Source organism: Ixodes scapularis, unplaced genomic scaffold, assembly GCF_016920785.2.
Source record: "Ixodes scapularis isolate PalLabHiFi unplaced genomic scaffold, ASM1692078v2 PGA_scaffold3__209_contigs__length_174095766, whole genome shotgun sequence".
Classification (NCBI taxonomy): Eukaryota; Metazoa; Arthropoda; class Arachnida; order Ixodida; family Ixodidae; genus Ixodes; species Ixodes scapularis.
Genome location: NW_024609868.1, coordinates 108,046,137 through 108,297,510, shown reverse-complemented (window position 1 = coordinate 108,297,510; position 251,374 = coordinate 108,046,137). Strand labels below are relative to the sequence as shown.

The 251,374-nt window shown below is 44.0% G+C and overlaps 2 protein-coding genes across 2 annotated transcripts; both read left to right on the top strand.

Annotated features, from left to right (window-relative positions):
- The first annotated feature begins 142,017 nt into the window (after positions 1-142,017).
- LOC121046780 lies at positions 142,018-142,940 on the top strand. The gene has a single exon (XM_040501394.2). It carries the CDS (start codon positions 142,120-142,122, stop codon positions 142,816-142,818), a length of 699 nt encoding a protein of 232 aa, XP_040357328.1. The 5' UTR covers positions 142,018-142,119; the 3' UTR covers positions 142,819-142,940.
- A 39,832-nt stretch (positions 142,941-182,772) lies between these two features.
- LOC8038884 (nose resistant to fluoxetine protein 6) lies at positions 182,773-250,129 on the top strand. Its single transcript, XM_029984698.4, has 16 exons — positions 182,773-182,971; positions 190,118-190,344; positions 193,809-193,923; positions 199,750-199,837; positions 204,469-204,569; positions 209,694-209,864; positions 213,899-213,992; positions 217,987-218,079; positions 221,848-222,013; positions 224,986-225,065; positions 225,195-225,317; positions 226,003-226,123; positions 235,599-235,785; positions 237,465-237,607; positions 249,658-249,805; positions 250,059-250,129. Exons 1-16 carry the CDS (start codon positions 182,773-182,775, stop codon positions 250,127-250,129), a joined length of 2,127 nt encoding a protein of 708 aa, XP_029840558.4.
- Positions 250,130-251,374: the final 1,245 nt, after the last annotated feature.

Sequence of the window (251,374 nt, the reverse complement as noted above, 5' to 3'; positions counted from 1 at the left end):
GCCGACTTTGAGCTAAATGTCATCACCATTGCCCCCAGTTTTTACTTCGCCGGGCAAGCGTAATGTGTAACGTCAGCAACGTTTCTTCTTGGCGCTAAGCGGTGTCCGCATGATTGGCGAAATGCGCTTGCGCAACACGTTTCTTGGGAGCCGTCTGGTCGCCTCGCCGTTACCGCCATCTCCCGCGTCGCAACCGCCCTCGTCGTCTCCCTGTTTGTGATTATTGTCTCTCGGAATTTAGTCCACACTACAGCCACTACGTGCGCAGAATTATGCCGTAGTTGGGCAGACGTCGTTAAATGCTGTACACACCAAAACTTGGTGAAGAAAGTGGTGCAGACGACCCTTGCGCCTGGCACACGCCCGCCCCAATTCCAATCCTGCCCGTTGTCGTGTAGATGATCACGTGACATGTTGTACCATGTGATAGCCATGTTCTTGGCGGCCCGAGGCCAATGTTGCCAAACGGAGCCGAAGTTTCGGTTTCAATTTTTGCTCGTGTTTAAAATGGGACTTAAAAATATATATTCCATTTTTCGCAAAGCAAATGATGTAGTGTTCTTTACTAGGGCTTTTTAATGCGAAATCACTCATCATGTCAAAGTATTTGAAATCGAGCGGAGTTGGCCTTTTAAAAAAAACGATGAAGTCTAATGTTAATAAGCCGTCTGCGGTATTGCTGGTCACACATTGTACCACTTTCCCTATTCATTTTTAATATAAGCGATTCTTTGCTAACGTCATCCTAGATCCCAGACTAACTTTTTTTTTTCTGAGCTGCCTCAGTGGGCTTGACGGTGACTGCAGAAGCCATTTCAGTGAGCAAAACCAAAGTCTTGAGGCTTGTCTTAGGTTTGAGTGAAGACCGGTATGTATAAAAATTGAGCACCAGCGACTTGTGCGGCTGGCACAGTTAATTGTGACGCAAAGAACTAGCGTTCTGGAAAACAGTGCCTTTGCACATAAAAAGGCATAAAACAAAAGCAGACGAAAGTGAACATGGATTCAAACAGGATTTCAAGCCAGGAATATTCTTTCATCATGGTCTCGTGCAAGGACCCTAAGAAAATCTTAGTGACGCTAAAAAAAATGTATGTTGGTTATATTTCCCCATTTCAAATTTGTTAGATGCTTTCTCTCCTCTTGCCTGTAATGCAATTTTTTTAATTGTGTAAACATAACAAAACAAAACTTTTTTTTCTCTTTACTTTGGGAGGCAGGCACTTGTCAAGCAAGAAACTAATTATTCTTCTGCTTTCTCTCCAAGTGAATTAAATTGTGATTTCCTTCCTGTGACCTGGAATCCATTCTACAATTGCAGTGTGTCCATTTTTGATAGCCTCTTAGATTGAGCAGTCTGGATCGGTGAAGAATCACGAAATGTTTTGTTCAGTTTACACTTAAATTTAAGGGTAACTCTGGTTAATTACGAAGATTTTCAGTCAATGGTTGATTAGATGTCAAACCTTATCTCACAACTGCTCCTCATTGAAATATTTTCATGCAATCTTCGTTTGAAGTTTACCACAAACCTACCCTAAGCCGTGAACTCGGATGATGCAGAAGTAACAATGCTTGCCTGCGGCAGGCATTGTTACTTTTGGATCATCACAGGCATGGTTTACCAACTGCAACGTTATGTGGGTGGCAGGCCGCTGTGCAAGGGTGCGTGTTTTCTGCTCTATCTGCAGTCAGTTATATCCGACGATGCTTGATGGACTGTCTTGGCAACTGCGTTTTGATCAGGAGGCTTGGTCAGAGAACTGATATTTTTCTATGTTGGTGTGGTGTTACTTTTTTCCACGTGTGCAAATAAAATTTAAGAAAACGAATAACTGACTTCTTCAAACTGTTTTTATTTGAGGAATATCCCAGGTTTCCCAATTAGCAATGTACGTGTCATCTCTTAACACAGACCCCTTTATTATGAGAACACTTTGGGAGACAAACTGGGTAAATACATGCATTTTTGTCTCATTATTATGAATAACTCACACTATGGACATTTTGATTTGGGAATGGAGGTGTGCATTAACGAGACATCACTGTATATCGCACGACTTGAAGTAAACAAACGTCATAAGTCGTAGCACTAATTCATTATTTTGACGTCTCCAACCTGGGACTTCAAATCGAAAGTAGCCGGGGAAAATGTCACCTTGCTTGCAATAGACGTTGCAGTTCAACACACCTTTCTGGCCACAGATGTCCACTGCCGCTATTATGACATTTTAAGTTATGGGGAATGCAAAGAAACTCAAAATACAACTCGGGTATCAGGCAGCACGTGATATTTGCTTGGTTGTGGAAATCATTACAGAATTCTCTCGCGCTCTGTAATGTTTTGGATTTGATTCTCGTGTCACAAAATTTGCAGTCAATTGCATGACACTTGCTGTAGGAAGATGCATGTCTCTCGTACAACCACAATGCAGATTGCTATATGGTAATTTTTTAATCGGTGTGTTGGAACCTCGGTTGTTTGTTTGCACCAGTCAATGTCAAGGAGGCAATGTTTGCAATCGCAACACTTTATTGAACATCACTATCATTTCGTAAGCAACCCACATTCATTATGCATGTTATACACAAACCAAAAATAAAATCTAGGTTAAACAGCAAACTCAGATGCAAAGCGAGACTTTGCGACGATTTGAAGATTCGCTCGCACGGTGTGGAAGCCTAGAGGCACAAACATTGTTCAAAACTCTCAGCGCTTTGTACTTTACATTTGTTATGTAGTTTATATACGCACTTACTTTTGGTATGTGCAGCCAAGATGAAAGAATATCCAGCTTGTTTCTGTTGGGCATTCAAAACTTTAAGTGAGACACGTGCCGAAATGACATGCAAGAGTTGAAAACATTGCCACCAGACGTGTCATCTCTGAAAGGGTCAAATGTCGTGCCAGTCGAGCACACACACACTATACAAGAACTTTTCAGCGCCATGTAGGACCAAAACTTCTCGGGCATGCGACACAGCGACATGGGACCGTCAACACTGATACCTCAGTCGGAAACTAAACCAAACAAAAGGGCTACCACCCTACTATCCCTGTGACAGCTGCATTGACGGGGGATGTCAAAATAATTTTTTACATATGTTGGCGGTGGACGTCGAAATAGTCAATACCTTATAATATTTCATCTGCAATAAATACACTAAAACCATGACATAAACTAAACAACGAGCAAAATAGCACATCAATATATTTTATGCACAAGTAAAGAAGATAATAATGTATCACAGGTGGGCATACCAATATATTCCTATCATGACATGCAATAAAAAAAATTAAAAATGCATTTTTTGCTAATTGCACAGGTCAAAACAGAATGCATAACAAAATAATGCATCAATGCAACATTATAATCAAGAAATAAAATAAACAATGAGTAAAATAAAACATCTATGCATTTTAGGCTATACAACATTCAAGGTACACAATATCTCACTATTTTTTTTTTCAGAGTATGCTCAAAGGCAGGAAGTACTTGGTATTGATGTTGCTGACTTGTGAAGGCCCGTTCACACAATTGCAACCGACTACGACCGACTGAGACAAGATCGGTTTTTGAGCCTTTTGCGCGACGGCTTACAAGCGGATGCACTGCTGCGGAGCCTGTTGGAAGTCGTCGCAGCAAGAAGCTTAAAAACCGGTCTCGTATCAGTCGGTCGTAGTCAAACGCAAATGTGTGAACGGGCCTTTATCAGTTGTAGGTGCTTTCGTGGGAGGGGCTTGGGATGGCCTACTCAGCAGAGTGACACTTGCCGCTGAAAGTAGAAAGCAGCCGCCCCTTCTGCCGGCATGCTGCTTCCGTATTCCCCAGACACAGTTGCCTAGTTTGCTGAGCCCTTGTCCGTTCCGATAAGCCTTGCTGTTAGCTCGAACCTGACTTTATAACCAGTTTTTCCAGGAGCAAGGAGTTCGAAGCCTAGCTTGCCGGCCAAAGTAGACCATTTCAACAAGCTAGGCCTCCATTTTCAACACACTTCGCTCCACTGCCTTTTTTAAAAATATGTTATAATCTCAAACTCGAGCAAACGGCAAGCCTCGTCAGGACCAACACGGGTTCAGCAAACTAGGCGACCAAGTCAAAGGGGGGGGGGGGGGGGGGGGGGAAACAGCATGCCAGCAGCAGGGGTGAACGCTTCCTACTCTCAGCGTCAACTGCTGCTCTGTTGAGTGGGCCCTCCCAAGCCCACTCCCAGTAGTAGCTGCACCTGATAACAAGCCAGCAGCATCAACATCATGTTTTGTGATATCAAAGCTTATTACTGATTTTCTTTATCACTCAGGGCTTCCATCTTTAGCTCATATGCCATCTTGTGCATGTTAAGTTTAAACCGGCTTTGATAGCTAAGTGGCAAGCTCTGAACCTCGCTGATCATAAATGCCATAAATGCACTATTAGTTGTGCTTATATCGAGGTGAGGCCTTGTGCACACCCTGCCCATCTGACGCACAGATTCTTCAATGACTGTCGCCAGAGCCGCATCCTCTTGAGCACTGTCCTGCGGAGAGGTGCCCTTGTGCGTTCTCTTCCTGGAGCGCAGTGGGACTGGCTGCGCGGTTAGTGGCTGCCGCTCAACCAGGGCTGGCCTTGGCGGCGACAGCAGGGTGGGGTGCGCTCCTGAAGGTGCGCACTGCGGTGGCACCAGCTGAGATGAGCTGGGCACCTGATTGCTCTGCTCCAGCTGAAGGAGCAGCTGGCATGTGGGAGACAGCTGCAGGTCATCCTGCAATGAGTCCTAGGAAGAGTGCAGCCTTGTTACTCTACCACAATTGGCGGGAACAAAAATAGAGTTGCATTAAAACGTACATTGAAACATCCACTCCAATAATATATACTGAAATTTCGTTTTTTTATTAGTTGATCGTCCTCATATGCTTTCTGTAGAGGTGTGCGGAAACTTGATTGAAACAGCCACTCCAAGAATATATCTTGAAATTTCGGTTTTCATTAGTTGAGTGTCCTCATATGCTTTCTGTACACGTGTGAGGGTATCAAATTCTTGACTGCAAACAATGTTGGAAATTTAACTGCAAATCAAATTAAGATATATTACATTTCATACAAATTGGGCAGGAATAGCTTAATAAAACATGGCTGGAAACCTTTGATACAAAGCATACCTATCAAAATGACTAAAATATTATCTGTGAAACAAATCACTGCCTGCATTAAGAAAAGAAAGGCCCAGAAAAAACAAGTTAGGTGTAACATGGCAAGCGAGGCAATGACTAGCTCATTTATTTGAATATTGCTGAAGGTTTTTGTTTTCTTGTCACTGCCCTTTAAATTTGGGGGTTCAACTATAATCATAACCGGCAAAGGCTGACCTGCAAAAGCGAGCAAAAATGTTGAGACCATCAAGCCAACCAAGACTCTTCGACACATGAGTCATATATCTGAGTGCCAGTGAAACCCGGTTAAGCTTTTCTGTTTTGCTCTGATGTGAAGTGGAGAAGCTTGACTCCAGCTACCGATTCCGGCAGATGCATCTCTGTATATGAGTTAGTTTCAGGGGCTTACAAAAAGTTTTGTTGCTGCTTTAGTGTGTTTTTCAGTGTATTTCTGTCTCCTTTTCATGTATAACAGACCCGTGCTCTTTAAAAGAGGAGAGGGGGTTGTCTGCATCAGGTCTACAGTGACTGGAATGCATTCTCGGCTCGTGCCTATACACCAGCTCATGTTTACAAACAAACCGGAGCGCCCCTAGCGGATGCCACCGACGCCGTGCATGCACGGTGGTCGGTGGGCAAGAAGCTCGCCGTCGCCCATAAACAAACCATTGAACTGCGTTGTTGTCGGCGTCGCTGGGAGTCCCCGTGCTCTTTTTCGCGCTGGAATTGTTGATTCTACGTCCTCCTAACAATGTCTGACTACTTGAGCGGCTTCAGCAAAATTGACGAGGCAAACCTTTGCGTGAATACTGTGACGTGCGGCGATTCATTTCACGTGGACGCCGCAGAATGGGCGCTAAAACCTGACTCCCACGATGAGATTCTGCTCGCTATTTTCAATCGCGACGTCGCACGGGCTGCAAAAGCGTGGACCATACCTGAGATGGCGGACGTCGATACTGAAAACCGCGAATAGAATCGGACATTACAAGTCGGTGATGGCCACTGGTAACAATGTTCAACATCATCTTGTATCTACTATTTACACTTAGCCTACTTACCCCAACCAACCTTCAAAAGTGTTTTGAGGCCTGCACTTAGTTCTTATTGCAATTACCGGGTCAACGTTGGGTTTACGGGCCGCTGTCATTTGAACGAGCTGACGACAAAAAGCAGACAAGTTTGTAAAAGCAGACGACAGTTCGAACGCATGCGCGATGGAGTGCGCGAAAGAAGCATCGCGTCCCGCGTCAACAAACCATTGGAATGTCACGTTGTCGGCGTCTGCGTGAGTGTGCATACTCTTTTTCGCGTTAAAATTGTCGATTCTACGTCCTCATAGCAATGTCTTACCACTTTAATCGCCTGAGCGAAATTATGAAGGCTCATTACGCCGCTAAACTCTGCGTAAATAATTTGACGTGCGGCGATTCATTCGCATGAACGCCGCAGAATGGACGTCAAAACCATGATGAGATTCTTCTAGCTATTTTCGGTCGCGACGTCGCTCGTGCTGCAAAAGGTAGCGGCGATGATCGACGTCGATACTGAAAATCGGAGGCAGGAACAGACCATGCGTAACAAGTCGGCGATGCCCACTGGTACCAATGATCAACATCTTGCATCTACTGTTTACACCGAGCCTACTTAAGTCTTTTTAGGCCTGCAATTACTTTTTATTGCAATCACCGGGTCAAAGTTTGGTCTACGGGCCGCTTTTGTTTGAATGAGCAGACGACAAAAAGCAGACAAGTTTGAAAGAGCAGACGAAAGTTCGAACGATCAGGCGGCCGTGTGATTTTGAAAACGCACTGAGCCCGTGGGTGGTCCGGACAACTTGGTGGTTTCCTCTCAATCATGTTAGAACAAAACAAATACATCTGGCAACCACAAGGTGTTTCCCGCACAAGCAATCGTAGTTCGACAGCGTCTGGTTTGCCCTTTTCACGGCTACTATCCACGTTCTCGGACGAACGGAGGGGGCAGAAACACATAAAAACTAATCTTTAAACCTTTCCAGACTCTCTTGGTACAGCCCCCGTCGCAGCATTTTGACGAGAAGGCAGGTCTTCTGTCTGGTTTCTTCCAAAAAATAACAGGAATGCATGTCTGGCACGGCGACTTCTGCCCACCGCCCCAGACCGGAAGTGCACCCGACGCGCCACCACCGCGGCGTGACGTAGGAGAGTTGAGTTTGTGGATAGAGTCCTACACAACTCACGCATTGAAGGTCGTTCCAAGGTTGGAGGGAATAAATCGCATCATAAGAGCTCGTACGTCATGCTGTCAGACACTGCGATACTGACGGTCTGTTGTAGAAGTGTTCTGGCACAATAGACCAGGTTAATGTAAGCGCCACTGTCATCACAGCATCCCAACTTCTTGCTGTAGACGCCTCTTTGTACTGTGAAACTGAGAGTGAGCAACAGCATGACACTTCTATGACGTCATCAGGCTGAAATTGACGGACCACATTGGAAGACGCAGTAAACACGCTTCTCAGAAACACTCTCCAGGTACTATAGTCACGTCTATTAAGTGCCATGGCAGTGTCTGTGCCTGGATGAGTAGTAGCTCGGTCACTTCCATACGCGCAAGTATTGGTTGAAGGCTCAGCTTTGTCTGGTGTAGTCGAGACGTGCTCGTCATGGAAAGCATTTCGTGCTGGTTGCCTTTCCCTAAGATTACATACTCAGTCCTCTCAGCTGACAGATTGAGTCTGACAGCTTTCAGATGTCATTTTGTAGCTACTAAACAGGGAGTATACCTGTGGCCCGCATCCCATTCAGCCAGGCAAGGATCGTCTCTAGCCTCTTGTTGAATGTTGCATAGCATGTTTGCGTTGATGCCATCCAGGCAGGGTGCACTCAATTTTTATATGACCTGTCCATTCGTAGGAATCCGTTCATGACTGGGCGTGAGGAGTCGCAGACTGAAGGACTTCGGACATGCTTGACGGCCTAAGACCCTTTTATCTCAGTCCTGGAATATTTTATTCTCTTTATGTCACTTCCAAGCAAAGTAGCATATGGTCACGAATGACAGGCAGAGAGATGGTTAGTGCAGTAGCAAACTAGATGTTGAATAGAGGCGAACTTGTGCTCAAAACACGAAATACAAAAAGGTGGCGTTGAAGGTCGGCGGTGTAGCACGATCGAGCGCAAGAGCGAGACTGCCTCCGGTGCTCACGACCTTTGTGCTCCCTAATCCCTTTGCATTGCTTCACACGTCCTACATTACTAATGGTGCACTAGCGAATGAAGAATGCATCGCTGAAAGACTAAAAAATAAACTAATTATTAATGCAATGAATGCATAAAACATCAAATCCCACTCCTCCTGCATTTGATTCTTGCCCCAAATAAAATAGACCTTTTGGCAAGAGGTATTGCTATTTTTCTGTATTTAGCACGCACAATCTTGCCCAGAGCAACTAGCATGCACTCGCTGAACTGTCATTTTTCTCTAACAGCGAGGTTTTTTTTTAAACAGTGAATACCAGTGGCACTCATGTGCATACTGTATCCGCACTCCTGTGTAGGTGGCAGTCAGAATTGCTGAACTTTTGATCTGAAAATATTGGAACACCACACACTTGCCCTGTTGGCAAGTACAGAAATTAAAATAAAGATCTTGTGACTTACACTGGTGTCCGTGTCGGGGATCTCCTTGTCCGTTGCCTCAGGACACCCATCTGGGTCTGGAATAGAAGTGTAAGCTCTCATGAGGAGCTCTGCAAATTAAAAGGCTGTGCTTAAAAATTAAGCATTCAAAATATTTCATCAGTGTGATTGCCCAACATGCTCAAGATGAATCAACACACATATGTCTGTGACAAATGAGGTTTGAACTCAATATATGCTCACGCTACTGTCCAAAATGTTTTTAGTTATAATCTCTTTACAATTTTGACACGCAAACTCCTCGGCCTAGCAGTCATACAGCAACAACAATATTGTCCCACTACAACATTGAAGCATTGCCAATGTACACTCTAGGCTAACCTCCCATAGTACTGGATCTACAGGCTGCGGCTGTAAGTACTGACATGTGGGGCAGGCTGCCTTTTTTTATCCATTTATAATATTTTACCACCTCCAAGTTGAGCTCTAAAAAAAGGACATAAAGCATCTCGCAAAATTATGTTTGTGTGCCCAATTTTAAGCATGTATGTTTGTAATTTGAATTTTGCAAGGCATGCCAAATCTGTTAGTCTTTACTGGCGACCCTGTATGTACGACCACCCTATTTTTTTCCGTAACTTTTGTTTGACTAATGAGCACTAGAGGTTTTAGCGTAGGGCCTACAAAAAGCAGAATGTCGCCTGAAAGGAAACTTGCCTGTAGGTGTCACTGGCGACAATCCCCCGCTTGCCTCGGGTGCCACCACTAGATTTGCCTGTTCCAAGGCCATTTGTGACTTTTTTGAGCTGAAAGGAAGTATGAGCATGTTACGCTCGCAAAAGAAATTAAAGTTTATTTATAGTCTAATAATATAATATGCATAGTACGCTCTGGGGTGGATCTGGTGCTTGAGGAAGCTCAGCAAGTTCCAGAGCGTCAGCTTGGCTGCCGGATGTCGTCCCGGCCAGCCCCGCTTCGGCCCGTACAGTTTCTGGCCTCCCGACCATACCTGCCTCGTATGGCCTGCCATGCACGTTTGCATTCGTCTGCACTGCGCTCTGCAGTCAAAAAACCAAATATTTACAAATTAAGGCATTTACCTTTTGAAGAAACATTCTAGCCCATAACGAAAGGAAAGAAGACTTGTCTTAGTTCGAGTCACCATGGTACAAGTCATAAAAAACTTACTAATTTTCTTCCCATATGAATTCACTGGGTCCGTTATTCATTTTCCCTAAATTTCTGGGGGAGGTTTGGCTATTCCTTGATGATGTGGGGACCGCATAAATCTTTCAACATGCACTAAGTCTGGCTCAGAGGCAATAAATTATGTTTAGAATGTACTCACTGTTTAACATTTGTAAGCCGGCTCAAGTGCTTTAAATAGGGTGACCCAAGTCACCAGGCTCGATCTAAGATACATCGTAAAAATCGACGCCTGCACGTAGTAATTTAAATTTTTTGTCAAAAGTGTATTTCACAGGTCGGTCTTTTCTTGTGAAATTAGAAAGCGTAGCTATCTTGCTGTAAAAAAATAGGGCCACGAAACTTTCCAGGGTCAACGGCGGGCGGCGACGCAGACCAAGTCGAATAGCCGGGCGGGTTTGGCGCTTGTATTGATAGATGGCGCTACCTCCTTAATGAGACTGCTCGCGACTACCATGGTTTATTAAAATGAAGATAATCTTTTTTGTAATGTACCTCAGGTATGTCTTTTATAGCCTCTTCAAGGTACCGGGCATTCATGGGTGCTTCAGCTCAAACAATGCCCACACTTGTGTCCCGAGAAAACAAATGCCCATCAGTTTTTCATCTATGCAGGTATTCTCTACACACAACCTTTCGTTGCATGCTACAGCATGGCACAGATTTAACAACAAAAGTTAAGCAGCTTGCTGCAACGGGCAAGTTGCCTTGAAACAGATTCCCAATACTATTACGGCTAACCTAGAGTGCACTATAATTTTTTTCATCTTTTTGTGCGTGATGAAATTCTGATGAGCATGTGACGTACAGGAAAACTCGGAACAGATATTCTACAAGAATAGTGTTTTCTTTATACTAGCACGTGTTAAAACTTCTCGGTCAGTGTAGGTATCAATTCGACAGCGATTCGACAATGACGTGACAATTCACTTGACAGCGCACTCGATCGCTAGTTTGTTATTTGCTTCAGTTTTAAAGTATGCCCTTACATTGCGTGCGTACGATAGACTTCGGCGATCGACGATAGGATTCGGCTACCGAAATCTCTGGCTTCGAGCGCCTAGCTGATCTAGCTTTCAATAAGAGGTGTGCCGCTCGAGCAGCGGGAGCATTTGTGCCCAGCTTTCGATTCAGACCGTGAAAGTAAAGGATGGAGGATCGCAGCGAGCGTCACCGACCGCAGCCATCTGTGTCTCAACAGTACGTAGCTGCCCGTGCGCCTCAAATATACGCACATGCAGAGGTGCCGTAGCGCTAATACACTGTTTTCACGCGTTGAAGAAACGGTGCACATGAACTAGCTTGCTGATCTCTGGTCACCTATTCACAGTAAAAATCTGGAATACGCTCGGCGCGGCGATCCAGCTGCCGTGCTCGCTATACGTACCTCTCTCAAAACAAACGTTGAGGAATGGATACTTACTTAGGAGGTTGCCGATGGTCTTCCAGGAATTCTCCCGCTTTATCTTGTCACGATAATCGTGTCGGGATGTATCCCATATCCAAGGGAACTGCTCAACTTTTTCAATAAGTGCTACCTCAAAACAAGAACTAAACTCGTCGGCCATCTTCGAAGGAACGGGAGTCGGGACAGACGGGATGAAGAAAAAAGGTAGGAGGAGCCACATTCCTTTTTTTTTTTTTTGTCGACTCCTTATTGGTTCGTCGGAGGGCCGCTTGCAACTCCTTACGACAGGTACGACCGGCTAAGCGCAGAAGCGCAGACCTCGGCGTCCTTGGTTGCCATGGCAACGAAGTGGTTTAAGAGGTTTCAAGAAGTTTTAGCGCACTCGGTCGAAGTCGGTCGCAAGAGTGTGAACGGGCCTTTACACCCTTGCAGTAGATGATCCTTTTCTGGTACGAAGCTCAGATGAAGTCGCCCAAGGATTAAAGAGAGGGATACAGAATGCAGTCACGGCTTTTTCAGTTGATGTTGAAGACTTGTACTATTCTGTTCCGCACGAAGGATTAATGAACGCTGCGAGGAACAGGATCACTGAATCGGGGGAGGTAGTATTTCAAAATTCTGCAGGTATCAGTAGTGAACATTTTTTAGAGCTTTTAGAATTCTATCTGGGTTCTACTGCTGTTAACGTCAGTGGGCAGTTTTTTGTACAAACATCTGGTGTTTGTATTGGTTCGTCCGTTGCCCCTGTTTTATGTGACATTTTTTTAGCATCATTGGACAAGCGGATCTCTGAAGGTCTCGCGCAATTACATATAGTAAAGGCGTTTAGGTATGTTGACGATTTCCTCGTAATTTTAAATACTGACACTAATTTGGATGAAGTTGTTGTGAAAGTTGTTAGAGCCTTCACAGAGGCTTCAGGAGGTATGAAGTTCACTTGGGAGATGCCAGATGACAAGCGCATCCAATTCTTAGATCTTATGATAAATTTTTCTAGAGACCATTTTTGTTGGATGTATAAACCGTGGTCAAAAAAAAGCCTAGTGTCATTTCACAGTGCTCAGTCTAAGCTCATTAAGAGGGGAATCGCTATAACCTGCCTCCAGGCAGTTTTTGCAAAAAGTTGTAATCACCAAATGTCGACTAGCTTTGATATGCAGATTAAACGGCTATGGAATGCAGGGTTTAATTCATGGCTATTTTCTAGTGTGTGAAAACCTGCTTCAAAAAAAATCAAACAAAAGAACCAACAGAATGGCAGTATCACAAAAAAAGACAAAAAAGTGTGCATGTCGTTCCATACCATGCACAAAGTCTCACACAACATAAAAAAGATTGCCAGCAGATACAATGTTAACATTGTTTTTTCTGCGCCCTGCAAATTGGCTAAGATTTGTCCAATGATGACTAGAAAAAAGAAAGTTCTCTGCTCCAAGAAGCATGCAAGCCAATGTACTGACTGTGTTACTAACGTCATCTTTGAAATACCGCTTAGTTGCGGGAAAATTTATATAGGAGAAACAGGACGCTGTTTCAATGACAGGGCAAGAGAGCACAAACTATCTGTACGCAACAATTCGGGGGTTCATCTGTCGGAGCATTGCAAGCGTTGTGGTTGCGAGCCGATTTTGGAGTCAACAACGTTCTTGAAAAAAGCGAAAGAAAAAACAGAGCGGGAGATTATAGAGGCTTTCTTTATTAAAAAGAAGACTGACAAGTGCATCAGTGCGCCATCTGTTAGCCTACTAGATAAAGAAGTGACCTATCTCGATGGGTGTTTGTAAGGTGTTTTATTGGCTGCTGGAGTTGTTTGAAATGTAAACGGTGGATGAGTTGTCTATAAAAGAGATGAACGGTCTTGCAATAAAATCAGTTGAGAGTAGCGCCTAGTCCCTGTCGTTTGTGTTATTTTCTATTGTCCCTGTCTGTTTGCGCTTTTAAACCTTATACCTACATCGACCAACTAGCCCAAACAAAAGTTTTAATGATTCTTGAATGTATTGGCCCACCTACCTTTTTAGTGTGCGCGTGTGTGTTTTTTTTTTTCTTTTTTTATGTGGAGAGGGCGAGTTATGATTCAAAGGTATGAGCTGTGTTTGGAATGAGAGGGGAAGAGATTCTTTTGTTCAAGTTTGAAGGTCGATGGATGTTGCCTTATCGCGTCGACCTGTAAAGGTTGTCAACGTTCTTGCATTGTGTGGTGAAGACTGTGGCGCTTGAACTGTATAAATTTCGTCCTTTTGGTGTTTTGTGTCTGTGGAAATGACCTTGGAGATTGAGACTATATAAGAAAGTAGACTAAATAAACCAGTTATCTGAGTTTGAGACGCCGTCCTATCTATTTTCTGTCCCTTCTACGTTTTGATGTTTCTTTGCTACCGCAGTCTCAGGTTAATTCAACATGGTTAATATTCACCAGCTCGGCTGCACCCTCACGATTTTTTCGCTATTCGAGAGGTTCTGAATTCCTCTCTCGGCTAGGAACTTCCGGTCAAAGTTCCGGAAGAAACTGGCCTTTTGTTTATCAACTTCTGTCTTCTCTCGTAGATACAATTAGTGCGTCGCGCATGGTTAAGCTAATGTTGTTTGTTTGTAGTTCCACTTATTGAGCACCAAAAGCACCAAGTCTCCTGTAAGCATAGCGTTAGTCGGCCGTCTTTTGTTTTGAATAACCCTGTGAAAGTTCTCTTTATACTAATGTTTTTGGTTTTTCTGTTTTGAAGTGTAGTCTATGTGTGTGTGTGCGTGCGTGTGTGTGCGTGCGCGTGTGCGTGCGTGCGTGCGTGTGTTTGTGCGTGTGTGCGCGTGCATGTGTGTGTCTGTGCGTGCGTGTGTGTGTGTGTGTTGGGAAAGGGGGTTACGGCACTAAAATGGGAGAGGGGGAATTAGGGATTCTGTCTTGGTCGGTTCACATAGCGTGGTGAAACTCATTTGTTTAGGTCCTTGGAAGAGGTGCCGTTGCTATCCTTAACCATGGAGGGATTTGTCAGGCCAGGTTCGGTCAGGTGTTCCCGGTCACATGTCTTTGTCTACCTTTTTTTTTTCTTTTTGTGTGGACATGCATTTATTGTAGTCTTTCTTGTGAATAAGCTCAGCTGCGTTAGAGATCTCGTTTCGCATTGTCCGTTATTTATTTTTCCTGCTCTCAGGGTTTAGATTGCAATGTTTCCTAACCAACTGGACTACTTCCTTTTTCTTTTTACAACTACTCTCGCGTTATTTTCCTGTAATTGGCTTTTCTCGTATTTAGCTTTGGGTTTCAAGGTAACGTTAAGTGCTTGCGACTCGTAACTGCCGCCAACAGTGACGTTTCTTGTTCGTAATTAAAGGGGTCCTTCAAGGATTTTTTTGCTGGCTCTTAATTTGCACCGACCTTGAACACACTGAACGTAGTAACTTAATGAAACTTTTCTAGAATTTCGGTTTATTTTACAAAGTTATAGGCAAATTTAAATTACAAAACAAGCAAAAGTAACCTCCTTCATGACGTCCTTGGTCGCTTGAGTGGCCGTGAACTAGAGGACGGTAGTGAGCTCAGCGAGCGCTCACGGCTGCAGCACTCCGTGTCGACGGCTCGAGATTGCGCCACTAAAGCATGTTCTGGATAGGCTGCATGAAGCGGGCATAAAGGGCGGCTCGCATTGCATTTGCTGCGCGATTAAACACTAATTCGGCATGACGCTCATTGGCCCCAAACGACAGCAAACATGGGGTAAAGATCAGTTCAGAACGGGAGCCACTTCGCGCTGCCCTACCGCAACACGGCCAAACCGCAAGCCAAAGCTGCTTGCCGAAAGAATTAAGAACGCTCGGAACCGCTCGGATCCTCCACTCCATACGACCGCAGCGCCGCCGCGTACATCCTGGACAACGAGGTAGAGGGGCTTAGAGCGATAAACCGGGGTTCCGGTCTGCACTCGAAAGTGACCCCCATAAGGAGGCTGCCATTGTACGCAAATTTGACCACACGTCACATGACCAAACCAAATACGTGACGTCACAGGAAAGATGGCAGCGCCCATGAAGCGGCTGGCCCCAGCTGGGCCGGAGCTTGTCGGATGCTTTGTTGGTTGTCGTTCGTCTCGGCGAGTTGATTTCAGACGCGGAAGCCGTCATATGAGGCCGGTCGAAAGCGAGTTCAGAGTTCAGCGTGGTGTTTGACGTAGGTATAACGTGAAAATACGGAGAAACGGTGCGCATTTCGCTGGTGACCGACCGGGATATTGCCACGGAAGAGACAATCTGAACTACGTTGCTCGGACCTCGGATTGATTCGGATACCGCTAGGATAAAATTTAAGGCGACGTTTCTGTGCTCTCGTTGACCATCGGAATCTTCGAGGTTTGCAGTGAAGCGTGTGCAATATATTTGGATACACAGTTTAGCGACGGAAATTGCGTGAGTCGTGCTTGGCGGTGTGCAATCGCGGTGCAGCTTCGATCAAATGACCGAGGGCTCACTTCGGTTGTGCGGCGCACCGGAAGGCTGCCTTGAAGCTGGTAGTTCCCGTGCCCTGCTGAATGATGCTGTGCTGCTTACAAATTGTTCCGGCGTAGAAGTGCACTTTCACGGAGCACAGGTGTGCGGCGCACCGAAGAGCTGCCTTCAAGCTGGTAGTTCCTGTGCCATGCTTTAGGTGATGCTGTGCTGCTTCCGAAATTGTTCCGGCGTAGACGTGCACTTTCACGGAGCACAGGTGTTGCAGTTGGTATTGATCCCACTGGTCTATCGCACGTTTCGTCAACACAAACGTTTCATCCACACTCGTTACGCGAATTGCAAGCTGTCCGGACATTTCACCGGGCGTGTTACGTACCCAGCTCACGCCGCTTTGTGGCAACAGTCTGCAGTGGCTCATTACCAGAAAAGTGGTCCCACATCCATTTCAGTTCAGTTCGTCCACGGCAGTCGCCAAACCCCGAAGGAGAGGATTTATTCGGACAGAATGCCACTAAAGCAATGCAGCTTCTTCAGTGGTCAGGATTGATTCTCTTTTGCTAGTTTTGTTATACTTTCACGGATCCTTGTTCCAGTCCTATCTTCTATCAATATTCACTATTCTGGGACACTGCAGGTCATGCTCAGCTGTAATCGTATGTTCAGGTGGAGGTGCTGGGCACTTTACCCGTAGCCCTTCACTCTGTGTGAACCCGGCGGCTCTTCAGCCGAGTTACCCGATAATGGGACACGGCTGGCGGACTATCATGCGTCTTATACCCCTGTCGAGCCGTAGGCAAAGTCCTGACCCGAGCCTGGCAGAACATCCGCAAGACGACCGAGTACCACAAGGAGTAACCTCGGAAATACACCACGAAGCACCTGAAATCCGAGCCAGTTGCTGCTACCAGGAAAAACCACCGGAATTCGGTCTCCTGTCAGAAAATCCGAAGCTGACTAAGCCAACAATGACAAACCTGTAGCAGCAAACCATGTCCCCTCCCACCATTGTTTGCATGCCCGTCGCAAATCACACTCCGACGCTTTTTCACGCAAGCTGTATGAAGACGTCAAGGACTGGATTGAACAATATGACAGTGTCGCCCGCCACATTGGGTGGACAGACAACCAGCTCCTGCAGAACCTATACTTCTCGTGGAAGCAACTGCCGGCGCTGGTCTGAGAACCATGGATCCTCCTTAACGTCATGGGAAGTTTGCAAGATCAAGCTGAAGCGCGCATCCGTCAGCCAACATCAACGAAAGAGAGCCGCATTCTTAATTCTGTCCAGGACACTGCCCCAATGAGAGCGCCACCGCACTCGTGGAGGATGTTTTGCGCTTGATCGAGCGCCCACGCCCACGCCGACCTTGATGCTACAGAAGACAAGAACCTAAGAATCGCATGCGCCTCACGTGAGGGACAACGCCTTCGGCAGCCTTGTCCGCAACCCCCCAACAACAGTCGAAGTGTTCATATCACTGAGGCTTCCAACGTGGAATGTGCACTGCATGCCCCAGCCTGCCACTATGAACAACTTCCCGGCGTCTCGACACTCGAGTTGTCCAGCTACTACTTCGACGCCAGCCTCCCAGGCATCCACGACATCACCCACGACGTTGTCTGGGAGGAGATCAAGAAGCTACTTCCTGCCATCAGTTGCCTGGCTTTTATTTTGATTGCCGAGATTGTTTCGGAACAAGTTTGACAGGTATTTCAACCGAGACTTCTGCGAGTGAAGCGGCATCTGACAAACCAAGGGCAACTTACGCCACAATGGCACGACGACCGCCACCAGCTGCCCCTTAGTATTCAATGCCAATTCAATGAGACACTCTAACGCCGAAGCATTCCCGACATCGTGTGTAGGACTGTGTTTAACAAAGTACACCGAGGAAAACGTAGGTGATGCGAATGTGCGATTGAAAACCACTTTGCTACCACTGCATGAAGCCGACCATGTCTACCAAAGCAGCCCGTACCAATGAATTGGTCGGCGAGGGTTCGTGCCAAACGACCCTCGATTACGTCTCGAGGAGCGACCACAGGAGATTAAGGATTACCTTCGGCGACCTTTGTCCCTGATGCCGAAGGTGCTGAATCGAAGATTCTGTATCCCTGATTACCCCAAAGCTCCTCATGTCCATCACCTCAACAAGAGGTAAGCACGACAAAGCAGGTGAGCGGCGATGCAGTGACAGTGGATTTGGTGTCGGTTGTCGTCCAAGGACAATACCTAAAAATTTGCTGACACCAATTTTCTGTGTCCACTCCACGAAGCACACAATTTCCAACTTTGAGGGAGAATGCTTTGAGGGAGAATGCCCCTGAGTGACTTGAAGGAATAGAATGGTTGGTTGCTCTCAAAAGTGAACTGCCAGCATCACCAGACTTGGATAGCAAACAAAAATTGTTGCCAGCTTTCAAGTCAACGGTACAGCAAAAGGCACAGCCACGTAAGCAATACATGCCCGAGCTTGCTACATTGATGCCGAAAACTACCAGGAAAATTTTCGGATTAGAAGCCAGCCCTGCAGCTTCAGTGCACATGACGTATGATTACAAGACAGCATCAGTCGGTCAAAGTTGCCACTCGACCAAACTGAACACCGACGTGCCAGGAGCGTCATCCGACAACAAGGTCCACAGGTACTACGACTGAACGCCTGACACGAGACTGTCGCAGAAAGAACTCGTTATGGAACGATTTACTAAGAATCAATAATTATGTAATCAAGTGGAAATAAACATATTTGATACACTAACCAGATAAACATATTTCCGCTTGCCTTCATGCCTTGAGAGTCTACACACCGAGAATTGTGTCCATTGCACGCTCTGGACCTTACGAGGACACTCGCTTCGGCAGACTTCTTGCAAGCAACCTTTCCTGAACATGTGGTGCAAACGAAAACCAACTCCAGTGATGTGAAAATGTTATTTATTAATTTATTCCTTCCAGGGGCCTTCGTAGGCATTGCAGAGAGGATACTTAAAACTACACACATGATAATAGCATTAAAGCACACTGCTGTAACTTGTTAATTGGAAAAACAAACACACCTCTGAGCATATAGTTTAATAGTATGTGTTGATGCATTGTTATATAGCATGACACTTCCTATATGTATGACACAATAGACCCTTTGCAGAACCTTATCAAGCAACACAACTGTCACCATTTTTTTCGGCGTAAAGCACACGAATGGGCCCCAGTTCAGGTCGAACGCTAATGCAGCATTCGAGTCCATTAGGTGCTGAGCCGAATTCACAGGGATGGCGGACATAACATTCTTGTCGAACAAATGCCCAAAGTATGAAAGCCTGGGGTAATTACAGTAGTAGCTACTGTAATTTGTTTCATCAGAATTTGGCAGACGGCAAAGGCTACGGTCTCGGTGAGTCAATACACACATTGGAGAGAGGCACATGACAGCATATCACCAGAGTGCTCGTCTGCACAGATTTGTCACACACCTTCGCTCCGTCTCTCTGACTGGCTCGAGGGGGCTGTGGCGGTTGGCCTTTTCCAAGTTACGGTGATGCGAAGTATAGACAGCCCACACTTTTAAAAAGAGTCTATTGAAGAGACCGAAAGGAATGGTAGTCAACATTTTTCAACAAGACTGCTCTCCAGGCAAGGGATGAACACAAATATGAATCATCTTATCCAGGTAATTAGAACAATTAAATAATTGACCGACTAATACAATGCACTCTTGATGGAAAAGAGTATAGCTGAAATAAATCCTACAAAACAGAAAAAATGCGCAGTTAATCTATGCATGCACCAAAACAGTTCTTATAGCAAGTCGAATAGCTTTGAAGCAGGTGCCTGCAACGATTTATTCTTCCCCATACTCAATAAAACGCCAACCTCGTAGCTGAAAATAAGGGTGCACTTCGCACTCACACACACAGAAAAAAAAAGGAAGAAAAGCGATCGAATGCAGAATCGTGGATTAGCACAAAAGGTTAAAATCGCAGGAGCTTCCTCGCTAAAAGTTGCTATGGTTGTTCGGTGACGGAGGGCTGAAACAACTTCCCTTAGGCCCTAACGCGACGTATACATTTCGCGTAGATTCTCAGATATTTCAACGTTCAAACAAAGCTAAGAGAATGCGAAAATGTCATGTTAAAAGCACTCAAAGTTCTATCGATCCTCGGACACATCCCGGAATCCAAGCACCGGTACGGCGATGCAGAGCTGATGCTGTCTCACAGGCGTTAATATTCAGATGATCCAGAGCGATCTTGCGCAAAAACGGTATAAAGTCTCATTCCTTCATATTTTCACATTATACCTGCGCCAGCGAGCACGAAGAAGCCCGAAGTCGTCGGAAAGCAGCTGCACATCACGGCTACCGCGCACCGAACAAACTCGCATCCGCCAGCTCTGGGCGCTGCCATCTTACCTGTGACGTCACGGCTCTTGGGAGGTCACGTGACGAGTGGTCACATTTGCGTAAAATATGGCGGCAACCGGGGGGGTGCCACTTCCGAACTTCCGGTTTATCACTCTAAGCCCCTCTACCTCGTTGATCCTGGACCTTTCTACGCTCGCCGCTCGTTGTTTCCTGATCCCACTACACCTTTCTAGTATGCGGCACCTTTTCCACCGACTGGTGGCGGGTGTGTCGACGGGTCATTTCTTGTTTCCGTACTTCCTAAACTGCATTTGTTTCCTTTCTGAACAAAAACTACTTTTATAAATAATTGAAGCGGTTCGGCGCAACTTATATTTTGAATTTCGACTAAAAGGAAGCCTTTAGCGGCTCTGACCAGTAGTAAGCCCCGGACCAAAGACGTCACACATAGCGCGCTTTCGGCACCGCGGGTCGCCCCGTAGGTGGAAGAGGTTTTGCGTTGTCTGGATAAAATATGACGAACTGATATTTACTTACTCTCTCCGTGCCCGCTGGCTTGCCCGAGCCCCAAGAGATGAGGAAATTGCAAAAACGTTTGACGCCTAAATATTATTGCACGTCCCCCTTAAGGAGGTGGGAAAGAAAGCGGGAAGGGGGGGGGGGGGGGGGGGGGGGAGTGAGAGAGATATGATCACACAATGATAAAGCAACGCTTGGAACAGCAGAACTTCCGACTCTCTACGACAGATCCCGCTTTACGGCTTTTGACGCTTCCATGAAGGTGACGCTATGCGGCAAAGCCGATATAAAGAAGACGTCGACTCGCTCTGAGTGGAGGTTTGTCGTAGCTTTTCCCGTTTCGAGGTCAGATGTTACTCAATGTTTTGCCATCACAAGTGAGTTCAAGACAATCCAAAGTGCCAAGAGAAGTTAAAAAAAAAACAATAGTTTTCTTCTTTTTGGTTTTATGTTGACGCGCAGTTAAGCAACTTTTTCAGAAATCAGCTGCATTTCCGCCTTAATAAGAATAAGGAAGGCAGTTAAGAGTATGCAATTTTTTTCAAATATTCGTAAAGATAATTTAGAGAGCTGCATTTGGATATGTCTTGTTAAGTATTATAAAATATGGTTTATTTGCAAAAATATTGTGGAAATCTCTCTAAAACGCGTTTTATGATGTATTTCATTTATTAATTTTCTTCATAAAATATTTTATTAATATTCTTAATTTTCTGTGTATGTATCGCAAAGCTTTTTGTAAAATGCATTAAACAGCTACGGCGATATGAAAGCTTCGATGAGAAAATGGCGACGGCGCAAATTAGCGTGGAGAAATGTATAATTTTCTAGACCTCGAGCTTATTTATTTTGTGTCTCAGTGAAACAAATTGGTACGGCGTTCATATATAGCTAAATGTTCCTCCCAACAACATGGTTTTCATATCTATATTTAATAAAAATATCGAAGTTATGACCCGGACCATCATTGTAGGAATTGACGTGGAATCACCCTACAGCGGAAACATCAAGCGTTGCGAAACTTGGACTATCTTGCTTCGTGATTGTTTTCTCTTCATCTTCGGCAGGGCTCTCTGCCGCTCTTCCAAGCGCTCGGTTGATTCTCTCTTCCTGGGCGTTCTGTTGTTCGGCCGTTGAGCGGAGGAACCGCGTTGTCCTCCTCCCCCTGCTTCGTTTGAAGGGTCATCTGCTGCACGTTGATCTTGGCCATCTCTGGAGCCAGGGAGATTCCTTCAATTTACGGTAGTGTCAACTACGTCTTCGTGAGTATGTTTCTTCGCACGCCAGGGTCCCGTATTCCGCAGACGATGTGGTCACGCAACATCCGATGTACCGAGCTCCAGACGTTGCAAGGGTCTGCCAACTGCCGAACCGCCACGATGAGATCCTTTACTGTTTCGTCCAACTCCTAATTCCACGTAAAAAAAAAAAAAAAAAAAAACTTGTACGACTGGGTAATTTCGTTCGTCTTCGGTTAGTAGTGCTCCTGAAGCAATTGCGTCACTTCTGCGTATTCGACGTCGTTAAACTTCCCTGGGGCGCACCAAATGCTCAACACCTCAAACGTGCGGGTGTTCAATACTGCCACCAAGAAGGCTCGCTTCTTCTTTATGTCGCTCACGCCGTTCTTCTCAAAGAAGGCTTCCTGCCGCTACTTGTACGCGTCCCACTTGTCCACGGTCTCCCTGAACTGCGGTGGGCTTAGAAACACGGCCATGGCTGGCCATCCAAGCAGTCAGCATCAGCGGCGCAAACAATCCGCAAGTGTGGTCCGCTAGTTTAGGGTACGTAAACTCATGAAAGCCATTTATTTGACGCCACTGAAATGACTCGGACAACATCTCGGGCAGACGGGACGTTTATTCGTAGGCTCTGCCTCCTTTTAACAGCTTGACCTGTTAATGAACGAAAGAAAGAACGCAATAACGAAGAGAAGGGAAGAGTAGATTAGAAGCAGATAAAAGCCGTGTCATCGTCAGTCGCAGCACGGGTCGCACAGTGATTGTTCGACATCGCAGTCTTGAAAAAAAAACGCAGGGGTAAAAAAATAAAATATTCACCTGTTTCTGCTCATCTTGCGTGTTGACGCTTTTTACGCTTAATTTATTTCCAAGTGTAAAGTTTTTATCACGAATATATACCATACCGATGTCCTGATAATTTATTTTCAAACATTGGGTTCACAGAAGGAGCTGCGAATTCAAGAGACGTTTTTCGTTGAACATGGTTAAAATCGCGGACAAAGAGACGAGGATTTTAACCATGTTCAACGTTTACCAACTCGCCCAACTTACTACTCTTTGACGTTTTCCGTTATACTTTCAGCCGCGGAGACCTGAAAAATAAGCTTAATGATTTTTGTTTAATGCCGTCAATTAAACTCCCCGTGCAGCTTGCTTACTTGTTTCTTTAGGAAGACTCCCGTAGCCAAGATTTGTAATAAAACTAGATTCTCGTACAGTTCACAGGAAGGTTAATTTATGGGGATCAGGCAAAATACTTTCTTTTTTAAAAGGAGTGATTCATGTTGGTGAAAAACAAAACGCTTTTACGTGCGTATCGCAATATACACCCTATAAAAACGAAAACTCTACAGCGGGGGTTGTTTTAGTCCCAAACCTCGATGGTGCACATTGAGTTAACGTCGGGAAACCGAAATAAAACCACGTGCCACAGTTGAAGAGGGAGGCAAACGTCGCGACGAGTTTGGAGAGAAGACGGACAAAGTTCTAACTTGGGCACTCTCGCCGCGCAAAACCCTTAAAAAGAAACAAAAAGAAATCGTTGTTTTGTCAGCTGTTTGCGAGAAATTGTTTAGGAAAAGTACCCCTCAGGCGAAACCTCTTCACCCATATTGGGGATGCAAGCACTCGTACGTATAGATGGTTTACGCCAGCGAGGGGGCGCATCGTGTAAGCGCGTTTGTCTGCGTGTTCTAGGAAGAGGTGGTGGTATGATGGCGGCGCCGCCGGGAACGAAAAGGAACGCCGTGCCGCTAGTCCTCTGGAAGAGCATTCGCTGCACTCACCGAACCGTACAAAAACATGCACGCACACACACATGCTTCAGCATCTGTTAATCCCCCACTGTGGTTCCTCTTCCAACCCCCGAACAAGCTTCCGAAGAACATGCCGCTAAAAAGAAAGTAATGGTTGGCTTGGCCCGCTTTGCCCCACCTCCCACCAATTTATAGACTTTAATGCAAGGCCCGTACCCGGCCCGGGCCCTTCATGAATATAGCCGTAAAGCCCCGAGCCCGGCCCGCGGGCCCGGTCGGCCCGTGGCCCTCGGTCTGGCCCGTACAGTGCCGATCTTTACCTGCGACGCTGACGGCTCGCTCCTCTGTTATGACTGGGTAGACATCACCTCCTCGCGGCGAGCGACGGAGTTAGCGCAATTACACTCGAACTGCGGGGGAGCGACTCGAATTGAACGGCCGGAGAAGCCTTCGCGCGCGCGCTTCGGGATCTCGGGGGTTATGACCTCGCCCAGTTACTTTTGAATTCGTCCTCCAGATGGCGACAGCAGTTTGACATGCGCTTTCTCCAAGCCTGCTTCGGCTATTCCCCTTTCGATCGAATGTTTGACTGGAACTGGACTTTGCTCCCAGCTGTTCAATTATTACGATGTTTTGAAAGGGGAGAATCAGAGCTTATGCTCAGATTGGTAACTTACACCTGATGCGAGGAAGTATAGGTGTGCACGATCTGCTCGTCTTGCAATTCAGACGATAATTTCATGAATCGAGCGCAGTCTAAGATTTATAACCCCTATGGTGCCCACGTATATTGACATGTCCATGTTTCCAGCCGTGGGTTACTACAGTAAATAAATTCCATTCTTGTAACGTTTCTGTTTTTTATCAGTCTGCAGTTTCTTGATAGTTTTGACAAATACTTCAGAATCGTAGCAGCTGCCTAAGCAGTACACTAGCCAATATATCCGTTGTTTTGGAAAACAATCTTTATGTTTCAAAATTCTGGGATGCTTTGATTGGAAATAGGTGTTTTTTTTTTATTAAATGATAAGGTCAGCAATTTCTTTATACTTGGTTTTCCACATCGAAAAAATGACTAATAAAATAAAATAAAGCCATACAAAAAACGGAGAGCTCATCGCTCAGGTAGAGTAAAAGATAAATAGGTGCAAAATGTGAAGAAATGTTTAAGCAGAACTCTATTGTACATAGTCGCACTGACATATGTCTTAGAGCATGTTTTAAAGACGGGATTGTTTAAGAAATAAAAGTAGAGCTTTTGTGTTTTTACTTTTCCCACAAGAAAAGGTCAAGTCCCAGATAGGTCTTTTTGCGAATATTGATACTCAAAATTAGCTAGTCTAGAACGGCAATATCTTAAGTATTTGGTGTACTTCACTGGAGAACTTGGGCATTCCTGTTGCGCATACTCAGTTGCGTTAGAAACTCTCGCAATATACCATTAATTGCGTTATGTTTTATAACTTTATGTAGCGATTGGAGAACGGAACATTCCTGGGTGAATTTTTAACAAAGGAGTTTGACTCTAACTAAAAAAAGCAAAAAAACGAGAAAGCGAAGTCTCTCAATCAAGCTCCGACTTTGATATAAAGTTTCCTCCATGGTTTATCATCCGCTTGGGGCACTTTTTTTTTTTTTTTTCAGGAAATTTGTTGTTGCTGTTTTGTATGCAGGTTTAGCGATGAACTCCTTTTCAAATTTATCGGCCGAAACAATTCCACGAAGAAGCAAAGAAACTGCCAAAAATAGAATGCCTATCGGCCTAATATAAAGAGTACGCCTCCTACTTCTTTCCAAGAACCTTTGTTCGCATGGTTTATTCTATATTTTTCTTCATATAACTCCACGTCAAACAATCTGATACATATTGCGAAGAAATAATGCAGCTAGGATGTACCCAATTTTCGATTTTGTCCGAACTAGGTTTCTTGCAACTAGGCCTTGAATGTCTTGTTGGTATTGCCAAAGTTAGCGCTACAAGAATAATTATAGCTTCGGTACGTATCAGATGGGTTTGTTTCTGTCGAATGATTATATTTTCGACAACATACCAGCATATCATAAGAGGGCTTAACCAAGTCATCACAAGACCGTGTTGGTATGCTTATCTGGCCCTACCACGTGAACAAACAGCAAGCACTCCTAACAACATCTTACAAAGACCGTGTTATTCAACTTTGATACAATCGGATGTCACCATCGGCCCTTAGGCAACGGCAAAAGCGTGTTCGCCACAAAATAAAATCAACTTTTCTGATTTCAGTGACCTGTGCTCCATTTCTCGTTTCCCCGTGGAACTACAAGTTTTCAACTGACTAAATGGCACTGCTACTGCTTTCAATACCAGTTTCCTCTAATTTATTCCTGGTGCACACCGATTTAATCGAAGATATAACTAGTGTGTTAGTTTATGAACATGTTTTATAAAAGTGGTCAGCAAACTGAATCAAACGACATTCATTGACGTTTAAGAGTTACTTGATTTAATTTAATCTGCCTATATTCCGCGAATAAAAATTGCTGATTCACTCCTGTTATGACTTTTTGAGACGTCCAAGTACTTCGAATTTGCGAATGACGTTCAAGTGCATATCTACGTTCAACGACTGCTTTCTTTCTTCTAGGCATCGTGGAATTTGGCTACTTTTTTTGGAAACAGAAACATAAACTCAAGACAAAATTATTGCAATATCTTGCTGGTTTTAGAGTTATAAATTTCATAACGTAACTTTAAGCTCGTCTTCTTCCTCGTGGCAATGTCAAGTTAGCAGTTATAATTTCCATTTTATTACACAGTGATATCATCGGTCACTTTTCTTTCTCTGTGCGTTTTACTTAAATCTGATACGATTGCAGCATATATCAAGGATAAATTTATTTAAGAAGCTCATATAGCTTAAAGAACCCACAAAAAGAAAAAAATGTTTTTTAATAGTCTGGATGGGACACGCGCGGGGAAAAAATTTATTTTACGCAACAAAAAACATTTTTAGAGCAATATTGACGGCGTGAGACGCGATTTAGTTTGCACTCACCTCTTTTTTACTTGTTTTCTCTCTCAGCATTACCGGCGCGTGGAGGAGAGGTGGATCGGCTTCACCTTCACGACCGAGATGGTCATTCCGGAATGACCCGTGACGTCATGGACTTCGCGCGCAGAATTTCAAATAAATCTCTCACCGTCAATATTGCTCTAGAAACTTTTTTCGCGTAAAATTTATTTCTTGACACGCGTGTCCCAACCAGACTGTTTAGAAGAACTTTTTTTTTCAGGGGCCCTTTAATAACATTCCCGAGTAAAAAAGATGAAAAGAGACTGAACACTAAAAACTCATGCATATTTACTTTGCAAACATTTTTATTTATTTCATTTTTGACAAATACAATTTCATCAATATTTTTACTGCTCTGCAAGTGAAACTCACACCAAAACTGCCCCTGTTTCTAAAGTTTATTCAAATCAACCACAACAGACCTTCCAGTGTTTTGATCAGAAAAACGCCACACACGCAGTTGAGGAAGTTATTGTTCTGTTTCTCGTACAGGTAGTATCTAAGTCGAAGACATTCTCACGTTTTGAGATCCCAAGGCTCTGCAGTCGCTCCAAAATTCGACTAATCGGCGCTACTTTGACGTTAAAGCGAATAGGCGGTTTTCGCAATGCCACCTCTGTTATATCGACACATTGGCCACCCAGCCTGTGGAAAAGCCATTCAGCACTGAGATGTCCCTCCTATCCGTCATTAGCCAGTCATCATCCGAAAGCCAACACATAAAAATGAAATGTGAGCTCACAGGTAATAGCCTAACCAATCTTATTTTTTTCTGATAAAGTTTTCAAAATACGTAACATTGACTATCATGTATGGGGTAATTGGTTAAAAACGTTTATGATGTTGACTACTAGCTTACAGGATGGCCTATGCACTCGGTGCACCATAAAGTTACTCATCTTTAAACTTGGTTAGTTTGGTATACCTTTGCCACACTTTGTTTCTAGCGGAGTGCTTCTGTTGACATCCTATTTAAGATTTGCAGTCTGAAATCCAGGTACTTCTATGCAACCAACGGCATGAGGTAGAAGACATGGTTTTTCATCGGCACATTTTCGTGCATGTGTTCATTCGGTGCACTGAAAAAGTCATTGCCTATGAAGCCTTTGAGGATGTTTACAACCATCTTCTCAATAAACTTCTTCGATGCAATTGAAGAGTGCATTAGCGCAGTGCGGAGGTTTTTCTCGCATTCTTAGCAAACTTCCACGACATCCGTAGATGGAGATGGCAAGTCTTCTGCTGACCTTTTCTCCAAAAGTGAGTACATAGGGGTAGAACCCCTCTGAGATGCTGCCGTAAATGCAATGACACATTCTGTGCACTTGAGGTATTTCTGGAGGTAGCTGACAACAACACAAACTATATACACAACACTTCCTCCGATAGTTCTGAAAAGCATCCTGGATCCCAAAGATAGTCGAGATTTAAGATTCGATATTTATTGTCGTCGTTGCCACCTTCCAAATCTTCAACATTTTTAACAGATTTGTTTTTCTGGAAGTGGACCAATTCAAAATTTTGACAGAATTTTGTTGCATTGCAATAGTGACGTCCAGGATCTTAACTTCTTAAGGGACAAGAAGTTACCTGACATGTCATTAATTTTCTTTACATTCATTTATCATGTCTTAAGATCGATCATATTTTGCTATTTAGTAAGAGGTACTCGCCATGCACAGTATGAAAAGTAGTAAAATGCATATTTATCGCTTTGCATAAAAATTATGCCAGTGGAAATGTCACAGTTCACACATTCATAATCAGAAATAAACTTGCCTTTTAAATGCTACCAGTCCTTTCCATCTGATCTCCCTTGCTTTTAATGATTGGTATCTTCCCTAATCTCGTGGTTCTAATCGCAAGCCACATCGCAATCTATTTCTGATTAGCATGCGAGTTACGTGATTGCTGGCATGTTAACATTTAAGACTCTTTGAACCCCTCATTGGGTGCAAGGGTGCTGCTTTGTCGGACAACAACAGCAGCCAAATAAAGTAAATTGAAACAGAAACCGGTGTTTTTGCCCTGTGGATTCTTGTGTTAGTAAAATCACCTAGTCACAAATAGACTTTGCATCATACTGATCAGAAAAAAAATCAACATTTATTGACCGTTGCATGAATGGTGAGAAATCCTCAGGCTTCAATCAATCCACAAAAGGTTTTATTGATTACAGAACTCATTCACAATCACAGGTCAGTTAATTTAATATTTTTTAATGCGACAGCATTAACTGGAGACCATGGAGCGAACCAAGGTCATCTGCTGTGAAGCAGCGCCAAACGGCACCTTCCACTGTCCCAATATCGTCTGTTGCAGAAGCCTGATTGATAGGCTCCCTTGGCTGGCGCGCGTCATCACGGAACGAGGCTCCCATTGGCTCTCGTGCGTCGTTGTTCCAAGGTACACCACCAGGGAAGCCCTCTGTAGGGCGGAGCAGCGCAAGCAATGGCCCGGCGAGGTGCGTCGGTGCAGGCCTGGCCACTTGGCCGCACAGCACGTCTGGGGAAACTCCGGAGCGGGTGCACGGCCGAGTTCAGCCGACGCTCAGCGCGAAACGGCCACTTCACGAAAGCGTGACTTCGCCGGCGAAACCTCGCCGTTTACACCAGTACGCCACAGAGGAACCAAGGGAGCGGATGAACGACATTCATGGTTTCTTTTTTTTTTATTTTTGATATTTAGATATTGAGAGTGACTTGTAGAATAAAACATTCGACATGCCAAGAAATATTCCCATATATGTAGAACTTGCCATACATGCAGTTTATAATACTGTTCGATTTGAAAAGTGTGTCCACCTTAGCAAGCTTGCACTGTGAGAGATGAAGCAGCTCATTACCGAGCTTGTCGATGGCTTTGACAGGGCGACATCGGGTGCGCTGTACTATGAAGTAAGCTAGTCGAGAGTGAGTGCAAAATATGGAAAATTAAATGCATAATATTTACTGCACTATATACACTAGTTCGTTAGCTTCGCTTAACCTTGTTGTTAAAAAACCGGCCTCCGAAACAACCCGCATGAAGCTAGACCGCACAGCCTGTTGCTGCAAATATTTGGGGTTCAAGCTTAATAAATTTGCATTGAAAGCTTTATTACTGAGCTTGCCAACGGCATTGTCAGATCAACATATTATGCGCTGTAAGTTTAAAGGTAGCCTAAAGAGTGTCATCAGACCATCACCATCATCAGAGACATTCTCCATAAAACTAGAATGGTTCACTAGTTCCTGTATTGCAAACGAATTTCTCCAGTTTTGTAAACAAAATTCACTTCAACAGTGTAAATCAGATAAGTATACACGTAACCCTTCCATTTCAACTACAACTCCTACATACTCCTCCTAGACGGGTTCCATCGGGACAAGTTCTAGCAATGGGCATCATCTTTTTGGCAGATCAGACTGATATACTGTACTATAGTGGCAAATCGGGCGAGTAACTTCATGACTTATAACATTAAAGCCAATAATTGACAAAAGTAAAACAGGAAGGCGAACAAGACGAGCGCTAATGAGCACTTATGATACACTGTATGTGCACTTTCACATTGCTCTAGAAACAGGCCGCAAAAAAAGTAATGTATAAGGTCGCTCTGCCTAGCTTTTATTATCCAACATAATATTGCCGCGTGCGCATAACTGATTCAGCAACGTGCTCGACTCCCACGCCGCTGGCTGGGGTTTGAATCCCGCCAGCGCTTGTCCCTTTCACAGCGGAGCTGTTAAGGGCTAGTTTCCCCAGTTTCGTGTTTGTCACAAAATAAATGTCGACGCAAAACTCTGGGCAGCTACCGCCATCTATGGGCGACGGCGGCAAACAGACAACTGGCTTACCGGTTGTCTGGTTGCCGCCGTCGCTCATAGATGGCGGCTACCTTTCCAGCCTTTCCACTCTGGTTTTCACCAGAGGGGAAAGGATGGAATTGTGTTACGCAATTTCGAATGCTATCAAGGTAACATTCGTTATTTTCACAGTGGTCCACTGTTTAAAATAAAGCACAACATACTTTAGGCGAACCAGATTTCTTCAAACTTATGCAAACACTCTGCAAATAAAAACTTTATCAAAGGAATGAAAGCCCTACGCATCCCTATGAATTCAGAAATGCCAAAAGAAAAACGCCCAAAGTCAGGGCCAATCATAGAAAATAAAAATTAGATTATCAGATCCCTGCGCTGCTAAACACTTTGGGTGAACAAGCTCATTTTTCTCTATCATCACACATATACAAGAACGAAATAAAACACGTGCTTATAGAAAACGAAATATGCCTTGGGCAAAGAAGAAAGGGGGAAAAAGCAAACTTGTCATATTTACAATGAACAAATGAATAATGATTTGGTGCCAGTATTGAGATATTTTTCTAACATTTTATTATAATATTTTCATTATTTTTTTTTCTGTCAATGCCTTGTGCATTGAAAGCGGGCCAGCAATTAGAGAAATCTCTTCGTCCCTCTATTATGAGTTACTACAAGCATTGCGTTGTGACTATTTTTTCTGTTCCAACAACGAGCGCAATGTGTTTTTTTTTTTTAGCATTACTAATGACTTTCAAAATGTTTTGTCGTGCTTTTATTGTTATAACTAACTGTGGAATTTCATTACTTGTGTCCTGTGTTGCGTCTTTAAGGATGAAACACAGCTGCAATGACCTTTTGTCGTGTATGTCTTCCGATTTCGAGTTATTTTTCTCAGAGGTGTGTTCATGTAAAATGTTCATATAAGTGTCAGAGGTTGCCTTTGCTCATCTGTGCATGTTTTTTTTTTTTCTTTTTCTTTATTATGTATACATTGTATGTGCTGCTGTAAACTGCGGGGTGTAGAGACCTCTGTTAGGCAGAAATATCTTTTGTCTCAACCTCCCAACCACGTTTGGCCCGTAAAAATTCCAAAAACTTCAAAACTTCAAACCGGTAAGCCCACTGATGGTACGGCATTCTTCTTCAGGTGACGGGAGTCCTTTACTTCACTCGAAGTCGTCGGCTGGAAATGCCTGGAGCACACCTTGCTTCACTTCGAGGGAGTCTAAATACCTTCCTGGATAGAGGCAATAATTCATTGGGCATTACGGGTGAAAGTGAAATCTCTAGGGACGCTGCGAGCGCCTTACAGATTCATCAATTCGTCATGATTTTAGAGCAATCAGCAAAGTGTGCGCACCCACCGATAAAACGAAGCACCAGAGGATGGTTGCTTGGACCGCCTCTTGCTGTTTCCTACACTGCACAGCGCCATCATGGCGAGTGGATGGAGGACTTTACTCTTCACTTCTGCTACAGAATTAGAAGCGATCATAAACACACTTTGGAAATTGGCACTTCGACTGAACCACACTCAATATTCGATGCCGTAATTACGTCGCACATGCTCAAGCGGTGCTCTGTGTTATTGTCCGCACTATATCACTAGTTCGGCTGGCTGCGTATCTTGCCGCTTCTCTCCGTCGGCTCCGTCTGGAGAGCGTCGCACTGGCGCGGGCTCTTAGTCGCCAATCTCAAAAGCAGAAAAACTATTTTGCCCTTTTGGTTTCGTAGCTACATAAATCGTACCGACTGAAGAAGATCCTTAGAACTCACCAAGACTTTTCTGGAGTTTAAAAATATTCCTGGGGTAAAACAATAATTTTTTTATATTGTGCAATATTTTTTTTTATATTCAGCAGTGTTCTTTTTGTTGCTTTATCCTGTCTAAATTCATGCTCGTGATTCGTAATGAAGTTATGCTGATCACAAAACTCAACCAGACGTTTGTAAACGACATGTTCATTAGAGAAAGTAGAAAGCACGGATCCACGTTTATCGTTGTTTAAAGTATTGTGTAAACCACCTTTGTGAATTATACCGACTCACTATTTCAATTTTCTACGCAAAATATCCGGTACTAAAGCTTTTATTACAAATATGTGAGAGTGCAGAACATATTAAAGATTAAACAGCCTTAATTGGCTTGGAACATAAACCGTCCTCACCACATGTAGCGCTGTTAACTAAGGATTAAATTACCGTATTTATTTCTGTGTATCAACCACGAAACGTCGCGTCATTCAACGACACATCGATGATATGCTTAAGAAAAACGGTACTAATCGTCCAGCCCGTGGTCCTTCCCGGTCCAACTTGTGAAAACAAAAAAGATGGCTCTTGGCGCTTTTGTGTCGATTATCGGCGGCTCAACAAAGCGATACGAAAAGACATGTATACGCTACCCAGAATTGATGACACGCTCGACACTCTAGAAGGCTCTTCCTATTTCTCACTCATGGACCTACAATGCTGCTACGGGCATATCGCGCTTGCCGATGCCGACAAACCTAAGACTGCTTTTGTCACATCTCAGGGTTTTTATCAATTCACCCTAATGCCGTTCGACCTTTGTAATTCACGAGCAAAATTTGAGCGCATGATGAATTCATTGCTTCGTGGGCTAACGTGGATCACACACGTGTGTTATTTTAACGATGATGTCGTCTTTTTCACTCCATTTACCGACCACTTGCAGAGACTCCATCTAGTTCTTCACTGAATCCGTACTGAATGGTGCAACTAAATTCAAATTAGTGAACTTTTGGAGTCCGCGAAATTGTTTTTTTTTTTCGTCATGTCGTTATTTATGATGGAGTGAGCCGGGGCTCCCCAGAACCCCATTTGGTACCCAAATTTCCAGTGCCGAAAAAAAGGCAAGTATGTACAGGGATTACTTTGTCTCTCCACATTCTTCATCAAGTTTATACGCGTTTTCATGGATATTGTCGAACCACTTAACCGGCTGCCCTGTACTGGTGTTCACTCCGAGTGGAGTCTGGCCAGGCAAGACTTGTTAACCGCACTCAAGATAACTATACCATCCACTCCCATCATCGGTCATTTCATCGAAGGAGAGGACACTAAAATAAGGAGTGACGCCAGTACTTATGGCATCGGTGTTGTTTTCGCTCTGGTCATTAACGACACACAATCCGTCATCGCGCACGCTAGCCGCATCCTCACCAACGTTGAAAGAAACGTTTCCACCACAAACAATGAGTGCTTGGCCGCCATTTGGCGATTTCAAAGTTTCGCCCGTACCGCTATGGCTCGTCCTGAATAGGGAGCGATCACCAGGCATTTTTCTGGTTAACTACCCTCAAGGATCCCGGGGGACGACTTCGTCGCTGGTCCCTAAAACTCCAGGAGTTTAAGTTTACAGTCGTATACAAATCAGGCAAGAAAGGTCTTGATTCGGATAGCTCATTCCGATGTCCACTTTCTTCTGCCACATCTGGCCCAATCCACCCATCCACACTCGATAACACTGCCACGTTAAACAGCGTCAATGTGAATTTCTCTCAGCTAGAAGATGATTTGCTTACACCCTTCATTCACCATTTTCAAGGAGCACGCCCGCCAACACCCCCACGCATCCGGCATCGGGCCCGGCTCTTCCACCTAAAACGGCGTCCTCTACCGAAAATGTTTTGAGCCGAAAGGAAGAGTATGGCTACTCGTAGTACCACGCCGCCACCAAAAGGAAGTCATCAAAGTAAATCACGATGACCCAACCGCTGGGTATATTGGCTTCTCCAAGATGTACTTCCAAACATGCGCCAAATGCTTTTAGAATGGTATGCACAGCTCAATTAACGAATACGTCGAGGCATATGCCACCAATGCCAGATGAAAACAGAACCCACGACCAAATCTGCTGGGGTCATCAGACCCGTTTCCCCACCAAATCATCCATTTGAGTCCCTTAGTATCGATTTTTAGGCCTTTTGCCCGCTCTGTGCAAAACCACTGATGGATGATACTTTCCATAGATTATTTCATCCGATACGCTAAAAGTAAAGCAGTCTGAGTCTGAGCCGCAACAGCCTTTGAGGTCGGTAAATTTTCTTGCATTCCATTCTGCACCGCCATGGAGCACCCCCCCCAAGCCACCACTAGTGACCGCGGCACTCCTTTTGTAGCAAACGTCCTCAATGCGTTTTGCGGACTCCTTTTGTAGCAAACGTCCTCAATGCGTTTTGCGGACTTAGGAACACTGTCCATCATGTCCCTATTCGTTATCACCCTCCAAAAAATGGTCTCGTCAAGCATCTAAATCATACATTGGCCGACATGATATCTATGTATATAGCCGATAATCATGATAATTGGGAAACCATTCTGCCACGACACGTGCGCATTCAACGCCAGTCGCAAGCTACTAACAATTGCTATCTATATTATATTTTATACGCACGTTAACCGTTGTCAATGTTGAACATTATATTGCCTTACCTAGATGACGCCTGCCTTGACGGTTACACTGAGGACAAATTATGCATTGCAGAAGGTGCTCTGCAACTTTCACACATTCACACCTTGAGAGGCCAAAAAGAGCATGCTCTCCGCTACTCTGATCTCACACCCCGGCTGAGGTGGGTGAGGACGTTTTCTTATCGACACGTTGTCACGTGCCAGGCAAGTGTGATAAGTTGTTCAAAACGTTCCAGGCACCATACCGAATACTTCGACGAATCTCCGCTACGAATTACGATGTCACACCCGTCTCATTTCCTCCTGACCAACGATCAAAACAAAATGACGCCGTTCATGTTGTGCGCCTCAAACGTTATCACAAGCACCCCCCCCCCCCCCCCGACCCCCTTAACGCCTGTGACCGGCGCTTTCTCCACGGGAGAGTACCTGTTGTGATGGAGGAAGTAGAAGGAGCCAGATTCCCATGATTGCCATCTTCACGACCACTAGATCACCTCACTAAATCTCTCCATTTATAAGTCTCACAATATAAAGTGGTCAGGGGTTTATGGAAACGAGTAATGGTGCCTGAACTATAAATTGGCAATGTGTTACTGTGCTTAAAGTAAGAACAGGAAAAACCCTTGGATAGCGCGAGAAATTATTCACGTGAAACGTAAAATAAACAGGCTGCGCAAATCTGCAAAGAAAACTAAAACACCTCTTAATAAAGATAAGTTGGCAACGCTGATTGCTGAACAATTGGCCTCAAAGTTAGATCAGCTAAGCATTCATTTTTCAATGTGACACTTCAGTCGTTTATTAAATCGTCACCTCGTAAATTCTGGAGTCATGTTAACTCTAAAACTAAGTCACACCTAGAATCACTCTCAAACGATAAAACCAATCAAGCAAAGATGTTCAACGAGTATTTTCTTTTTGTATTTACTACGGATAAAGGTAATATACCTTCGTTGGTCTCTTGTTCAGCTCTGGCCACATTGGACGATGTAGTAGTTACCGAACAATGTGTCTTGCTGCTCTTACTTAACTTCGATAGTAAAGAGAGTGCTGGCCCTGACAATCTACCCAATGAATTTTTAAAAAGATACGCGGAATGGATAGCAAAGTATCTGGTACTCCTGTTTAGACACTCCCTCAACACAGGGGAAATTCCTGAGGACTGGAAATCGGCTAAAGTAATCCCCATATATAAATCTGGAAACAAAAACGAGTTTACTAATTACAGGCCTATATCTCTAACTTCAACTTGCTCCAAAATACTCGAGCACATTATACTAAAACACATTTCAATCTTCGTCGAGAAAAATAATATAATAACCGCATTCCAGCACGGCTTCAGGCGTCAGTAATCGACTGTTACACAGCTGACTGAAGGCATTCATGACTTTTCTACTGTAATTAACAACAAGGGTCAAATTGACGTTATATACCTAGATCTATCGAAACCATTCGACGGAGTATCCCACACAAAACTACTATTCAAGCTAGAAACTATTCTGGGAGCAGGCAAAATTCTTAATTGGGTAAGAAACTACTTTCATGATCGCGCTCAGTTTGTGACAATTGACGCTCATTCTTCGTCAAAGGGAAATGTTTCATCTGGTGTTCCACAGGGATCGGTACTGGCACCTTTCCTGTTTCTTATATTTACATAAATGACATAGTTAAAAACGTTAATGTAAAAATCCGTCTTTTTGCTGACGATTGTATACTCTACTCACAAATCAACAACGAACAGGATCAAATGAACCTTAACAATGCACTTCAACATATTGTGCAATGGTGTCATGACTGGCAGATGTTGTTAAATTTAGATAAAACTGTATCTATGGCCATAACTAACAAAAAGCAACCAAAACCGTTTTCCTACCACATAAACAATAAACCTCTGGAGAAAGTCACAGAGTACAAGTACCTCGGTCTACATATAAGCCATGACCTCCGTTAGGACTTACACATAGACTCTGTAACTTAAAAAGCGCTAAAAAAAATTTAATTTTCTAAAAAGAACCTTAAAAAGTGGATCAACTGAGACGAAATTATCAGCCTACAAAACGCTAGTCCGCCCTATGCTTTAGTACGCCAACGTCGTCTGGTTCCCATACACGGCCTCTGGTCTTAGTAAATTAGAAAGAATGCAAAGAATGGCTGCAAAGTTTATATCTAACAAATATAGTTGGCATGATTCTCGCTCCGAGTTATGTAAGCAATTGGAACTGTTATCACTAGAAAAAAGGGCGAAAATTGCAAGGCTCAAATTTCTATATGAATTAGCTAACAGCAACCTCAACATCCCCACAAAAAAATTATCTAACTCCTACTAGTAAACGGCTAACCAGATATAACCATGGTAAGCTTTACGAAGAACTTCCAACCCACAATAATTACTTAAAATATTCCTTCTTCCCCCGCGCTATCAACGAATGAAATCACTTGCCGCGAAACATTGTGCATTCCACCAGTGTAGAGCAGTTTCTTAGTAAATTGGAAGCACACCTGTCAACACAGGCTTGCATACCTTATCTTCAAATGTGTATTTAAAAAAAAATATTTCTGTATGATGTACCACCCTACAATAATCCCTAATGGGATTAGTAGTATTGGAAATAAATAAATAAAATAAATAAGATTAATCAGGTTTAAAATTTTGACAAAGCAGCGTGTGTATACCTTGGCATTGAAAGCCCACGGGAACACACGAAATAAGGGGAGGGGAACATGGGCTCGTTGTTCTTTGAAAGCAGAGGAGCAATTAGTAAATTGAAATTTAGACAGAAGTTTACTGAACTGAAGCGTACGCTGTAAACATCTAAAGTATAAAAGATATTATAATAAAATTGTAAAAGACGAAATCAAGGTATCGAATCCGAATGCCGACATTTTAGTTCCTACGCACTAGCGATGAAGTTGAGCAGATAGTTCACTGTAAAAGAGAGTAAAAAAAAGCAGAAGCCATTATGCAGGAAGAAGGAATACTAGAGAAATCAGTTTTGGCATTGTACAAGTAAAAAAAAAACTAGACATAAGAAAGGAACAGGTGTTTGATAATTCACACCAAAAAAAGATCTTTACTGTTTGAGGCAAGAACAGGAGCTAAGGCTGCGGTACCACGGCGGCCATCTTGAACAAAACATTAGTTGAACCACCAGGGCGGCGTTGGCTGTCCGTATGAGCAAGTGCTGCAAAACCTGCGCGCCAATTTCGAAACCCTTTTTCCCGTCGCTTGCGACCTTGAGTTTCCTTCTCCACTCTTACGCCCCTCCTTTCACGTGTTCACCCTCTGGCGCGTCGCGCCCACGTTCATTGTTGGGAGGACAATGTACCGGATAATCCCCAACTTGAGGCCCCCTGCCAAAATAGTCCGGCTGCCAAGTGATTTGAGCGAGATGGGGTTTTGAAGCGGTATGGAAAAGTGGGACCGTCAATTTTGAACTATGCCTTTTCGATACTGCATAAGTTGTGTACGGGGCTGGCCAAGGCACGGGCGCGAGGACGTAACTGTATACAATGCTTGGGTTGCAGGAGCACTCGCGCGCAGAAATGGTAGGACGCGCTTTCTGAAATCACACGCCTACATTCCGCAGCGTTGCAATCCTACGAGTAAAACAGAGTACATCTTCGGACAGTGCCTGAGTTGATGCCGGCCGTACGAAAGACACACCTCGCGCTTCCTGTCACTACTGCTTATGCTTGCACGCGCTGCCGGTTGGCGGTCCTTTCTTTATTTTGTTTCGTCGCTCTTTTGAAAATACTGAAACTAATATTTTCTCAGACCCTGCTCATCGTACCTCTGCACTACAGTTGTGTAAACACATTGTGATGTAATTTGAGATATGGGACGGAGTGTCTACATTCTTATTTTGTGTGTAATGCCGGCATAATATTCCTTTGCTGCCAGAGGGTCAAAATAATGGTAGGGTCGGCAGCAAAAACTATTTCAATGACCGAATTATGATCAAATACCAGTAAGAACATAAAAAAGAAATAACATGGGGACAATAAAAATATTGCTACAAGAGGATGGTGCGCGGGGCACAAACAATATTCGGAGTGACGTTGAGGGAACTCGACAAGCCAGATCTTTCCTGATGGCAGCCGTAAAAGTTGATCTGGTGCCTCGTTTTGATCGGCTTTGCACGGAAACTCGTCGACTACCGACTATCTTGTCAGTGGTGAACATAGTGAGCATGAACTGGATGATTGTTTTGTTGTTTTTGTTTCTGTAGTTAAATGAGAGTATGGAAATATGAGACGTCCGCTGACGCTTGCGTCGGCTAACGGAACCTCAATCGCCGATCGCGGCCGATGTCATGGGCGTATACAAATACATCAAGTCGTCTGGGCGGGAGCAGTTGAAGCACCGCACTTTTTTGGCCGGTCAGTGCGCAGGGAGCCGCTACTGAGCGCGACCAATCGGAAACCAAGGATGGCTGAAATTTCCTAATTGCCATGAGATTTGCAAATTCGTTCTTCCCGTCGTAGTAAATTCGTCCGAATCGCTATTCAATTTACTAATCGATTATTTGGATGAAAAGATATATTTCAAAATTCGTACGTGGCTCACCAAATGGCAATAAAATTGGTATAGGATTTCAAACCTATATAGTGTCACCCTAATTTACAAACTCGTTTCACTTGAAATTAGAGTTCACGCGCAAGCAAGCTGGTGGAAGCCTATTCGCGACTCCAGCGACCTATAGGGGGCGCCACCACCAAACTAACATGGCGGCTGAGTCCAGGTCGCGTCGGCTCGGCCGGGCCGCCTGAACATGTGGCGCGTTCAATTTAACAGATTTTCTTTTGTTTAATGCCCAATTTTATAGGTATTTGAACTGAGACGGAGTGTAGCCGGTGCACATAAACTTGCAGAGCATAGTTTCGTTTTCCAATTGTGGTTTTCTTTTTTTCTTTTTTTTTTTTTCATGTCATACTTTTGTTTCGGAGATTTCGTTCGAAACCGAAACTATGGGCTCTGGAGAGACGGTAATATACTAAGCAGTTTTGATCATCTAAGGAAAGCGGCAATTTAACAACAAATTTTTTGTTGTTAAATATTTTGTATTATATAAATTCTTGTGTATGACTTCCCCAATGCTGTGTACCTGTGGGGGGCTGAGGACCAGTCAAGCTGCTTGCACAGCTTTTTTTCTCAGCTCCCACCATACTTGTATGGTAAATAAAGTCATTATTAATGCAGAATTCTCCCACCGACAGTAATTTTCAGCCAACTCGCATGCCTCCACCATGCGACTTATCTGTCCGCGAAATCGAGCTTTTGTGCGTATCCGCGAGCTTCAGTCGTACGCTCGGTCAACAACGCAGGCTGCAGGAAAATTACGAAAATTAAGCAAGCGCTTCTTGAGCCAAGGAGCATGTTAACCCACCGGCACCCCACTAAGCATCTGATACTCGTATTTCAATTCAGGTTTTAGTAGCAATCAAGACGTCATTTTGACGAGCGGGTTATGTATTATATTACGTACTATGTCCTACTAAAGCGATGTTAGTATATTCTTCGGGCTGAAATATGAGCTTAGTTAACTAGCTATTATGTGAACTGCCGAATAAAAATATATTTGACAGAGAGAGAGATACTAAGTTGAACTTAACCAAATGGTTCTAGCCAGTAGCACGGAGGCGAATGCGGACAAACTGAAGAGAGTCTTCATTGGAGATTCACGCAGAACCTCTCTGCATTGAACTTGACTTCGAACCCTGAACGGAAAAAATTAGTATTTTTGTGGTCGGTCAACCTGAGCAATGTAGACGTATATTGCTGCTGGCTTAATTCGACGGAGGTATAATATAAATATTGGAGGCGCGATAGATCATAATGCCGTGACAGCTTCTAACGTTGCGAGACGCGTCCCCCCCCTTTTGAGAACAGATAATTTCCCTCATTCATCATTTGCAGCGAGCAGGTTTTTCTGAATCAAGTAATTGCGAAATCAGCTTAATTCCTTCAGAGTGGTCCAGAGAATTTTTTGGCGAAAAGCAGCCAAGCTGAATAGCCAACGCACCGACCGGCGTGGGTGGCTCAAACTTGAGGCTAATCGAACACAACCGAACTCAAGAAAAGCAGCTATCGAACCTTCCCATTCACTCGACTGCAGCATTGGTGTTCCCTCCAGTGAAATGCCTCGTCTGTCGTCCTCCCACTGTTCTACATCCTCATAAAGGAACCCCTTATCAGTTACCAAGCAGTCGTCATTTTGAATGTGATTCGAGACAGACAAGAAATCAAAACGTTTTTCCGCGATTCCTCCCCATCCAAGAAATCGAAAACACGTGATGGAAGAAAACAATCTCCTGAGGTTTCGCCACACTAATGAACACTCAGGCAAAGTTAAGAAATTTTCGGACCTTCGTGAAATTACACTGTTCGCCATCGCGCCGACAACACGTGTCTGCGAAAGCCACCAGAGATGCGGAGGGGCGCGGAGCGACCTGGACCGGCTGGTTCCCGGTTTTCCCGCTTGGTGGCGTCCGTTTTGCTGGAGTCGCGAATACTAAAAAGGCCAGAAACAAGAGAAACAAAAAATAAATAAATAAGAGCGGGATAAGCGCAACACAGTCTCAAATCACAGCTGAAAATGGTTACTTGGTAAGTGTAAATGTTCAGACATTGTATTAGTAAAATGTATATATATATATAAAGTCAAAAATGCGTACTGTCGGAGTTATTAATTCGAAGTTTATTCCGACGTTTCGAGCGGGGACCGTTCTTCATTAGGTGATGAAGAGTGGTCCCCGCTCGAAGCGTCGTAGTAAACTTCGAATTAGTAACTCTGACAGTACGCATGTTTGCCTTTGTATATATATATATATATATATATAGAGAGAGAGAGAGAGAGAGATAGGTAGATAGATATTTTTCACTATTTGCTGATGGCCGAAACGAACTATGCAACAGAATTTTCGCTAAAGGCTACCGTTATTTACAAAATATGACGAGCGTAGTTATTATATCTGCAATAATTTGATAGCAGAAACATAATTCGATCAAGCTACTTGATGAGTTGGCGTTCAATGAAGCGGTGTTCGATGAAATGTCCACTATTCGATGAAACACCAATCAATAAAACAGAGCTTCATAGGACGAAGATGCCTAGCTGTTGTGATCTGCAATATTTCGCGCAAAAACGAAAGACACCAGAATAAACAAGTAAAACCACAGAGCTGCCCCGCCTCATATCACCCTCAGTTGCAGCTCGACTGGCACATTGCGCCGATCAAGCATCACCAACAGCTCAACACCTAAACGCCACGGCGTTCACTATCTTTGTTTGGGTGATTCCACCCACTAATATAACAACTCATTCAATGCGCCGTGAAAAAGTGCTTTTTGTCTTTGTGTATGTGTTTTCGTGACATCTAACCTCTGTTTGCGCTCTGACTAAGAATGAAACCATGTATACTAAAACATCGATAGTGGTCTCTATTTTTAGCAACGCTCGCACACGTCTTGTCTTTGACGCAGTGGCATTCTCATCTCCCATACACGGACAATTGGACAAAATAGGTTGGTCGGCCTTCACTCATTAGCTGCGGAACGTTTTGACCGTGACGTATGTATAATTCAAAGAAGCACCGACAGGCGGGTGCCCCTTTGAAAACAAATCATGCTCGCGTAGAGATATTTAGCGGCTATAGTATAGTCCGTGGGTATTTATTTCTAGGCCAACTCGTCGGCGTCAGTCTAGGCGCTGGAGTCGTGATGAAAATGCTGGCAGATGTCGGCTTGACGAGCCCCACACTCTCCCCTTACAGCAGATGGCAAATCAACCAACAACAATATTTGTCGACGGGCAATTGATTGAAGAGGCCAATCGGTAGTAGGATGACTCGACAAAGGGTAATTCATAAAAAATTCCAACTCGTTCACAATTGTCTGTGAGGCCATTCAGTTTCCACATTGCACTCATCTTCTGTATTAGAACACATACACATGTTAGACATTTTAATATAAGCAAGTTTCGGGCACCGGATATTTTTTTGAAAAGCTGTTTCACCGAATTTCGCATCTCCCGGTTCGTCGAATTTTGATATGAAATCATAATATAATTATTATACTTGTCACTTCTTCAATTAGAAATGGTTACAGATAATTATAAAATAAAAGTAGGCTTTTGCAAAAATTATGTCGATTATAGGCTACGCCAACATAGCCGAACAGTAAAAAAAAAAATGTTATAAGGGTGTTTTTGTTGGGGTTCAGGAAAGACAAAGGCGATTCTTCAAATGAGCACTGGTCACACAGGCCGACTGGTAACATAATTAAAATAAAAGCACCGACTTCACAGAACAGGAAAAAACAATTTCACTAGACGTTTCGCCTCCATGAATAAACGCCTCCTTGAATAAACGCCTCCATGAATCATGAATAACCAACTCGCCCAAGCTGAAGTTCTGACCAGTTTCGCCTCCCTTGCCTCCCGCAAGGGAGGCGAAACTGGTCAGAACTTCAGCTTGGGCATCTTCAGTAGTTACACAACAATGCCTGTGTAAGCTTCGTGGAGAGGGCCGCGTTTTTTGTTACACACGGATGTGTGTGTCTCTGCGAACAAACCACGATTCTAGGAGTTTTCGGGACCCCCATCTGTCCTCCCTCGCCAAGGTCGTCGCGGCCGGGAAGTCAAAATAATGCCCTATTGTCCACACCTAGTACACCAGTTCAGACTTCAGTCGGGTCGCGTGGGATGCGAACGTGACGTCACGCTTGTGTTTACAAAGCAAATGAAAAGTTCAACCTCAAGTCAACGCTATTTATCAAATATGTCCGTACTTCGTGGAGAGGGCCGCGGTTTTTTCTTACACACGGATGTGTCTCTGAGAACAAACACGATTTTAGGAGATTTTCGGGACCCCCATCTTTGTCATAGGGTGACTCGTTTATCGGACTGTTCGTCGCAGCGAGAGTACAGGGAAGGATAAGAATTCATACCCTATATCTAGGGTTCCGCGTTTTCGGTTTCTATTTTTTCGAAATTCGGCATACTTTTTTCGGTGTTTATTTTAAAATTCAGTTTTCGGTTTTTTTCGGCGCATATTTATGCGCACAAAAGTTTATCGGCTTTTTTCGGTGAATATAAAATAAACACCAACGGACGCCGGATCAGATGATCCTTTTTTCTCTGGTATTTGTGATCACTCAAAGAATAATGGCACATATATATTGAAAAAGAAATGGACACTTTATTTGGCAAATGTGTGCAACTGTAAAAGAATAAAGAAAAAAACACAGAAGTACAAACAAGTCACATATGACGCTTATGCCCCCCAAAAGTACGGAACTTCACCTTCTGTATATCAGGATGACGTGATCTTATTATACTACACACATGTACTTTCCCAGGTTCTTCTCCTTGATCCGCACTTTTTCTTTCCTGTTAATATGACCCTGAGCTTCAAGAATGCCCTCTCAACGCTAACACTGGATACTGGCAGGCTGAGGAGATAAAGCGCTGCCTGAGCCAAAATTGGCCAATCAACCAATTGTGACTGGCACTGACCGCCAAAAGGGACATGGTGGGACGTTTTGAAGCACAACATAACATGCAGAGCTTGCATCAAGTCAGCCTTTTCTTACAACGAGTACATGGTGAAGTCATGGGAAATTTCAGGGAAGCTATGTTGCGCTTTTTGCACTCCCAGGAGACTAGGGAGAAGGAACTGACGCCAATAACGCAGCAAATGCAGGTTGGATGTTGATTTGTTTTCTTCTGTCAACATCCAATCTGCGTTTGCTCTAGTCGTTGACGTCACTTCCTTCTCCCAAGTCTCCTGGGAGTGCAAAAAGCGCAACATAGCACCCCAGACTTCACGTTCCGATCGATCATGCGCACATTAAACCAAAACGTCGTGATGGCATCCGTGTATCCCATACATTCGGACACGTTTCCATAGACACTGTCATTCCACTTTTTCGCCACGGCTCTGCGGTACGACTGGAAGGTTAAAGTGATCTTTTCCGGTTAAAACAGAATTTTAGAAAATGGATTCGACTTACTTTTATCGGTTTTTAATGGTTTAAATTGAAAATGCCGAACCTAAAAACTGACCTTTTTCGGTTAAAACCGAATTTCCGAAAATGAATTCGGCTTACTTTTATCGGTTTTTATCGGTTTAAACCGAAAACTCCGAACCCTACCTATATCGTACAGAAGAGAAGAATATTTAAAAAAAAGAAAACGAAGCGAAAATTTCGATTTCCCTTCTTGTGGACAGGGCATTGTAGGTGAACGTGGCTTCCTTGTTTGATTCGCCAAAGTAGCAACAAAGCGGCATTTTACGATCGAGCGAGCACCGCCGCAAACACTGCCCAAAATAAGTTCATAGGGAGTTTCACGGCTTTCTACTGCGACATAAGCACGTGGATAGAAAAACAAATATTGACAACAATAAATGTCGAATATTTTTGGCACGCTCACACCTGCTTTTTCTTCATAATTTGATGACTCATATGCTGATTTTGGTTGCGGAACCGTACTTCTGACCGGCAATTTTATTGCGTACGCGAAGCTAGCTTTTGCGTGCGATCCACTAAAGTTAATTATTTTGGGGTGTCCAAGTTGGTTGAAGCGGTGCGTGTTATTTTTCAATCTCTGTCCGAATGATACGAAGTTTCACGTTTTCACCCTGTGAGTGAAGTGAGTTGGTCAGTGCTAGCATCCAAGGCTAACTTCGAACTCTAATTTGGAAATAATGTCTCTGTTGCTGCATCGAGGACAAAGATATATATGCTCTTATCACTGTAGCAAAATAATGTGGCAGGATTTGTGCTCTTGTTATGATCGTGTACCATTGTAGTCGACGTCATCCCTGCACGGCGTATCGTTTTTGTATTCTGTTCAGCCCTGCAAACCAGACTTAGGAAAAAAATGAAAGTTTGCACCTTGTTTGTTCAATTTTTTGTTATACTGCAGAAACACATTGCGCCCCGTGTTTTTGAAGGCACGGTAGACGGTGGTGACGGTGAGGTGACCGACCCCCATGTCCGCCGGCGTCTCGCTCGACCTCCTCGGAGGACAGGTCGTTTTTACTGGTGACTGGTGCATACGTGGAGCAACTCTGCGCGCATTGCGTTCTTCATCTCAGAGAACGCAATACATGACTCAGCTCTATCTCGTCATCGCTCCAAAATGACAAGTGGAATTCGCAACTGTAGTCGGTGACAGGTCAAGAACGAAGTGGGAGGTCCTCCCACCCTGTTCCACTTCAGCGGAGCGAACGGGGGAGAGGAGGTCGCCCCCTCTCCAGCGTTCGCAAATGGCAAATTTTAGTTTATTAGGCCACTAACTGTCAATTTACGCTCGTTCCTTTATGTCCGCCGCGGCCGATAATGTTATCCCCGGGAATACCAAAAGTATAATTTCTTTCAGCAAAAAAACAAAGAAACAAAAATAAAACATAATAATAAAACGCCCGGTATATCACAGCTTTGACAACGCTTCACGTGTGTGAGGTTCGATGACCGACAGAGAACCACCACTGATCGTGCTCCCGAAGCGGGGAAGTGCAATTTATGGAGACCGATCATATTATCAGAAAGGTGCAGACTAAGGAGCCTTCATGTGCGCGAAGCGCACATGGAGGCACTCTACTGCAGACAATCCAGGAAAAGTATTCTTGCAACTATGAGGTTCCAGTTGTACTTACACATGCATTATCGTCAAATTTGACGGAGTTCCTTCGAACACTGAACAGTTGTCAAGAGTGAAGATTATAAAGGAGAATATCAGCAGGAAACTATTGTCTGTTTACTGAAAACAAAACAAGCATCAGAAAAACGCATTTGGGTGGCCGGGGCGGCCAGAAGCACGGACTGCGCGCACCCAGCGTGGAACCAGCGAATGAGAGGGCACTCCTAGCAATCTGTTTTCAGAGCCACGGTATGCCGGCTGCTGGCCAAATGTCCACTTTAATTCTATTACGGCTTTCGAAACGTAAATACACGCTCGAGAATTTTTAACAATATCACGCGAGCGCCGACCGGCCTGTAGATCAGCGCATCGTCACGGCGCGAAGTAGCGATATCAATGACAGTACGCGCGTGCGCAGAAGAAACGCGCCGAAGTCGGCGTCGGCTGCTAAGCAGTTTCCCCAATCACGACCCACCCCTGGCGCGACGCCCACCGCTTTCTCCGCCCCATAAGCAGGGGACCTAGTAATCAAAGCGACACACACGGTACGCAAACACGAACAGCAGCCAGTAGGAAGGACACCGACACGAGCTTAGTCAGCGAACGAAAAGACAGACACAAACTTCACGCTAGGCAAACAGAGCAGGGGTAGTTACAAGGATGAGAGGCGTGGGCAGACGGAGGCAAGCAGTGCGCAATAAATACGCGAAAACTCGCAGCAACCGAAGAACCACGCAGCAAACACGTACGTGCACACGCACCAGAAGCACGTGCGTCACGCTGCGTATCTACGCGGAACTGGCGATTCTGGCATTTCGGTAATTTGAAACTTCGATATCGATTGCGTGAACGATTTATTCAGCAAACTAAACCGGTGGAGCCTCGCAAAAAAAAAAAAAAAAATCGTTTGACAATATGAAAGCTACTGAAATTCTTCCTAAAAGCTATATTAGCAGAAAGTACCGTGTTATAAAGGACCTCACGAGTTTCGACCAAGTTTTCCAGCACGTTATTTTGCAAGAAACGGAAGAAGCCAAGTGTACAACCAGTTTCCAAAGCTGGCAACCACAGCTGGAATCAGCGCCATCCTCGGAAGTTTCCTGAACCTCGCGTAGTCACATTTCAGCTACCGCCACATAGAGGGCGCAACCAGACATCCAATTTGTATTTTCTGTATGTTTTATGATTTGTTTAATAAATAGGCTCGATTAGCAAAAATGTGGGCTAGTAATGAGGACCTGGGACAGTAAACTCTATTTTGTACTAAAATATCTGCCTAAATGTCTGCCAAAAGGGGTCAAAATACTCGTTTTTGACTATCAACAAATACATGATTTCACCTATATTCAAACTTTTTTTATGGAAAATCAAAAGTGAAATTTGGAAAAAGGGCCTCGCTTTGCAAAGCAGAATATGTTTTTCGTTGCGGGCCTACAATTTTATTCATGTGTGCCAATCCCTAAGCGCTGTACCACTGTACTACCAAATGAAGTTTGCCAAAATTAACTGTTTTTGTCACTTTTCACGTGAGCATTCCGAAAAAAGTTTAAGCCATATTACAATGAAATTTAGTGTACCTCTTTCGACCATAATTACAAACTGATATAAAAAGTTTCAAATAAAATGACCGAGTAGGCGCCCCAAACTTCGCGACTGAATTGCTTCCGCAAAGTCAATTTTTCTAAAGTAAATATCTGTCAAAATAAAATAAAAAACGAAAAAAGGGCCTCTGTTGAGAATGAACGCACTCTTCTTCTATAGCATTCTAAAATTTGAAAGAAATTGCTCCAATAGTGCACCCTCTACAACTGTACTACGAAACCATGTTTTGCCGAAAAGGTCAATGTTCGCGGGTGCCCTCTGAATTAGCTTTTTGCACTAAGAAAACAAATCCTACATCAGATAAAAGATAATGTTGTACACTACAAGATGATATATAACACATAATTTTACCAAGCTTGAACACGCCACGATCGCATTTCGAGAACGTGCGGATAGCGTCATATGTCATGGCCGCCGTGGGACCGCAGCCAAAAATATGTAAGGCTAAATTTCAAGAGATAAACATATGTGCTGTACGCTATAGTGAAAGCGAGACGCTTTAACGTGTGGTTTTGAAGTGCATGGGGATTTGTCCTGCCCTCTCTGAAGGAAAAACGGATTTGGCAGGAGTTTTTGTGGCGAAAATCAAAGAACGAGAAAACAAAAAATAAGATTCACAAATAGGATGTTTGAAGATTGGCGGAGGTGGTCTAGAGAAGCGACATAGTAAACAAAAGTGTTGGGGTAGATAATTTACCGATAAAGAAAAGAAAGCAAATATAAAGCGGGTGGGTGGCTGTAGATGTTTCTATGTTGGGTGGCGCAAGCCGCCATCCGATGCGAAGGGTGTAGCCAATACCATTCATCAATTCATTCATCCTATGATATAAAACATACTCTTTGGGTGATCTCGTCTCATTCACACGCCTTTGCGAAGGATAAAATGAGGGGACTAAAAGGACGTCGCTGAACAGTGTGGCGAACCACTGAGGTTCGGCGTGATTATCTCGGCAATGGGACGACGGAAAAGAGAAAATAGCGCTTGTCTAGGGACACAGAAACAAGGTGGACTCGCTTTGCTATCAGAACAAGAGATGAGTGAAGGAACGAGGTTCGTCTTAAGACTACCGGATTATGACGTATTCTGCAGTGATCGAAGCGCTTCACTTCACACTTCAAGAAGCCTGCGGCGAAACACTTCAAAGTAATTCAAACGCAGTCTCAATCTCTGACTATTAATGCTGCACCGCGTGTCGTAGCACGCACTTTCTGTACTTCAGTCGCCCTTGCGTGGCCGAGTGCGACGGCTGGCATCACTCGGCCCACGTGACACGACGTAGTTTCACGGTCACTAAAAAAAAAAGAAGTGTAGCGACGATGTGTCTCTCTTGTACCAATAGAAAAGACGCACGCACTGACGTCACAACGTCGCCAGTCCCCGAGCTCAACCGACCGCCCGGTATCGACTGGCGTCGTCTCAAAATAGGCCGAACGCACGCGGGTTTCGGCTGGGTTCTGGTCGATCGCTTCGACGGTTTTCTTTCTCCCGGGGAGCGACCGGGCCAAGTGGGAACAATGGCCAACGCTCTCCGAAGAAGATGCACGGAAAGGTGGACGGGGAGAGCGCCACGTAGAGAAGGAGGCGCCGCTGGCCCTCTATAGGTCGCACCGCAGAACTCGCCGACGGTCCTCAGCCTTGCTGATAACAGGAGAGACACTGATCCCCTTCACCAAACGTCGTTTCTTTTAGGTTTGATAAACCAAATTCAGCGCGTGAATATTAAGGCTCGAACAAAAAACGATATAAAACAGTAGTAGAGAGATAAGAAAGGTCAAATTGTTTGCCGGTTCCCATTTCTTTCTGTCTGTATTACTGTTTAACTCCTTTCCAGTGTAGTGTCAGGGTTTATCACCATGTTCCATATATACAAAAGCACGCCCTCACTTTAGGCAGTTAGCTCGGTTTCTGTAACGCACATTTCTAAATAGAGCTTGTTTTTCTTAGTTTCCTTGTCAGTCAATTTCTGATGTTATTACATGACTCTGAAAATCCAATTGGTGATAACTTCAGTTAAAAACTATCTTCTATTTGTACGTAGAACTAAAAGTACCCTTCTAACGCTACTAAAAAATTAAAATGACAAAGCGGCTCCCCCCCCCCCCCCCGGTTTGTTTTTCTTTTTTTGTCGTGTCGATTACGAAATTAGAGAGATGTGAAGTGTCTGAAAGTATCATAGTTTCTTTACTAGTTATCTTGATTACTGTGTCTCTGTTTTGTCTTTATTTGTTTATGTCCTTGTACGTGGATTTTTATTCCTATGACGATGTGCTACTTATGGCTTCGTGATCGTTTTGAGCGCATCAAAAAGCTGATTATTGGGTTGTATAAAAAATGAAAACAAGAAGCTTAATTTTTTTAACATACGTACTATGGTCAAAGGGTCTTCTGTAGGTGAGAGCCTATGTTCTAATTAAACTTCTAAGTATGTCAGAAGAACACTGTCCTAATCTTACTAAAAACGCAATGTAGAACCTAAATTTCTTCCAGTAATTATTACACCAGGTGTATCATGCAGCATTTTGTTCTATCGTCGCTAATTTAAAGAAATGTTGGCAGGAATATATTCTGCTAATTCTCTTAGTATTAGTCTTATTCAAGAAATAACACCATGACATTGTAACCTTGTAGCTAGAAGAGAAAAAGGGACGGACAGACATGAAACTCGGAGTTTCGTGTCTGTCCGTCCCCTTTTGTCCCTTAGCTCCACGGTTACTATGTCTATCCTTAACCAGCTCGCCTGCCTACTTTCTTTAAGACCATCGCATCGGAGTGCGGACTATTTATAGCAAAACAGTGTTTTCGAATTCAATTAAATTAACTTAAATTGTTATCTCAAATCAAGTCATACAACTAAAGAGCCATGTCTCAATCATCCGTCTTTGCTTCTGTCTTTAACTAGGTGGTCGAACAAAAGCTCACCGGAAAAAAGCTCACTGGGCTAAAACTCGCCGGAGCAATGCTCACCGGAAAAACAACTCAACAGTTTTTTTTTTTTTTTTTTTGCAGACCAGGACAAATATTTATTTCTATTTGTTTACTTAGTAAACAGATAGAGGTAAATATTAGACAAAAGCGCACTGGGAGAAACTTATTTCATGAACGAAATATTAAACATATCTGTTTTACGTTGTTCGGGTTTGAGTATTAGGTCTTTTGAACCGGTGAAAATCTGAGGACCACTTTAGAAAGCTGGGAAGAATGCTGGATGGCCTAGCGTTCCTCCCTCCTCAGCTTGCACACGAATGACTGAACAATATCAAGAAAATACTAGCAGCGAAATTGGAACCCTGCGAGACTACTTCGAGTCTGCATAGTTCTACGGCCCGTATCGCTTCTGCTGCGACACCTGCATTAAACGCTCCAGTAACCGTGACGATGCACACACGACGACCGGAGCTTCACTCAGAACTATGGAATGCGCACAAGGCCACACTGCAAGAGGAGGACCGGACGAACAATGCCCGCGAAGGCTCAGGCAACGGGTTCTAGAAGCTTGTTGGACACGCCCAGCCAAGCACTTGGAGATTGATGAAAGAACCCTCAGGAACGGTCACGTACTCGTTACCACAGCGTTGATCCAAGCACGGAGAGGTGAGCCACCAGATAAGCGGCTTCGACAAAAAACAATTCGCCTTCAGAACCACTCGAAGATTACTGGCGAGCACTTCCAGATGCACAGAACGAAACCGCAGAACCTTTATGGCATCCAACTCGTTCTGAGAGCTTACAAAAACGGTAATGTCTCATGCGCGAGAAGAACGCTGCCCATGTCACGAGCTGGATGTCAAAGCCGCTCGCGCTACTAGCTCAGCGCTTGGTTCTTGCGCTCAAACAATTAACAGTTATGTTTTTAGATTAACTTACTTTTTTTGTATAAAATATATTACATGTGAGTGTTTTGCACGTCACTCCCCTCTATTGCATTTATTGGTATATGCGTCGAATGTGCGTACCCATGTGTTTTAATTTTGGCTTCAAAGGTGCTTAATGGTACTTAAATTGTTGTTATTTCCACTCCTGCTTGGACCAGTAAATGGCCTGCAGTATGTTCCAAATAAAAAATAACAACAGTAGTAAGCAGACAGAGCCGCCGCGACGGCTCTATAAACGGACGAAAAACCTACTTTCGCATCACGCGTCGTGGCGCACTGATACCTATGACGGAGCAAGTATATCACGTGGTTTCTAAAAGGTTCGTAATTGGACCTGGCGGCCTGCAGTATTGGCTTTACTCTATTGTGGGGTGACAGTGAGTACAGTGCGGATTCTGTTGATAGAAGAACGTTTTTTTTATAACTTTGTAAACATTTTAGGTTGGAATTCGGATAACGCGGCTTTACTACGCCAACGTTTTTAGTGAAAATAAATCACAACAGAGACGTATTCGACCTGAACTTTCTTAATATCAGGACGTCGGTGCTGAATTTCTTTACGTTACCTACAAGAGGCTAACGCAGCCATGTCATCTAGGAAGTTTTGATTTGACTGCACTCTCAGAAGTGCCTCCGCCCGTACTTCCACTTGATAAACTCGGGGCACTAAGCTTCCATCTTACTGTAATCAGTTTAGCCGGCGAGAAAGGAGAGAGATTTCGCACCCCAATGGAACCTGTATCTCGAAGAGAATAGCAGCGGGTGCCTCATGGTTTACTGGACCTGAGTGACTATTGAAGCAGGACAGCGCTCGCCTTTCTCACACCATTGTAAACAGCGTGTCTGTCTATAGGACCGACACGGTGTTTACAAACAAGCCCGCGTTTGCCAACACAAGGTGTGGGCACTGCGCCTGCGCAGAAACCGAATTCGCGTAAAGTGAAGCGTCTGCGCATGCGCAGGACCGTCGACAGTGCCACCACAGTTGCGTGACGTCAGAGCCGCGTGATGGTCTATGGTCTCTATACGAATAGAAACTGAGGGAGAGAAGGAGACGAGAACGCGCGGGGTCGTCAGAATGCCGAGCTCTGACTGGAAGGATTAGTGGGTAGACCCAAAGCTGGTTGCCTTTTTCTCCACTCACTGTCCGAACGCGTTCGAAGAGTGGGTGGAGACAAAGGCAGATAGCTTTGCATCTACCCACTAATAATTTCAATCAGAGCTCGGTGTGCTGGCATATCCTCCTTTCCCTCAGTTTCTGCCACTATACTCCGTTTCACCTTGAGTCCTATCGAGTGCAGCAGACGCTACACGTTGATGGCGACAATCGAGCAGCGCCAAAGGCATACCGTCGCTGTTTTTATCGTCTTTCTGGGGGTGTGTTATTATTAGCCAACCCAATTAAGTTTAGTGAATGCGCCATGATATTTTATTTCCGATTCTGTGAGTCTGTTTTATGTTTTTCTAACCTTTGACTCCGGTCTGACGTACGGCGAAACGGAGTATAGTGACTTCGGTCCCCGCACCGTTCTCGTGTCTATCTGGATGATCAGCGTATAAGCGTGTAATCTTGTTACCAATTCTGCGTAAAGTGTGTTAAAGACTCGGGTTCGCAGGGGTACTCAGCTGGCCAAATTGATCATTGAACCAGTGTCGCCTTGTCTTAAATAAACACTGAAATAAATAAAAAGAAACGTCTTTTAGGTGTCTGGATGGGGCACGTAGGCCACAATATATACATATGTGGAGGTCTCTTCACCGCCAGTCACATCGACAAGCAAAAAGTGGGGTCCGCGCTGGTCTCGCCGTGCGGACCCCACTTTCTGCCTGTCGATGTGACAGTGTTCCGAGATTTTTTACGGACGCGAAGAAAAAACGTCTGCCTCCGTGTTTGTACAAAACGGTTCTGTTTATTGTCCTCTCAGGCTGCAGCGCGGAAGGGACCGAGCGGCGAGCCCCGTGCGGGCCCTGTTTTATGACCCTCCGCTGGGGTGGCCGCGTTCTCATTATTTTCACCCCGCGAGACAAGGCCTGGTCTTGCCGCGCGGACCCCACTTTTTGCTTGTCGTTGTGACTGGCGGTGAGGAGACCATCACAGAGGCCTCCTTCAGTTTCCTGGCGCGCGAGCTGTATAGCCGAGAGACGATGCGAAAAAAAAAAAAGGAAGAAACTCAAAGCTCCCGAAGGGCCCATGTCACTGTCCGGACTTTGCGCTGGAGTGATTGGCCGGGTCCGGTATGAGAGGGGGAGGAGATTTATTTATTTATTTTTTATTTATTTATTGCCTACCTTGCCCAGTGGGCATTACAGTAAAAAGGGGGGGGGGGGGAGACAGTACATGAGAAATAGCGCAGAACCACAAACTATACAGAAGATGCCACATAAAACAAAAAACAATATCCTCAGTACAGTGCGAACAAACAAAAAATTGATACAACAAAGGATGATGGGCACCTTACATCAACATGATAGTGTCAAAAAGGAGCAAACAGAAGAAAGTTCTACTAAGGCATCCGGGACCTAGGGTGCCTTCATGTGCGCTTTGCTTAGGGTGGAGACATCTGGCCATTTGGTTCCCACCTTTAATTTTTTTTTTTTCAGAAGCGCGTCAAAGAGCGTGTCCCTGCACGCGTCTGTGGCGCTGACTGTGCTATGGGGACATTTTGTTTTCGTCGATATCTTTGTATTTTTCCCGTGAGCGCGTGCTGTCGGCATCGGGTACTACAAAGGGTGGCATCACTCTAAACAAAAGGTCGTTGAGGCACCCTACCGGGACCATATTCCATATTTGGATCGCCTGGGGAAAAGACGAACACTTTAGGACAGGACATCAATCCTCGCACAGAATTCTCGAATATTTTTGGAATTATCTATCCTGCGGGAAATTTAGGAAGGCGTTATACAATAATTTGACTTATCTAGACGTGTGTTTCCATTATAAAGATTGTCCAAAAACTTTGAACGTAGCCATTTCCTTCTAAACTGCAAAGATTCCATCCCAGTGTGCACTTTATTTCTAAGGAGCTTTCCCTGAAGTTATATTTATCTGAAACAAATCTAGCCGCTTGGTTTTGAATCATTTCTACTTGATTAATACATATTTGCGTATGCAGGTCCCACACAATACACGCGTATTCTAAGATTGGTCGAACGTAAGAGAAATAAAGAGTCTCTTCCAGGTCTGCAGAAATTTTCCGAAAGTTGCGACGGAGGAAATGGAACATGCCGAGAGCTTTAGAACATAAACCCGTGACGTGATCATTTCATCTCAAATCATTGGACAACAAAACTCCAAGATATTTAGCCTCAGTAGCAAGATGCAAAGGCTGGTTACCTAGAAGATAAACTGAAGGAATTATTTTACGTTTTCTTGTAATTCTAACATGGATACATTTGGACGTATTAAGAAACATCTTCCATTTGTCGCACCACCTTGAAATGCTATCTAGGTCACCCTGAAGAGAACTTCAACATCTGCGTCTCCGCGCATTTCTTTATACAAAACACCATCGTCCGCATACAACCTGATGTGAGATGAGATTCCGTTTGTAATATCATTTATAAAAATTAGAAAAAGAAGGGGGCCTAAAACTGAACCTTGTGGTACACCCGATGTTAAGGCTACATATGATGAGTGAATTTCGTTAATGACGACACGTTGTTTCCTGTCACCGAGATAATTTGCAACCCATTGCAGGACTTTTGTATCGATGTTCAGACTACGCAGCTTGTGAAGCAGAAGCGAGTGGTCGGCTACATCGAATGCTTTCTTAAAAAAATCAAAAAACAGTTTGATAGCTTTTGTTAAGCGAATAAGCAAGGTCGTGATAAAATTCGAGTAATTGTGTATTACATGATAAACCTTGGCGGAAACCGTGCTAAACCGTAGAAAATAGGTTATGGTTATTTAGAAGACGCGCAAGAATTGAATAGATAATATGTTCCATTATTTTGCAGCATTCACTCGTTAGAGATATTGGCCTATAACTGGCTACATTATTTTTTGCGCCGTTCGTGTGTATTGGAACTACATTTCTGCTTTAACAGTCATCAGGGAGACAGCCGTTTTCTTACGATTTCGTGTATAGTATTATTACATATGACGCGATGATATTAGCACATGATTTCAAAACAATGTTAAGGATTCCGTCCGGTCCGGTGGCTTTCCGAGTCTGATATTGCTTAATAATTTACGTATGCCGTTATGATCAAATTAAGGTAATGCCGTCCATAGCATCAATAATTACGTCAACAGTTGGCGGTAGAGACGCAGGTGTTGAAGTTGAGAAGACAGACCTGAAATACCCATTGAATGCAGTTGCTTTTAGGCTGTCGTCTGTTACAAGGGCGTTGTCAATCACAAGTGGAGGGATACCCGCCAAGTCTTTTCGTTGAGATTTAACATATTTCCAGAGCTCTTTAGGGCAGTCTTTAATTTTTTGACCAAACGAGGAGAAATAATTAGACTTTTCATTTTTGGTTTTAGTCTTAAGCTGCCGTTGAAGCTCTTTAAGATGATCGCACGTAGGTGAATCGTTAGTGTTTTTATATTGTGCGAAAATACGCTTCTTTCTATATATTGAACGTCTAACTTCCGGATTCATCCAAGGCTTATCTTGCTTGCGCCTTGCACTGACTATCTTAGTTCGTACGTAAACGTCAAGCAGCTCTTTTATCTTATCCTTAAATAAATTCCACAATGTGTATATATCGATAGATACACTCTGTACCTCAAACCGAGGCAAAAAATCCATAAGATTAAAACTTAGGCCATAAAAGTTAGCTCTGTCTAACATGTAAACCTTTCTTGGTTGGCTTTTATATCGTGGTACATTTGAACATTTCATTGTCGCTACAACTGCTTCATGGTCACTTATGACTGGTATTACAGAAGCAGAGGTTACAGATTTTGAAAATGCAGCTGGGAGGAAATCGAGAAAGGCAAGTTTGAAGCGGTCGATTGTGATGAATTCCTGCTTGCCTTTAACATCTAAAGTCATTCTCTTTGCTGCGCGTGCCGATAACCTAAAAGGGCCATCGTACGCCGGTGTTAGCGTCCTCTTGACCAAATCGCGGCGCACGAAAGCATGCGTACATGTCTCAAGGTCCTGGGACATGAACACTTCGCGGGAGGCAGGATTTCTTGGGGGCGCTGGCTGCAGTTGGTGGAACGCTTCTCGCAAGCGGTTCATATAGGCACACGGCGATGGCAAGGCTTGTTCGTTCAGGGGGGTGAAAAACTCCCCTGGTAGCCGTGGTGCTGTGCCGTACACGAGCTCCGCCGACGTGCATTCCAAATCGGGTTTGAAGGCACATCTGATGCCGAGACGTACGAGTGGAAGGTGTTGGAGCCATTGCGTGCAGTCGTCCTGTGCTGTGAGTGCGGCTTTCAGCTGCCGGTGAAGACGTTCCACCATTCCGTTAGCCGAAAGGTGGTAAGCTCTCGTGCGAATGTGCCGTGCCCCGAGGAGCTGAGCTAATGCCGTAAACAGCGCACACTCCAACTGTCGCCCTCGATCTGTCGTGATGGTAAACGGGCATCCGTACCGGGAAATCTAGTGCATGACGAAGGTCTCCGCGACGGTCTCAGCTCTGATGTTGGAGATCGATGTCCTCAGGCCACCGTGTGTACTTTTTCACGCAGGTGAGGATATAGGTAAATCCCTAGCACGGTCCACGGCGTAAAACGAGCGGCTTTGTCGTGAACCGGGAGCACCCGCCGCTGCTAGTGCCCCGTAGTCGGGTTTCCCTGCCACGAACATGGCTGGGAGCATTTGCGCGCTACTGCCCTCAAGGTACGATGGTACCAGCAAGGTTCGTTGTCCAGCGACACAGCCGCTGGGGAAGCACGACGGGAGTTGGATCGCCGGCGGGAAGACGACGGACGGGAGGCCGGCAGTCGCAGGTCTTGGATGGCCTTTTCCAAGCGGCTGAGCCGAGCCGCTCTATCCTGGGAAGGTGCGGCTGCAGCGGCATCCGATGCTCGTGATTGAAAGCTGGTCGCGGCGACAACCGGAAGTGTGGAGTATTCCGCAACACGATCCGCCAGATCAGTCAAGCGCTCCAGTTGCATGTCCTCAACCGCTCCGAGTACGACGACCATGTTGTTGGGCAAGCGCTGCAGAAATAGCTCACAGAGGAGCGATGTGTCGGCATCCGAAGTGACGTCGCCCAGAAGTTGTCGCATCCGACGCAATAGCTGGGAGGGACTCTGGTCACCAAGCTCCTCCATGTTGAGGAGGTTCTGGAGGCGGCTCCGCTCCGACGCGGTCTTTCGGGCGAAGATAGCGGCCTTGAGGTTGTCATACTGGTTGGGTGTCGGCGCCGCCGCGAGGATGTCCTCTAGTTCGTCGGCGACTTCAGCTGGCAGCGAGGAGACGACGTGAAGATATTTAGTGGCTTGCGAGGTGATGTGATACCGCTGAAATTGCGCCTCAACCACCGCAAACCAGACCTTGGCGTTCTTTGTCCAAAATGGAGGCAGCTTGAGTCGAATTGCCGCCGAAGATACCGTCGGAATGGCATCCTCAGCCACAGACTGTTCGCTTTTGGACATGGTTGGAAAATTGCCGGGAACCGTGAAGGAGTCGCTCGTCCGGGGTCACCGATTTTTGGTGCAGTGTTCCGAGATTTTGAGGACGCGAAGGAAAAACGCCTGTCTTCGTGTCTGTACAAAACGGTTCTGCTTATTGTCCTCTCAGGCGGCAGCGCGGGGGCCCTGTTTTATGACCTTCCGCTGGATGCCGCGTTCTCATAATTTTCACCCCGCGAGAGAAGGGGCCGCGCTGGTCTTGCCGCGCGGATCCCACTTCTTGCTTGTCGATGTGACTGGCGGTGAGGAGACCGCCACACATGTATGTATATATATATATATATATATATATATTACTGCCATATTTACGCCGCGATATACAATATAGGTGGAGGTCACCACCCACTTTAAAGGGGAACTCCGCCGATTTCTTCATGGTCCCCGATTTGCTTGAAATTTTGCTAAACTCGCCAAACAACATCGCCAAAATAGTATCCCAAATATTAGGTCAAAATAATTTTTTTTCACGAAGTTATTGAATTTACAATTTTGGTCCTCACCGTGTTTTTCAAACTGAAAGTCTCTACTGGCAACAATAAAAAAGTGACGTCATTGGAAGTGCAGGGGTTCACTCTTTGGACTGTAGAATTTGTTGCCAACTGATTTGAAGCAGTTTCATGGTGTCAAATGAATGCTTTGGAAGCTCGCTCCAGTCCCCGCGCTCCATCACGGAACAAATGATTGACATATTCTATTTTTTAGACTGCTCGCCCGACTGGCAAGCTGACCTTCCAATGACGTCACGGCCCTGAAAAGGGCGGGTATATTTGAATGCTTGTTTTTGCATGATTTTCATTTGCCGATTTCGCAATAACTATTATGAATTTCACGATACTAAATAGCATACCAGAAAGGGTAAAGGCCGGGGAGTCAGAAAATATAGTTAGTTGAGGTAGCTCAAAAGTCGGCGGAGTACCCCTCCCTGCCCACAAAACAGTGGCCGCGCCAATTACTACTGGATTGGCTTAGCTGCTCGGGAGCACACGTACGCAAGCCTAATGTCTCCCCATTGTGACGTCTGGTACGTCTAGTCTGCCGTCTGACACCACCTGCTACCGGTGCGAGCAGACGCACCGTAGCGTAAAGCCTAATTCACATGGTGCAATTTTGCTTGCGTATTCGCATCTGGTGCGTTGAGCGCCTCAGCTTACCTCAGGCTCTTTGCCGCATAAACGACGTCGCAAATACGAAATCGAAAGTAAAATCGCACCATGTGAATCAGGCTAAAGGCATCTTCTTTTGATTATGAGGGACTTTTATTAGACATCACATTAGGGCTTCGCCTTGCTAGCGGAAGCTCGTGCTGTCATTTCGAAACATGGATTGAGCGCGCGGTTGCCGGGCGCACTTTCCGCAGTGTACGATCTACTAAAACTCTTTGTTATTCCCTGTTTGCAAGAGAAGCGACGGATGCATCCATATTTTATGGTGTTTTTACCGAAATTTTTCCTGACTTAACGGTTCAAAAATATGACGCCAGCCATTCGTTTTTGTCGTCGTCTTTGTGTTTATCATTCAAAAGGTTCCACCCGTCGGGCTGGATATGAAACCTCCCGTGGGTCAAGCGCTTGGATCGGTCTTCGCACAATCTGTCCGTTTTGGAGACGAATTTCCCAAGTCCTAATGTACTTGTCGCGGCCCTGGTGAATTGTTACAATTATTCTTATTTTCCGCAATGTCTTTGGAAGGTGGAAGTTAAGTAGAAAGACAACGTCTCTGAGCTTCATGCTCGTCTGTGTTCCGGGTGCAGTGTGGTGTGTTGAACGCAGCTGTAGCGAATATTAATTCTTCCACCTGCTCCAAAAATGACTGACTAGCTGTTGGTGATCCTTCCATCGTTAATAAAGTGATCTTGACGCTTGCTAGGGCATGTGTATTTCTAATAATGATGGCAATGTCATAAGTTTTTTTTTGTTTTGTTTTTTTAATAAAAAATAAGCTGGCATCAGAACTTTTTGTTCTTCTTCCGCAGCGTATAGGAATGTCAGAGGTCGTGAGTCGATAACCGTTTCAGTTTTGTGAAGTGCTGCCGAGAGTTCACCAAACCCTTTGAGGGGATACCACGTAAAAACACAGGAGATGTCTGTGGGTCTATAGAGTGACGTGTTTTATTAGCGTTTCGCGATCATATTTTGCCCGTCGGCCAAAACAAATAAATGAAAAGAACGGAAAAATGCCGGCGCTGTCATATCAGACAGATTCACCTGGAGAGGGCCCACGCTACCGTTCTAGGCAGATTCGTGGGACGGGGGAAACGCAAAAAGAAAGAGGCTCCGAGACAAGAGCCAACCCCCCCAGAAAAACTCCCCCTCTCCCTTCGCCCTTCCAAAAAATAAAAAATAAAAAAAAGAGCCACCGCCATTCTAACCCTACGGGGAATGGACGCGCCAGAGGTAGGTGGCGTGGCTTAGCCCGCCAAATGGGTCGCGTCCACAATCATTCGCAAGGGTGCGCCAAACATTCACCCAAAATGGCAAAAGAGAAACCACAATCTTCGAGTAATGCAGGCTCACCTCTTATCCGGGAAGCCGCCATCATAGCAGTCTCCACGGCCTGCGTGTTCTAGGCCTATAATCTGTTTCATACTTAGCGTGCAATGCTGCCAAAGCTACTGGCGAGAGCGCGTGGCTTCATCTATGATTTTATTTGCGCGAGAACGCGTGCAAATGATCAACGAGATTACGCCCCACGCTCGCACCAGTAACTTTGACAGCGTCGCACGCTTAGTATGAAACAGACTATAGATAGGCAGACGTGATTCCCACAAGCTAAGAGAGTTTCATCTCAAAATTTGTTTTAGATGGGATTTCACAGCCTTGACTATCCTCTCCCAGAACCCTTCGCACCACGCGGTATACTCCATGACAAATTTCCGCAATATGTGGCTATGTGAAGCGTAATTCTATACGTATTGGTGTTTCAGCACTGCCCAAATTTCATTAAGATTTCTTGATAATGCCTTGAATGTTAGGGCATTGTCCGAATAAATTACTCGTGACAGTCGTCGGCGGGAAACAAATCTTCGAAATGCCATGATCAGTTCTTAAGCGGACATGATAATGCCAAATGCATGAAAATGGCTTCACTTGAAGCAGAGTAAACAGTGTCATGTAAGCTTTTCGTGTGTTCTCGTCTTTCGTGTGCAATGGTCCTGCGAACTCGATCCCTGTTACCTCAAAGGGTGTGGATCGTCCTATGCGATTCTTCAGTAAAGTAGCTGAGGGCGCGGCAACTTTTATATTAAACATTTGGACGTTGCCCAGCTATGCAACACTTTATTTACCAGTTGTCGACCTCGTATAAACCATAACCGTTCTTTCAGCTGTTTCAACCTGTCCACGAACCCATCGAGAAGTAATCGTTGATGCTCAGTGGGCATTGCTGGCATTGTAAATGTGTGGTTGTTGGGAAAATTAGTCGGATACGTAATGTCCTCGATTGAATTTAGTTCTTGCAATCAACTCCCAACTCGCAACATTCCAACTTCATCCAGGAATGATCTCAGATCTGTGATCTCGGGTCTCTTGTTGACAACTTTTGTTGGTTTCGTCAGGACTTAACCCAGAAAAAAGCCTTGTGCGATTTTCATCCAATAACGTTCCCTTTGAAGAATGTATTCAGCTAATAACGAAGTGTTGTAAGTTCCGTGCAGTCCTTGTTAACTGTTATTTGCAAAATGGAAAATTCAAGCTGTAACTGGTGAGATTGCCCAGTGGTTATTGTAGTGTGTAAAGTGCAGAATCGACTATTTTATTGGTGCGATGGTCAGTATTATAAGTGCGCTAACTATTTGTTCGGGTTCAGCACTTCCGTTAGCATCAAATTCCGGTTCTTGATGTACCCATTTTGAAGGGCGTTTTTTGAGCCAGTCAGGACCTTCCCACTAGAGATGATTTCTCTGAAGATGTGCAACTGAAATGTGTCTCGTAAGTAGATCCGCTGGATTCTTCTTTCCGAGACAGAAGTTCCACCGTGACACGTCATCATCTCATTGTATTTCTACTAGTACTGTTTTAACGACAAACGCGTTCCATCTACTGGCTGATCCTTGAATCCACTTCAATGTAATAAAAAAACCTGCCCAAAAAGTTAGGTATACTTCTTTTCTTAGAATACTTTCATGACAAGCTGAAGTAGTCGGTTGCCGACAAGAGCTCCTATTAACTCTAAGCTAGGAAGAGTTAGTCGTCTTATTGGTGATACCTGGGCTTCTGCTATAGCAGAAGGTGCGTTTGTGTTCTTTCTGCAGTGTCTGGCGTGCGCAGATATAGGACTGCATCATAAGCTGGGGGGCTCGTATTAGTAAATACATGAGTCTGGTAGTTAGAGTTTATGTCGCTGACCAAGTGGAATATGAAGCATTTTACAGTTATCACACCAATTCCTCCCGCTTCATTGCATCACGTCTCATTCGCTTAAAATCTTCGTAGGTAGTGTCTCGTTCCAGCCTATTTGTTCTTCCTGTAATTCCTGGAAAATATCTTGACTCGGATCATAAAGGCCGCGAGAACGTTCGTACAGTCAAAAATCCGAATTGCTGCGTGAAGGAGATACCGTTTAGTGTTAATTTTAGATTAGAAAAAGTTCAAAATCGAGTCTAGAAAAAATTTAAGAAAGATGTTTTACTATGTCTCAGATGATTTCTAGAACCTTTGTGCAAGGTGTTTCTTTGTCTTTTCTGTCGCCATATTGATTGACAAAGGTTTGTAGTCTCTTCCAATTAGATGTTCATTTCTTTAATTTCATCCCGCTTTCTGCGCAATTGAAGATGCTTTAATATAGAATTGTGTTGCCGCTTCGATGATCGACGCTGTCGTAGGCAGGTCATCCACGTAAACTGACTTTGCTAAGATAGCCGCTTAGCCACTGCGTTTTTGTACACTTTGGAAGTCTTGAGATGATGCTGTAGAGTTGCTGCCAGTATGAAAAGGCTCAACGCGACTTCAATTGGGACCTTCGCCTATTTCCACAACTCGATGGGCGGAAGTGGGCCTGTAATATATGGTTTCGTGAAACCATAAAAATTGCAGTGCATAGCGGTCTTGGAATCTTACTGATACTTGTACGAAGGTTTTCTCCATGTACGCAATTCGTTCTACTTCGTTTATTCTGAATCTTTATAGGACTTGCAAGCATCTCGTCTTCTAGGTTCAAACCAGCGTCTAGGTGTGCGTTGAGACTCTCCATGTTTTCAATGTGAAAAAGCGTCGAAAACGATACGTACTTTGGTTGTGAGAGAGTGTTCTCGCATTACTGCGTGATGCGGCATGTGAGAAAGACGATGTGCTGTTTCTCCCTCTCATTTTATCTCTTATCTACTGTCGAATGACATTGTCGTATGTTTGAGGCAAATCTGAACCTCTAGGGAGTTTTTCATAGTCCATGAAGTCTAATGTCTGCTAAATCTCGGCTACTGTGAAGGCGTCATTTGGGCTCTTTCCAGGCGAGGCCTACTTCGTATCTTCCCCAGTGTACCCTTATGTTTTCTTGAATCTCTGATGCGTAGCAAGGCATGCAAGTATCTCGTCTGCCAGGTTTAAATATGGGTATAAATCTTCCATTTTTGAATGGTAGATTTCAATATGCTGCAAAACCCCACCAGCCTGGATTTCATTTATTTCCGCGCTCACGTCGGTACGCAGAGCACAAATCATGGTGTTGGTCTTTTTTATCAAGGAACAAGCTGCTCTCGTCAGTCCTTAAAATGTCCGTTCCAGACGAGTGTTGAGTGCAAGTAATGCTTATCACCTTGGACGACTTCACACTTGACAACTATCCACAGCCGATCAGCTCCGAGCAATAGGTTGATGCCTGGAGTTTCTATCTTGTTGGCAAACAAACAAGAGACCACATTTTGTTTCCCCTCCTCTCATGGTCATTTCACGAAGATAGGTTTAAAGGGGATTTTTGTCAAACCGTGGCAGATGCCAAGCACATCAACCGCTTCAAAGGTATATTCAACTTGATAAAACTGACTTTTAACCTACAACTCTACCACCATTAATTTTTTGTTTGGATGGTTTAAGAGCACGAAACCTGATAATATTGATGCCAATTTGCCCAAAAACTTTCAGTTTATAACGTCTCAACACATCTTTTCTGACAAATGAACGCAGGCTGCCGGAGTCTGTAACGCATCGCATCTAGAAGGAAGTGTTCTGTCCTGCAATGTAAGACCTGAAGGTGTGTAGTAAAATATGTGGCTCCTCTATTTAGGGCACGTTTCGTGATCTTACGTGCAAACCGTTCGCCTCGGACATTCGTTGTTTTCTCGTTGTCTTTTAGGGTCGCACCTTAGGGTAGCATGTCTTCTATTAGTGGAGGTTTAAGACACTCTTCGCCTACTGCCTCTTGCACGGTGACCTTTCGTGGTATTTGAAAACATCGTTGGTCAGTCACTAATCGGTGTTTTACTTGCGATAATGGTATATCCGTTCGGCATTATTCTGTTCTGTGTTTCTAGAGTTACAAAGAAAGCAGTAAGGCTCTGCACTGTTTTTTTTTATTGGTGCTGAGGCAGATGGCACAATCTCTTGCTGCAAGGTTCTCGTCAAATTGTTTGTGCCAGTCCATGCATCGGTAGTTCAGCCGATTTTCTCACGACTTTCAACTTAGACCGGGAGGAGACTCAGGATTTTGTGTTGGTTTGTCTTCTACCGTAATATGTCCAGTTATTTCAGCGGGACGTCTCCGGTGGTATTCCAACGTAAGGTCTTGAGGCAGTGTTTTTATCAATATTTCACACATCATTGAAGCATTCGACGCTGGAATAATATTGAGGCTTTTAATACTCGGATATTTGTATGCACATAATTGTGCAATATTCTGATTCGTCTTAAAATGTTCGATAATATGACTTTCTCCGCTCTCGGTAATTTGTTCATGTACTTAAATTCTATGTCATACGTGTCACCAAATGGACGCTTCATACTATCTATCGCTTTTTGGTAACAGTTGACGGGTGCTATAAGTCCCACTAGTGCAGATGCCGCCGATCCTTTCATCAATGACCGAAGGTAGTGAAATCTATCCAGTGTTGGGAAGTACATTAGGTACATTGTACTTAAAGTATTATTTCAAGTAGGTCTAGAAAACTTGTACTTTACTTGAAATACATTGTTTGAGTATGTACTTGTACTTTACTTAAAGTATCTTTTTATGGTGCTTACCGAGGAAAGTTCACTTTCCTACTTTAAAGTACATTCTCCAAATTTGGTTTGGTTAAATTTGTATCACGAAATGATACTTTCTCAACTCCAAAGAAATACTGGGAGGGATATTCTACTCTCACCAGAAACGTCAGCAAGACGACGCATCATTCCATTGGTTCTGGGGGCGGCTTTCCCGTAGCTTTTTCAACCCTCGCCACTTCTCGACCGGTCAGCGCGAACGAGGAGGTTTAAAATATTAGGAGAGCAAAATTAATCATAATATAGCACCTGAGACTGTGGTGTGGAACAATCAAACTTTTAACTTAAAGAAAAGGACAACAGAGAAGAACGTCACAATGTTTTGAGACATTCTCTTTTGTCACTTCCTTCGACTTGAAAATTCCTTACTTTTTTCGCACCCCAACCTTAGGTGTTACATTATCATTAATTATCACCCTATCGCTTGCACACTCACCGTTGTTGTTTTTTTTTTCTTTTGTTTTTATTAAGAAGAGGGCACTCTTTTATGAGAGAATTTCTCGCGGATGCTACGGGGCTGACGTCATTCTCTTTCCTAGTACATTGACCGAGAGCCTTTGATTTAACTCCCTTAGGAGCAGCAATCCAGTGCAAACGGCGCCAAATTCAGAAGAGAAACTTCTGAATTTGGCTCCATTTCTGAAAATAACTACGCTGTGGCCACTTGACTTTATAAAGTAATCGCCGCTGTTTTTGAAAATTGGTCATACACCTCTAATTACCCCTGCGCAATGCATACTAGTTAAAAAAATCACAGTATAGAGGAATGGAACGGCATCATAAAAGATTGTGTTGAAATACTTGTACTTTACTTTGAAAGTACATTGCATTTATAGTACTTTACTTCAAGTACATTGCACTTAGTGTACTTACTACTTTACTTGAAGTAGATCCCGTCTCATTTACTTTGTACTTTACTTGAAGTACCCTTTTAGCTGTACTTTACCCAACACTGAATCTCTCGATGTTAGCAAGGCTTTCGTTGTTAGGTGCTGCCGCCGCAAACTGATCCTAAAAGCCTTACCAAGTGGTCAGCGACCCGTCGAAAGTCGTCACCTGTGACTTCGGTAGCCTGGCTCCATTTTATCCAAGAATAGGCAACATGAGCCCTTCTCCAGCAGGCGAAGACACTGGTCGACTTACGCTGGTGACAGGCGTAATCGAAATTTGTCGTCAATCTATCGATTTAAAGCTTCAGGTCGACTTGCGTTTGAGCCACTTTCTTTTCATATTGCATGACCTAGTATTCGGTTTGAAACTCCTCATCTGTGATCCCGCTTTCAATTTTTTTATCCAACAGTTCTTTTTCGGCGTTGTTTATCTTGAGTCCCTAATAAAGCCGTTTAAAAGTTGACAGTTCCAGGTTACTATCCGAGATCATGGCACTAGCCTCATTGATAAACACTGTGCTCTGTGCATGCCGGGATCTTTTCTTGCATCTTGGTTGATCCATGATTTACGTTTTTCTTTAGTATGAAACTCTCGGGTTTCGGCACCAATGTTTCTGCATTTTGATTCCCTCGTCAGGTTTGCAGAGGGAAGCGACGGAGAACTACCGTATTTTATCGTGACTTTAACGGCGATTTTCGTTACTTAACGATAAAGAAAAGAATATGACGCGAGCCGCTCCTTTTCGTTGTGGTCTTCCTGTTTACCATTTTACATCATCTGCTATTATAACGCATTCTATCATCGTCTGCGAAGTCCGAAAGACGCGCACACGAATATGGCGCGTCTGTGACCGCCCTCGCTTGCGTTCGTCTGCTACTACGTCCCCGTCTACACACTTAAACATTTTACACCCTTATTCGTGTAAATGGCTTGTTCTATGGGGAGCACCCTTATTCGTGTAAGAAAACGTGGTGTTAATGATCGGGTCCGCGAGCACGCCGCTTCAACTAGAACTACACCGTCAGGGCATTTGGCTGTACATTGCAATAGATGCACTTGTGACCCATCATTTGACAGCACTAAAATATTGGCGAGGTACAGAAACAAAGTGTCACGCGAGCTTCACGAGGCATTTGAGATTAGGAGAAGGGGTAAAAAGTGCATTAGCGATACATCATTGGCTCTGTCTACGAATGAGTTTGAATATTTGAAACGTGGTCTGGGCGGAGACTAACGTGACGTGTGGTGTCTGATAGTGTGCTCCCATTGGTATATAAGTTTGTGTTTTTTCCTAATAAATTCAGTTGAGAGTGCGCCCTGTGTCGTTGTCAATCTACTCTTTGTCCGTGTTTTTTCGGCGCTTATTTTCCCAAGAAAACGCCCTAGAAAAGAGGTGTAATGTCTCACATTCTCAAATAAGGGTGTTTGGACAAGTACGCGAGTAGCGAAAGCGGCCGATTAAATGCGCGGTTGCGGGCGTCAGTGACAGCATACGACGCATTAGCGTGTGGGCTTCATGTTCCTATCATACAAAAACAGACTAATGAAAAAAAAAAAGCTTCCGTCAGGTGGCAGGGCGCTCAATTTTATACAACGGAATTTGAAATGTTCACAACCTGAATTAAAGAAAACCGCGTACTTAACATGTGTTAGGCTGATTTTAGAATATGCCTGCGCCGTCTGGGACCCTCCGCACATAACCTTGATTGATAAATTGAAAAGAATTCAAAATAGAGCTGCTAGGTTTGTACTGGGTCGTTATGGGCGGAGAGAGAGCTGCACTAAAATGAAAAGCGAATTGAATTGGGAATTGCTTTTTTCTCGACGAGAAAAGTTCAGACTGAAGTTTTTATTTCTCATATATAATAATAAAACTGGCATTAACAGAGAAGTATATTTAAAACACCCGCATTATGTTTCTAGGCGGACTGAGCATGGGGGGCTTTCAAGATCCGAAAGTACCACACCAGGACGAACATGTATGGAAATTCTTTTATTTGTTAAAACCAGTGCAAAGTGGAATAGGTTGTCTGAAGACCAGGTGTGCTCTACAAATGAAGATGTATTTTTTTCAAAACTGTAACCCCCCTGCAATAACGCCTCCGGGCAATGGGGGGTAATATTTGAATAAAGAATAAAGAAAAAGAGTTGAACTGACAACCCCTCGATAACGGCTCAAGCGTCCAACCCACTACACCACCCTCAAGATGCAGATTTTGTGTTGTACTCCTGCTACTTAAGTCTTCCTAGCATATTTAGACTTCGAGTGTTGTTTTTTTTATTTTCGTTAATTTCAAATTTTCACGAGCATCTCTAGGACTACGTATACGCCCCTTTTTAAGTATACGTGATCGCGGCTCGATCACGAATACTTTCCAACCTCTACATCCGGCTTTCGCGCGCGACGGCGCTTTTTTATTTGGCTGTATCGTCCTACACACGAGTTGACATTTCCACGTTTGGTCGCATCAACGTACCGAAATTGAATCGGTCGGACCACCCCGTGCAGTTCATTAGGACTTTCAATCTATACCTGATTGTGACGATCAGTCGAGATGCCTTGATCGCCATTGTTTGTCGTAACAAAGTTCGATTAACTGATGCCTTGGGTTAATCCGACATTTCACCGATACACTCCTCTCACACCCTGTAGATATGGTGTAAAGAGAAAGACGAACACCCTTTTAACACGATTTACGAACGATATGTCCTGTAGGGTGTGTGAACGGTGTAGGATGGGTGTGAATCGTCCGTACACCCTTGTTACACCCATCAATAATTGAAAATTGTGTAAAAATTGTGTAAGATGGGTGTGTTTTCTAACTCACACCATTCTTACACCCTGTTTGCACAATTATGGGTGTTAAAATTTTTACTGTGTACCAGCGTCTTCGGTACCATCAAGGCGCTACAATGAAAGCATCGTTCCACATGCCCAAGCTGCGGATTCATAAAATTGTCTGTCAGCGTCTGTCAAGGTGCGATTAAAGGCCACTGAAAGACTAATAAAATAAAAAAAATATATGCATTTATTTCAGCGCTTTTTTGTTGTTTTCCTATATAGCGTCCGCGAGTAAGGTGGATAAGCGTCATGAAGCACAATTAAAACGCGACATAAAAATATTTGTTCTGGAAAGCCAGGTATATCACTCAAAACTTGAGAGCTAAAAGCTTCCGAGGCGAGATGATGGAAACGTACCTGGACAACCCTGATGCGATGCCAACACCCGATTGCTTCCAGCCAAATGACTCGCAAATGGACCTTTTCCGAGAAGCGTTCTGCGCACGCGCGAGCGCCCGATGCCAAGCGGCGGAAGTCGGAACGAAAAATCGAGGAAATTCGGAATGAGCCTGTGGATAAGCGAGTAGAACCGGTAATTGCAGCATATATATAATTGGGTTACACAAAAAAAAGAAAGAGGACGGAAGGAAAAACACAACGATTGGGTGGACGCCAGGGATGCCCATCTTTAAGCTCGCGTTGGGCACGCGACGCAACTCGGAGAGCGAAGAAACTGGTAGCGTAGCTCCCGGTATCGATTGGTAGCGCAGGTAGGTCACTTCCTCGATTTTTAATTCGTGCAGCCACCGCCTGGTGCCGTCGGTATGTGGAAAAGGTCCATTCTTACCAGTGTAGGTGACGTGAGCTCTCAGTACTGAAACTATGGCTGCAATCACGACGGTTGTACGATTTTCAAGATAGTAGGGACACTCTTACAGGAGCCGACACCTTTATTTAACATCAGCACGCGGAAAGAAACAAATCAAGCCAGACCAAGCAAAATAGTTGACAAAGGACGCTAGATTCACGCTAGTCACGCTACGAAAACAAGCATCACAAAGCGTGTCCCAAGACGTGTACTTTTGGCAGTTTTAGAGCGCAGCTCTTAGGGGCCCGTTTCCGGCTTGAGCGGCGTCGCCGTCGGCGTCGGCGTCGCCGTCGCCGTCGGCGTCGGCGTAACCGCGCGGTGCATCATGGGAAATGTCCCATAATGCACCGCGCGAGCCCCCCACCAAGGTCACGTGACCTCGTGGGGGGTCACGTGACCCCCCGAAGTCACGTGACTCCCCTGAGGTCACGTGGCCCCCTCCTCAAGGTCACGTGACCCCCGCCGATGTCACGTGACCCCCCGATGACGTCCTCGTCACTGATGACGTCACCGGCATCCACATCGTCATCGTCATCATCACTGATGACGTCACCGGCATCCACATCGTCATCGTCATCATCACTGATGACGTCACCGGCATCCACATCGTCATCGTCATCACTGATGACGTCACCGGCATCCGCATCGTCATCGTCATCATCACTGATGACGTCACCGGCATCCACATCGTCATCGCCATCATCACTGATGACGTCACCGGCATCCACATCGTCATCGTCATCATCACTGATGACGTCACCGGCATCCGCATCGTCATCGTCATCATCACTGATGACGTCACCGGCATCCACATCGTCATCGTCATCATCACTGATGACGTCACCGGCATCCACATCGTCATCGTCATCATCACTGATGACGTCACCGGCATCCACATCGTCATCGTCATCATCACTGATGACGTCACCGGCATCCGCATTGTCATCGTCATCATCACTGATGACGTCATCAGTGACGTCACTGATGTCGTCACCGGCATCCGCATCGTCATCGTCATCATCACTGATGACGTCATCAGCGACGTCACTGATGACGTCACCGACATTCGCATCGTCATCGTCATCATCACTGGTGAAGTCATCAGTGACGTCACTAATGACGTCATCGGTACCCGCATCGTCATCGTCAGTGATGACATCATCGGCATTGGAGGTCACGTGACCCCCAAGGTAACGTGACCCCCCCTGGTTAGTTTAACCCCCCCCCCCCCCCAGTGCCCTTCCCTCCTCCTCCTCAAGAGCTGCGCTCTAATTCGGCGTTACAGGGAGTTGTAAGCGGCTTTCATTTTTTTTTTCTGCAAACTACATCGGTTGAAAAGGTTTCTTTTCGCATCATGTCGGTGAACGCGTCACAACTCGCACTCATAAAAACAGACGAGCTCAACCAGTTTTGCGGTGTATAAAACTGCTCGTCGGAAACGCCGGCGGCCATGTTTCTTATCGTAAAAATCCGAAGCGGAAAGGCAATATCATGATATTTTTGAAAACAGTAATGACTATCTATTTTGTTTGTTTCTCAAACATAAGAACATGTCGAATAAAAGACTTCCACGGCACGGAGAAGCAACTTTACAACAAACATTCCACACACAAATCATTTCTACAGCCCATGAGAGCCGAGAAGCTTTGATCAGCTATCAAGCACCTTTCGCTAACAGACAGCGCTACCTCCCCCTAAATTGCGTCTAGCGGCGTAAATACTGCGCCATTTCTTAATAGAAAGCAAATATTTGTGTGAAACGCGTGTCCTATCTAGGCCCTTTAAAAGCTTTTTTTCTCTTCATTTTATTGTCCTTTTGGGGAGACCGACCTCTTACTGTCTAGACATTTGCAACGTCCATTTTAATTTGGTTGGACAACAAAATATCTGTGATCGGTGTTCCAAAATGTACAGAAGGCACGCAGAAACATTCGCGAGTCTGAAAGGATCTTGAGCAAGTCATGTGGTTTATATCGCAGAAGCCTAACCAAACTATATTGTTTTAACCACTCACAACGTAGTCTCGTGAAATAAATTAATTTCAAATATATAAACACGTGGGCTACACAGAGTATGTTATATATGAAATTGGCATCGTATATTATAAATAATACTTGGCGACGGGGCATTCCTCGTTTGCGCCATTTCTTTTTCCAAGATAGTATGGTGTTCCTGATTACGTCACGATGCCGTTAGAAGACCGGAAGAGAACGAAGTAGTGAAAATTAAACGCAGTAAAAACCCGAAACCGAGGTAGCAGAAAATAGTGTGTAAGATATTATGAAGAGTAACGGACACTTTATTTCCATAAGCCCATCCTGCTCAAACATCATACAAAAACAGTCTGGAAACACGAGTCACCGAAATACCCGTGGTTCGAATGCCGCGTGCCAAGTTTCTCCTTGAACTCATTGCAATTTGACATTCGAAGCGCGGATCTCCCGGTGACTTGCGTTTCGCTTTGTGTGCAGACTGTCTTTGGTATGATGTATAAGCTGTGTGACCCCCGCCCTGCCCCCGCCTTAAAGGCACACACATAGACGTCTATCTGTTCCTGCTGTCGATTAAGCAATTTGAGTCTCGACCTGCACAATCGCAACCTTGCATATATTTTGTTAAATATATATATATATATATATATATATTTTTTTTTTTTTTTTTTTTTTTTCATTTCCTTTTTGTTTGAGATTGGTTACTGTCGGGACCGAGTGGTGGACCCTATTTTGCGGTGCGACGACTCATGACAGGTACAGGAGCGAGACTGGTGCATGATACTGGAAGCCGATCCCCGGTAACAAAATGTACAGTATTTACAGATTTAATCGCATTCTACGTAGAGGTTAAGTGGATGATCGTCAGCAGCTTTCCTCGAGGTCGCGTTTCAGAACAACAGCACGCTCTGTCGCGTGCACAGAAGATCGTTTTCTTTTTTGTCGTCTTTCCTCAACCAAGCAGCTAGCTGCTGCAGGTGCGTCCTTTGTTTGGAACGGTCAAAACTACGTGAAAGCACTGCACGAGCTCCAAACGAACGACCAGAGTGATGTCCTGGTACAGTCTGAAGAGATGGGGTGCTCAACTGCAGTTTTGTGGGTCTTTGGGCGACAGGCGACATCGCGACGCGAGAGAGACCGGCCGGTACCCTTGGGTGCGATTCATAACATTACTAATACCGTTAAGATTAACCAAAGTGTTATTATTACAGCGGCGACAATCTTTAACTATAAAATGCTACACCAAGTAAGACAGTCCCATGCCTCCGCTGCACTGTTGACGACGTTGAGGCTAACTGCTGCGAGTGAATTCAAGGAACGTCCGTCATGTCCACAATAGCAACATCATCGCTCACAATGCAGATGATCAGGCACACTTAAAACAAGTTGACAAAAAGATTAAAATTATCTAATAGACAACTTAAAATTAACAATTTTCCTCACCCAGTTTCCTCCACGCCGGCAAGATAAGACAAGAACATTTCGGTGTAAAACAGCGCAACGGGACACGAGTAAGGAAAAGACTAGCACAGCGCTAACCGAAAACATTGATGCCTTACTCAGAACACAATGAGTCTTATTTTAATGTGAGATTTGATCTTCATGCACCTTCAAGCGTCAGTGGGCTTCCTCAGAACAAACACTGAAAGTCTGTCTTCAAGAGCTTCCCGCGCCCTGAGTAAAGGACCGGAGTTTGCGGTCAGCGCTGTGTATTGTCTCGTCTTTACCTCGTTCGTGTTCAGTTGCACTCTTTTACCCCGAAGTGTTCATCAATCAACTAGCCCAAACAAAGCCTTTAGCAAGCTTCGTTTTTTGTTCAGCGAGCATTTCTTTGTGTTTACTTTAATATCAGTCTCGTATCATAACGCTTATCGCTTCTACGTCGTGCAGAGCACCCATGCTTCGCTTCTGCCTACGCCGAAAGGTTCTGTTACCCGAAGAGTTGGCATTATTCGGTTTCTACACTCTGTCGGGAGGTCATATGGCTCCACGATATGCAAGATCCAGCGATGAAAATGCAATCGGCAACTCCAGATGTAAAAGGACCACTTCTAGTTTCTGCTTCAACACTCCAAGAAGGTAGCGAATAGGTACAATGTACCTTTCGTATTCTCTGCGCCACGCAAGCCTGCGGGCCTTTGCCCGAGGATTTCCTCGGGAAGAGAAAAGACAAGTGGCTGCAACAAAAAGCACGCCCGACCGTTTGTGGATTGTGCCACAGCACAATCCACACGAGATTGTGCTGTGGCTCGTGCTCCCACACGAGATTCCGCTCTCGTGTGGGAAAGTATATATTGGTCAAACTGGTCGCTGCGTTAATGACCGCGCACAGGAACATGAATTGTCAATCAGGAATAAAGGCAATGCACACTTGCCTACTCACTGTGCCGACTGTGGGTGTGATGCGCGATTTCGGGAGATTAGGATCTTGGGTAGAAGCAAAGACAGCACAGCCAGAGAATTGATGGAAGCTTTTTATATAAAGAAGAACCATGACTGTGTCAGCGATACCTCGGTTTCTTTGTTTGAAAGTGAAGTGCAGTTTTTATCCGGGTTGCTGGTTCGATAATGACTATCGTGGAATGTGTCTTGGTGAATGACTTTACTATCTATTTTCGGTTTTTTTTCGTCTGTGTCGCGTGCTGCGCATGCTCTGTCTGGATGTTCGTGGTCGATTGCGCACGAATAAAGTAGTTGAAAGTTTGCGCTTGTCCGTGTCTACTCGCTTGTAATTGTCCCCTGTGTCGCGCAAAAAACCTCTATACTGCATCATGAACCAACTAGGCCAACAACAAGTTTTAATTTACACTGTTCCTTGTTTTTCTCGGGGACGGAAACTGTGCCATAGTACATGAATATAATAAGTATTCGTCATGATCGACATTAAATAAAATAAATTAGAGGCCGTGCAGCTCAATATTAATTTTGATAGTGCAATAACATTACTAGGTTTTTGTTTGTTTGCTTTAAAGCAGTTTACAACAAGTTTGATCTGATCAAACCTGCAGCTCCAACTTGCTTTTACTAAGTTTAAATGTTTAGGGCTGATAAATATTTGGGAATCGGAATTATTGCGGCACACAGGTTGCGAGCCGATCATAAAGCTCACTACTTTTGCTTTCTCAGCTTGCTGCTGGTCACTGAATCTTCCTCAAGATGTTCGTTTTAATGATTGGTATAGATTGTAGATAGTTACTAAATGCAAACAATGAGAAAAGCATGAAAAAAGAAAGACGAGTACACCACAACACTATGGTGTGTTTGTCTCCTCTTTCTTGTCACTATCTTTAACGCTGTTGTTTTTTTGTTTTTTATCCTTTATTAAATTGTTTCTGTTGGAGCCTTCCTTCACCCACGAACAAATAATATCCCACAATCGTTATCACTCATATATTTGTAATATTAGCACCGAGATCCATCATATACGCCGACTACCCCATTTCTCTTACCGTTGCACGGCACAAGATCCGTATTGTGGAACATTAAAAGCAATCGATAAATCATCTGTAAAAAACGAACTTTCACCCATTAGTGCCTCCCTGTTTAACCAAATTCGCAACTTTCAGAGAAAATTGATCAACCTAAAGTTTTTTTGAGTCATATATCTACTAAAGTCAGAGGATAGACAAAAAGACGTAATGTACACGCGAGAGGGCTTGTGGCAGGACTCTTTCAAACGTGAAACCACTAAAACGTAGTATTATTTTTTTTTTAAAAAACACGACTTCTTTATATTTTTCGAAACCTAGTTTCACAATCTCGGGTTTCCAGGATGTTACAAGCCCACCAACTTGCTTGCATATTTTTGTTATTTCCAGAACATTCTAAGAACCAGTTAGAAAATGTAGAATGATGTGTTAGTGTTCCTTTCTCTCGTTGCACTAAGTGTGATATTTTCTTCTTGCATCGGGTTCTTTTTGTTGAACTGGTTTCAGTCAATCAAAGCATTGATGTGGCGTCATTCACCCTGTTTGGCCCCTCCCCCACAATAATGCCCTCATGGACGCTGTGGGGAATCTGAAATAAATAAATAAAGAAATAGAAGACATTTACACAGAAAACATGGCTGACAGTTTGAAAATGTTGTTGACTTCTGCTCCGAAATAATTTTTTAACCAGTGTGCAAAATAAAAATCAAGATGATATGAATCGCGAATAAAATCATGATTTATGTCATAATTTACATTGTTCAGAAAATTCCGACTCACATAGCGATTTAAATCAGACCGCTTTAAGCTGGACGATTTAAATAAAACGTTTCCCGCAATAAATAATTTCGCAATTATATGTTCCGTTTGCCTCTCATTTGTTGCTAGTATTGGTTTGTGTTGCGCATGCAAAACCAAAGGATGCTCAAGTCAAATAGATTGATGTCAGGCTGAACAAGAGCAAAAATAAGTGTTTTGAGCAAATCGGAGCGTTGAACTTCCTTCCTACCTTCCTCCTCGTTTGTCAGTAGTGTATTAGTGGACCGTTCTGACACTCCCGCTGCGCTATCCGCTAGCCGCTACGACCTCCGCTATGAGTAGCGTAGCGGAACCACCATTTTAAGTTTTAGTAGAACGTTGGCAACCAGCTACGGATCACAGCGTTACGAGAGCTAACGCAAAGCCACTAGCGGCTCTTCTGGACACTAGGGCTCGCGTCAAACAGATTTGTGAAGCAATTCTTCGCAATTTGTTTAGTAACGTCATCATCTTAATATAATATTTTGTTCTTTGTTGCATAAGGTGCTAATCGTTGCTTCTTTTGTATGTAAGTGACTATTACGTTTGTAATTGAATACGACTGACGGCCAAGCTGTCCAAGCAAATCCTATATGAGTCAAGCGCAAAAGCCAGCGACAACAACCGTATATCTTTTGTTGTGTCGTTGTTCACCGAAAATGAAACGCCACAGAAATCCCTTATATCCGCCTGCTCGCTCGCTTCCTTGGTCGGTTTTGTCCTCACGACAAAGCGGCCGAGCAGGAGGCCCCACCCTTGGCTCACAGCACTACGGACTGCGAAGCTTTCTCTTTTCTTCTTTTTTTTCTTCTTTTTTTTTTTTTGTGGCCGTGTTTAGCATGTTCGCCATAAATCGCTACCTGTTGAAGTCGTGAAACGGCTTTGTCGCGGCTGCTTCTCGCAGCAGCAAGATGTAATCCGCCCTTCAGAACCACGATCGCGAAGCGCACAGACCAGACAGGCGCGGGGTGGCGGCCATCTTGAATTGCGTCCCTCGCTGGCTCTCCCTCATCTCGCCGAGACTCGTTCTCACGAGACCCACGCTATACTTCGTTTCAGCTTCGGTCCGAGCGCGGCCGATGTTATGAGCGGAAAGGCCAGTAAAACAGAGAAAGAGGCACAACGTCATGGCGTGCACTCTGCAGTTGATAGGACCAATCGGTATTAGCCGTCTCTCTGTGCGTGCTTCTCCGCCGGCTAGTCCTATCAAGCACAGAGAGCACGCCATGACGTTGCGCATTTTTCGCTGTTTGATATGTCCTTCTGCTCATAACATCGTTCGCGCTCGGACCTAAGGTGATACGAAGTATAGCACGCCGCTAGCCTCCGCAGCTCCGCAATGTTTCCGCTAGCAACGCGCATGCGCAGTAGCGTCGTCGCTCTAGCGTATAGCGTCGGGAGAACCAAAACGATCTACTAAAACTCTCTAGTTACGTAACAGCCGGCCGTAACCAAATCAGAATGCGAAAAAAATCAAGTTTTTTTTTTTTTTGCTAACTAGAAAGGTTAACCTGTTTTTGTTCTAGCATAGTGGGATTTACATCAATATTATTTTTTTAATTAAACTAAATTTTTAATATTTTTCCCGCATTGTGTGTTGGGATCGGACGGACTGAACAATCAATATACGATGTTTAAAAATACGTTAGGTGATGAAGACTCACTATATATAAACTTTATAGGTTTTAATCAAAATAATCCGATTAAAGTCAAATAAATATAATTTGAATTTGTAATTTGATTTCTTTTTTTTTTTCTTTTTTTAACAATCATGATTTTTTTTTCTTTCTGGTTGTCGCGACTTAGGTTTTGGCATTCTTGGGTGGTTGGAATTTCAATTTCTTTCTGTAGGCAGCGAAGTGACGTGGCACGTGGACCTCTGTAAAAGCAGCGTTTGTCTCCAGCGGATGTGAGAAAAGGATGCAATAAGACTCAGTGGATGTCTGCCAAACTAAAAATTGAGCTTCCTTTTTCACGTGAGAGCAGACTGGAAGCTGGGAGACTCGACGACAGTCTTTAGGGTTTGTATAAACTGTAGTACATCATTAATGTTGCAAGAGTCCGGCATGCCTCAGATTTCTTTGTTTCTACGTCCGTTCGTTTCAGGAAAAATATATTCTTTATCGCATCGAGTGCTGCAAACGAGTGGTTAAACGAAAAGAATCAGAATCGTCGAGAAAGATAGCTCCAATCTCGGCGTTGAGAAATCTGTACAAAACAATTTATGTTATTTTCTTATTGGTCGAGGAGGTCAATAATTTTACAATTAGTTTGCTACGGTAAAACGAAACTGCCAAATGTTATAGAGAAACAAAAAGGTGTATTACACATAAATGCAAAGAAAGAACGTAGGCTGCATGAGCATAATGCAATGGAAGAAAACAAATTAACAATGCTTGATTGTTTCAAACAAAATTGTGCTAAATAATGATTGAAGCAGTTTTACTGAAGGTAGTCTCAAGGGTACGGGTTTTTATGTATATAGCCTAAGTCAAATTCATAGCGTTATTATAAATCTAAAAGTAAGTGTTTAACACACTTCGGATTCAGACAACCTCATCATGCCTAGACGGTGATCTATTAACAAACAACTAGAGTTTCGACGCACAGGAATCGGGCCTTACAAGGTTCGACCCCCTTGTCTGTGCATTCCTTCTGCTCAAATCGTGAGCGCATTCAATATTTTTGAACGGCTTATTCAAACCATAAATTCAACTTCCTGCATGGCACTCGCTCAACTTTCCCGAGAGCAACTTGGATTAAACGACGTGTTCTGCGCTGGTCCGGAAAACCACTAGTTGCTTGCATGCGAACAAAGTTCCAGCTCGACGTGACGTCCAGGGCGGATTCACCTTCCCCGTTCCGTTTTCCCAACGCGATACCATAAAACGCCAGCACGCAGCAACAACAATTATCCAGTCTGTGAGGCGAGCAACAATCGTCCTCGCTAGAAGACTGCCAGACTTGGGCCTTCAAAGTGCGCCGAAGCTTTCGCCCCTGGAACCCCTGGGTTTCCGCGGCCACTTCCGTGGCCGGGCCGGGACGCCGGCGGCGACGGCGGGCTTTCCGGAAGGCAGTCCTCGGAGATCAATGCGGGGGCCGGGCCGTTACCTAGGCATCGGCGTGCAAGCGGCGGCCGAACCGTACGCCCGCTCGGCCCCACCGAGCCGTCACTCACGCACGCCAACGAGCCAGAGATCGCCGGTCGGAGGAGTGTCTGGCCATCCGACCTCTACTCGGCAACGGCTCGGACCGCTCAGTGCCACAAGACGGATCTGTCCATGAAGACTACGTCGGATAAAGGTAAACACAACAACAAAGTCGAGTGCACACCTCCCAAATGTTCCTGCGTTTCTTTTCTTTCTTTTTGACTTCTTTTTAGAAATGTTTACGCATAGTTAAATCGTCGTAGTCGTGTGTTCAAATGAGTGACATTTTTACCGGGTGGTTACGTCTTGTGAATGTATGTTCATTTGATGTTTTTCTTTTGGTTGCGGTCACCCTTTGCGTGTTAGCCCCACCAAGCGAGCAAAACTAACGATTTAATATGGCCAAAGTATGGAATGCGATGGGACAGTCTTTATTGTTGTTTTTTTTACTACATATAATACCCAACAGAATTTAAATATATTGTTTGGCGTATACATATTCTACCTCGAATTACCTACAGTGAGAACCTAACAAACACAAAATATTATTAGAGTTTGCTAGGTGAGAAATATTTCAAGCTGTAATTGAGAAAAAGCAAAGGACTAGTGTGGGTAAACAGGAAGTTACCCTCCTATAATATAGATACGAGAAAACCACATTACTTCCTAGATATGTCATTTTTGTTCCCGGTTTGCCCCTCGGGGTTATATTTTCCACCAACCCGAAGCCATTAGGCCTATTCAGTGCCACGTCTACTTTGTTATCTAACGAAAGAATGCGGATTAGGTTCTTCGACATTGAACAACTCAAGATTAGGCTCCGAATCAAGAACAGTCCACTCTCGTCATTTTCGTAGGATATTTATTGTTGGCGTCGGTTCAGCTATCTGATAGGGTGTGGTGACAAAAAGACGTTCACCCGAAAGTAAAAGCGAATGAATATTTGGCAAAAAGGAAACATTATTCGATCCCTCTGTCGCGAAATACATTAAAAGAAAAATTTCATGCATCGATTCTTCCCTTTGTTTGTCGGCCATCTTAATGATCGCCATTTTAATACGGCTGCGCCGCATGTTTTCAGACAAAAACAAATCAGTTTCTTTCGTGCAAATTAACTTAGAAACGGCTTTTTTTTAACAAAAACAATTTTACGACGCTTTATTTTAAACCTGGTATTATCGAATTCAAATGAAATGCGAACCGTGGCGGAACTTCGAGCCCTCTACCGGCGCAGCTTCCAAGCTTGGGTTTTGCTTGGCAAGGTTCAAACACATCGGAGTAAGAAGCACAACCTCGCACCGCCCTACTGCGATGTGTTTGAACCTCGCCAAGCACAACCCATGCTTCGAACCTGCGTCGGTAGTGGGATCGAAGTTCCGTCACTGTTCGCGTTTCATTCAAACCTGATGGTACGTGTCTAATATTAAGAAAGATAGACACGACAATCGCACCGATTGTAATACAGTAAGCATAATTGCGTGCTTACGTCTTTATCAACACTTTGAAGTGTTTAAGATGCTAACCAGCTCAAGGCATATGGACAACTCGTGACAAAAGACGTGAGAAACATTGGTGCATTTGGACAGGCTGCTCGTGTCCTTAACCGTAATACAATGAGCACAAACAGATATTACAAGAACGAAAACTGGGTGCCGCAGTACCACCGCCTTTTATAGCAATTATCTGCCCAACTAACAGGCCATATAATCCCGAATGTCCCTAAATATTCGAAAGTTTGTGTCCTGTAAAAGTCGACCGGTTTGCGAACAGTGGTTCGAATTTATTACCGCAGCATCCTCGTCCCAATTTTCAGCTCCGTAAAAGAGACCCGGCATGTCATGGGCTTCCTTCAGCTCCGTGAAGGACGCGGCGCTATTTCATTCGATCCACTATTTGCAAACCCCTTGAACAAAACTCCTACGTATGCGGGTCGAAACAGAGGGAGAGGAGCACCGAGCATCGAGCTACGACTGGAATGATTAGGAGGTAGACGCCAAGCAAGCCGCCATTGTCTCTACTCACTCTTCGAACGCGTTCGAAGGAAGAACGCCCTGAGTAGAGAAGAACGGTGTTCGCGCTCGAACGCCTTCGAAACGTGAGTAGAGACGAGGACAGCAAGCTTTGCGTCCTTCCATTAACCATTCCGGTCAGAGCTCGCCGATGTATAGCGTCCTCGTGCCCTCTCATGTCCTCCTCTCCCTCGGTTTCGACCCGCATACTCCGTCTCACCATAGGTCCGACCTCAGCCCACCATCTCAGTGAACGTGTCCAGCAGCGATGAAAGTGCATCGTCATGGCGCTCATCGCGGTGTGCGTTTGTCATTGCTTGCTAGACAGATCACGCTCAAAAAAAAAAAATAAATGAACGCAGGATCATGGGGCATTCACAACGCGCGATTGGTTAGGCCGGGAATAAGTCTAACGCAGAAAAACGACCGGCGCCGTTGCGATGCTCTTTTGGAAGCCACTTGATTGTGTCTTTTGAATCGTAGCGTGGGCTGCGGTTAGACCTGGAGCGAAATGGGGTATAAAAAGCAATGCAAGATCCAGTATGCAGACTCATAAAGACCAACCCTACTCTCTTGATGACCGCCACTGCGGTGGTTTACTGTCGGTATTGCGCATGCGCAGACGCTTTACTCCTCCCGAATTTGGTTTCTTCACACGCGCAGTGCCCACATTTGGTGTGGGCAAAGCAGGCTCGTTTGGAAACACTGGGCTGGTGTATACCCGTGTATTTTGCATGAATATAAGAGGGAATCCGCAATCAAATAGCAAATTTAGATAAAAGCTTATCACGTTTTTTTTTAATTCTTTTTGGCGGTATAGGATATATGTGTTTATCGCCAACACAGCTCAATGGAAATCTCTAAATTGCTCACTTTTCAAGCTCGTTAGATGAGCGAGGATTGACTTCTTGTTTTTGCTGGGACTTGACAACTGTGGTGCGGTTATTTTGTTTGAATTAGTTTCAAATCCTTAGAACTTTACGGATCGCGTACCTTGGCCGAGGATTCTGATCTGATTAGTGAACATTGTCTTCGAATTTCATGGATATATACTCCTAAACTGTTTTGAGTATTTTATTTACATACTTTTTTGGTCATTACGATGGCTTCGGCTGTTTCGGCTGGAACTTCATGTTTTCGTATGCAATTACGAACGTAAACACACGAGATGTGTGGTGTAAAGGATGTTAATTAGCACGCACAAGTGTATAAAACGTCTGTCCGTAAAGTTTCCCGCAATTTATTATTCTATAACATAGGTGCCGAACGACAATGGCACCTTAAGCTGCCTCCTCCTATTACTCCCCTTGGAAGCTCGCATACTTGTGCCAGCGTTCTTTCTGCTTTTTAAAACATCCGGCGAAGCTTTATTTCTAGATCGCCATCAAATGCCTCGTCGTTTTCTAGTTAATCTCGTCAACGGCCTCAAACATTCTGCCTTTCAACTGTGACTTCAGCTCTGGAAAAAACCACAAGTATGTTGGGGGCGTGACACCCCTGGGGGATGAAGTGTTTTGGCAAAAATACCGTGACGGGACGAATGGGCAGATGCATTGTCGTGATGAAGCTGCAAGTCACCAGCTCCCCACACCTCCGGTAGTTTTCTTCCTGTTGCATCCTCCAACCGTACCATACATTTTTTTCTTGAAAATTGCTCACTTAATCATCCCCGAAAGCCTTCTGAATCGTTTGAACATTGTATGCTGATAAATGATGAAGGTTGAAGTCAAACATGTTTAGTGTTCGCCGATCAACTCGCGCAGTTATAGTAAATCTGACGAGCATACAAAGCTTCATCCGCTTGAAGGGCGACTCACTGCCGAATAAACAGACAAAATACGAAGTGATTTTTCACACATGCGCAGTAGGGTCCTCCCTGACTGTCTGACAATTGTCCTTGAAGCTCTTTGTTGAGTTAGCGATATATTAAAAATGCCTCGATAATTTACGCAGTGACTTCGTATTCGCAAAAAACGTTGTTCGCAAAACCTGCGCATTTGCAGATACAGATTATAAAAAAGTACGTAAATTTACTTTCCTGCGTGACACAGAGACAAACAATCGCGGGGAAAGTATCCCAGCGTTTGATGAACCTCAGACAATGGTTTCACCAAAAAAAAAAAAAAAAAGTAGATTTGCGCAGGGACAAGAATGAGCGATCCACATTATTTGTTGTACCAGTCCACATACCAGTTTCTTGGTCTATAATCGTGTTGTGAGGCTTGTCATTCACTGGAACTTTTCTATCGTCCGCCGTGATTGGCTGCCTTCGTGTTCTTCTGGAACTTAACTCATAGACTTTTTTTTTACAGTTCCGCTCAGATATTAATTATTATGCTATGTGAGACTGACGCGGATACCGAATTCACTTTCCGCGCTGAAATCTACTCCTTCGCAGTGTCACTCACTGGTGGCGAACGGCCACAGGAAGAAGCACTGCCTTCCTCTGGCCGTTCAGCGGCAGTTTCCAAAGCGCGCTTCGGGAACTGCCGCCTGTCGCTCCTAAAGTGTCGTAGTGGGACAACAACGCCTAAGGTTTCTTCAACTGACAATTTAAGAAATGTAGAGCGCGGTTTATTTGGTTCAAGCTTCTTGCTTCTTCAATCGTTCTTCGGCGTTTTTTATGGGATGATCTCATATTAGCAGAGGAGTGATAATAACGTGCTCGGGACTTGGTGAGACTTGCAGAGCCAAATGTTTGACGCCGTCGCACTATTGCCGAACGCAGACCCAGCTGCTGCGTCCCCGTTCGGCTGGACCTGTAGTCTGTCTCGGGGCATGATCTGACGGACGCCCGCCGTCGGGCTCGGACACATTCGCCGAGTTGGCACCGTCCTAGTCCGATAACGTTTCACGAAGAAATTGAGCTGAACAGGCTTTTATTGCGGCCATCGACGGCTTATAGAACGCAGGGGAGTGGCCTATTGGGTTCGCCCTCCTCGCTCTGTGATTTGTTCTTCGGTGCCCTTGTTGATTCACGCCGCAATGTGCTGTTGGATGGTGATCGGGACGCGCCACTCTCTGCCTCCCTTAAGTTGCTACTCACCATAGCAGCGAATCCGGAGCGCTGACGCGGCTTGTCCCAAGAAAAAAAAAAAGAGTTCGACGAAACAGTGGAAAAAGAAAGCAGACGAAAGTTTAGGCTTGTTCGCATTGCCGTGACGAGTTGAAATTGTTCGAGCGCTTGGCAACTTTATACATTTTTATGCAATGCGCAATGCCGGTGTTTATTTCTTGCAAAGTAAGCTAGAAAAGAGCTGGATACAGCTCTTTTCTAGCTTACTTTGTGGGATGTTATGACGTCGCTAGCAGTATAAGCCCATCGGGACCTCCGACCATCGGGACCACCACAAATGTCCGCGTCTCTGCTCCGCCGTTCTTAATGGGCCCCAATGCATAGGGCCTTTCACACTGGAATATCGTAGTAACTCTATATGCTATAGTTGAGCGCTGTTTGTGAGAGACTGTCAAGCCTCGGCGAGTCACAGAAACGGGGCCTGTACCGCCATGACGAACCCGGTGTGTTCGCGCAACTGCAAAGCCACGTGTCGCATTTTTCGCCGGGCTCTCTCGTTTACTTCACCTGTGGATTCTCAGGCTTCTCTTTGCCTTTCCAGCTGCAGGCGCTTTGCAGCGTTTTCACTGTATTATCCGTGTTCCGTTCCCCTGTACAGTCCAGAAGAATTTCAAATGCATCATGGTGTTTTTCTTGCTTTTTTTAAATATTGAGTTCTGATGTTGTGTGCTCTGATTGCTGGTGTGTTCTCATGAAGTGTTCTGAAGGCTGCTCTCAGTTTATAAATGCAGACGCACGCAATAACAGATATTGAATGGAAACTCAACGATGAGCTCTTACTTTTTTTGGAGTAGCTAGCCAAGTTTGTCTGGCTGCAATTATCACAGATATCGACTCTACTATACATGATAAAAGTACTGAATTAAAGCATTTTTATTGCAGTAATTTCCCTAAATAAAAATGTTATTTAAGAATTTATACTAAATAACCGATCGAGCGTCTTCAAATTTCAAAAATATAATAGTTTCGGTAGGAAAATCTTGACTCCTTCGAGATTTTTTTTTTTCCTTTAACGACACTGAAAAAAACAAAGTATACTGATTCCTGAGAAGTTATTTAGCAATATTTAAATAATCAACTTTTTCAAATGTTAGGTGTCTCCATAGAACATAAACTTCTCAGCCTTTTAACCCAAAAACCGGATTAAAATCACCTAAGGAAATAAAAAAAAAACGAATCTTATGATATTATCTTAAGTTCTGCACTGTCGGGGGCTGTTCAAAAACAGGAAAAAGCAGATTCCGCGCACTGGAGTTGCTGTACCGGAAGCACAGTTTATGTCCACCGGTTCCGCTCCGTTCCAAGCCATTTGGTTGTGCTTTGTTTCGTTTTGTTCTGTATTTAGCCGGGTAGAAATGTACTCTCCGCTTCCGTCCATGGACTGAAGTTTGGAGCGCGCTCATCATATGAGGCCGGATAGTTGAGTCACCCACTCTGCTGGTAGTCATCCAGGACTGTGCTCGCTGTTCTCGGTCCCCAATCCACTGAGAGCAAGAAAGGAGGGGATATGACAGCAAGGAGGTCAGGAGGAAAGCCGTGCTGTTTGAGTGGATTGATGTTCTCACTGAAAACGTGGACGCGCACCGCAACTTTAACGCTTCTAAAAAAGCATACACGCTTCTTTATTTTTTCTTTTTTGCCACGCGCGGAATTTGATGTGTCTTGCTTGGACAACACTTTAAAGGCGTCTTTAGACAACGTATTAATGGGCAGCTCGCGGATGACATGCACCAATGATGTGTTCTCCTTCCTCGCTTCCAACCTGCATAAACTGTCACTCAAATATTTATTATGAACATCGCTCCTCCCCAATCTCCTTCGTCATGCGGTCTCGCTCGCAATTTTCACTCATCATTAGAATGCCGTTGGCTTGTCTGTCATTTGTCGATTCTTAGCTATATCACCACGCCTCTTATCTAATAAAAAACATTAACAAAACGCGTCTATCAAACACTAGATTTCGTTTATCGAAAGTAACCACAAAAGAGCACTTCCAGCGTTTTGTTTGTTTTTATTCAACATAATGAGGATGATGCTCCTCATTCCCTTCGTACGTGGGTTTGGAAATAAGTTTACGGGGAAGGCGATTCCTTCGTTTGATTAGAAACGGGGCAGGAAAAAGTAAGTCCACTGCGGCGCGTCATTGGTGATGTGGTTATTGTCTTTTCACTGTGGATACGCTATCCTACTCTTGGAGACTAAGCACATCGCTCTTAATCTTTTCATGCAAATCAGATTGAATTAGAGAATTAAGAAAGCACGAAATATTTAAAAGGCAAATATATACGATATTGCTGCGCTACTTACGTGAACATCGCTCAGAAGCCCCTGCCTTTTCGAATAAATATTACAATGTTGGGTGCGAGTCAAAAATCAATCTATTCTGTTTTCAAACCCCACTAACAAAATATATCTAAAAAGCTATATATGCATGGCTTGTCGTTGTCAGATTGCTAAGATTAATTAAGGAAATCGTCAGTTTGTTTAACTCAGCTCTAGTTCCCAAGGCACTGTCTTTACTGAACACGGGCTGTAGTTCTGCGTCCTTTCGGACGTTGTTTTCATTAAATCTGTGTGCAGGAAAAGAACTGTACTGGAGTTTTATAATGAAGTATAATGACTGTACTGAGCTCGTAACATCTAATCAGCGTTGGTTTACGACCAGTAGCTATATTCACAACGTCAATCCCGGAGTATATACTGAGTAAAAATCATTAGATGTCAATCAAGAAGAAAAGTGAAGTCAATTAGATAGGCTCTAGCTACTTAGGTTGTCCATAACCTAAAAAAAAAAAGAAAATACGATGCCTCAATTTGCGCTTTACACCTGAAAAAAAAAAAAGAAGAAAAACGTGCGAATCTAATGCACCTTCTCATTAAAATGCATAATCGCCAAAACACCGAAGCGCGACTTCGTTGACAGCTCATTCTGAAAGACCTTGGAGGACCGCGCCCCGAAAAAAAAAGAAAGAAATAGGAGCGATAGAAAACGCAGGAACAAAATAAAGATCGGACTGGTGGGTGGGAGGTGCTCGCTTTATATTCTTTTTTGAAGTTCCGACTTCGACCCACCCGAGGGAGAAAAAAAAGACGATAATGAAAATCGCTGGTGTGTTTTTTTATTCGGCCGGTTGACCGTACCCGTGATTTGGTTGTGACGATATGTCGTTTATTTGCCAACACTTCACAGAATGACCAAGGGAATACTTCTCCGCATAGACGAAGGAATGCCGATCGTGTTAATCTGAGCAAGAAACTCTTATCACACTGGAATATACCGTTAAGCCATTTTTATACGTGCAGCCAATGGCGGTTCTGGCGAACAAACGACAAACACTGTTCGCAAACATTACAATTTCAGAACTTCTAAAACTTTGGGACGCCGTCGTTCATATGCTTTAGGATTACGTCGAAGGGCTGTAGAAAGACAGAGCCTAAGTCATTTCAAATAGGTACAAAAATATTAGTGTAAAGTTAATATAATATCACCTCTGTAAAAAATTACATCAATTTTAATTCAATTCTCACTTAAGATGGTTTTCGTGTAAATAAGAGTTGGATCAGTGTTGGGCCGTGTAATTTCTAGTGCGTGAGGTACACTAAAAACTTTACGTTTGCAGACGTACACTACCGGTTAAGGGGCTCTTTTACAGCGTTCATTACCCGTGAAGCAACGGTGTAAACGAGGAGCTGTTTGATTTTTATATTTGATGCTATTGTTCGACAGTTTTCTGCTTCACCCCGATAGAAATTTCCGCCTAACGATTCACCGAAAGGTATTACTTACTTTTATTGGCCATTTTCACCTCTTCTATCGATCCTTCTAGCAGTTGTTTTCTTGGCCCCTGTTTACTAGGAAGTCAAAGTAAAAGTAAAATGCTTAGTTAGGTATTTAATTGGAGCTGTTCCTTTTGTTGTTTTATGGCACTGTTACACGCAGTAGGAAGATAAATTTAGTCATTACAGTGCAACTGCTGGCCTGGGGTTTTTAACGCGTTTCGTGCAGTTGTCTTTGCACGACCGCACGCTGGCACGGTGCACATGCAGAGCGAAACTAGTAGGAGTGTGGATTGAACCAACACCACATCGAATAATCACTAGCATTTCGACGCCATCTTAGTGAGATCGGGGACACGCTGAGGTGGAGGAGGCTGTTCACTGGCTTTGATCTTTCTATACTTTGTTTGAATTTAAGTCGGACCGCAGTCGACACCACGCTGCGATGGAGCCAATCAAGCAGTCCCAAAAGTGCATCGTCATGGTACTCGTTGTCCCCGTGAGTTTGCTATCCCCGGCTAAACCACTCATGCGCAAAAAAATCTCAGGATAGCGCAGCATTCACTGAACATGATTGGTCTATAGTTCGTTGCAACTCAAAATCTAGGGCGAGGGAAAAAAATACTGGGAAGAAGAAAGCAGGCAGAACGCTGGAGAGACAGGGGGTTTCCCCCTCTTTTCTCCAGTGTTCTCTCTGCTTCCTTCTCCCCGGCCTTCCTTCCTCTCTCTCTACATTCTTGAGTTGCAACGGACTATAGTCGCCGATGTAAAAAAACGCCCAAAGACAACGAGCTCCATGACGATACACTTTAGGGACTGCTTGATATGCACCATCAGCCCCTAGCGTAGGCAGCGCTTGGACTTAACAGAGTACAGGTGGTGTTGATTGAACACAAGAATCCTTGGGCGTTGCGGCGTCCACTAACAAGCGGCGTCGATATGGCCACTGAGCACGTGCGGTAGCTGATCTTCGCTTCAAAAACGAATGACGGGCTCCCAGTGCCCACTTTTGTTTGTGCGGCTTGTTTGCAAACAGTGCGCTCACCTATACAGATGCTGCTGGCATTTTCCGCACTGGCTCATTGGCGTGCGAAGTCGCCATCTCAGCTTTCTACTCTGACCACTCAGTGACATCGATTTCTCAAAATGCATCAATACTAAAGAGAGGCAGGCTTGCAGACGAGAAATCCGATTCGAGCATATAGGCATGTTCCCCTCGGCCAGGGGGCGCTGTGGTGTCCAAGAGACAAGGCCATAAAAGAGGCGCCTCCAATAGCGTTCGCAAGACACTACCAATTAAGGCTGAGGTGAGGCGGCGTCCTAAAGCGTCCAGACAACTACACGATCCACGGGTGTAAACTAGCGACTGTCAGCATCCCTCGGCGTCTGTAAACGGGAAATAAAGGCTTTGTTAGGTCGCTGTTATACTCCGACGTTGAGCGCGGCGAACGTACACACTGTAAAAAAAGTTTGTGTGTTTACTTTCCCGCACAACACAAGGAGAGCCAATCACCGCAACTTAAGGAGGCGGCTCAGCGAATGACGATGCCGAAACATATGTTTAGACAGAAAAACGCAGCCTGAGTTGTGACCTTAACCAATGCAAAACGTCACGCTTGCGTTGCTTAATGTCACAACTCAGACCGCGTTTTTTAGTCTAAACAAATGTTTCGGCATCGTCATTCGCTGAGCTGCCTGCGTAAGTTGCGGAGATTGGCTCTCCGAGGTGTTGTGCGGGAAAGCGGACTCACGGGATTTTTTTAGAGTGCACTCTAAGAAATGCCTGCGCGTCTACCTACCCGCAAAACACTAGAGGACCCAATCTCTGCGATCTACGAAATCAGCTCAGCGAATGATAAGGCGGAACATCTGTTTAGACCTAGAAATTAAATCTGCGCTGTGGCATTACGCAACGCAAAGTGTCGTGCTGGCGACACTTTGCATTGCGTAATGCCACAGCGTAGATTTAATTTCTAGGTCTAAACGGATGTTCCGCCTCATCATTCGCTGCGCTGATTTCGTAGATCAAAATCAACTCAACGCAATTCATGAATGCAAGTCTCATTTCGCAGCAACATTATTTGATGAATTTGAAAATAAAACCGTTGGGAAGAAAATTGGAAACTCATTAAGGGGGCGCTGGTCGAGTCATTAAATAAATTTGTTCTCAGGATGTCGATGCAGTCTGGCTCCAGAAGTCTTGTTTCTCCGATACACTAACGAAGCTTCTAAGAAATACGAAATGTTTTTTTCGATCCGCCAAGTTATCAGGGTCTTCTGACAGATGGACGAAATATCATGAATGCGCTTCAAGATACAAGTATGAGGCAGAAAAATCTAAGCACAAGTATTTCATTTACGATCTTTGAAATCTTCTAAAAACTAACCCTCAAAAGTTCTTGCGAACTATACAAACTTCCATAAGCTCTCTACCAACCAAATTGACCGATTCTGACGGAAATAAGCTAACGGAATCTCAGGCATGTGAGACTTTGAGCCGTGTTTTTTTTCTATCATGTTCAGGGAGGAAATATTTCCGTTGCCCTCGCTGCCCTCTCCACATGAAATTGCCGATGAAATGGCTAGGTTTGATGTCTCACCGGCTGGTATTAAAAAATTAATAAACAATCTCCCCTTCAATTCCGTCCGTGGTCCTGACGGAATCTTAACCAAACTTTTAAAACTAACAAATGAAGTGTTGTGCGCTTTATTATCCAGTTGGTTTAATCAGTCTCTTAATTCCGGTGATGTTCCAGCTGACTGGAGACAGGCTAAAATAACTCCAGTGTTCAAAAACGAATCTAAAATATGTTTAACAAATTACAGACCTATTTCCTTAACTAGAGTGCCTAGTAAACTGATGGAACATGTTATATTTTCACAGATAATGAATCACCTTTCTTGCAATAATCTACTGTTGCTTAATTAGCACGGTTTCCGGTGGTCCCTTTCATGTGAATCACAGCTCTTTGAATTAACTACGGACATTCATAGAAGCTTACAGGCCAGGACAGATGCCCATGCCATTTTCATCGATTTTTCCAAAGCATTTGATAAAGTTCCCCATTGCCGGCTAATTCAAAACCTTTTCTCCTTCCATATTGACGAAGACGTTATAAGATGGGTAGAATCGTTTTTAACATCTAGAACGCAGTATGTTTCTCTGCACAATCAGGCCTCTTCATCAATAAAAGTACGCTCAGGTGTACCACAGGAAACCGTGCTGGGACCATTAGTAGTTCTTCTTTATATTAATGATTTGCCTCATTGTATTAACTCAAATTTAAGATTGTTTGCTGATGACTGTTGTGTATGCTAGAATTACTAATACAGCAGATTGTATTTCCTTGCAAGATGACCTTTTCAGCATTGAGTCTTGGTGTTGGAAATGGCAGATCGAAATTAACTTTCACAAAACTAAGTTCATGGTATTCGGCACTAAATAAGTTCCGTCTGTATTCAATTACACTTTATTTAACGCCTGTGTAGAAAAGGTTATGAATTATAAATATCTATAAGTTTTTCTAACCAGTAGCCTCTCTTGGAAATGTCACATCAATCATATAGCCGCTAAAGCTAACAAATTTCTTGGTTTTCTGCATCGTACTTTATATCTCGCATCTGAAGCAACTAAACTTGTCGCTTAAAACGCCTTAATACGCCCCATTTTAGAGTATGCTTCTGCCTATTTGGAACCCCCACCAAGTCTTCCTTGAAAAAGAGTTAGAATCTATCCAAAAAAACGCTGCGCCTTGCATCCTAAGGAACTATAACCACTCTGTAAGCGTTACCTCTCTGAAGTCAGTTCTCAACCTTCCTCCTCTAAGAGAACGTAGAGCTGTATGCCAACTAAAACTACTTTATAAACTTTTCTATCACTCTCCATCTCGTAAGTCTATTTCTTGCACACCCGCCTCTTTCATTTCTCGCCGACTTGACCACTCCTGCAAACTTCACCTAGACATTCCCAGGACTAATATCTACAAGTTTTCACCCTTGCAGCTCGCCATTAAAAATTGAAACATGTTACCAGAAGCCGTTGTCACGATAACAGACCCTCATAAATTCGCCGAAGCTGTGATTGGTTACCTGCACCTGTGCTACGCCCATTGAATTCCTTCTTTTTCTCTTGTGGAATTATTGTTTTGTTTCTTGCCAATTTCCCCCTCCCTTTATAATACCCCTCGTGGGTTTTAAGGGAACTAATAAATGAATGAATGAATGGTCGCAGTGATTGGCTCTTTGAGTGTTTTGCGGTTAAGTAGACGCGCAGGCATTTCTTAGAGTGTAGCATAGCGCAGAACGTGGGCCTTCGATTGGCCGGCGAGCAAGAACTCGATATCTGCTACCAATCAGTATCGATGTCGCGTTTGCTGCGCTCAACGTCGGCGTATAATAGAGCCATTATACTCCGGCGTTGAGCGCAGCGGACGCAGCGTAGCGCAGAACACGCGTGTTTTTTTAGCCGGTGAGCAGCAACTCGATACCTGCCACCAACCGGTGTATGTGTGCGCTGCGCTACGCCGCATTTGCTGCGCTCCACGTTGTAGTACAACATAGCCTTAATAACAGAACGCCTGAAAAGATGAAACTTGAAGGAACGGAAATTCGACCTAAAAGTATCCGAATTCGCTCGCCAGGGCGCTACTCCGAAATTGAGAACTACATGTCTATGGCCGAACAAGTGACTTCAGTGCAAGCCGCAGAAAGTATTGAACGAAAAACTAGGCAGTCGTCTTCGTGAAGCGGCAGTTATGCACCGAGAAAGTGAGAGAGAGGAGGAGATGGGAGAAAGCGCGCGGGGACGTCAGAACGCCGAGCTCTGATTGGAAGGTTTAGTGGGTAGACCTAAAGCTAGCTGCCTTTGTCTCCACTGCACTCGCTGAACGCGCTAAACGCGAAAAAGGCGTCTGGCGTTTGGCTCTGGCACTCGAGCGCGTTCGACGGGTCAAGTAGAGACAAAGGGCTTTACGTCTATACCCGCTAATCATTCCAAACAAAGCTTGGCGTTTTGACGTCCATGTGCGCTCTCGTCTCCCTTTCTCCCTCACTTTCTCGGCGCATAGGCACTGACCGTTTAAGAACTTCAGACGGTGGCATTTTATGTTTACGCTTCTTGCTTCGTGATCGATTATTTGGCGTTCTAATGCCACAATTGCATTTGTTGCGGAGTGATAATGAGCTGCCAGAGCTCCGCCACGCCTTACCTTTCTTAAACGAATACTGAACCAAACATGTTAGTGTTCGCAATAAGTGGCGCACGATCTTTCCACGAGCCAGCAGCCGCCAATGTGCGCGAGCACACGCAACGAAATTGACGTCATAGTCCTTCATCACAGCGAAATGTGTGGGCTCCGAGGAAAAGAAGAATCAAGACGGGCTTTTCTTTTTATCTCCACAGTGGGGTCTGGTGTAAAAGGTTCGATATTAATTGGTTTAACAAGAACGCGGCTTTTACATGTGGAGATGAAAAGGCTGTATTTATTTTCCTTTTTCCCGGAGCCAATACATTTCACTGTCGTCTTAAGCGTAAAAGGAGGACTATGACATCAATTTCGTTTCGTGTGCTCGTGCACACGAAACGTGTTCTCTTTGCGTACACTTTGTGATCATTCAAATTTAAAACTAGGACCCGAATTTATTGTTTTTGTGGGTTCTGTGAGTCTACCAAAGAACGGCGCCTTAGATTTGAGAGATCACACAGCTGTAGCAGCTCGATGCAATATACGTTGTTGTTACCTCATTCCTATTTAGTTATATGCCACTTTACATCGTGTGGACTGCATTATTGACCAAATTAATATTACATGAAGGTGGAATATAACGCAACAAGAGTGTCATACACGAATTCTACGTAAAACTGCTACCAAGCATTCAAAATACAATTTGCAAACATTATAGCAAAAAAGAATTCATGAAAGAATAACAATTTAGTAGAATAAGGCATGCAGTCAAAAGTTTAATAACCCTGTACTCTGAGATGTAATTTTAGTTACGAATGAATGTCGGAAAAATAATATATTTTACTCTCAGCGGGTGATCATCTCTTGAGTAAACCCACTGACTTCCCAAATACCTGTATTCTTCAACACCTGTGCGGACTTAGAGGTCAATATTTGTAAAACCATTATTCGGAGATAATCCTTCCGTGTAACCCTTACTTTATACTTTTAATTCAACCGTAGTTTTGTTTATTTGTTGAGCCTAAACTCAATCAAAAAAGTTTTGTTGTGTATATTTTTATAAAGCTGGAAGTTAGTCTGGCTCAGTAGGCGTCTGGTGTCTCAGCTGTAGGTGAGCAATTTAGCCAGTGCGGTACAACCGCTAGGTCTTTTATGTGCACCACGCAGTTGTGATGCTCGACTGCACTGTGGTTCATTCAGATCGAAACGGACAGGAATGGGGATTGAACCCAGGATCCCTGGGTTCGCGCCCCGAGCTTTCGCTTTACGTGCTCCGAGCTGGTGTGCGCTAGCCCACTCAGCCACCGATTTTTTTTAATTTTTTTTTATTTTTTTTATTTATTTTTGGTTAAGACAAAATGAAAATTTGCACAGTCATTCACACACGTACAATATGTTTAAGAGCGAATCAGTCACTTAGCGGCGGTTTCCAGCGCATTAAAATATTTTTAAACATACCAACTCATCTAGTATTGGCAACCAATCAGGGGAATCAGGGGGCGCACTGTATACCACGCAAACAGATGCCACACTTTCAATGAAATTTTCTCTTACTGTTTTGGTGTTTACATCAGCATTATTAACCCTCATTCTTGTCCTCCACAAACTGTGGAGGCCGAGGAGCACGAACATATCGTAGGGGACTCCCCCCTCGTTTTCCAGGGGCAAAAAGCGGAAGCCGTGCGCAGTTACAGGTAGATCTTTTTCAGCGTGCGCTGAAGAATGTCCCAATGAAACACGGCGTCCCAACACTCAATAAATACGTGCTCTATCGTCTCGGGTTTCTTACAGAGGATACTATTCACTGACCACGGTATTTATTTTATTTATTTAGTACATACTGTGGACCTTTCGAGGTCCAAGCAGGGTGGGCGGTAAACACTAATAACGCTACAAAAAAAAACAATGGTTGCACATAAAACAAGAAAATAATAGTGAAAAAACCGCTGCGCAGAAATACAAGATACATAAAATATAACTATATCAAAATCTAGTAATCACAAAGTTATAAAAATGATCCATCAAAATATACAATGACAAAAATAACAGTGAAACTACGAGCCTGAAAGCTCCATCGAAATATACATTGACAAAAATACTGCAATGAAACTATAAAGCGGCGAGGGTCACTGGAATAGATAAAAAGATTCGAATTATGATTCAAAATCACGTGATGAAAACAGTTCCAGGGGCAATGAATTCCACTCGTTTATTGTTCTTGGGAAATATAAAAACTTAAATGTATTTGTACTTGCGAAACAGGGCGTCAAAGAGTAGCGGTGATTGTGTCTTGTTTGCCTGGTTGAAAGTGGACTAGCGTAAGAACATGAATTTAGAGAAACCTTAGAATTGACAAGTCGGTGTAAGCGCTTTAAACGGGCAATCTTACGTCGGTGGTGGAGGGTAGGTAGATTGTTTGTCTGCATTAGTAATGATGGGAAATCGGTGCGTTTGAATTTACCATAAAAAGCGAACAGGGCGTCTTTGAACTTTTTCTAGAATGTCGGAATGTTTTTTGTAGATAGATCACCATTGCGGTCACAAAGCCATGTCTCAGAAATCACTGTAATACGGGGATCATGGGTTAACAACAGTGACTCAAGCTGTTCAACTTTGTTCACAATGCTTCGAGCATTTAAGTTTAACACACAAAGTTGTTCAGCATGTGTGTTTTCTGGTTGTGAATTCGGTGGATTCGGCAATGACAGAGTGGGAAGTTTGACACGCGCGTTCTTTATATCGTCCCAAACGTACCAGTCATCATTGACTCCCAGTTTGTCGTTAGAAAGCGATACCTTTTTCCCTGCCGTCTTATCGGCTTTTGCACTTTCCCAGAGAAATCTTCGTTTGGGCAGATTGTATTGTGAATAGTCATTTTTTATGTAGATATTCGTTCCCTCTAATTTCTTTGCATTGGGAAGTACATCTTGTTTTTCACTATAATCCTAAATAAACAAAACAACCGGGCTTCGGCCACTACTTTTTCCGAGCCGATGTATTGTGGCGATCGAAGCATATTTCTCTCAAAGCCTTTGCTCAAAGATTCTAGATATCACTTTGCTTCTTAATTGCGACTCGGCTTCTGTCTTTGTTTCCGGAATTCCATACACAAGAAGATTGGAGCTACGGCTTCGATCTTCAAGACCGGCGATTTTACGGTTTTGGGAAATAAGGGCATCTCAAGAGTTAAAATGGTTCTTTCAAGCACCTCGATTTTCTCTGTTTTCACCCTAAGTTCCTGCAGTAACTTATCACCATCGGACAATTTTGTACGCAATTTATCAACCTTGGAGTCTGTCGAACTTTGTTGTTTTCGCAGAGTTACAAGTTCAGTTTTTATAACATTTTGTCCCCCTATGATTTGCGCGAACATTTCTTCACTCGTGGCACCCAGATTGGTCTCAATATCACCACAAAGAATCAATTTTCACACATTAAAACAAACATTAGCAATGTCAAGAAGGGTTTGTGGGCCCGGCACAACTATTAGTGTAAGTTCACTTTTGCATGAAGATGTTTTGCTACCAACCTGAACAAAGAAGAACATCGGTTTAGCGATCGTCATGCTCCTGTGATTTTCGCCGAGCCATTGAGCCGAATTTGGTTTGCCGCTTCTTTTGTAGCCGTGGCATCCTCAGACGCCACAAACCCCATGACTTGAGGGTTGAGGGAGGGGCCCTTCGCTGCTGACGCCTTGTAGAAACGTTCTGTCATGATGGATCGGTAGTTGGATGACGTTGAAGCTTTCACTTGAAGCAACCGGGCAGCAGTAGAAAGGAAGTAGGAGGGCCTGAACAAAGAAGAACATCGGCTTAGTGATCGTCATGCTCCAGTGATTTTCGCCGAGCCCACTCGTACAAATATACCTTTCCGTTCTAGCCAGGTTTTTACAGGGAGTACGCCGCAGTGCAATTTAAAGAAAAATTATTTCACCGAAGATTTGATTGGCATTTTCTTCACTCTTTTAAGCACATATAGCCCTGGACGTTCACAGTATACGGCCTATAGAGAGGTATTGGCAACAGCTAGTACATCTATTAAATCTTTATACAATCGTTTTCAGGTAACTGAACTAAGATACTCTAAGGAAAAGCGCATCTTGAGTATTCTCAATGAAAGAAAACTTCACAAAAATAACCTTGTACACTGGAACGCATTTGATTACTAGATGACACCACAAACTCAGGGAGTGCCCCAGGCGTAAACTCACTCGATAATTATTTGCAAGAAAACGCCAGCCGCTGGATATTATATTTCACCTCATGATGTACCGCAGGAAAGGCTAAAAGCGCGAGCTCCTTGCTCTGTAGCATATATCGGCGGCACAAGCTTTCGTGCATTAAGGGTAGCTGCCAACGCTATGAGCTCGCGCTTCTAGCCTTCGCTGCGGTGCAACATAAGGTGAAACGGAGTATAGGTGTTATATGTTTCGTTGAGAAATATCGGTCCAACGTAAAACTCGCATAGTCCTATAATAGTTTTCTGCTATTTCTTGAACGTTCGTTCGATTGTCGCAAACCTTTCAAAGTTCAAAAGTAATTAGCTAACCTGGTTTATTCTTCAAATGCTTTAATATGGAACATAATTGAAATGTATTAAACTCGGGTTACCTATTAAACTCATAATTAAATGCACTTTAAACAAAGCTCGCTTTTAGTTACTGACAGAATGAGAGCTGCAGGGAGGTCCATCAGTTGCCCCGCCTCCAGCGCGAGCTTCAAGGATGTTCATCAGTTGCCCCGCCTCCAGCGCGAGCTTCCTACCTTCCTGAACGCTTCAGTGCCTCGTGCACCTCGAACGCGAGCGCGCAGTCAAAGCACGGCCATAGCCTCCTCTATTTGCGCCGAGATGTTTCGGTGGCGCCCTCTTATGGTTTCCATCCGTGACGTACGACTGGGATTTGCCTTGCCGTGACGTCCCCCACCAGCTGTTACCCTGGCTACTTACCATCAGGTGCGACGACGATCTCGATGGTGTGTTTAAAAACGACAGTGGAAGCTAGGAGCCATCGCAATCCGAAACTAACACCGTCAAAGTTGACAACCTGTCAATGCTCATATGCCCATGGTTTGGCCAATCATGGAAAGCTGACCGCAGCGACGCTTTTGGTCGCACACATCGCTAATACTCACAAAGTCTGGCAGTTGGACGACGGAGCCATAAAGCGCCCGGTTGCAGATTTGGAGTGCGAGGATCTGGTAGCGCAAAGCATCAAATATCTATTTCTCGGGGAACCTGTACGTCAGCACATAGCTTTTGCAGCGGAAAGGACTCGAAACACACTTGTTCGCTGGGGCGAAGTGTATTTCGGTGTCTCGCCGCAGCGGGGCGCCAGTCACGTGGCTCTCCTCTCATCCGTTTTTTGCCGCTCCACCTTTTTCATTTCGGCGGCCACTTCTCGTGGCGACCTGCTAGGCTTTGTCAGTATATAGAAGGCTATGGTATGGCGGAAGGCACGTAACACGTGCTTGAGGCCGGGCGTTTCGAAAGACACGCCCTGTAGTTCTCGCTGTGTCAGTGACTACAATGGAAAAAAAATGCAAACTGGCCGGAACAAGTCGCTCTGTTATTCTTCTCGTGCCGGGATATGAACCTTGTTCCCCGAAGCCTCCGTCTCAAGCGCCTTGTCCACACAGAGGAAGAGCACAAGATCGTGGCGCAGGCAGAGAAACGGTTGGAAAGCGCCAGAATTCACGATTGCCAGGCCACGCTAAGAAGAAAAGAACTAGACCTCTTCTTCGCACGCCGGCAGCTCGAGCACCGCATCCCGGACTTGTTCCCGGCTTTGCAGGCTCTTGCCACAAGTGACGCATCTACTGCTTTGGATAAACGACGGACTTCTCAGAAAGAGAAGATTTCAAGGCTAACAAGATCGGACGACACAAACACACGACACAAACTTTGCCAAAAACCTCTCGTCTCGACAACTCTCGCCATGCGAAATTGCGGTCTTGGTAAAAGGCCACGGATTCAATATGACCACGCAACGGCTGCCTCTTCCAGGAATGGTCGTGGCTGTGAAGGACAGAATTATGCTCTTAGACCCTAGCATCCGGGATGGAGTGCGGCTTAAAGCGGGGGGCATCCGCTCCCACAACGGCAAAGACACAGCCTGCCGGCGGAAGAAGTTACAGCGCTTCGCAAACTTCGCGAAGATACGGAGATTGTGCTTCTGCCGGCTGACAAAGGGAAGTCGACCGTCGTCCTGGACCGGGAGGTATACAAGGAAAAGGTACGGGATCTTCTTGGCAGCCATGCTTACGTAAAATTTAAGAAAGATCCGACGCTACAGGTTTAGAGGAACTTGAACAAAATCCTGGCAGAGTTTTTCAAGAAATGCCCTGAGTCAAAGAGCCTTTACTTGCGACTTATTTGCAGGAATGGCTCCGCTCCAGGTTTTTATGGCCTTCTAAAGATCCGCAAACCTGACGTGCCTCTACGACCTATTGTGGACTCTACAACCTCATCGCTTCGGACGCTATCCAGTTATCTTCACCGGACTTTGGCTCCCCTCGTTGAAAACACATCAACCGATGTAGAAAATGCTGGCCACTTCGTGGAACGCGCCTCGCAAATACATCTCAGTGACGGCGACACCATGGTGTCTTCCGACGTGGTGTCCCTCTTCACAAGTGTCCCAGTTCCCCTTGCAGTTGCTGGAACCCGCGAAGCCCTCGAAACAGACAGCTCTTTGACCACAAGAACCTATTTCACTGTGGAGGATCTGTGCCGTCTGCTCGAGTTTTGTCTCGGCAACAGATACTTTACCTTCAAAGGGGAGCTTTTCAAACAGGTCACTGGCACTGCAATGGGTGCGGCCATGTCGGTCACAACGACGAACCTCACGATGGAGACTATCGAGCAAAAAGCGCTGAGGTCTTTCCCCAACAGCCCCAAGGTATTCATGCGCTATGTGGATGATTGTTTCTGAATTCTCAAAGAACTGGACGTGATTAATTCTTTGGCACACCTCAACTCTATCGAGCCGGCCATTAAATTTACCGTGGAATATGAGACGGATGGCACCTTGCTGTTCCTTGATGTGCTGGTGAACCGACGAGGAAAAGATCTGACGTTTACGGTATACCGAAAACCAACACGCACCGGACGCTCCCTCGATTTTGACTTCAGCCATCCAACGAGTCATAAGGCCTCAGTGGTTACGGCCCTGGTGAGTAGGGCAACGACTATCTGCTCGTCGGAAACCGATTAATAGAAGGATAAGAAGACCATAATTGAAGACCTAAAGAAAAATGGCTACTCAAGTAGCTTTATTAAGCGCATTGCCTGACGCCAAGGTCTCGCCAGTAGAACAACGACAGCCCCATCGAGTCGCGCGCATCAGCGTTCCCTCCGTAAAGGGAACCAGCGAAGCGCTCGCACGAGTTCCGGGAAAGGAAGGTATTCTGGTGGCCCACAAGCCCACGTCCACACTGAGAAGGTTTATGCCAAGACCGAAAGACCTTCTACCAAAAGAAAAGGCACAGGGCGTGGTTTACACCATACCTTGCGCAGAGTGCCCCGCAACCTACATCGGCGAGACGAAGAACTTTCCCGAGCGTATCCGCCAACACAAGAACGACGTGCGGAAGTTTGACAGTGAGCGCAGCGCCATCGCCGAACATTGCGATACCCTAGACCATCGCATTGACTTCGTGAACGCGCATGTGGTGGACACAGAGCCCAATTTTCGAAGAAGACTTTTCTTGGAATCGTGGCAAATCCAGCACACGCCAGGAAATCTAAACAGGTCGCTGGGCGCTCTGCCTTCTTCTCTGTGTACGCGCATGGCCTCCGTGACCTGACGGGAAAGCTGAAGAGACGACCATCTCCATAACTAAAAAGTTATTTTGCATTTTTTTCAATATCCTAACTTCTCCCTTTTTTAATTTTTTCTTTTCTCTTTCTTTCTTTTTTTTTTTTTGTGAAGGCGAAGAAATTAGGAGCTGCTGCTGTGTCCGCGTGCCTTCAGTCACCCCTGAAGAAAAAACCATGTTGGTTTTGAAAAGTCGGGTTGCCTTTCAAATTTTGGTTGGAGATACATTTTCGGACTTTAACTCTCACCCAACCAGGCAGATATCTGTCGAATATGATTACTTTCAAGTTGTTACATTCATGAATATGTTTAGCTATTTCCGAGTTTTTTGCATTGTTCTTTACATTTCTTTTATGTTCGGTTAATCTGTCATTTATGCAGCGTGACGACTGCCTTACATGCTTAAATCCACCACACACCAAGGGTATCTCATACACAACACCAGTCTCGCAACATACTGATCTTTCGCGATGAGCCTTTTGGCACTCACTCACACCTGTTTGAAATGGCGTCTGTTTACTTAATCTAGAATCTGAACTAAAGACCGTGTCTATTTCAAACTGCCTCGCGCATGCCTTCAGGTTGTGCGAGATGTCATGAAAATATGGGATTACAGTAAAGCGGTTCCTTAATTTGATTTCTGTTCGGTTTCTCTTCTGCCTTTAATAAACAATTCTAATTGCCGTTTTATCAAACTGTCATCATAACCTACAGTAATCAATTTTTTCCACTGCCTTTCTACTGATTCAGTTATATGATGGACACATGACCTTTCTAACGCGTTCCTGACCAATGACCTTACAATCCCCGCCTTTACGGTCTTCGAATCACAACTCATTCTTGGCAAAACTGGTTTCGAATTTTCTTTACCATATTCCCAACATAAACCTCGATTCACGTGAATACGTTTATCGAGAAACTGCAGAACATCATCCTCCGGTTTTTCCACCGTAAACTTAAATTCTGGAGCCTTTGACCTTATCCCACCTTCTATGGTTTCTTTTAGACCTCTCGTAAACGTGAATATTAAGATGTCATCTACATATCTTCTCACTATTGCCGTACCCAGGGACAACACCTGTAGATTATCATGCACTAAACGATCCAAAGAGTTTAAGTAAAATCGGTGCGACTGATGACCCTATACAAACACCTTATTTTTGTATACACTTTCTTCCTTCGTACTTCACTACCGTTGACTTCAGATAAGACTCCAAAATTGTTAAGAAACTTTCTTCCAATATACCTGAGCCCGTTAAATTCCAATCGGGCTCAGGTATATCGGTAGAGTTTATTAACAATTTTGGAGTTTTATCTGAAGTCAACGGTAGTGAAGTACGAAGGAAGAAAGTGTATACAGAAATAAGGTGTTTGTATAGGGTCATCCGTCGCACCGATTTTGGCAGAAGTTTACTTAAACTCTTTGGAACGTGCAGTGCACAATAATCTACAGGGGTTGTCCCCCGATATGGCAATAGTGAGAAGATAGGTAGATGATATCTTAATATGTACGTTTACGGAAGGTCTAACAGAAACCATAGAAGGTGTGATAAGTTCAACGGCTCCAGAATTTAAGTTTACAGCGGAAAAACCGGAGGATGATGTAACGCAGTTTACTCGATTTACGTATTCACGTGAATCGAGGGTTATGTTGGCAATATGGTAAAGAAAATTCGAAACCGGTTTTGCCAAGAATGAGTTGTCATTCGAAGACCGTAAAGTCGGGGATTGTAAAGACAGGAACGCGTAAGAAAGGTCATGTGACCATCATATCACTGAATCAGTAGAAAGGCAGTGGAAAAGTTTGATTAGTGTAGGTTACGATGACAGTTTTATAAAACGGCAATTAGAATTGTTTATAAACTGCAGGAGAAAAACCGAACAGAAATCAAGGAACTGCTTTGCTGTAATCCCATATTTTCATGACATCTCGCACAACCTGAAGGCATGTGAGAGGCAGTTTGGAGTAGACACGGTCTTTAGTTCAGATTTTAGATTAAGTTAGCTGACGCCATTCCAAACAGGTGTGATGACTCCAAAAAGGCTCATCGGGAAAAAACGGTATGTTGCGAGACTGGTGTTGTGTATGAGATACCATTGGAGTGTTGATTTAAGTATGTAAGACAGACGTCACGCTGCATAAATGACAGATTAAACGAACATAAAAGAAATGCAAAGAACAATGCGAAAAAACTCTGAAATAGCAAAACATATTCATGAGTGTAATAACTGCATGGCGCTCTGGTCGGAGATGGAAATAATACACAAAGAAAGGAACGATGTAAAGGGAGACCGTGCGGATAAAGTACCTAGGCAACTGCATAAGTCAGGCTTCACTACAGTTTAGAAGCAATTCAAAAAGCTTCCTAAGAAAAACCTAATAATATTTTATTTGCCATTTAGGTTGTTTGAAGTGGGACCTTCTTGTGACTTTCCAAATACCTGTAAAACATTTTTGCTTTGTGCGGTTCTCCACGTGCATTGGCCGAACTACCGTTTCAGTGCTTTTTTCTTCTTGTTTTGTGGAGAGGGAGTTTTATGATTCAGAAGTATGAACTGTGTTCAGATTAGTAGGAGAAGACATCCTTTTATTCAAGTTTGAAGGAGGATGGATGTTGCCTTATCGCGTCGAGCTGTAAAGGTTGTCAACGTTCTCGCATTGTGTGACGAAGTGAGTGAGTGAAACATGTCTTTAATATGCAAAGGAAGATCGCCTGCCTTGGCTGAGTAGGTTTTAAGCAGGAGGGTAGGGTTATTTTTTTTTTTTTTTTTTTTTTTTTTGGGGGGGGGGGGGGTATGAAGATGAATACGGTGAGGTTATATGAGGTTATGCGTCCCCGATTTTCTGATGTAATCCATCAGGGAAGGTAGCGCTTGAACTGTATAGGCTTCGTTCTTTTGTGTTGGTGGAGATGACCTTGAGATTGAGACTATATAAAGAGGTGGGCTAAATAAATGAGTTAGCTTAGCTTGAGACGTCGTCCTGTCTATTTTCTGTCCCTTCTACGTTTTGATGTTTCTTTTCTACCCAAGACTCAGTTAATTCAAAATGGTTAAGATTAACCAGCTCGCCTGCACCCTTACGATTTTTTGTAGTTTCATTGTTTGCCTTTTTTTGATCACCGAGTGGTATCGCATGTCATATATGACTCCGTCGCTTTCATCGTTTCCTAGATTTCCATTCCTATTTCATTTGTTATACTCTCATGTGATAGAGTTATAGGTGCATATAATTTCTCCTTTGCGCTTAAGCAATTTAATGAGTTGCATTAGCAGTTTTTAGGCAACTTCTGTATTGTACTGTAGTGGACGGATAAACTTCTTCGAAGTGAAGCCTTGTAACGTTCTCCGTTGTTCGTTATTTTTTCATCAAAGTCAATACAAAGCCGGTTAAACTAGTTTTAGTTTTGTGCGACTCACTTCGCGTCTGATCCTCGAAATGTCTATACAGCGTGTAAACTAACGCTTTTAAGTCATTTTAGACGGCCCGCCAAACTTTATTTCTTAACGTACCGCGCTGAGATTTACTGCAGGGGTGGAACCACCCGGTGGAAGCATGGGGTAAAAATATAAACAAATGACCTTACCTTGTTGAAAAAAACGTTTGGGCTATCTGCCGCGGCATTCACGGATGACGTTATGACCGGGCTCGCTTAGTTAAATCTGCCATCGACAGAGGTCGGAAGCGTCGAGCACGCCGGCATAGTGAAACGTTTTCAAAGATACTCTGCTAAGCTCGGCGCTCAAGGCTTCCTAGATCTGTCAGCGGAAGATTTAGCTAGGCGAGCACGGTCATGAAGTTCCTGCAAACGCAGTCGCAAATTGCCCGGAACAGTTTCTTTTTTTTTTTTCGATTTTGAATACGGTAAGCTCATTCGTTGATATTTTCACTCAATGCTTCTACCACGTGGTTGCACCTCTGAGGTAAATCGCAGCGCGAAACGTTAAAAAACTGATTTCTGTAGGCCATCTAAAGTGCCTTAGAAGCGTTAGTTTACATGAAGTAGAATGTTCTCAGTTTCGTTCGTTATTGCTAAAACTTGGAAGGCCGTTGTTTGGGCGCGCTGCACCACAGTTGCATTCGGTTCCAAGGGACCCAGGTATACAATCCATTCGAACGATTTCTTCGTGACGTTCAGATGGCCATCGAGTTTCATGACCAAGCTCTGACACAAAATTCTACTGATGTTCTGATCCGAGCAGAATATCAACAATCTTAATCAAAACCATCAGACAATGAGAAATGAAATACCGGACTCATTGTCATTTTATTTTTCCTTGTCACAGGGTATACGAATTAGATTGTTTCCTAACAAGCTCGCCTCTATAATTCTGATTCATGTAGAATATCAATTTTAAGGGGATTTCTGTTGACAGCGATATCTGGTATCGTATAAATTAGCTCATGCAGCGCTTTCACTGCCCCTTTATTTAGTGGGAGAATTTGCTGATCGCAGACAATGCCGGTTTTCAGAGCCTCAATTGCTACGTTTATGCATCATATTTGCTTTGCTGAGGGATGAGAACCCTTCAAAGAGTTTGCTCTTGGTTGTTCTCGTCGAAGTATCTCGCCGCGATGTGTTCGGTGCCCACTGCCTTGCAACAGGGTTTTCTAGAAACATCTTTCATTATGAGCTATCATTTACTTCCTCCTTCAAACAGCACTCTAGACAACATTTTTTTTGTCTCTTTCCAGAAGTTCATGGTTTGGTCATTTACAATAGGCCCATCTTGTTAGTGAAAGCGGCAATCGCTGAATGCACAAGAATAGTTATAATCACTTTCTTTTCTAAAGTTGAGGCTTGGGCGAGTTGGTACATACTTCGGAATTAAAAACAGCGCGGAAAGACGAGGACCAGACAAAGAAGTGACACGGACGTAGCGCTGACTTACAACTGAGTTTATTGAACGCAAAATCGCTATATATATTTGCGGTGTCACGAACAAAAGAACGGAAAAAATTCAGCCCATGTGATGTATCACCAATAAAAATAAGACAATGATAAAAACATTGAAAAAAATATTAAAAATGCGCCATGACACAGCCGTACAGAGTATGTGCTAAAAAACGAGCAAGTCAGGGAACCAGAAAATTCATCTCTTTGCCTGATAGGGCCACAGAAGGACTGCTTACACATGCGGCACCCAACCTCCCTATCTCAACAGCCTCTAGAAATTCCCGAGTAAGCTGGTCCCTATGACGCTTAACAACCTCACACCGTTGGAAGTCGGGTAGGCAACCACAGTCGCGGCAATGAATGCCCAGATGACCAGACACGGTTGTGGAGACACTGTAAGCGTGCTCTCTTAAACTGCCGTTGAGACAGCGGCCCGTCTGGCCAGCGTAGCGCCTGCCACACGTCAGAGGGAGAGAATAAACAACCCCCTCCGCACACGAGACGAAGCGATCTCGATGCCTCGTACTGCAAGCCGTGGCCGCCCTCGAAGAAGGGTTAACAGCTCTGCACAACATGGACAGCTTGTCCGGGGCAGAGAATAAAACGTCGACGTCACACCTGCCAGCAATGCGTTTTAGGTTGTGGGACAAGCCGTGTACGTAGGAAATGACCACAAACTTTCTTCTTTCAGAAAGGGAGGGGAAAGAAGAAAGTTTGTGGTCATTCCCTACGTACACGGCTTGTCCCACAACCTAAAACGCATTGCTGGCAGGTGTGACGTCGACGTTTTATTCTCTGCCCCGGACAAGCTGTCCAGGTTGTGCAGAGCTGTTAACCCTTCTTCGAGGGCGGCCACGGCTTGCAGTACAAGGCATCGAGATCGCTTCGTCTCGTGTGTGGAGGGGGTTGTTCATTCTCTCCCTCTGACGTGTGGCAGGCGCTACGTTGGCGGGACGGGCCGCTGTCTCAACGACAGGTTAAGAGAGCACGCTTACAGTGTCTTCACAACCGTGTCCGGTCATCTGGGCATTCATTGCCGCTACTGTTGTTGCCTACCCGACTTCCAACGGTGGGAGGTTGTTAAGCGTCATAGGGACCAGCTTACTCGGGAAATTCTAGAGGCTGTTGAAATAGCGAGGTTGGGTGCCGCATGTGTAAGCAGTCCTTCTGTGGCCCTATCAGGCAAAGAGATGAATTTTCTGGTTCCCTGACTTGCTCGTTTTTAGCACATACTCCGTACGGCTGTGTCATGGCGCATTTTAATATTTTTTTCAATGTTTTTATTATTTTTTATTTTTATTGGTGATACATCACATGGGCTGAGTTTTTTCTGTTCTTTTGTTCGTGACACCGCAAATATATAATGCGATTTTGCGTTCAATAAACTCAGTTGTAAGTCAGCGCTACGTCCGTGTCACTTCTTTGTCTGGTCCTCGTCTTTCCGCGCTGTTTTTAATTCCGAAGCACTTTCTTTTGTTTGATGCTTCAGGAGGTAGGGTCGCACATCGCAAAAGCATGTTGACCTCCAAAACGAATGCACGCATTTCATTAAGATCTTGAACATGTGATTTCCTAGAGTCCAGCAAAGACGAATGTTAATTTTTTCGTAGACTCAGCTCGTTTCGTGTAATAAAACTGTTGAAGTTTACTCTTAGCTGTCCCGTGTGATTTAGAGTTATGAATGATGCACGACGTGATTCAATCCGTACATAAACGTGGGTAACCTCGATGTGGTTTGCGCATCAGCACGCCTTTCACCCCCTGTTGGTGTATTCGTTTTTCTTTTTAACAGAGGAAACTTCAGTCTCGCAGAATTGTAAGTTTCATTTTGGCTTTTAGAGTAACCAGCATAGCGGTAGTTACTCTAAAAATGTTCATTGAGGATCTCTTAGATGCTTGGGCTGTGAAGTGCTTGCAGGTGAGGGAGAGAGACCCTTTAGAAACTGTGCTTTTCTCGGTGGGGCTGTACTACACTGTAGGTTGTCCACAATAAACCCCTGCGTTCTAAAACTAGTTGGAAAAGTCGCTGCATGGACATAGAAAGACAATTTGTCACTGTACAAGCACTTATATGGTGTACTTAATCTTGCAAAATTTCAAGGCATCGCTTTTTTGTGAAAAATGAGACCAACAAAGTTACCCGTGTCAACGGCTGACGTTGTCGCAGACGATGGAGTTAGCGATGGTTGTAACGCTTGGCGAGATCTCCCAATAGGCGCACCTAGAGTTCTTGTATAGACTCCCTACGGGAGCCAGCTATACAGGAACTCTAGGCGTACCGAGCACATAACACCCTCTGTCGTTGGGCTGGGAGTATTGCTGCGATATGGCGTGGCGAGCAAAACGACTGAGGGAGAAAGAGGACTGTTGCAAAAGGAGTACAGCGAGGTTAGCCTGCACCTCAACAGGGAAGTGCTTGAACTTTCTCAGGAAAGCAAACAATGTACTGGATTTTGCAAATGAAGCTAGCAAACTCTCCAAGGTGTAAGTTCTAATGGGCATTGAAGGTGCACTAAAATGGCGCTTTACTTCGTTTACACGGAATTGTATCTTTATCTAGATGCATCACGGATTTTAGAAGTTCTTGAAGAAATCGCATGCCATTCTTAATTAAAAGACCCACAAAAATAACCATTGTGCTTCAAAAAATGAGCACAAGAAGGGGAAAGGAATACACCAGTATCAGGGTTCAGGCAAGCAGTTAAAATTTTCGCTTGGCTCTTTCAGCTAATGGCTAACGAGGAACCACCCGGCTTTAGAAGGAGGGCTGTCGATCAAGGTTTCCCCATTTCGACGACGGCATTTTCAGCGCTTTTTCTGCTGGTGTATAGTTAAACATTCTGTTTATTTGTTTTTTTTCTCTTCTTCGTCCGCCTACTTCTTGGGCCAGAATAAGAAAAGTGAGAATGGGAACCATCTCGCATTTTATTTTGAAGCAGTTCAAGTTAGAATATTTAAGACACAAATACAAAATATCTTTTATTGTATATTTAATGTCAACACAACTGTCTAAGGGTACCAGTAGAGCCACTAACTACGCTGCGCGTAGAGTATGGGCACTCCATCCACCAGTTATCTCCTGAGCGCCGTCATGTGTGTGCTTAGTGCAGAGGGGCCGGGCGCATTTGGCGATAGTGACCACTTAAAAATCGGACTTCCTCACCGTTAGATGCGGTGTCAGAAAGCTTATGCGATACTGTTTGTTTGTTGTTTTTTTTTTTTGTTTTTTTTTTATGTCGAGGACTGCATAAACGTTTTTTTTTTAAAGAAAAATCGCTTCTACGATTTGAGATGAAGGTTCAATAACTGGCAGCAATAATTTCAAGCACTAAAATGGTTGAGTTTTCGTCACTCTGAGACATGCCATATTCAGTTGCCCTAAGTAGTAATATAAAGCCATTTTGCCTCGCTAGGTTTTTTGTTTCCTTTTTCCCGCTAAAGCGTCTCATAAACCTGACGCGTGCTTCCATGGCATGTTGATGTCGAATCTCGGAGAAAAGCTCACCGGAGAAAAGCTCACCGGAGAAAAGCTCACCGGAGATAAGCTCACCGGAGAAAAGCTCACCGCAAAACCGGCGGATGCGGAGAAAAGCTCACCGGCCATTGAGCGTATGCGCAGAAAAGCTCACCGATATTTTTTCTTCTTTTTATATGGAGGCGGTTAGATCGTGCGTAACATATATCAATTTAATATCATTAAAATTCGCCAGCTTTGTAAAAAATAAAATGTCCTCTTTTGTAATATTTGTTAAGCTTAATGGGTATATTGCTCCCAAATTAATAATTGCGGGCCAGTGTTTTTTGTGCCTTACTCGCTAGGCAACGAATGCCTAACTAAAATCTTTATGAACTTGAAGAATAGGAAAAAGTTAAAGAAACGTAATGATGACTGCCTAAAACCTAAAAGTCAAAGGTGTAAATTCCGAAAATCCAAAAGTGCACGCGCAACACCGCGGTGCCTGAAATTCTCTTTGAAGCTTTTGTTAACATTTGAAAACAGGATAAAACAGTCAATAGGATATCGAGGCTTCTTTCTTCCACGGACATGCACGCTTTCTAATCATTCGTGCTGGTGTTTCCACACGTTCCCTTTGTGTGATAGTGTCCTTCTATGGTGCGCCACCCATGACCTTCAGAGGTGCACACTGTCTCCGTTGTTGTTCGTGAGCTATATAAGAACTAGTCATTTGTAAGGTAGGTAGCGAATTGGGCGAGTTGGTAAACGTTATACATGATGAAAACCGCTCAAACGACGACGACGGAGTGAAGACAACAAGCACGACACGACGAAGCTGTTCTCGCAACTAAAGTTTTGTTAGAGAAATTAAAAGAAAGAAAACAGCGTAGCCGACACTGATTACATTAAAAAACATCTAATCACCTATTAGGCACTACACAATATTTGGACCTCAAGCGATTCACACACCGCTATTCATATTAGCTCGCAAAAAACAAACCTCTTTATCTGACAGAGCTACCGACGGCGCACCCTCAGCTGTCAATAAATTGTTGCCTTTTTTACCGGTGTACGACGTTCTGATTTTATACTTGCGGCTTCATTAATTTACAAAATGGGTGGTTACTAATTTTTTAGGAATTAGTAAATATGCCCAGTGAACCTCAAGAATTTTACAAAAACGAGGACATATTTTAATGAAGTGACGAACGCGAATTGTGTTAAGTTGCCACGTTTTACGCAGAATCAAGCTAAACTAAAAAAAAATATCAGTGAGCTTTTCTCCGCATCTGCCGGTTTTGCGGTGAGCTTTTCTCCGGTGAGCTTATCTCCGGTGAGCTTTTCTCCGGTGAGCTTTTCTCCGGTGAGCTTTTCTCCGCCGCCCGTTGATGTCAGCCTCGCCGCAGCTTTCCTTACCCCGAGACAGGCTGTCACGATTGAGCCGGATAGCACGTACTCCCAGCTGGCTGCTCTCCGAGCGCCTGCCAGAGTGGGCCGTTTATAACGAAAAATAAAGCCATCAGGCCCGCAATACAAACGTGTGATTGTCATTTACGGATATTGTTGACCATATTCTGAACACGACGGGTACATTTGAAATTTCTTTGAACTAACCATTTAAAGTACGTCCCTAGAACGTCCAAACTACAACCACCACTTGTGGCATATTTTTAACTTGCTTTCTAAATGTATATTGCATGGGATATGCCGCAACTCGCGCAGCGCCAGGATTTACAACATTGCTTCTAATATCCGCGAGTTTCCATTTAGAAAACACAAGCCGTTCGCCGGGAATCCTTTTGTCCGTGTTATGTTCATTTTTTTTCGTGGTTTTTGTTTTTATTTTACACAATAACTTGGCTCAGAAAAGTCGCTGTTATGATATGACCTGTGGGATAGAGAGAAAATATACGTGCCGTGGAGGATTTTTACACCTGGCTAAAACTTTTTTTAGTCCGGAGCAACCATGAACTAAAACTACACGGAACTCAGTGGAATTTAACAAAAAATAAAAGATTTATACAGAGGCAATATGATTAGAGTGCGCTAAACCGTATTATATAAATATACACTGCTCGTAGCCGGGGCTAAGGCTGACCCGAACATATAATAATATCTAGCACAATGAGTAGCCTCTTATTTTTTTAGGGTTCCCGCAAATCAGTGCGTTTTGATCTGGTAGGCTAATTCCCCAAATCCACTGAAAGATGGTAGACCTATATTCTAATCCCAAAATGGCCGTTGGCTCATTTCCTTCAACCAAGAATAAACCTGGACAATTCTCTCGCAAATTTCAAGCCAAACACATGTTTTAAGCAGACATCAAAGAGCAAAGCTGCTTGTTTCAGTTTATGCAAAAAACCTTAGTTAAAGCAGTAAGATACGTAATCTACCACCAGTCGCAAACCAAATGACCCATATCGCCAGATTGATTCAATTTACCTCGTGAACAATCAGTCCAGACTAACAGACGCACTTTTGGCACTGCTTGATTGGCTCCACTGTACCGTAGCGTCGGCGGCCGTCGGACGTAATATAGTGTTTTAGCGGACCGTCTTCGCACATGCGATACAGTACGATGCCCCCACCCCCGAACCCGGTACGAACTGCGCATGCGCGAGGCTCCTGCGAATTGCACATGCTCAGTGCGTACCGGAGGGCCCATCGTACCGTATCAGATGGTCAAAAACGGTTCCCTAAAGCTCCCGAATGTAAAACGGAGTATACGGCGAGCAAGGTCTCCAAAATGTGTCGTTCGTGCATAGGAACGGAAGGGGTGTGCGAATCAAAGGCCAAGATAGAAAACGCACAGCGAACGCGAGATGACGAGGCAACTAAGCGTGCGCCGTCTGTGGGTGAGATAGGTGGTAAACAAAGGCATGTGGGCTCGTTTGAGGGTAAACAAACGCACGCAATGAGCAGACGAACTCGCATTCCTTATACAGAGCGCAGCTTTGTCTGCTCTTTGCGCACCTCGTGAATTTGTTTACCCCCAAGATGTGCTTACGTGCCTTTGTTTACCCTGATCTCAGTCAAGGAGCTACCATCGCTTGACTGCCTCGTAATCGCGCGTTCTTTGAGTGTTCTTTTGTGCTGCCTGTTGTTCGGCGTGATCCTCCTTGTGTTTCTAATGCACAAAAGAAGCTTTTTTGGAACACTTGCACTGCGTATTGGCGACGTGAGCGATCAAAAGTGTCGCTGTGGTCGGCCCACCACAATTGGCCGAATGCTGACTATGATGTCAGCAAAGGATTTCTCATCGACGCCAATAAAAGGAATGAAAGAACTTCCATTTTGACGCTGTTGGCACTGTTGCTTTGAGAGCGCTATGATTTTCATCTTTAAAGCCTAGTTCACATGCAGCGATTTTGGCCCTAAAGCGGCGCGATTTCTGCCGTCGCGGTGCTCGTGCCGCAGAATTGCTGGTGCTGGCCAGAGCGCCGCGACGGCAGAAATCGCGCCGCTCTAGGGCCAAAACCGCTGCATGTGAACTAGGCTTCACCATGCTCATTACAAACACCATCGAACTTGTTGTTCACAAGTTAATGACGTCACGAAAGGTAACCAGACGAGGACGCCACCGAAACATCTCGCCGCAAATAGCAAACATTCAATGGCGGTCATAGCTGTGTGCGCGACTGCTGAGCGCGAGCTGACGGCGAGCTTCCACAGTACTTTTCCACCGTGCATTCTACACCATCGAGGTTGCCGGTCTTAGCAGCCTCTTAATCTGCTATCGTTCTGAACATGCGCTCTAAACAGCGCCCTCAACTGTGGGGGACAGTGAGTAAGATTATCCCCTTTAACGTCTGCCGCCGTCAGAAGAGGAAAAGAAAAAAAGGGTGACGAGAAGAGAGAGAGCATGTCGGGTGAAAATGGAGGTCAGTCTTTGAGTACCCTCCACTGACGTCAACGATATTTTTTTCGCTACATCGGCTTCGCTGACAAAGGTGGTAAGAAATACTCCCCCTGACCTCGCGGAGTGAACTATTTGCAGAAGTTTGCCCGTAACGCGAGTTAAATATAAAGAATATTCGGAAAATTACCTGCGCGCCCACAAATCTAAACGTTCATATACACGTGCAAGAACGCAGACACACAGTGAGTGACATATGCGCATTCATGCGCGCACAAAGCCACGAGCACATGCGCTTAAAGGAGCGATGCAACAGTTTTTGTACTTTGCGCAAATTCCGCTTAAAACGGATCCCTAACGTTAATGACCAATGAAACACGCGTTCGTTTTTACCCCACGCAATAGAAGTCCCAGAAAAAAATTAAAGAAAAACGAGCAGCGTTCACCCCCTCAACTCGCAGCCAGAACAAGCGGCCACGTGATCTGGAGCCGATTATATGCCGCCAGTGTTGATCATAGCCACGCGCTGGGGTTGTCAAAGCGATGGACACGCGCTGAGTTCCAGACATTGTTATGGCTCGGCTGTTGTCGTCGTTGCAGCGATTGGACACGGGTCACTACCCGAATGCTTCTCGAGCTAGCAATTATCCCGAGCGCAAGTCGAGTGTCCACGCAATGCTCGGGTCCAATCTATGAACCGCATTCAAATATCGTCACTTGGGTGTACTGCGATCTCCACGTTACGTCATCAAATTTTGCAAAGGAGAGATTGAATGAAAATGATCGCTTTTGTCCTTGAAATTACACCGCAACAAAGGAGTTTCTTGGCCAGTGGCGTTGCGTGTGAGTATCCTTGAGTCCCAGGTGTGCCAGTAAGCTCGTGTCAAGTGAAAAACATTCCAATTGAATATCGTTGCACCGCTCCTTTAAGACTCCACAGTTTCCTCAAGCAAACGCCTTGAAGTCCTTGTCCAGTAGATAGGTTGAGATGTAGAAAACCATTATGAAAAACTTAAGAAAAGTAAAGTTATTTTTGATGTGAAGTTTTAGATTATTTTAGGCGTAATAAACAAGACAAAATCCTATATATTGTGATTATACACCAACTTGCCTGGTCGTAACCTTGTTGCCTTCGAAAAGAATTGATTCTACGAAGTCTTACAGCACGGGGGTGTGTAACGTTTAGAGGAAGGCTACAGCTGCTCAAGCGAAGATTTAATGATTATGTATCAGCATCGTATTTCGGTATGATCCCGTAACAGGTAAATGTACAAGGTGTTTGGCACTGGGAAGTTATACCGAAGGCTGTTTGTTGCTATTTGAATGCGGATATGAGACCACTATCCGCGCATGACTCAATCCTTCTCATAGGTTTTATACAGAATTAGTAAAGATAGGCAGGCGTGGGAACAAGCTTTTATTTTAAATATCAAGGAAAATTATTATTAATGAGGTGTTTAAAAGCAACGCTCTGAAGTCAAAATGAGAGTTATTTAAGAGGCTTTTTTGTAGGTCTCTTGAGGACACAAACAACGTATCGTTTCCCTCCTTCCAAACTAGAGGCTCACCACTCTCGAAGTTGTGCCTTAAATAGTAAATTCCTTCGGAGAGCGAGTACGGGAGTCAATCCTGCATGGTACGGCGTCGACAAACCAAAGAAATCAGAAGCATTATTCTTCCCTTAGGTCACTGATCCCACCTTAGCTTTCATGAGAAAAAAATCCAGCGACCTGATATATTACGCTTGATAAAAAAGAAAACAAGATGGAGAAGGAAAATGTGGAATGAACTGGACACCTGGTTTAGTGCTTTAAGTTAGGATTACTACATAAGGCTACTCTAATCTAACCTATCCTTGTGATCGACACTGAAAACATTACAAGCGTCCTCAATCAATCTGTGGAAAAATGTGCCTGGTGAAAACACACAGGCCTGTAACGAGGCATAGGCACCACAGGTGCGTAGTTACGAATACGTCATGTAAATCAGCAGTGTTCATTAAACAGACAGAATTTGCCATTTTAGGAACATTTACATCGACATTTCTGAAACATTGTTGCACTACAATTTTGACCTTATTAAAATTACTTAATACTAGTTACCAGGGTCAAGCCTGACAAAGAGGTTCGGTTGTTTCGGTTTCTATTCAAAATATCAGTACGTTTTTTTTGTGTTTTTTTTTTATTTTTTCTTCGTTAAAAAGAAAAATATATGTTGCATTAAAGGACGCTTTCAGTGTGATGGAGCTGCGGAAAACCTCATAACACGTGATTATTTAACTCCACGACTATGTTTACTGTCAGAACTAGACACATACCAAGATTTTGAGACATTTAATTTTAGCACCCTCTCTCCCTCTCTCCCTTCTCAAAAGAACTTAGCAAAACAAAGAAAAAACAAAAAAAAACATTTCAGACGAACTGCATAAACGAACTGCATTATAATCATAAATCCCAAACTTTCCCGGAAGAAATACTATCGGCTGATGCAATATTAATAAATATTTATCAGAAGCTCGGGGAATTATATCTTTTTAGTCGTAGGACTAACATATTTGTTTGCATGCAAGAAAAAAAAATAATTTCTGCGAACTATAAATAAGAAACGTAGTATTTACGAAAAGTGGACAGGCGCGAGACTCATCACATACCGGAATGAGGAGTTAACTTTTTTTATTAAATGCGCGTTATTTCTCAGAAACGTTTTTGTAATGGCGGCAGTATTAACCCTTGGAAAGTTCCCATTCCAGTGTATGCACGAACTCAACTCTCCTATGTCACGCCGCGGTGGTGGCGCGTCGGTCGCACTTCCGGTCTGGGGCGGTGGGCAGAAGTCGCCGCGCGAGACATGCATTCTTGTGTTCTTTTCGGAGAAAGCAGACAAAAAACCTGCGTTCTCGCCAAAAATCTGCGACGGGAGCTGTACCAAAAGTGTCTGGAAAGGTTTGAAGATCAGTTTTCATGCGCTTCTGCCCGCTCCGTCCGTCCGAGTACGTGAATAGTAGCCGTGAAAAGGATAAATCAGACGCTGTCGAACTGCGATTGCTTGTGCGAGCAACACTTTGTGGTCAGAATATTGATTTGTTTTGTTCCAACATGAACGAGAGAAAATCGCCAAGCTGTCTGGGCCACCCGCGGGTTCAGTGCGTCTTCAAATTCACACGGCCGCATGATCGTTCGAACTTTCGTCTGCTCTTTCGAGCCTGCTTTTTGTCATCTGCTCGTTCAAACAAAAGCGCCCCGTAGACCAAACTTTGACCCGGTGATTGCAATAAGAAGTAATTGCAGGGCTTAAAAGACTTATGTAGGCTCGGTGTAAAGACTAATTACAAGATGTTCATCATTGGTACCAGTAGCCATCACGGACCTGTTACGCTTGGTCTGTTCCCGCTTCCGAATTTCGGTATCGACGTCGATCATCGCCGCTACCTTCTACACTTTTGCAGCACGAGCGACGTCGCGACCGGAAATATCTAGAAGAATCTCATTACAGTTTTGCCGTCCATTCTGCGGCGTTCACGCGAATGAATCGCCGCACGTCAAATCATTTACGCAAAGTTTAGCGGTGTAACGAGCCTTGATAATTTCGCTCAGGTGATTAAAGTGGTAAGATATTGCTATGAGGATGTAGAATAGACAATTCCAACGCAAAAAACAGTATGCAGACTCACACAGACGCCGACAACGTGACATGCTAATGGTTTGTTGACGCGAGACGCGGTGCTTCTAGCCCGCACTCAATTGCGCAAGCGTTCAAACTGTCGTCTGCTCTTTCAAACTTGTCTGCTTTTTGCCGTCAGCTCGTTCAAACGACAGCGACCCGTAAACCAAACGTTGACCCGGTAATTGCGATAAGAACTAAGTTCAGGCCTTAAAACACTTTTGAAGGTTGGGTGGGGTAAGTAGGCTAAGTGTAAACAATAGATACAAGAAGATGTTAATCATTATTACCAGTGGCCATCACTGATTTGTATTGCCCGATTCCACTTGCATTTTCGGTATCGACGTCTACCATCTCAGCTACGGTCCACGCTTTTGCAGCCCACGTGACGTCGCGACTGAAAATAGCGAGCAGAATCTCGTCGTGCGAGTCAGGCCTTAGCGCCCATTCTGCGGCGTCCACGTGAAATGAATTGCCGCAAGTCACAATATTCACGCAAAGTTTTGCCTCGTTAATTTTGCTGAAGCCGCTCAAGTAGTCAGGCATTGTTAGGAAGACGCAGAATCAACAATTCCAACGCGAAAAAGAGCATGGGGTCTCCCAGCGACGTCAAAAACATAGCAATTCAATGGTTTGTTTATGGGCGACGGCGGGTTTCTTGCCCACCGTCCACCGCGCATGCGGGGCGCCGGTGGCGTCCGCTAGGGTCGCTCCGGTTTGTTTGTAAACATGAGTTGGTGTATACCGAGACACCGAGGACAAACAAATTTGGCAAAACGCTCATAGCTATGGGATCAGTGGCATGGGAAGTTTGTACCGCCATTAACGTTTAGACACCAGGTAAGGCCGCACAATTAAGTTAAAATAAAAGTCTCGTAGTAGTCATGTTGAAACGAATAGGATGTTTTCTGGCATAGAAGTTCTGGGCGGCCTTTTAAAACAAGATTATTGCGCTATCATTCGTTTGAGTGCCTTTGCGCTTACTGTGGAAAGAGGAAAACTCGGACATACATTACTAGTAGTTTTCCGTGCTTATTTTTATTTTTCAGTAGATATTGCTTAAGTAATAAAGTGTATCTATATACAAAAATGTTACCTTTTATGATCGTTGTCAACTTTAGCCAAGCTCGCTTTTCCAACCCGCTATAACAAAGCTAGATATAGAATATTTTTCCCCTTTTAGTCTTTGTGCAGCTATACGAGTTTATATTACTTGAACATGGCTTGAGCAGTCGCTTAGTGGCACACGTCCACTACGAATCGGGACTGTCGTCCTTTCAATAGCCATATCTGGCTCCTAGAACGACCCTATTTATTGCCACTTTCCCTGTCGGAGATAGCAATAAAAGCTAGGGAATTGGCTTAATGTGTGCAATAATAAGCCGATTTGACGACAAGCTGACCAAGAAAGCAATTCCATAAATAGGGCACAGACCTCCGCAAGTGCTCTGGTCAATTCGTTGCATGACTGTACAAATCCGTGTTTCCTCAGCAATCGTGTTCTGCATTAGGACCGCACGCGCGTATTGGGATGTTTGTATGATGATTCGGATATTAATTGGAACAAGCTTAATTGTGTTATTTTAAACGTCAAGAACAAGATATTGTGGTATTGCTCGTAGGACTTATGGGGTTCTTTACGGAGATCGCTGTACTAATAATCGCCGCCCGATCGGTATGCGTTCCTCCCGTCACCCAGGGAGTGACATACAGCAACGAGAAGACAGCGAATGGGTTTACTGTACCTCTCGGTTTCCCGTTGTCGAGAGCCGGAAGTCCAGGCCCGCCGACCCTTGTTGTCGCCCGTCGATCAGAGCTCACAGTCGATGTCCGTCTCCAGGCCTGCGGATCGCCTTTCCCGCGCCAGCGCTGCGTAGGCTGTCTGTCCCGGTCTATCAATGCCCGAGTCTCGCTGCGGAACCACCCCGGGATCGTCATAGCCCAGGTCATATGGCCCGGGCTCGCCGTTTCACCGGTCTTGCTCCAGACCTCGCTGGTGGACCGCTCCGGTGTTCGTTATGGGCCAGGCCAGGCCTAGGCCAGGCAGCTTGGCTTCGACGTTCCTTGTCCAGCTACCGGCCTCGCTCAGCGCGCAATGTCTCGCGCCAGCACGTGCCTTCTCCGCCGGCCGCCTGTCACGTGCTCTCTGCCTCGTCGTTCACTCTCGGCTCCCACAGACTAGAGGGAAAATCGAAGACTAAAGAGACGTGAACAAAGAGTTTTTTTCAATGGCAGAAGTCAAAATATGACATCGATGTAGAGAAACCACGACGCTTGCTCTCAATACGATAAAATTAGGGTTCCACCTTTTCGGTTTTTATTTTTTTCCAAATTCGGCGTACTTTTTTCGGTGTTTATTTTAAAATTTAATTTTCGTTTTTTTTTTTTGTACATTTATTCCCCAAAAACGTTTACAGTTTTTTTTCGGTCAACATGAAAAAAACATCATCGGACACCGGATGAGGTAATCCTTGTAGCTGTGATATTTCTGATCACTCAAAGAATAACGACACATATACATACATGGTCTTCGCTACAACTTCCGTCAGGACACACCTCAAAATTGCGGAATTGGTGGGCATAATCATCAGCACGCTTTTTTTTTTTCTTTCCCATTTTGACGACGTGACCGTCTGAGGTGATGACCGTACAGAAACCAGCGGAATGGCAAAACCAAATCCATTGTAATTATGCTCTTAAACACAGGGAAGTTTGGGAGAGGTGAAAAGTATTAACGGCTTTCCTCGATGTCCTTTGAAATGCATGAAGCAAATAACGTTATACTAGCCCACATCCGAACTTTTTTTTTTAGGACCGGGATGTTCCGCGAAGGCCAATCCAAGACCTCTTTTGTTGCATGTTGAACCTTCGAAGAGGGCAATCACAAAGACGTCACAGAATGTCGAACCTTGCAAAGCCCCCTCTCTTTCTCCCTCTCTCTCTCTCCCCTCCCTTACCCACCTCGCCTAGCCCTAAAAAACTGACCTTTTCCGGTTAAAACTGAATATTAGAAAACAGATTAGACGTACTTTTATCGGTTTTTATTGGTTTAAACCGAAAAGGCTGAACCTACAAACTGACCTTTTTTGGTTAAGACCAAATTTCTGTAAATGAATTCGGCGTACTTTTATCGGTTTTTATCGGTTTTAACCGAAAATTCCGAACCCTAGATGTAATGAAGAGCACAGCTTGCCGCGGGTTTGGAATAAATAAATAGCGACACTGGCTCATATGTTCTGGCCTGCCTTTTCAACTCGATGTCTTTTCGAATCAATCCTAGCAAGACGATGGGAGCTCACAAATGAATTATATATAGCACGTGATTTCGCCCACTATGTTTATTTATACGCAATGAATAAAATAATAAAATATAGTTATCACACTCCCTTGCTAAAGAAAGGGGAGCCATGTTTATACCATACATATGTGTGGGTGCAACATACAGTTAGTCATGCGTCCTAACGCTAGTGGTCTCTTCCCGTTTCCTCCTATACAGAGGAAGAAATGTTTCGAAAATATTTGCTGCTTTTTCAATCTCGCTCCCGTGGATATATATTTTCAATACTAACAGTTTCTCTGAACATTTCGAACTCCAGACAACATTCGGAAGTTAACTACTCCTCTCCACGGTGTGATCCGTGGCACTAGAGTTTTCCCTGAATCGACTGGTGCATGTGAATCGACCCTTAAACTGAGAACTCGGACATGGCATACGCACATATGTTTTCGCTGCTCCACTTCCTGCTTTTTGTCACGCTAATGAAGCTGCGAGTGCGAACCGGAAACCTTACGGACCCCGAGTGCTACGACCACGATCTGTGTGTCGGCTAACACCAAGCCAGAACTGGTGTTCCTCTGTCCGTTTCCAGCTGGACTGCAGCCCGGGAAAAGCCGGTGAGGCCTAGCCGGCACTCGCTTTCGGCTATCCAAGAATCTTGTCTATCCTCCGTGGCGTATCTCGCGGCTCACGCTCGTCAGCATTACATCACCTGGTGCCTCCTGCTCGTCGGTCACGTTGCTCCTAACCCTGGTCCTATGACACTCGGCGGGCGCTGTGCCAAGCGAGTTCGTGACGACCAGGCCGCCCAGTGATATGATTCCTGTGATCACCGGTGTCAACGCTAATGCGTGTATATGACGCTACCGCAGTACCGAAACTTTTCAAGGTCGACGGACCCGCGGCATTGTAGAGCGAGCTCTTTTCCAGTTTTTGCAGACGACTTTTTCTCAGAACCCTCCGCCGGAACTGGGGGCGTCTCAGCAGTGTGTAACTTCACAACTTCGATCTCTGGTGACACTACTCATCCTGACAAAGCCCGCCGGACTTCCTCTTGTGGGGCCAATGCGGAGAGCAAGTCGTCTGCTTGTTGCAGGGAGTTGCGGTGACGTCAAAATGATGCCTAGTTCCGATTGGCTTTGATTGGAAGGTTAGTGGGTAGACCTCAATGCTAGATGATTTGAAGTCTATCCACTAGTTTGCTCACTCAGCCAATAAGAGATTGGCGTTCTGACATCACGGCAACCCCTGTGCAAGAAGCATACGAACTTGCACTCCGCACAGAGCTCTCACGGTGCGGTATACAAACTACAGCAGTATAAAAAAAACGAGGTCACCGACTTGCGTGCGATTGTCGCGGTGTTGATGCTCACTGAGTCGTGGCTCCACCCTGGCGTAAATGACGGTGAGCTTGTCGATTTCGCTTCACACTGTATTCCACAAAGATAGATGGAGCAGGGGCGGACGTGTATCGATTGCTGTCCCTTGAAACTCAAAGCTGCTCCTTTTCGATCTGAAAGACCCAGATCTTGAGGCACTGTTCTTCGAACTATTGCTGCTACGCGGCAGGATCCTCCTTGGTTGTGTTTATTGCCCCCCGCACATAAGAGAGTCCTTATACAGTAAGCATGACATCGCATTAATCCGTGCGGAAGACACAACATACTAGGATATCTTGACATTCGGGTATTTTGATGCACACATGGAGAGGTGGGGGCACGACGAGACACTTCTTACCTATTGAGGTGATTACCTGATACTTGTCTTCGGCTGAACTCTTCCATGTCATGCAGTCTCCTACACGCACCTCGAATAGCTCGAACCCTAGCCTCCTTAAATTGGCATTCATCGCGGATATTGCAAGAGTTTTGACTTGCGAAGTCCTCTCTGACCTTGACGGCAGTTACCACGCAACAATTGAGTGGAGGCATGCTACCACGTTTTCCTACAAGGGGCATTCTTTCCAGACACTTTAGAACTACGCCAACACTCAACACGGGTCTGTTCGACGCAAAATTGTTTGGGCTTTCAGAAACCAACAACGATCCACCTTTCACAAACTATATATTATGTTCGGTGACCGCCCAGTAAAATACCAGTTCGGTGACCGCCCGAACACATGATTAACGACAAGTTGCTCGAGTTTCGCGATGAAAACAACCTCGTTCCCCAACACAGCATGGCTTCAAAAAGAACAGGAGCTGTGAGACCGCACTGGATACACCTACGCATTACATCAGCGACAACTTCGACGGTGTCATTTCAACAGCCCTGATCCAGTCATGTTTGAGTAATCCGTTCGGTACCCTGGACCGTGTCCCGCTCCTCCGGAAAAAGGCCGAGGCGGGTGTCCACCATCCACTGCTTATGTGTATGGTATGCTTTCTCACAAACCTCACACACGAGGTCCTCTTCCATGGATCCCTGTCCCAGAGTTATACGGTTACTGCGGCGGTACCACAGGACTCCGTCTTGGGACCATCCCTGTTCCCTTGGTACATCATAGATCTACACTAACCGAGCGGTATTCATATGATTCAGTACGACCATGACACTACTATTTTTACCCGGACACCCCTTATGTTACAGGCACACTTGCCTGTAACGCAACAATGGTCGTGATTGAACTTTCTCGCCCTTAACCTATCAAAGTGGGCTGCAATCTGAATCAGTCAGAGCAGCAACCCAGCAGCTCTTAAGTACACCCTGTCGGACGTCCCTCTTAAGTCTGCCACCTCAATGTGGATTCACAGCGTAACGTTGACACCGGACACGCCTTTTCTACGCATATTGGCCATCCTGTTACCAAGGACATGAGTCCTCTAGAATTCGTGACAGGGGTACACAAAGCGTGTGGAACTTTCAGTTTCCACGTCCCCTACACCGCACAGATACTTCCGCAACTGTAGACTGCTGTAGCGCAGTGTGGTGCCTATACCAGGCCAGGCCTATACCATGTCATGCAGTCTCCTACACGCACCTCGAATAGCTCGAACCCTAGCCTCCTTAAATTGGCATTCATCGCGGATATTGCAAGAGTTTTGACTTGCGAAGTCCTCTCTGACCTTGACGGCAGTTACCACACAACAATTGAGTGGAGGCATGCTACCACGTTGTCCTACAAGGGGCGTTCTTTCCAGACACTTTAGAACTACGCCAACACTCAACACGGGTCTGTTCGACGCAAAATTGTTTGGGCTTTCAGAAACCAACAACGATCCACCTTTCACAAACTATATATTATGTTCGGTGACTGCCTAGTGAAATCGCCCTATGGCGTTGCTCAACATATCACCACACAATTTTAGTCGGTTTATAGTAACCACTCGGGTGGCCTCGATGTGGACCAGCAGGTTCATGAACTGGACACAACTACCGATTGCCCAGCCAGCTTACTGCCCACCATCGTGTTCACTCCCAGCGGTCTCCGAAGTGCCATCAAGCGTATTAAGTCATCACGCCCCGCCGGACCGGATCTCCTTGCTCCCACTTTCCTGAAGTGGCTGTAAGCTCATATCTAGTCGCCCCCAGCAGAATATACTGCAGATATTTGCGGAAAATGTCTTCGTACAGGATACATTAAAGCAGGCTTTCATTGTCCCCATTCACAAGGGCAGGGTAAATCACCTGACGCCCCTTGTGACTACCGCCGGACCGAACACATGATTAACGACAAGTTGCTCGAGTTTCGCGATGAAAACAACCTCGTTCCCCAACACAGCATGGCTTCAAAAAGAACAGGAGCTGTGAGACCGCACTGGATACACCTACGCATTCATCAGCGACAACTTCGACGGTGTCATTTCAACAGCCCTGATCCAGTCAGGTTTGAGTAATGCGTTCGGTACCCTGGACCGTGTCCCGCTCCTCCGGAAAAAGGCCGAGGCGGGTGTCCACCATCCACTGCTTATGTGTATGGTATGCTTTCTCACAAACCTCACACACGAGGTCCTCTTCCATGGATCCCTATCCCAGAGTTATACGGTTACTGCGGCGGTACCACAGGGCTCCGTCTTGGGACCATCCCTGTTCCCTTGGTACATCATAGATCTACACTAACCGAGCGGTATTCTTATGATTCAGTACGACCATGACACTACTCTTTTTACCCGGACACCCCTTACGTTACAGGCACACTTGCCTGTAACGCAACAATGGTCGTGATTGACACCGGACACGCCTTTTCTACGCATATTGGCCATCCTGTTACCAAGGACATGAGTCCTCTAGAATTCGTGACAGGGGTACACAAAGCGTGTGGAACTTTCAGTTTCCACGTCCCCTACACCGCACAGATACTTCCGCAACTGCAGACTGCTGTAGCGCAGTGTGGTGCCTATAAAAGGCTAGCTTTGTGAACAGCCTATAGGATGGCGTATAGGCGACGGGCCATTCGAACCTTCACACTCCAAGATGAGCCTGCGCTGCCTTAGCCGAGTCGTATGAAGCGACTCAGATTGCAGCCCTTGTCCCCACGGAGAAGTTTCTCCCGGATGGGCTTGACCTGCCGACTCCTTCACGGCTTACTCAAAGGAAGCTGCTTCGAATTAATCCCTAAGACTGCATAGGAGGTCACGACTGCCTCAACTCATTCGAGCCCTGACCTGTTGTCACGGCTCCTCGCCTCTCCTTTGCGGAATCAAAGACTTCCTAAGTGCGTCAATCAGTGCTCGATCCCCTCTTCCCAAAGACTGCGCTGAGTCTGCATCATTCCGCCGAATATTCCCAAAGCGTCTGCACAACAGTAGCGACTGGCAAACTGAATCCTCTTCGAACTCAGTGCTTGTGTGTTCCTTAATTTTGATCTAGTATCGTGGATGCACCGGTGTAGCTGGCACATTTGCGTACGGGTTAACCTTTCTGTTCAGCCTCGCACTCCACCCAGGTTAACACTGTCGTGCAAGTAATGATAATAATAATAACATATTATTATTATTGTTATTGCTATTATTAATATTTTGACCCGACCAGAAAGTTTTACAGCTTGTCGTACGGATGGAGCTAAGTCGCTCTCCGGACTATACTTTAGATATAATATATTTTTATGCGCACTCTGCTTTCAGCGAGAGAAAGGATTTTAACGATAGTTCTGCTAATTTCAATGACATCTTGTCTTCCTGCAAAGGAGGAGTCGATGGTTTACCCAAGATTCTCACCCTGGAAAACTGCTAACAATTTCTGTTGTACGTTCCGCAAAAAAGAAGAAAAAAGGAGGGGGGTGCATGTATACACCCCAAAAAAGAGTGACAAGATGGTGACCTTTAATGTTGATGCCAGTTTTCAATCCGCCCCATCGAGCTACGCCGAGTAAAAAGAAGCCCTAGAGTTTTTCTGTTTCCCCACAAACGCTACCGGCGCCGACTCCGCGACCGAACAAACGGCTCCCGGCGAACCGCATCGCATCCGAGTGGTCCCCAGCGGTTCATGATAGACGCATTTTCACCACGTGCCGCACATGAAGTCCGCGCTGCCTCTGGGGCGCGCACGTGTTCGGAATGTCGTTCCCGAGGCGCCGTTCAAGCGTGGCCCGCCGTCCTGGCTCTTGGTCGCGTAGCGGAGCAACTCAGGTGGGCGGCGTTTGACTTGCGGTTGTCGCAGCAACGGCCTTGCCTCGCGTGTGCGGATTCTGCGAATGCCGGCCGCACCGGGCCCCGATAAGGGCTGTCCCCCGCTGGCTTACTTTCCCCCGCCTTACAGCGGCGTTCGATGGCGCTCGGGCAAAGGGTGCGCCGCAGCGGCGCTGATGAGTCCGCGTCGTCAGTGAGCGCGAGGCAAGTAAACTCCGACCGCTCGTTTTGCATAGCGCCCAGCCGAAATTGAAACCTCCCTGGGGGCGACGCTCGTGGCTCGTGAAAAGTGCATTTTAGGTGACGCCGCAAAATAATCTTCATGTCCTCTTCTTTTTTTTGGAAGGGGGGGGGGGGGGGGGTATAAGCCAGGGGATCATTATTAAGTCGCACATTATATTAATACTTCATTCCAGCTCACTAAGCTATTCCGTTCATATCAAACGTGCCTTTTTGTATCTCCGAGGCGAACTTGTTTGCCTCGGGAATACACAACGCTTTTGGAAGAAATTGTTCCCACAATTTCTTCCGACATTGTCGGTACAATTTTGGAATAAAATAATGCAAATCACATCTTAAAATGGCGCCCACAAGCTTTGAAATGGCTCACCATGTTTGAAATGCAATAGCTCTTCTTTCTTCTTCTTTTTTTTTCTTTTGACACAGGACTGACATGATATATTCAAGTCTATGAAAATTGCACCGCATAGAGAAGACGCACTATACAAAACGCTTTCTATCCGGTCGCATTAGAGTGATCTGTTCACCACTGTATTTTAAAAAATCCAATTCCTTCAGTCACACAAGGCCTCTTTAAGTCGCAACTCTCACTCGCATTAGCGCATAAAATAGCGATTAGCAACCCTAGTGGCGCAAAGTTCGTAAGGGCTTGTTTAGCCTTGCTCAAAGAGTGGCCAATTGGCTGGTAATGCAAGAGGAGCCGTGATAAGTGAAAACAAACACCAGTTTTAATATTTTACATTTAATACAGACATTAAGAGCTTCATAACGACAAAGGAGGGGTAATTTTTACCTTGTTTGTCGCTTCGCAGCTGGTTCCTGCTTTACCATATTGATTGATGCTGAAATAGCTTAGACTGCTCTGTCATAAGATTATCGAGGCTGGCCATGCTATATCGACGTTGATCTCTCAGTGACGGTACATTACATGCAGCTGCGCTCTGAACTTTACCAATTCAAGAGGCAGTCACTTTTGGTTGGCAACCCGTGAGAATTTTGTGTCATTCGGCAGAATTCATTGTAAATAACAAAGTTCACTGTTTCTTGGGAAAAAGAGAGGTTTTCCTGTTAATTTATATAAATATAAGCCCGTGAAAAATACCAAAAGCACCATTTTGCCCGAGGTCCATTAAAAGTGCGCGCGGTTTTTAGATAGAAATGGTGCCGCTACAGATTATTTTTATGGGAAATCGAAGAAAATATCTCGAAGACTGTGATAATGTCCGACAGAAACCTTCACACTTGTCATTATTTTGCAGCTAATACAGTCATTAAAATAAACTTAGAAATATTAGTATCTATACACTTTAAAAAAAAAACATTTTAAAAATTTGTAAAAAAGTCAGTCTACGTGGTTTATTATGACACAAATATGCGTCTCAGAAATGCACTCAAAATCGCCATTCAGTGTGCGTGAATTCTCGGAGGCGTTTGATAAAGATGTTCAAACAATTTAATGCGAAGTTTCCCTTTGCAGCTGTTAGTTCTTAGTTTTATAGATAATAAGTATGGGAAGGCCGCATAAATTAGTTCATTGCGCCTGGTCATGCGACCCGGAAATTCAAAAACATGAACCAATTCCGCATACCTAGTATTGGAGCTCGCATGTGCAACTTAATACTGAAAGGATCTAAAAAAACTTGCACATGTCTACCAGTCTTTTATATAGAATAAATATTGTTGTAAAGTCAACCATAAAGAACCCATAACTTTGGCAGCGTCGCCAAAGTTACGAGTCAAGGCACCAATTTCAAATTCACACATTTAAAAAAAAAGTATTCAAACAAACGCAATGATAGGGCAAAATGCGATTCATGTTGCCTTATTAGACCACATCGCTTTGTACAGTTGTGTAGCACAGAAGCCTTAGAGCGTTAGCTATCATCGTTCTTGAGCAAAATATAAAGCAAAATAAAATATACGACAAACCAAATGTAACAATTGTTCTCGTACCGGTTTACTTTGGTTAGACGAAGAAAACTGGAGCAACGTAATATTTCCAAAAAGAAAATCTACAGAAGTCCCCTTCATAATCACATGGTACCGACATGACAGTTAATAAAAAATAGCACTTTGAGCTTTTGTGAATGATCATAAATAACTGCAGGACATTCAAGAATCGTCTACTCACCATTCTTAATGTAGTTCTGTATTTTAATTACCTTATTAAACAGATCGTGCAATTTACTCAAATCAGCATTACAAGCCTCTTCAAAGCCCATACCAATCAATTCCTGCATCTCCCACTGCGTATTAACTCAGGCTCCTCACGCTAAACTATACCACGGTTCACCGGCTGTTAAAGTGAAGTTCCTTTATTTCATCCCAGTTCCCTTAAGGTTCTCGGGGCTATGTGGCGCGTGTGGACCAAATCCCACAAAGACACTCAGAAACGCCCTTGAGCGCATCTACCTTGGCAGTTAATTTCATATCGATCCAAGCAGAAGAAAGACGTCCGGTCTTTTTGAAGCTCCGTCCAAAAAATCGACACAAGCAGCGGTGTCCCCTAGCATAGCCCTTCTCACATAACCTTCCTTTGTGCGCGGTCGCTCCAGACGCGCCGATTTTCCATTCAGGTGTCGTTTTGGACTTTTCTCGTCGGGTACTTCCGCGTACTGTTTCTCTTGTCAGGCTGGTACTCCATTTGTGACTATAGATGTCGTGATACCTGATCCGTAATCATATATGTATATATATATATATGTCTAGAGGGAGAGCCACTACTGCTACTGAGGTCTCCTCATAACCAGTCATAATCAGCTGCATGCAAACCAAATATAACCCGAATGTCCCTTTTTTTTTTTTTCCTTTCTCTTCGCTGTGGAATGGCTTTTGTAGTGTCCGGCATTTATTGATTACATATTTTCTTAGAAGAATAGTCAAATAACAACATTATGAAATCAAGATCTTCGGATAGTATGCTATAAGACTAAGCCCTCATTTTTCTGACAACTGATAACATAGCCCTCATGAATATGCCTGAAACAAAAATATCTCAGGCGAGTTGGAATAAGGTCAGAATATTCATATCAATATTTCTTACTGATGCGATAAAAATATGTTCACTCTGTTTCCAACGAACAGCAGCGTAGTGTAGAGTTTGTGTGATCTTCGTTCCGAGTAAAGTCATTTAAAAGATTAGCAAATGACCGAACGGTTTACCTACTCATCAAATGTTAATGAAAGTTGAAAAGCCTCTGAAAAACAATTCGTTGTGGGATGGGGCAGTGGTCAGCATACATAAACTGGCTATCAGAAGGTCAGGGTTTTCAATACAGCTTTGCGAAATATTTTTTGATAGCGGCTTTCGAACTTTTATTTTTTATGATATAGCATCTCCACTAATTGAAAAAGAGCAAGTTGATATCTTGTGCATCATTTTTTTTCTGAAGCGTTTGATAGGGCGCCGCATAGAAAACTACTTTAACTTTTAAAAAACTTTTATTTGGACTACATCAAACGACTATTCACTGAATTCAATCTTATTTAACTAATCGAAGCCAAAGTGTCGAAGTTCGTGACCACATCTCCAACCCTTTTTAAGTTTTTAATTTAGATAAATTACACAGTACACAACTCACGACCAGAAATTTACGTCATACTTTTTGGGGACGACTATATTATCTATTCAACAGTAAGCTCTCCGGAACCACAAACAGCACTAGATATGTATCTTTACCCCATAGACTCGTAGAGGAAGGGTACGTGACTCATGGGATATAAATATCGCTTAAGATCGCCGGGTTTTTCACATACAGGTGGTGCAACCCCCCCTCCCCCCCTACACACACACAAACAACAAACTGCTTGGCAATTAAAAGTATGTTACACGTTAAACGTTCCTGTATCGTTCCGGAACGTTACCGAGCCCGGCGACTACGCTCACGGCGCTCTTCATAATACATGGCATATAAAAACTTGGTAGCAGTTCCTGGAATGAAGATACTGGTGCTAGTCGGGTTGACTGTCTGTTTTGGAAAACCTGGCGGTTTTCCAGAACAGTCCATACCGATCAGAATCAGCCAATCAGCTTTGATCACGCGACCTTTCCCCCAGCCAAACAGCGTCAAGCGTCGCGGTGGAATATTTGAACTGCACTAAATCTGGCGATCCTCCCTCCCTCCTCCTCTCTGACGAGTCGAAGAACGTTTCACATTACAATAAATTATTACGCAAAGTCTGCATGTGCCCACATTACTAAAAAGCGAAACGTACTTCCACTCCAGTATTACATTGGTGACGAATTATTTTTCTCATGCTGTGAGGAATGACAACTTTTGTGCCCTTGAAAATAATTCCTTCTACTACTGTTAACTTCCCTTCAAAGGCCCTGTATAGAGCTTGAATAGGTCTCTGATGTCCAAGGCTATTGATTGCTTGAGCAAGAGTTTCATCACTAGCTGTCGCAGCTATTAGCTGTTCCCGTACACAAAGTCATGAAACCTCTCGAGCCCGTAAGTGACTCCCAGGGTCTCCTTTTCAATTTGGGAGTACCTGGTCTCTGTATCTGACAGAGCTCGCGAAGCGTACGCCACTGGCCGTCACCCAGTAAACAGGAGATCTCCTTCGAAGCGAACACGTGCGCGACAACCACCCGCAAGGTTGTGGTACGACGGGCGTTTTCAGCAGCACCCGTGACTTCACTGCTTTCGCCGTCCCTCATAAAGAAAGGGAGGTGTAACGGTGCTGCTATTCTGGCAACCTGCTGCATCGTGGGCAGCGCCACCGCTGGCCTATTTAAGGGACGCACCATTGAACTTTATTCTCTTTTCTTCAATCGCTACCCCACGGCTCGTATCTTTATTCGATACATGGTGTCAGAAGTGGGATTTCTTAATTGGTACCAGGCCAGAAAACCAGTTCTCTTGCTCTGGCCTTACACTTGTTAATGCCGTGATGACCAGCGTGAATTCTTTCAAGAATTATTTTTCTCATGCTGTGAGAAATGACAACTTTTGTGCCCTTGAAAATAACTCCTTCTACTACTGTTAACTTCCCTTCAAAGGGCTTGTATAGACCTTGAATAGGTCTCTGATGTTCAAGGCTATTGATTACTTGAGCAAGAGTTTCATCACTAGCTGTCGCAGCTATTAGCTGTTTCCGTACACAAAGTCATGGAACCTCTCGAGGCCGTAAGTGACTCCCAGGGTCTCCTTTTTAATCTGGGAGTACCTGGTCGCTGTATCTGACAGAGCTCGCGAGGCGTACGCCACTGGCCGTCACTCAGTAAACAGGAGATCTACTTCAAAGCGAACACGTGCGCGACAACCACCCACAAGGTTGTGGTACGACGGGCGTTTTCAGCAGCACCCGTGACTTCACTGCTTTCGCCATCCCTCATAAAGAAATGGAGGTGTAACGGTGCTGCTACTCTGGCAACCTGCTGCATCGTGGGCAGCGCCACCGCTGGCCTATTTAAGGGACGCACCATTAAATTTTATTCTCTTCAATCGCTATCCCACGGCTCGTGTCTTTATTCGATAGACCGTCTGCTCAGTGGCATATACGAAGCTCTGCTTTCTGAGACACGTACTAAAAAACGCAACCAAAGAATGCATATAAAAGGTACATAAGACCCATATTCGAACATTGCAGTGTTATGTGGGTCCTTATACCAAGAAAGACATTGATGGATTTAAAAAAAAAAAACGCAGCAGCTAGCTTCATTCACTCCAACTAGCATAGAGTTCATATATACTAACTCTAGGGGAAAAGGTCCGCCATTTTACTATGCATTCTGGCTGCCACAAGCGGCGGAGCATGGAGGCAAACCTTTGGAGTCGCACACATTACCAAGTAGCTTTATATCTTATTCGCTATACTTCGTTTCAGCTTCGGTCCGAGCGCGGCCGATGTCATGAGCCGAAGGGCCAATCAAACAGCGAAAGAGGCACAACGTCATGGCGTGCTCACTGCAGTTGATAGGACCAGCCGGTATTCGCCGCCTCTCTCTGCGCGCTCCTCCGCCGGCTAGTCTTATCATGCGCAGAGAGCACGCTATGACGCTGCGCTTTTTGCGCTGTTTGATTGACCCTTCGGCTCATAACATCGGCCGCGCTCGGACCGAAGCTGAAACGAAGTATAGATTTCCCGGTCTTCCTAAGTACCATAGAGACATTGTTAGTTTTCAAAATTGAAATGTTCCTTCCGTTGCGATACTCAGCTTTCTAACTGCTGCTGCTGCGAGTTCCTCTCTGGTAATACAAATGTTTGGTCACTCTAAAGTTGTTTGCTAGCTATGGTCTATGGAAAAGTTATATTTCGACTTTCGCTTCGAATGGTTCGTTCCGTCGGGCGCCGGAATGGGTAAAAAGTTTGCCTGTCTCGGATCACGTATCAGCCTCGATCCCTGGCATTTCGGGCAATCGGCGGTTGCGTCAGGTTGGTTTCCTATATATGGATATATTAGGTCTGTTCGATTCGGTCAGAAAGTTCAAAATTAGTTTATTCCAAGCTCAGAAAAGCACACGTGTCGTGCAATCCGCATATGCACGACTCGTACACTTGTCCGAACTCCGACTCAACTCTAGTTCCGAACTTTCTGCCGAATCCAATGGACATTTTATAATAATACCTATGCAGTTTCTTACCGTCTCTAAAATGCGCTGGGTGTTCTGACGGGTGCACCTTGAAATAAATCGGCCAATCGCGTTCCATTTGTTTACTTGCGAGTCAAATTAATATGCTAAACAGCACAAAAAACAATCCGCAACACGGAAACGAGACAAACTGATATAAGACAGAAAAAAAAAACAGAAAACAGAAAACTACTAAACCAGCAAGTCTTACAAAGATGTAGAGCGCGTGGGAAGCACGGTTCCACTCGTACAATGCGGAGTGCATGGAGTGCATGTTCGTCTGCTTCCTGTGCAGGAGTTGCGGTGACGTCAGAACAACGCCGACCTTTTATTGGCTGATCACAAAAATAGCGGGGAGACCTCAGGTGATCTAGCGTTGAGGTCTACCCCCATCCTTTCAATCAAGCCAATCAGAACTCGGTGTTGTTTTCATGTCACCGCAACTCCTCCGCAAGAAGCAGACGACCTCCTCTTCGCATAGGCTCGAAGCTGCAGAGGTGTCATTTTCATGTGGCGTTGTTCCCTCAGATTGGCGAATTGCTCGGGTTGTACCCGTTTTTAAAAAAGGAGACCGTACAATGTTAACAAATTATCGCCCAATTTTACTCACCAGCTCTTCGTGTAAACTACTGGAACCTATAATTTCTAATTACATCAATGATTTCCTCGATAAACATGAAATAATCTCGCCTTTTCAGCATGGGTTCCGAAAGGGACTTTCTCTACTCAGCTCATTTCGACTATTCATTCTTTTGCTTCTATAGTAGATAGACCTGGTCAAGTCGACGTCATCTTCCTTGATTTTAGCAAAGCCTTCGACAGAGTTCCTCATTCCGGTCTTATGTACAAACTAAATGAGATTGGCCTTCCCAGCACAGTTGTTCAATGGATTTCAGCTTATCTTCAAATTCAAAAACAATTCGTCGATGTAGACGGTCACCATTCTGATCCTCTTCCTGTAATTTCGGGTGTTCCGCAAGGGAGTGTCCTTGGCCCTCTTCTTTTTAAAATTTTTATTAATGACCTCACTTTTTGTATAGATACAAGCGTGAGCATTCGTTTATTTGCGGACGACTATCTATTGTTCAAGGATATTAACTCTTCTAGGGACCAAGTTGTTCTGAACGAAAGTCTTAATTCAGTTTCTAGCTGGTGCGATCGTTGGGAGATGAAGCTTAACCAAGAAAAGTTTTTATACATGCGCATCACTAACGAAAAGTCCTCTCATCAGTATGAATACTTTATTGGTGAGAACTACATCTCTCGGACGATGAGCTTTAAATATCTTGGTATAACAATTTCTAGCAACTTATCTTGGTCCTCACACATTGAACACGTTTGTGCAGCTGCCCGTCGAAAACTAGGTATGATAAGGCACAAACTTAAGCACGTGCTTTCTCATGTGAAACTTTTAGCCTATAACACATTGATAAGAACGAAGTTAGAATACGCCTGTACAGTCTGGGATCCATTCACAAAAAAAAGATATCAAGATACTGGAAGATGTTCAAAAGCAAGCAGCTCGTTTTATATTTAATCGCTACCACCCGCATGACTCACCTGCTGCCTTAATTCAAAGTAACAACATCATCTCTCTTGAATCACGAAGGAAGCTAGCTAGACTAAAATTTCTTTATCAACTCTGGTTTAAAAAACTCCGGCTTGAATCGTCGTCCTTTCTTCACCCATCCTCGACTTGGCGCACAAGGCATGACCATCCGCATAAAATAACTCCAGTATTCGCTCGAATAAATGTATTTAAACACTCCTTTTTTCCCAGAACCGTAACAGAATGGAACAACCTAGCTCATCACATATTTATATCTGACAATGTTTTGGAGTCGATTGAGCATTTGTTTGATGTGTAACTCTTGGCATTGTGTTTTATTTTCCTGTTCCCCACTAGCGCCACCCCTCCCAACTTTGTTGTGAGCTATTACATTTTTTTTTGTTCTTTATTACAATTTTTGCATAATTTTCCCCTGTTCCCCTCTCCCATCTTACGGATTACCTGACGTTGCGCTTTTTTTACTCCACTTTTGTAACCCCCAATCCTGCTTGGGCCGCAATTGTCCTGCAGTATTCCTAAATAAATAAATAATAAATAAAAAAGCTGGAGGTGCAAACATGCGGATGATAAGAGACGAAACGACCACGTGGGCGCATTTCTCGCACCCTCAGATATCGTAATGTGAGACGAAGGCAGCGTATACTCTGTTCACCCTTAAGCTCAGACTACAGCAAAAGCTACAAGCGCCAGCCAGCCCACGCTTCTGGCTTTATGACTTGCAATTCAAGCGCGAGTGCTCGTTCAGCGGAAGAACGCCTCAAAGCAGCGACCTCGAGCTCTCGTGCTTGCGGCATAGGTTTCAGTTTCAGCTTCAGGGTGAACGGAGTAGTGCAAGCAATTCTGGCTAGCAAGTGTGTTACTCAGTGCACGATTCTTTCACGGGTCTGAATCAAAGGATTCGTAGAGTCATCCTTATTATTAATTCTTATCATTTTAGGTCGTAAGCAATATTGTCTTCTATATCCATTAGCGTAAAATAGATGATTAGTTTTGTGCCAACGCATTCCGAGTTTCTTAGTGCTAAGGATTCCCGCAAGGACAAAATATGGCGATTATTTGCCGAAGCCTAGTGCGCGTTAGTGTTTGAACGTTGATTTCGACAGTTGGCCTTTGTATAGGTTGCCCTACACTCTAAAAAAAGCCCGTGCGTCTTCTTTCCCGCACAACACTCGGAGAGCCAATCACCGCAACTTACGGAGGCAGCTCAGCGAATGACGATGCCGAAACGTATGTTTACACCAAAAAACGCAGTCTGAGTTGTGACATTAAGCAATGCAAAACGTCACGCTTGCATTGCATTTCGGCAGCGTCATTCGCTGAGCTGCCTCCGTAAGTTGCGGTAATTGGCTCGCCGACGTGTTGTGCGGCAAAGGAGACTCACGGGCTTTTTTTTAAAGTGTACAGTGGTTGTAGGTACAATTAGTATTTGAAAGAAATCTAGGAGGAATATAATTTGATTAAATTTTAGTTAATTTATTGCTGTTGTTGTTTGTGTTTCGCTTTTAAATGTACATTAACCCTTAGGCCACAAGCTCTATATATCAATACACTATATATTTCTTGGCCAAAAGACAACACAATGTAACGTCTCGCACGTATTAAACTCACACAGCTAGGCATACCAAACTACTTTCCAATCTCCTGATTGGTATTGAGTTCAGTTTAATTTTAAATGTAATTATTGACCCGGAAATCCTCAGTCCTAGTACTCAAAATTTAATACATTGTGGGTGGAAAATATAAACTTCGTATCCAAACACCGTAATACGTGATGAATTTCTCACGCAGATGCGCCTCTTTTTTATATACAAAAGTGAGAAATAGACCGATCTCACCAAGAGTCCGGCGCAGGCGTGACGCAGTCATACCTTGAGTTCACAGGAGGCAAGCGGCAGTGCACGAAATAGCTCGTGCAGTTTCACGATCTGCTTGCGTAGAGCTCCAGCGCCGTTGTCGCACGTGCAGATTAGTGCGGACCATACTCTGATCGCCCTTAAACTAGAAGCTCCGCCTTCAGCGCGAGCTCGCTGGCTTCCGCGGTGCTTTGGTAGCGCGTTCCTGCGCGTTTACACTTGTAATAGCAAGGGCAGAAAGCTCGCGCTAAGGGCTCATTCACACTGGAAGCGGATCCGCGTTCGCAAAGCGGTTGCGAACGCGGTTGTATAAGGATTCAGTACAATTGCACGCGCATTTGATGACATCACATGCGCGTGCAATTGCACTGGATCTTTATACAACCGCGTTCGCAACCGCTTCGCAAACGCGGATCCGCTTCCAGTGTGAATGGGGGGTAAAGGCGGACCTTCTAGTCTTAGCTTAAAAGTGAACGGAGTATAGTGAGGTCGGACTTGTACATGAAAGTTACTTTATTTGGTCGGCTCTATTGCATTCAGACCCGCCAGAAGCATAGTTCACCAATGCATGGTTAACAGAACGCTTCACTTTGCTTCATCATAAGGAAATTTCTACACAGTCACCTGCAGCTTTGGTGTGGCGGTCTCGTAGGGATTGGGATGACGAAGGTTTGTGCTAAATCTCATACTTAGAAATGCTCCGAACTGCGCCCCATGCGTCCCCAGGAACTCATCGCCGTGGCCGTTCTTTTAGTGTAAAAAACTCGGCTCATCCGGTATCTAATTACTAGAATACTTTGTCTTTTTCCCTTTTTGCTAGTTAGTTTTTTTTTTGTTTTTTTGTTTTTTTGTTTTTGGTCACGTTTACCTAATTGTTATAAGACTGCACTTAAGATAAAATAAACAGCTAATGCGGTCAGACATACGTTTTGATGCATAATTCCACCAGTTCCCACAGAAGGCGTTGCTGGTCTTTAAGTAGGGCAGAATTCAATCCATTCTGTTTACTTGCGTGCCCAGGGCCATGGCGTAATAACGCATGCTTATAATACCCCGTAACTGGGAGTTATTTTCGGTGCAAATATTCTCATTATCGTATCAATAATTCCAGTAATTTTACAAAAAATATATTCTAAAATGGTTTTGATACTTCGAACTTGTCCGTCGCTATGAGCAGTGGAGAAATCAAAGCTGCGACTGTCAAATTTAAGAGAGAAAGTTAACGATCAGTAGTTGCAGCAAATGTCATATTTGGGTGTGGAAGAAATTTGCAGGCAGTAACTACAACTACGACAAGGGTAGTATCAAAACCTTTACTATTTCTCAAGAAACGATCGTTAAATGAACGTCCCCCGCAATAAAACACACTGCATCAATCGACGCTCATTTCCGTGGACGCTCACTGAGCCCTACTTTTAGGACGTACCGAGTCTCCCATAACCGGAAACGAAGTAAAAGACGAATCAACCGCGGGTCTAACGGAGAAGGTCCCGAGCGACTACCACGATCTGTTTTCCCTTACGAAGGACCGCGATAGACGCTACCAGCCATCAGGGCCAATCCAATTTTGCGTATGTGTCACGTGACCCTCTTCAGGGGCACCAGGGACGCGAGGGGCTTGTAGTCGCGCTACACGTTCACACTACTAGATTAGCTGGGTTGTCTCGTAGTGTCCTCAGCGGTTCATCGCACAATGAAACTGAGTATAGCGGGACAGCGCGCAAGAGCGATGTCGGTCAGTACCCCGTGGCGGGGCTGAGAGTCCCGGGTCGCGACGGGCTATCAATTTGGGCCCAGCGCCGCCGGAGTGGTAGTTAGTGGCCGCTGGTCACTCGATCAGAGTCGCACTGTTTCCCCGCGGTATTAGGAGCGGTTCCCGGAATAGTGCCCCCCCCCCCCCCCCCCCGGGCTCTCTTGTTTCCAGCGTTGTTGAAATCGGTGTCCCATTCGCCTACTATGCCTGGCGCCGCCCCTTTTACAAGGGCCTGAGTTCCTGTCTGCCCCGTTTCCTATACTCCCGTTTGCCTCCCGATGGACTACAGCGGACGCTGTAAGAGCCACCTCGAATACAGTCCCATACTGTGGGAATGTCACGTTACCCTTGGGAAGAGGTTCGGCGACTCGTAGGGCCCTTAGCCACGGGATATGGTCGCAACTCTTGATTGGCAGGGTTGGTTCGTAGCGTCCCGACTGCAGTCCATCGAAAGGTCAAACGATGTGTAATCTACCCGCGCTCCTGTGTGTGTTAAAGTGTGCGCGGAGGTGGTTGAAACGATCGTGTGGTGTTTGCTGATGACCGCAGACCAGGTAATTGGTCACTTGGAAAACAAAAAGAGAAAGAATAAAAAAGGAAAAGAGTGGATTGGGTAGCCATTAATCACGTAGAAAAGGTTTGGAAACGCTGCTAAATTAAGAGCACAAAACGTTTGGTAACCCTCTGCCAACTTCGAACATTTCTCGGAGTAGGGGTTTGATCTGTCGTAAAGTAGAAAAATGACAGCTTATAATTCCTCAAATGTTAGTCATCACATAACGTATGGTAATAGAATGCGTTGTTTAAATCAAGGAAAGTCTTCACGAAGAAAACGAAGCAAGGCAAACGAGCACCTATTAAAGCTACATACTCAAGATTCTTTTTGAAGCGATAGCTTTAAGGAGCTCGTGTCGCATAAAAGCCGGTGACGGTGGCGGACGGGAAAATCCTGATTGGTCCATAGGGTCAGGACGTCGAAGCCAAATGACCTCGCGCGAGAATTTCATACAACCCACAACGCTCACGTGAAACGTGACGTCACGCGTGGAATAAAATTGCATAAAACGTGGCATGTAATGCGAATTACAGATCGCCGCATGCCTCAAATTGTTTCACTTTATAAAGTAATTCAGTTGTCTTAAAGAAAAAAAAATTGAAGAATTTAAGGCGGAGGCCAGACACGCTATGGACTATAGTTTGTTTCGCATTAAGTTCAGACGCAGTCAACGCTGCGACCTAACGGGACCAATCAGACGGCGTGGGAAGCGCACCATCATGCTGTCCGTCATATTTCTGTACGTGTTCAATCATTGCTGAACCAATGATAAACGGAACAGACCTAGAAAATGACTTTTGACGCCCATTAACTCGTAGCGTCGCCTGCGTCTGGACTTAAGCTGAAGCGAGGTACATGCCATGCAGGCGCGCTTGCACGGCGTGGGAACGGGCGGGGTTTTGTATTTAGCTATTGCAGTCCACTCTTAAATGCGAAGCTTAAGCTCCGTCTTGTGATTTTTTTTTTCTTCATGAGCTTGTTCTTCACACGCACACGTAGCTCTTGGTTAAGTGAAAAACGGCTTGATATGTCTAAATGTCGTTCCTTTCTTTAATGGGGCGGCTGCCACTCACCTTCTTTTTTAAATAAAATTGTGATAATAAAGGGCTTGTATTCTCGCGGGACTCTTCTCATGCAACCTTGTTATGCAACCGTTTGCGAGAAAATCGGCCACGCTTTTGTGATTTTGTGTTCCCAGCATTCTTCTTTCATTGAATGCTAAGTGAATTTTTGTTAATTTTATATTTGTTTAATTACTTTGTTTAAGTTTTATTTTCAGACAAAATTCGAAAAGAGGGCACTACAATAGCCTAAAACGCCCGACAAGGCACAGGTCCCCTACAGGTCACGTATACGTACTTGAAAAAAAAATTGCTAACAGATGAATTTTTAAAAATATTTATATACGCCTCTACTTAAGCTTCTCTAGAATTTGAAAGAAAAATAAATAAAGAAGATATACCAACGATGGTTCTTTAGGTTGACAATTATAGTAGTGTCTTCGGTAAGATTCATAAAACAAAGCAGAGAAACACAACAAAATGGTGTTATCTGGTGTCAATATGTCTTTCTAATTCAAAACAATATTATGTGACTCAATTTCTGGTAAATCGTGTGTGAGTTTAACACGGTCACAACCAGTTGCTTTAATATCCTAAGGGTAAAAGACTGACCGGTGAGGAAGTGATCGCAGCTTTTATTATCAGTACTTCCTCAATGATGTATTTTGGGGCTGTCAGAAGTAAGTACGCGCACGTACTGACTTGTGACTACTGAACGTCTGTACGTAAAATGATTTCAAGCTTTAATTTTTCTCAAGCGCGAACTGTTCAGATATGACGGGTCTCACGTTTCACAATGTTCCGGCCTTCTCAGGTTTTGATGTAAAACGTTATTGCTACTGCGCAGGAGCGGCTCCCTCGATTGTGCCTGAGTGAAAAATGGGGGGGGCAGCGCTCATTAAGTTAAGCAATCAAAAACTTTTTATCCATTGCAAAAGAATAGTGCGGGACGCCCCCTTTCTTTACGAACTCCCACTCTTCACTTCCTCTAGCATAAGAATTAGCGATCCAATGTTTTAGGTAATCGGTTTTAGCTAGCTTAATGGTTCATAATAAATATACACGTTTTACAGCAGCTGTGCACGGGCGCCGCTATAATCGACCTTCAGTTTTGGTTTTTGATATTGATGGTGTTATCAGTGCCATTAACCGCTTGCCGACAAAATCCAGCCCGGGTCCTGATGGTATATGCTCGAAGCTACTTAAACTAACAAAGGATGCATCAGGTGCCGTGCTTGCCGGCTTATTCCAGCAATCGCTTAATACTGGCCACATTCCGAACGAATGGAAATCAGCAAATGTCGTGCCGATTTATAAATCTGGTAATCGGAATTGCCCAACAAATTATAGACCAATTTCATTGACCTCTGTTCCTTGTAAACTTTTAGAACATATAATATATTCATCTGTCATGAAACACTTACCGCCGAATTCAGAAACCTCACTCAAAGTGCACTCAAACTCAAGGGCCCCTCCACTTCCTCGAGGAAGGCGCGAGGGCCGGCGCTGGCCAATCGCAAGGACGGATCCGCCGTTGCGATTGGCCAGCGCCGGCCCTTGAGCCTTCCTCGAGGAAGTGGAGGGGCCCTTCAGTTTGAGTGTAGTTTGAGTGAGGTTTCTGAATTCGGTGGTTAGTCTCAAACAACCTGCTATTTCCCAATCAGCACGGCTTTCAACGTGGTCTTTCGTGTGAAACCCAACTGTTTGAACTGGTAACGGATTTGCATACCTGTATTCACTCATCCTCACAAATCGACGCTATTTTTATAGACTTTTCGAAGGCCTTTGATCGTGTACCACACAGTCGTCTGATAAAAAAACTACAATATCTCAAAATTAATGATAAGGTAATTACATGGATTCGTGAGTTTTTGCACGATAGAAAACAATCAGTACTTGCAAATGACATCACCTCACCACCTATACATGTCAAATCTGGTGTCCCTCAAGGATCCGTTATTGGACCACTTTTGTTCTTAATTTATATAAATGACCTCCCGAACAACATTTCTTCAAAGATTCGCCTATTTGCAGACGACTGTGTGGTATACCGTCAAATATCTAGTCAAAGCGACTGCCTGGCCCTTCAAAGTGATTTGGATATCATACTTTCATGGTGTGACACGTGGCAAATGCAGATAAATATAGATAAAACAAAAATAATGACATTTACCAATCGTCGCTCATCTTTTCAATACGACTACAAAGTTATAGATTCAAAATTGGATAAAGTATCCACATATAAATATTTAGGAGTCCACTTAACTTCCAACCTCTCCTGGAACACTCATCTAGATTATATCCTTAGGAGGGCTAACCAGTCACTTGGTTTCTTAAGAAGGCATTTATATATGGCAACAGCAGAAACGAAACTACTTGCATACTCTACCCTCATTAGGCCCAAGTTGGAATATGCAGCTATAAATTGGAACCCGCATCAAAAATATTTAATTAATAATTTAGAATCATTACAAAACAGGGCCACCAGGTTTATACTAAAAACGTATTCACCTATAAGCGTCAGTCAACTTAAGAGTTCACTTGGTTTATTGACTCTCCACCAGCGAAGATACCTCGCAAGGTTATCCCATTTTCATAAACTCTATCATAGTTCCTCAGATTTCCGTCAAAACAACATTCTCCCACCGGCTCGCATTTCCCCTCGTCATGATCATTGTTACAAAGTTCATATTCCATTTGCAAGAACTAATCTGTTCAAATACTCCCCGTTCGTACAAGCGGCGACTGAATGGAATGAGTTGGCAAGCGAAATTGCGACGGTCACTGATCATGATACATTTATGTTGTTATTGCGTGAATCTTTAAAGTGAATGAATCATATATTGCCCTGTATGTTTGTTACTCGCTCGCTGGGTCTATTGCTTTTTTTCTAGCACGTCGACTGCCTCCAATGATGTGAGTGCGTGTGTGGCTTTTTTGTTATGTAATGTCTTCCCTTCAAGGTTCTGTTTAGCGTGACACGATGTCTTCTATTTTTTCTTGTAAAATATTGTATGATTATGTAAAAGTTTATACGACACCCCCCTCTATGTAATGCTCCTTTGGAGCCTTTAGAGGTATGTAAATAAATAAATAATAAATAAATCCTCGTATTTTGTTCACCTCACTTGGTTATTACCATAGCAGGACAGGTTACTGCCATCTTAGATCTTACTGTGTCTTTCTCCCCAGCACTGGCCTTTGTGGAGGCTCGTCAATGCCTGCATCAGTGGCTCGGCGTCTCGGTAACCGCTCATTTACACTGGAAGCGGATCCGCGTTCGCAAAGTGGTTGCGAACATGGTTGTATAAAGATCCAGTACAAGAGCACGCGCACACGAAAACATCAAGTGCGCGTGCAATTGTACTGAATCTTGATACAACCGCGTTCGCAACCGCTTTGCGAACGCGGATCCGCTTCCAGTGTAAATGAGCGGTAAGACAAAAGAAGGTCAACAATGGAGGGTGTAAGCTCACGCGTGTGTAAGGCGTGTATAGGAAAGAAACAAATCACAGACACTCTGCACGCGACATTCTGCCAGTGATTTCTGCAGAACAAACCGCTTACGAGCTGATTTCGCGTTCGCCAAACGCACTATGACGGGCGTGTCAACTGACAGGATAAGGCACTGCAGGGCGTATCTTTCTGACGCCCGGCCTTCTGCACGCGCTCGCGGCCTTCTGACCTGCTTCGGCTGCGCGTGCAGACTCGAAGCTCACGAGGTCTCTGGGGCTGTGTTCCAAATCTTACCCAAATGGATCTGAGTAACTCCGGCGGATCGTATCACGTGACAGCATAGATTGAAAAACGCTGGACGCAGGTAGGTTTTAAAACGCCAAGGGTACAAAACCCTTACCCTGTAGTTAGATCGAGTAAATTTTGGAACACGGCCGAAGTGTTATCGAGGTATTTGAAGATGGTGCTGAAGGCGGGACAACTGAAGCACCTCCATGTCGTACTCATTCTGTCAGTGATTATTGACTGCAATGTTCTCGCGCGTGCTTGATGAGTTATACTCTATCTCAGGAGTTGTATGCAGCAAAGGCAAAGGCATTGGCGAGGGCACGTGGCCTTTCAGATGTGCTATCTTTTCAGAAATGCTCGTGAAAGGAAAGCAACTATAAAAGCCAGGCCCTCGCGCCTGTGTTTTTGTCTCTGCCGCACGCAAGTTATGAGATGCAGTATAGTTTTCATGACCCAGGCTTTCCTCGTATTTATTTTACGAGCATTCCCTCTGCAAATTTGTCGCTGACACAAATCCCCGCGAAGATGTAGACCACCTACCGCCTTTCTACCGTTCTCGTCGGGTATGCGTTCTTGATATGAGCAACTCGCCGAGTACCTTCGTTGCACTCTTGCAAGTCTTTGCTCTTGAACCGAGTCACCAGATCCGACATTCTTTTTTTACGGATGAACGGACTAAAGGAAGGTATTTTCCTTTCGAAGAACTGCAGGATCATACTTGAATCGATCTTTCTGGAAATATGTGGAGCCCCAGCGTCTGCTTTACGCCTTTTAACGTTCAAATGGTACGGCACGTGAACTTGTCCAGGATGCGAAGACGAGGTTGACGTTGGTTTAACAGTCGTACTTTCAGGACGCAGAGAAGGCGAAAAGAAAGCAAAACAGGTTTGACAACCTTTACAGGGGCGATGCAACAATTTTTGTACTTTGCGCGAATACCGCTTAAAACAGGTCCCTGACTTAATTACCTATGAAACGCGCGTTCGTTTTTCACGCCACGCAATAGAAGTTCCAGAAAAAGATTAAAGAAAAACGAACACCGTTCACCCCCTCAACTCGCAGCCAGAACAAGCGGACACGTGATCTGTAGCCGATTATATGCCGCCAATGTTGACCATAGCCATGCGCTGGGGTTGTCAACCTTGATATGTATACTATAGGGGCTGGATAGCGCATAGCTGCTGTCCGAGCGTGGCGCAAGTGAAGCCACCGGAAGTTCGATGCTTGCCCCGGAAGTTGGGTGTGCGCTGGGCTTCAGTCGATGTTTTGGACCATGCTTTTGTGTCTTTGATTGGGCTATAATACTCCCGTTCTGGATTAAGTCCCGAGAATGAGGCATTTGAACGTGGGACATATTTAGCCTTGATCAACTAGAATCTAAAATGCTCACATTGAATGGCTTCTCATGATACTTCTCGGGTCTGCATGCGCTCTTACTGAGCAACAAGCAGGCTCTCTTGAGGGAACAAGCGAAAATCCAGCGCCCTCGACGCTTTTTGAACCAGCACTCGGAAAGGTGACAAAGCCTGCCAAGCGCTCACTTCCGGAACCAGCCGCTTACTTCCGGTGACTTCATACCTGTTTGCTCAACGCACCATCCAGCCCCCTCTAGTGGAGATCAGTGGTTGGCAAAGCACAGGACACGCACTGGGTTCCATACATTGCTATGGCTCGGCTATCGTCGTCGTTGCAGCGATTGGACACGGGCCACTACCCGAATGCATGTCGAGGCATCGATTGTCAGGAGCCCAGATCGAATGCGTACGCAGTCTTTGCGTCCACTGTGTGAGCAGCATTTGAATATCGTCACGGCTGGGATCGCAAAGTTCTATGACGCATTCCCGGGGATCGTACTGTTGCCATTGTCTCCACAGCTCCGTCATCAAATTTCGCAAAGGAGAGACTGAAAGAAAAGCTCGCCTTTCATCCTTTGAATTCCGCCGCGACGAAGACGCTTCTTGGTCAGTGGTGTTTCGTTCGAGTATTCTTGGGTCCCACTATAGTGCCAGGAAGTTGGTGTAAAGTAAGAAATATTCCCTGTATTTTTTTCGGCGCTTTTTTGCTTGCTTAAGAAATATTCCTACTCAATGTCGTTGCACAGCTACGAAAGAATGAATCGTGCCGATACCAGGATATACGAAGCGCTCGAAGCGACATGGGCATACATCCGAACAGCCCCACAATTCCTTTCGTTGCAAGGTCTCTTGGGATTTTCCGGAAAGGTGTATTGCAGACGCGAATAGTCGAAATACGAAATCTTAATGTTGGGGTCGCACTGCTCATACATCATACAAAAGAAGCTCTACAAACACTAGTCAGCGCAACATCCGCGGTTCGAATGCCGCGTGCCAAGTTTCTCCTTGAAATCATTGCCATGCGGCATTCGAAACATGAATGTCGTGGTGACTCACGTTTGAATTTGTATGCAGACTGCACTTTGTATGATGTATAAGCAGTGTGTATAAGCACGTAAAATGAGCAATGTGTTGTTGTATAGAAATTTGTACTGCTTGAAAACTAGCCGTTAGAACCAGCACTTTTAGATATAATTATGCTATGCCGCACATCTCCACAAAGTTATGTTTTTATGTTGTTTTACCTTGGAAAATTAGAAGGGATGATTTTGTATACCTATCTAAAAATTAAAAACTAAATTTACGAAAAATTTGTACCCAGGACTCAGACGCACATCAATTATTGAAGCCCTATTTTAAAAAGGATACATACTTCGTTTCAGCATAAGTCCAGACGCATCCGATGCTATGAGTTAATGGAACCAATCAAACATCGTCCAAATCACAGGTCACTAGACCTTTTCGTTTTATAATTGGTCACGGTGATATAAGCACGTACGGAAACATGGCAAACACCATAATGGTGCTCTTTTGAGGCTGTCTGATTGATCCCATCCGCTGGTAGCGTCAGCTGTTTTTAGACTTAACGCTAAAACGAATTATAGTCAGACCAGGAAGTACCCCGCGTCGAACGTCAGGCGTTACATTATTCTATCTTCGACAAGTGACTGCTATATTTCCCAGTTAATCTGCAGAAAATCTAAAAGCCAACTTATGACAATATAAGCAAACTGAAAAGTAAAACTTCAAATAAAATTTTCGTTCGTTTTTCATCAATCTAGTAACTTTGTTTTGGCCATTCTCTGGTTGTCATTAAAACAAGGGCTACTCTATCTTTGATGGTGTCCTTATCCGCATGCCGCATAAATCAATGTTTTCAATTCTTCAATGTTTTTCAACCGTTCCTCTCACTTACCTCGCTTTGCACTGCGCCACGTCGGTTGGCAACGTAAATTTCTGTCCTTCCCGGGGCACCTACACGGTCCTTCTTGGGTCGGTTTAGGAAATGCCGAATGCGGCCCTGCAGTCAGCTTTTGCCAAAATCTTTCGCATGGGGTCCAAAGCATATTCAATACCAGGACCAGGCAGATTTTTTTGTTTCGGCCGCGCACCGGTTACCTAACTGTGTTCGGAGATTTGTTTTTCTTTTGTCCCCCCTTTTCCCCTCCTCCAGAGATTATTATCGTCATTCTTGTCAAGCTCGCTTGCATCTTTGCATTGATTGCGTTATCATCATAAGCTTAAAATGCAGGCTTTGTTGGTGTTAGACTGGTGGCATCTGATAAAACCTGTTTGCTCTACTGGCGTCTCACTCCTGGTTAGCTCAGTAGGTAGTGCGTTCCACAGGAAATGGAGAGATCCTTGGTTCGATACCATGACCAGGCGGATTTTTTCGGACGCGCACCGGTCACCTAGCTGTGCTTGGAAATTTGTGTTTGTCCTTTGTCCCCCTTGTTCCCCTTCTCCAGGGATTATTAGTGTCATTCTTCTCCAGCTCGCTCGCACCTTTGCATTATTTGTATTATCATCATGTCACCACTACTCTTGTAAACTTTGCATTTCTGTAAATAATTATACAATATCTTCCCCCTCTGCTCAGGACACGAGCCGCGGGCGCCATGCCGCGTGCGGCGGGCGTGACCATCGCCTCTGTGGCCGGCGACGCCCGGGGCACTGTGTTCTGCTTCCTGGTGGTCGGCGTGGCCAGTCTCTCCGGAGGAGTCTTCCTCGTCCTCTACGTGGACACCATCAAGGGTCTCTGCCTGACAGTCTTTGGCGCCGTGGCCCTGCTTACGCCCTGCTTCGCCATCTGCTTCGCCTTCTCCAAGTCCGCCGACATCGCGGCCTTCACCATGCGCGTGGGGGGCAACGGCCGGAAGTCAGTGGTCAACGGACGTCTTCCGCAGGCCGCCACCATGGACGCGGAGCACAGAGGCAGGAGTGTCTCGGTGGCGTGCATCTTCAAGGACGGACTCGCGGACCAGCCAGTTCCTAGCACCGAGAGGACGTAACACACGCTAAGTGGCATAGATGGTTCCTATTTTCGTTGTCCTCACTGGAAGTGTGGTCGTGTGTGTTTCGCCTTCCGGGACCTCAAGCGAGTGGAGCCTAGGGAGTGACACTGGCGCGTACCATGGCCGCCATTTATAGGGTCCAAGCCCCACGCGAGCTGTGATCTTTGAACTGCTTAGAAAGTGTAAAGCATTCCTAGCCAGCACTTTTCATATTGTTGATTAATTTAGGTGTATCAGCGAGCCTTGTCCACCGTGGTTACAAAACATCTGAGCCCATGACGTTACGTTGTGCGAAGGCCGAAATGATAGTCATGCCTTTAAGGGAAGCAACACGGCAGAAGCTTCCAGGGACCACCATTCTACGCAACCTGCAACCTGTGATCTTGATGGTGTTTTTGGAGACTAGTGATTATAAGGAATGAACCTGCTTTCTTTTTACATTTAAGTGTACTTCAACAGTTCCACTGGGGCTACTGGCTGGTTTGCGACTGTGACTATACATATTTTTTTTATATAACACTAATGTACCCCAAGGTTGCCTGGTTGTAATGCGATATATTTATCGACGCATTTTGAATCTAGCAAGTTCAAATGGTGGTGTACGCATTGTTCTGCTGTCCCGAGGCTCAATCTATTGGACCGAAAATATTTGTACCGTCAATTTGGTCGCTTAGTTTTGGTATTTTGACTGTACTATATTGTTCTACAGCTAGGTACCACTTGTTACAAACTGTTGAAGGCGGCACCACTTTTTAGACTTAAGGACGCAGGAAAAATGTCACTTTTGCTACACTTATTTTATACGCGCGCCGTTTGATGCTGTTTTGTTAATACAACAGGTGCTCAACTCTATTCATAGCTTAACAATGTGAATTCATCTTAATCTAACATGTTACAAGAGCGGTATATACACTTTTGGAATGTGCCCGTTAACAATGATCCAATACTTAATTCTATAATGGCGCCCCAAGTTTACACAAGAGCCTGTTAAGCTTGTATATAACACCGCGCTATTTTAATACGTAGACAATTCACCGAAGCCTTAACATTACCAGAGCTAGGAAGGCCGTCGCGTTTGTGGCGAATTCAATCGAAATATAGACACTCTGCACCAAAGGGAGCACAAATAAATAACTTATTTCTTAGCCTAGTGTAACTTTGTTTACCATTCACGAAGTACGCGCCAGGTCGTTCTGTTATAAACCAGTTTTTATCTGTGGACCACAGTGATGTCTCCAGACTGTCTTATATACTTCTCGCGAAGCTTGCGGGTTTTTTTTTTCGGAGATATGACCAAATCAATAGATATAAATTCCACGTTGAAGTAACACGTACGGTTCTTTCACGTGTGCCTTTGTACAACTATAACACCTTTGCAATACACTGTTATATGAAGGAGCGGGGCTCAGAAATAAGAAAGTATTGTCACACAGTTCATATAGCCATCCCCTCTCCTTTTTCCTATACACCAGACACGTTTAATAGAAGTAATATACACAAGGTAAACTAGCGAAGCCCTCGCGCAGCGCACCCAGAAATAAAAGGTTTCAAAGTTGTACAGCTGATTTTCTACCGTCCTGAAGGATTTATGACAGATCAAATGGCCTTCGAAAGCAATTGTGAGACGCCATAAAGCTTGTAATGCAAACATCGAAGTACGTTAACCTGCGTAAAGGGTTGGTTACAAAGAGTGAAAGAACATTTATTATTTAATTACCTATTCAGCGATAAGTTAATCTAAACCAAGGCTACTTCAAGCTTCTTTGAAAATAAAGGGAGTTCGAAAAAATCTTAATTTACAAAAATATTTATGCAAAATTGCACATGAAAAGAGCGCGGACGTTTAGCCAATAACGTCATATGTCTACTTAGCAGCTTACTTAGTAATAAGTGCAGAATAAAACAAAATGCTTCCCATCACTATATCCTCGCAAAAGTTCGATACAGACGGAGAACATCGATATACGCTATCACTCCTCGAGAACCAGGTTAGAACATTTAGGTAAAATATCTCCAACCTTTCGTTTATATATATATATATATATATATATATATTTATATATAAACGAAAGGTTGGGATATATGGTTCACAATTTATAAACTGGGTGTTGCTTTGAACCCTAAAACAAGAACAAAATCTCGGAGCTTGTCCAGCTGAAGATTACATACGCTCCCCGTAGCAAAAATTGAGGAGGCGATAAAAAAGGAAAAGAATGAGGAAACAAAAATCAAACTCGAATTCTTTGTCCGCTTCGTCTATTGATTTTCTGACTGGTCGATATCATTAATATTTAGTGTGACCCGGTCGGGGAATAAAAGATGGCGGTGCTTTCTTCACTTTCTTCCGCCTTCCCTCTCCTGAGACGCGTGAATTTGTCAATTCAGCTGTTACCGACCGAGAGAGTCGGTCATTTCACTTTTTTTATATATATATCGATTAATCTCAAGGTCTAAAAAATAATAAAAAAATAACTTAATGGACACAAGACACCCTGGAAACGGAGAGTACGGTACGCGCACCTGGATCTTGTTGAATTCGACAGGTAACTGGAACAGAATTTGAAAGAAACAATAGCTACAAAACAGGTCACATCTTTCAGTTTAACTCACGGCACCGTAGTTTCACTTTGAACTCCGACCGCAGCCAATTCTACAATTTGATAGAGTTGCTCAAGCAGCGCCGAGAGTGTATCGTCCTAACGTACGTTATTCTTGTACACACTTGCTATCCCTGACTAATTTAATCACGCGGCAGAAAATAGCGCGGGATCATTCGCTGGGCGCGATTGCTTTAGCCGGTGATATCAAACGCGCAGAGACGACGAGCACTATGACAACGCATTTTTGTCGCTGATTGATTAGCTTCATCGGATTGTAAAGTAGGATTTTTTTTTTAAACTAAGTTGTCTGGCAGATAATTATAGATCTTGGCTCCAGCAAAGTTAATTTAGCGGTCTCTCTAGAAGTACGACTGCACTGATGTCGAAGTGGTAAAAAAAAAACATCATAAAACTTCTGTTGTTGTTGTTGCTGTTGTTGTTGTTTTGAAAGTGCAACTTCGAAGCAGTCGTTACATTGATCGCGTTGTTGTCAGTTGTGTTTTATCTAGTATATTTTTTCCCACCCTGTGAGTCCTGGCATGCGGTACAAAACAATTAAAAGTAACGCTGTTATGCAACTTTCTACAATTGAGCTTAGTATTTTGCGAGACATAATGAACTCATTTTTGCTTCACCCCTCTAAAATTAACCGCCTAAGTTGAATTAAACGCTTCTCCTTAGTGCGCTTTGATGTTTAGAAAGGGTCTGTATGGAGGTTTTGAAGAGATGCTTTGATGAGTATTCCCGCGTTGCGCGCTCAGATTGGCCATGCTATTCATCTTCCGTCCATGAGAACACCACGAAATCATCCAGTAGGGAGGTCTGCTGCATTTCTCACATGCATCAGACCTTCCTACTCCTGATTAAACCTGAATATCCTTCTGTTCACAGTTTCTATAGACACCGACGGTGAATGTACAAAAGGAGGCTACCGGCACCATCTGTGCCTCAAGGCCTGGTTCTTGCAATGATGTGCCTCTTGACGTTGACGGATGTACGTTTATACATTGTGCCCTTTGATTGCCGTTGCTCGTTTTTTTTTATTCGTGTGTGCTATTCCCTTCCTCAATAGAGAGATTCTAACAAGTGTGGTCGTGAGCGCTTACATTGCGCAGGGAGTGTTAATTTATATATTTTTTAATAGAACTGAAGAAGAGCCTGACTTGATTCCAATGGAGCGGGAACTAGAGAGTCCTCAGCTCTCGAAAAGATTATCGTGTCAAAACTATTTCTCCTCAATTGCCTGAGGCTTTTTTTTATTTTCTTTAGAACTTTTTTCTTGGTTCCTTTATATTGTTACAAAAATATAAAACGAACATAATTAAGGAATCTTAGCCTTGGTTCAACATCTCTTCTAGAAGATTCCAAAGCGCCAATATTTCGTTATCTTTCTATCTGGGCCAAGTTAGTATCCAGTGTAATTCGCGCATAGAACCTGATTCTTGCGCACGGCCTGTGCAACATCAAACGGAGGACGCCAAGATAACGTGACCACGATTTAGGGAACGGTTTTACTCGACTTGCTGTCATAATATAAGCGGCGTTTCGGTTAGCCTAGCACATTGCCAAGTTATCTCCTGTAAGATTGTATCAATATCACCCGAAGGTGATGTCAGAAAAGCAAGGGTTCGGAACATGTCGCAAACAAGAAAATAAACAACTTACAAATCAACTCAACAGCTGTACTGTTTTGTTTTGTTTTTTTGTTTTTTTTTCTTTTGTTTAGACTGTGAGGAGCTGTGATGTCGGAAAAGGAGGGGTTCGGAACCTGTCGCAAACAGGAAAATTAATAAGTTACAAATCAGCTCAACTATTGTCTGCTGTCTTTCTTTTTTCTGCCTAGCCTGCAAGGAACTGTGATGTCAAAAAAGCAAGGGGCTCAGAACATGTCGCAAACATGAAAATAAACAAGTTACAAATCAGCTGAACTATTGCCTTTTTTTATCCTGCCTAGTTTACAATGTAACCTGACATGAAATTGTGTATGTTGGGTGAGACGTTTTCAGATAAAATGCAACTTCAAGTCATGCACTTTTAGAACAATTATGTTAGAAATAAGAGTTACCCGATTTTTTTGCAATTTCGGGAATTATACGAGCACAGAAAAAAAAACATTTATTCACAGTTAGACGCTGCAATTGAAAGAATAGATGTGTTTTTTTTTTCAGTTACCTTAGAAAGTCTAATTAATTATAGTTAAAATTACTCCGCCTTGACCGTAACTAATTACTTTCTTCAGTAAGTATTTGATTGCTTTGCGCGTTAAGCTACAAATTTGTTATGCTTATTGGCCGTGCAGATTTTTAAAAAATAAACGGACATATATTTTATGCTCTCTAAAATGTATTTACTAAATCATCAATTTCTTCTGCCGCCAATTTTCATGGGTTGCAACAAGAAATTTTTATGAAGACAAAATAAAAGCACCATGCTTGATCTCATTAGTTATTTTCAGTAATTAGAACTACATGCATGCGAGGGTGAGAGATTTGGAAGAGGTTTTGTTGCTCAAGCTTAGCAGACGTCTTTCGACAGCAGACGAACGTCGCAGCTAAGGATTTTACATTCTTGATTTGTAAATTTTTACACAGGTAAGTTAGTTCATTGCAATCATGATACACAAGATCCTCCACTTCGAGGCACCTCTATGGTATAGCCTAGCGTGATACGTTGAGAAAGAAATTTATGCGATCCCTTTAAAGCGACCCCTTGACACATGCTGTATGCGACCCCTTGACACATGCTGTATATAACGTATAGCACTTTTTTTAGGCATTGAGCTACAATACGAACAAACATATTTTAGTTAGCGCATCAAATCATTATAACGTTACAATGATCAGAAGCGCCGGCAGAGGCGTTTACAACTTATCGAGTGTAGCTGCATGGTCTTCTGACGCAGAAAAACGCACTGAAATTCGCAAAACTCCTCGCGTTTCATTTAACGAATCATCCTACTTTAATTCCTTTTTATTGCTCATATTTTTAAGAAGTAACCATTTGATATTACAAAATGACGCCCGTGAACCCCATGACCGATCGATCATTTGAACGCTTTCTTATCCTAGGCTCTCGACCTACGCTCGCCGTGCAATCTTCGCACGCTACTCTCACTCCTCTCGCTGCATAAGTTTCTCGTTCTCCCCCGGTTTCCTCCCTAAAACAGACAATTTCGATAGCCTGACGAATAATCCTTCGGCACAAAACGCGAGAGGATGAGCGAGCACGATGGAGCGTGGAAACCTATGCTGTGGTCTACATTTTACTCGATCTCACGCCAGAGTAAAGTTTTTGTACCTCGGCGTTTGGAAACCTATTGGCGTCCAGCCTCACGCCATCCATGTTATCACATGATATGGCCCACGGGCAAAACTGGACCTACTCGAGTAAGTCTTGGTGCGGAGCCTGAGAGAGCCAAGTCAGAGAGAGCAGGTAGAGAGCGAGGCTGTGCCACCTCGCTGCTAGGGACATTGGCAGGTGTGGGGCGCCCGTTGTAACCTAAGCTTTCAAACTTGGCGGCATTCCTTAATGGGCGCGTCCGAGGGCACCACGATTAAATCGAGTTTATTCATAATACTAACGCGTTGTTTACAAACCAAGTTAATATATATATAGTTACATATGCATCCTCGCGGTATAGTCATCTCAGATGATATTTTTAGCCTGACGTGTTCTTTTTAAAGTCATTTCTCGTTGCACATTCAGTTGAACCTACGATACTTGCCTTGCAGAGACTTTTTTTTTCTTCTCTTTTTCCGAATTGACAATACACGCGGTGCTTGATTAACCATAACGAAATATTCAATAAATAATACTAAATTAAAACTCATACTGCTTTTCACCTGTATTAGTTCAAGCCAATACATTAAATTCACTGACTAGAGTTTAGTGATTCTTGGAAGAGATTATTGGTGGCACTCTCCGCGTTGAGCCAGTCGTATGTGATATGCATTAACCAGGTAGCAAGACATAAATTGACATCACTACTCACTGGTCTAAAATGTTCTCAGCAGCAAAATTTGCGTTAGCAGCCGCAAAATTGAAATTTTCTTTGATATGTATCACCAAAGGCAAAAGCTTGTTCTACTCAATCTGTTGAATATGGTGCTGCACAGTGAAGCGACTGGTGTTGGCACTTGGGGAAATGTGATGAGTTATTTCATATATAGCAGAAAAAAAGGGGCAGAAAAATGAAGAGACCGAATTATGCTCTGTTCATTATACGGATCAAGGTGTGGAACTCTTGGGGAAGGATGGTGGCAACCTCTGTTTCGATTGGATGAGGACCGCACAAACGTTTCCTCTCGACTCTGGATAATGTATTGTTAGTTAGTATTGATTTATTTTGTGCCTCAACAGAGAAATGCATCTTTAATGTGATTGTGATTTTGTTTATAGTGCACCAATAAGTAGGCCTTCGTGGCCGTTTTTGGACACTACCAGAAAATAAAGTATATTAATATTATTATGTGTACCAGCACCAAGACCCCAGGGTTGTTCCTGGGCACTGTATAATAAAGATTGATTGATTGATTGATTATTATTATTATTATTATTATTATTATTATTATTATTATTATTATTATTATTATTATTATTATTATTATTATTATTATTATTATTATTGATGGTTCGGAAGGCCATTTCACCGCTGTGAAATATTTGCCTCGTCTCTCTATGGCTTCTTCGAATTGAGGCTCCTGACGACAATCTTTCATCTACACCAGGTGGGGAGATCGTCTGGGGCGACTACTCAGTCCACTGCAAGTCCACCGTTATTCTGCCGATGGTTGGTCTCATCCTGGCGAGACCACTTGCGGACTAAAGCACATATGCCTCTCCGCTGAATTCGTCTTCAACCAGACTTCTACGCATCATCATCGGCGCCTTCATCAATGTTTGTGTTGTGGTCTCTGCATGCGTAGTTGTGTGCCTTCAGGTTTCTTCCGGTGAGCCCGTACGTTCATATTCCAACCTTTGCATCTTCTTCCTCTTCGCTGTCTCTTGTCAACTGGGTATCCCGTTCTTCATTATGTCCCCACCTCCTGCCTGCGGCGTGTGTGGCGTGTGTGTGCCGACGGATGGTAGATGTATGAAGTGCATGGAGTGCAACAGTTCTCTTCACTTGGGTCAATGTGCCGGGATTGCCGAGGCTACCTTTACGACGATGGGAGCAGCCAAACGAGAAAAGTGGCGCTGCAAGACCTGTCGCAGCAGGGACAACCGCACGGGCGCTGGAAACATGGAGGCTACATCTCAGGATGAACCTCACCCTTTCTCCGCCCAGCTAACATCCATCAACGAAAAGCTAGACGTGCTGCTGTCGTTAAAACAAAGCGTTGATTCGCTTCTCACGCTTCCAGCGAAGGTCGATGCCTTGTTGGCCTTAAAACCCACCGTTGAGTTGCTGCGGACAACCGTCCAAGAGGTCCAGGATTCCGTTGTCTTCCTCAGTGCTCAGTACGACTCGGTTCTCACTGAAATCACTGAGCAAAGAAAAGTAACCAAAGACCTTGGGGCGGAAGTCCAGTCACTCCAAAACACAGTAAAGGAGCAGGCAAATGCTATTCACCTGCTTCAAGCAGAACTGAATAACGCCGAGCAACAACATCGCCTACCTAACATGGAAATTCAGGGCATGCCTTCCACGCCAAAAGAAAACCTGAACATGGTTCTCTGTGACTTAGCCTCTAACATCGGCCTGTCACAGTTTACGCCATCGGATGTTCTGTCCGTCCACCGTCTACCTCCGAAGAAGGCAGACAAACCAAACACTGCTCCATTAATACTGGTCAGGTTTGCGTCCGTTGCCCTCAAGGAGCAATGGATGAGATGCCGTGGACGACTAAGAGAGCTCAGTAACGTTGACAGTCAGCCCAAGCTATTCTTTAATGACAATCTCACCCGTTCCAACCGTGAGCTTTTCTGGATGGCGAGGAACAAGGGAAAAGAAAGTCATTACAAGTATATCTGGGTAAAACATGCAAACATCTATGCAAGAAAGAGTGAAGGCTCGCCTCTCCTACGGATCAACTCCGTAGGAGATATTGCAAAAATCGTTTAAGCTATGAGAGCCACCTTTTCCCAATGTAATAATTTTTCCTCTTTTCAAACCTTGCTAGATAAACCAAAAGGTGCGACTTTTACATGTTTGCATGTTAATATCCGGAGCCTTCGAAAATATTGGGATCATTTTCTTATAATGGTAAAAAATATTATGTTTCATGTCGATGCATTTATACTTACGGAAATTAATGTCTCGAACTCTATGCTTTATCAATTCACTCTCAAAGACTACAACAACTTTTGTTTCACGCGTTCAAACCGTAGTGGCGGAGGCATAGTGGTTTTCGCACATCAAATGTGGCAAGTTTCTCCCCTCAATCTAGATTTTTATCACGTCGAAAATGTATCTATCAAACTTGACAACTCCACCTTCTCACTTGCTCTGTTATGTTTCTACAGGCCTCCTTCAGAAAATGTTCGAATGTTTTTGAATGAGCTGCAGGCAACTCTCTCCACATTATCTTCTATACAGCAACTTTGTTTGGTGGGTGACTTTAATATAGACACAATGAACGCAGCCAATTCCATCGTATGCGACTATCTTAACATTTTGTCGAACTTTGGCTTAGAATGCGTTGTTGATGCTCCAACCCGAGAAGAAATTTTAGGGACAAAGTTAGTCACTTCCTGCATTGACCATATTTTAATACGAGCACCAGGTGTCTCTGTGGAATCTGCTGTAATTCAGGAAAAATTAGCAGATCACTACTTCGTGGGGTGTCAACTAACACACACAATGGCGTCAAACTCTAAATGCGAAAGCTCAAGACAAGCCCAAATTATTGACAATGTTGTTTTCGACAAGTCAGTTTCCTCTCATGACTGGCAGGCCTTTTTAGGTACAGTTAATAACGCTGACTTATACTCAAGTTTTGTTCAAGTTTTTCGTTCGCTTACTGCCGCTGCCAGTAGAACTGTTACTTTGAAAAAGCGGCGTCCTCATCATCAATGGCTAGATAGTAATATACTTAAGATTATTAAAGAGAAAGAGGTCCTCTGGAGTCGGTGTCGCCGATCTCCAAGCAACAAAGATTTACAAAATGAATTCAAGCAGTTAAGAAATAAAGTAAACGCTGTCATTCGTTCTGCAAAGAGACAGTTTTTTAAATCACAATTCGAAAAATTCAGATTTAGTTCAGCCAAAACTTGGTCACTGATTAATCAATTCCGAAGAACTGGTTCTGGAAATTCTATTGACCAAACCCTCGAGCGAAATTTCGGGTCACTTACCTCAAAATTAGCAGACGACTTTAACGACTTCTTTGCTAAATACTCTGGCGTGCGAAGAACGCCTCCTGTGAACTCATGCACACTAAAGAATGCATTTTTGGCGTCAGCTTTCCTTCCTTGCTTGGACGAGAAGGATCTGCGCTCCCTTTTATTTAGTTTTAAAGCCAGCAAATCTCCCGGTATTGATGATATTCGAGCTTATGATCTTCAGAGAAATTTCACATATATTAAGAACGTTCTGCTCACTATGCTGAACGGCTTCATTACGTCTGGCAGCATACCTGATGAGCTCAAGGCTGCTATTGTGCGGCCACTTTCAAAGGAGGAGAACGATCCAATGTTGCAAATTATCGCCCCATTTCGATTCTACCTATTTTAGGACAAATTCTGGAGAAACACCTCTTTCTGACAATGAACAGTTTTTTAGATAAGAACGAAATATTTTCATCTACTCAGTACGGATTCATTACTGGGAAAGGCACGCAACCGGCCCTTGATGATTTTTCTGATTACATATATTCAACATTCGAAAGTAATATGTTTGCATGTGCTCTCTTTCTTGATGTGTCCAAGGCTTTCGATACTGTCAGCCATCAGTTGCTCCTAGCAAAATTATATCGCCTTGGTTTTCGTGGCCCGTTTTATTCTTTACTGGAAAACTTTCTATCTAAAAGGTCCCAGTTTGTCCTAATTGGAAACTTTAAGAGTTCTCCGCTTTCATTACTGGCGGGAGTGCCTCAGGGTTCTGTTCTTTCTCCTCTACTTTTCAATATTTTTGTGAACGACATGGCCCAGGTTATCAACGGGTGTAAAATTTACCAATATGCCGATGACACTCTCCTTGTGTCACGTCATATTAATTTCTCTGACTCACTCCGCACACTCGAAATAAACGCCTCTCATATAATGGATTGGTTCGGCGATAATCTCCTAGACATAAACCGCTCTAAAACAAAGCTGGTGTGTTTTCACAACCCTCTTAAAAGACGCCAGGCTCAAGTAAAGTTTTTGCTTCACCCTTCCAGTTGTGCTCAATGCAATTGTGTTTCAATCCAGTCTGTCGATCACGTAAAATACTTGGGTGTACATTTCGATTTTGATATGTCTTGGAACACACATATGTCATATATTTGTAGCAAATTACGGATTGTGTCTTGTATGCTTTACAATACTAAATTCTTTATGCCAGTCGGTATCAGAATAATAATCGTCCATGCTCTTGCTTACAGTATCCTTCGATACGGTGTTACGGTATTTGGCAACTGTTCGGGTCGTTGGCAGTCCAAAGTTAATTCTTTATTGAAAGGAATCCTGACAAGCGTTGCATACAATTCGAATTTTTCCAGCAACAGTGATATTTTTCGAAGTCTTCAATTGCCTAATTTGCGTTCTCTTTTTATACAAACGGTAGTGCTCCGTAGCTTTTGGAAAAATGAGTTTAAAACACCGTTTCAGTCTCCCAGAATACTTCGTCGCGTTCCTCGTTTTGTAGTGCCAGTTTGTTCGACCAGGTACGGTAAATGCACTCGGGATTACTACGTTCCGTGTTTGTTCAACGCCCTCCCTGACACTTTCATTGCCATTACATCACTGAAACAACTGAAGAAAGAACTCAAGTGCACCAACTTTGATTTCATCTAGCATCTCTTTGCTGTGTCTGCAAGCTCCGAGCTTGAACTGTAATTAGCTAAGGTAATTTTAACTTAGTTTCGCCTTTTGTTTATTTTTTTCCCATTTTACTTTGATTTCGCTTAACACTTTTCGTGTTTTTTTTTCTAAGTGCTTTTTTCTTCTTCTTCCGTGTTTTCTTTTTTTTAACACTTTTCGCTTTTTTTTTCTTTTTCTTCTTCATGCTTTTTTTTTGTGTTTTATAGTTCGACTTTCTGTCTTACATTGTGGAATCATGGTAATCGTCTTTTGAATTTTTTTATGGGCGTCATCATACAAGCCCTCTGCAGGCTTTGATATGCCCGTATCTAGTACATGAATTCCAATTTGTGTGAAATAAATATATTATTATTATTATTATTATTATTATTATTATTATTTACGACAATATCATTTGGGGAAAAAGTGCTCTGGGGTTGCTGACGACATTGTTTACGACAATATCATTTGGGGAAAAAGTGCTCTGGGGTTGCTGACGGCACATTTAAGGCTATGAGCACTACCAAGCAGGAGAAATGGCGATGCCCTGCATGTCGCGACGGGTCCTCAAGTCAGAATCCTACTTTGAACTGTGACACCCAAAGCTCTCAAACCGAGTGCACCGATTTCGGAGCGCAGCTGTTAACGCTTCATCAGAAACTGGATCTTCTGCTCTCTTGGAAAGCCTCGGTTGATAATCTCCAAGACCTGCACCCCAAAATCGATGCCCTATTATCAATGAAGCTCGCGGTCGACGCCTTGCGCGACTCCGTAACCGAGATGCAAGAATCTGTGGCCTTTGTTTCGGCCCAGTATGACTCACTTGTCAACTCGACAAAATCTCAAGACCAAGCAGTCAAGGAACTCCAAGCAGAAAATAGGTCTTTGCAATCAAAATTATCCAATCAAGCGCTTGAACATCAGCAACTGAAAGCCACCCAGAACGACCAAGCGCTTGAGATTCAACTACTGAAAGCCGCACAAAACTCCACCGATCAGTCCAATCGTCAATCTTTCATGGAAATTCACGGTATTCCTTTTTCCTCCAAGGAGAACCTCAATGGCATCCTCGCAAACTTAGCAGGTCAATTGAACATTGATAGCTTTCAGCTCACTCATGTAGAGGCTGCACACCGCCTGCCTGCTAGGCATGATGCCATTCCCCCAATTTTGGTTCATTTTTCTTCGGTTCCTCTCAAAGAACGCTGGATGGCATGTCGCGGCCACTTGAGATCTCTGCCTCATGAAGAATCTCAGCCTAGAATTTACTTTAACGACCACCTCACAGATGCCAACAAAAAACTCTTCTGGATGGCGCGAACCAAAGGAAAAGAAAAGGGATACAAATTTGTGTGGGTTCGGCATGGTCAGATTTTCGCAAAGCACAATGTAAATTCTGCTGTGCTCCGCATCACCAATGCTACTGCTTTAGAACAAATTGTATAGGCGTATATGGTCACTTACTATCAATTTAATGACTTTCACTCATACTCTCAAAACATCCAACCTAGTCAGGATACTTCATTTACTTTATTTCATGTTGATATAAGGAGCCTCCGGAAACACTGGGACCAATTTAGGTTAGCAGTAGACTGCGTGCTTCCAACAGCAGATGTATTTATCCTTAACGAAATTAATATTTGCAACAAGGAAGTTGATGCTTTTTCATTACCCGGGTTCAGCAGCTCCTTTTACACTCGTGATAACAAACGCGGGGGTGGTATTGCGGTATTCTTTAAAACTTCTTTATTTCACTCCAAGATAACAGTTTCATTCACTTCTTGTGAGTCAATAGCACTACGCATATTTAACTCCGTATATGACATCTACTTATTGGCTATTTATCGCCCACCTTCCGAAAGCATTCAAGTTTTTCTCGACGAGTTACGATATTCTTTACAATCTCTTCCGTTAAATGCAACCTTTTGTCTGACAGGTGACATAAACATTGACCTAATGAAGCCCTCGAAATCGCTCGTCTGTGAGTACCTTACTTTGCTATCCGATTACGGAGTTGAAGCCACAATTCTCACTCCTACAAGGAAAGAATTCCTGAGCAATAAACTTGTAAGTTCGTCAATTGACCATATAAACTTAAGGGCCCCATCCGCGAGAACAAGCTCGGCAATTATAACACAAAAAATATCAGACCATTACTTCGTTACATGTCATTTAGAATTTCCTGGTTCGACTTCTGTTGACACTAGTACTAATATCCGCCGTATTACGATAGTTGACCAACGCACTTTCGACAATTATATAGCCAATTACGACTGGGCCACTTTCCAAAACTCGATTTCTCCTTCCCAAATCTATCATTCTCTTGTTCAACTCCTGACACAGTTCTCTAACGCATCAAAAAAATGTATAAACTTAAAGCAGCGGAAAACAGACATACGTTGGTTAAATAATGACATACTGTCTGCCATTAAATCTAAAGAGTTAGCCTGGAAGCGTTGCCGCCGCTCACCACGAAATCGGATCTTTCAAGTAGAATTTAGGACCATCCGCAACAAAGTCAACGCGCTTATTCGATCGGCAAAGCGAATCTATTTTCAAAAACAGTTCTTCGAATATCGGAGGAACTCAGCCAAAACTTGGGAATTGATTAATGACCTGCGAGGCGTTTCTCCGCGTTCACATGGCAGCTCATATGATGATGTCTTCGGACACGATTCACTCGCAACGGCCAACCTATTCAATCAGTATTTTGCGTCCTTCTCAGGTAAAGCACGAAAGAGCCCCAATTCCTTCTTTCTTTCTTACTCTAACTCGGCTTCAGCTTTGCTTCCTTCGATGACTATAGATGATCTTGAATCTATAGTAATGAGCCTCAAACCCAACAAATCTCCAGGTTTTGACGGCATACGACTGAATGACATCCGTAGAAACTTCCGTTATATTCAAAATACACTTCTTTTTCTGTTCAATACAATAATAGAATCTGGTATCATACCTAACGAGTTAAAACTCGCTGTTGTAAAACCTCTGTTCAAAGGAGGCCACCGAAGTAATGTCGAAAACTATCGTCCAATATCCATTTTGCCATGCCTTGTTCAGATACTAGAGAAATTCTTATATAATACAATGTGTTCGTTTATTGACAAACATGACATTATGACATCGAATCAATATGGATTTATCGCTGGTCGAGGCACGCAGCCACTTCTTGATGCACTATCCGACGACCTGAACTTTGGTTTTGACAATAACCTGTTTACTTGTGCCTGTTTCCTAGATGTTGCGAAAGCATTCGATACAGTTAACCATTCCATTCTACTACAAAAGCTTTCCGCTAGTGGCTTTCGCGGCCCATTTCTGTCACTGTTAAATAATTTCTTACATGGCCGCTCTCAGCTAACGGCTATCAATAATGTACATAGCACCAAAGTTTCTTTACAAGCCGGCGTACCTCAAGGTTCTATCCTTTCACCACTTCTTTTCAACGTCTACGTTAATGATATGGCTACTGCTCTTTCAAATTGTACTCTCTACCAATATGCTGACGACACTCTTTTATTGACACGTCACCTTCCCTACCCGAAAGCAATGGAAGCACTTCAACGCTGTTCTAACAAGCTGATGGACTGGTTTAACCAGAATTTGATTGCTATAAATATAACTAAAACAAAGCTAGTTTGCTTTCATAATCCTTTAAAAGTTGTTTCTTTAAATATTCCCCTTTATCTCCATTCGTCCCACTGTTCCCCATGTTATTGTAATGAAGTTCCATATTCCGACACTGTTAAATATCTCGGAATACATTTTGATTCCGATCTTTCATGGAACTCGCATCTCACGAAACTATATGCTAAGTTACGAAGTATTTCCTGTCTGCTTTATAATACCAAAGCATTCATGCCTTTCATTCTACGCAAGCGTGTAACTTATGCATTAGCCTACTCCAATTTGCGGTATGGCATAACTATTTTTGGTAAATGCTCCAAACTATGGCAAAAGAAAATCAACAGTGTCCTGAGGGGAATACTGAGAAGCGTGGGGTACAAGCGTGATTTTTCGGATTTAGATCTTTTTCAAACACTATCAATGCCAACTTTTCAGTCCCTATTTCTGGAAACAGTTGTGCTCAATTACAACTGGAAAGACGATTTTAAATCTCCACGCCCCATCTCTCGAAACTTGCGGAAAGCTTCAAGATTCCTCACTCCGATATGTTATACCCGCTACGGCAAAAATATGCGTTTGTACTACGTCCCTCAGATTTTTAACCTATTGCCCCCAAGCCTTTCAGAGATTACTTCCAAAAAGAAACTCAAAAAGGCACTCCGGACACTTTCCATCGATGAAGAGGCCTTATAATATCTCATTTTTGGTTTCGTCATAATTGGTGCTGCTTCCTCACATGAATCTTTTTTCGAGTCAACATTTTTTTGTGTAGTGTAATGCAGTAATGTTTGTGTATTTGTGTGTGCGCGTATCTGCGTGTGTGTGCATGTGTATGACTCCTTCTATCATCAAGTTCTTATACGATATGACTGGAACTTAGCGATACCTCTTTTTTTTCCTCCTACTAGAAAAATAGCTTATATTTGTATTGTATATTTGTTTCCTTGACTCTGACAATAACTTTCTGACTGACATTTTTGTGTAGTTTTCACAACTGAAGAAACCATGTGGTGCTTTTCTGCTTTATTTTATTATTTACCAAAACTCTCTTATTTACCACTGCTACTTAGGTTCAGTCCTACAAGCCCCTGCTGGCTTCGACGAACCTGCCTAGTGCCGTCCTGAATACATCCTGCGTAAATAAATTTATTATTATTATTATTATTATTATTATTATTATATTGTTTTAATGTTAAGCAACGGGCTGCCGTTTTTATTACACGTGGCAGACAAGCCTTCACGAGTTTGTACACATGACAGAATAAACTTGATTAAATACGCTCATTGTAATATTACCGAGCAAAGATATATTGTTACAAAATCTTATTACGAGTGCTATGTCGTTGTCCTATAGCTCCGTCGGTGATATTTTTTATCAGTCAGGTATCATGCAAACTCGGGGTATCTTATTACGAAACCAATGAAATCAGTGAATTCAGTCAAATCTTTAATATATTAAATTTTATTCTATATCTGCTTTGTTATGAAACCCGTAGGGCAGAGAGATATTTTGAGTAAAATTGCATGATCTTTTTAGTTTGACGCAACGTTCGTTTAGCAGGGGTCTCCAAACGTTTTAGCTAAGGAGCAGGATTTGGGAACCTATCGCCGTGTCGAAGGCCCGAAAATATCCCAGACAATATCAATAAGGAGATACTATATAAATAGGCGTAAAAAACATTTAATTGCAAAGTTTGGACTGGAGAAAAATTTGACAAACGAAATGTAAGGTAGTTCAATATATATACTTTATTTTTTTTAAATGTAATACGTTGCTAATTATGGCATCGCAAAACCTTTGCAGCGAGGCATAAATCAAAGCGCATTAGAACTTTGACGTGACCACACTGGGCAGCAGACTAATCAGACTGGCAGATCTGGTGGTGGCAATGTGCAAGCGTTATGTCAAGGACACTAAGCATGAGAGCACATAAGAAGGCAAGGGGATTTTTACATATTTTGACAGGCGTGAAGCTGGGAACTACGAATAGTAATGCTGTTGATGGCAATGTACTATCGCGTACAATATTAGCTAAAGGAGTCCTTCGTGCTCATTTAATGCACATGCCAGTTTTTGCGAGAGCTAAGGTCAAAACTAGAAATGGAGTGCGATATTGGGGTCCCGTACTTCGAACTATTTGTCAAATTGAGAGATAATAGAGCTTGTGGGAACCGCAGAGGGGAAAAAAAAAAAGCTTGGTGGGGTGTTTCATTTAATCTTGTCCACGGAGGTACATTAAATATTATGTCGAGATATCCCGCGTTTTGGTGCAGTTTTTTCTCATTCTTTCTGATATCTTCGTTTGCAATGTTTGGTGTGCCGATTTTTTTTTAATGTGTGCTAATTTTTTCCCATAGTAACAGCAGGTTGCGGGCCGGGCAGTGGTCACTGGAAGGACCGCGGTCTCGCACGGGCCGGCCGGATCGCCTCTGGGGACCGTATCTGGCCCGCGGTCTCGTATTTAGAGACCACTGGCTTGCAAAAAAAAAAAAAGAAGATGGTTACAAAAAACTCGTCTTTCGTGCATTGCAAAGTGCAGTCGTTTTGAGGCATAGCATGCTTAAAAGCGATTCGTACTAGCTTCCGAATAACAGTGCATTGCATTTATTATTGGGCAGAAGAATATTTGTTTAGTGCGGCAATTTTCTGTCTCTAAGGACCGGACTAGAGCAAAAAAAATTAATTTGGCTTGATTGGTTCATTTGATCGGTTGTTATGGCGCGTACGACATACTGTTCACTGGGTTTCAGTGGGGAAAAAATGTAACTGAAGGCAGCCTTTTTGCGTTCAACATTGTTCAACACAAAGACGTGCAATTTTCGGGTAGGACGAAAGCTAAATGAGGAATTAAATCCGTAACAAACTCTAGGAAACTTTAATTGCATTTTATTTTCGTTAAATGTTCTTTCGCTTGTCGTTTTCCCATTTAGCCCCCTGATGACGCCAAGATTGTCTTGGCGCCTTTCTTGGGGGGTCAACATCGTGTTCTTTTGAATCGAAGGAGCTTGATTCACTGGTTTTTAGAGCGCAGCTCGTAGGCGCCCGTTTGCGGCTTGAGCGGCGTCGCCGTCGCTGTCGGTGAAACCGCGCGGTGCATCATGGGATGCGTGACGTCACTCATGACGTCATCGGCATCCGCATCGTCATCGCCATCGCCACTTATGACGTCATGAGTAACGTCGCTGATGACGTCATCGACACCCGAATGACGTCATCATCACTGATGACGTCATCAGTGACATCACCAGTGATGACGGCACTGATGACGTCATCGGCGGCGATGACGATGACATCACGATTATGTCACATGTGACGTCCCTGGTAACGCCACTGATGACGTCATCACGATGACGTCGTCGTTATGACGTCATCATCACATGACCTCACAGCGGTCACGTGACCCCGGTGACGTCCATGACCCCCTTGAGGTCACGTGACCCTCATGAGGCGATGGCGACGCCGTTCGGACAGAGGAATAGCAGACAGGAAGAGGAGGAGGGAGGAGGGGTATACCCTCCCCTCAGTACCCTTCCATCCTCCTCCTCAAGAGCTGCGCTCTAATTCGGCATTACAGAGAGTTGTAAACGGCTTTCATTTTTTTGTACAGTTGTACTGTTAGGACCCGTATAATCTTCATTACACCGTATGACAAGTCCTCGATATCAGACGACTGAGCAAGCAGATCCATAATATCATCCTGAGTTAGATAATGTACTCATTCCTTGCTGAAATATAGATGACCGCACAATTGGACTTTTTCCATAGATCGTTTTTTCATGGAGTGTGAAAAATGCAATTTGCTTGTTTTCACAAAATAAATTACTAAACTAATGGAGAGAGGCCTGGCGTACAGCCAGCTGTCCATTGAAATATCACCACATTTTGAAAGGTTTCTGCCGAATAAAAAAATTGAAAGCCGTGTCGACAGTGGGCAAGGCATCTTGTTTAGCTCTGTACAGCACAGATTAGAATATCAAATAAAATAGTACTAGTGATAAATAAATTACTTAAAACACGAATATGGCAAAGCTCCCATGCATCGATTTCCCGAAATTTCCTTTTTTTTTTTTTCTTGAAACGGCGGACAATTTGCTTTGTTTCTTAGACGGAGCGGAGAGCTCAAGTGTACAGTTGGCTGTACATGCGGTTTTAGCCCTCATTAAAAGAGCGCTAATGTTCTTGTTAAAATAACCTGCGTAAAGCCGGCTGTACAAGGGGTCTCGGGAGGCTAAGGGGTAAAATGTTGGGATCATCACTATCCTCTTGAAGAAAAGTCTAAAAAGCGCCGATGCCGTATTCGCGCTAACGGTAGCGCGCATTGTGATTAGACTCTCAGCGATTTCATAATTTACCAAGTAGTATTTACGGGTTTCTACGCAGCACTTAACTAAAGTTCTCCTCCGTGACTGCAATGGCTATGAAACGTTACTTGATCTGGAACAGTTACTCCTGTATGCTAGGTAGCTCTAATGCAAAGTCACCATGCTTGACTTCGCAGCAATATAAAAGAGGGAATAAGGTTTAACATATTCCTACAGCAACAAAATAAAAGTTTGACCAAGAATTGATTACTCAAGCTTAGTCACTCTTCACAAGGTGAGGACGGCGGCAATATATGCGCTGGCTCAACGTGATTTCGGAGCAAGGTGAAAACGAGATTGCCTCAAGTAGTCACGCGTCAGAGTCTACTTTCTCATGTCAGTGTGCTGAGCCAGTGGTCACCTGCTGACTCCGCATGGACGCCTAAAGCCTGCGCGTTTTTGGTCGTTTAATATGTGTATTGCATCACTGTCGATAATTTGGTTTCATTCATTCTTCTGCTGATTGATATTTTATACGAGCCGTTCACATCAAGTTCTGAGGAGTCAAATAACAAATAAAAAAGTAAACAATATGGGAATGTGGGTAGTGGTCTGAATTGAAAAGTGCTCGCTCATTCATACACAGCATTCAAAAAGCAAGCGTAAGCCACGAAATGTCAGCTCTCTTTGGCAGTGTTATTCCTAGAAAGGACACTGAGCTATTCGGTTGGAAGCGATATTCACACACCCCTTTAGTAAATTTTAGCCGTTCCTATTCATGGGAAATGCTTGAATTCCCAGCACAGACACAAGTACACAAGCGTAGATCTTTTCACATGGTGGTAAAAAAAACCGAGACTGCGGGTAAACGACACAACACTAAAAAGGTCTCTTTTCCTGGCTTTGTAGTTCAAATAATGTTGACGGCAAACAGATACCTTCCGCTATGCTTCAGGCTCATTTTTAACACTCGCTTTTTTATACATTGGCAAGAATAGAGAAGACGATTCTGTCCTTTACCCAGCTGTAACTTTGTGAAAGCAATATCACGGTTTCGGTGGAATTGCGGTGTAGAGAAGCTTAATAGGGATGGTAGATGACGCCACCTATAAGATACTATCGTTCCTGGCATCCTTTATGGCTTCAAATCAGCAGCTAATTTTTCATTCCCTCTTAAGCACGACCGTCGTTTCTAATTTACATTTCCTTCTCTACAATCGCCCAAAAACAAGCGTCAATCGTAAAAAAAAACGTTGAAGATCCTAATGGAAAAATAGCTACATTTTTATTACACGCCGATTTCAGAAGTGTTTAATAAAAACAAATTAAATTAAGAATCAAGGAATACGAACAGGAGCAGTACGTTTGCCCATGAAATATGATGGTGGCTTTTCAGCGCGTGGTCCAGCACTACATTGACCCCCGATACGATGGTACTGTGCAAAGGCCAATATCGAGATTCGGCAGCGCGTGTCTTCCGTGAAAACGGCAGCGCGTGTTTTTCAAATGTCCGGCCTCCAGCCCGCGCTTAGAGTCTTTCATCAAGCTTTTGTCCGCGTGCACACGTTCGAGATCCCCAAGACGCCGGAGCGTCGGCGAAGGTGAAAAACTCCCGCTGGAGGCGCGACATCTGAGGCTCCTCCCTGCCGCTCTTACGTTGCCAAAGGCTAATTTTAGTTTGGCCATCTGTGTCTTTCGTCGTCAAATCTCTGAAAGCATCATTTCTAAATGTGTTTATTGGACAAACTAACACCTCGCCGGAGTAAGGATTGTAACGGTAAGCGAGTGACAAACGATTGGGCGGCGAAGAACTCGACGAACCAAAGTTTAATGGCGAACTTGTGCCTCTACAAACAAAAAGAAGAATACCTGAGAAAAACAACAGGGCGTCGCAGGCGTCGGCGTGGACGCTGGCTCGAGCGATGGCGAAAGACTGATGCCGCTTCGCCACGCGGAGCTCTTTGTGTACACGCGTGGGCCTCTGGAACAATCGGCGTAAAATGTACGGCGCGTAGAACATTTGGACCTCAATTAAGCAGCAGAATTCTAGAATACACCAGGACGCCAGATTTACGTAAATAACAGAAATGTGCGCCCGCTTTTAGGCATCGAACCTCGGTCCTTTGCGAGGGAGCCAAACACGACACACATTCGTGTTTGCCTACTTGGATAGCTGCGCGCGCGGCAATATCTATCTTACAGACCCAAATGTTATCACAAACGACACTACATTTCTAAAAAGAATGTCGGATTATAATACAAACGATGTACTTATATTATGTTTAAAGGGGCGGCACTTTGTATTAGAACCAGCGCTTATTCAAAAGTAAATGACCTCATCCAACGCTTTCTCTCGTGATCAATCGCCGCTAAAACTGCGTAGGGATTTTTTTTTTTTTTAATTTAAGAACCTAAAAATTGTTTTAGTTTTAAACTTTTAAACTTGTGTGTGTGAGACAAGCATTATTCTTCTTTCACGTTTAAATAAAATTATGAAGCTTCTTAGCACAACATCTAACGCATTAACAGGTGTCCCAACAGATTTGTTTTTTTTTTCTAAACGTTCAAAATGCATTAGTATTCTTTTTTTACATTGCAAATCGTCTTTTTAAATGACAATATTGGGTCTTAGGTAAAATAAACCCAGCAGTCAAAATTCCTAATGCACACATAACTGAGCGCGTTAGAGCCATGGTCTCAACTTTAAAAAAAAAAACCTGGTAGTTCAATACGAAGGCGTTCGTACCTTCGCCATTAGTTCTTGATTATCCTTAGGGAAAGACCCAATTCAATCTTTAAAAACCAACCATTTATGAAGAGGTTATTGGGAATATCTACTACTTCCTACTATTTGTTCCTACAACTTTTTCCAGATGATTTACATTGTGTGTTTCAGGTGGCGTGCAGATTTCCAGAGGTGATGTACCAGCCATTATTATATTCGTTCCCGGTGAACGTTCCAGCGTGGCACTTTGAGCTGCGCTTCTCAGTCATTCGGTACTTATATAAATGTATTTTCAGCAAGCAGCACGATGATTTCCAATTTCAAGTCCGCCGCCGTACAAGCTACTATTGCCCGCCAAGAATCTTGAACTCCGTAGCGTAGAAACATCGGACTAATAGCGCAGAAACGCTCCGTCTGACGTGATACGACAAACTGGAACCTGTTTACACGGAGACGCTTCCGTCTTTGTCTCGATGCATGGGGTAAAATGTTACTTTACCGTCACGTGTTATGGAGAGTTGTAGTCAAATGTGGAATGCCAACAAGCCAGACATCGGCAACATCACAGGGTACGGCAGCCTGGTAAGTCATGGTCAATCGCTGAACCTTCTAGGATGAGCCTTATCACGGTGAACTTTAGCTCTTTCGGTTATTCAAATTAAGGCTGGGGAATTGATTGATTAACCTGCCGATTAATTCGATAATACTTAAATCGCGATTATTTTTTAACCGTTCAGTCGTAAAAATGTCGACGGTCTAAAAGAGAATGAGAATTAAGTCATTGACTAGTTTAGTTATTAATTTCACGTCCGTGAAGCTACTTTCTGAAGGAGTGAAAATTTTCTCAAAATTATTTTGACATCCCCCGTCAAAATATTTTGTTTTTAATTATTTGGACGTTTAAACTACGAAGTTTGTACACTTCGGGGCCTTCAAGAGCCCGGACAGAAAAGTGATCGAAAGTGGCGGTCAAAAATATTTATCTTGCATGCAGGCAGCGTCGCGTTTCAATACGCATTTTCAGTAAACCAATGTCGTGCAGTCTACTGTAGTTTTTATAACCTTTTAAGTGATGGGGAATGCAAACAAAGTTCTCAAAGTTCACGAGCTGGCAGCAAGTAACGTTTGCTTGGTTGTGCTAGACATTACAGAATGCTGCACCGCTGCTTTTCATCATTTATTTCACATGTTCTACATAAACAAAGGAGTTGAATCTCGTGTCATGAAATTGGTAGTTGATTGGATGACATTTGCTGTCGGCAAATGCGCGTGTATCGTACAACCGCGGCGCAGACTTAAATGTGAGAATGTTTTGCTCGGTGTTGCTCGCTCGCACCGGTCAAAGCTTACAAATGCAATGCTTACATTCGCAACAATTCTATTTAACATCCCGATCATTTTGTAGTTAACCCCCTCGTTATACACGAACAAAAAAAAATCCAAACTGAACAACGAAGTCATTAACCCGGTTAAAAACTGGGCGGGAGCCAGATGTCAAGTGAGACTTTGCATCTTTGCAAAAACGCGCTAGCTCGGTAGTGGAATCAAGGAGGCACAAAAACCGAATCGAACGTTCAATGTTACGTAATGTACGCACATGGAGTTGTTACGCACTGGCAATATAGACAGATATCCGGCTCGCCTTTCTTGTGATGCGATTTTTGTTTAAGTGAGACACGTGCTGAAATGACGTGCCAGAGCTCGGAACATCACCGTCGGGCGTTTCACGTCCGAATAATCAACTGTCGAACCAGTCGAGCACACACACCCCGGATAAGACATTTCTAATGCCAAGTAAGATCGAAACGTCTTAGGCATGCGGCACAACGACTCACGACTCCGTCAACACGTCAACACCACAGCGACAACACCATCAGCACTCTAAAAAAAGCCCGTGCGTCCACTTTCCCGCACAACACTCGGAGAGCCAATCCCTGCAACTTAGAGAGGCGGCTCAGCGAATGACGATGCCGAAACATATGTTTAGACCAAAAAACGCAGTCTGAGTTGTGACATCAATGCAAAACGTCACGCTTGCATTGCTTAATGTCACAACTCAGACTGCGTTTTTTAGTCTAAACATATGTTTCGGCATTGTCATTCGCTGAGCTGCCTCCGTAAGTTGTTGTGATTGGCTCTCCGAGGGTTGTGAGGGAAAGCAGACTCACGGGCTTTTTTTTTAGAGTGTACAGACAAGTGCAAAAGGTTGCACGTGTCCCGCCCACTTCAATTCCGTGCAAATATTCGTGTGTGTGTGTATTTTTTTTTTTTTTTAGGTACTATTGTGAGCAATAAAGGAGGTCTCCAAAGCCAGAGGATATCAACGAACATCTTTGCTTGATGCAATTGAAATAATAATTTGTGAGTTTGAGTGTTTTTGAACTGTTCTCAGCTATACATCGAAATTGATTCATAGTGGAAATTCTATACTGCGCCGTTTTCCACATCTTTAAAAAAAAAAAAAAATAATTTTGATCACAGAAATGAACGACACCGATTACTCGGCTACTTAATCGATTAATTGGTAGCGATTAGTCGGGTTGAACTTTTTAATCAACGCCCAGCCCTAATTTAAGTTATGTGACGTAAACGTTTGCGGGTGGCTATATCTATGTATGTTTTTTCTCCAGTTCAGCTTGAACCAAAAAGAGGTAGGATAACTATAGCGCTGTGGGCGTAACCTTTTAAAGCGTCTGGGCTCCCCCGTAATCTTTAGTGTTCCTTCCACCATGCGGGTCAGTTAAAATTTTGCGAGTTAACAACTGCCGAAATTAATTTTCGCATATAATGACTTGAGGTTGTTGTTTTTCTTAAGGAAAATTACTGTAGGATGTCTGCTGCGATTTTTTGGCGCACATGGAAATTAACAATCTTAAACTCAAAACTCGCATCAGAATCATCCTTTGGTTAACGTTTAATTGTACGCTAATTATATATAGCCCTTTATACATATTGTACAGCTACTGAGAGCTTAATAAACGCGGTTCGGGGCCACCCACGAGTATCTTATTATTACTCTTCAGCCATAGTTGCCCTGGGATTGATGGACGGAGGGATGGATGGATGATAACCGATGTACCCTTCATAACGGGCGGTAGCTTGCGCTACCACGAGGCACGACACCACCATTGGAATGCTGGCCTTACGGTTCCCTCTACTTCAGGTGTTCCAGACCACCTTGCTGTCCACCTTGCTGTCAACGACGCCGAGGACACTACGAGGAACGACGACTACCATCGACGGATACACTCCGGAGCCCGAAGCGCTGAACAAGACAAGCACCTACCAGCCAGCCTTCTTCGCGGCGACCATTTCGCCAGGAATGGACGTCCACTCGCTTTTGAGCGTGCAACCATGGTCATCGATAAGAGGCGCGGGACCGCTTGACTGGCTTCCACCAAACCGTCATTCGAGGCACGACACCGCCATTGGAATGCTGGCCTAAGCCTTGCGGTTCCCTCTACTTCAGGTTGGTCCATCACACCTTGAATGTTACAAAGACGATGACCCATTTTTGATTGCGGTGTCGTGCCCGACCCAAGCGTACACATTCATTGTTTCTGTCCATTGCTTTGTAACTCAGAAGATTAGAGCTCTACAGCTACTCCTTTCCGGTGACATCGAGGAAAATCCTGGACCAATGTCAAAAGAACAAGAAAAGCAACTAAATCTTGTAGTGTCCAGTGTTCAGGCCTCGAGAAAGGTCAGGCTGAGGTGCTTGTCATTCTGAGACAACTTCGGGAAGACCTAAACAAAAGTGACGCTATCGTTGCATCATTATCAGCTAGAGGGGCAGCCCTTGAGACGCACCAGACTGTTATACCGGATGTAAAAGAAGAAATCACCGCAGCTACTCAAGCACTGTCAAACGTCACCGTGAGTTGACTGTTCTGGGGACGCGTTGCGAGGATAGAGAGAACAGACAGCGGCGCTCAAACCTGCTTTTTTATGGATCATCAGACAAAGAGGGGGAGACCTGGGCTGAGTCAGAAAAGCTTGTTCTCGATATCTGCTCTGCGCAACTTGGTTTACTATTAGAACCTAGCATCATTGAACGCGCCCACAGGATCGGTCGTTTCGGCCCGAATAAAAAACGCCCTATCATTGTAAAGTTTTGCTCAACAAAGCAAAAGGACTTAATACTAGGGAAAGCTTACAAGTTCAAGGGTACCATGTTTTCTGTAGGCGAAGACTTTTCCCCTGCCGTGCGTGAAGCTCGTCGAGAACTCCTACAGTTTGCCAGGGCCCAAAATAAACCGTTTAAACTAAAATTTAACAAACTTTCTATTGGAACGCAGATTTTTCTTTATGACCCTGAAAGCAAGAGGGTTGTGGAAGACAGGCATCCATAACATCTGTGTGATCGAGACTCACCTCAGTGCCCCAGATTAAAAAAAAAAAAGTTATTTTTCTGTACTTTACACTAACATAAGAAGTATACTGCCAAAGCGTGAAGACCTTCATTTATTAACTGATTCTTGTGCTGCCGACTTTGTTTTCAAAACGGAAGCATGGCTAAGACCTGACATAAAAAACTCTGAAGTGTTTCCCACGAATTTTAATTACAATGTTTATAGATGTGATAGAGAGTTCCGACGTGGGGGTGGAGTACTAATTGCTGTACTGAATCATATTGTAGTTTCTTTAGTTCAAATTCCTACTTGCCTTGAAATGGTATGGCTACGGCTGCATTCCCCCTCCGCGTGTATCTTCCTTGGTGTGTGCTATAGACCGCCCGACTTTGTTAATGGTTTTTTTTATAAGCTTCATGACGCGCTCTCTTTCATCTTCAACCAATCCCGAAACGCATCATGCATTCTCTTAGGCGACTTCAATTGTCCTGACATCATTTAGGATACTCTTTCGTTCTCGACTCATATTTCGGGAGAACTCATAGACATAATCTATCGCAGCTGATTACTCAACCTACCAGATCAACCCAAAGAACAAGTCATATTTTAGATCTATGCCTCACTACTGACACTACACTTGTTAAAAATATAACATACCACCCACCCATTAGTGACCATGACGTAATTCATTTCAACATTGAATTTGAAACTCAGCGGAAATCACCATATTTTAAAACCATTAAAAACTATAATAAAGCTAATTACTCCGCAATTAACAATGAGCTTGAAATATTTTTCGATAGTTTTCAGCATGGCTGTATGAGCAGGACAGTCGATGAAAACTGGATTCTCTTCAGGAATAAACTTGCACACCTTGCCAACACTTACATCCCATCAATAAACATAACTTGTGACAAATCAAATCCCTAGTTCAGAAAAACGCTTAACCAACTAAACAGAAAAAATAAGAGACTATTTAGCTGTGCCAAACAACTGACTACCGATCTCGCTTGGAAACAGTACAATGACATTGCTAAAATTTATAAGAAATCTATTACAGAGGCGAAGGCAAAATTCTTTAACAATGACTTAGTAAACATTCTTCGCAATAAACCTAAAACGTTCTGGGAGGTAATTAATCCAAAAACGTCTAGACCTGTACAACTAATGAGCAATGATCGGTTGCCATTATCGGATGAAGAAAGCGCCAACTGTCTTAACGACTATTTAATCTCAATCTTCACCACAGATGACCACAGTAACATGCCTCATCTTAACAACGCATATCACACTCCCATGGCTGCCATTGAAATAATGTATGCAGGTATCATAAGCTCTATAGAAAGGTTACAATTAATTATTAAAATGCAATTAAATGCAAAGGTGCAAGCGAGCTGGACGAAAATGATGAAAATAATCCCTGGAGAAGGGGAACAAGAGGGACAAAGGACAAACACAAATCTCCAAACACAGCTAGGTGACTGGTGAGCGACCGACAAAATCCGCCTGGTCCGGGTATCGAACCCGGGACCTCTCCATTACAGGTGGAGCGCTCTACCAACTGAGCTAACCAGGGGTTAAACGTCAGTAGAGCAAACGGGTTTTATCAGCCGCCACCAGTCTAACATCAACGAGGGTGAAGCTTGCAATTTAAGGTTATTATTAAAATGCAATTAAATGCAAAGGTGCAAGCGAGCTGGACAAGAATGATGAAAATAATCCCCCGAGAAGGGGAACAAGAGGGACAAAGGACAAACACAAATCTCAAAACACAGCTAGGTGACTGGTGAGCGACCGAAAAAATCCGCCTGGTCCGGGTATCGAACCCGGGATGGCGGCTGATAAAACCCGTTTGCTCTACTGACGTCTAACCCCTGGTTAGCTCAGTTGGTAGTGCGCTCCACCTGTAATGGAGAGGTCCCGGGTTCGAGTTTACCATCGGAATATTTCTTGACTTCCGAAAAGCCTTTGATTCAATTAAACATCAAATACTACTAACAAAGCTAAACATGTATGGTGTAAGGGGCATAGCGAACAAATAATTAATAGTTACTTAAGTTCTCCATTACAATTCACCACTTATAACGGCGTCAAATCAGACATCCATCAAATAGCATATGGCGTCCCGCAAGGATCAATTTTAGGACCATTACTATTTCTTATTTACATCAATGATATCGTTAATATTTCGCATCGCTCAGAAATGGTATTATTCGCAGACGACTCGAATGTATTTTTTTCCGATAGTAACCTCCAGTATCTCGAAAGCACAGCTAATGATTGGTTAATGGATTTATCACTGTGGCTAGTTGCAAACCAGCTTGAATTGCATATTTTAAAAACTAAATATATTGTCTTTAAGGCAAGAAATAAGATGCTTAACTACGACTTAGATATAAAATTTAACTCCTACAAATTAGAGAAGGTTGAGTCATTAAAGTTCCTGGGCGTATGGTTTCATGAACACTTGTACTGGACAACTCATGTGTCCAAGTTGTCTATAACACTCTCCAGATCAATTGGCACAATACACAAGTTAAGATATTTATTACCAACATGGCTTAAGTGCCAATTATACTATGCACTTGTTCACTCTCATTTACATTACTGCTCATTGGTTTGGGGTACGACTACTAAAAATAACCTTGAAAAACTACTAGCTCCAGAAAAAAGCGATCCGTTCTATCGAGTGTCTAAGTTATAACGATCACACATCTGCTTATTTTAAAAAACATCGCTTGCTTACTATACAACAGTTAATAATGTTCAACCTTACAAAAGCCATCTTTCATTACCTCAAAACTGACACGGAGTCGTTTCACACCCAATTTCCCTTAAGAGAAACTAACTACAACGTAAGACGTGTGGATTATGCTAGAGGTCACACACGTACGAGCTATGGTGAACAAACATTAACACAGCAAATACCCCAACTTCTAAACATGCATCCTCAAATTCTGGAAATAGCTGAAACAGTAAATTCAATAGATACGTTCAAAAAAAGAATAAAGGATTATATTTTGAAGCTTGAATAATATATTGGATACAAATGTGTAAACAACCTTGTTTTTTGTGTTTTTTTTTTTTGTTTATGTTTTTTATTGTTTTTATCTGTGTTGCCGCTCTGAAACCTGTATGCGGCTCGGCACCTTGGTCAGGTGCTATTAAGCACATTTTGTCCCTGCCACCCCACTTCAAAATGGTTAATAAATGAAATGAAATGAATGATACCCGGACCAGGCGGATTTTTTCGGTCGCTCACCAGTCACCTAGCTGTGTTTGGAGATTTGTGTTTGTCCTTTGTCCCTCTTGTTCCCCTTCTCGAGGGACTATTTTCATCATTCTTGTCCAGCTCGCTTGCACCTTTGCATTTAATTTCATTTTAATAATAACCTTAAATTGCAAGCTTCACCCTTGTTGGTGTTAGACTGGTGGCGGCTGATAAAACCCGTTTGCTCTACTGACGTCTAACCCCTGGTTAGCTCAGTTGGTAGAGCGCTCCACCTGTAATGGAGAGGTCCCGGGTTCGATACCCGGACCAGGCGGATTTTTTCGGTCGCTCACCAGTCACCTAGCTGTGTTTGGAGATTTGTGTTTGTCCTTTGTCCCTCGTGTTCCCCTTCTCCAGTGATTATTTTCATCTTTCATCAAAGGTTACAGTTGTCGTCGAGTTCTGGGGACGACAAAATTAATTCCAAATTACTGAAAAACACTAAATTACACTCAGCTCGTTTTTTGTTAATTATCTTCCAGCAATCTTTGTCTTCCGGCGAGCTTCCTAAATATTGGAAAATTCGTAGAGTGGTCCCCATACACAAATCGGGGGATCGAACTTTACCATCAAATTATCGTCCTATATCTCTAACCAGTATCCCCTGCAAGCTACTTGAGGACATAATATATTCAAATGTCATGAAGCATTTCGAAAATAACCTCATCGTCTTTCCAAACCAACACGGGTTCAGACAATCATATTCTTGCGAAACACAACTTGTACAACTTGTTCATGAAATACACAGTAACATCGATAATAACATACAGACAAACGCCATATTCATTGATTTTTCTAAAGCATTCGATAAGCTATCCCACAGTTTACTCATGCTCAAGATAAACCAACTTCACATTCATCCACTCGTAACATCATGGATAGGACAATTTTTAAAATCCTACTCAGCATACTGTGATTAACAACCGGTCGTCAGCTTATTCTCCTGTATCATCCGGAGTCTTCCAGGGCAGTGTTCTTGGACCTCTGCTTTTTTTAACGTTCGTAAATGACCTACCAGATCGCATAACATCCTGTATTCGACTTTTTGCTGATGACTGCGTAATTTACCGATCTGTATCTAACCTGAACGATAACATAACCCTACAAGCTGGCCTTAACCTAATAGCCGACTGGTGTAAACAGTGGAAAATGACAATTAACTTTTCTAAAACAAATCTCGTTTCCTTCACGCGTGCTCATAGTCCTCTCTCTTTCACTTACACCATGTGCAGCCAGGTAATTACCAAGTGTCCATCTTACAAATATCTGGGTGTTCACTTATCTGACGATCTCTGATGGAACACGCATATAACACACGTCCTGTCTAGTGCTAACCGCTCTCTTGTCTATCTCGACGAAATCTGAAACTAGCACCATCATCAGTTAAACAACTAGCCTACACTACACTCGTAAGATCGCAACTTGAATACGCGTCATCAATCTGGTCCCCTTGGCAACATTCATTAATAACAAACATAGAGGCACTTCAAAATCGCGCAATCAGATTATTTTTTTCAAATTACTCACGAGATACCAGCATCACTTCTTTACGAATGAAAGCTAACCTTGATCTCCTCTCAACCAGAGGGAAATTATCACGCCTGTCTCTTTTTCACAAGATTTACAATCATAACCATGACATCAGAACTTCACTATTATCCCCAGCCACTCGCATATTTCCTCGCATTGATAACGTCTGTAAAGTTCGTCCAATTTTCGCCTCGTCAGTTTCGTTTCTTAACTCCACCTTGCCATTCACAATAACGGACTGGAATAGCCTGCCTAACAGTATCGCGACCCCCCCAGACAGATTATAATACATTCATATCCCAACTGACCATCCATCTGCATTTGCACTAATAGCAAAGTCAACTCGTGTTTATAGAAATGTTTTATTTGGGTATTTTTCTGTTTCATCAGCTGTTTTTCCCTAAAAATGTTTTAAGTTTTTTTTCTGTTTTTGCTGCTTTATATAACAATGTTTTCAAGCATGTAACCCACTGTTTTGTTTGTTCCTTTATATAATGTTTCTTCAGCAGTTACTCCCACCTTGTATAATGCCAGCAATGGCTTTCAAGCTTTAATAAATTATGATGAATGATGAAAAACAATAAAAAAATAGATTTCCCCTTTCCCCTACCAAGCCAATGCGTTTCTGTAACTATCATCAGGGCATGAAGATGATCGCAAGGCAGACCTTTGAGGGATCGGTCTAAAAAAGCTAAAAACATCACACCCGCGCCTCTTCCCCTTGGCAAGGGAATCGCCAATTTTCCTCTGGTCGAACCTTGTCGGCGTCACCTCACACCAGTCCCACTGAGGGACAAGATTGGGACCGCACCCACGCGGGAGGGAGTCACAATTTTATTCTGTCCCGCCGGTCCCCCAGTCGTGCTTGTTAGTTGCACTTCACTCAATTTTCATTAAAATGGGGCAACCATAGTTGCCCCCACTAAAATGGAGAAAACGCTTATTTTTATCAAGGCGTTGTAAATAAGCGGAGTACCTTGTGAATGAAAGCGTTTATGTTTGCGCACGTGAATTTTTGTTAAAAAAAATAAACAGTCTATGGGGTCAGCACTTTAGCGCTTAGTCTCCTGCATGCTTCCGACATGCTTGTCTTACTCTTTGCCCTGTTCTTTTTTGTAGCATCTGCGTGTACGCGTGCATCGTTTGTAATTGTGAATTGAAACAATGGCACGAATTAGGTTCGCGACAAACTGCGCTTTTGGTGAACAACTCAGACCCTCTAGATTTTCTATCGCTTGCACCGCGGAATTCCACGCGTTACGCGGAACTGCCGTGGGTGCCGTTCAGCCTGACTAACATAACGGAAGCTTGAAACGCGATAAATAACGACCCTGCACCCATGTGGCGAGGAGCTTCAAAGAAGGGACATTTTCGCTGGCGCTCATGTGTGCATAACTCGAAGTGTTCCGCCCGAGCAACTTCGACCTTAGTCAAGAGACGGCGACCAAGCCGCTCACATCGTGATTCATTTGTTTGCTTTGGCTTGCATGTCGTAGTAGGTGAATTCTCTAGTCATTCATGGTTCTCTTGCTTGCGCGTGTGTGTCTGTGTGTGCTGAGATTAGTTTATTTGCTCTGTGTAGTTCCAGGAAGCCAAGTAATAAATAATAATAAGTGAAAGAGCCTTTGTATTGACGGGTCGAAGTTGAAATAAGAGTAAGAAAACACGAAAGAGTACCTCTTCCTGTCTTGTGCATAACCTTTGGTTGTAGTCCTCCACCTGCGTGTTCATCATGAGCGAATGGAACACGCGTTCTAATTGTGACTCAAATAGCATTTTCTGTGTACACTGAAAAAAAATAATTATTCAATCTTCAAATAATTTGGCAAATATGTTTCGATGAAGTTTAAATGGATCAGGACATTTAATTTAAAAAAACTCGCGCTCCCTTGTTACGGTGTTTCACAGCGTAAACCTTGGCCAGAAATGTTGATGTTTTAAAACAATACTGGTTTTTAAAAAAATTCTGGGATTGCGAATATAGAAACAAACGGTGGCGCAGCGACAATTTCACTGGTTTTGTTTTGTTTATGCGCCCCTTCATACCTCAAATTTGTTTAGCAATGCAAATGCATTCTTCTGTAAAACAAATAAAATCGATGGTGCAAGTTCGATGGAGAAGTCAGAATGAACATGAAACAAGAATCTCTGGTAATTCACCTCTTGTAACCGCATCTCAAAGTCAGAAAAGGTATATGAATCGAGCATCATTATATTACTTTGCCAATCATGAGGGGTGCTTGGTACACTCGTTAGTTGTTGTTTTTTCGTCAATTATATTTTTTATTTAAGAAAAATATTTGTACGCATGTCGCACACATTTTAAGCTGTTTACGTCATTTCCAGGAAATGACGTAAACATACTGCACTAACAATAAGTGCTTTCACGAATGTTATAGGCATATAGAGCAATTAAAGCCATTTTGGTCTGTTTTTTATGCCTTCCGTTATATATGCTTGCTTGTTTTTTGTGTGTGTGTTTTTTTGTTGTTTTACTGAACATGTGATGTATTTTAAGGTTAAAATAACCCTAAGCCTATAGGCTGGTGGTTGCCACTCAACCCTATGCATTTTTTTACCATTTAAGTCAATTATAAGGCCTATTCTAACTTCTTCTGACTGGTCGAAAAAGCTTTGACTTAATACAATATCAAAAGATTTTAGCTAGCAGGACTTGTCCGAATAATTCAGTCAAGAGAGCTTCATCCAATACTATCCAAGTTAACACTTAAGGCAGCTCAAGTAACAACACTGCGACTTCTCCTACAACCACTTTAGCACTCGTATAATATCTTGTCGCCTGAACGAAACAAGTTCAAGCTTCCTAAACAACTGTAAAGAGTGCCACAAAACTCAGAAAGAGAGTTAAATAATAAACGCTGAAAAATAGGCAGCACAAAGCAGCTGCAGAAAGAGGCATCTTCCAGTGATCTTTATAAAACTAACCGCTCTCTTGTACGCTCCTCCGCGTTACCCCACTCAAAGTCGCCCTTGACTACTTCGAGGGGGAAGTCGTGAGCAAAGGGGAAGAGCGCGCACTCCAACGAACATGTCAAACGGGTAGCCTTCTATTGCTGCAAAGGTTGTCTGCGGCTCATACGATCCTCCATCACAAAAAGGCTACCGTCAGACTGACACGACTGCTGTCCTGAGCATGAATTGGACTTGCTTCGTCATCGCCGCGACCTGCGTCTTTCTTCAGCAGCTCCGGTTGTCGTCTGGTGATGACAATGGCGGCAGCGCCGTTGCAAGCACTGGTTCTAACGGATCCTCTTCGACAAATGAAGTTCTACATTCCCATGTCACAAGCTTCGGGAGTGCGATGACCACGGAAGACGTCTTTGTGACCAGGTGGAAAGCCATCGAGACTGGATTGAAAGAGAGTATTCGGGACTTCGTAGCATCGTCATATCGCGACGCCCTCCGTTTGGTGTACGATGCCGAGCTCTCGGACGACTGTATCATCAGCTTGACGACAATGCTCAAGGGACTGCAGGAACTGAAGGCAGACGTCTTCAGGAGTGAGTACAAACTTCACATTTCAATTGATTGAGCTCACGTGGAAATGTGAGTCAACGGAAAGGTTACGTGTACAAACACGTAAAATGCGTCCATGGGTTCCAAATGATTCGGGGTGTAAGATAAATCACGAGAGGGCCAGCGACCGGTATTCATTTATTAAATGCTGACAAATGTGTATTTTTCTAATAATTTCATTTTAGATACCGGGACCGCAGGAACCAGCTGCAAACAATATGCTCCTTAGCACAAGTTATGCGCGAAGCTAAATGCCATTCCAGGGTTACTGGAATCGCACTGACACAGTTCGGAGCGGAAGTCGTTCTTACATTAACTGATTCAGTGGTTTTCGATGACGCTCAGCTAGTTTCCAATTAGCACTATATATATATCCTTCAATTAAATGGTTTATCAATATATTGTACTTAATTATCCGACTTAAAGTGAGAATTAGACCTTTATTATATGTCCCCCTGTCCGTATAACTAAGCTGTCAAACCGAATTAGTCTATTCTTCTCGGATTATTTTTAATAAATCTGTTCGAATTCAAATGAAACACCGCGTATATAAAACACATCGACTTAGTGATTCCTTCAAACTTTTACGCAAGGCCGCTGCTTCATTAGCCCAAGGGTGGGAAGCTACAACAAAAGCCCTCGTTCCTGAACGCATTTGTTTTCTTTCGGAAACATGCCCTCCAGATGAACGCTTTTGGTTTAGGTTTGAAGAGCCTAAACAAGATTTTTGGAACCCAAACATCATGGAATATTTTCAACTGGGATTGATGTTGGAGTGCAGGCCCACGATTATTTATGTTACGTTCAATATGTTTTTTAATAAATAGGAGTTTTCGCTTTTGTTTTCTTTTGTTTCTCAATAACATTTATGTCATATGTGACGAGATGCTGCATAAGCACCAAGCATATAAAACTGTGTTTGGTCAAACTTACTGTTAATAATAAACGATTATGTAAACACTCAAACTAAAAAGCTCAATTTATTGGGTGTCTATTTATATTGAATAACAGTAATTCAAAAGTGTCACACCATAACGATCTGATTTTATTAAACCAGTATTAATAAGAGATTCGCTTAATTAATACCGAATAAGAGGAGAAGGTAGTGACCTTAATCTCAGCGTTTAAAATACTAGCTTATTTCTGAGAAAAATTACATTCAAAGATTTCTAGCGAATATAAAAACCTAAATTTTTATTTTCACTTAAACGTATTTTATCACATTTCTGTGAATGCCATGCAAGTAAAGCTCCCCACCTCCCTCCACTTCATGTTAGTTTCATATACTAAAAATTATTTTCCTTCCGCTGACATTTTGTTTTTGAGGTCATGGCGTCGGCTGGAATTCGTTCGAGGCTTGAACTTGTTCAAACGGTTTGAAGTTGTTGTGCATATTCAAAACCATTAATTCAAAATATCTACCCAAATTAGGTGTTCTGAAGTCATTATACCTCGGTAGACGCTTTGTAAGCCTTGTGCACCATTCTCGTCCCGACCAAAGAAAATAACTTGTTCTTGAAAAGGTCAAGCCGAAGCTACAATATCGGGATCACGCTAAACCGTATTGTAAAGAAACTTTCCCTCCGCGTTTGCCTTGCGGCACCTCCGGGGGCGCCTTGCATAGCGCGAAAGAGGCAAGTGCTGTCCGTGACAATCTTTTCCATAAAGCACGTGACCTATCAAAATAGTTTTAAGGGCTTGTGGGAGATATTACGTGGCCCTTCACGATATATGCGTCACAAAAGTCGCTCGAACATTTTGTATCGGGCGGCCGCAACAAACGGTCGCTCAGTGTCAGCTTCCCGTCTCACGCGTGGATCTATCCTTTAAAGCAGCTCAGTGTCCGGATAAAAGAGAAGGTATTTCAGTGCCTTTTTCTTGTGCCTATTGGTCCGCCTGACTTCAGAAGCTCGTCCAGCGAGCAAAAAAAAAAAGACGCCGGGGACGCCACTGTGATGGCACCAGGGACGACACCATGACCGTGCTGAGCATTTCGTCAACGGCAGCGGATGCTAGTTTCGCGTTCGTGGTTTTCGCTGAACGTATTACTGACAATGTGTATGCGTTTGTGGTGTACCCGCCTTGTTTTAAGAGTTGAACTACCGTACGTCTCAGAAATTTACCCAGCCGAATTGTCAGTACCTTGAAAGAAATTTTTTGGCAACAAAAAACTTCGTTGTACTGTCCGTTTTTTTTTTTTTTTTTGTGTGTGTGTGTTTTTTTTTTCCCTACGTCTCAGGGTTACTATGGAAGAACTCGCTTGTCGCAATTTTGTCTGGTCGCTTTTGTCTAGTCGTTGGTTCTTATCGTCTTTCAGAGTTTCAACATGCATTTCTCAATATCTAAAATAAACTTCCATTAACGTTTTAACTGAACTTTTGGTTTATGCTTCACAGTCATTTCGGCTTTGAAAGGCTAAAAGGTCTGAAGGGCTGAATGTAGTGAACGGCTGAAGGGCTGAAAAGGGATAGGGGGCCTGATCGGTCCGAAGAAGATTTAAGGACTGAGGGTGTCCCACCATAACACATCAAGGCTGACAGGTTATTTTCAATAGAAAAATAATACATTACAGTTTGCTTCCCGGCTGTACTCGAGAACACCAGAAGAGCAGGCCAAATTGCTGACTCGAGGGAACTTCAGCTACACAACCTCCATGACAAAGCATCCGCCGTCGCTGTGAACATGACCTTTAACTTCGTGGAAGGCACTCTAGTGAAATTGATCACCCGTCCACTCTGCCATCCAGGCCACGGACCATGCGATTTGAACAAGCTAATTTACGACCTTTGAAGATGCTGTCGCAGCCTGCCAAAAGCACTAAATACAGTGCGTGATACCGAGTGGCTCCAGTGCCTTCTGGATTTTTTTTAAAGTTTGGGGCGTTCTATGCAATGCCAGAAAAAGATCTTCAATAGCTGTAATAGTTGGAAAAAAAAATATCTTCAATCGCGGACGAATGCTTCGAACGTTTTTTAAGTGACCCACTTGCCTTAGTGCATATTCCACATAACATTCATTGTAGCGTTGTTTCGATACCTATTGCAAGATAAAAATATCCGCTTTACAGAAATGCCTTTTAGAGGGATTCACCAAACACGTGAAGTTTCTGAAGTTTTTTTATTTGGCGAAGAACAAACCACCACTAATCAAAATAAATCAGCTGAGTAGCTCTTTTTTTTTTCAAAATTTGCTACAAATAATAAGGACTCGGTATAACTGCAGCCGCCAATTTCGAAAACACTACTTCCCTAGAACATGTAATCAGAAAGGACCAAGTTCAAGCGATTAAAAAATACATTGCTAATTCTATAGTGCTGCGTTTTTACTAATTTTTCTATTTTTATGTAATTTTTACCTGATTTGATATATCAAAACCGCGCCAATACATTTTGAAAAAACAAAACAAAAGAACTTCCGATTCAAAATAAAATTGTAATTCCGAAGCAGTAAATCGAGACCATTAAAAACGTGGCCACTTGAACCTGTTTTAATATTTATTTTTTTACAAGTTTCTTACATCCGCCTATTTCTTCTCTCTCTATTCAAATCAATTCCATTTCAGGCAAACCCAGGTAGCCGCTTGGCAGGTAGTTGTTTGAGATTCAAGCACCTCTGAATTTACGCTCCCCCCCCCCCCCCTTTCTTTATGCAAATTACCAGAGGCGCGTGATGATCGTCGCATTAATAACACGTCCTGCCATTTTGACTCAGTGTCCTCTTTTCGCGCTCTTCATTTTCCTCTCTAGCTCGTCGCTCGAGGCGCTGTTCACATCAAACATTTTCGTACGCGGAAATGCCATCGAGCTCGCTCGAAGGACGCCCCAATGCCGGGCTGTACTCCATTCACAACCTAAGCTGGCACTGCGATGGGAGCTACGCACTCGCCGGGCCAATGGACCGTCCCCTCTTCATTCACCGACCCTGCTCTCTGCCGGACGGCATGGACAGAAAGTGATCACGTGGCGAAAGCCAGACGTATGAGTGGTCCGTCGAAGCTCGCAGCTTCCACCGCACAATCAGCTTAGGGCTGATGGACGGTTTACGGGCGCGCATTAAAGGTCACGTCGATGTCGATTGCTTCCGAAGGTGTTTTCGAGCTGCCACGCTCGATAACCGACGCAGACGAGTTACGCTGGGGCTGGCCCTGAGACCCCCCCCACAAAGCGTGGCGCTTTACGCCGCAGCAGGGAGTCTTTCCTGCCTCCTTCGGCTTATTGAACACGACAAGGACTACGTATCCCCCCCCCCCCCCCCCCCGCGCCCCCTCAAACGTTACCGCTATGCTGCCTCGATGTCTACCCATTATGTTTCAATCAGAGCCTTTCAGAGCTCGGCGTTCTGACGTCACCACAACCCCTGCAAAAGAAGCAGACGAACTTGCGCTGCTCCGCATTGGATACACACAACGCTGCCTACCTTGCGTTAGCGTCGCCGCAACGTGTCTTGCGGCGTTTCACTACCAGCGCGACGTTAGCAGGCGGCGTAGCCAAAACGGAAGCCACTGCTGCTTTGCGTAGACTGTGTACGAGCTCTAGCGTGCTTGCCGCACGGGTCCGGGATCAACTAACGATGACGTCGTGCTGAGGCCTTGTCTTCTTTGGGATATTGGATTGGATCGCAACAAACGCTATCGAACCATCGCAACCAATGCAGCGCTGTGAACAGATCACGGGACCACGGTTCCCGCGCGTCGCTGCGTCTCTCCCAAAGGTCACGTGACACTAGCATGGTATGGTTTTGCATTGGTCCGGTGTCTCGTAGCGTCCACTGCGATCCATCCTAAACCCAAAACAGAGTATAGTATAGTCGCTCCAAGGAATTCGAAGAAACATGTCTAGCCTTCACGCTAATAAACAGGCGTGGTCATTTGTCTCGTCGTTGCATTTGTTAAACTGTGCTCGGCGATAAAATCTGTAAATGACGTCTCACGTAAGAATAAAAAAGCAAGCGACAGGTTCATATATAGGGGAGGGGGGGGGAGCTATCTATCACAGTAATATCCCGATATATAGGCTTCCTGAAGTCGAGAGTAAATCGGGTGAGTGCATTTTCGGTGTGCTATCAGAAAAAGCGTAATAACTTTTATTTTTGCATTGTGTGTTCCTGCCAAACAGGTGATCGCGGTATTGGGCAATAAAGCACAGAGGGCGCTACTTTCTTGTTAGCAATGTTCGCTTGTATCCCGCCATAGCTAAGTAACCGCATTTACGCTGAGGTCATCACTCATCCGAACACTACGATTATTGGAAGTGAGCTGTCTTTCATTGTTTACGAACAAAAATAGCAAATCAAGCCAAAAATAGGGGTGGGTTATCTTGCGGGGTAGGCGCATCTCTCATGATATTGCGACATATGCATCCACGTTGAGCCTCTTTAAGGAAAGATTTTCGCTAAATAGCAAACAAGACAATAAACATTGCATCATTACCCTTTATTTAGATGTGCCTAAAGTTTATGTCTGGTCGATTGTTTGCCGACTGTAAGGATGGTGCGGAAAACGTATTTATTAATGTCTAACCATGTGGCCGTATAACTATTGGTAACGATTTTGTCCTAGTCATTTGTGTGATACAATCGAGAAGTAGTTCGTGTTTGATAGTTTCTTTTGAACAGTATCGATTTGAAAATATTGTGTGTTTCCTCGCCTTGCCATCCTGCACTAAGTGCCAAATTCCAAGTTACAGCGCTTTGGATGCATGCGCAGAGTACTATATATATTTTTGACTGGATTGGGCAGGGGTGGGACTCAATCCCCAACCCGGTAGACGAACTGGTATACCCCAGGAAATCAATTAGAAGAAGGTTTTATAGTTGAAGCTGTCTTTATTTCAAGCGAGAAAAGTTTTGATTAGAGTAATATGCCTCTAATATTTAGTTTAAAAAATAGATGATTGCGCGGAGCTTTAAACATTACGTCCCGCACAAATGGTTTCAGATCTTAAGAGCATTCAGATCGAGGATCACGAGACCGTGCACCCCACTCAAATTTTAGGGAATGCAAACACAGCTCGTAATCACAGACATTGTTATGCGACACCTCCTTGCGAGTTTTATTTCTGTATTTAGTAGTCCTGTGTACATTTTTTGGGGGAAATGACCCGACAAATGGCGATGCCAGCTATACATTTTAAACAACCAAATAAAACTGAACATGAAGTTTCATATATGCTAGGATTCATGACGGGAAATTCGCGCCTACAGGTATCCTGGTCCTCGCCACTTGTGGCACTTTTCAGTGCAGAATGCATTCTAACGGAAGCGAAATTGGCGCTGTGTTCAAATCTTCTTGCGACGCCGTCACCGTAGCCCCAATGGCTAAATTTAGTGGAACGCCACGTGACTCGTATACCATGGGCCCTGTGGTCCCGCGTCAATAGAGGTCACGTGGTTCGCGTGAGCACGTAAACGTGGGCCCTGTAGTCCCGTGTCAATGAAGGTCACGTGATCACGTTAGCACATGACCTGCGCCATGTAACACCAAGGCACGTGATGTCACGGAGTCACGTCGCGGTGTCGCGTGACTTGACGTTACGTTGCACCACGAGATGGCACCCATCGTTACTATATCTAATAACGTTGTTGGCACCGTGACATACCGTGACGCTACAACTTCGCACCGTGAGTCACGTGATCTTACATCCAGCTGACACGCTGCTCAGATTTCCATATGCGTACATCCCTAATACACTCTGCATATAGGACATTTGGACTGCAGATCAAAACTTTGCATTATTTTTTTTTTCACATGTTATGACAAGTGCTTTTTTGAGGACTCTGAAAGCGGACGGGCGGTCACATCGCCTAAGAAACTTGACCCTATTACAACAAAAATACTCTTGTGAAATCTCAGCATGGCAACCGGCGTTTCGTATAAAGACATTGAGGAAGAATTCTTCATCAATGTCTCTATACGGGTCCAATCCGCGTCCAAAACATTACTGAGAGAGCTTAAGCTCTCTCAGTAATGTTTTGGACGCGTATTCGAGGCTCCCAAAGAGTTCCTTGAGTTATTCCAATTAAGTTCTGTGACCTTTGTGCTTCGTTTAGACATAGTACGTTACGGACTGCGCAATAACATTTCAATCAACCTTTCTCTGACTGAAACCCTGTATTCTCACTGGTCACGCCAGTGGTGGACGCGTCTGGGAAGATCCCGACCGGCTTCTCGGACGGCAGTCTAGCCGAGCTGGGGGACTTCGACATGTGCCTGAGGGCGGCCGTCAAGAACTCCCTGGGCGACGTCCAGTTTCGGGGTCAGTACTGCAGCCTGACCCTCAACTTTCCGCTACCACCCAAGCCGCCCATCATCCGCTACGGGGTGCCAGTGGTCGACACCACCAGCTTTGCCGACGACTCGGTGAGACGCTTCTATTTCCCACCAAAAGTCACTTTCTTGGTTTTTACTTTGTTGATGTGGTATACCATAGTCACTGACAGGGTGAGGACGGCAAGGAAAAGCTTCAGTTGTCCTGCCTCCAGCACGATCTTCCTACTTTCACCAACGCTTGGGTGTATCGTGCACGGGGGAAAAGCATGCAGCGGTCGGACGTTCAACAAACACGCTATGCAGTTCTCACTCTGTAGATGAATATAGCGCATTTAAAAAAATTAAGTTCTTATATAGTTTTAGAATATGTGTTTGTGTTCCGGTAACAATACTCGATAACGATACGATGCAAGCGGGAAGGCGCTGGTGGAGTATCGGGTAATATTATCGGCGTTATTAGAACGATCTGCTAGAAATCCTTACTGACTGTTTGGATCAGGTGTTGCCAAACTGCGGCTTGCGAGCCGCATGCGGCTCTTCGCGGGTCCAAAAGTGGCTCGCGGCTCCCTGGTAAGCATGACTCACCTTTGGTGTCCCCAAGCTAAAAAGATCTCTAGTTTTTCTGTTTTTTTTTTTTTTAAGAAGCTCACAATCTTGGCAATTTTGTACCACACTACGTAAAAACAGCTGGAAATACTTTTCAACATATAGATGTGTCCAGTGGCCTTGTTTCCTTTACTATTATAGAAATAATTTCACACAGTATACGCACAACAGATATCAAGGGCAGTAGCTCGCTAGCGAACCACGCATTCATTTTCGCTTAGCGGTTGAAAAAACGTTCTGCTGCCTGGTATTTTTTATCGTAGTCGACAGATTCTACTTGCCTTCTTTGGAAAAAACTGTTTCCTCCATATCTTTTCTTCTTAAAAGTAGCCGCTCTTCTCTTCTTTTGTGGCTTATTGTTCTTTTGTAGTTTTGTCTGCGGCTCTAACCCCATGTCACCCAGACCACAACTGGTTTAGGTCCAACAGTGCGAACGCCGTCCTTTATTTTATTAGTGCCGGACAACTTAAGCGATCGGTCGATACGAGAACCGCTCACAAAGTGAAGAGCGCAGCCCTAAGTTTGTCTTAAAACTTTCTGTGGCAGTCGCCATATCTTGCCGAATTGACTTTTCCACGAGAGACTGGTTAATCATTTATTTGTAAGTTCTTACTTTTGAGTACCCGCTAATCGTACTTCGCAATCAGTTCATTCATTGGAAGAGCACTAGACTAATGGTTCAACAGAATGCTAATCGCTTCCCTTAAAAAAGGCGCATGGCTCTGTTCGTCTCAAGAGACCAAAAACAAGTCCGGACGTATAGATCAGGCGTGTGCCACACTTGGTATTCTCAATAAACGCGAAACATGAGCAGGGGTATTGTAAATCTTTCTCCTTTTAGAGCGCAGCTCTTAGCCGCCCGTTCCCGGCTTGAGCGGCGTCGGCGTCGCCGTCGCCGTCGCCGTCGGCTTAACCGCGCTGTGCATTATGGGTAAATTTCCCCGCTAAATCTAGCGGAAAAATTTCCCCGCTAAATCTAGCGGAAAAATTTCCCCGCTAAATCCAGCGGAAAAATTTCTCCGCTACATTTAGCGGAAAATTTCCCCGCTAAATGTAGCGAAAAACTTTCCCCGCTAAATCTAGCGGAAAAATTTCCCCGCTAAATCTAGCGGAAAAATTTCCCCGCTAAATCTAGCGGAAAAATTTCCCCGCTAGATCTAACGGAAAAATTTCCGCGCTAAATCTAGCGGAAAAATTGCCCTGCTAAATCTAGCGGCAATTTTTCCCCGCTACACCTAGCGGAAAAAAATTCCCCGCTAAATCTAGCGAAAAAATTTCTCTGGGGGTCACGTGACCCCCCCGAGGTCACGTGATTCCGTAGACACGTGACACCCCCAACGTCACACGACCCCCACGTGACCTTGGGGACGGGGTCATGTGACCCCACCAAGGTCATGTGACCTCAGGTCACGTGACCACCCCTTCCCGGGAACACGTGAACCTCAGTACCCTTCCCTCCTCCTCCTCAAGAGCTGCGCTCTAATTCGGCGTTACAGAGAGTTGTAAACGGCTTTCATTTTTTATCCTATACTCGTCCCCGAATGTGGGCAGAAATGCGTTTACTTGATGTCCTTGCGACACTAATGTAATTATATTTTTTGATAAATTCTCGAGGTCACAGTATAGGTAAGCTCCGGAATTTATTTCGAGGAGAACACTCGCAAATTATCTGCTGCTACTTGATCTCTGTAGTGATCACGAGAGGGATTCTTACCTAACAATAACGCGCCTGCGGTGGTTTAGTTTTACCTTTCGCATAGCGTTCCTGTATTCCCGCTTATAGCAGGCATTAGATTTTACCGATGACAAGACTTCGGCTCTACTACTTCAATCATAGTATCTGAGTGACCCCCACCTTGACGCTGACTTGCTCAATCGCCTTCTTCCAAAAGACCCTTTACAGAAGGGAGCGCCATTGCCTGTCCGCCATTGTTGGAGCACGTACCCTGATCCCATAGGACTCGAGGGCTGCCTCAGCTATCGGCGCGGATTCGGATCCAATCACACGCTTCGTGACCAAGAACTTGCGGCCGCCAATGTTGCTTGATGGACTTTGGAAAAGCGTATATTGCATTCCCACTGAGAGGCCTTAAAGGTGCCCCGATTAGGTTTTTAATATCGCCTAAATATGGCGATAACCCCCTCTGCTGGCTCTCAACATCCTAGAAATGTTTAGATCATGATGATACGTGACCTGATTTCCCAATTAAAGAAAAAATCAATCGAGATCACAACCTACCAATTTTATCTCTGGCAATGGGCGGAGCATGTTCTGAAACCAGGACCACTGTCAGCCAATAACAAGCGAAGAAACCTCGTGCCTCCAATCGGTGGAACCGCGGAATGATATCAAATGCGCGCGGCTCGTGGCCCATGCAGCCCGAACTACGATTCAACCAAGCTCGAGCGCGCTCGAGCGCTCGAGAACTAGCGACCAGAAAAACCACTTACGCAAAAGACAAAAAAAAAAAAAAACATAGTTTGTTGTTTCTCAGACGATTACTGCAGTAGTATGTTCCCTCTATACAAATAATTCACATTTTTTACTACTCTTACTTGCTTCTATGATCTACAACAGTATCTACATTTTGTAATAACAGCGTTTGATATCTCCACGACATGTCGCGTTCTTAGGTCACATGCCGTCCTAGCTGCCGGCACAATGCTCCTTCCATCGCAGGAGATAATTTCGATCTTTTATTGTACTTCGAATAGGGAGATCGGCCGCGCATCGTAATTATTTATGGATTTCAAGGATGCTTAGAGCCGGCAGAGTGAGTTATTGCCATATTGAGACTATCTTAGAAAATCTCCTCAGGGCACCTTTCATTTCCATTTTGGAGGCGTACGGCCGGCTCTACGTACATAAACACGGAAGTTGATCGTACAAATATCTGAAAGTACGGTTTCAGCGAACGATTAACGAACATCCTTCATAAAACTTGCAGGTAGTGAAGGAAACCCTGAACCTGGCCTGGGGCCTGTACACCGCCAAGGTGAGGTTCGGACTCTGCTTCCCCGACCGGTGTCAACCACCTGAACTGGACAGGCTTCTCAGAGCAAGTGAGTGTAGTATAGTGGGATTAACCACAAGATTGCATTGTTCCATGTGTGTACCACGATGACTCAGCAAAAGCAATACAGCTTTTCCTTCAGACTTTAACTGTTTAATTTTTTTTTTTCTGATACAACTTTTGTTTGGCGCGTTTTCTGTGTTCGGTTCTAAGTCGTGCGACGTAATGCCAGTTTATTTAAGCTTCAGTACGGCAAGTCAATCAGCCTTTAATATGTTCCTTCAAGGTAAGCAAGCCCAATGGCGGAGTAGTGTTCAAGATTATCGGACCGTGGCTTGCCGCAAAACGTTTTGGACACGCAAAAGATATTGAAGAATGTTTTCTTGTTGATTGTTCTTCACATCTGCGGCAAAGTTTATGGAGTGCAGTCAGAATATTTTAATCACCAAACTGGGTGTAGCAATATTATCAATCACACTTAATCAACGTGGCACACACTATAATTTATATTATAAAATGTTCCCTCATAGTTCGTATTTCTATTTAATTTTACTGCCATGGCACCGTAAAACCTATCTTAGTTAAAGGCCGACGACCAGACTCAAGATTCTGCAAGGCAGAAGACACTCCTCACCATGGGGGAGGAGGAAACAGGCAACGGTGGACAGGATAGGAGAGGAGGAAGGGAGGTAAAAGTCGAAAGCGCGAACTCGTCACCGATCTTTAACCACTCTACATTTTGGAAGCATATCATTCCCACTTTGAAACATAAGTGAAGCGCAGTGTAGAAACGTTTTAGTCCTACCATATATACGCTGTCGGCCAGTGGTCTCCGACTATCAACCTACCGTATTTAACGAGCATCGCGCATGGTCCTACCAACGTGCGCCGACGCAAATTAATTTAACATTAACAACATAATCAATACAAACGCAACTTACAACAGCTCAGTACTGCCAAGCTGCGACAGTGTGTGAAGTTTTTATTGATAGCTTTTATTTGAAATGAAATAATTAGACTTTCATTGAAAAATAAGTTTTACATGATAGAACGTTAAGTGTGTGTGTGTGTTTTTTTTTTCATTATGGTGTACTTAGAGTTGTTCTACAAAATCACAATGCACCTGCCCTAGAGTCGTTTACCAATTAAAATAATAATCAATTAATATGCGACATTTACTGTATTTGTCTCTTCGTTAATTGTAGTAATGCATAATCTAATGGAGTTTGCAAAACACTTCGGAAAATACGCATTTGCGAATTACAGTATGAGAGGATTTCATAGCCTTGACGCAGGGAAAGAGCGTTTGATGGAGCAATTTTATTGATGTATGGCTTTGTTTGGTAAATTCAAATGCGTACACTGGTGGCAAAATGCGAGGAGATGGCTGGAAAGAAATTTATGCATATTTTTACTGGCGTCATGTCGCCAGTTACTAGGCCCAATTTAAACAATAAAAATTTGTGAGACATCTGTGACGTACACAGGTGTATTTTTTGCCACAAACGGTACACTTGTGACGAGGAGGCTGGAAAAAAGCTGCTAGTTAGCAGCTTGGCGGGTTCCAGCCCCCTGAAACTCGGTGCAGGCAGCACGGCAATACCAAAATATAAAGACATATTATCCACACAAACAAATACATATACATAGTTATGAATATTCAGCTTTACAAATAAATACTAGAATCTGTCAAAATACCTGGCATATTTTAGATTAAGATTTGCCAAAGGGATAATATAAAAAAGCAATAAAAAATAAAAACAAGTCTGCAAATAATGCACCTAAAATCCGGAATAAAAAGATACTCTACATATAATAATGTAAACAATGAGAAAAATAAGACGCGATAGAACACTTGATGGTGTAATAGACGCAGCAGGAATCACAGTCATAAACGTGGCTCGCTGATGATGAAATAGTAAAATATTTAGTGATATAAGCATGAAAGCGATGTGTAACTTTAAAGCCCAGAAATCGTAGTGATACCAGTGAAAGTAACAATAAGCATCAGATAGCTTATGGAAATGTAGAGTCATGCCCTAAAAGGTAGTCTCGAACAAGATTCTTGATTTTAAAGAATGAATATGCAGTTGACAGAACTTTTGTAGTTTGCTCTAATTTTAGTTTTTCGTAGTTTTTGTGCCTTCCTGAGTGTACGACGAAATGCGTAACACGGCGCCACGTTATCTTTTCCAATGGTGCTGCGCTTTGATTTATATATTAACTGGAACGACTTAAAATAATATAGTTTGTCTGCCTTTAATATGTTAAATTTAACAAAAAGTGGTACAGTAGGAAGTTCCTTTCACTTTACCCTTATATTTTCCAATAATCGAAGCACCCTATTTTGCAAAACCAGTAATCTATTGTAGTTAGATGTTGTTGTTGTCCCCCCTACCCATATGTTGTAGCAAAGTTCGGAGTACACAAGAGAACGAAAGAGCAATTATTTTAACCATGTTGGTATCAAGTTTCCTATTCTGTAAATACAACCAACTGCTTGGGATAGCTCTGAGGTTAACCTGCTGATACGGGTGGTTCAGGTTAACTCTTGGAAAAACCATCAGCTCGCCCCACCTTCCTCCGCAGAGGCCGGCCGCGCTGCGCGACATGACTGAAAGTAGAGCATAGAACACTTAATACAGTAGTACAGAAGTACTACTCTATCAAGTACAAGTCTCGCCCACTGATTAAAATCTTGATGCTGCGTTTGACAGCGACGGCGAGAATGGCATGCAGTAGCAACCCCGTTAGGATCCTCATTTTATTTATGAGTCGGTAGAAGAATTAACGTCTGAATAATAATTTAACTGATTAATCGGTAAGTTAAACAATTCATTACACAGTAATTGTCCATCACGAATATAATAAATTACAACACAAACATGTTTACAATTCAAACAGAAGACGCGGCATCTGGCATGGGACTGGCCTCGATTTACGGTCAGCGAACTCTTTTATAAGCTCGGGCCAACGGTGTTGCCAGCCCACATTTCATACAAAACAGACTCATTCATTTCTACTGGGCCATTCCGTGCCAAAAGAAACGCGGCGATTTTTCATGTTTACAATCTGCACGGATAACATCATTTGTATAGAGACACCTTTGAACTCAACGGAAAATGTTTTCTTTTTTTCTTACGTGATTAATATTTTTTTGTTGTTGTTGTTGATAGCATGCTCCACATCTTTGTAGTTTGCATAAAACAGGATGTTCATTTGCATAAATCATGAAGGCATAAACATGTTTTATCTTGCACTAGAACAGAAACACTAAAATACGCCTTTTTGGGTTTCAATAGGAGTTCTAAGTAAGAAACAATTATTTTTTTTTATATTTTAGCCAGCATGAAGTAAGGTGTTAGCTACCATACTTTTTGCCTTTATTGTTTTAAAGCTAACAATTGAATGGCGCGCATAAGAATATTGAAGCCTTGTTTTGCGCGTTTTAATTAAATGAATAAATTCCCAGTTTATGCAGAATTCTGCACAAACTGAGGGCCATATTGAAAGCTAAAAGAACGCAATCTGGGAAACGGTTTTCGCAATTTTGAAAATAGCTAAAAATTCAATCCGCCTCATCTGTTTAACATACCAACGATTTAGAAAAGTACCGCTTGTTGTTGCTAATAGATTATTTTTCAATACGAGCCTTACGTCCTTGCCTCGTTTACGACGCACGCCGGCGTCCGCCAACGAGGAGTGAGCCGTGTCAGACGACGCCGCAAGGCCTTGAACGCTCTGCTAAAAACACTCTTAATTCAGTTGAAGCGGACGTTATCCCGACTTTCATGCATCTTTGTTCTCTAGACGATACGTAGTGATATTGGCATCTTAATTTCCCTCCCCTTCTCATCAAGTGGCATCCGACGAACGCAGGCCTGCATCGTCTGCTTCCCGAGCTTCGGGATGCAGACTGGGCGTAGGCGTCGCCTGTCTAGATATAAGAACAATTCAAACCGGATAGCTCGCAACCGACGCGAAACAATAACGGTGCTGTAGCTTGAACGAAAATGAAAAGAAATTGTTAGAATATGGTGGTGGAAGAAAGCTTTCCACTTTTTGAGGTGGACCCCTGGTGAGTTGACGGTCCGCACATGGGCAGTATTTTAGATTAAGGCATACCCTGGTGGTCAGTGAAACATGCCTCGAATCCTAAAATCACTTTAGAATTTCTAGAATATCTATTGATTCATAAAGACGAGAACACATGTGTGTTAAAATATTTCTTTTTTATGTTTTTTTTTTGTTTTTTTTTATAAAATGTTTAGAGAGGATTAAGTGGTGGTCCTATTCAACTTTCAAATGCACCACAGATATGTGCGTATTAGAGTAACATAAATTGGCTTCCTGCAGTCACTCTATTTAGCCATGTCATAATGACAAGGTACTCAACGCTAATAAGGACAATAGCAAATGATTTCGGATAAAACTTGCAGTGTTTAACTCTAACGTGGATGACGCCGGCGTGCGTCGTCAATGATGCCGGCGCCTGGAGGCAAGGCCGGAGAAACATAAAATAATTTCTCAGCCACAACTAAAAATGCTTTTTTTATTTTTGCTTTGTTAAATAGATGAGGTAGGTTGACCTTTAGGTTATTTCAAAAATTGGGTGAATACTCTAAGAATTGTCTTCACGTCTACTTACCCGCAAAACACTCGAGGAGCCAATCTCTGCTATCAACGAAATCAGCTCAACGAATGATGAGGCGGAACATCTGTTGAGACCTTCAAAATAATATATGCGCTGTGGCATTACGCAATGCAAGCATGACGCTTTGCATTGCGTAAATGGCACAGCGCAGTCTTCATTTCTAAGTCATAACGTACGTTCCGCCTCATCATTCGCTGAGGTAATTTCGTTGATCGCAGAGATTGGCTCTTTGCGTGTTTTGAAGGTAAGTAGACGCGCAGGCATTTCTTAGAGTGAACCGTTGCCTCTATTGTTGGGTTTCTTTTTTTTAATTTTTGCGGTTGGGAAGTGCATGTATGTGTCTGTGTGTGTGTGTGGGGGGGGGGGGGGGGCTTTTCTGCATAGACTCAGAATTTTGTAATATAATTAAAGCACAACGGAACCAGGCTTTAAATTTTTAAAACAAGCAATTCTATTATTTGCGTTAAGAGAACAAAAAAAGGGGATTGTAGCTAACATCCGGCTCGAAGTTGGGTAAACAATACAAAAGAAATCTCGAAATCTATCTTCATTTTGGAGCTTCTATTTGTACTAAAAATGCCATCCTTCCGTGGTTTTTTGTTTTTTTGTTTTTTTTTATTTTAGGGCAATATACCTTATGCTAGTGACTAATTAGGCGCCCACATAAATGTTTATGGTATGCAGAAAGTTTTTTAGAGATTTTTTTCTTTCAAAACTACATCAGGTTTTATGAAAATTAAACAAAAATTGAAGCATGATATCAGCAAAAGTAAAATTCAAAAATTAATTTTTGCACATAAAATACTTTTTCTTGAGATCAGAGGCGTCTTCATCCAACTTTTTTTTTTCATGTCTATCTTAAGCACACAAATATCGCCGCGTCTCTTTGGTATGGAAGGACACTCCCGGCATTTTGATGGCGTTTGATTTTGCCAGCTGTACAGTAACCAAACCGTTTATTCACGTTTACCAAGTGCATAAAGATTTTGTATATCAACGAGTCCTGCTGGCGCAAAGCACTGTTTCACACTGAATTAAAGTGGCTAGAATAGTATCCACATAAAACCAGAAAGCACTCTGTTTTACTGCCCACCACAGCTCTACAAATTCCTCTTTTTACTGCATCGGTCAAGGAATTAGTAATAAATTAGTGATCTCATTCATAAATCAGTATATTAATTAATGTATTACCTTTGCAACTATAATCTTCACTCGTTTCAGTCGCTGAAAAAGCACATCTCAATTCAACTCTCCTGGGCTGCGTGGTGGAGGAGAACCTACGGTTGAACAAGTCCCAGATCATCGCAATGTAAGCAATCACGCCGCATTGTCTGAACATCGGCCCACTGCGGCCATTTTATATCTTGTGTGTTTCAACTTTTTTTGTATGGAACAACTAAAATGACGCTGTCGCTTTGCTGATTACTGTAACAGCTATATTGATAACCGGAAACTCAAGGCGCCTCTCAGATGAGCCGTAACTTCAAAATGATTTCTGGCTCGGAACTATTAGTTACAAATGTGCAGTTCATATTTTCTGAAATCCTCCTACAAAGCCGTGTATTGTGCCGCTTCTTGTTACTTAAGCACAATAATCTAAGCGGCAGAAATGTGACAACAAAAACCTAGCTGACATTACTCACCTTGCCTGGGAAAGTAATTAAAATACACTTTTATATATATATATATATATATATATATATATATATATATTAATAATAATAACCCGTCTGGCCTAAACGATATTTCATAATAAAGGCACCCAGGAATGACACGGGCTCTGGGCGCACTGTCTCTGTCCCAAGACCTCAAACACTATTATACTGCTGTTTCTTAAATAAAAATTTACCATTATAAATGCCCTTTATTTTTTTATATATGTAATATACGGGAACATAATATACAAGAAAGTTATTTCGCTTAGTTTCACGGCATTTCAATATTCTCACTACACGTAAAATAAGCTAAACATTCGCCAGCTCGTTCGCGCCCTAACTTTTTGTTCACTAAACCATTGTCGTAAGCAACATACGGTAATGCGTATTTGAGAATGAATACCTGAGGCATAATAAATTGGTTCATAAACAAACTTTAAGCGTATTTGACAGCCTAATGCCTCAATGATTGCCACATTAAGTGACTGTTGATCGTAGTTCTATGTAATATCACCAAATTCACCTGAGCTTCAATCTAAGCCCAAACTTTTCTATCGAAAGGAACCTTCATGTCATATGGAACATCCCCGTGGCTGCCTATCAGAGCTCTCCATCTGCCGATGTTCGTCATCAATTACTTCTCTGACGTTCTAGCAGGAACTCATTGACGTTGAAATTGGCCAACAGTTAGCTTAGGCAGTCAATAGGTATGTCGATTACATGCACGGGTAAGTCCTGCAGACTGTAGAAAACAAAAAAATCATCCTCCACTTAACCTGGAGCTTGTGCATGTTGTGGCCCAATCTATTCGCCTCTAATTGCACTCTGCAAGACGCCAGAAAGAAACAAGGACGTCCTTTTTGTTAAAAGTTATCTTTAAACGTATTAAGATACAAGGAGGCTTAACCAATATCTATGCTGGTCCTTTAACATTTCTTTGTTTATAAAACTCTGCTCGTCCTGCTGGTATTTGTAACAAAGATATTAAACCGTAATTTACACGAAAAGGAATTTACAAATTGGGAGTTTTTGTTTAACCCTCCAAAGCTTTCCAGGTATTTTTCATTATCATATTGGGAGGGTCTGCACATCTATGAGGCCATTCATTAGTTTATCTGTCATCAGATATGGTGAAGAAAAAAACGCATTGTAGGATAAAACGGTACTGATCGCTAATGCTGTGGTCACATGCCTAATTTTAATGAAAGGAAACTCGCTATCCAACATTTAAGCAGGGGGAAAATATGCTGGAATCTGCGGAGTATATATCGGTGATTCAAGTGTGAACGAAGAGTGCCTATGAAGATATATATTTATTTATTTATTTACGTACCTTAAAGGCCCATTGCTGGGCATGACATAAGGGGGGACTGTTCAAGTAAAAACACAAAGAATACATAGAAGATAATGCTGTGATGGATGGATGGAAGAATAATTTTATAGACAACAGGGGCACTTCAGTTAGTAAGAAAAATCACAGTAAACACATGAGCACAAAGAGTGACAGTGTCACGTCAGTGAAAATCTTGAATTATGTACGACACAAGAACGACAAATAGACATTCCTGAACGTTCACAATCCTATGTTAACACGGGACAACATATGAGGACGCCAGAACTGCAAACTCTCTCCAAAATTACCAGGATCACTGCCGGGATACGGCAAAGCAAAACTTTATTTAACAAAATTTGACAAACGATATCGGAACACTCCAGGATCAACGATGGCAACAATGTCCTCGGGCAGGGAATTCCAGGCTCTAATGGCTTTAGGTATGGCTCAATTGTTAAAGGAAAATGTGGACCCCGATATTCGGCGAACGGACCGGCTGTTGTTTGTGCGAGAGGACGCCCTGTGAGGCGGTTGGATAAAAGGGAGCTCCTGTACTCCCTGGCTGGAGAATAGTTTGTGAAACAAACACAAGAGGGAGATCTCGCGAGGAGAAGCTAATGGAAGCAGACCAATATCATTTTTAATTAAGGATGCGCTGTCGTACCACAAATAAGATGACTCAATAACCTGGCTGCGCGATTCTGTACCCTTTTAATTTGGTCCGTCAAGTATCTCTGATAGGGGCTCCACACTGACGACGCGTATTCTAATTTAGGTCTGACGTAAGTCTCGTATGCCAGCTTCTGAATATTGGGAGGTGCAAGTTTTAAATTTCGTTTTATGGAGCCTAGCGTACGTGATGCATTCGCTGTAATTGCCCTGATATAAGTGGACCAGGAAAGGTCCTCAGCAAGACAAATTCCGAGGTATTTGTAGTGGGGTGATTGTGTCAAGAGTTTATTGTTCAATGAGTATGGGAATGAGGATACGATTCTTTTACGAGTGAAGATGACTCTTTTATATTTGGAGACGTTGGGGAGCATGAGCCACAGTCTACACCAGACGTCAATAATATGCAAGCCCTGTTGCAGAACAAGGTGGTCGTCGTTTGACTTGATTTGTCTGTATATTACGCAACTGTCAGCAAATAAACGAATCTGTGATATGACACGGTTCGGAGGATCATTGATATAAATCAAGAAGAGAAGTGGTCCGAGTACGCTGCCCGGTGGAACACCCGACCCCACATCAATCACAGGTGAACTAGAATTACCGATAACAGTATACTGCTGCCGATGGGATAAAAACCCGCAAATCCAGGAGAGGACCTGTGAATCAAGATTTAAGGACGAAAGCTTTGTCGAAAGTCGACCGTGCGGGACCCGATCAAAAGCTTTCAAAAAGTCCGAGAAAACAACATCAGTTTGGGTATGGTTGTCCATATGGGAGTGAATGTAGTGAGTGAATTTGAGTAGTTGCATATCACAGGAATGCCCCTTACGGAAACCGTGTTGGTGCTTAAAGAATAAGACGTTGAGCAAGAAGTGTGACATGACGTGAGTATATATTACATGTTCCAGAAGCTTACATACAACACTGGTAAGAGAAATGGGCCTGTAGTTAGAGACGTATCTTTGATCCTCATCTTTGTGTACTGGAATTATCTTTCTAATCCTCAAGTTGTCCGGAATTTGACCTGTGGGTAATGATTGGTGAAATACTATCTCAGTATCTGGCTGCAAGTTGACAGTGTTTTTTTTTAGAATCTTCATGTTAATGTCGTCGTGACCGGCTGATGCTGACACCTTAGCGGTTTTGATCATATTTGAAATGCCATTAGGCGAGATTTTTATTGGATCCATAGGGGAGTAGCCGGCCTCACTGACCACCGGGGGGATGTCTGACAGGACCTCACTCGTAAAGATAGATGCAAAATAGTCGTTAGGTAGTAGCAGTGAGTTCGTCAGGCACTGCATTGCCGTTTTCATCCGAATGAATAACGCTGCAGGAGAACTCGTTTGGAAACATTATTTGACAAAATTTTTTGGGATAATTGCACAGCATAGACGGTAAGCAGTGCGTATAAATTTTTTTTTTTGCTCGTTTTATGTTGTTGGTGTACAGAGTGGCGCAGGCCTCATACTTCTCCCGAGCAGAAGCACTACCTGATCGCTTTGCGCTCGACATACAATCGTTTCTTTTTATAATTTTTTGAATATGCGTATTGTGACTTTTTCAAGATTTTCCATCAATAAGTTCAATAAAGAACTCATCGTTGGACTTTATCTTGTAGCTTTGCTGCTTGGAATGTGAATTTTTATCTCGATATTTGAATGAAATATGCGTTTCGACATTGAAAGAAGCAGTTTGTCTGCAAGTATCACTCATTTTTAAAGTCAATCACGACCAATTGTTTTGTCAATTTCTCATTCTTACTGCTTAGCCTCTACCTGGATTTGTGAAAACCTAAAAGATAGAACGGAAATTGAAAACCTAAATAATTGAACCTTTACACAGTAAAAAACTCAGATAATTACTGTAGTGTTTTTCCAACAGGCCAACCACGAAACCTCGTGAGTCGTAAGCGTGAGCTTGAGCACGCTTACACGGCCTCGATGAAATTTCCTTCGTCCAACATTCTTCGAAAGAAGGCTTCCATCTGCACACAATGAAAGGATGGTGTCGCAATGCTGTAAGACTTACGAAACACGGCCGCTAAGAGAGACACGTTCGCGCAGTGTGTTTGCGTTAAAGTGACGACACTTTGAGAAAGCGCGTATACTCGCTTTGATCGTAGGGCACTTGAGAATCGTTGTGAGTACGCACTGTTCCTCCCAATTGCGTCCACAAACCGCAGACGTGTCAACATTTGGACGTGGAGATTAGCTAAGACCTTCAAGTTCTGGCATGCCACTTCAAGAGCATCAGGTGCCTGCATCGTTCCCTTTTCAGCGCCGTCCTTGGCTGCTTCATTTGCGTCGTGCTTTCGGCCACCGCTTTTGACATCCTTCTCGGCTGTCTCCGAGGGCACAACCTTTTCGATGAAAAGACAGGTAAGTGAGAGCTTGCGAGTTTCTGAAAAAAAAATGTAAAGATTCAGTGACTGCACCTTTTCTTTTCTCTTTACTCTCTCTCTCTCTCTCTCTCTCTCTCTCTCCTCTCTCTCTCTCTCTCTCTCTCTCTTTCTACTTTTGTAAACTGGCGGAAAACAAACGAGTTGACGAACCAACGTCCCATTAAAGGTTATGTTGGATCGAACACGTGTCCGACTTTCGCATATAGCGTGGCTTTAAAACTCGTCTCTCGTGCTCCGCTTGATGGCGTCGTAGAAGTTTCACGATCTTGTGCGTCGCGATCCTGGCGATGCATAGGAGCAGCCAGGTAGATACAGCAGACGGCTGTACCACTGCAGGTCGCTCTGTGTCCCGACGGTGGACCAAAGCAGACAGGAGTTGGGATGCCGCGACGACAATGACCCTTGCGTCCGCTCACATTGCTTTTGCCAGTATGTTTATAGACAACAACGCTGTTTACAAACAAGCCCGCCTTTGTTTGCGCATACCAGGTGTTGGGCACTGCGCGTGCGCAGAAACCGGATTCGGGTGTGAAGAACTGTCTGCGCATGCGCGGTACCACGCAGCGGCGTGACGTCAGAGTTGAATAGGTGCACACTAGGGTCACGTGTGTTTTCGGGGGGGGGGGGGGGGGAGGCTTGATTTCGGATGTCTATAGGGGGCGGTTTTATCACACATTCGGTATTTTTCGGCGTTTATATTTGATGTCAACAAAGATCGGTGTTTATTGGGGATTATGATGAATAAAATGAGACACGGGGGCATGGCATTCTCCAATATTCCAAGGAATATATACGGTACCCGAGTACTTAAAGAAATGTCCCTTTTCTGAAAAGAAAATGAAACAGGAAAAGAACCGATGTTCCGAAGCAAAAAGAAACCTCGCATCCAAATGGCTGTGGGCTGTGTTCCGAGTTAACACAAAATAAATTTGTAAGAAAAAAAAATATTTTTCCTATTGAAGCTTTGTTTTTTTGTTGTTTTTTTAATTATTAAAATATAGTTTGAACACTTGGTGGGGAGGGGGGGGGGGGGAGGTGTAGGGGTGGGAGTTGTTTTTGGTCAAACCGGCTCGGGGGTTAATTTTTAGAATTAATCGGTATTTACCGAAACCACGAAACCCTATTTATAACCAACCTCCAGAGGCCCTAAACTCGTCAACCACAAAGTTGAGGGCGAAGTTGACGGAGCGCACCGATTGGGCAATCACGACGATGACTTCGCATTTTTGTCGCCGACGTCCGATCGGCGCGCGCCGCGAACTTTCGGCTAAAACTTTGTGTTTGACGAGTTTAGGGTCCCAGGATAGCGAAAGCGGACGGAATGACAAGAAGAGCCTGCATTACAGAGAATGCCCAAGTGACCGATAGGAGTCACGTGGTCTATGGACCCCGTTTGCAACGCGAGCTGTGAGGAGGCAGCAGAAGCGTTTGTCGCCTGCCAACATCTCCGCCTTTCCGCCTGCTTTCCTCTTCGCCACGTATCCAACGCGCACTTGCGCACATCCTCCTCGCGACCAATCCTCGATTTCCGCCACAGGCGTCCGCCATTAAGTTCCAAAACGCTCCCTGTGGTTTCAAATGAACCCTCTCTTCAATCAAGGCCCTCTAGAATGACACACCCGCTCCCGACGTGCAATTTGTTGCCACTTGGGGACACTTTTTCGACGCATGAGATGGATAGGACGATATGCTGAAGGCGCGCGCTCAATATAGGTACCGTAATCGAAACTGCTCCCGAAGTGGCAACAACTGGCGTCACAGGAGCCATCGCGTCATGCTGTCCGATGCCGCGATCCTGGTAATTGGTCATAAAAGTTCCGGTAAAAGAAGAAAGAAAAGAGGCCAAGCAAGCGTGAGTTGCACTGTCGTCGCAGTGTCCCAACTCCCGCGGCTGCTGAATGTCTCGGTAGAGTGTGAAGTGACCTGCGATAAAGGAGGCGTCTGCCGCATCTACCTCCGTTGCTGTATGAACGTCAGGATAGCGGAAAGCCAGATCATGGTACTTTTTATGACGTCATCAGGCGGAAATCGGATGACTTTTCGGGTACGCGTTCCAGGCACCATAGTTTTAAGTTGAGTTTATCGAACACCAGCCATCAAATAAAATTAACTGAACGCTATTTTTTTATTAAAAAAGAAAAAAGAACTTGGTTTAGATTAAAGCGGCGTGCGAACTTTATTTAACATAACTATGTTTAACGAAATACGGCTTAGACATGTAAAGACGTGGATCTTGTGGAAAAAGTTACATCCGAGCGTAGCCAATGTTGATCTAGTATATACCGACTCCAAGTGTAGCAGTTCCTCCTGATCCCTGTTCATTAAACCGTCGTCTAACAAAACTCCCACTCCATAAAACAACTGCCATTCGCGGCAACAAATATTTCATCCATCGCATTCTGCGCCAGCCGATACCACGAGGGCACCACCATATTTCGTGCCCCAGTAGGCTTGCGGCAGTGTATATGTCTGATCTCCCGCAAGGCATGGCGATCAATGCGAAGGTCAATGCCAAGAGCAAATCGTCTGCTTCTTGCGCGGGAGTAGCTGTGACGTCAGAAAGACGCCGAGCTGTGATTGGCCCTGATTGAGGAATAGTGGGTTGACTTGAAGGCAAGCTGCCTTGAGGTCTACCCACTATCCTTCATTCAGAACAAATCAGAGCTCGGCGTTTTGACGTCACCGCAATTTCTGAAAAAGAAGCAGACGAACTTGCACTCCGCATAGCTTTTCGTCTACCCACTAGTCCTTCTCGAACTCGGCTCTCTGGCGTCCCCGCGCGCTCTGATATCCTCCTCTCTCTCAGTTTATGTCCGCATAGTCCCGGAAATTGTGAGAACGGTAGGGCATTTCCTTCGAATGCCTTCCGCCGTGCTTCGGCTTCGAGCGTGCACGCTCGAGAGCTCACGAGACGCCGGACCGTTATAGAAGGTATACGAAGCTGGCGCTGGATGCGGGGTAACTGAAAGATCTTCTTGCGTTCTTACCTTGTCTGTGACCCTAAAGAGGCTAAAGAGGGCGCAACTCCATTTATGAAATGCGTCTAAATTTTAATGGCGGACACCTCGTGCGCAGGCACACTTCGCGACACTTTTAACGCAAACAAGTAATCGTAAGTTTCATTTTTTTTTTTTTCTTAGAATGAACAAGTTTTCATTAAATTTACTATAGTGTGGTTTGGAGTTCTCGATTGGGGCACCGACAAAGGTAGTGAGATTTTTTGTTCGCAAGTACACTTTTAGAGTAAACTAGAAAAGAAAAAAAAAATGGCCCGAGTTTTTTTCCTGCTATCATGGTCCCACAGTGTTCGTTGTTAGTGTTCATGTGTGTTTTGCCGCGTGGTGATTAGGTTAGAGGGAGGAGAGGCTGAGGAAACTTTGAGACGCTTACAGACGATTGACACCCTCGCCTCTTCCTCGCCCCTTGTTCTTCAAACGCGGCCTATAAATCACGTGACACGGCTCGAAAGCATGGAACCGCTTTCAAATATATGCGCACTATTCCAAACAAAAACGAGCGAATAAAACGGCGATTGATGGGACCCTTCCCTTCGCGTCGCTCTATTCGGGCGACTATTTAGCCCGGGCGTACTTATTCTGAGCAGAATGTTCCTTGACGACTCCCAGTTTGAAGGGCCGGAAATTAAAAGCCCAAACTGGTCCGAAGAAATCCAGAATTACCTTGCGTTTTGGCGCATGCATATGATCGCTAATGGTGGTGCTACGTTCACTGTAAGATCAGTACTGGTCATATGTCAAGTTCGAGAATGAGGTCGAAGTTAGGCAGGAAGAACTTGCATGGAAAACCCGTCATTTAGACCTTAAGACAACATAAAAATAGAGAAGGCGTAAGAAGGTCTAGATTTGCACATTTCTGGTATTTTAATGTAGTGTAGATTCAGTGCAAGTACATAAGAAGACTAAAATAGGCTGGATTTCTTATAGCAGGGATCTCAAACACGCGGCCCGCGACTCTCCGGGAGGCGGCCAGCAAGTGTCCCAGGGCTGTGATCTCCTGTTCGTACGCCTCAAGCGCTGCATGCTTCATAAATAATGATTTCTTGTCGTCCATTTATTTCCCCTAGAAACGTAGCTCTGCTCTTTTGGCGTTTTAAAATCGTGAGACTAATCTATTTTCTTCCAGATTGAGGTCGGTTTCGTTTTACATAACGATTAGACACTTTTTTTTAAATTTTGCTATAAAAATTGTTAAGAAACCAAAATCTATCTTACGAAAATATTATTTTTAGACAGTTTGAACTCTGATACTTCCCGAATGAATTGAGTGACAGTCACGACTGTGTGCTCTGTTCCTAGTTGTATTGAGAAATTCCAGCGCGTTACCTGGATGGGGGTCTTTTAAACCTTGTGATCACACTAGGTACAAACCCGAAGTTGCAGTTGTACGAATAAATCAAAGCTTAAGAGGGAACTGATAAAACGGCTTTATTACAAAAAGCAAGTAGCGCGACGTCCCTTCTTTTGGAAATCTCTGGGTGTCGCCGAAAGTCTCGGCTGCTTTCCAACGTGAAACACCATCATTGTTGTCGTTGTTGTTGTTGTTGCTTTCTTAATATACATTAACCCTCTCCCCCCCCCCACCCTTTCTCCTCTTTATGCTGGCCCTCGTCATTTTGGGGGTGGGCTGCATGACCCCCCCCCCCCCCCCCACACACACACACACTCAAATCAGTTTGAGACCCTTGTTCTATAGCAGCAATTAAGGTACATTTATCAACTTTGTGGCTTGTAATGGGTATCTGGTACAAATGTAGCTTGCCTGGTGCTCATGTTGTTTTATGTTTTTGCTTCTATTTACAACTAGTTGTTTTCCCACGCGCGACGCTCCGGTGGCTTGTTAGTTTACTAATGGCTTCCCAATATTGCTAAATATAGTAATGCCTAAATGTGTCGCTAGCAGATATATTCTTACTTAGCTTCCTACCATATTGTAACTTCCTAGATTTTTTTTATCGGTGGGTACCACCAAACTACTGAAATTTCTCTCAGTACATGCCAACAGCGTAACGCCGAATTTCGAAATCGTTTATATCACACGTTTTTTTTTTTTTTTTTTTTTTTTTTTTTTTTTTTTTTTTTAGGTGAGGCTACCAAAGCCTTCATTTCCCTCTCAGTGCCCAGAACAACAGCGGCTGTGTTTCGAGCCGAAAGCTCCAAGTCGATCCTGAAATGCCTGAACGGACTCAGGATTTTCGGCGTATTCTGGGTGATTATGTTCCACACCTACACATACCCGGACATGGGAACTTACAGTAAGTAGTCATCTCGAAATAACTGTGCTCTTTATTTTCGGGAAGCCAAAACGAGCAGTGAACGTTTTCTCGGCACAATACTGAGCGCAACTCTACAATTGGATTGAAAGTTGTCTCTCAGATCGCACCATTTATATGACCACACAAGATGGAGACACGTCAAACCATTTCATCTCTCGGGGTGTACCCCAGGGAGGCGTGTTAAGTCAAACCCTATTTAATATCACGCTTATCAGGCTCGTGCAGTCGTTGACACCAAATGTAAATGTATCCTTATACGCAGACGATATCTGTATATGGGCTTCTGGCTCCACTCGCGTACAAGCTAAAGCCAGAGTACAATTAGCTTTAAAGAAAGTTCACAGATACCTTTGCGTCCGTGGCCTTGAAATCTCCCCTGCCAAATCTGCTGCCATTGCATTCACTCGAAGGAACATGGACCGTTATCCACTTCGCATTTTTAAACACACAATTTCATACGTCAAAAGTCACATATTTCTTGGCATATATATTGATAAAGGACTAACTTGCACCCCGCATATTAATTACTTAAAACGAAAGCTGGTGAGTTTCATTGACCTCTCCCGCTTCATTAGTGGCACTACGTGGGGAGCGTCAGTGCGGGCGTTGCTACGTCTCTATCAGGCTTTATTTATTGGTTTGCTTAGGTACAGCCTTCCAGTTATCAACGGCATGTGCCGTACAAACTTAGGCACACTTCGAAGCCTTCAGGCGCGCGCTCTTCGAGCCTGCCTTGGGCTTCCAGCATGTGCGTCAACAATTGGAACTTTAGCAAAAGCACGCGTTATTCCTATAAGCATCCTGCTCATGCAGGAAACTCTAAGGCTTCATTTAAGACACTTAACTCAGCATGAAGATCTCTCTCTCGCCACCATAGAATCTGCACGTCCAAACTAGAGCTACTCCAAGGCGCTGTCCCAGGTACGGCGATACTTGCCGGGAGATCTTACACAAGCCACAGTTTGCACGACGCCTCCGTGGAGATTTCCTGAACCAGATGTCAAACTTGATATTCCTGGTATCAAGAAAAAATCAAATATGCCAATGGTCGTGATTTTACAGGTTACTATGTCCCATATTTACGGTAAGCATCTCTCAAGAACACATGTCTACACCGACGGCTCATGTACCTCTGATAGTTCTACTTGCTGTGTAGTCATTCCAAGTCACTGTAGAACCGTGCGATTCAAGCTAAGCCACATAACTTTATCTACGATGTCAGAGCTAGTGGCAATTCATCAAGCACTTCAAATCATCTTGACACAATTGCCCCACTTGTGGACAATATTTTCTGACTCCAAGCCGGCCCTCCAAGCAATGTCAGCATTTTTGCGACGCGGTCAAAATAACCAAGTGGTTTTCGAAATAATGACCCTTCTTATGCAGTGTTTGGATTTAGGACACACTGTCCAGTTTCAATGGATACCAGGTCATTGTCGTTTACCTGGAAACGAGGCTGCAGACGCAGGTGTGAAGTCAGCCCATTCTCTAGATGCAACTATTACGATTCCGTATTGTCGGAATGACATTAGATGCCTTATCAATCGTCACGCCACCAGCGCAAGGAGAAATCTATGGCACGATGTCTCCCACCACTATGCTACCCTCTATGCGTTGGACCCAAATCTTACCTTTCAACTTCCACGTGATCTTCCCCGGAGGACAGAAGCAGTCATACATCGCCTCCGGCTCGGTGTCGCTTATACACAGTCCTTCCTTCACCGCATCGGGCAAGCCAGAACATCGGACTGTCCAACGTGTGAATGTGATGAAACCATTGCTCACCTATTGTGCGACTGCAAAATCTACGACGCGGAAAGAGAACACCACAAGAGTACGTTGGTGCAACTAGACAGCCGACCGTTTTCTGTCATGAAAGTGCTCGGAACCTGGGACAGCCCTCAGAATGCAGCGAGGGCCACAAAAGCTTTTGTGTTTCCTAAAGAAAACGCAGCTGAGCTTCTGCCTCTAAAGGACACACGTACTTTATTTGTAATGTGATCTATAGTTTGTGCTCTCGTGTCACTATTCCTTTTTTTTTTACTTGTTTATTGTTCTATGTCCTCCTATCCTTTCCTTCCTCTTTTAACTCCCCACTACCCCCTCCCTAAAACAGAGTAGCCAACCAGGACTCCAACCTAGGTTAACCTCTCTGTTCTTCTTTTTCCGACTCTCTCGCTCTCTCTCTGTACTTCATTTCATCCAATGTCCTAGCGCAGTCGGAGGCAGGAACACGTACAAATAATAACGCGATAACTAGAAGCGCGAGTCACTGAGCCTTCCCTTTTCATAATTTGTTCATCGATAATAGAACACGACGAACACAACATGACATTACGCTTCTGGCTCTGATTGTTTTAAGGCTCGTTGATCCGCCGCACCCGAACCAAAAGGGGCAGTAAAATGAACTTAGAGATCATTTTGTGGCGCGAACTCAACCTGCACATCATTAGCATCCTAGAAAACCTAAAATTACAATCAGGCCTAAACTTTTCTACCTTTAAAAAGGCGACCAAACATCGCGGTACACACCTTTTCTGAGACTTTTAGGAAAAAGAGGACGTGTCTCGGTAGCTATCGAGCTTTTATTAGAAGGAAAATGTCACTTATGATTGTAATTTTAGGTTTTCAATGATGATTAGGGTGCATATCTTGTGTTTGCGCTACAAAAAAATGTGATCTCAAAGTCCACTTTAGGTGAAACGAAGTATAAAAATGGAATAATGATTTACCATACATATCGTGACCCCACGATGTGAATGGTCTATATCATCAACGCTCTGCGAAATAGTGACGCAAATCTACAGCTTTCTAGAGCTTATCGCACAGATGAAAAGTACCGAGTCTCTTGGTAGTAAACGATGCTCTGATATTTAGCGTCTGATGTTCCGGGTAAAAAGCTCTTGCGCATACTCAGAACGGGGTTCGCAGTCCAGTGGACGAAGGCAGCAGCGCGCAAGAGGTGATCATAGGAATGATCTATGCAACACGACGAACTCCACAGTCTCTCTTTGCTGCTTCGATCAAACTAAGTCAAACATTAACCTAAAAACACTGAGATTGGGACGAGAGGGGACAGACAAACAGTCTCAAAATCAGCTGAAATTTATTCGAATAAAAGTCAGCTCTGTTTCAGACTTTGTGTTCGTACGTCCCTTCTCGTCCCAGTCTCGGAGTTTTCAGTCAAATGTTTAGCCACCACCAGCTGGTTTGCACGCTAACCTTTTGTTCACTAAAACTAAGTCGGATATAGGTAATGCTCAAAACTTCTCGGGAAAGGTGGTACCATGCAAAATGTTGGCATTCTGCTATTGTGGTTTTCTAATGAGTAGTCTTATTTGTTCACCAGATCATTCGAGTGATAAACTCTAGTACTTGATTTCACAATATTTTGCTTTAAAAAATACGAAAGTCATAGGTAGCATTTTCTAATATGGATCATTCTCTAACCCCTGCATTCGTGTTATGTGTTACTCTTCTTTTTTCTATGGGGCTGATAACATTTCCTTGCCTGTCAGAGTTATCAGTAAAATTAACTTTATGTTAAATTGGCTGATAAATCTTTCATCGAACCATCAGCATGCGAGCAACTTAATTATGAACTTGTTTCACATCGATCATTACTCTTTGAAGTATGGTTTTTAAGCTCGCATTTTGAAACAAAGCTCGTCACGCAATATTGGAATGTAAAAAATATTTCACTCGAATAGTAACCAAATAACGAGAATTTGGCTTTTGGTATGACCAAACAAATAACCTCTATCACAAAGTTCTAGAAACCAAAATGCGCCCCACAAATCAACAAAAATATTGGCGTTGCAGTTTAACGGTGCCGACAAAGCTTTTATTTTTCGGCGGCGTCGTAACCTTTGCTCCATTCTATTTGTACGGTTGATTTATCTGCATTTGTACGAATATTTTCTTTTTTGAGACAACGTCTAATGATGAAAGTGCCCCGTGACTCTACCTAACATTTTGCACATTGTGTACTTCTCTCTTATTCCTTATCCCAGGAGCACTACGACAGTTTCAAAACAATTCGGTGTACTTCTTTTTTCAATTCATTAACAACGCCTGGCTCTGCGTCGACATGTTCTTCTTCATCAGGTGCGTAAAGAATGAGCTTTTTGTTTAACTTGACTTTGGAGTAGGAACCAGACACCATCAGCCTTTACCGCTCCCGGGCCTCTAAATCATCATGTGACAACAGTGCTTCTTAACATAGGTATTTGGGAAGAAAACACGTGAAGTTTTACAGGAGCGGGATTGGGCGAACGTCTCATAAATTAAGCCTTCATCAGGACACAGCTGAGTCTCCATCGCATCTATATTTTTCATTAAAGAGAGGAGTGGCTTTGATGCGGTGGGATCGCGGTGCTTGGATTAGTGCTATAATCGGGAAGGGTCTGGTTGAACAATATGTTATAACCATGGAGATTGGGAAAACACAAGTACAGGAGTACACGTGTAGTCCTCTTCTTTTGTTTCCCCACTCTCCAGGGTTAAACAATGTCACTTCTTAAAAGGCTCGCCTGCATCCTTGTATTAACTTTATTAGGTTGAACAAATTGGGTCCATAGTGTTTTTGTGTTGAATATGTGCGTGTTGGTTGCTGAATCGTTGCCCTCTTCGTACCTTTTATTTTTTTAAGTGGTTTTGTTTTACCAAAACTGGTTTCACGGAAATAGAGTCACTCGTGATTTGTCAGAGACACCTTCGTTCATGTTTAGAATAATAAAAACCCGTTTACCTTTAGTTTTTATGTGCACTGATTTATGTCAAGATGTACGCTTAATCACCCCATGACGCACGCTGAGAATATAGGGATATATTTCGTTAGCAAAACGTGTCCACTACAGAACCGTAGTCTTGTAAACTGACTGTGTTTGGAATAGAGAACCGACATAAAATATTGTCGGTTCTACACGCCACGTACATTTAATTAAAATATTGTTAATTAAAAAACAATTATTGATGAAAGCGGGTAAAAAACTATGTCAGTTTTGCGCCGTCTGTCAGAGGAAGTATAGTAGACTATCATGATGGCACTGCATTAAAGTGACCTGTGTATTTTTTTTTCTTTTTTTTTTTTTTGAACATCAAGTGTTTTATGGTTCTTTTGTGTCGTATCATAACATATACTTCGTGCAGTATGCGTTTTATTCAATTGGTTGATGTGTTTAATTATTTACTGTAGTGGACGGAGTTTCAATGTACGTTTTACAATGTACATCTATTACTGTAGCACAATATCATTTTTAACGTCGCACTCAGTTGCAGATGGCCATAACCATTTGTCGGAAAGCAGGTTGGATGCTGCACTCAAGCATAGCCAGTGCATGAGTCAAGATATAGCTACACACACTAATTTCAATACACCGTCAAAGAGCGTGTTATTGTAGAAGGCTCTGGCAGCCGTTGAGAATATTTGAGATATCCTCCTTCAGATCTACGTAACTGGCTAAAGTACTAGCTCACGCATCTAACGAGATGGCGCATTCCATTCAACTAAAAACTGCATGTACTGGGCGTATCTTGTTCTAATTTTGTCTGAACTTCGCCTGCACTCGTTCAGAACTGTTTTCTGAACTGAAGGAGCGGAATCTCTATGTGTACTAGTGCTTAAATTAAACAGACGCAGTTAATCTAACCCTGGATGAAGTAAAATATAAAACATGAGCTCGGTGTGAAAAAAAAGAACGGCTTTACAACATCGTAAATCCGCGTCATGTGTGCGTATCCTTCATTCTTTGATTGGTGCAGTTACTTTCGGCGTTTTGGTTGGCGTACTCGGTGCATTTTAGCGATGTTTTGCGGCGTTAATTTGACATAATGACTTGCGTTGCTTAGTGCGTGCCGCCTCTCAAAGACGAAAACAAATACGTCTATCATATTCGTTTTACTATCAATGTGGCCAGCTCCCGTAGTTCTCGCAAGCGACAGCAAGCTTTAACATAGCCATGAAAAATCTACCCAGACAGCTGAACCTCATATAAGGACTAGCACATAAGATCTACGTAGATAATAATACAATATGGGCGACAACAAATCTTCAAGAAAGCAGGAAGAAAGAGTGCAGAAGGCCATATACATAATTCAACATTATGCATCCTCCATAGGACTTACCTACTCAGCTGAAAAATATGAATACGTCGTGATTACTCATGGCATAGCAAGCAGAACATCCGAGAATAGGGGTATGGTCAACTTAACAATGGCAGGAAAGACATTACCCCGGAGAGATTTCATAGGAATATTGAAATTCTTTGTACGGGAGGACGGCAAATTTAGTACAACCATAAATAGGTTGACTGGATAGATAGAGCAAACCCTCGCCATAATGCGCAAAATCACGAGAAAAGAAGAGGCATGAGGGAACACGAACTTCGAAAGGTTCTCGAAGCACAAATCTACTCAGGGTAATGTACCACTTGCAATACATTTACCTAACTAAAGTACAGCAATCCAAACTCAAATTGGCGCTCTGAAAGGCCACCAAACCGGCGCTAGGCGTACCAGGATGCGCAGCTAACCATAGAGTGGAAGCCACAGGCCCTTTTAACTCACTCGGCGATATATTATGCATACACAATATGGGGCAACTGCAAAAGCTGGAAACCTCACCCCAAAGGCAGAAACATTCTCGAACAGATGGACTACAATATTCTATCGAGAACGCCACCTTGGGGGCAACAACCAGAATCGAAGTTGATCCGATTCCTAACAGCATGCATAAAATAAATTATATAAACAGACAAATCGACAGAGTAAAACGCTTACAGAAAGAGGCCGAGCACTCAGACGTAGCAATCTATTATACGGACACCAGTTTCACCACAGAGCAATGCACTCCAACAATATGATGCAGAAAAAAATCATGACACAGAAGGGCCAGAGAGTTCCCACCCGCATGCACACTGAGCTGCTTGCCATAGCCATGGCCATACCCCAGTTCACCAAATACGAGGAGGAAGAAGCCATAGTTAGAACAGATAGCTAACATGCCTGTCAAGCTTTTATAAACAATAAACTACCCATATACATCCCCGGCATTCTGCAACGACACACGCACAAATACCCGCTGCTAAAAATTAGGATCCAATCGGTCCCAGAACACCAGGGACTGAGAAGGAATAGCTGAGCTCACGAGCTCATCCGCGAACCGAATCGGGGACCATCACTGGCATGGCCGACAGTGCAGGAATATGTACCGAAATTGTCAAGAAATAATCTACATACAGTCAGAAAAGAAATTCTTAGGGATCGACCCAGGGCCTCCACCTTTCTGCCCTCACCCTCATATACTCATTCAAGAGAGGAAGCAACCCTCATACGTTAAGCGCAAACACACACTCTACTTACCCCGCACTATATCCATTACATTAACAATGCTCCAGGTCGACCCATCTGCTTACACTGCGGTGGATACCCCTGTAACGAACGTACACTTTGGGATTGCTCTACAGCCCACCGGAGTCCCTATCCCAGCCGCTTTCCTATCTACCCACCACCTCATCCCAAGAATCTGGGTGGAATGGTCCCACCCACTCCAGAGCTTCAAAAGCTGCGGTGGCCGCCCCTTGTTCGTCACAATCGGAAAGTGGAGAACGACGAAGGTCCGGACAGATTTACCTAGGCCCGCACTTGGGCTAAAGATCGAGGAGCATCTTCGATCTAAATATACGTTTTCTTTCTACATTGTGCTCCGCGTCCCCCGGGAGGGCTATGGAGAATAAAGTTAACAAAGGGCAGCTTGACCTTGCGTTGCTGTGGTCATGAGAGCTTACCAAACGCCGGGCGTCGCTTAGAAAGTTCACGCTCGTGATCCGTTTTTCGGCGTTCTTATCGTCTAATTTCGCAGTCTCATTGTCCGTGGAGCCGTAGATGTTCGAGACTCACAACGCCCTGCATTTCTTTAGCTGTCTGAGACTATGACTACGTCCCAGCATAAAACGACGTGATCCCGACAATCGCGCACTGCGTACGTCTAGTTTAAATGAACCTGTTTAAATACGGTAATCTGGACGTTAGTCCTTGAAGAACCAGACAACAAAATTTATGAAGCGACAAATTTCGGATTTCTTTTTCATGTTTCTTGCAGTGGTTTTCTCATCGTTTACAACCAGCGGAAGGTCTCTGAAAAAACAAATCTCCTACAATACTACGTCAAAACCTTGATCCAGCGATACTGGAGGTATGTCACCGACAGTGGCTGTGTAATTCGAGAATGCACGACATGAAAGCGCTACCGCGACGCGAAAGCGCCTGCCGTTAGAGCGCGCAATCAATTGAGCGCGCGTCACAGGAGCGCGTGTACGCGTCGTGGAAAGCTTCGAGGGTGGTAATCGCAACTGTATACTCTGTCTCACAAGTCCCTGCCGTAAAGACAAAGGCATACGCGCGTGAGTCTAAGTCGGCAGTATGTTTGTGTCTGTGCCAGCACTCGTGCATAAGAGGCACTTTCTAAAGTCACGTGCTCCTGTCCATGCCTTTGTCTTCACTGCAGATATTTGTGAGATGGAGTATGAAGTCGCTATTCGATAAAATATGGCAGCATTCAAGAGGTCGTGTTCTGCAGGCTCAATGATATTGTCAGGACAATTTTATACATGTTTTTTTAAAAGCTGTGTTTGCGAAACGATGGGTGTGATGCTTATTTGGATGTTCAAAATGAAATCTCGTCATATATTTTACCCACCGAAAACTGATCTGGCGGTATTTGCCTCCGATTTTGAACAATAATGGGCAATTCTCCAAAAGTGAATCCAGGCTGTAGCCATCACCAAATTTAAATACCATCTGCAAAAAAAATAGCCCTATTGGTCTAATAATAACCCAATCGACTAACCCCGTCACGGCAAGTTCAAGGAAAGGCAAAAAGAAAATCCTGTCCAAAATCATTCTTTTTAAAAAAATCCCGGATCGAAATAGCGCGCCGAGATGAATCTTGTTATGTTATGGTTATGTTGGAATTCGTGCATCTTTCCAACTCGTCTTATTATTTTGTACTGCATGTGGGTGCCGTGACCAGTTCAAGAAAGAAGGAAAAAAAATAACATTGATCATGATGCTACAACCGGCTACAACCAGCCCACCTATCGGCCCCGGCCCCCGATAGCGCTCTCCTGACGCGCGCTGAACGTTGAACGCGCTCTTGTGTTGCGCGCTCTAATGGCACCCGCTCTCGCTTCAAGGCGCTCTCGTTCCGCGCGTTCTCCTGTCGGATCTGTCGTGTCGTCAGCTCTCTAGGCGCACTTGGACAGACCAAAAAAACCAAAGAAGAGATGAGAGCTCTCATGAATATCAACCTAGCGGCGCTGTATAGAACGAACAGGGTATCTCTTTTTTTAAGCCTTACATGTTTGTTAAAAAAAAAAAGGCCGCCAAAGTTACACTAATGTGGTTTGTGCAGGTGAGTTATATGGTCGTGGAGAGGTAATAAAGGGGTCTAATCGTCACGATCAGTCAAATAATGAACTGAAATGTATTCATCAACTTTTTAAATCGTGAAAAGAAATACATGGTTCCGACTAGAAGCTTCCCGAGCCTCGTCGAAAACCACTAAATAATTTTTGTTGCTTTTTTGTTTTTGGTTTTAGGACTTTGGAGTGCACTGGAAGCACAGTATAGCGCGCTAAAGCTAGTGCAACACCCACAAGGGTGGAGCTATTGTAAGCGGAAGAGATGCCGAGCGGGCGTGTTATCGCACTTGCAGCATTGCTCCTGCTCCACGAACTTTAGCACTCCACCGTGCTTCTCATATGCTCCAAGTATTTCAAATATTGATTGATTTAGATGATGACGCTCAGCAAGTTTATTAAAACCATTTGTTAATTTTCAGTCATTAAAACGTTAATTCACCTGTTCTAGTTAATTAACCGACTGATTGGTTCGATTAGACACCTATGCAGTCCACCTGGTGGTATAACTCACCTGCCTGCACGAACCGCAAAAGTGTAGCTTTCTTGGCTTCTTTTAAACAAATCTATTAAGATTAAAAAGATACACCCTGTAGTATACATATATTTCAAACAAATTCGGAACGCCATAAAGCTTTGTTTTGTGCTAAACATCTTTAATGTGAATGGTGTTAGTTTTATATTTATACTCGTTTTGAAAAAAGGCAGAGACCTTCTTTACTGTAGTGATTATGGTTAAGAGTTTAGTGGCGCAGCAGCAACAATGCGAGAATCTTTATGTTTTTTTCGGTCTGGCTACACTTTCGCTCTCTCTTTTTCTCCCTCCATTTTGTTTTCTTTTTTGTCGGGAAAGAGGGTTGCCGGAGAGTAGGTGGAACGTGATATGATGGTTCTGTAATTTGTCACTCTGCTCCTAAACAACCTTATAGGATTTTTTTCAAGATGTCTGAGTTGCAACGCATAAAATTATTGTTCAAAAAGTTGATTAACGCTTAAATGTAGGGCTAGCTGTTCGAACCAGATGCCAATGTTTTGGAACTAAGCGTTATCTCATCACAAAGTTCTAAGTAATTTATATAAATTGGAACATTGGTCCCGCTTTTGTCCGCTTTGGGTAACTGGCACCATCCATCTCTACGTATTCGAGAGCTCCGTCGGCCTCTATTCTTCCCTTTAAAATTAAAAGAAAAAATCTCTTTTATTTTTTCAAAAAGATAACGGTTAATTCAGAAACTTCGGCATCTGGTTCCGACCACTATCACTATATTTGGGCGGAGAAGGAGCCTTTGGTCATGTGTAGTTTATTTTCGCGCTAAAAAGGCCTGTATTTTTACACCCTTATTTTAAAGGTTTTTACAGGTCATTTTAACGCTTATTCTCTATCTAATTTCAACTGAACACGATGAACACCCTAGTAACAATGGTATAATCAAACGGCAAATTATCTTCTTCATATATATATATAAAACAGCCGGTATAGTTATGCTTATGCAAACATCATAGCCACTGTCAGTTAAAAAAAAACATGGCGTGGGGTTAACTAAAACAAAATTTATTACTTGGACATTGGTTCCTGAATATTGTTTCGTTTAATGCTGCAATGGTATAGATGGCCCAATACAAAACAAAACTGTAAGTGCAAGATATGTGTTATTGCCTGTAAGCGTATTAAAGGGACAATGAAATGCCGTGTTTTTTAACTTCTTCCTTCTTAGTTTTAATCCTCAACTCAAAAACAAAATAAGAACTAGCGTTGTCGAGATGTGGTTGAGCATCCGTTTTAATGACTCCAAGCTTCCACCGTACTTTTTAAGCACACCATGAAACTTGTCATTTACAAGTGATGATACGTGCCGTCACGGCAGTTATTAACCACGAACGCGAATCCAAATATTCTTCGGCGGATTGATTGTTGACAACCCGTTACGTCCGAGTGACGCAGCGCTCTTCTCTGTCTACATCCTCGTCCTCGTATATTTTTAGCGCCTTTTTAGGTGAAATAAGGTAAAAGGTGGACCGCTATATTTTAAAATTTTCTAATCAAATAGCAGGCTTTTGACTTTCTACCCTTTTTCCTGTCGCCCACTGGTCGATATGCCATTAAAAAAATCCCAGTCTGAAATCATTTATTCCAGAGCAAAATTCATTTCATGGTTCCTTAAATGAGCATAAGTCTTCCGTAAGTGTTCATCGAACAATTTTACGACATGATTATACATTTTTGTTCTTTATTTTCGCATCCGCGATGTAACTCTCTCTAAATCTTAAGAGACGAAGACTACGTATCATACTTAAAGCATAATAGTCGCTGAGAACGTATGAAACGTACTGAGTGGCTTAGCGTCTTCCGCTTCTTGCTTCGCGATTCGTTCATCGGTATACTTATTGGAAAATGACTCAATCTAATTTATTACAAAGCAATAATAAGAAACTACGGACTCGCTCCGCCCTGCGTTTCTAAAGCTGGCAGTGACAATCAATTATACTTTAATCTGCACCCGCGGCTTCTTTGTTGCTCTCGCGTTCAAGTAACCACTTGACAGATTAATGCCTTTGGCACTGGTGCTCTTGTTGATCCTGTTCCTCGAGCCTGCAATGGGATCCGGCCCCATCTGGAAAGAGAAGATGCTCAAGGAGACGAGGAACTGCGAGCAGCGCTGGTGGTCTCTTCTGGGAGCCTTCTCCAACTTCTATTCGTACGACGACATCGTAAGTGCGCGCTTTAAAAAAAATAAAAAAATAAAAATAAAAAAACGGAGTTTGCAAGATACGTTTTGGGACAAGATAAATTCTCACGCGGTTGTTTTCGAAGTTAATACGAAATTCCCCTTTGTAGATACTTTGATCTTCAGTTCACTTCAGTCCACCTGAACGGAATCATCATCCAGTAGTGTCTCGTGACTCGTTCCACTAATTGCGTTGATCGGGAAAGTCGGAATCTGTAGAATGCAGCCGAACAAAAGGATTGTACAGTCACTGGAAGCTTAATAAACCCTGCATCTCATTATTGTTCCTCAGCTAATGAGATAGCTGTATTAGCTGATAGGAATAACGAAGGAGAAATCACAAAGCTGGAAGCTTGAACATCATAAGTCAAATCCTTTGATTTTTAGGCTGTCCACAAGTATAAACTGATCAGCAAAAAACATCATGACCAACATCCTGATGCAGTGTTGATCTAACCCTGGCACGCAAAACAGCTGCAACTCATTTTTACGAGGATTCTATAGAAGTCCCTTGTACGTGCCTTGAGTAAGATTGTAGCAGATTTGTAAGCACAGGTCGCGCAGTGTCTCTAGATTACGTGGAGGTGAATTGTGAGCTCTAACCTGGCGCCCCCATCACATGCCAGATGTGTTCAATAGGACTGATATCTTACGAGATAGGTGTCCAGGAGGATATCAAGTGGAATTTTTCGTACTCTTTAATCCACTGTGGCACCATTCTGTCACTGTGACATCAAGGGTTGTCCCGCTGGAAGATTCCAGTTTCGGAGAAAAAGACGAGCCAGGAGTAGGTTTAACCATGCAGCAGTGATCTCGGCATCACGATCTGCCCGCAGCCAAAGTCGCTTTAATCAGCAGCTTTTCCCATTACACGCACACGTAGTCAACACAATGGTCCCTCTGTATCCCCAGTAGCCGTTATCTACCACCCGAATCAGAAGATGGTAAATAACACGAATGGCGCTTCAGCCACACGCGCTCATTCTTACAATGTAGGGATAATCATAATGTTTTGGCTGATAATTTGATAAGTGTATGCGCACTGATAGCTTAAAAACCACGGGGTGCGGCTTATAGTTTTTAAACACTTCTCTCCTTTGATTCATTCTGTCTCGTTGTAATCTGATAATGCCGTAATCGAATTGGTCCTGTTGCGATGATAAGATGTTCGGGACATGACCCCGCCTGAACTTCTTAAGCTCTGCGCTGCTGACAAAATATACCTAATTCTATGCTAAGCTGTTTTCTCACTTAAAAAAGACTCTAGCGGAGATATGTTACTTACTTGATATGTAACAGTTTTGAATGTTCGTTATTCTTACTGTATCTTTTAGAACATTCATTATCTTTTTTTTCCCTTGCTGTTGACGTTGTCAACACAAAGTATTTTAATACTAATGTTTCAATAATATACACGTCAATATTTCTGTAGTAACTTGTCATTGCCGTTACGCAAGATGATTGCAAAGTTAGAGAATTTCATTTTTATACATCTGGCTAAAGGTATAATAAATTTAACACAGAACAAATTTTATTAAAAATTAAGTTTTGCCATCGAAACTTATTCAACACACGATCTGTTCACAGTGAGCTATTTGTTTTAACTAAAGACTCTTGCACACATTTCCAAAATGTTTTCAGTAATTATGTTCATTCGAAACAGGATTTTCATCGTTAACATAAAATACCTTCATGACCAATTTCGATACATTTTACGAAAGGTATCACATATTGCAAAAGCCTGCGATGACGTTCTTTTGTGCTAACCAACCACTTAAAATGGCATTTCGTAGGTACTGCAATTTGTTGGTGCAGATGATAATAATCATCATTCGCTCCATTGAACTTGGGTTTTCTACAAGGTTGTTTGTTTGATTATTTACTCTTTTTTTTTATTCAAATCAATTATTTAACATGCAATAATTCTTCTACAAATAGGCTTATCTATCCCAATCTAAATTGTGCATCCCAAATACGCGACTAAACAGCACAGGGAAGGTAAAACTGTGTCTCTTCGCGCGTGTAGGTGCTGCTCGCGGCTCTCTAACAAACGTAGCTTCACCTTCCCCCCCCCCCCTCTCCCCTTCCCCCGCGCAGGATTAGATGGGAAAGTGTAGGAAATAAAATAAAGCTTCCGTTCGGCAGCTTCGGAGCACCATGCAGATATTTAACGATGTGCATGCTTCACAAATGGGGGCATACAATAAAAATATATATATTTAGCAATCAAAATTTATAAGTAGTATTAGCTGTGGCTACCAACTAAAGAAAAAATATTTAAAACTACAAGTGCGACGCCCACTTTTTGCTGCGGTTTTTCACTTACGACGTTGCGTTTGTATGACTCTTAGTATGTGCCCGTCTGGCCACCAAAGAAATAGTACTACAAAACGTATATCTTTCTGAGTGTCGCGTGCATATCCTTGATGCATTGCACTATCACTTTAAGAGGAAATCTTTTGCACCTATTTTTTTAGAAGTGCGCTTGGATTTATAAGCTGTCTAACGTTTGATGGAAAATAGCTGTTGAATTCGCAGGTTGTGATGCGAATCGTATGAAATACTTACAAATTTTGTTCTCAGTACATCCTTATCGCACAAACTTTTGTGAAATACCATAACGTGTTCAAAGTTAGGATGCTTTCTTCTGGAACTACGGTCAAATGTAGCTAATAAGCTTCAATGGGTGCGTTCAGGATCATTCAGACTGCCTAGTCCTGTCCATTTCTCGCAACACTGAGGGAGTCACCATAAAAAAAAATTTTAAAAAAAGTTTAGGTCTGCCGCTACTGATGTACTGCCGAGAACGCCTTTGCTATGATTGTGATGTCATTACAGTGTTGTGTTGTTTTTGCCCTTTTCTCATGCAATAAACAAATTCCCATTAAAACAGTAGATGAATAAACGAAAGCAACTAATGCGATGGCCACCGTTTTTCTTTTCCATATGTTGCAGTGCATGCTGCATTTCTGGTACATCAGCGCGGACATGCAGATTTACACAGTCGTTCTGGCGCTGTCGCTGCTTTCAATCAAGTAAGGCTCAAGAATGCTGTTCTTTCAATTCCGGCTTTATCTATCCAACGACAAAAAAAAGGATAGCTACAAATAGCACATACATATGTATGGCATATAAAACTGTTCTAAAATGGTATATCCTTTTAGGAGGCCAAAGCTGTCCATTATTCTACTGATTGCCATCACAGTTGCCTCAATGATCGGCATCGGTGTTCAAACCTACCTAAGCGGTTTCGACCCGACAATGCTGGTTTTCAGCCAGGACACACAGTAAGTTCGCTTTGTATCATGCATTTCATTGTTGACGGAATATTTGTGATCATCAGCAGGTTCTCAGATGCCAAGTGTATTTTTTTCGCTGCCCATCGGATGCCCTGTTTTAGACCGCTATTCAACCCTGCGAGCAATGCGCCTGTACATGTGAAGCAAGAACGTTTCGTAAGCTTGCTCAGAAAAACAGAAAATTGAAAGAACCCTCTGTTTCATCTCCAATGGTGCGCCTGTCTAAAGTCTGTTAACAGCACGCCAAATCACTCAGATGCACGGAAGCAATCTGGTGAATAACAACCACAGGGTATGGATTCGACTTGGATTTGCTATTTCAGTCAGAATAACTAGGGCGACTTATCATTCATTTATATTTTCAAACTAGCTAAAACGAACTAAACCCAATTGCTATTTTAAGCCTTTTAAACGGCAGCTGTCACAAATATGTCATTTTCAGTTGTCTGGCACATATAAAAATAATCCATTTAAGAGTATCAGTAGGCACGTAGTATTTGCATTGTTCCCCGCTCACGGTGTCTCTTATATGTTTCATGGTCAAACAATTTTGAGCTATAAGGTGTTTGGCCAGGCTACACTTTTATTTATTTCAATATGTAATATCAACTTTTTATAAAAATTAGCAATTCTTCACCAGATATCAGTAACGAAATGGTCGTTTCTCGTCAAGGTTTGCCTTGGATATGACCCTCTGGTTGTACCGCCTGCCCCACTGCCATCTTGGACCTTACATCATAGGATCTCTAACCGCCTTTGTGTACATGAAACACGGAGACTTCCGCCTTCATCCGGTAAGAAGCCCAGGAATAGTCTCATTCAGCGCCAGATACTTTCCCAAGTAAAACGTAAGAAGTATATCGAGTACTTGATTTTGCTACCTGCCACATTTGTCCGTTCACGAATGGTGACTGATGGCAACGGCCAACGGAATACAACTCAAGAACCAAAGAGCTCAGGGATTTTTCTCTGGCAGCAAGGCTCTTTTCAAAAGCGTCACGGGTTTTTTATATATATTTTTTTTGCAGCACATTATTTTATTATTCTCCGAATAAAACACGCTCAATTGATCTAAAGCCAACTATTAATGTATTTTGTAGCGCTCTTTCGGCTGCATGGCAGCAGCTGCCACCATCTCTCACCTGTTGCTTCACCTAGATGTCTTTCATCATGGACTCGAAGATCTGTCTTGATACACAATACACCCATTTTCAACCACCTTTGATATATGATATGATATATTTATTTTAACTCAGGAAAGGACGCGGCGCGATACGTTAGGGAACATATACAAGGGGTTTCACGAAAGGCGGATAAATTCGATATTGCGAAAACTACGCGTCGCAACAAAACAAAAAGGTTTGTGTCGTTTTTGTTCTGGGCCAGAAGCCTATTTCGGAAATTTATTGGACGACATAATGAGAAACAGCGCAAAAAGGACAGGACACAAAGTAGAAGAAGGACACAGGATATATGCTGACTAGCAACCAAAGGTTTACTATAACTTCCACGCGCGCACAGTGGCCCGCGCAACCACAAGCACTTTCTCTTTCAAAAGAGATAACTGCTAATAAAGAAAGAAACAGCGGCACTAGAAGGACGTAGCAAAACGCGTGACCAGAATAATAATTAAAAAAATATTAAAATTCTGACAGCGGCACGAGAAAACAATAACATCATGCGCCGCGTACACTCCACGTACGCACCACGTGCACGCCGCGTTCAGGACACAAATTAGCCCTTTACAGCTCGCGTGTACAGTATACTAAGGGCGGTCACAATTAAGAAATTGTAACTCCCTTTTGGTCAGATGCACTGACGCGACACTAAGGCAGGGATCTGGTCCACAGGCAAGTATACGCGCCGCTTCCAGGATTTCTCTCTCCAACTTGCCCCGCATGCGTCCCACCACCTTTGTGTTGTCCAACGCAGGAGAACACCCACAATCCCTGCAGTGTATAGAGGCTTTACACAGCCGCCATTGCTGAACTTCTCTTGTCTTACGGAGATACCGAGCCACTGGAACGGGTGTTGACAAGCCTCCAGAAAGGCCAATGCTGGGAATGACACAATGGAATCTAAGATGGCAAAAACCTGGACTGCTATGGTAATGACGAAGTGAAGAAAATTGAATAAGCGGAAACAAAAACTGAAGGTCAGTTATGGCGGCGCCCATGCTCAACTGCTGTAAAGCGTCTATAGGTAGATGAGAACCGTGACCGCTGCCGAGCGAGGCCGCGTGCTCACAGAGCCTATCGTTCAAACAGCAACCAGTCTGTCCCAGGTAGACTCTACCACAGCTGAGAGGGATCTCGTAGACGACTTCCTTAACACAAGGCACAAACTGCTTGGCATGCCTCGTGTTACAGGGCCGTTTCTAGGTTTGGTGCCGCTTGACATTGCGCAGTGTTTAGATAGTTTGCAGGGGGCCGTGAAGACAACGTCAACGTTGAATTTTGCTCCTACACGTTTAAGATTGTGAGAGATCCTGTGAACGTAGGGTAGCACTTCGAACTTCTTTGGCCTTTTCCTAATTTCCGTGTCAGGACTTTTTATCTTCTTAAGCAGGGATTCGGCCACTCCTCTCACGAGAAAAGGAGGGAAACCCGAAAGTTCAAGGCGATGTAGCTGAAGGTCAAAGCTTTCCCGTACGACATAGGGACAGGACTTTTGAAAAGCCGAGCGGATGCATAGGTTGGCGATATCCCTTTTGACTAATTTAGAGTGCGCCGAGTCGAATGGTAATATTGCCTGTTTGGTTCGCGGCGAGTACATCCAACAGATGTGGTCGGAACCATTGAAGGGCAAACATAAATCCAAGAACTGCAATGCACCGTCCGCCGGCAACTCGATCGTGAAACGTAAGTGGCTCGAGCACCCTTCAAAAACTTGTGGGGCAGACTGGGAGACAGAGTCCAGGCGAGTTTGAGGGGGTACGCTAACGAAAACGACAAAGTCATCCACATATCTATAGATCTTGACAACAGGGACGTCAGTAAAGACTGTAAAGCAGTGCAGTCAAACTTCGCGAGATAGATTTCGCACAGTACCGGTGCAACACTGGACCCGATACAAATCCCGCGTCTCTGCGAATAAACCTTGTCTTTATAACAGACGATGGTCGAGCTTTGGTAGCAGGTGACACGAGGCATGCCAAGCAGTTTGTGCCTTGTGTTAAGGAAGTCGTCTACGAGGTCCCTCTCAGCTGCGGTAGTCTACTTGGGACAGGCTGGGCGCTGTTTGAACGATAGGAGCACGCGGCCTCACTCGGCAGTGGCCACGGTTCCCACTACCTATATATCACTGCAGGGATTGCGGGTGTTCTCCTGCGTTGGACAACACAAAGGTGGTGGGACGCATGAGGGGCAAGTTGGAGAAAGAAATCATGGAAGCGGAGCGTATACTTGCCAGTGGACCAGATCACTGCGTTAGTGTCGCGTCAGTGCATCTGACCAACAGGGAGTTACAATTTCTCAATTGTGACCGCCCTTAGTATACTGTACACGCGAGCTGTAAAGGCCTAATTTGTGTCCTGAACGGGGTGTGCATGTGGTTCGAACGTGGAGTGTACGCAGCGCATGATGTTATTGTTTTCTCGTGCCGCTGTCAAAATTTCAATTTTTTTTTTTTTTTTTTTTTTTTAATATTTATTCTGGTCACGCGTTTTTCTACTTCCTTCTGGTGCCGCTGTTTCTTTCTTTATTAGCATTTATCTCCTTTGAAAGAGAAAGAAGAGCTTGTGGTTGCGCGGGCTTTCCTGTACGCCCTGGATGCCTGGACGCGAAGTTATAGTAAACCTTTGGTTGTTAGTCAGCGTATGTCCTGTGTCCTTCGTCTACTTTGTGTACTGTCCCTTTTGCGCTGTTTCTCATTATGTCGTTCAACAAACCAGGCCACCAAGGTATCGTGTTACAGCAAAATTATTAAAGGCCGGGATAATTATATTGTTAATTATTTTTGCGTAATTAACTTTTTTTAATATTGGTTTCATGGGCATGGTTTTAATTAGAAAATTTCCCATCATCATCAAAAAGCACTAAATCAACAAATTTAAGAAGCATTTTACGGCTTTCTAAAAAACCGCACAAATTCAACGGGTTTCTAAGTATCGGTTTGCTATCGGAGCGCATCTCGGCCCCGGTGGCACCGCGCCTCCGTGAAGATATAGTGCAACATGCCTTTGCTGCGTCGCGCGATGACTGACTGCGTCGCGCGATGACACCGGGGCCGAGATGCGCTCCGATAGCAAACCGAAACTTAGAAACCCGTCGAATTCGTGCGGTTTTTCAGAAAGCCGTAAAATGCTTCGCGTGCCTTCTATCGTTCTGCAATTTGTTTTGGTTTTTTTGATGATGCTGAGCAATTTTCTAATTGAAACTATGTCCTTAGACACAATATTAAAAAGTTAATTGCGTAAAAATAATTAACAACCTATATAATTATCCCGAACTTTAATAATTTCCCTAAATAGGCCCCTGGCCCAGGACAAAAACGACACAAGACTTTTTTGTTGCGACGCGTAGTTTTCCCAATATCGAATTTGTCCACCTTTCGTAAAACACCCTGTATATGCAATCCCTTCGTAGGGCCAACGATACATTTGACTTGCGCGGTGTTCCCGAAGTTGGTGCATGGGAACTACGAAATATATTTTAACGTCTACCATGCGTTCAAAAAAGACATGCATGGGCATTGGCTGTCCTTGGGATTCCTACAGTTACTGTGTGTCTATTTCATACGGGTGGCTTCCACTTCCTTCCCTTTTACGCCAAGCCCCCCGTGGGCGTTTAAAGGAACACTGAAATTAGAAGAAAATCTAAAGGGCTCAATATTTTTTAAATGTTTTCACGAAACAAATTCTTTATTGGAAAGTTTACGCAATTCGACACTCTTTAGTGGGGGCACCCTAGAGTTCCTGTATATAGCTACCCACGGTAGCAGAGTTGCGCATTCAGCCTCGGCGGGTGGCCGTAGCGCCGGCTTTCCTGCACGCCCTGGATGCTTTGCTCCTCACGTGACAAAATTGGCCGAATGGCGGCGCCGCGCGCGCTGCCGCGCATGGAAAACGGGAGAGAAGGAGAAGGAGGGCGAAAAGCAGGGGAACATACGCCGGGGCGCGAGCAACGTCGGCGGAGCGACCGTAAGGGTGGCTTTCTTGCACGGCGCCGGATGCTTTGCTCCTCACGTGATGGATGTCGGCGAATAGCGGCGTGGCGGCGCGGGGAAAACAAATGCGCAACTCTGCTCCCCCTTCGGGGGAGCATATCGAGGAACTCTAGGGTATACCCCCTGCTCTGGCCCGCCTGGTGCCGACAATACTAAGCACTTTTTCTCGGCTCTCTTTGGTTGGAGAGATGATTGACGTGTGAAATGTTTGTTGTTAAATCGTTTTTTTGTGCCGTAATAGTACCTATATACCGACAATATTTTATGTTTGAGAAAGAGATAGTCTAGACAGTCACTTGTTTTCAAAAATATTCCGAGATCGCCTTTCTGCTTCGGCTTCAAACGATGTAACAAGCATGGCTGGCGTCCTTTGCGGCGTGCTCACCGAGCGTAGCTCGTTGAGCTCGTTTAGTTTTAGGAGTGCGAGCATAGTTTGCAGCAGACAACTGTCGCACGTACAGGTGTCACAAAAACCAGGGTTGGGCAGTATCGCGATACAAATGTATCGCGATAGTGTTTCAGAAATACATTTCGTATCTGTATTTCTGTATCGCGATACATTTTTTGCACCAGTATCTGTATTCCTGTATCGAAATACATTTGGAATGTTTCTTTGTATCGCGATACAATCAGGATGAAATGTATTTCGTTACATTTCTTCAAAAATACTCCCCCCCCCCCCCAAAAAAAAAAAAAGTGCGAACGCCTTTTTCTTTTTTTTTTTTTTTTTTTACTTTTGAGGGCACCAAAGTCAAGAAATGCTGGGGCATTGTTACTATGCAGATCAAGGTTCCTTTTGATTCTGCAAACTATTTTTCTATGTGTCCTCTTCTCTCTTCTAAAAAGTGTTGCGTAGTCGGAAACTCGAACCAGGGGGCGTGCCAGGGGTGGAGCCAGAACATCTTCTGCCGCAGGTCCTTAGGTAGGGATTTCTTGAGTCATTGTTTGCTGGCATCCAATGCCCGCTGCTAGCCGTCTCTCTCGCCTTAGCGTACAGAGTACACCCAGCCGGCAAAGCTGAGTCACATTCCGTTGCAGCACGAGCCTGGCGGTGGTTGACTTGAAATAGCAGGAAGACTCACGCTGTGAAGTTCAACACATATTTTAATGTATCTGGGGCTGCGCCCGTAACATTGCACGGCTCAAGGGTACGTCATCAGCCGACGTGAACGTGACCCGCTGCTCTGGTGATCCGAAACCCAGAAGGAGGCCAGAAGTGACCTGGCTGTGCTATCCCAGACTACGTTCCCGCGACTCGTCTCGAGACCGCCGTTTCTCGGACAGCTCGCACCTGTGCCGGCAATATCAGCTCGCTATCCACGAGGTCTCTGTTTGGATAATGCTAGGAAAACCTTGAGGACTGCAATCCGTGCGTCGGTGGCGGAGGGTCGGTAGTAAGGACCTTCAGAACAGGGATGCTACCGTATCGTTTTTTCAACCGTAACAGAAGATAAGACATGTATTCTAAGATGCTTCAGGTGGTCCACTATTCTCAAAAATTCTAAATGACACTGCATGCACGATCTTCAACTATAGGTAACCTAAAACGAAAGTACGTATTGTCCTTTCATACATCAGCGTGGTAAGGTTTCATGTTCAAGGCCACACCTACAGATACAGAATACTAGTTCATTACACAGTGACATCATGTGATCAAGGTTGACAGGATTCCCTCCCCAGACAGACAGGATGTCATGGAAGGGACCGCGGTCAGCCCTTGATGGAACGTTTTTTGGGGCCCATTGAAGACTCCTTGTCGTCCGAAACCACTACCTTCAAGGCAAAGTGCAAAGCCTACAGGAAAGTAATTTCGGGATCGAAAACATGTACTTCAAACTTCAAGCTTCATCTCAGTTGGCGTCTCAAAAAATTTGGAAAATGTATTGCACTATCAGTATTTCTGTATTTGTATTTCTGCCCTCCCTAAAATGTATTCCTGTATTCGTATTTCCAAATACTTTTTGCCTCTTTTTAAAATGTATTCTCGATACGTATCGCGATACATTTTTACAGATGTATCTTAGTATCAGTATTTTAGCTACTATTTTAATGTATCCCAGTATTTGTATTTCCAAATACATTTTTGAGTATTTCTGCCCAACCCTGACAAAAACTAATTACATGCTAAAATGGCTCTCAAAAATCAAAGACTTCACGGATCTTGTTCCAATCTCACTCAAAAATGTTTATAACTGGTCACATTTTTGTGCAAAAATTTCCAAGTCGGAACTCTAAGTACAAAAATAAATAATAAAAAGTGATTTTTTTTTAACGACGCAGCGGCGGCTGTCGGGGGGACACCTATCGACGTCCATGTTTCTTTGCCTTATCCAGAGATGGCGCTGCAGATCACTGGACGTCAGAGCCGTTTATTGAGAGAGTTTGGCCATACATTGGTTTGAATAGGCGAGCATCTCGGGGCCAACCACAGGCCGCGAAACAGCCCCTAGCGGTGGTCGTGAGCTCTAAATTTGTGACACGACTAATTCAAGCCGTTTTAGCGTCGCTAGAGTTAAAAGGTGTAACTCTCAGTGACTGAAAACTTTGTGCGTGCGAGGTTTTCGTCACGCCAATATTCAAGTGTAAAATAAACGAACGTGCGCTCCAAACCAGGGCCAACTTGCTAGAAACAGCGTCTGAGCTGAGACGGTGAAAGAAAGCACTGCCAAAGCCAGCGCACGAGCCGAGCGGGACACCGCGTCTCCAGGACGCTGTTCTAACAAGCCAACATCAGCAGTGCAGAGAAAGGCATGGGCACGAGCGCGTGGCTTTGCAAAGTGGCTCCTACGCACGAGTTCACATACAAACAAAAGCGTTCTGCTGAGCTAGGTTCACGCGCCTGTACCTTTGTCTTCACTGCCGACATTTGTGAGATAAAGCAGAGAGGCCGAGATTGAACGCCTCTATTTCACGCTTCGAATGTCGTTTGCAATATTCTGACGTCGGGGTCTCCTGATTGGTCGACGCTGTGTCACAAATTTAGTTTACGCTCTAATCGCGGGGGGAATATTCGGCGCTGGCGGCGGCCTTTGCTCCGCCTGTTGGCCAAACTCTCCCAATACACGGCTCTGCTGGACGTAAAGCCCCTAGGCGCCAAGCGAGAAAGCCCGCCTTTATCCGAGTTTTTGGTTGCGAGGGATATTTGCCAAAAGAAAGATGTTTGAGTTTCCAGCTAAGTTTCACTGTGCAGAAAGTGTCGCGCCGTAAATATTAATTTAAAAAAAACTGCCCAATGCTGCTCCGCAAATGACGTATCTTCGTCTGCGACGGTTCTTGTTTCGTGCATCGCCTGCTTTCGCAGTTCAACGTTCGGATGAGACACGAGAGGCAGCCAGGAGTGCGCCCGAAAAAGCAGCGAGTTGGTGGCTCTGAAAAGAGCCACTGAAATCTGAACTACGGTATGCGTAGTTGAGGTCAAATTCCTCATTCACACACTGTAACCAGCTTCCTGTAACCAGTGTGAATGAGGTATAGACCGCATGGTCATAGTCAAAAATGTGGCATTTTTTAGTATGATTTTTTTTTGTGTGTCTGTATCGACAACTCTGATTACCATTTTTCTATCTTCGTTTGCCAATTACTTTTCGCATTAGTTTTCTTCTCTTAAAAAATATTTTAATTTTTGATTTTCCAAACTGTCTGGCTGGTCTCTTCTCTCTCTTTCCCCGGCAGTCGTGACAATGTCGCACAAGGGAGACCCTGGGCTTGTTAGTGTGTTCAGCCGAGCAGCCAATCCAGTAGTAATGAGCGGGCCACCGATTTGTGGGTGGGGCTTAGAGCGTGCCGTGGCCGCCACCAAAATGCGACTAACGGCGTAAACACTGTGCGATTTCTTTTTTCATGGAATAATTGCTATAAAAATACGTGTCCCAGCTAAATCTTTTAAAAAAAAAGTTTTTATTTTTTTTTTATTTTAGTGTCCTTTTAAAAGTCACTTAAAAAGAAAAAGAATTGTTGTTGTTGTTTTTTTGTTGTTTTTTTTAACAGTCTAACTGGGACACGCGTGTCTCCAAATAGATTTTGCGCGAAAAACAATTTAGGTAATATTGACCGCGTGAGATTTATTTGAAATTCTGCGCGCGAAGTTCATGGCGTCACGGGTCATTCTGGAATGACCATCTCGGTAGTGAAGGTCAAGCCGATCCACCTCTCCTCCACGCGCCCGAAATGCCGAGAGAGAAAGCGAATGGAAAGGAGGTAACTGCCGACTAAATCGCGTCTTACGCCGTCAATATTGCACTAACACCATTTTTTTTTTCGCCTAAAATCAATTTTTGACACGCATGTCCTAACGAGACAGTTTAAACAAAAAACTTTTTAGGGGCTCTTTTGGTGTCAAATAAATTAAAATATAAACATTTCTTGACTATCTTTTTTTAAATGATCCTTAAACTGAATTTTTTAAGATTGCTTGAGAAAGGTAAATGGACATTCGTTGTTTCAAGATGCATCATTTTTTTTTCTATATTATGCATCGAAGTTAGAAAAACGAAGAGAATTGTAAATGTAATGATAGAGACTGGACAACTCAAAAACACAATCATTAACATCAAGGATGGCCGACCAACCTTTATTGCCTACATATGGCTTGCAACGTAAGTGTAAACAGGAATAAATTGTAATTCTTCAAATAATTAAACAACTAATGAATGCATTATTTGATAAATTGGTTCATTAATTCATTCGTAGGCAAATATTCAGATATTTAATTAGTCAGTGAATGAACAAGAGAATGAATGAATTATCAAAAAGACGCCGTGTCAACATCAGAAGAGAAATACAAAACCAAGACAATAGAACTCGCCAGATGAAAAAACCTCGTGGCACACACGACCATGCATATAACTGCCGAAAAATGTGCAAGAAAAACGCTGCTCTACGCCTTCTAGTTTGTTTCAGCTAGTTGTATCTTAGTTCTAAGCTATGAGGAAAACTTCAGATGTGATTAGAACTGAATAAGGAAGCGGTTGACTAAAGCAAAGGGACTAAAAAAAAATATCTCGAATGTACCTAATAATTTTTAGCACTCGGCTTAAGGTTTTTAGTTCGTTGCAGTAATTGCCAGTAATTTATGGCTGAACGAATTTTCTGATCCTCCCATAGGTGGTGCAGATGTTCCTTTGGGCCTTTTCCTTCGCCCTGACCGGCCTGGCTTTGTTTTCGACCGCGCAATGGGGTCAGGGTGACGTGCCTTCACTTCCGGTGACCCTCGCATTTGCCACAACCCACCGCGCTGCCTGGTCGCTGGGCGTCGCTTGGATCGTCTTTGCCTGCATCACGGGAAGAGGAGGTAAAGGAAACCCTTTATTTCTAGTGCATTGTAGGGGTCGAGGCTGTGAAATTTCCAAGCTTCATCTCAGGGCCTCACAGGCTAGCACCTCTATATGAGTATTCAATGGACACTGCTCTTCGACATTTTCCATATACATCGTTAGAAACAACGATTTTGCACCTATTAAAATCTTAATCAATAATTAAAATTGTTAACCTTTCTAATATGGTGGCTGATAGAACTGTGCACGCAATGCGGATATTGTAAGTATGTCGTTATATTTCCCGGAATAACAATTACGGTGGTTCATAACCTCCGAAATCCTGGAGCAGTTTCTATTAATAAAACATTTTATTTCCCTTATTAGTTTGTTTGGCATACATTAAAATACCCTTGACTGATGGCAAAAGTTTCGTTGAGAATAAATAAGTTTGGAGATTGTTTTACTAACGTCAGAATGCGAACTACATAAACAATTCAAAAATGCGAGATATTTGACCGACAAATATTTATTTGATAGAAGGATGAGACAGAAAAGCAAAAAGCTACACGGAAATTCGTGCCCCTTGCTGTAGATGGAAGTAACATTGAAAACTGAAACAATACACCAATAAGATTAGATATTCTCAACCAAGAAGACATGGAGCACATTGAGCATTGATTTTAGATAATAATATTTGAACTTTGAAAACATTGGTTCCCACAGTGACTTTTGTATGTTGAGTTTGACAAAAATGTCGTGCACTAATGTTGAGTTTAACAGTGACGAAAATTATGTCCGTCACCACCCTTAAAATAGTGAGCTTCTGAGCGATTATTCTGTTAAAATGCTATTCTAATATAGTGGGCCACTACATTAATTGTTATGTTAATAAATTAATTCTACAGCCATATCATAGAAATTTTTACTTTTGCGTTTTACCTACCAACGTTAAACCCATATTTCTGCCAACAAACATTACTGTTGCATATTGCTCATATTGTCATCAAGCTACTTTTTTCGTTTCCACGACAAACGTTGTTGTTATTTACCACGATGCCCGATTGAGCCATAAAAGTTACTTGTGGCATAGCGCTCGAACTCCTTTTTAATTAAGGTAACTGTAGCTCTGATAATTCGATCAAAAACATTCTACTCATAGCGTGCCGATGGCCTGCATGAAATTTAAATGGGATTCTCGCAAACTCCAAGCATAAGAATGGCGTCCTTGGTTTCGGAAGATGTTTGTCTGGTGTTCTTTAAATTTTTACCAAAAACAGAACTAGAATCGCTTACTCGCACGCCAAACGTGTTTCCTTAATCTACTACTCTAGCCCAAGCCTATTTGAGCGATATTTCAAAAGTAACGCTTGCTTTGTCGAGTGAATTGCTAAGTTGCAAAATTATTGCGGCCGATCAAAACTTTTTGTTGAGAAGGTTCATAAAATCTGCAAAAAATACTGTCTTAATTGGAGCACATTAATATATATATATATATATATATATATATATATATATATATTGAAGGAGTCTTGAAGCTGAAACAATTAAAACATTAAGCTACGAGGCTAACAGGACGTTTCAACTCACACTCTTGGGCTTTCAATACCTAACAAAATGATATAGTCGCAATACTTCTTTCTGCTTTGTCTTAAGAATTCACAAATCTGCTTCGCGTACTGACCCAGTGTTTGGTTCTCCAATCAATTTCGCGTAGGTGTGATCGACTCCCTGTTGTCCTGGGACGCTCTCGCCCCGTTGGGTCGTCTGTCGTACGCCATATACCTCGTCCACGGATACGTCGTCTTCTTCAGCCTCTGGACCATCCGTCAGAGAATCGAGCACATGCATTTTTTCGTCGTAAGTTGCTTTATCCATGTCTACACACGCTTGCAAGTACGACCTCTGGACGCCGCCATCTCGCTACTGCAGCGTGTAGATTGCCTGATAGTCAAGTCCTGATAAGGCATGCCCACGGATGCCAAGTGCACCAACTAGGCGCTTTCCACCCGCGGTGGCCAGACTGGCTTTTGAAGTGTGGCTGCTCAAATGAAAGACGTTAACGACAGGGTGTCCCACACAAAGTATCTACATGATTGAGGAAAGGGTGGAAGCCTTTGCAAGCATATATGGTTGCTGGCAGACATGTACAAGTTACTCAAAAAAATTAATTAAGTTAGGTTACTGAGTATTGGCTTCAAAAGTAATTTGAGTAGAGTAGAAATCACTCAAATAGAAAGTAATTCAGAAAATTACTAAGTACCGTAAACAAATTAGCGAATAACTTTTAAACTTACTTTTATAAGTTTTTTTGTTTGTTTTTTTTGTTTTTGCGGTAAAAAAAAAGTACAGAGGTTTTGACCCGTTAGCGAAATTATGCTAGCCAAATATGAATCGGCTTGTTATTTCACAGATATGCTTTAATAGCTGGTTCTGCTTCTGCGTGCCTAATTGCTTTGTACTTTCTTGTTTGTTTGGTCAATAATGTACTGCGAATGGGACATTTCTACTTTGAGGTTTAGCACTGTCTGAGCATGATTTTTAGACAGTGTCCGCTTGTTTACAGTGTTGCGTAAAGTACACCTAAAAAGTACTTGAAGTAAAGTACAGGTGCTTCAGACAGGTTTTTAAGAAATATTTTAGTAATTACTGTATGTCGAATAATTAGTCATGTCTCGTTAATATGGACCCAGTTAATATGAATACCCCACCATATGGACACAATTTTCAGTAAATAAAAGGTTATGTACTTCAAGTAAAGCATTAAGTACACCGGGTGCATTGTACTTCAGGTAACGTATTTAAATACAATATATTTCAAGGTAAAGTACAAGCAATTTTAACACAATCTTTCATGATGCCCTTTTATTCCCCATACAGTGTTTTTAACTGGTGTGCATTGCTTCAGGGGTAATTGGAGTTGCATCAGTTTTTTATGGAAATGGCAGCAAATATTGTATACGGTCAAGTCGCCGCAGAGTAGTTGTTTTACACTCGCTGACAAGCTATTTGACTCAATTAACTCATAAGACACTTATTGGCTTCGGTCTTACAGCCGCCATTACTTTACTCAGAGAATAGACCAGATGACGTCTCGAAAGAGCGCGTTTTCACACGACGATACCACCAGTTTCTTGTTTTCAAATTCGGGGAATGTACGTTGAAGTCGGGAGTTTAAAGTCCCGTTCACACTCTTGCGACCGAGTAAGACCGAAAGAGACCAGACCGGTTTTTAAGCCTCTTGCGATCTCTTAGGACCAGCTCCGCAGCAACGCATCCGGTCCTAACAAGTCGCAAGAGGCTTAAAAACCGGTCTGGTCTCTCCCGGTCGTACTCGGTCGCAAGAGTGTGAACGGGCCTTTACTTTCCTCGAAAAATACAAGTACATGTTCAGAAGACTTACTTCAAGTAAAGTATCATTTTTCTAAACGGTAGCACTTCAAGTACCATGTACATCGTACATAGAGTACCTCCCAACACTGCTTGTTTATTATATTTTATATAAAAACGCTGGGGGGAATTACTACAGGTTTCTCGAACAATCTTTGAATCTTTGAAGATCTGTATATTCTCAGTTTTGGGTGGAAAGACAACGCAAAAAGGTAATTTTGCTTTGCCCTTTAGCAGGCGATGTTTCGAGTACAGCACAAACTACGGGAGCACGAGATGAGTTTCAGAGCAGGTGCTGCATTTGGTTCCCTCTTTTGAGTGAGGGTGCAGTGTGTGCACCTCCTGTAGTGGGCGAGAGTTTCCGTTGGGGAGATGAAGGGACAACCCTTTCTTCATATACCTCGAGTCTCCTTGAGCTTCGGGACACAGAGAAACGCCAGTCTTCGCTGCTAATCTCGCAGCATACTCGGCCAATCGTGCGTCGTGTCTGTTCGCTAACCGCGCCTCGTAGCAGTATCGTTGCATTGGGGGGGGGGGGGGGGGGGGGGGGGGGCTTATACTTTTTTTTTGTGTGTGGGGGGGAGGGGGGGTTCGGTCTCTCCATACCATATTCTCCCCCCCCCCCTTCCTACGCCACATGCTTCCCCCTCTGTGCAAATATCAGCTGATCTTCCGACATCTTATCTCCTTTATGCATGATTGTTCGTAGATAGGCAAAACAACCACTAAACCTCGAAAGTAACTTGTAACTTGAGTAGAAGTTACTTAGAAAAAGTAATTAAACTACTAATTACCGAAATAAAAATGTAATTGAAAGTTACTAAACTACTCAGAAAGGTAGTTAAACTACAGTAACTTGAGTAGAGTAGTTGAACTACGAGCAAGTCTGGTTGCTGGCAAATCTCATCTGGAGGGTTTGCATCCGCATGCTTTGTTTCTGAGGTATATACTCACAGTGCTAGCATCTGATCTGTCATTGTAACAAACATGAAGGTGAACAAGAGAAATATAAAAACAGGACTTTTAGCTTTTCTTCGTTCCCTGTACCTCTAGCTTAGCTCACACCTGGTAATTTAGTTTGTTATGTTTGTTCCTTTAATGTTCATGTTTTCTTTTTTTTTAGATATGGCTCACGTAAGTTTTAAAAGCAACAGTGACTATCTTAAGCTAAAGAATAGAATCTTATGGATTTGAGATTTTAGCAATTTCTCGGTTGGTGTTGGTAAAGCATATTATCCAAATTCATAGAACATCTTGTTTCGTTAATTATTGTACAACTACGGGACAAAGTACAAAATCTCTTAAATATAAAAAGCTAAATACGTTCGCATTAATGTAAACAATCTATGATATTTGAGGTTGCGCGCATACTTCCAGATTATTAAAAGAATCAAAACAGAAGGTAAAAAGAACACGACGAAAAAAAAAGAGAAGACACGCTACGTTCGTACTTGTTTTCGCGCTTCTCCCTTTGAGCGGTACAGCATCTGGTGCATATGATCTTCCTTTTTGCTATAAAATGCTAGCCAAAGTTATACAATGCGGGGCGCTAGTTCGTCTGCTTCTTGCACACGGGTTGCGATCATGTGAGAATGCCGAGCTCTTATTGGCTGATTAAAAAAAAAAATAGTGGGTAGGCCTCAAGGCATCTAGCATTGATGTCTACTCACTATCCTTTCAATCAAAGCCAATCAGAGCTCGGCATCGTTCTGACGTCGCAGCAACTGGTGCGCAAGAAGCAGACGACTTGCTCTCCGCATAAGCTTCTCACATACTTCAGTACCGGCTAACCTTCTTATTACAAGCCCGTAATCAAAGCATTTAGTGAAATCTAAAACCGTGAAGGGTATTTTTCTTCTCAGATGGGTTTCGCATTCTGAATTTAGGTACCAATATTGTCATGGGTGGTGACCAAAATAAAAGGAAATAAACGGGAAGAACTAAACGTTTAATGTGGCGAATTTGTGCCAAAAATAAAGAAGGAAACAGAAGAAAGCAGAGCGTCGCGGGCGTCGAAGTCGGCGTGTCAGCAGAATCGAGCGCTGGGGCGAGACTGACTCGACAAGGTCGCGGGCGGCCTCTTATCTAGAGTGCGTCGCTATCTCGAAGATTCGGCGAAAGCGGTTCGAGCGTCGCGTGATCGGGGCGAGAATGAACACGCACTTTCTAGAAAACAAAAGCAGGGATGAATGATAGAAGTTACGTGCGGTACATGAATAAACGGGAACTTTCTGGAGGACCGTGACCGAGCGTTGCTTTCTCAGCCTTGCGCGCGGCATTACTCCCCCCTTTAAAAGTGCATCGCCCCGATGCAGTGTAAAACAAATCAAAATAAAAAAAAAGAACGATAAACTAAAGAGTCTTTTGGAGCACAAAGGGTCCACAGTCCTATCGAGCGTAGTACGGCTTCAGGCGCACGACGTGGACGACCTCAGGTCGTGGTGGGCGGCGTGACGATGTTCGTGTTCCGTCGGGCATCACCTCGTAGTTCAGCTCGCCGAGGCGACGAAGTACTTTGTAGGGTCCAAAGTATCGTTTCAGCAATTTCTCACTGAGGCCGCGGCGACGGATGGGCGTCCATACCCACACCCTATCTCCGGGCTGGAAGTGGACGTCCCTGCGACGAAGGTTGTAGCGGCCGGCGTCGACGCGTTGCTGGTCTTGAATCAGGAGTCGGGCGAGCTGGCGAACTTCTTCGGCGTGTTGAGCAACCGCCTGGGCGTCGTCGCTCTCGTTGTCAGATGGCTCATCGGGCAGCATGGCGTCCAGCATGGTCGTTACCTTCCGACCATGTGCCAGCTGGAAAGGGGTGAATCCAGTGGTCTCTTGAACCGCCGTATTGTAGGCGAACGTGACGTAGGGCAACACCTCGTCCCACGTCTTGTGCTCTACGTAGACGTACATAGAGATCATATCGGCGATTGTCTTGTTGAGTCGCTCCGTCAGCCCGTTGGTCTGCGGGTGGTACGCAGTTGTACGACGATGGCTGGTGTGACTGAGTCGGAGGATTTCTTGGGTCAGTTGTGCCATGAACGATGATCCGCGATCTGTAATCAGAACTTCTGGAGCGCCGTGCCGGAGGACGATTGACTCAATGAAAAACTTGGCAACTTCCACAGCAGTCCCCGAAGGAAGAGCTTTCGTTTCGGCGTAGCGCGTGAGATAATCTGTGGCGACGATGATCCAGCGGTTCCCCGACGTCGAAGGCGGAAAAGGACCAAGTAGATCCATTCCGATCTGCTGGAAGGGTGCAGTTGGAGGAGAAATAGGCTGCAGGAGTCCGGCCGGCCTCGTCGGAGGTTTCTTGCGTCGCTGGCACTCGTGGCATGATCGTGTGTACAGGTGGACGGTCTTGGGGAGCTTGGGCCAGTAATACTTTTCACGAATACGGGCCAGTGTCCGGCTGTATCCAAGGTGTCCGGACGTCGGGTCGTCGTGACATGCTTGAAAGATCTCCCCTCGAAGGTCGGTCGGTATTACCAGCAGCCACGGCGAGTTGTTGTTCCCGAAGTTCTCTTTGTAGAGTACACCTTGCCGAATGGTGAAGGTCGGCACGGCTCGTGAGAAAACACGGGGTACGGTACCGCTGCGACCTTCCAGGTGCTCGATTAAGGCTCGCAGCTCCGGATCGTCTCGTTGACGTCGTGCCATGTCATCGGTGTTCACTGCCCCTAGAAAGCACTCGTCATCATCGTCGTCGCTGCTGCCGGAAGGTGTTTCGACAGGGGCCCTGGACAGGCAGTCAGCGTCGCTGTGCTTGTGTCCTGACTTGTAAACCACAGTCATGTTGAACTCTTGTAGCCGGAGGCTCCATCGAGCGAGGCGTCCTGACTGGTCCTTGAGGTTCGCAAGCCAGCAGAGCGAGTGGTGGTCCGTGACTACGCGGAACGGGCTTCCGTACAAGTACGGACGAAACTTCGTGATTGCCCAGACGACCGCAAGGCATTCTTTCTCAGTCGTGGAGTAATTTCTCTCTGCCTTGGACAGTGTCCGACTTGCGTAGGCGATGACTCGTTCGGTGCCTTCTTGTACTTGAACTAGTACCGCGCCAAGTCCTGCGTTACTTGCGTCAGTGTGAATCTAGGTGTCCGCATCCTGATCGAAATGTCCAAGAACCGGAGCCGTCTGGAGTCGTCGCTTCAGCTCGTCGAATGCCTGCTGCTGTTCCTCGGCCCATTCGAACCTCTCGGCGTCCTTCGTGAGGTTTGTGAGCGGTGCGGAAATCCGTGCGAAATCCCGAACGAAGCGACGATAGTAGGCGCAAAGTCCGAGGAATCTTCGCACGGCCTTTTTTGTCTGTCGGCACTGGAAATGACGCGACGCCGCGAGTCTTCTCAAGGTCTGGGCGCACGCCTTTGTTGCTAACCACGTGACCTAGAAACTTCAGTTCGTCATAGGCGAACCGACACTTTGATGGCTTGAGTGTGAGTCCAGCGGTCCGTATGGCTTGAAGAACAGCTCGGAGTCGTCGCAAGTGCTCGTCGAAGTCGCTGGAAAACACCACGACGTCGTCGAGGTAGACAAGAGAGCTCTGCCACTTCAGTCCTGCCAGTACGGTGTCCATAACACGCTGGAAAGTTGCTGGCGCCGTACATAGTCCGAAGGGCATTACCTTGAACTCGTACAGCCCATCCGGCGTGACGAAAGCTGTCTTCTCTCGGTCCCGTTCGTCGACTTCGATCTGCCAGTAGCCGCTCTTCAGGTCCATCGATGAGAAGTATCGAGAGTGGCGCAGCCGGTCTAACGTGTCGTCGATTCGGGGGAGTGGGTAGACGTCTTTCTTCGTCACCGCGTTCAGCTGCCGGTAGTCCACGCAGAACCGAAGCGTTCCGTCCTTCTTAACCAGTACGACTGGAGAGGCCCACGGACTGCTTGATGGCTGGATTATGTCGTCGTTCAGCATCTCTTGAACTTGCTCCTGGATCACCTCCCTTTCTTTAACGGAGACTCTGTACGGTGATCGATGCACAGGGCGCGCGTCGTCCTCGGTAATGATGCGGTGCTTCGCAACGGCTGTTTGGCGTACCTTCGACGACGTCGCAAAGCAGTCACGGTATTCGGCGAGGAGGTTCATCAGCTGCCGTCGTTTTGGGTCCGGAAGCTTAGGGTCGATGTCGAGTTGCGCTGGCGACGTACCGTCTTGCTGAGGTGGCGAGGATTGATCAGTAATAGCGGCGATTTCGGCGGAGTTTCGGAGATCCTCGACGTGGCCAACGGCTGCACCTTTCGTGAGGTGTTGCGTTTCATTCCGGAAGTTCGTCACGAGGACCACAGTGCGGCCATCCTGAAGTTCAGCTACTCCTCGTGCGACGCCTATTCCTCTTCCCAGGAGCAACTGGAGGTTACCTTCCAGAAGAACTTCGCTACGGGTAGCTGCATCGGTCACGACAGGTACGACAACACTTGATCGCGGCGGCAGATTCACGTGGTCGGCAGCGACTCGGACGGCGGCTGACGCAGTTTGGAGTTTCTCTGAAGGCGGAACAGGTGTCCGCAGCGTCAATCTGTTTTCTCCAAGGTCGATGACGGCGCCGTATTCACACAAAAAGTCCATGCCGAGAATGACGTCTCTGGAACAGTCTTGTAGAATGACGAATTTCACAGGACACGTCTCGCCGTGAATTTCGACGCGAGCGGTGCACCTTCCGACAGGCGTGATGAGGTGTCCTCCGGCGGTTCGTATCTGCGGTCCATCCCACGGCGTCGTGACTTTTCGAAGGTGGCGAGAGAGCCTCCCACTCAATACTGAGTAGTCTGCCCCGGTGTCAACGAGTGCCGATGCGTTTTGGCCATCGATAACAACGTTTAGGTTGTTGGACACCGTTGCAGGCGCGTCGGTGCAATGCGGGGCGTCGAGAGAGTGGGAGCGCTCCGGCGTTCTTGGAGGCTGTTTGCTTCCGTCGTTTTCGGCAACGTCACCACCAGGCGTTGCCGCACTCAGTTTTCCCGACGACGCAGGGGAGACAGGCTCTCTCGGCGGGATCGTGGCGCTGGGGAGGCTGAACGTCGTGGCGATGGGGAGCGGGCTTCACGGCGGAGTGACGACACTGGGGAGGGGGAACGTCGGAGGTACTCCTCGATGTCGTGAGGGCGTTCGCCGTACCTCGGGCGTGGGTCGTTCGGGTGGAACCCACGCAGGCCCATTTGCCGGTAGGGACAACGACGGTAGATATGGTCGGCCTCCCCGCAGTGGTAGCACAACGGGCGTCGATCGGCCGTCCTCCACACGTCGGTCTTTCGTGGAGCAGCTTGTTCTGGGCGGACGTACGCCCGATCTTCATGGCGTCGTGAATACTGCGGCGCTGGAGGTTCACGTCGAGGTGGCGCCGTATACGGGTGAGCAGGGGGCGGTGGTCGTCGGGTAGCTGCGGCGTAGCTCAGCTTCGGTGGTTCAGGAGCGGCGCTGGCGAGAACTTCTGGCTGCAGCGCCTGCTGAAGTTCTTCCCGGACAATCTCGGCGACTGAGGGCGTATCCAGGCTTGTGGCAGCAGGTAGCAACTTCTTCAACTCCTCCCGGACGGCTTCACGGATAAGGTCACGGATGTCGGGGAGGGTGGTGCCCAGGTCGGATCCAGATGTCGCTAGAGTAGTTACGCCAGGGTGTCGTTGGTAGTGTCTGGCGCGGGCTAGCAAGGCCCGTTCCATATTTGTCGCCTCCGTGATGAACTCGTCGACTGTTGTTGGGGGATTCCGGATGAGACCGCCGAAAATCTCGCTTTTCACACCCCTCATCAGGTGGTGCAGCTTCTTCTCCTCGGTAGCCTGAGGATCGGCGCGGGCGCTTAGGCGGAGAACATCCTCCACGAAGCCGGTGATGCTCTCGTTGGGGCCTTGAGTCCTGGTACGCAGTAAGTCTTCGGCTCTCTCTCGGCGGTGCTGGTTGACAAATGTCGCCTTCAGCTGGCTCTTGAAAATGTCCCAGGATGTCAATGAAGACTCGTGATTTTCGTACCAGCTTCTGGCAGTCCCCTCGAGCGAGAAATACACGTTTTGCAGCCGTTGCTCGTTGGTCCAGCTATTGTGGCGGGCGACGCGTTCGAATTGGTCGATCCAATCTTCAACGTCTTCGTGGAGTTCGCCGTGGAACGGAGCCGGTGTCCGAGGAGCGACGGGTAGGTAGACGACGGCAGGAGCGGCGGGGGCCTGCGACTGGTTGTCCATCGTCGGCTTCATCGGCTGCTTGGTCCTGGGTGGCAGAAGTCCGTATTCCGGGTGTAGACCTTGGGTGCGGCGACTGGTCCGAGTTTCAGGTTCCGCGTCGAGTGGTCTTCTCACCGGGCTCGGAATCGGGCTTGCACTGCGGGCCCTGGGAGGGGAACGCTGCACGGGCATGCGCTACCCAGCACCTCCACCAAGATGTCACGGGTGGTGACCAAAATAAAAGGAAATAAACGGGAAGAACTAAACGTTTAATGTGGCGAACTTGTGCCAAAAATAAAGAAGGAAACAGAAGAAAGCAGAGCGTCGCGGGCGTCGAAGTCGGCGTGTCAGCAGAATCGAGCGCTGGGGCGAGACTGACTCGACAAGGTCGCGGGCGGCCTCTTATCTAGAGTGCGTCGCTATCTCGAAGATTCGGCGAAAGCGGTTCGAGCGTCGCGTGATCGGGGCGAGAATGAACACGCACTTTCTAGAAAACAAAAGCAGGGATGAATGATAGAAGTTACGTGCGGTACATGAATAAACGGGAACTTTCTGGAGGACCGTGACCGAGCGTTGCTTTCTCAGCCTTGCGCGCGGCAATATGCACGGCCACACGCACACACGTGAGATATGCGTTAGATAGGAACAATAATTATATATTAATAATTATTGTTTATTATTTCCTCCTTCAGAATGACCAAAGTCTTGATATGAAGCACGTTCTTGATTATACAGCTTCCACAAAACACAGATAGAAAATCGATAATGTAATGATAACTTAAATCTAAGCTTCAAGTTCACATTTCAAAGACACATAATTTGTAAACGGATCTAACAAAAAATGACTGCTGAAATGGCATTGAAAGACACTTGCACGAGGGTGATCGGATACACGTTCTCCTGAGAACCAATATAAAACAAACGGGAGTGCCTGCTGAAACGTCGAGGTACGTGTAAGTTAACAGAAGACAGTAAGCTGCTATATATTTGGCCATTAATTATTTTATGCAACATTAAAATATCTTGATTTGATAACGTATGTAAGCTCAAAGAATCTACCCTGTACACTCCAAAAAATGGCCGTGCGTCTACTTTCACGCACAACACTCGGAGAACCAATCAGCCCAGCTTACGGAGGCAGCTCAGCGAATGACAATGCCGAAACATATGTTTAGACCAAAAAACACAGTCTGAGTTGTGACATTAAGCAATGCAAGCGTGACGTTTTGCATTGCTTAATGTCACAACTCAGACTGCGTTTTTCGCTCTAAACATATGTTTCGGCATTGTCATTCACTGAGCTGCCTCCGTAAGCTGGGCTGATTGGCTCTCCGAGTGTTGTGCGTGAAAGTAGACGCACGGCCATTTTTTGGAGTGTAAAGAATGCCTGCGCGTGTGCTTACACGCAAAACACTCAAAGAGCCAATCTCTGCACTCTAGGAAATCAGCTAAGCGAATGATGAGGCGGAGCATTTGCTTAGAGCTAAATATTAAGTCTGCGCTGTGGCATTACGCAATGCAAAGCGTCATGCTTGCATTGCGTAACGCCACAGCGCAGACATATTTTTTTAGGTCTAAACGGAAGTTCCGCCTCATCATTCGCTAAGCTGATTTCCTAGATTGCAGAGATTGGCTCTTTGAGTGTTTTGCTTTGCGGGTAAGAAGACGCGCACGCATTTCTTAGAGTGTGGGCAACTTAAGAAACACAGGGCGTGAGCTATTAGGTTTATGCTTCTCGCTTCGTGATTCGCTGATTTGCGCTCTTTCGGCTAATGCCGCAACTCGTATGCAGGGTGGTAACAAGGTACTCACCACGTCCGGTGTTTCTGAACTTTCAGTGACTAGACGACGAGCTAGCGTTCCAAAATGAGTCTTTGGCGCATCGGCGTGCAAGGCGGAGCACGCCAATCAGAAAGCTACATAGGGAGGGAACGCGCGATGATGAGGTAGCCAAGTGCCCACCGTCGTTGGTCGGGGGAGAGCAAAAGCACATGGGCGCGTTTGGGGGGCAAACAAACGCACCAGGGGCGTAAGGAGCAGACCAACTTGCATGTTGCAATAGAGCGCCCAGAGATGTACCGGATATTCTGCCCTCGTCGCAAAATAAACGGCCCGGTCATTATAATAACTATACATGCTCCGAGTTTAAGTTGGTTCATGATTCTTCCGGTCTGTAGCTTGAAACAAAGTATTCCACCAAAAGCAATGGCACCAGCGTTTGTAATGACGAAAATTTCTATTTGGTATAGTTGTTGTTTTCTTTCAGTAAAAAACAACCAATAACGATCTACGTAATAATGACGCAAGCCATTATTACGGCTTCATTTTTTTAGCACAACTTTTCGGCCTGCCATTATTGGTTGCTAATGTGCAAAACAAAACCTAATTATTGTTTCACTAAACCGCATTGCGGCTTCTTCCCGAAGGAGAGTTAGCAACGTAATATGTGGACCGTCAATTTACCTCAGAGTATTTATTTATAAAGGCTTAGAGGCCTATCGGATTCGATATTCGAGGAAATAAAACTCGACATGATTCCCGAAAAACTATCCTAAAAGTTTCAACGCCGACACCCACCTCCGCATAAAAACGGCATTTTCTAACGTTCCTGCTGTGAACTCTCGCGCACTTTCTGGCGTCAAGCAATGGCTGCGGGGTAGTGTCACTCGACTCCTAAAGCACAATCCTCAAAGCGCCATCCCTCGCTTTGTGTGCTATCATACGTGATGATTCGATCTTCGGCGCTCTTATCGCATCAGTGATCCAGCAGTGACCATCAGTGACACCAAATACTTTACTAAAGCAATGCATCTCACACCGCCAAGATCCAATGGTTTTGCGCGGACGGGATTTGCGTAGTTTGAGCGGCTGGATGCGCCGTAGTCTCGGGGTTTTCTTTTTGAATCGGGAGGCGTGGCTGGAGACATCTATCATCGGGGGCTTCTTTAGCACCAGACTGAGACAGCCGTTTCGGTTGTCTTGTCAAACCCGGAGTCTGGGTGCGGCAGTGGTAACCCATTTCCTCAGAGAGCGCGTGCGTTTTCTTATTAGACGCGAAACGCCCACATTGAAAGGCAACGGCACAGACGGAGTAAAAGAAGGCTGACGGACGACAGTTCTGCCTTTGCGCCGTTTGTACTATTGAGAAGCACAAATAGTGCAGCGCTGCTCGTCCTATTAAGAATCAAGTATCCGCTAGCCCAATCGTCAACGTTACTCAACATTGCAAGGCGAGGACCTGGCGCTCTAGGCGGGTTACCAAATGGACATGAGCGGAATGGAACGTATTCTTCCTAGTAAAATATTTTGGTTGATGCAAAACCTTCGATCTTTCTCTCTCTCTCTCTTACGACTCTCTCATCTGCTCTGTATTTTATCAGATGTCATCTGCCCTCTCCAACTTCGTACTTTCTGTCGTGGCTGGCTACCTGGTACATATCTTCTTGGAGCGACCCCTCATTCTCGCCTGGGACACGGCAACCAGGCAGTTGGAAGGCAGCCCCTCTTTACGCCGAAAGTACAACATAGGTATGAAACATGTCAGAAAAACAATGTTCATTTTTAGATGCACTGGAGCAATGAGTGACTGTGGCTTAACGAGCACGTGGCGTCCTATGTTTTTCATGTATTTTTTTTTCTTTGTTTGTTTGGCGTTGCAGAATATATACTTCATGTTAGCACGAAGAAACTTAAGTTATAATTGAGCGCTTTTGTTCCTCTACTTTCTCGTTCTTGTCCCTGTCGTCGCGCTGTTTTTAATTTTTATTTTTTAACAACACAGGGCAAGACACTTCGAATGGTGCAACGGTCTTGAAGAACGTCAAATGCACCACGTTTACGCCGAGCGGCTGAAGCGAGGAAAAGGAACGAAACATTCAGGGAGGAAGAAACTGGATGTGGAATATGTAAACTTATATATATATATATATATATATATACATTTGTTTTTAAAATACAAGTGTTCAAAGTGTCACATTTTTTGTTCATGCTTCAGTTACGTAAAAAGGCGAATAAATTCCCGCAATATTCTAAATTAAGAAACTGCTTTTTTCGCGAAACGTCTACAGTTTTTTCGGAACTTCATGAAAGCTCGTGTTGTACAGTCATCGACAGCGTAAAACCCAGGGCATGTCATATTGTGTTAGCTCTTCTTGCTTCGTGATTTGCTCTTCGGCGCTTTAAAGGCGAATCTTGAAATTTTATTGGCTACGAACCAAAAAGCTCGAGGTACACCCAAGCACTTCTTATGAGTTGTGAATACATGCAAGCCGCTCGTCCGCTCCCTTTTTCGCCTGCTGCGTACTTTTCGTCGCCTGTCAGCGCGCGTGCTCCCCTGGGCACGCTGACCTCGGACGCTCCGTGCTAACGTCGTGCTGATGGACACGCAGCGCCATAGGGTGAGCGGTCGTGGAAACTGACGAGCGCAGCGGCCAATGGGAGCCCCGTCGACGCGCGCCAGTCAAAAAGGGAGGCTTATGCTTTTTTTGGGGGGTGGGTGGGGGGGTTCGGTCTCTCCATACCATTTTCTCCCCCCCCCCCCTTCTCCTACGCCATATGCTTTCCCCTCTTTGCAAATATCAGCTGATCTTCCAACATCTTATCTCCTTTGTGCATGATTGTTCGTAGGTAGGCAAAACAATCACTAAAACTTGAAAGTAACTTGTAACTTGACAAGTTACTTAGAAAAAATAATTAGAATAAACTACTAATTACCGAAATAAAATGTAATTGAAAGTTACTAAACTACTCAGAAAGGTAATTAAACTACAGTAACTTGAGTAGAGTAGTTGAACTACGTACAAGTCTGCTTCTTGCCCGTATATTTATTGGCTTGGCAGCCACCTCGCTAGCTTGTAATTATGTTAGCCAACTGTAGATAAATAATACTGATGGTAGTACTTTCGGCTCCTGAAGAAAAGCGAAACATTCAGCGATTGAGTCCGGTTACTGTAACCCACAAAACTTATTTGTGATTTTGACTACGTTACACCAACTGAACTCTTTGACTTCATGCCACTGCGGCGGCGCTGCTGTCGGCACTGCGCATGCGCAGATGATACGTAATCTCTCGCGAATTTTCTGCGCAAGCGCAGGGGC

Excerpts from the sequence above, each read along its gene's own strand:
- LOC121046780 (XM_040501394.2), top strand. The coding sequence starts at position 142,120 with ATGCAGATAAATATAGATAAAACAAAAATAATGACATTTACCAATCGT.
- LOC8038884 (XM_029984698.4), top strand. The coding sequence starts at position 182,773 with ATGACCACGGAAGACGTCTTTGTGACCAGGTGGAAAGCCATCGAGACT. Across the intron at positions 199,838-204,468 it reads AAGTCCCAGATCATCGCAAT|CGCCGTCCTTGGCTGCTTCA; the intron begins GTAAGCAATCAC and ends TTCCCTTTTCAG. Across the intron at positions 235,786-237,464 it reads CTGCATCACGGGAAGAGGAG|GTGTGATCGACTCCCTGTTG; the intron begins GTAAAGGAAACC and ends AATTTCGCGTAG.